We start from the raw sequence: 250,443 nt of genomic DNA, 5'->3' as shown, positions 1-250,443 counted from the left end.
AAAGTTTTTTGAAAATGTACCCACAAAATGACATCGGATCTGAGTTCTACGACCTAAATAGAGATTGAAACCACTTTACTTAGTCTTCACCTAGATCCTTCCCCATAGTCGAATTCGAAGAAAACGATTTTCTCCATACATTTTCCCGATTATTCTGAAAACGACGAAAAAAAAATTGTTGCTTAATGACGTTTTTATATTTTTTATCGATAAAGACCGTTATTCTGAGCAAAAAATTGTACTACGGCAAGTCTGTAAAATTTTTCGCTTTTTTTATAAATCAACTGTCATGTACCAAATTGTACTGAAATAGGACCATAAACTAACTTAAAAAAAAAACGAAAAATTTTACAGACTAGCCGTAGTACAATTTTTTGCTCAGAATAACGGTCTTTATCGATAAAAAATATAAAAACGTCATTAAGCAACAATTTTTTTTCGTCGTTTTCAGAATAATCGGGAAAATGTATGGAGAAAATCGTTTTCTTCGAATTCGACTATGGATCTAGGAATTCTAGGTGAAGACTAAGTAAAGTGGTTTCGATCTCTATTTAGGTCCTAGAACTCAGATCTCATGTCATTTTGTGTGTACATTTTCAAAAGACTTTATCTTCGTTGAGGACAGCCGTGCTCCATATACTCGTTATGGAGAAATGAGAGAAGTTGGAAAAATAAGAAATTTATGATATGACGATACTTTTAAATATTAAAAACTGTAACATTCGTAACATTAAGAAAGCATTCTTAATTCGACAGTTGCATGTGTAAAATTCCATAAGAACTGTTAAGTTACGAATGTTTTGAGAATCTGCGCCCAGGCAGTTTGGACAGGTAATGAATATATGTAAGCGATGTCATTCAACTAAAATCAAAAACCTAAACCAAATTCGTCCGGTTAATTGAATGCATTGTATGTGTGACGTGGGACGTGTAGGATCTAATAGTATGTTACGTCACTGTATGTAAATATTTGTTTAGGCAAGTGTGAGGTTTGCGGAACGAGCCGAAGGCGAGTGGAGTAATCACACGTGCCTAAACAAATATTTACATACAGTGACGTAACACATTTTACATGTTTGTGGACGGTAAGTGCATTTTCCCAACAGTGATTTAAAGAGCACTTTACCGTGCATAAGCATGTAATAAGCAAATGGCAATGGATCGTACGAAATGGAAAGAAGTTGAAGAGGCCTACATCCAGCAGTGGATAGAAACAGGCTGAAAAAGAAGAAGAAGAAGAAGCATGTAAAAGTAATAAATACCACACGCGTATATTTGTTCCACTGAAATTTGGCTCCATTGAATGGAGTCCATTCTCTCGTCCGCTTCCACTCCTATAAATAATGAAATTTTTTAAATAATAAATCTTTGCCATACATATACTTTATGCACAGTATAATATGGATAACTAACTGGAAAAAGGTCACCGTCCATAAATTCGTTTCTGTTGATTTTATAGGTTCATTGAATTACAATACTCTTACGTATCATGTGTGTCATTAATATGATTCTATGATGTTACATAAAACATTGTGTAAGCATCTGAGATGTGATCGATTTTTTTTTCTCGCACCTATAGCGCACCAGCGTACTTCTGAAGTTGTAAATTATGTGTAAAGACTTCTCCAGTCATCTTTATTTTTGATGGATCGTACTATGTGCGTTATGTGCGTATAAATATTGTTGGCTTGTGTTTAGAAATTATGCATCTGCCAGATAAAAGGTTCATAAAAGCGGAGTCGAAAGCGTGTAAGATATTTTTTATTGTCAATACCTGTGTCTCAGTACGCTTACCATAAAATTCAATGCTGATTTTGATAACGCAACATCTATCTTCCGATAAAAAACGCTTAGTTTGCGGAAAACATATAACATATCCTATTGGCAGAATACCTGGTAAAACATATGACTATCCACCATAAAATATGTTTTTATTTCAATGTTTCGGTAGGATCTACGCTATATGACAATATCCAACAACCATTTAAATGAAAAGTGCTCCACTTTTCCTTCAATTTATGTTTCGTACGTGCAGGGAATTAAAGAAATTGTTTGTATGAAACGGCGATCACATGTGATAGAACGTAACATTATGAGCTTTAACATTTCGGAAAAACGAAGACAATAAAGTGGGTGGGGGTTTTCAATTTTGTATTATTTTTGTTTTTTTTTTTTTTAAATAAATGATTCAAGTGGCAGTGAAAAATGATGTGAGTTTGGTTTTTCGTTTGAAAATGAATTGGTTCGATCAATCTCTTAAAAATGTAGTGTAGTGGCAGTGTTTATCGGCTTACAATCAATTTGAATTGTGACTTGTACGTTGTCATACCTTTATACTGATTGCAGACTGATGATTAATTTTTCTTTAAGGAAAAGGCTCGCCGCACACTGTGCGAATAGTGGCTTTGAGACTATTAAGACACCGTGTGCGAATAGTCAAACTATTATTGAAGAGACTATTTGCACACTGAGGAACCTAATACTTTTTCAATACAAAAAAAAAAAACAAAATTTATCGTTGTGAACTCTGTAATAACTTTATTTAAACCTTTAAGACTTTATTGCTGACATTTTTCCTAAACTATTTGAAAGAAAATAATGAGAATTCGGCAAAATGTATTAAGAAAATATTACGAAATGAAATGAATTTTATCACATATTCCTACGAAATATCGACAATAGAGTAAAGAACAGGTCATTCTGATTTGTTTCGTTGTCAAAGTAACACATTTTTACAATTGAATCGGATTTTATTTAAATCGAAAAGTCGGATGTTTTATTAAGCTGAATATCTCATCCAAACCTACATGGGGGCACAACCAATGACGTAAATAGTTTGCGAACCTGGAAAAGCGAAATAAAAATAAAATTTGCTACGTCAAAATCGAATTTTACGCCAACAAATTGAAACGGATTTCTGGGCCTAATAGTTACGGTCATGACGACAAGAAGTCAACTCTGCAAGAAAGTTGGGCAGTTCGATAAGAAAATTTTTTGGACATGCGGAAGAACAATAGGCAGAGCAAATTAAACGAGAACAGCACAAAGCCATATTTACGTCGAAACAAATTATCGTATAAATCGTATAAAGTTAAAACAGATTTGATGAAAATAATACAAGATTAGTTGATACAGGAAGATAAGAAACAATCACTCACAGCCGAAATGGAATACGACAATGATTTTTTCACCCATTTCACACAACCTTAAGCGGCAACGTGATTCGTATCACTAGAAACTCTCAATCTGAAATCTTGCCAAACCAGTGCACCAAAAAATTGTGACCTAACTGACAACATCAACAACCGGCTATGGCTAAACTTTATAAATGTTTAATGAAAAAGAGTATTTATTTATTGCCCCCAATTCATTTGGTAATTAGTACAATTAATGAATCTCTTTACCAGATGAACAAGATAAATTTCCGTTTTCCCTTGCCTAAAATGGAAAATATATCTAGGAATACCATGACGGTTATACCATTAAATTGATAAAATTAAATATAAATTCTATTTTCACGCCACTTTATACAACACTGAACTGCAAATCATCAAAGAGAATCTACCATTTTCAGTTCAAATAAACTGGTAACATTTATAAGTTCAGTGTTGGCGTGCTTTATGCCTATCAACTCTGCGCTTTATAATCATATTTAAGGAGTAAAACATGAAACTGACAAAATTATGAATAATAATCTCTAGAGACATTAACTCTCTTCGTGGGGATACTAATACATAATTCAATACATCATCTTCTGAATATTCAACACAGCTAATTGCGTACCGTTTATTTTCAATAAATTCTAATCATGTTCAATTTCTATGGAACTGTTTTCGGTAAATAGATCTCTCCATTTTAGCAATAATAATATCAGAAAATAATGAATACGATGCCGGAAGATAATTTATCACATACAATATAGCTGCGAATATATCATGACAAAACAATTTTATGTAATAAATGGATAACCGAAAGATTTCCCAAAAAAATGTTTGAGCGATGAGCATCGGAACAGATGTTTGTTTTTTCTAGGCTCGTACAATCCGTTACAATAAGTATCTGATAGCATTATCATGATTTTTGAAATAAGACAACCGCTTTACGGCTATACCACTTTGTTAGGACCCCAAAAACCAGAATAAACCTAGTGTATATCTATGTCACAGTAAGCAAATAAAAATGAAAACGAACGCCTCGAAGATGATAATATCGCCCATATGATGATACTATCGCCAAGAAGATGATAATATTTTCCACAGAATTGTGTGTGATAATTTCTGGGCAATATTATCGCCTTCTGGACGATATTATTGTTTTCTAGACGATAATGATTGCTTTTTCGATCGATAATATCATCTTTGTGCGATAATATTTTCCATAATTGCATATTTTCGTCTTCTGGGCGATATTATCATTTTCGAGGCGTTTGTTTCGATTTTAATCTAAAAATGTCTCGTCACCGATTTCACCACTTCTGGTACGATCTCGCAACAAAAGTTTTCATTTTTAATTCACAGTTTTCGTCTAAAATCAATATTTTATTGTTGTGGATCATCTGTGTATTGTTTTTCGACTCGTACGGGCCATTTGTCGCCGCTTGGCTTTTCTCACTATCTGTGATTCAAGATGAATCCAAATGAAATACATATTTCTTTCATTTCATCTAAATCAATTTATTTGTTTTAGCTTTTCCTTTTCGCCTAAGCTTTGGTTTTGGTCTCATCTACAAGACGACTACTTTGATAAATCTTTGATGTCACATTAATCTGAGCTTAAGCTATGTAAACAATTCAATCGTTTAAAAACACGACATAGTAAATAAAACCAGGCAGAAGCCGCGTCGAGGTAAATACCATGTGTGACTATTTCATACATTACTCTAAGACATACGTTATTCTGGTTTTCTAGGGAATTGATTTTATTTTGAAGAAAAAAACCAGTGACCCGACAGAGATTCGTACTAGGAACCTCCGACACATCAGCAAACTGTGCTAACCATTCGACCACCAAGTCTTCGACTCAGTTTGTAAAGTACATAAGCAACATATACTACAAAATGTCGCACGTGTATGTGTTGTGTAGACGCCATGTAGTTTTTTTTAGAACGAAAAATAATCAAATTTTGACTAAACGGATCATTTAATAGTATCTTACTGCTATGTGAGAGAAAATCGAGAATTACTTATTATGTACATATTGTATATAACAAGTGAGCGAAACGAACGAGTATATACAATATGTACATAAGAAGTGATTCGAGATTTTTCTCACATAGCAGTACGATATTTTATCTTCCATATGTGTGACTATTTCATACATTCAGCGTTTCTGTATATAAACTCGAAGACATACAAACACAGACGTTTGGTTTATGTGTACGAAAGCATCATGTGTGACAAAATCATGGCAACAAATCGGAACGTAATCCTGAATCTTGGTGGCCGAACCGGCTAGAGCGCGTCAATTTTATGCACATGATCTTGAGTTCTATTCTCACAACAAACATTTTTTTTTCATTCTGTTATCAAAAAACTGTTAATTAACTGATCTCCGGTATCGTAGGGAGATTTTCAACCGAAAGAAATGTCTGCTGTACACCGGGACCTTAGCCATTTTCATTTTGATTACACCACATCATGGGCGCGCGTTAGCATAGCGCCCGTGACGCAAGTCCTATTACTAGAAAAAATTTCAAAAAAAAAATTTTGTCGTAGACTGCAGAACCATATATACAGCAAATATTGAAGTTCTACAATTCAAATACAAATGACTCCAAATTACCATTAAAAAAAACTAGGCGTCCGTACGAGTTCAACGAGCACACGTTCTTGCAGCTTAAAATTTGGCCACGCAAAAAATCTTCCAAGAACCCCATTTTCATACATTTTGGTCAATTTCAGTACTTTAAACGAAATGAAAAAATCCTACGTTACTTTGTTAGTCCGTCCGTCCGTCCGTCCGTGTTTCCTATACATTCCTAGTCTTCTTTAGACTTTGTTGAAATTTTGGGAGTAGATTCTAGTCGTCATTCTAAGACATTCCAGAAAAAAAAATTGGGGGGAACCGGCCTCGTTTCGGAGCTAGGGCTCCTCGAAGTTCCCATATAGGCCCCATATAAGAACACCTTTAAGTGTGTGTGTGTGTGGATGGGTATGGTAGAACAAATTTTGTCGCTTTTGGTAAGCTCTGCTCGCCTCAATTTTTTTTCCTAAACTAAAATTTTTTTAAACTTTCTTAAATTTTTTAAATTTCTTAAATTTTTTAAATTTCTTAAATTTCTTAAATATTTTAATTTTTTAAATTTTTTAAATTTTTAAATTTTTAAATTTTTTTAATTTTTTTAAATTTTTTAAATTTTTCTAAATTTTCAAATTTTTTAAATTTTTTAAATTTTTCTAAATTTTCACATTTTTCAAATTTTTGAAATTTTTTCAAATTTTTCAAATTTTTTTAAATTTTTCAAAAATTTTTACATTTTTTAATCTACTAATTCTTCCAAAAGAAGTGATATCAGTCAAAACACTCAAAAGAGTAAAAGTGACGCAAGTCCCTGTGCATACTTCCAAAACAACTGATATCGCTGGATGTGACGCATTCTGCGCTTGTACGCAAAAACTGTAACAGGAAAAATTTGACCAAAGAAATTCTAGAAACAAAATTTTACCAAAATTTCGCAAGTGGCAGATGTTGAGGAAAGTACTTTTAAGATTTTTTTTAAAATAGACAAGAATACGTCCTAATACGTCCGAATCATCTGCCACTTTGTGACGCAAAATTTTTTTGGTAAATTTTTGTTTCTAGAATTTCTTTGGTCAAATTTTTCCTGTTACAGTTTTTGCGTACAAGCGCACGTCCAACGATATCAGTTGTTTTGGAAGTATGCACAGGGACTTGCGTCACTTTTACTCTTTTGAGTGTTTTTGACTGATTTGTTGTTACACATTTCTCTGCAGATATTTGTCCAATCGAAAAACTAATTGCGATACCGAAATCCTGAGATAATACACTACACAACATAATTTTGAATAACGACAATCCGTTTGATCAAGAAGGTAAAATCTAATTTTTTGTGTGTTCCATCTCAGGATTTCTGTAAATTAATTAGCCTTTCGATTGCCGAGAAATGTGACATTGTAATCAATGTGTAAAAAAGTGTAAGGCCTCAGTGCGCAGCAAATATTCGTTTATTCGTTCAATCGAAAATCTACTTATTACGATAAAGAGATCATCATAGTTTATTTGCAATTTATTTTGATAAAAAAAAAAACGAAACAAAAATGTTTGATGCGGGAAGAGAACCCACGATCTTATGCATAAATAGATTACGCTCTAGCCAATTCGGCCACTGAGATTCATGACTCTACTTAGTTTTGTTGTCATGAAACCCCGCATGTATGTTGAACATAAGCACATAAGCAATGAACATATATGTAGTAGCAACTTTGTCGCAGGTAGTCCGATCAATTTAAAAAGTACATAAGTAACATGTACGACAAAATGTCGCTTGTGTATGTGTAGACGTCATGTGAACCCTTTTACTTTACTTAATTTATTTATAATCAAATTCGCTCACTTGTTATATACAAAATGTACATAATAAGTAATTCTCGATTTTCTCTCACATAGCAGTAAAATATACTATTAAAGATGGGCCTAAATCCTGGTAAAATTTTTGTATGCATTTTATGTATGTTATTGAACAGTATCATCCTGAAACCAAAAAGTTAGCTACGAAAGCCCAGTCAGTTGTGTTTGTAAAACGATAATAGATCATCTTCAAGTTATGGTACTTTCAGACGTAACCTTACTTAAGTTTCGATAAATGTTTCGTTCGTTTATTCATAGGCCAATTCCATTTCAATTGTTCACATTTTTGACACTATTTTACCGACGTTTCAAGTGTTTAATCGGTGATAGGAAGCGGTTTTTATATGTAGAAAGTACGTTTTTCAGATTTATTTTATTTAATAAATAAAACGGGCCAATTGACAAATGGCATTATATACCTTAACTATTTCAAGCGATTTTTCCTAAAAATAAAGATATTTGACAAAAATGAACGGTCGGTAAAAATGTGAACGATGAAAATGAGCTGACCTGCCCTATTCATTTGTTTGACTGTTTTTTTAAAACGTGTATGACATGTCTTAATGCGTCCAATATAAAATTGCTTTTCGCAACTCAGACAGGTGAGAAAATACCAATTTTCTCGTCACAGATGACACTTTCGGTTGTTTGTCGTGAAAAGTGTGGAAAGTTCTGTATTTACCTAAAGAAAAAAGTGAAAAGCGGCGTTTCATCGATTTGTGGCTCTCGAAAAGCAACTTTACACTTTTATCCTTCGTTACCAATCAACTATATTTTAAGATAAAAAACGTTCGATCAACTTTTTAATCTAAACTCGAAAACATAAAGTCAAAAAAACGGAAAGGAGTTATAAAGTGGAACTAAAAAAATGTTTGAAAACTTTTTAAGAAGAGATAAACCACTTTTGTTGGAACGAATACAAAGAGCATCTCAGAAGCGAAATAATGTAAAATGTGACAGTGATTAATGATGAATTTCAGCGACATGCTGTAGAAAGTAATGTTCCGTTCACAAAAGATTGAGTTGCAAAGTATTTTGTTATTGGACTGTAAATAATGGACAAATAAAGGCAACTGCACACTGCCGCGTCCGCCGGTACTATGGCTAACGGGTCTGTCTATAACGCGTTTTCGTAATATAATTTCCTTATATGCAGGTGTTTTAAAAAGAAACTCAATTGGTACGAAGGTTTGCAATGCACACTGTGCATGAACATCGAAATCATGGCCCTACGTTAGTGAAGGGCCGTAACGCAAGTCCGTTCTCACTGAAAAAATTGACAAAAATTTTTTTCCGCAGGACTGAGGAACATATATACACGAACTTTTTGACTTTTCCCCCTTTGCTCCTACTACCCCCAAAGTATTTTATTCGTAATCTGGGCGTCCATACGAGTTCAACAAGCTATCACACGCCTTATAAGGTTCAGATTTGGCCGAGATATTAAATTTCAAAACTTGGAAATTTGTATGAAGAATAGTATGTTACATACCAAGGATCAAAAAGGTCTCCGCTTCGCGTCGCTCCATCCCTGGACGTTTTCACCACCTGGGTCTAAAACACACCTTTTTGATCCGTGGTTTGTATACTATTTTTCTTCCTGGAGTACCAAAGTCACATTCCGAACAAAACATAACAACAAAACTGAACAACATACCGGTGCAAAAGCATTCCATATTAATGCCGAAAGTAATCCGTATGAATGCCTAAAGAAGTCCGTTCCGTGTGCATGTATTCTCACAAATGTCGAAAAATAAGCAATCTGTAGGAATGCCGAAAGACATCCGAATGAATGCCGAAAGCAGTCCGTATGAATGCTGAAAGCAATCCTTATGAATGCATTCACAAAACACTAAAAACATTACATTCGCGTACATACAACAACTTGACACATTTGGGAAAGAATAAAGATAGGATCGAAAATGACATAAGCGGGAATGAAAATTGAGAGAAAATAATAGGGGAGAATGTTGCTCTTTCGGTACTAAATTTGGTGAGTGAATGTGACGGTTTTGGTACTACAGGAAGAAAATGGATTTTTATACATTTTGAAATTGATGAATTTTACCAACCTTTGTTACTTTGTCACTTTGTTACTCTGTTAACTGAAACTTTTGAATTTACCGGCGGATTTGGCTGAAATTTTCAGGGTATGTTAAGGACGTAATTTTAAGAAACTAATTTGAAGGAAATTTTATAAAAGCTTATAATTTCGGAGCTATGAGCGTGTTAAGCTATTGAGCTATAGGACCCATACCTCAGAAAATGTGGCAGATAGAAAGTTCGTTTAAAAGACAAATTTATAGAGTTTTAGATTTCAGTCGACACGTGTTTCATGGTTTTCCTAAAAAATCGTCTATTTGGGAGCTACGAGCGTTTTAAGTACGAGCTATGTCAGCCATAACTCGGAAAATACGGCAGATAGAAAGTTCGTGTAAAAGACAAAGTTATAGAGTTTTAGATTCTAGTCGACACATGTTTCATGGTTTCCCTAAAAAGTCACTTATTTGGGAGCTTTGAGCGTTTTAAGTGCGAGCTATGTCGTGTAAAAGTTCGTGTAAAAGACAAAGTTATAGAGTTTTAGATTCTAGTCGACAGTTTCATGGTTTTCTTAAAAAGTCGTCTATTTGGAAGCTGGTTTTAAGTGCGAGCTATGTCAGCAGATGGAAACCTCGTGTAAAAGTCAAAGTTATAGAGTTAGATTCTAGTCGATGCGTGTTTCGTGGTTTCCCTAAAAAGTAGCTTATTTGGGAGCTATGAGCGTTTTTTGTCAAATTTTCAATTTTCGTCAAATTTTTAAATTTTGTCAAATTTTCGATTTTGATCAAATTTTTGATTTTCGTCAAATTTTTGAATTTCGTAAAATTTTCCATTTTCGTCAAATAAAATCTGGAAGGTTCAGATCAAAGAGAAAGTTATACAGTTTTGTAAGAAGAATATTTTCGTTCAAACTGCACAATATGATTGTCTGTTATCTGCGACCAAATTCTAAAAAATCACAACTTACAAAAGAGCTGATATCGCCCAAAACCACTTACAGTGGAGGTGTGACGCAAGTCCTGTTATCCACTTACAAAAGAACTGATATCGGTGTAGGTGACGCTTACAGATTCCACACGCAAAAAGATATGCGTCAAATAAATATAAATTTCTTCCTAAAATTTTTCTGGTAAGATTTTTGTTGATAAAACTTTCGCCTACTTTCCTCATCAGCTGCCATTTGTGACGCATATCTTTTTGCGTGTCGAATCTGTAAGCGTCACCTACAACGATATCAGTTTGTGGTGGACCAAGCAGTCCTTTCAATTGAATCGATTCAGACAGGTTTTGATTTTGTAGAAAACATATAAATACGATGTTCGTTTAGATTCCCATTCATTCAAATATTCCCATTCTCTTCCAAAAAGAAAACATCGTCTTTCCTTTCCCATATAATTGGTAACCCCGACTTTGGATACATTTTCCAGTCAACAAAAAATATCTACAGCTTACGCTAAAGATAACAACCATTTGCTACAAATTCGATTTTGTTTCTAATAACAAATCAAATTTAGCACTTTAAAAAGGTTTTTGTCCTAAAACAAACTCCACATTTTCCCTTCTTCCTACTATTTAGCTTAACTGCTTAATAATATGGCTGAAGGTCAACAACCGCAGCACCAAGATCCAGCTGCAAACGTCGAAGATGAAGTCGACGGCAATGAAAATATAGCAGCTAATTTTCGTGATGGGGGCAGAATAAATACTGTCCAGATAAAAATTCCACCTTTCTGGAAAGCTGACCCAGATCTCTGGTTCTTTCAAATTGAAGCACAATTTGCAACAGCTGGTATTAGAGCTGATTTATCAAAATATAACCACATAGTTGGCAAATTAGATACTGACACCTTATCAGCAGTCAGCGATATTGTTAAAAATCCACCAGATAACAATAAATACCAGACCCTGAAGAACCGGTTAACGAATCAATTCGCAGATTCCGATCGTAAAAAACTTAAGACTCTTTTTAACGATCTTTCTTTGGTTGATGAGAAACCTTCCGATTTATGCCGAAAAATGAAAAACAAGTCTTGTGGTAAAGTTGGAGATGACTTGTTACTTGAATTGTGGACAAACCGATTACCCCAACAAATACAGGCCATTTTGTCTTGCTCTACGGCACCACTTGAACAACAAGTAATTTTAGCAGATAAAATTTACGAAACCATCGACCGTACTTCAATTAATGCTTTATCTCACCACAGCGATTTCACGAAACAGATCTGCAAGTTAGAAGAAAAGATTGATTCTTTGCAAAAGGACATCAATCGTTCTAGATCTCACCCCAGATCTGCTAAAAGTAATCGTTCTCAATCCCGTTCGCCTCGGCGAAAACAATATAACCCCGATCATTGTTGGTATCACCAACGATACAGAGAGAAAGCAAAGAAATGCGATCCCAAGATGGATCCACCTTGTACTTTTAAAACAAAAAACTAAACAGCCAGTCGAACTCGGCGCCATTCGACAAAGGCAAAATTATTAGTCGCCTGTACGTAAAAGAAAAAAATTCTGAAAGAAACTACTTAATCGATACGGGTGCTGACATCAGTGTCATTCCACCTAACTCAAATGAAAAAGGTCACACTTCATGTAATTTTACTTTACATGCCGCTAACGATTCGCAAATTAGAACTTACGGAAGCAAGTCCGTCACCCTAAACCTGGGTCTCCGACGTAACATTCGTTGGATTTTTGTTGTTGCAGACGTGCAACAACCCATCATCGGATCCGACCTACTCCAAAAATTCGATTTATTAGTAGATATAAAATATAATAAACTGATTGATAATTTGACTTCATTGTCAACAAACGGAATTAAAATTCAACATAATCTAGATAATTCCGTCAAAGTAATTTCTAACATTTCCATCTACCATCAATTGGTTAACGAATTCCCAGATTTACTGGACATGTCAACTTTTCGAAAATCACAACGGAAACACAATGTGAAACATCGAATTATTACTAATTGTCCACCGCTGTTTTCAAAAGCTCGGCGACTAAACCCAGAAAAAACCAAAATTGCTAAAAAAGAATTTGATGAAATGCAAAGTCTCGGTATTTGTCGACCATCAGACAGTCCTTGGGCTACCACTTTACACATGACACCCAAACCATCAGGTGGATGGAGACCGTGCGGCGACCATCGTAGATTAAATGCACATACATTACCAGATCGTTACCCAATCCCAAATATCCAAGAATTCAATTATTTTTTACACGGTAAAAAGATCTTCAGTAAAATAGACTTAATAAGAGCCTATCATCAAATTCCTATGTACGAAGAAGACATCCAAAAAACAGCAATCATCACACCATTCGGTCTTTTTGAATTCCCAAATATGACCTTCGGTTTATGTAATGCTGCTCAGACGTTCCAACGTTTCATAGATGAAATTCTTCGAGATTTAAACTTTTGTTTTGTCTATCTCGACGATATTTTAATAGCATCAGAGAACGAACAGGAACATATGCAACATTTACGCACGCTTTTAAAGCGACTCAATGAATATGGAATAGTGATAAACTTAAACAAGTGTTTTTTCGGAGTAAAAGAAATTCAGTTTCTCGGTTTCACAATAAACGAACATGGTACCAAACCACTTGATTCTAAAGTTAAAACCATTTTGAATTATCCACTACCTCCAACTGTTCATAAGCTTAAACGTTTTCTTGGAATGATAAATTTTTTCCGACGTTTCTTACCTCACGCAGCGGAAACACAAATTCCACTTTTTACCTGCATGAAAAGAAATGTTAAAAAAGATAAAACGCCAGTCAACTGGACTCCTGAAATGTTAGAAGCTTTCGACAAATCCAAAACAGATTTAGCAAATGCGACTTTGCTCGTCCATCCTAACCCAAATGCTAAAATCTCAATGCATGTTGACGCTTCCGACCATGCTTTGGGAGGTGTCGTCCTCCAATGGAATATAGAAAAATGGGAACCACTGTCGTTTTACTCACAAAAGTTAACACCAGCTCAAACTAAGTACTCAACGTACGACAAAGAACTTCTCGTTATTTACGAGGGAATTAAACACTTTCGTCCGACTCTAGAAGGTACAGACTTTACCGATTTTCACCGATCATAAACCATTAACGCATGCGTTTAACCAAAAAGATGGCAAAGCAACACCCCGTCAGATTCGACAATTAAATTACATTTCCCAATTTTCCACTGACATACGACACGTTCCAGGCAAGAAAAATCTACTCAATTTCCTTTGAAAGTTCAATTGACTACAAACTATTGTCACAAGCACAAAATCAAGATAAAGATTTTTTAACAAAGCTTGATTCTAGTCTAAAAATTGTTAAAACAGACTATAACGGTTCGAAACTACATTGCGATATTTCTACCGGAAAACTGCGACCAGTTACTCCACCAAGTTACCGAAAAATTGTTTTCGACAATGTTCACAAGCTTTCACATCCAGGCTTTAAAGCTTCAACAAGTTTAATAAAAAAAGATTTTGTCTGGCCAAGTATGTCCAAAGACATAAAGAAATTTTGTCAAAGTTGTATACCTTGTCAAAAGTCGAAAATAACAAGACACAACTCGAGCCCAATTCACCCTATCGAAGTTCCTAATGAACGCTTCAGCCACATACATGTAGACATTGTTGGTAAACTTCCATCCTCTGAAGGATTTCAATATTGTTTAACAATTATTGATCGTTTTACAAGATGGCCTGAAGCCATTCCAATTAAAGACTCTACAGCTGAAACAGTAGCTAAAGAATTACTTTTTCACTGGATCTCTCGTTTTGGTGTTCCTGACATCATTACCACAGACCAAGGAAAGCAATTCGAGTCCGACTTATTTAAAGAATTAAGCAAGCGGTATGGTAGAGCGATGGCACAGAACACTTAAAACTGCTATTGAATGTCACGCCAATGCTAACTGGGTACAACAATTACCAATCGTTTTATTTGGATTACGTTCAGTAATCCTACCTAATTTGAACACCTCAGTAGCAGAAATGGTTTATGGTTCAGGCATTCGTTTACCATACCATTTTTTCCACAAAACTGAACGAAACGAAACGAAAGATACGTTTACATTCGTTGAAAAATTAAAACGACATATGGATGATATTCAACCGATTCCTTCCTCAAATCACCACAAACAAAAAATTTTTGTTTTTAAAGATTTAAAAACTTGTGCACACGCCTTCGTTCGTAAAGATGGTTATAAAAAACCATTACAACCACATTACGAAGGGCCTTTTGAAATTATTAAAAGAGACAACAAATTCTTCAGCAAAGAAAAGGTCATAAGTATTGACCGCCTCAAACCCTGCTTTGATATAGCAGAATTATCTTCTGGTCAAACAGTAAAACAACCAAAAAAAGTTTCCTTTTCAGACTTAGTAACCAAGTTTTAAAATAAATTCTTCTAAAAATTTTCCTATAAATAAAAAAACAAATTATATATTTTCGCATTCACTCGAAGCTTAGACAAACAGCATCGAAATAAAATTCAAGAAAAATGAATAATTATTGTATTGATGAAATCACAAACATCAACTGTATACTTGACACTGGTAGTTCAATATCAATTTTTCCAAATATCTTTGGATTTGGGAGTACTTCTCCTGTACCTCGGTACAATTCTAATACCAACAACTCCCCTCTAATACTAGGAAAAATAACCAGAACAATTAAAGTTGATACAAAATATTATACCGGCGATTTTTTAGTTGCCGACATAAATAATATAATCCTTGGAGCCGATTTCATTGGAAAATTCCTCCTTTCGAACGAATAATTTCAAAATTCACTGAACACCTACAATCACTGTAGAATTGTAAACTAATCTAAGTTCTCTAAAAAATTAAAAAAATTAAATTTAATCAAGTAATCCTTTCTCGTATAAATACGATACAAATTTCCCCAAAATTTACAGTAGTTTTCTGATCTTGTTCGAGGCAACATCAAAAATAGAAAACAGTTATAAATCTGTTATAAATATGTCGCGAAACGACAAACCCAATTGGGCATCCAAAATGATGCATCAGCTGAACGCAAATCAACGTGATTTGTTTGCCATCCAACGCTCGCAAGTCCGCATTGAAGCAACAGTAATGGCCCTAAACGACGCAATAAATGCATTGGCCGCCCGATTGAATTCGAACAATCCGAATACGATAAACAATGGACATGGAAATGGTTCAGCTGCGCACGGCAGTACACCAAATGCAAGGCAGATCATCCAAAATCTGGCAAATCGACCAGCGCCGCCACGTCCATTTTACGAAAACGTCCATCATCGAAGCCGAAGCAATTTATCCGCGCCAACCCACCAGCCAATAGTTGCTACAAATGGTCAAGTCCCGCAGCAGCCACCAATAACTGCTCCAGTGCCAAATAATGGACGGTCACAAATACCACTGACCCGTCAGGCAGGTCCATCCATTCCGAACTTGGTCAACAATCGGGGACGTTCACACCCGCAAGCAACAGAACCACCAGTTGCACCAATCGCTGCCATGGCTCAAGATCAATTAACAATGGAAATGGAGGACAATTTACTCAACCTCAGTGACAGCGAGTAAATTTCTTTTTTGGAGGGGAAGTAGCTGTGGTGGACCAAGCAGTCCTTTCAATTGAATCGAATCAGACAGGCTTTGATTTTGTAGAAAACATATAAATACGATGTTCATTTAGATTCCCATTCATTCAAATATATGGTTCCAAAGAGAAAACATCGTCTTTCCTTTCCCATAAGTTCTTTTGTAAGTGGATAACAGGACTTGCGTCACACCTCCACTGTAAGTGGTTTTGGGCGATTATCATTTCACTACAAAATTTTACACATATTGACAAATTTGACGAAATTTTGCAGATGTCAAAAATAACAATGTCAAAACTGTCGTTTCAGGACAAAAAGTTTGGATGTGGTTTGGCTCAGAACAACTGAGAATGCAAGTGTTTGTAGCGTTTGGTTAGCGTTTCTTGAAACTAAATTTTGGTGTTTTTTTTTGTGTTGCTGATAATTTTCGAAAATTTCAAAAGTTTTAAAGGGCACAACATTGTGGACCTGAAGCAACACTACGAGTTCACTCCACTCGTTTTCGAAACTTTTGGCGCCGTTGGTCCCGAAACACAAATTTTCCTCAAGAAGTTGGGCAAACTTATGAAGAAGAACAGACGAGAACAGATCGCTTGATTTGCTCTTGCAGCGCATTTCCATAGCGATTCAGAGGAGCAACTCGTGCAGCATCCGTGATACTTTCAGTGATACAGAAAACAATGTATTTATGTAATGTGATATAGAATTTACAGTCAATTTTTCTTAGGGATTTCGGGCGCCAATTTCTTTTGATCTACTTTGGGCGCCACGGGCATTTGCCCATTTTGCCCATATGGAAAATGCGGCACTGAGAATTTAAATGAAATAAAAAAAACATTGTGGAACCATTTGATAAACGACACAACGTGATTGTCGGCGCAATGGCTCATTCACATGCAGATTGGGTCGGTAAAAATAATTTCGGCTGAAGTTCGGCTCTGCCGTCTTCGTACTTTTCCCACATGGAATTACGATAATTTTGAAGCAAATATTGGATGTTGTACTTGTATAGACATGGTGGTAGACTATATTAACATTATGACTTGCTTAGCTGCGGGAAACTATAATGGGGCCCTCTGAATGAAATGATGGTCGGTGTATTATATAACTGCTATAAGCATTTTTTGTTACAAAAGTAGAGAGTAACGCTCCAGAAAATGTTATTTAAGCATCAAAATAACTAAACCCGAGCATTTTTCCCACAATGCATATAAACCGAGGTATGTGTGTGTGTGTGCATACGGTTGGTTAGTCTCCCGAGCATTCATATATGATATTTTCTCGCCGTGTAGAAAAGCAGCTCCTGCTAAAAGGGAACATTATAATTTCTCATTCAACTATGAATAAACTCACTGACCCATATCATATATGATAAAGTTGCATAATATGCCAAGAAATGCTAGCAATGCATGAAAATTTTCTGTAATGAATACTAGCATCGTTGTGGAGCAGAAAAACGACTAATTTAGTGAGAGTGATAAATTCTGCTACTACGTTGGCCTTTGAAAGTTGTGTATGTTGCCATGTAGTTTAACGTAGAATTTAGCATAATATTACATAAAGTACAGCTGAATTTCCACACTTTCCGGTGTAACTGCTGTAAAATTAGTGACTATACAGTTTGTGAAGTCGAGCTTGACTCAGAACTAAGATGCAAAAGCAATATTTTGTTGGCATTTTAGCGTCTCATTTGACAAATGGGATACGATATTATTGAGTGCAGGTAGTAAGATGCCTTTTACGAAGTTGGGTCTTTATTCAATGACTGGCAACTGACTGCACTGACACACTGACAATACCTTCAAAGTTTTCAGTGGCGTCGTGGATTTATTTAAGATGTTGAAACCAGTTACCTTCTCATCAATCTTAAAAATTTTGAAGAACGAAAACTATTTGCTGGTGCTCCAAGTACAACTTATCTCCAAATGAGTCTACTAAAAATGATATTAATCCAAAATGAGTCGTCATTATTCAAATTAAATGCTGCCATCGTTTCGAAATGAACGGCAGAGAACAATCAGAAAATAACAAATTATCTTAATGGACGCTTTTGCTTCAGTCAATTTATTTAAACAAACCGAATCGTTTTGCAGTATATGGTTGTGACGAGCTTCATATTATTATATATACTAACAATGGAATGCCAATGCCATTTTCAAATAATCTTTTTTATGAAGCCATAATCAAAACAGTGGAAATTATGTTTAAGGAAGTTGAGAATTTCCCCGGGAAATTTGAAAATTAATGGCATTACGTATTTGCATAAGAGACGAAAATGTTTTGTGTTTTGTTGCTGTTTTGAAAATGTTGTGGAGATAGACTTCTACAATCGATTCACGTGATTTTATCGAAAATGTTGATGAAATTCACTGATGTTCAATTGTACAATATTTCGTATACGGTATAGCATAGGAAAGTAGCTAAACTATGTCTGTAAGAGTGTTTCTAATATCCTGATTAATGCTATGACGGTCTGACTCGGTTTGAAAGGAAGTGTTTAGTACGACAAATTGATTTATTAGTCAAAAGGAAAATTTTCCAGGAATTGTAAATTTCTCCGTAATGGCTGCAAGTGTACACAATATCCAACAATTTGAAATTAACATAATTCTCAAATATTTTTCAAACAACAAAGCAAAAACATATTTTACATAATTAGAAATGCGCATAATTTCTGCTGAAGAAAATGCTTTTCATTCTTATACGTAACATAACGTCGAACGTAACGGCAACGAATTTTTTTTTGTTTTTATGAAGGGACTATGAGTTTATTATGACGACTAAAGAGCAAAGTGTTTGAGATTAACGTTATTTAAAATTTTTCTAACTGACTAGTATTCGAAGAGAATGTCGAACTCAGTCCCACTCCACCATGTGTCGATTATTTAACTCCAGGTTATTATAATTAGCGTATGGATTTATACAAAGTTTATACAATTTCATCATAGATTTTATATGTCGTTCCATCCAGTCAATTTTTTTTATATAATTCGTTTATTTAATCAAATTAGAAAATATACACAAAAATTATATTCTAGATAAAGATAAATTTACAGCCTTCCAGACTTTTTCAAATTTAAGTTACGACATTTCTTTACACTTTTGTATTAATTAGTTATTAAAACTTGACAATTCAGAAAAATGGTGAGATTTATTATTGTCTTAGAAATTTCTTTGGTGCATGTTGCCACCTGAGGATTGAAAAAAGACTCGAAAAAACAATCAATATTCTCGTTTTTTACATAGATAGAAATTTGCTTAACCTAAGGGGTACGACGAAAGTCGAATGGCTATAAGTAGCCAAATCAAATTAAGATTTATCAATATGCCATGCCAGTGGCTATCATTTTTATGATCAAGTGCTGTCATTCTCGATACACTATCATGAGCGTCTACAAAGATAATAGTTTGGATTCATTACTCCTCAGTATTACATGGGGAGGCTTGTAAGTGCTATTAGCAAATCGTTCATTTGAAAAATTTCCAAATTTACTTATTACAATGTTATCATGTAAATACGTTTTCTTGAGCATATTTCTCGCCAAGTCATACAGGTATAGATTGAGCCTTGGCACTTTCGTGATACTGTGCAATTCTTCAGTGGATATAAACTTGAAGCTCGTTGCCGACCTTCGAAGTCAAGTCAAAGCAATACAACACTTTGTCAATATCGAAAACCCATTGCCATGCGTAGACATTTATTCTCAAAAACTTTCAATTTCTTTATAAGATACTTAGGCAAATTATGCCAAATCGGTATAGCATACGTGAGAACCGGTCGCAATATGGTTAGATAAGTTTTAATCTTCACAGCTTGTGAAATGCCATTATATACCCTCATAATTGGATAAAGCTTGTGCAACCCTGAGTATGCTTTCAGAAACGTTCTATTCACATGTTCGTTATGCTTAAGGTTGGGTTGTATGTGATAACCCAGGTAACGAACACTTTTCTTGAATGGTATATCCGAGTCATTGATTCTCAAAGCAGATACGCCTTCTGATAGTTTCAGGTAGTTGGCCCTGCAAATAAGGAGTGCTTCGGACTTTCCGGCATTAACTCTAATCTTCCACTTTTCATAGTAGTTCTGTAGCCTGTTAAGATGGCCTTGAACATTTGATCTCGCTTTGTTTTGGGATACTCTAGTCGAGAAAGTATTCGTATCGTCAGCAAATATTGTCAAGGTAGTGTTCATATGTCTTGGCAGATCAAACATGAATATTATAAACAGTAGCGGCCCCAGTATAGAACCCTGTGGTACCCCATCGTTTACAGTTACTGGGTTCGACAATGCCTCTCCCAACTTAACCCTGAAATTTCTATCCTTGAGGTACGATAATATAATATTGATAAGATATGTGGGGAAATTCAACTTTATCAATTTGTAAATGAGTCCATCCACCCACATTGTGTCGAAGGCTTTTTCTATGTCTAGGAAAGCAGCTATTGTAATCTTTTTGTCGTTGAAGCCAATGATTGCCTCTTCGTATAATCTCAAGAGCGCATGCATTGTCGAATGTTTGTTCCTAAAACCGAATTGGCTGTTAGGCAACAGGTCGTTAACATCGCAGAAGTTCAGCATACGATTGTGCAGAACCTTTTCAAGTACTTTGCTCAAGCTATTCAAAAGACTAATAGGTCTCAAGTTTTTTGCCTCATTTGCAGGCTTACCCGGTTTTGGAATCGGTATAACATGAGCTGATTTCCAAGACGTAGGGTAATGCCCTGCGCGTAAGATACGGTTTATCAGATTTGTTAGACATTCTATCGCTGAGGGGGGAAGCTTCTTCAGAACAATGTTCGGAATGGCATCTGGTCCGCAGGATTTTTTATTCTTGAGGCTCTTGAGAACGTATCGTATTGCATCAAAATCCGTTAAAAATGGGTTAGGTGGGGTAGACTCGGATAACGCTGTAAACTTGTGTATCTCAGATGTCACCAATTTTTCAAATTCTTCATCACCCATGTCCCTGTTCTGCTTGTGAATTTTGTCGTACTCGTCCGCGATTATATTCGCTTTGTCAATCGTATTACTAACAATAGTCCCGTCACTAGCTTTTAACTCATGGATCACTTTGCCGCTAGTACTCAGCAGTTTATTTATGTTACGAAACATTTTGTTGTTCGGTTTGATTTGTTTTAGCTTTCCCATAAGAATGCTGGATTCCCTCGTTTTTATTCTTTGATTAATGTCATTGTCCAAGTTATCTCTTTTCAGCAGCGGGTTTTTATTCTTGCCACGAAAATACGCTCTCCTTAGTTTTTTCTTCTTTTCAATCAAATGCTTCAGTTCAGGCGAGAAGTCGCACTTCCCACTGAAACACTTTTTGGGAATGGACTCATTCATCGCGAGACCAATGCTATTCGTTAATCCTTCAACACAAGAGTCTATTCCGTGTTCCTCAGATAGCGTCATCGGAGCTAGTTCAACGTCCAGTATTCGTTTGAATTTAACCCAATTTGCTTTCTTATACATGAAGTGTTGCACTGGAGCATCATACGAAAGGTTAGCATCAGTCTTTATGATGTATTCGACAGGACAATGGTCCGGATTGAATTCAATAATGCTACCTACTACTATCAACTTGAACCCCCTTGGAGAGAGCTAAATCTATGGTACTTTTGCTATTTACTATTGCTTTTGCTTCTGTAGCACGTATAGCCATTTGGGTGAATCAGATCAGATGAGTCATCATCAACGAGAAATCTATACAAGGTACTACCATTGCTGTTGTTCTCTGAGTTGTGCCAATAACAATGCTTTGCATTAAAGTCCCCACCCATAAAGACACACGCGTGTAAACTCATGAGATTCGACAGGTCCTGTTTCATAATCTTTTTAGGGCAGTAGAACGAGTTTATAACTATTGATTTGGCATTGCTTAGGAAAACCTTTACGCATGTCGCTTCAGAATGTTTTAGCAATGGCGTATTAATTACTTCATGCTTGATACTTTCCTTAATCAGAATCGCCGTACCCCCTCCACCATCAGACATACGATCATTCCTATACATTTTGTAACAAGGAATATGCACAGAATTACAATGCTGTAGTTTTGTTTCGCTCAATAGTAACAAGTGAGGTTTATGCTTAGTCAAGAGATATTTAACTTCCTCCTGTTTTGATTTACTCCTTAAAGAGTTTACATTCCAAGCTATTATCTTTAGGTCGACAGACAGCATGGCTATGTGAACTGAGATAAGAAGTCGATTATCATAACTTTTTTTAACATTACATCTCTTACCTTTTTGTATTCAGGAACAAAAGTTTGCATTTTTTGTAGTAAATCGATCAAAGTACAGTCAAAAAGATTATTGATTTCGTTGCTCATAAAATTAAGGTTATTCTCTTTGTTTGCATTATTCATTTTTAAAGCTTGACTATACGATACGCTGTTGTTTACTAATGAAGTTTTACTGGAAAAAATCGAACTCTTAACGTTATTCGTGTTAGATAAATTTTTACCTGTTTTTTGTCGTTGCGGCTTTTCATGTTTTCAACATATTTGGTGTAAGCTGGACATTTCTTATAACTTGCTGGGTGGCTTTCTTTGCAGTTTACGCATGTAGCTGGCTGGTCATTTTCTAAAGGGCAATCTCCTGGTCATGGCTGTCAGTGCATTTCACGCAGCGATATTCCAGTCCACAGTTTGTTGCGGCATGTCCAAATCGCTGACATTTTCTGCATTGGGTTCCGGTGTGTTTTTTAACGAAATTTTGCCACGAAATGCTCTGGTGGCAGACGTACTTAATTGTATTTGAAAGTTCTGCTAACTTTGTACCTTACTCGAAGTTTACGATAAACATGTCTAGATTTATCTTGCCTTTTCCATACATTTGCTGAACGCTTACAACATTCACTTTCTTTGCCGTTAGATCTTCGACTATTTCTTCAGGTGTGTACGAGTGGTGTACACCCTTGAGTACTAATCTCAGCGGTTTATTATCTGACGTTGTGTACATATAAAAAGGGATTTTCTGCTGCGACAGGAACCTTTTCAGTGTACTGTGGGCTTCCAGTGACTCTAATAAGACGCTGTAACCTTCCTTTAAGATCTTAAAGGTGACTTTTCCTTTCAACATTTGTTCAATGTTAGTGATCGCTTCCTTAGGGTTTTTAAATGGCTTTGTTATGTTGATTGGCGGTACGCGTTGTTTTTGAGCGGTTTTTCCTGATTGGTTATTCCCCCCAAATTGCTTGATATTTATATTTCTGCTTATCTTGCCGGCTAGATCGTCGGTGTCTTCATTTGAATCAAAGATTGCAAACGGGTTGGTATCGAGTAGCGATTTCTTCAATAAAGTTTGCGAGGTTTTTGTTACAAGCTCATCAATCACGGTATCCAGTCAATGGCATCTTCTGATAAGTCTACCTAATCAAATCTAATCGGTCTCCATTGTAGGCATGTTGAGGGCAATCAAACCTATATAAGTCGAATTGTTTGTGTCGCACTATTACAATCGCATGTCGGTGAATCAGTCAGACCCCATTTGTAAAGTGAATCTTTACATTTCCCGTGATTTGTACGAATTTTAATGATTTTGCACCATAATTTTCTTGAAAGAATTTTAAGTGGTTTCCCATCCGAGGGTGCTTTTCCATTCCATTCCTCCAGCATCATAAAATCATTTATTGACAAAATGTTGTCTTGCTTTGACTTGACCAAAATTGCTGAAAACATTTCTTTTATTCAACGAAGGGCCACGGCTGCCGTACTAGGCGTGGTTGTAGTGACAATAAATGAATTGTCACTACAACCACGCATAGTACGTGACAATACATTTATTCATTTATTGTCGGATGTGAGAGATCCAAAAAAAGCTGTATATGAAAGATATAGCATGAAAAACAAAGAGTTTTAACAAATGACGAAAAAATGTATGTATGCTCGGTATGCTCGTACAATTGAAGTGATTGCTCACTTCAGTTTGTGTCGTGCTGATATGCACATAGTCATCGTAAAACATAGGTGCTCTGATGATGGCGTGATACGCCGAAATCAGCATTGTTTTGTCGTCACGAATCGGAAGCGATAACACGTTTCGTTCGCCCTTCGTTGGATAAAAGAAATTTTTTCAACAATTTTGGTCAAGTCAAAGCAATACAACATTTTGCCAATATTGAATTACTTACCAAGCAATACAACAATTTTAATAAATTCATTTAGGTTGGGTTGTGGAGTATGATCATTACGAAATCCTTTTTATTATTCATGATAACACAAAGTAGATACCAAAACACCAAAAATTAATCAAAACAATAAAAGAAATGAAAAAGTAAAATTTCTGTGATATATGAATGTACCTTCATCATAAATCAATGGCTTCGATGTCATTTTGACAATTGAAATTTCAATAGAAAATACAATGCCATAAAACTTATTAGGATCACACAGGAATCACTATTATTGATTGGATTTATTAAAAATTTGCAATAGTGGCTGGGTTTTAAGAATTAGCCACTGTGTCATGCGCTAAGTAGTAAAAATAAGAAAGAAAAAAGTCGTGCCAGCTGAGCCACTTTCTCTCAATGAATGTACATAAAAACGCGGTATGGCCGATTCTTTAAAATCGGTCGATTTAGCTTTGGTCAAAATAATATCAAAATGAGTGAGTTAGAATCTGTTTTTAAAATCGCTATGTCCTCAGCGGTGACATTAGACCATACCTGGGAAGTTTATATTCATTGATTTTTCTGATATTTATTTTTATTAGCAAAATTCAGAAAATTCCTACAAACTGACCGTTACAAACTGAATTTGACCATAGATGGGGAACAGAAACAGTGTTCCCGCGTTTCCGGAACACGGACTACTCAATACATTTTTTTTTCATTCAATGCAAGCTCAATCAAACCGTTGGAGATTTTTACCGACCCGATAAAATCTTTTCTATCATCAAAATGTCCTGTCATCAAAATGAAATGTTTGATAACTCGAGAAATACGCGGGCTACGAAGTGAGAAATATGCGGACTTCGAAATTAAAACTATGTTCTTCTCATCTAAATGTGGAGATAAAATATAGCTTGAACTTCACAAAGCGCGTATTTCTCGAATTATATGATTTAATTTTGATGACAGCACTGAAAGAGCGTTATGTAATTTCTGGATGATACCATGCGAGTCACACGTTCAGAGAAAAATCGTTTTTTCCCGATTGATAAGAGTTCGACTGCCTTATATGTTATCCTTCGGATTGTCGTCGTTGAAAAGAAAGTTTTATAAATTACCTAATATCTATTTGCTGTATAAATCGATTCCCAACTTCTTTATTTTACAATAAAAATTTCTAACGAATTGAGGGAGAATGGAAGAACTAAACAGTAGGTACGTAATCTTAGATTTGTGTTTGGGGTATACGTTACTTTTGTTCGTCTTTCCCACTTCATATTCAAAGCCTCGTATCACAGAAAAAAACGTTTTTTTTGTCTCGTAACACGAAATCCTTCTATCATTACAATGTACTGTCAACCCTTATCATATTATTTCGATGAATCTGAGTTTTTATATTATTCGAAAAACGATGGAGAAGAATGAAAGTCGTCAACTTAACAAAAAAAAATCTTTACATTTTTGTGTATAAAACGACGACATTATACCTATATCGAGACCAATATACGGTGAAGTTTTCAATTGACTATTACAGCTAATGGTTTTCTAACAATAAATATATCGTTGATTTTTTAATCGACATATGACCAGATTCGACGTAATAACACATACACAGCAGGCATACCACTCACCTTTACCTTTGAGATTTATCTGTTTGTGTGGAGATTTTCGTTATACAATTTTTATTACAGCCTAAATTTCTAAATAATTTGTCGTAGATATTTAACACGTATAGGTGAAATGCATCAGTAGTCGAACACCTATTGATCTCTCATTGATAACATTTTTTTAAATCATTTATTTTATCATTCCGTAATAAACATTGCCCGGAATACAGCCTCATTCGAAAAAGTATACAATTAAAAAAAATCAAATTTTCGTGTCAATCAAAATATAAATTAAATTTTTATCACAGTAAGAATACTATCAATTTCGTCTAAGGTAAAATTAGAATAAAATATCACAAAAAAGTTATCCACAATCAATTCACAAAAACGAAGGGAGATATGGCAGAAAACATCTCACTTTCATTCATGACTTTGAGCTTAACTTTAGCTTTAAATGAGTGAATACACCTGAGCTGACGGACTTCAGAACTGAGCCGGTTATACTCACTGATGGACTGCTGTAGTGATGGGTGAATGTTTAATAACCATACGATGCAGATGCACCACTCTCTCCACTATGGCAAGTTGATGAATTGGGAGAATGCTAACGCTGTACAGAAAGGTGGTTGAAGTGTCTCTGGGAAGTCGAAAGCACGCTTTGAGGCACTTATTTTGCATAGTTTGCAGTTCATCCATTTTTGTTTTGTTACCCTGGCTGTAGATCGGTAGCATGTAAACGATGTGACTCTGAACATACGCATGATAAAGTTGCTTTCTTTTACCGGCCGGAATGTATTTTTCACATCTCCACATCTGCGGTGCGAACGGACGAACCATCTTTTTAACGTGCTCGATGTGACAGTCGAATGTTAGCTTTTCGTCTAAGATGAGACCAAGGTACTTATAGGTGCGAACACGTTTTATGTTTTCATTGTCGATCATAATGTTAAAGTCAGGCAGAGAGCTGGCACGTCCAAACGTCATATAACATGTCTTCCCAATGTTCATTGTTAGAATGTTTTGATTAAGCCATTTGTGCAGTAGCCTGACGTCGCGTTGCATAATTTGTTCCAAAGTAGTTGGTGAATCAGCCGCATAGTAAAGGACTGTGTCGTCCGCGTACAATAGTATCTTGCCAATGAAGTCTAATTGAAGAATGTCGTTTATGTACATGAGGAACATTAATGGACCGATAATAGATCCTTGCGCCACTCCGACCAAAATGCGTTTGAAACTGCTGGTATTGCTGCCAATGGTTGTTGCCGTGCTTCGATTTTCGAGATAGCTCAGGACGAGTTCGGATGCCCGCTGTGAAAGCCCAATTCGACGGATTTTACGTTGCAGTCTTTTCGGATCCACTGTATCGAATGCACGTTTCAAATCAACAAATATGCACGCCACGTACATTTTCTTCCTCCCAGTTGTTTTCCTGAAGTTTCCTTTAATGAAATCGACTAGTTGATGTGCTGCCCCAATGCAACTCGAGTTTTTAAGGAAACCAAAATGGGATCCCCGGAAAAAATTGATGTCATTGAGATAAGATGTCAGTTGCTCCGTTAGGATGAATTCAAACACTTTAGACAATGCCGGCAGCAATGTAATGCCCCTGAAGTTTTCGATATCGCAGTTGCCTGACTTATGGATTAACTTCAAACGACCTTTCAGGAGTTCGACTGGATAGACCGATGACCAAATGGCAATGTTGAAGCAAAAGGTAATGATCGGAGCAATTACATTCGATGTGGATTTGATGAGGTTAAATGGAACTTTGTCTATGCCTGTTGATTTTTTATTCGTCAGCTTATCGATTGCAGTTGTCACAGTCGTAGAATCGATTTCATTGAACGACCAGTCATTAGATGAGTACTGGGGATACAGCCCATCAATATCGTCCACTCCGTAGCCATGAATCGAGATGATTTCGGTCGCCAAATGTTCGCCAGCTTTGCAGAAATGCTCATTGACGGTGTTACACGAATCGACTGAATCGCTTGTCGGAATACCATTGATCGCTATGGTACGGTCCAGCTTTTGTTGATGCTGATTGAAAACGATTTCCTTATAAACTTTCCACGTTTTCCGGGCATCACCTGCAGCATCTTCAATTTTTTGTGCATAAAAATCTGATTTCAATCTATCGTTGGTCGTCTTGACGAAGAGTGCCTTGTCAATGTAGAGTTGAGCAAGTTGTACATTTTCCGGGTACAGTACGTAGAGGTTGAACAACCTGTCACGTTCTCGAATCGCAAAAATGAGTTCTCGTGTGACATGACCTTTACGTATTCGGTGAGCTGACTTTATGGTTAGTGTCCGTGTGCAATCCTTTACAATCCTTTCGAGCGCCAAGTTTAGATCATTTCCACATTTAATATTATTATCATTGCAGGTCTCAGTCACATTCATTATTGCCGATTCCAAATTGAATTTAGTTTTCGTTACGTATGAACAAGGCAATTTAAGATTTCTGTTCACCGATGCATAAACGATCGCATGATCCGATGTCTTCTGATGGACTATTGAGATTTTGTAATGAAAATGCAACATGTTGGTGGCGACCAGGTCCAAAATTGTTCCGGAGTCTCGTCTGGTTGCTGCTGCTTTGTCGATGGCATTAAGAATACCGAATCCATGTGTTTCAAACAAATTCGTTAGCTTCGCATGTTTGGACTGATCCAATTGATTGAAATTGAGGTCTCCCATCAGGTGGCAGTTCGGAATCTCTAAACAAATAGTTTCAAGATCATTAAGGAATGCTATCGTGTTACCTAATGGTCGGTTGTACGGAACTGCTACAGTGGTGTTGATGGATGGTATTTTGACGACCAGGAAGTGATGAAGCTCAACTGTGACAATATCTGTGATCGTCTGTGGTGTGACTTTACAAAGGCTCTGGTGTATAAATATGCTAATACCACCGCCTTCATCGGCTTGGCGATAATTGTGGATTGCGTAGTAGCCAGCAATTTGGTATGTGGAGAAATTGTCCGCAGTGAGCCAAGTCTCACTGATTACGATAATGTGAAAAATCCCGGGGAAGGTTGCAATACAAAGTTCAACCAGGTGAAGCTTCTTTGTCAGGCGTGCGATGTTCCAGTGCATGTAGTTCAGATCGTTTTTGTCAGCGGTAATTATCGTTCCATCATGCCTGTGTGTCGCCTGGATCTGACTGGAGATTGACATTGGAGTGAACGAATCCATCAGTGGAAGGCGAAAATTGTTCTTTGAGTTGATTGACGTGGCTGTCGTCCTTGATACATATTACTTTTGATCCCTGACGTAAACGTGCAAGTATCTGACCGTTGTTTGACCAAACAAATTTGAAATTTGCAGTGTTTCTAAGTGATCGTGCTTTAAACAGTAGTTCTTGGTTCTGCTTCGTGAGTTGTTCCACAATTAGAATCGGTTTCTTGGAATTTTGATCAATTCCAATTTGCAGGAAGCGACGTTTATGGTCCACAGAACGTAATTTAACACGAATCGTTTTAGGTAGCGTTTTGGCGTCTTCGTCTTTTTTGGTTCTTGGTTGTAAGACACCAATGTCAACTGCTTCGAAATCACCTGCTTCGGATACACCTAGGTGTGAACGTATTTGATCGAACGTGTGCAGAAGAATTTCGTTGCTGGCGTCTTCTTCAATGTCAACACCTCTTATGATGATGTTCGAATTAATCTCTTCCTGTTCAGCAGAGATATCTGTCGCAGTTGATGAGTTGACCCGTTGCACACTATGCAGTTGATCTTTCAGGCTTGAAATTTCAGAGGTGAGGTGGGACAGTTCAGCCTTTGGGTCAATATTTTCTGCTGCCAAACGATTGTTACTTTGAGTTGAATCTTCAAGTCTCGATTCTAGGTCAACCAACTCCAAAATAACGTATTGCACTCTTTCAAATTCGTTCTTCAATTTCGTTGAAGTTTCTTGCAGGACTTTGATTTCGCTGGACAACCTGTCATTCGTTGCTTCGATAGCTGTGAAACGCGATTCTTGCGAGTCGAGTAATGCAATGCGAGCTTCCAAGCTTGAAATCTTCTGGTATTTGGTATTGGTATTGTCTCTGCGATCTATAAACCACCAGGTAAATAACGATAACGTCACGTCAATAGAATATAGAGAACGTCAGATTTTTTTTTTAACGCTAAATGTCACACACTAACGCTAAATCCGTACGGTAATGGCAAATGCCGACGATAACGGCAACATTAATGAGTTAGTCGACGCCATATTGCTTTTAAATTTGACATCTGAGAGGCCACTAAAAAATCAGGCACTTTTTCATCTCTGAATATATCAGCAATCGTTGTTTGTAATTTAAAAATTTCTTTATTGCCATAATTCTAAGGTCCATTAATATGAGATTCGTCATTTATTTGCAAGAAATTTACGAAAATTAAAAATTTATTTATGAAATATGGATACATGGTCGGCCATTTTTGATTCCAATTCGAATTAATTCAATTCCATATTGCACCAAGATTCTGAAAGAACAGGTTAAGACACTCATGAAGGCGGGTGAAACACAAATCTTGACATGTATATGGTTTGAAAAGTCAACTTGAAAACATTTTTTTTTTGTTAAGTTGAAATCGTCATATAAAATTTTCCAAACCTAGTTGGCGCTACAGGAAAATTTTGATCACACCGCCTTCGTGATCAACTCGAAAGTATCTTGACATGTTCTTTCAGAACCTTGTATTGCATTACATTCGAATTCTTTAATCTTACATCAAAATGGCGGGCCTTGTATCCATATTTCAAAAATAAATTTTTAATTTTTAATATATTTACAGATGAAAAAGTGCCTGACATTGGTGGCCTCACAGATGTTAAATTTAAAAGCAACATGGCGTCAACTAGCCCATTAATGTTGCCTTTATCGTCGGCATTTGCCATTACCGTACGGATTTAGCGTTCGTTATTGTGTGGCATTTAGCGTTAAAAAATCTGACGTTGTCTAATGACAAACCTGAAAGAGTACGGAAAATTGTTGTTACATGTACATATGCCCCCATTGGAAACTATTCGTTGCATGTAGGGATATCGCCTTCGGCTCGGATATACAAACTCTACGCTTGTCAAAATAACAGTCTCCATACCGTGCTGCTTAAAAAGCACTTGTGAGTTCGGCTCGTATCACAAATTGATCCCTTAAGTAATGAATCATTTCCACAGCACCCAATGTAATCTACTATTAATGTCGGTTTGTAAACAATAAGCGAAAATATTCACACACGAACAAATTCAATTCTAAAAGACTATTTTCGCGCAAAAATGACATATATTTATTTTCAAGAATTTTTGAACCGCTCGCTCCCCGCGAATTTACTTTTCCTGTAACTACGACACGACCTGCCTCAATTTTTTTAAACTCACACAGAAGATTTATAGCTTAAGTATCAAATACACTTTTCAATTTTTATCCCTTCTTATGCAAACAGCTAGTACTTCACCTACCATTGCTTAGCTGATTGTTGAACAACGTATTTTCAGAGTTGATAATGAAACAGCAGAGTAATCTGTGTAAAAAGTTCGACACATTTTCATAGAGTACAAAGAAAACCATCATTAACTTTCACCGCGAGTTTTAACCTTCACAGTTCGGGTAGGGAAGAAGAAGTATAACAATTTTCGAACAAAATTTTTCCCTTAGCGAAAATATACCTATCATGCGAATGACTTGCAAAGTCATATCACAGTTTCACCGATCGCATTCAACAGCGTTGCCATAAGAAACTGACATCAATAAAACATTTCATCCGCGTAAACAAAACCCAACAACCCCTTTCTCATTTTAACGTCGATGATTGATGTCTTCTTATGTTGCTTCAACACAGAATGACATAATATTTTAGCCCTTCCATCGACAGTGTATTATAGCTTTTGAAAAGTAATTAATTTGACCTGAAACGGCAAAAGCACTCTGGTTCAGGAAATTTGATTGGATATCTTAGAATGGTTCGACATGGTTCAAGGTTATGACTGTTAGGGTTAGCAAATACAGTAACTCAATAACAAATGTCGATAAATCCTTAATCCGCTTTGGTTTCCTCCTGATTACATTAGAAGGAAATTCGTTTTTGCAATTTTTGTTTTGTATTTCAACACACTCAACGATAAGTAACATTGTAAATTACTTGGGCGTCATGCACTCAACGACATTAATTTTTGTATTCTCCGTAAATCACGTATCTAAGCAAGTATAGCAAAAAAGATCAGTAGCGAATGGGCTTGTTTTACTAATTTCTGGCAGGGTGACTATGGCCATGGGACCAAACGCAACAGGCACGTAAAAAGACAGGTTTTTTTAAATTTCGGGGAGCGAACAGTGATTCCCGTTCACCTCTATTTCGAAGCATCATAACCAACAAAGGCCCGATTTTATTGTCATATGAATTAAAAAGCATGTTACGAAATGCATATCTCGGACAAATGTTGAAAGGGGTGTTTTTTGTATGTATCATCGTCACTACCATTTACAGTTATCATTAAATTTGTTGATCTGACCCGAGGGCGCTTTTTAGCTATAAAGTATTGTTGTTAAAATAGCACATTACGATCTGCGTAAAATGTGTCATTATATGTGGGCGTGAAGTGAGCGACGTTCATCATTCTCAAGGAATGCCATTTTTAGCCCCGTACGAAGTACGAAGTGGCTTATAGGATTACGGTGCCGTGTGTAATTGATGGAATTCGAAGCAGACGGTAAGGGCAAAGTGTTTGCACATGTTCATAGATAACGAATCCGCAATAAAAATTTTGTCCGTCCGTCCGTCCGTCTGTCACGTCGATATCTTGAGTAAATCAAATCCGATTTCAAAAATTTTTTTTTCCCTGAAAGATAGTCGAAATAGTGAGGCTAAGTTCGAAGATGGGCGATTTTGGGTCGACCCCTCCCGAGCTGGGGCCCCATAAGTGATTTAACGTTTCCCGAAGATATCTGCGGCCATTCAAAGGCTACACATGTAAGTGATACGTCAAATAAAAGGTATTTACAATACCGATCGACAAAAAAAAAGTTTATGGAAATCGGATGATCGACTCGTTAGTTAGACCGCTTGGTGTGAACTAGATACAGGGCGGCAAGCCGTTTTTGCTTGTAGGTTGACCAAATTTGAACGGATTTAGATGGATTTTGCTTTATTAGATAGGTATTGACCGTACCAATCAGGGAAAAAAAAGTTCATGGAATTCGGTTTACCGGAGCGTGAGCTAGGTCTCTTGGAGTAAGCTTATATGTGGCTACTGGGCCGTACAGTGAATGTGGTGTTTTTTGTTAATATCTCGAGTAAACTTTGACCGAATTTCATGAATTTTTTTTTGTTTGAAAGATATTATCGAATGTAAAGCAGCCGTACTACTCTCTACCTCCTAACAAAATGGCCATCGGCCGCCATTTTAGATTTTTGTAAAAACAATAGAAATCGGTGAAAATGATACTTACAAAGCTACTGATCAGTGGGAAGTGATTGGTTATGTGTGTGTGGTGTTTCAAGCATCCCAAATATGGATATCTATTTATAAATATATACAGCTATATTGAGCTATATAACGGTGTAGATAGTTCTTTTGAGCTATATAGTAGCATATTTATTCGTAAATTGTTTATTTATAGGTAAATATAGGACTGAGGAAATTGTAGGTCAATTTGAAATTTGTGTTACGTTTGAAAGGAACATCGTACGGGGCTTCGTAATTGCGCTATGCGCAATTTTTAAGACGTACAAATTTCATAAGAATTTTACTTTACCGACGTTTACGGGAAGAGTAGGGCTACGGACGAACTAGGGTCACGTGCGCAATAGATGTACGGGTTCGTATGGCCGACTGTTCTGACGGCTCGTTTATTAATATCTCGAGTAAACTTTGACCGAATTTCATGAATTTTTAGCACCGTACGAAGTACGAAGGGGCTTATAGGATTACGGTGCCGTGTGTAATTGATGGAATTCGAAGCAGACGGTAAGGGCAAAGTGTTTGCCTATGTTCATAGATGACGAATTCGCAATAAAAAATTTGTCTGTCCGTCTGTCACGTCGATATCTTGAGTAAATCAAATCCTATTTAAAAAAAAAAAATTTCTCTGAAAAGTAGTTGAAATTGTGAGGCTAAGTTCGAAGATGGGCGATTTTAAGGTCGACCCCTCCCGAGCTGGAGCCCCATAAGTGCTTTAACGTTTTCCAAAGATTTCTCTGGCTATTTAACGGCTACACTGGTAAGTGATACATCAAATGAAAGGTATTTACAATACCTATCGACAAAAAACGAGCCATCAGAACAGTCGGAGCGTTTGCTGCGACTGAGCCCCGTACAAACCCGTATATCTATTGCGTACGTGACCCTAGTGCGTCTGTCACCCTACTTTGACCGTAAGACTATTGCGCCGGTTAATGTAGTTAAAGTAAAATTATTATGTAATATGTACATCTAACAAATTGCGCATAGCGCAATTACGAAGCCCCGTACGACGTTCCTTTCAAATGAAACAAAAATTTCAAATCGCCCTAAAATTTTATTTTTTTGAAGGGCCTCTTATCGGCCTCAGTCCGAGTCAAAAATTACGAAAAACGGATGAAATTTGCTCGAGTTATATGTAAAATACACATAGGGCCCTAGTAGTGGCCTTAGTCCAAGGACCCAAATTTAATTTTTTTTTCAACAACATTCTATTCGGTGTTCGATTACCTTTCAAATGAAACAAAAATTACGAAAAACGGATGAAATTTACTCGAGTTATATGTGAAATACACATAGGGCCCTAGTAGCGGCCTTAGGCCAAGGACCCAAATTTAATTTTTTTTCAACAACATTCTATTCGGCATTCGATTACCTTCCAAATCAAACAAAAATTACGAAAAACGAATGAAATTTACTCGAGTTCTATGTAAAATACACATAGGGCCCTAGTAGCATTTCACTTCTAAGGCCCTAACTCACGGTCCACTCACCCGATTTAAAAAACTAATTCGTTTCTAATGCAGTGAAATTTCTGATATTCTCATTCGTCTGTGTTTCTACGGATTCTGACTATATTAAAAAGGTATTCTGATCATCAAGCTTCATTACAATCAGCCAAGATATTTTAGAACAGTTTTTGTTTGTATATTAACATTTAGTCCGACTTGAATGCATGGTCCCATACATTTTCTCATATGCAGCACACAGATATATTTTTGATGCGTCAAATATGCGTTACACAGCTATGATATAGAGTACACAGCTACAATATGCAAATCCTAGCTATAAAATGTGTCCACGGTGCATAATGTAGCTCTGTAATCCATAATATAGTTGTGTAACTCATATTGCATGTAAATAACCAACATTAACAGAATATGCGTTTAGTAGCTATATTATAAAAACTACAGCTATATTATAAGTTACACAGCCTTTATCGAAATTCACGGATTTTCCGTGTACCCTAGAACGAGGTCGGAAATACGTCAAATAAATCAAATAGAAAACAGACTTGGAAATTGTTATTTTGTCTAAAAGGTGATATTAAAATTCTTTGGAAATCGTAACATCAAGCATAACTGCATGAGCAGGCATCTCAGGATTATAAATCAGGAACTTTGAAGTTCGTCATATTCATATTCTTATCTTATTCCTGACCAGATTCTGTTTTCATGATTGAGCTCAATCATGAGCTTCACTTATACAAAGAGTTGAATTTATTTCCTATGCCAAATTGTAATTTGGCGAAAAAGAATGTTCCGAATCTGCGTTTCGTTTAAAAAAAGCCTTTAGTTGAAATGATGATTGTGAAGATTTCAAATGGACGGCTCTTGGTGTTTCTCTAATTTTTATTCTATATCCTGCAAAGCATTAGTTGTAGCTATGCGTCCAGCAACTTTTTGATCATTCTTCAGCGACGAGTTTTTTTTTCTAATGGTGCTCCGCACTTTACGTCGAACTGATGCAAATTACTTTATGAAGAGAAAACAAAACCACATTAACTTCACTATTATTCACAATTATTTTAACATTTAGATCAATTTTGCCGTTGAAATTAATGATCAAAATTTTGCTGGCCAGCATTTTAGATGAGACACATAAATAAACAAACTTCTGATACATATCATGACAAGCACACAATATGTTTTTGAAGACAATAGAAGCGATGACGGACGTAGGGTGGCTAAATATACAAATATGTTTTACGTTCTTTTGTTTGTTGAGACGTACTGAACGCTTTCCTATATCGTTCACTGATACAAAACATCTTTTTTCAAACTCAAACGGTTTATATTGCATAAAGGTACTCTTAATTTAGAAGCCTGATGTAATAATTAAAAAGCAAGAGAAAATGTAGCTAAAACCAAAATTTAATTAGCCACCCTATATCACATTTTGACATCGTGACTGCAGCGTTGTGACCGTTGTGTTAACTAAATTTAAATTTGTGGATTCCATTGTTGTGGGATAAAGTGTGGGTTAAATAAGATTAATACCTTTGGAAAACCCGAAAACTAAATTTCTTCGACTGTACATCTTAGAAATTGCGCATAGCGCAATTACGAAACACCGTACGACGTTCCTTTCAAATGAAACAAAAATTTCAAATCGCCCTAAAATCCTCAGTCCGAGGACCCAAATTTAATTTTTTTTTCAACAACATTCTATTTGACCTTCGTCTTCGTTTACCTTCCAAATGAAACAAAAATTACGAAAAACGGATGAAATTTACTCGAGTTATATGTAAAATACACATAGGGCTAGTACCGGCCTTAGTCCAAGGACCCAAATTTCATTTTTTTTTAGCAACATTCTATTCGGCCTTCGATTACCCTCCAAATGAAACAAAAATTATGAAAAACGGATGAAATTTACTCGAGTTATATGTAAAATACACATAGGGCCCTAGTACCGGCCTTAGTCCAAGGACCCAAATTTAATTTTTTTTCAACAACATTCTATTCGGTGTTCGACTACCTTTGAAATGAAACACAAATTAGGAAAAACAGATCAAATTTACTCGACTTATATGCAAAATACACATAGGGTAGCCTTTAACTTCTAAGGCCCTAACTCACGGTCCACTCACCCGATTTTAAAAAACTTTAATTTCCTGGATTGGTATTGACAATACCTATCATTTGCCGTGTCATTTACATTTCCATCGTTTATTTTGCCATAAATATCACCAAAAGACCTTAAATCACTTAGGTGGCCCTAACTCACGAAGGGCCGACCCGAATATGCCCATCTTCGAACTTAGCCTCACTATTTCGACTATCTTTCAGGGAAAAAAAAAATTTTGAAATCGGATTTGATTTACTCAAGATATCGACGTGACAGACGGACAGACGGACAGACAAAATTTTTATTGCAGATTCGTCATCTATGAACATAGGCAAACACTTTGCCCTTACCGTCTGCTTCGAATTCCATCAATTACACACGGCATCGTAATCCTATAAGCCCCTTTGTACTTCGTACGGGGCTAAAAAAGTTTATGGAAATTGGATGACCGACTCGAGAGTTAGACCCCTTGGTGTGAACTAGGTACAGTGCGGGAAGCCGTTTTTGATTGTAGGTTGGCCAAATTTTAACGGATTTTGATAGATTTTGCTTTATTAGATAGGCATTGACCGTACCAATCAGGGACAAAAAAGTTTATGAAATCAGGTTGACCGAAGCGTGAGCTAGGTCCCTTGGAGTGAGCTCATATCCGGCTACTCGGCTGTACAGTGAAGGTGGTGTTTTTAGCCCCGTATGAAGTACGAAGGGGCTTATAGGATTACGGTGCCGTGTGTAATTGATGGAATTCGAAGCAGGCGGTAAGGGCAAAGTGTTTGCCTATGTTCATAGATGACGAATCAGCAATAATAATTTTGTCTGTCCGTCTGTACGTCTGTCACGTCGATATCTTGAGTAAATCAAATCCTATTTCAAAAATTTTTTTTTTCCTGAAAGGTAGTTGAAATTGTGAGGCTAAGTTCGAAGATGGGCGATTTTGGGTCGACCCCTCCCGAGCTGGGGCCCCGTTAGTGCTTTACCGCTTTCCAAAGATTTCTCTGGCCATTTAAAGGCTACACTTGTAAGTGATAAGTCAAATGAAAGGTATTCACAATTCCGATCGACGAAAAAAAAGTTTATGGAAATTGGATGACCGACTCGTGAGTTAGACCACTTGGTGTGAACTAGGCACAGGGCGGCAAGCCGTTTTTGATTGTAGGTTGGCCAAATTTGAACGGATTTTGATGGATTTTGCTTTATTAGATAGGTATTGACCGTACCAATCAGGGAAAAAAAAGTTTATGAAATTCGGTTTACCGGAGCGTGAGCTAGGTCCCTTGGAGTGAGCTCATATCCGGCTACTCGGCCGTACAGTGAAGGTGGTGTTTTTTATTAATATCTCGAGTAAACGTTGACCGAATTTCATGAATTCTTTTTTGTTTGAAAGGTACTAACGAATGTAAATTGTTTATTTATAGGTTAATATAGAACTCAGGAAATTTTAGGTCAATTTGAAATTTGTGTTACGTTTGAAAGGAACATCGTACGGGGCTTCGTAATTGCGCTATGCGCAATTTTTAAGACGTACAAATTTCATAGGAATTTTACTTTACCGATGTTTACTGGCGCAGTAGACTTACGGTAAGAGTAGGGCGACGGACGAACTAGGGTCACGTGCGCAATAGATGTACGGGTTCGTACGGGGCTCAATCGTAGCAAACACTCCGACTGTTCTGACGGCTCGTTTTACACGGGAACGTTGTAACGTACTTAGTTCCCCAATGAAATGCTTTATATTGTGTATTTGTTTTTGCATGGTCGCAAGATCGGAGAGAGAATTTTTTTCGTCTATTTGTGTAGTGAACATTTTTACCAATGACAATGTCTGACTTGTCATCAAATGATAATGACTACGTTTACCCACGCATTCAATGGGAATGCTGAATTAATGATACACCTACCAAACGAAAAATTGTACTGTTATGAAGCATTTTATTGCATGAGACGAATAATAGTACATTTTCTACCTTGGTGTATATTTCGAGAATAACTTCGTATGTACAATGTATATAACGAGCGCCAGCGAGTGTATATACAATTGTACATAAGAAGTGATTCGAGAAATATACACCAAGGTAGAACAATGTTTTATCTCCTGCAAGCTGATATTTCATACATTAGCGAAATAACCACAAAAATTTGGATTTAAAATTAATTAATTAAGCATGTTGTTTTAAAACGCATTCACAACAAAAAAAAACATCATACAGAGAATCCTTTATTTACTTACTCACACATATATACTATCCACCTCAACATTTCGTTCAAATCACATCATTCCGACTACTCTGATTATTTGATCGATGTAGAAGTGACTAACGAACCACTACCGACACCAATTGCATCTCGTTATGTGAGTTGTTGGCGTAGTGGTCAGCATGTTTGGTTGATGTGCTGCTGGTCCCGTGTTCGCTTCCGCCGTTCGGCGATTTTTTTTTCTTTCAAATATGTAGATGGAAAGTAAGTTTACCCTAGGTGGGTTATTTGTGAATTATCCAATCGTATAGGTTGTGGTTATGCATGTGTTTGTGTTTATATGCAGAAACGCGTAATGTATGAAATATCAGCTTGCAGGAGATAAAAATATAAATTGTGGTAACGTGTCTGTATTGTAAATTCAACTCATGGATTCATTTAGCAACTATGGCGAGAGTTACATACCCATCACAAGCCATGCATGTATATAACAGCGAGACATTATACGGTTTAAATGCAAGGTGAATTAGTGTTCACAGGTGTATGATATGGTGCAAATTTTCCATAATTGAGCATGGGTTACACATATACAGGAAGTGTGAGTCTTAATGGATGTGACATCAACGAATTCGTTCTGAATTTTTCATTAATCATTAAGATTGTGACAGTAAAATCTGCATTGAACCGTGAAAACCGCCTAAAAACGTAACGGAAAGTTGCACAAGGAAAATGGAGTCGATAATTGCAGATCGACGATAAATTCTTTGTGAAAAAAATAGGTATCTTTAAATCTACCCCAGATACAACCGTCACATGTCTCAAGACATCTATTTTTTAGTGAAACCTAATACATTTGTGGGGGTTATTGCCGTCATAAATTGAAAAAAATAGTAGATTACGTTCGATGCTGCGAAAGCAATTCATTACACAAGGACACAATTTTGTGATACGAGCGGACTCACGAGCAACAAGCTTCGTAACAGTTAATTTCGACAAGTGTAGAATTTATAGCGAGTACATATTTTCTCCCTATTTTTTTAAAACAATTTTCTTAGTAGTACTTTCCTCAACATCTGTCACTTGTGACGCAATTTTTTTTTGACCCAGAATTTTTTCGATCAAATTTTTAGCTTTGAAATTTTTGCGTTAGAGCGCAGAATGCATCACCTATAGCGATATCAGTTGTTTTGGAAGTATGCACATGGACTTGCGTCACTTTTACTAAACGTGACATTTCCAGGATGTATGTCGGGTTCAGGAAAGTGGAAATTTTTCTGGTGTAAAAACCCCGTCCAGAATAGAACACAGAAAATGTATCTGTCTCTACCTACTAACCGTTTTAGATATCATAACATTTTAATGAAGAGCGCACATGGAATATTACTCGCTATATACTTGTCTATATACTATAGGTAGGAAAATTCGGTTGACCTATAGACCGGTGACTTTAGGCATTGTATGAGGAAATGTACTAAAAAGGTAGTAGAATTATGCAAAAATGTATTACATTTGAGCTCCCCGTTTTTTGCGGGAGGAGGTATGCACTTTGCTTTAACAAAGGTTAATTTTTGGTTAATCACCGATCAATCAATGATTAATCTGGTTAATGACTGGTTAATCAGGTGAATCAAAGAATGGTGTGTGCCCCTTCATTATCGTTCAATACATATTTCTTCACACTTTCCGAATACGCGACGACCCACTCACAGCCCATTTTACTACATGTTCATTCATTTATACATCAGATTTATTAGGTACTAGCCTATTAATGCCCAACCAAAACAATAATAATGTACGTTATCCACACACGAACGAAAATTTCGAAACCATGTCGAATAAAGTAATGATTTACCCAAATAACTTTTTGCCACGGTTATGCCGATATTAATTCTGTTATAAACAAGGCTTTTCCATTTAATAGAAGCCAAATGAAATTATTTGAGTGCTTACCATATTTTATCGTAGTAAATAAATTCGAAACAAATTTTACTGGTTGGTACGTATACTGATAATCCAATCTTGTTATATATTGTTGAACGAGCTGCTGTACTAGGAAAAAAGGTGTAATATTCATTTATATCGAATAACAAATTTTGTGGCACCAGTATTCGCACATGTACCAGCAGTCAGACACTTCCACTCGAACGGGCTCAAAGGAGAAGTGCCTTTTGGTAGCCAGTCCGACCCTGATCAATTCCCATTGAATAAACTTAATTGCGTTATAAAACAGCTTTTAGAAACATCTCTGAATACTAATGAATAGTAAAATTCCTTTCCGGGACCACTTGAAAATCGATTTCTTTCGAGACCAATTCGCTTCATTTTGTAAATTATTAACTTTGGTCTGTGATTAAACACATTTTTCACGCATTTTGCAACGTGTGGACCGAACATCATTTTACATTTTTCATGCATTTTTCACGAATTGTGTACTCATCTTTTCATTGAAATTGTACAAAGAAAGCCTAGTAGTCCTCCTTTAATCAAAGGTGGCGGGACATTTCCATATGGTCAATACTGGTCCAGTAGCGGAACCGTGAAGATTTGGGAACGTGAAGAAATGCCAGAAGAATGGGAACTCGGAATCATTTGTCCAGTGTATAAGAAGGATGACAAATTGGAATGTAGCAACTACAGAGGAATTAATCTATTAAACATAGCGTACAAAATATTTGCGGATATTTTACGGTATCGTCTCATGGCGTATTCGGAACCAACAACTGGTGAATATCAGGGTGGATTCCGCAACGATCGCTCAACAACAGACCAGTTGTTTAGCATCAGGCAGATCATGGAGAAATGCAGAGAGTTCAATGTTGTTCTACACCATTTGTTTGTTGATTTTGAAACGGCATATGACAGGGTTTTTCGGAGGAAACTGTGGAATGCGATGGTGGAACTTGGTTACCCCAAAAAACTTATTCATTTGGCTAGAATGACTCTGTCACATGTGAGAGCCAAGGTCAGAATTCGGAACAATCTATCTGATACCTTTGAAGGACTTAGACAAGGCGATGGATTGGCACTTCTGTTTAGACCCGTACGAAGTACTGGGGTCTTATAGGTTTAGGCATACGTTTGTAACACGTGGAATTGGACTCCCTGAGTAAGGGGAAACCTATTGTGGTTGTCTAGAGATGCCAAATCAGTGAAAAAAAGATGTCCGTCTATCCGTCTGTCTGCACGATACTTTAGTAAAACGCATCCGATTTTGAAAATTCTTTTTTTCCCGTTTGGGAATGTCAAAAGACAGGCTAAGTTCGAAGATGAGTGATTTTGGATCGACCCCTCCCGAGCTGTGGCCCAATAAATGCTTTACGGTTTTTCGAAGATTTACGGACATTTAAACGTTACACTTGTAAGTTGTAAGTGATACGTCAAATGAAAGGTATTTACAATACCGGTCGACAAAAAAAGTTTATGGAAATCGGATAACCGACTCGTGAGTTAGACCCCTTGGTGTGAAACAGGCACAGGGCGGCAAGCAGTTTTTGCTTGTAGGTCGGCCAAATTTGAACATATTTCGTCCGTTTTAGCTTTATTAGATAGGTATTGATCGGTAGATAGGTACCAATCAGGGAAAAAAAAGTTCATGAAATTATGTTCTCCGGAGCGTGAGCTAGGTCTCTTGAAGTGAGCTCTTATCTGGCTACTCGGAAGTACAGTGAACGTGGTGTATTTTGACAATATCTCGAGTAAATTTTGACTGAATTTCATGAATTTTTTTTTGTTTGAAAGGTATTAACGAATGTAAAGCGTCGGTACTATTTCCGGTCTCCTAACAAAATGGCTGCCGGCGGCCATATTGGATTTTATTAAAAGTGATATATCTGGGGAAAAATGGTACTTAGAGAGTTTCTGTTAACATGGAAATAATTTGTTATGTGTGTGGGGTTTCAGGGATTCCATATATGGACATCTATATATACCTATATACAGTTATATTGAGCTGTATACAGGCATATAATAGCTATAATATAATATAGCTATATAATATAATAGCTATATAATAGCATGTATTTGTCTGTGAAATGTTTATTTATAATGAAATATAGTTAAATATAGCGGTATATAGCTGTTTAAATAGGAATTTATGAAATTTGTCTTCGTACGGGGCTGTCTATATTGCCTCCGGCAATTTATTTGTTGATGATAACAAGGCAAACAGTGGATAATGTAAGTGATTTTAAAGGGAGAATAGTTTTTCAGCAGAGAAGAAAATGAAGTAAGAGAAATGAAGAGTTTCACATTAAAGGCTTTTGATACGAATAGGTGTTTCGTACGGGTCGGCGTTAGCTATGTTCAACATTGTTCTTGAGAAGGTGATAAGAGAGAGCGACGTGGAAACCAGCGGTAAAATCTTCAGAAAGTTGAGTCAGTTGTTAGGATATGCTGATGACCTAGGCTTAATTTGACGTTCAATATTCCGAAGGTACAAAACTTTATTTTACCTGGAAAACACACTAATTCCAGGGGTGGTGTTATCTAATACGCATAACAAATCAAGTTCAAACGAATACACCAGAACAAACAAACAGAGCATATTTGCTCTTCCCTTTCCCATGGATCGCGTGAAGCGAAAGTGGAGATGAAATGCTGTTTCGACCTCCGGATACAGTGTCTAATGAACAATTTTGTAATTTTGGATAATTATGTTGTACCTTCGGAATATTGAGTGTTTTCCAGGTAAAATAAAGTTTTGTACCTTCGGAATATTGAAAGGATGACCTAGACTTAATTGGACGGAACATTGACATCGTTAAAGAGAATTTCACGAAAATTGAAGATAGGGGTGCTGAGTTTGGTCTCAAGGTCAGTGAGAGAAAAACCAAGCACATGACAACTTCATTGTCTGATGGCAGACCAACGGACCATACGCTGGAGGAGAATGGAAAACACTTCGAGACTGTCGACAGCTTTATTTACCTTAGGTCGCTGGTCAATAGTGATAATAGCATCGGAGAGGAAATACGTAGAAGGGTAACGCTTGGTAACAGGAGTTACTACAGTCTTCAAAAACTCACCCGGTCACAAACACTCAACCGCAACCTTAAGTGCGAATTGTATAGATCGCTGATTTGACCAGTTGTAGCATATGGATCGGAAGCTTGGTGCATGACACAAAGTGACGAACAGACACTTTTGGTTTTTCAAAGGAGAATTCTTCGATCAATTTTTGAAGGTGTCAATGTGAACGGCAACTGGAGAAGAAGATACAACCATGAGCTGTATCAGCTTTACAAGGAGCCCGATATAGTCAAATTCATCACCACCGAAACTGCTAAATAAGATGGAAAGATGCAATTGAGTCTGATCTGAAAGTACTAAGAGTGAGCGACTGGACAACGTTGGCGCGGAATAGGTCCGGTTGGAGAAGATTGCTGGAAGAGGCCAAAACCAATAGTAGGTTGTAGTGCCCACCTAAGTGAGTAAGTAAGTAAGCAATATCGTCCAGAAAACGATAATATCATCCAGATAAATTTTAAAATTTAGCGTTTTATGAACGCACATCAGTGCGTTTTATCGTATTTATCGGATATTATCGTCCTGTGCGACAATTCTCGTATTTTCTTAACTCCACATATTCGTACCTTGACAGTTGCGTGCATAACATCCCATAAAAACTGTTACGTTATGAATTCCTTAAAGTTGCGAAAGGCATAAAAATCTACGGAAAATTTTTTCGATCGATAATTTCGTTTTTTGACGGATAACATCGTCCAGAAGACGGTATTATCGTCTAAAAACGATATTTTCGTCCACATAACGATGTTATCATTTTTGAACGATATTATGATAAACAGTGCGATATTTTCAGCAATTGATCGATGAAATCGTAATTCAGGAAATCACTAATCAAATATGGTGTGAGAAACAATCATTTGCTGCAGAATTCCAATATTATTATTATGATTCCTAGGAGAGTGTGCATGGAACAAACATTAACACAAAATATTTAGATAATTTGCAAAAAGCACATAGAAGAGATAAAAATTAAAATTCAATTCGTATTCCACACAAAATTAATTTCGTTTTAATTACGTTTTAATGAAAACCCATTAACCATTACCGGATATATATATGCGTATAAGCAAACAATATATAATACAAACGGGCCGCAGCATGTTAATAAAAGCATCATTTCAGCGCATCACAAGTTGGTATGACCTAGTTTAAAAGGACTTTTTTTGCAAACAAAAACATCGAACGATGTTGAAATCTGCTTTTAATAGTTCCAAGTCCAAAGTACATTTTAGGACATTTATTTTAGCTTAGAAAATATAAATGTGGGCATTCGAAATGTTTCCAGGGTCGGACTGGGTACCCAACGGCAGCTCGAGCAATGCTGTGAAGCGGCTCGTTAAAATCTCTTGCCACCTCAGTGATGGACCGAAAAGCAAAGCTAATGCTCCAGTGATTGACTATCACGGGCAAGGAAAAGTTATACTAAAAGACTACAATTAGTCGAAGCTAACAAGAAGATTATTATTTTTGTACACAAAAGACATTGTTTTTGTTCGAAAAAATTGTCGAATCAGTATATGTGATATGCGATACGGAGCGGTAGAGTCATGTCCGCACGTTAGTAAGTCCACTACCAAAAAAGGTTGATTTTTTCTGACGTAGATTGAGAAAAATGGTTAAAAAATGTGCTAAAAGAATTTAAACGGAAGAAAGCCGAATCATCCGCCACTTGTGCCGCAAATTTGTTTTTGTAAAATTTTCTTTCAAAATTTTTTGTGTAATTTTTTTGTTTACAGCGCACAATGCGTCACCCTCAGTAATATCAGCTATTTTGTAAGTAAGATAAAAGACTTTCGTCACATTTATCCTTTAATGGTTTTTTGACTGATCCGTATTTTCTTTATTCAAAATTCGGCGCGATACAATTGGTATTTTCCTTATCCAGGAGAGGGATTCCGGCGTCAGTTCTCTTTTCTCTATTCAATCAAAACTCTGATAGAGAACGAATCACCCTTTCACTAAAAGATGTCGCAACAACAAACCCATTGTCAACAGAAAAATAATTAATTTTTTACTCGACGGATTTAAGTCGAATAAGCCGATATAGGGTCAATTGAAAAACTGATTACTGTTCCGGAGTCCTAGGATCATGTGCTATACGATGGCATTTTATTTGACTGAAATTCGTCGAGTAAAAAATTAATTTTTTTTCTGTTGACAATGGTTTTGTTGCAGCGACATCTTTCAGTGAAAGAGTGAATCGTTCTCTATCAGTAGAGTCTTGATTGATTGATTGTCCTCTCCAGGACCTATGAATACTTGGCATCTTTTTGTATACACAAAAACTCCTACGATGTACAAAAACCGTTTTTTATGTACCATATTATTGTGTCTGTGCACAAAGTAAATATTTTTGTGTACAAAAGGCATATATTTTATGTGCAAAATATTTTTTCTGTGTAACAAAACTGTTTTATTTTGTACAGAATACAGAAACACTTTTTGTGTGCAAAAAAAATGATCCAACATTCTCAAGAGCTTCCACTATTCTGAGTTAAATATTTAAAATTTTAAAATTTTTACTGTGTCACGAACGCGAAAGTATTCTAAAGTTGTACTTAACTCAACGTTTCCTGGAATTAACCATATACCTATACATTGAAAACAAGAATTAAATTGCAGAAATTATCGATTCGTTGATTGTAATTTATAATTGCGTTTCGTATTATACGTATAGTTACCGTATTCCTCTTTTATTTAAATCAATTTAAATTGTGCATTGTTCCATACGAAAAATGTGAAGAAAAAAAGAATTTCATTTTTTTATAAGCTGTTGTTGATGCTGTTACGAAGTCACTTCATGTCAATTCATCGTTTAAAACACCCTCTCTTTGTATTGTGTGGAAATTGATTTTTAATTTTAGCTATTCAATACGAGGAAATTTACGTATAAAATTATACTTGCTCAGAATGGTTGAACATTGAAATAGCTAGATAAACCAATAAATTATGATTTTTTGTTGTTGTATAATCATCATTTCCATTAAAGATGTTAGAAGAAAGTGATTTTTGCAATCACTTCGCAAGCGCAATATAAAAATGAGAATATAGTCACACACGGCGCTATTTTGGAGAAATGAATGAGTTCATCGGTATACGATGTACGATATTATTTGTTGCTCAGAGAAGGGATGGTTTGGATGCTGTGTGTGCGATTTTCTATTTTATTCGGGAAATTTGGCAAGAACTCTCCGTACTCGGTATACTATAACACTTGATGAACTCAGATGTATTTCAGACGTTCAAGTGGAAAGTGGTGCTTCATATCGCGTTTGTGCTTTTTCGTAAACTGAAAGAAGAAAGCGCTATATTATAACGTTAATTATGTAGCTTTCGGATTTCGATGTGGAACAGATGCGGTTGTCTCGATTGTTATACAATACGTATGTATATGAAGTTCTAAGTGGTGCAAAAATGTGGAAATATTTTTCTCATACAAAGCTACATTATGGATAATTTATGCAATTTATGCAAAGTAACGGAATATAAAATTTTATTCTTATTCGAAGAATGAATTTATTGTTCGAACAGAGTGTTGTGTTTCACTTAGACGAAAAATCCAATTTTTCTTGTGTTAAATTTGGTGAATTTGACTGCATAGCTGATTTTTTATCACACAATTCGGAAATTAGGTTATTTTCTTATGGTAAATTTCGAGATATGGATTTCGACAGTCGCAGAGTGTCGGTATTTGCAGGAATCTAATTTGATCGTACGATAAAAACGTTGCGGCGGTAAAAGTGATGGAATCGAAAGTTTTAAATTGATGAATAGCTTAAGCCTAGTAACTAGTATACAGTGCAAATAACAGGGAAGCAGTTCATAAATCAATGAGTTTTAAATTAAGAAATAACGGGAATTACTGCATTACGATCAAGCTTTGTAGTTTTACTTAGTAACAGTGACTTTTAGTATTCATCGAAACTTTAATTTTTCATGAGGATTTATTTGACTTCGATTGTAAAATTGTTTTGCTGACAAAAATTGAAAAATTGCAGCGTCATCGATGGTTCGGTAACGTAATAGTTGGCACAGCTTTCAAATGAACAGAATTTACATTTTTTCAAGTTTTTGAGGCTTACTGTAGATTTACATAGCAATGTAAAATTGATAGATGCAAAAAATTTCTTTTGTTCTTTGACTTTTGAACAACAGAAAAACCTCTCTCACTTTTACAACATTGCTATGTAAATCAAACGCAAATTGTATTCACACTTCACAGTCGTTGCGTCCATTTATAGCTTTCCGTTTACGTGAGGTTTCTGTTGTTTAGATGTCTTTTACATTGCTTTAATTCCAACTGTCAACGGCTACATTTCTTTTAGCACAATACCCGTCAGCACTACCAAATTTAACAACAGTCCGTTAAATTTTTCCGATCAAAAAAGTAGTGTCACGGCAAGTTCCTGAAGACATGACGACTAGTCAATGTTTAGACACCACGTCTTGACAAAACAGTGAGCTGTGAGCTCGCCGTTTCTTTCGTCGATACTCATCTCGGATCACGTCGAGTTTCTAGTGCAATGAGCCACCATAGCAACAAAAGGTACGAAACCATTAAAGTCTCCATTGTATATTTTAAGTTTCGTATGCTTTAATTGTGCTCCAGGACTCATTGAAATAAAACTGACTCTTTCCACTTGACTGTAGGTCATGGGTCTTACAACAGAAAATACACCACACGTAGTACGATCGCTATGTTAAAAAAAATGTATGAAAAAGTGGAAAAGTGATTAAAAACGTTAAATGTACCACTTTTCTGCTCTTTGTCAACACAATAACTGGAGTAATTATCAACGGGTTTAAAAAAAAATAGTTTGGTAAAAAATGGAATTCCTAAGGTTAGGTTCCAAGAGAGATTATGTTGGACCAACGATCTATCTGCTAAATCAATTTGTGTATCAATCTCAATAGTTGTAGTTTTCTTCTTATGTGATTTTGACCTGTTCACAAAAGCGGGTGAACGGAACAAAAATGAACGAGTTTAAGTTTTGTTGAACACATACGCCACTTTTTAACCCGAACATTTTATTTTTTTTTTCTTTTATATGCATTTTTTATTTCTAACAATTAAAATAAAATTTTTAAGATTCATTGTTTACTACGGACGTGCCAATAGGGCGTAGCAAAAAATTCTTCTTCTTCATTGTTTTCGATGGTTTGTCTGAAGGTACTAAGATCTTTGCATGTTAATAGATGGTCTGATGTTTGTTCTGCTTGATTACACAATCCACATATTGGTGATTCTTTGCCGCCTATTCTTGCGAGATGTTTATATAGTAAATCGTGTCCAGTTATTCTTCTAAAATTTGCCACATAAGTTTTGCGATTTATTGATTTGATATATCTTGGATTTATATTCTCCCATGTTTTATCTGTAGAATCATGTTGTTGTTTCATTTTCATTTCGTTTACAATTGTTCTTTGAATATTTTGTTTCATTGCAAAAAATTTTTTGATTCGAGATTTTTTCTTTCCGAAGCAGAATCGTCTTACTTTCTCGGTCAATGTTAGTGCATACTGCATATTTGTCATACAGTTCTTGTACACGGTGAACAAATGATATTTTAGATTTGAGACGATTTTCGGTACATTTATAGTTCTTCCAAATACTGTTTGGTGTCCTCAAAATTCGTTCATAAGTTTTCAATGATGCAATTTCACGTGAATACTTAAGTGGTTTAATCCCAGTGAACATTTCCATCGACAAAATTGGTGTTGATTTGGTACCACCAGTAATGATTCGTAATGCTTTGTTTTGAATTGTATCTAATTTGTTACAATTTGATTTGCTAGCGCATATTAATAGTTCTTCTCCGAACATTTTATAGACAATAACACTCTAATATGAGCATTAAACCAGATCTGCATGTAAGTACCAGAAAATGAAGTTATGAAGTTAAGTATCGATTCATTCTTCAGTGGAACTAAGCAGAATTAAATTATCAATGCGAGATTAAGACCGTTCTTTAAGACCGTTCTGGTAGTCCTTCCCTTCTTCTAATTTTGTTTTTGTGGCCATCATCATTATTTTCATTGAAATAATTCATTAAATCTATACCATCACAAAAACTACTGAGAAGTTCCGACAGTAAAGGGATATGACCCACCCAACAGCTGGGACCTAGTTTAAGAAATACATTGAGTAGCATACGAGTTGATTGTTAACTTTACACCAACTTTGCTATTTTAAAGTAAATTTTACGTTCTAAGTAAATTTGCCATTACATAAACGTCTTCAAAGACATTCACAGCTACAGCAACAACTGGAGCCGAGTCAAGTAAAAAAAAAATAAAAAAACTCACCCCATGTTCTATGTATACATCTGTTCATCCATGAAAATTATTCACGGCATTCTACTAGAAGTTTACCCTCTAGGCCAATTTTCATTGGCATGTTCACACAACGGTGCCTCAGTATGAATGTGAACAGTATTACCTGCTGGCTGAATGAATGTCGATGCTGGAGAACCCATTATTGAAAATTGAAAATACATACAATATGGTTCACGAGTCAAAGGCGAACGGAAATGTCTGTGTGTATGTATAACTTTTGCCATGTATTTTTGATGCGATCCGCTCCACAAAAAGCATCAAAAAGAATTTATTCGTGAAAAGCGAAAGAAAAATAAGATAAAGTCAAAGCTGTGTGCAATTTTCGGCAACGCCGAGTCCAATAATCCATGTGAAGTATCGAATGAAAATATTATTTGATAATAGGATCTGACAAATGTAGAGGGGACATTCCTAAACGGTCAATATCTACAGCACGATAATATCGTTTTTTGGACGATAGTTAGAGAAGAACAAGTACTTGACGATATTAACTGTGTAGAAATGTCCTTCCATCTGGCAAATGTATTATCATGTCCGGAGCGATAGCGGAGGACTTGACGCAGTCTAACTTCCAAAAAAAGAACGAAGAATTTTTTTTGAGACGCGGCAACTATATATAGGCGAGAATTTAAGATTCTTTCCTTTGGCCTGTATAACCACAAATCCTATTCTATCTTATTCGCGCTTCAAATACGAGCAAAACGAGCTATCACTCGACTATGTAACTTTAAAATTGCCGGAGATACATCGTTTTGAAGTTGGTCATTTTGATAGAAAATGCACCAAATTAACGTTTTCCAAACAATCAAAATCTTTCAACTTACTCTGTATGTTTCTGTCTATCTGTCTATCTATCGACGGTCGATCTCGGAAACTAGTCAGCCAATCTCCATGAAATTTTGCAGGAACCTCAGGGTGGGCATAAAAATGAAAATGTGATACGCCATTACCCCAGGAAAAACCAGAATTTTTTTTTATTGGCCTCGAAGTGGTTTCTGAGTGTGGTTTTCGAGGGTCGGGAACGCGTTTTCGGCTGTAGCTTAGCTGTATTGAAACCTACAGAGGCGTGCGACCCATCAAATCAAAGGTATTCGTAACACGATTCGAACAAAAAAAATAATTAAAAAAATCGGCGCAGATTCGTTTGAGCTAGAGTGATTAGAGTGACCAAATTTTGAGCTACTCGAGCGTAGGATGAAAGGACTAATATTTTTTTGGGGTATGAGAGATAGAGAATTACTTTCTTCGGCAAAGTCTCAGAGTTTTACGAGTAGAACAGAGGGGCATATGTGAAAAATGTCGAAAGTTGGAAATGGGTGGGTCAATTGGGGTTTTGGAGATATTTCTTGAATGGTGGCAGATAGAGAATTACTTTCGTCAAATTTTCGATTTTCGTCAAATTTTCGAATTTCGTCAAATTTTCGAATTTCGTCAAATTTCGTCAAATTTTCGAATTTCGTCAAATTTCGTCAAACTTTCGAATTTCGTCAAATTTCCGTATTTCGTCAAATTTTCGATTTTCGTAAAATTTTTGAATTAAAACTGTAAACTGTTGAGTACACTTCTAAAACGACTGATATCCCAACCAAAATCTCTTCGAGAAAAGTGTGACGCAGTCTTTGAAATACAATTTCTAAAATGAATGATATCGCTAGAGTTGACGCTTTCAGCTTCGTTACGCAAAAATTAAATTTTACACCCAATTAGTTCAAACAAGCTGGCTTAGGTTTTCTCATCATCTGCCAAATAATTTTTACCAAAAAAAATTTGACTGGAAACAACCAAAATTTTACCAAAAAAATCTGCGTCGCAAAGTGGCAAATGTTCAGGAACAGACCAGCAAGAAAATTTATCTGCCACATGCGACGCAGATTTTTTTGGTAAAATTTTGGTTGTTTCCAGTCAAATTTTTTTTGGTAAAAATTATTTGGTAGATGATGAGAAAACCTAAGCCAGCTTGTTTGAACTAATTGGGTGTAAAATTTAATTTTTCCGTAACGAAGCTGAAAGCGTCAACTCTAGCGATATCATTCAATTTAGAAATTGTATTTCAAGGACTGCGTCACACTTTTCTCGAAGAGATTTTTGTTGGGTTGATTATAAAGTCAACTAAGAGATTATGCCGATTAAGTTGAAAACGAGCCATCATAACAGTCGGATGGTTTGCTGGCAACTAGCGGAAACGTCAAGGCGGCAGGCCAAAATTGACTTTGAAAATTTCCAACGAAAATGTAAAATTAGTAACAAATCCGATTCATTCACTTGTTTCACTCTAATTTTCAGGATATCGATTTGAATTGAACTTAATTAATTTCATGTTTAAGAAAAGTCATATCGATCCGTTGCATATACTCTTTAGCTCCGTCAGGTTGCACACATATTGATTTCAAGTTGCATATTCGCGAATAGCGATCAATAATTTCTAGAAGAGTGGTTTTGATATGATGTGAATTACACGCAATTGAACGACTTCATAGCATTTTCTCTTTTACAAAGTGTATTGTGTAGGCGCTTATTGAACCACCTCACAGGCTTGTCCCATTTACAAAATTTAACGCTAACTCCAATGAAATGGACTTCTACTTTCACAAAGTTTTATCAAGTCCGATTTAACTAAATTTCCGTTTCAGTAGCTTAAACCTGTATTGACACTCAAACTTAAAACATAAAGTATTTTGTACGAGTATATATTGAGTATATCGACAATAATGGGACATTGAGTTTTTGACTTTTTTAGCCCCGTACGAAGTTCAAAGGGGCTTATAGGATTACGATGCCGTGTGTAATTGATGGAATTCGAAGCAGACGGTAAGGACAAAGTGTTTGCTTATGTTCATAGATGAAGAATCCGCAATAAAAATTTTGTCTGTCCGTCTGTCCGTCTGTCCGTCTGTCCGTCACGTCGATATCTTGAGTAAATCCAATCCCTGAAAGATAGTCGAAATAGTGAGGCTAAGTTCGAAGATGGGCACATTCGGGTCGGCCCCTTGTGAGTTAGGGCCACTTAAGTGATTTAAGGTCTTTTGGTGATATTTATGGCAAAACAAACGATGGAAATTTGAATGACATGTCAAATAATAGGTATTGTCAATACCAATCCAGGAAATTTTTTTTTTTAAAATCGGGTGAGTGGACCGTGAGTTAGGGCCTTAGAAGTGAAATGCTACTAGGGCCCTATGTGTATTTTACATATAACTCGAGTAAATTTCATCCGTCTTTCGTAATTTTTGTTTCATTTGGAAGGTAATCAAAGGCCGAATAGAATGTTGTTGAAAAAAAATTAAATTTGGGTCCTCGGACTAAGGCCGGTACTAGGGCCCTATGTGTATTTTACATACAACTCGAGCACATTTCATCCGTTTGTCGTAATTTTTGTTTAATTTAGAAGGTAATCGAAGGCCGAATAGAATGTAGTTGAAAAAAAAATAAATTTGGGTCCTCGGACTAAGGCCGGTACTAGGGCCCAATGTATATTTATACTCAATAAATTAAAATTTTCATTTGAAAGGAACATCGTACGGGGCTTCGTAATTGCGCTATGCGCTATTTCTAAGATGTACACATTCCATAATAATTTTACTTTAACTACATTAACCGGCGTAATAGGCTTACGGTCAAAGTAGGGTGACAGACGCACTAGGTTCACGTACGCAATAGATATACGGGTTTGTACGGGGCTCAGTCGCAGCAAACGCTCCGACGCGACTGTTCTGATGGCTCGTTTGTATTTAGATGAAGGATGTTATTGTAAACAAAAAATTGTTCTACACTATTACAGAATTTTCATGTTGTGTATTTTTAATTCATATTTGAATTACGACTACGACCCAAATTCAACCTGAAAGCATACCTTTTTCGTGAGAGAATTTTTAAAAAATGACATGAGAAGAAAAGAGAGGCATATAGAGACGTATAGTCTTTTTTATGTTTGACTGATCTTTGAAAATCAGAAAACAATTAATTAAAAATATAAATGTTTACAATTTTACCATAGTGTAGAATAATTTTTTGCTTAGAATAATGTGGTCTATTGAAATTATTGAAACTTCAGTCCCCCATTCGTATAACAACTGTCCACAGAAAAATAAATAAATTTCGACTCGACCAACGCACTTCAAGCAAAAGTGCTATTAATGACACCTGCCAAATAGAGTACTATTTTCTATGAAATTTTATCCCCACTCTTTTTACGGTGTAAAATTTTGTATGGAGCACTGTCAAGTTGATGAAGTCAAGGCCGCAGTAGCCGAGATGAAAAACAAAAAGTTTCCCGGAGAAGATGGTGTTCCAGTGGAAGCCATTAAACTGGGTGGAGACTCCTTATTAAAGGCAATCACGGCTTTGTTTAATCAATGTCTCCAATGGGAAGAAGTACCAGAAGCCTGGGAAAATGCGGTAATTACATTGCTGCATAAAAAAGGAGACATAACAAAGCTGTTTATGAAAATCATTACGAAGAGGAACACTAACAAGTTCGACTTCTACCAACCTGTTGAACAAGGTGCTTTCAGATCTGGTTTCAGCACAAACGACCATTTGCAGGTGATGAGAACGCTTATTGAGAAGTGTCGTGAATACAACATCGACATAGTCTTGCTATTCATAGACTTCGAAAAAGCTTTCGATTCAGTGGAAACATGGTCGATATTGGACGCATCAGACGAATGTAGAGTAGACTCAAGGTACTCCAACACAATTCGATATGTGTACAAAAATGCTACTTCATGTATAAAACTTCATAAGAGCACGGAGAAATTCAGAATTGGCCGAGGTGTAAGGCAGGGTGACACCATTTCACCAAAATTATTCACGGCGATTCCGCAGAGTGTTTTTAGGAAGTTAAACTGGAGTAAAATGGGAATAAAGATAAATGGAGAGTACCTGAGCAATCTCCGCTTCGCTGATGACATTGTACCGATAGCAGCGAATCTAGGTCAGGCTCAGCTTATGCTACAACAGTTAAGTGAAGAGGCAAGCAAAGTTGGCCTCAAGATAAACTTATCGAAAACAAAAGTCATGACCAACATCGGGGACGATAGAGAAATCAAAATTGGTGACACTGTCATTGAACGAGTCGACAGCTATGTATATCTAGGACATAAACTGAAGTTAGGTCTGGACAACCAAACTGCAGAAATAAGACGTAGGATTGGTCTTGCATGGGCAGCGTTCGGAAAGCTCAGACTAATTTTCAAAAGCAAAATGAATAATAGTCTGAAACGCAAAGTTTTCGACACTTGTGTCCTTCCAGTGCTCACTTATGGAGCGGAAACGTTAACTTTAACAAAAGCATCCGAAGATAAATTGAGAGTGACACAAAGAGCCATGGAACGGAGTATGCTTGGAATAACACTCAGAGACAGAATGACGAATCAATGGATTCGACAACAAACCAGGGTCGTTGATGTCATGGAAAGAATAGCATCTCTGAAATGGAGCTGGGCGGGACAAATTGCAAGAAGGACAGACGAACGTTGGACCAAAAAGATCATGAACTGGCGACCATATAAAAGACGAGCTATAGGTAGACCACCAGAGAGATGGACAAACGGAATTAAGAATATTGCAGGTACAAACTGGCAGCAAATGGCAATGGATCGTACGAAATGGAAAGAAGTTGGAGAGGCCTACATCCAGCAGTGGATAGAAACAGGCTGAAAAAGAAGAAGAAGAAGAACTGTCAAGTTTCAGTACCCTATTTAGAGTACCACTTTTGCTTGAAGAGCGTTGACTCGACGGATTTTCATGGAACAAAATGCCGGTGTGTAGTTCACGGTCTCATGACTCTAGTAAAGTAATTAGTTTTTCAATCAAACCAATATCTGCCTGCCGAACGATAAGGCTTTAAACAAAGATTTTCATTTGCATGTTTTTCACATCACGTCATATCACATCAAGCTCGGAAGACATTGATCCGTTTGAAAATCTAATTATTTTACCAGGGTCGTCGTAAGATCGCGCTCTACAAACTACCATTCAGTTAACAGTTGTCATTGTACGATTGATACTGAATATATACTCGAGTACAAGCTCGGAACTTTGAAAACCCTTATTATTTTATGGTTCACGAGATTAAAGCAGTCTCCATGCCATGATCAAAAAAATGTGAAGAATTTAACGTCCGACTTAATGAAGACTTTCATTGAAAATGTTTGTTCCTAAGCGAGGCCTTAGGTGCTCTCTGACTTTATGTTTCCATCCACACAAAGTCACTATATATATACACATATCACCCACTTTGTTGATGTTAGACATAAATTTTTCAACAAAAAAATAAATAAATTAAAAGTGACTGCCTTTGTATTCGGAAGAATATTAAAAAGCAAACATTACAAAGTGAAAATCTCAATTAAAATTCTGATTTTAAATAATGAAGCAGACTCTTTCACGTTATATATTGTTACACAAAATAATCTCAAAGTGAAAATATTCCCGAATCATGCATTCATATTAAAAAATACATTTTTACATTAAAAACTGTTGGAAGCAAAACCGTAGATAATTTTATACACAATTCAAGGATGAGAACGTACAATGGGGGACGAAACAAGAAAGCTTAAAGTAATTATTTTGTCGACTTCAGACGGGGTTCAATATGTTACTCTCTGTACGTGACAGAATTATATTGCCTGGTAATATGTAATATCGTGTAAGTCGTGTAGACATAAATTCGTCTATCAAATTGACCACAGAACTTCTTCATCGGTTCAATTAACTCAACCTCAATATCAACTTCGTGTATCGTAAAACATTTGTTCTCCTTCCCGTTTTTTTTTGTTGGTTGTTAGAGTGTTGGAAAGGACATGAAACATGAGGCGTTTTTCCACTCAAAGATTTTGCTTCTTCTACTTCTACTTTTAGTTAAAGTGGAGGTCCCCCCCAAAAATGCGTTGAAGCGGTAAATAATCAATATCCGATGGCTCTTTTTCATTATTGATGGTTTCTTTTTTGTTCTAATAGTGATGAATTGTTTTCTATTTTTCGACCTTTAATTTATTGGCACTTTTTCTCTGCATGGTGCTCGGTTTCTTTTATTTCATTTTTTTTTTAGAAAAAGGACATAGAACATAAATTTTTCTCTGCTTTTGGCATTGTGGTTAATGTGTGTATACATTTAGAGACTGTCGAAATGACTTTAAGTAAATCAGGAAAATATCAACCTTTGAGATGAATTCATTATTCCCGAATTGAAATCACAGCGAGTCCGGATATATATGTTTCAATTCTTTTTCTTTAATAAATCGTATGCAGCTGCGATTTTCAAAAGTGACAAATCAAATAGGACATATTTTAGAGGAATTGAATTCTTAAAAATTTTAAATTTAAGAATTCTGAAGGAGGGATTCTTTTGAAAAACAGCCTACCGAAATCGGGCGTGTTTTCTAGTGGAACTTTTTATAGGTACCTAGAAAGGACTTCGACCCTAGAACCCAAAACACTCTCAAAAAAATTCTTCGAAGCTTTTATGGCTGGTGAAAGGTGATCGAAAGCCGAAAATTTGCACTTTTCTTACCAAAATTTCTCCAGGTACACGAGCCGTACAGGGTCGTGTGGGGGTATCATTAGAAAGGTAATCGCATGTACTATTGAGCCGAATAGAGACTCATTGGTTCTCAAATTAATCCACACTGAAATATGTGCAGCTGAAGTTTTCAACCGAAAACTTGCACTTTTCTTACCAATATTTCTCCAGTTACACGAGCCGTACATGGTGGTGTGGGGTATCATTTGAAAGGTAATTTTATGTGCTTTTGGGCCAAATAGGGTCTTATGGGGGTTTGAAAGCATCTACGATGAAATATGAGAAGTTGAAATGTTTAAGTGCCTTAAGTCATTTCGTAATTTTCTTTCCATTCCGTAATTATTTTTTTTAAATTCCACATTCCAATTCCAGTCCTGTGTTCCAAAAATTCAATATTTTTTGAAATCTGCATTCCAATTCCGGTCCTGTGTTCCAATTCAGTATTCCAATTCTGTAGTTCCACTTCCGTAGTGCAATTCCGTAGTTCAATTCCGTAGTGCAATTCCGCATATCAATTCCGTAGTTCAATTCCGTTGTGCAATTCCGCATATCAATTCCGTAGTTTCCTTTAATTCTTTAGTTCTTTACAAGTCACTTCGATCGTGTTCTATTATTTTCTCTTGAACGAATGCATACGTCAAATCCACTTCCGGTCGTCCTTCTAAAGCAGTATGTCGTATTGACTTGGCAAGCTGCTCAATAGCATCGCCACATTCCATGATTCGGAGATTTCTTTCTCGTTGACGTCTCTTAACTTTTGGAATAATTCATCCAATTGATCCATGTTTCTGAACGTTTCCATTTTCCTCCAATTTCAAGCTGCAAATCGACCGTATTAAATGCACTTTATTGCTCAAAGTGTGTTTCTCGTGATGTTTCCTTAACGCCTCCCAGGATCCTAAGGCTGTCATCTCGTTCCGGATGTATTTCAACTGATCGTCATCCACCAGTAGCCCAATCCATGCTCTACCTTTATTATCCGACTTCTTCAAGGTCGCTGCTGTTACCATAGTTGACGTCGTACTGTCGCTTTCATCGACATCGTTGGATTCGTCTTCCGCAGAATCATCGTGCGCAATAGTATTCCATAAACCTTCCTTTATAAGGAATACCTCCATTTTATATTTCCAGACTGAATAATTACTGTTGTAAATGATTGTAAATCGGGGGAAACTTTGATTCGGCCATTGTTCCTTTACCTTTCTTACTTTACTTTTCTTTTTTGTGACTCTTTTATTCTATTCCTGGGCCCATAACATCTTAATGTGAATTTTACTGACATTTTCCAGAAACCAACATTTTTGAACGATGCTTAAATACAGTGACACTGTACACTGGCCTCAAATTCAAAATTATATCTGTCACTGTCTATACCAGTTTTGTCATTCATTAAAGGCATTCTTGTTGAATTGATACGGAAATTTTCCTGCTTTAATGTATTTTTGAAATGATTTACTAGACGAAACTACCATGGTCGAATAATCTTGTACTTTTCATAAATGAATATGAATACGTACTTCCGTTCGATACATTTTCCCATCTTCGATTCCACATTTTGTGGAATTTGAGCAATGTACACTGTACAGCAATGTGCATATTAGACGAAGTTTCAAATTTTTATTTTGACGAGGGGGAATACAGGACGTAATGCTCTATAAATATACATCCTATAGCATAGCATATGTGGGAACATACAAGGTTTTACGTGAGGAGGTTACGCCGATCACTGGAGCCGTTTTGGCAGAAATACACCGAACTTTGCTGTAATTTTTGGCGTAACCTCCTCAAGTACAACCTTAGGAAAATCGTAATTTGTGACATGTACATACATGAAACGCTGTTACCTGGGCTACAAACAAATTACGTGGATTTTCCCATGTCATCAGCTATTGCGTTCATTGTTCAGAGGTCTTCACACACTTACACCGCTTAGCTCTCCGTTTACGATCAATTAATGGAAGCTCAGCCCACTTTTAATTGTCAATTCATTAAAATGTAAACGGCGTAAGTGCGATTACAGCTTAAGATTAAATATTTCAATTTTTTAATTTTCCTGCCATTTTTTAAACCAACACTTTCTATTCATATGAAATCTAAATGTGTATTCTCATCAAACTATTATTATGAACACAAGCAATTTATACACTGGATGCTGGTATTAGCACAGCATCGTCTCGTTTTACTGTGTACCAGAATGGAACTGGTTGATCATAGAACAGTGTATAATGGCACAAGCCGAAACTAATAACGAAAGATAAATAAATCAATTTACAATTTGGGACGCTTATACTCTTGTAATGAGAAAATATTTTTGATATGCAAATATTCTCTATCATTCAACAATGACAATGAATTTTAGTTTACTAGTTAAGTAACGAGACTTTTTGCTCATGAGTGAAAACCCTTAACCAAATGGGAAAACTGCTGCGGAAAGTCATGGTACAGTACAGTGACAACACCTCGGTTACTTTTACTCATTTATCCAGCGATATCTCAGTACTTCACTGATATAGTAATCTACTACACGTTTCTGTGGTGTAATTCAATTACCTTCGAGTGGGATAATATTTCACGCCTCGGCTTGGAATACAACCCTCGTCCCTGAACATAAACAAATTTCCCACAGATGCGTAATGTATTACTGAAATTCATTTGTAAAGTTGTTAAACGGATTCTTGCTCGTCGTCATATTTTTTTGTTGAAATTGGATGATTACATTTGCAAGTTATATATACTCGCTTCATCACTTATTTCGAATTCTCACCCATTTTCTAATTAATAATAGCTTGAATTTTGTAAATATTTTGATAATAAACGGCAAATGTTATATTTACAAACTGATTTTCAACAAATATTTGAAAGTGCATTACTGCTAAAAGGAATTATTAAGAGATGTGTACGCATACGAGCTCTTGCGGGAGTATAATTATGATTCTCTTTATATTAGAAACGTTAGAAATCTTGCTAGTTCTTTATCCCCCTAGACAAAGCCTAACGAACACAAATACATCGTGCAAATAACACCAATGCACACACGACGTGTACGCTAAAATAAAATTCAATTTTATAAACGCGTCGTCATGTTAATCTAATCACAAAAAAAATGTTTTAATGAGATGAGAAGATATTTGTTTATTGTATAAATCATCACATGGATTATAGTTTTAATGCTTTTGAATGAGAACCTTTTACCGATTTCCTCTCCATTTTATCCGGTCTAAATTAAAAGTGATTGTAAACATAATAACGTTGCGAGTTGCGAATATTCAGATGGAACGCGAGAAACTTAAATGTGATGACGACTAAAAAAATGAAAATAATTTTTAGAAAATTGGATTTTTCGTGTAATGAAAAATGTTTTTTTTTTTTTTAAATAAAGTTGATGAAAATTAACGAGTTTATGTATTTTCTCATAGCACATTAAAATACGAAAATAGCATAAGCCGGTGAGAATAATAATAATTATACTTCGAATGGTAATGGTGTGTGAAAAATGGAGTGAAACTTTTGACCCACAGGTGATTTTGACTGCTTTTAACATAAGAAAAAATGTCAAACAACTTTTGTTCAGTTACTGTTGTACGGTTACCTGTAATGTGGATAAATTAAGTCGTTAAACCTTTTCTCATTTCACTAGAAGGCAATACATCTAATGGATAATTATATGTCGGGTGAGTAATTAATTTATATGTGTAAGCGTTGAGTATAAGAGCAATGTGTAGTTATATACACAGTGAATACGTACGTACTCTAGTACGTAAAAGTAGTCAGTAAGGGAATTCACGAAGTCATATATATATACAGAAATATACTCAGTATCTTATCTGTATAAATTTGTTCTTCTTCTTTTTCAGCCTATTTCTATCCACTGCTGGATGTAGGCCTCTCCAACTTCTTTAAATTTCGTACGGTCCATTGCCATTTGCTGCCAGTTTGTACCTGCAATATTCTTAATTCCGTTTGTCCATCTCTCTGGTGGAGAGATGGTCGCCAGTTCATGATCGTTTTGGTCCAACGTTCGTCTGTCCTTCTTGCAATATGTCCCGCCCAGCTGCATTTCAGCGATGCTATTCTTTCCATGACATCAACGACCCTGGTTTGTTGTCGAATCCATTGATTCGTAATTCTGTCTCTGAGTGTTATTCCAAGCATACTCCGTTCCATGGCTCTTTGTGTCACTCTCAATTTATCTTCGGATGCTTTCGTTAAAGTTAACGTTTCCGCTCCATAAGTAAGCACTGGAAGGACACAAGTGTTGAAAACTTTGCGTTTCAGACTATTATTCATTTTGCTTTTGAAAATGAGTCTGAGTTTTCCGAACGCTGCCCATGCAAGACCAATATTACGTCTTATTTCTGCAGTTTGGTTGTCCAGACCTAACTTCAGTTTATGTCCTAGATATACATAGCTGTCGACTCGTTCAATGACAGTGTCACCAATTTTGATTTCACTATCGTCCCCGATGTTGGCCATGACTTTTGTTTTCGATAAGTTCATCTTGAGGCCAACATTGCTTGCCTCTTCACTTAACTGTTGTAGCATAAGCTGAGCCTGACCTAGATTCGCTGCTATCAGTACAATGTCATCAGCGAAGCGGAGATGGCTTAGGTACTCTCCATTTATCTTTATTCCCATTTTACTCCAGTTAAACTTCCTAAAAATACTCTGCAGAATCGCCGTGAATAATTTCGGTGAAATGGTGTCACCCTGCCTTACACCTCAGCCAATTCTGAATTTCTCCGTGCTCTTATGAAGTTTTATACATGAAGTAGCATTTTTGTACACATATCGAATTGTGTTGGAGTACCTTGAGTCTACTCTACTACATTCGTCTAATGCGTCCAATATCGACCATGTTTCCACTGAATCGAAAGCTTTTTCAAAGTCTATGAATAGCAAGACTATGTCGATGTTGTATTCACGACACTTCTCAATAAGCGTTCTCATCACTTGCAAATGGTCGTTTGTGCTGAAACCAGATCTGAAAGCAGCTTGTTCAACAGGTTGGTAGAAGTCGAACTTGTTAGTGTTCCTCTTCGTAATGATTTTCATAAACAACTTGTAGAGTGTTGACAATAGGCTTATGGGTCGGTAATTTTCCAGCTTTGTTATGTCTCCTTTTTTATGCAGCAATGTAATTACCGCATTTTCCCAGGCTTCTGGTACTTCTTCCCATTGGAGACATTGATTAAACAAAGCCGTGATTGCCTTTAATAAGGAGTCTCCACCTAGTTTAATGGCTTCCACTGGAACACCATCTTCTCCGGGAGACTTTTTGTTTTTCATCTCGGCTACTGCGGCCTTGACTTCATCAACAGTTATGTCGGGCATATCCTCCGATCCCACGTTTCTTATTATTGGTCTATCTTCGGTTTCTTCCGTTGGACTCTGTCTTGCTGAAGAAAACAAATTCTCATAAAATTCTGTTGCAATGTTTAATATCGCATTTCGATCCGTTTGGATCGTTCCTGTTTTGTCTCGTAATTTGAAGATTTCTTTTTTGGCGTTTGTCATTTTTCTCCGTAGGACTTTCATATTGCAGTTAGCTTCAATTATGTTTTGAGCCAATTGGACATTATATTTTCTTTCATCTGATCTCCTTGCTTTGTTGATACTTTTAGACAAGTTCCGGTATTCCACCGAATCTCGCCTTCCGTTTTTTACCAACTCTGCTCTGCTTGTGATCAGGTCTAATGTTTCTTTGCTGAGTTTTGATTCTTTCCCTTGGACGGATTTGCATTTGGATTTCATGAAACCCATTATTGTATCGACGATTTTGGTATTCAATTCGTCCAATGTTTCACATTGATTGTTGACGTTATCTAATTCGGCAATCATTTTCGTAGCAAATTCTTCATTTTGTGTGTAAAGCCGTTGTACGTCAATCCTTTCACTTTTTCGAACTAGTTGTGATCTTTGAAATCTGGTATTTAACGTGACTCTTGCACGAACCATTCGGTGATCACTAACTGTTGAAAAACTGTTTAGGACCGTAACGTTCTTAACGGTTGACTTACGGCCAGTTATGATGTAATCGATCTCATTTTTCGTTACACCATCTGCACTAGCCCAGGTCCATTTCCGTTGAGGCTTTCCTGCAAAAAATGAATTCATTGCGTACAAATTGTGTTGCTGTAGGAAGTTGAGTAAAGTATTTCCACGCTCATTTCTTTGGTCGTTGCTAAAACTACCAATAGAAACTTCGGAGTCTTCTTCTCGTTTTCCCAGCTTCGCATTGAAATCACCGATTAGATATTGGTAATGTGATGGGTTTTCGTTAAGAGCTTTCTCGACATCCTTAATAGAATCTTTCTACTTCTTCGTCATCATGGGTGGACGTGGGTGCGTAAACCTGAATTAATTTGACATTGTATCTGTTATTTATCTTCAGGCATACGCATATCACTCGATCGGATATGCTTTTCGTGTGAGTTATGCGATCCGACCACCGCTTGTTTATGAACAATCCGACACCGTGCATCAGTATCTGACTGTCACTTCCTCGGTAGAAGAATGTATGCCCTGATTGTAATTTCAGGCATTCCTCTCCAGGTTTTCTCACTTCGCTCACTCCCACAACATCCCATTTTATCTTTTCTAGCTCTTCTTCCATTTCTTGCATTTTTTGTCTTGACGACAATGTTCTGGCATTATATGTGGCAATGTTATTGTCTGTAAACTCAAAGATTTGAGGACATCAGTTTGAGTCAAATTTTCGGATATGCATTTACCATTAAGCAAAAAGGGCTGCTACATGGGTTATAAAGTAAGTGCAAATGCAAATGTTCTCGAAAAGAAAATTAAAATTTTGTACGAGAAACGTACGAGAAATACCGTAAATTTTATATGAAAGTGACGGTATCCTTAATGGGATACCTTCACTTTTAACAGAAAGTGATACCGGTAACTTTTATGCGAAACCGAGACCTATTTAATGGGTTACCGGAAATATTTAATGAATTTGACGGTATCCTAAATGGAATACCTACACTTTTAACAGAAAACTATAATGTCTTTGATGGGATACCGGTTACTTTTATGCGAAACCGAGACCTATTTAATGGGTTACCGGAAATATTTAATGAATTTGACGGTATCCTAAATGGGATACCTACACTTTTAACAGAAAACTATGTCTTTGATGGGATACCGGTTACTTTTATGCGAAACCGAGACCTATTTAATGGGTTACCGGAAATATTTAATGAATTTGACGGTATCCTAAATGGGATACCTACACTTTTAACAGAAAACTATGTCTTTGATGGGATACCGGTTACTTTTATGCGAAACCGAGACCTATTTAATGGGTTACCGGAAATATTTAATGAATTTGACGGTATCCTAAATGGGATACCTACACTTTTAACAGAAAACTATGTCTTTGATGGGATACCGGTTACTTTTATGCGAAACCGAGACCTATTTAATGGGTTACCGGAAATATTTAATGAATTTGACGGTATCCTAAATGGGATACCTACACTTTTAACAGAAAACTATGTCTTTGATGGGATACCGGTTACTTTTATGCGAAACCGAGACCTATTTAATGGGTTACCGTAAATTTTATATAAAAGTGACGGTATCCTAAATGGGATACCTTCACTTTTAACAGAAAACTATAATGTTTGGGATGGGATACCGGTTACTTTTCTGCGAAACCGAGACCTATTAAGTGGGTTACCGGAAATATTCGATGAAAGTGACGGTATCATAAATGGGATACCTTCACTTTTAACAGAAAACTATAATGTCTTTGATGGGATACCGGTAACTTTTAGGCGAAACCGAGACCTATTTAATGGGTTACCGGAAATATTTAATGAATTTGACGGTATCCTAAATGGGATACCTACACTTTTAACAGAAAACTATGTCTTTGATGGGATACCGGTTACTTTTATGCGAAACCGAGACCTATTTAATGGGTTACCGGAAATATTTAATGAATTTGACGGTATCCTAAATGGGATACCTTCACTTTTAACAGAAAACTATAATGTTTGGGATGGGATACCGGTTACTTTTATGCGAAACCGAGACCTATTAAGTGGGTTACCGGAAATATTCGATGAAAGTGACGGTATCATAAATGGGATACCTTCACTTTTAACAGAAAACTATAATGTCTTTGATGGGATACCGGTTACTTTTAGGCGAAACCGAGACCTATTTAATGGGTTACCGGAAATATTTAATGAATTTGACGGTATCCTAAATGGGATACCTACACTTTTAACAGAAAACTATAATGTCTTTGATGGGATACCGGTTACTTTTATGCGAAACCAAGACCTATTTAGTGGGTTACCGGAAATATTTAATGAATTTGACGGTATCCTAAATGGGATACCTACACTTTTAACAGAAAACTATGTCTTTGATGGGATACCGGTTACTTTTATGCGAAACCGAGACCTATTTAATGGGTTACCGGAAATATTTAATGAATTTGACGGTATCCTAAATGGGATACCTACACTTTTAACAGAAAACTATGTCTTTGATGGGATACCGGTTACTTTTATGCGAAACCGAGACCTATTTAATGGGTTACCGGAAATATTTAATGAATTTGACGGTATCCTAAATGGGATACCTTCACTTTTAACAGAAAACTATAATGTTTGGGATGTGATACCGGTAACTTTCATGTGAAACCGAAACCTATTTAGTGGGTTACCGGAAATATTCGATGAAAGTGACGGTATCATAAATGGGATACCTTCACTTTTAACAGAAAACTATAATGTCTTTGATGGGATACCGGTTACTTTTAGGCGAAACCGAGACCTATTTAATGGGTTACCGGAAATATTTAATGAATTTGACGGTATCCTAAATGGGATACCTACACTTTTAACAGAAAACTATAATGTCTTTGATGGGATACCGGTTACTTTTATGCGAAACCAAGACCTATTTAGTGGGTTACCGGAAATATTTAATGAATTTGACGGTACCCTAAATGGGATACCTACACTTTTAACAGAAAACTATGTCTTTGATGGGATACCGGTTACTTTTATGCGAAACCGAGACCTATTTAATGGGTTACCGGAAATATTTAATGAATTTGACGGTATCCTAAATGGGATACCTACACTTTTAACAGAAAACTATGTCTTTGATGGGATACCGGTTACTTTTATGCGAAACCGAGACCTATTTAATGGGTTACCGGAAATATTTAATGAATTTGACGGTATCCTAAATGGGATACCTACACTTTTAACAGAAAACTATGTCTTTGATGGGATACCGGTTACTTTTATGCGAAACCGAGACCTATTTAATGGGTTACCGGAAATATTTAATGAATTTGACGGTATCCTAAATGGGATACCTTCACTTTTAACAGAAAACTATAATGTTTGGGATGTGATACCGGTAACTTTCATGTGAAACCGAAACCTATTTAGTGGGTTACCGTAAATTTTATATAAAAGTGACGGTATCCTAAATGGGATACCTTCACTTTAAACAGAAAACTATAATGTTTGGGATGGGATACCGGTTACTTTTATGCGAAACCGAAACCTATTAAGTGGGTTACCGGAAATATTCGATGAAAGTGACGGTATCATAAATGGGATACCTTCACTTTTAACAGAAAACTATAATGTCTTTGATGGGATACCGGTACCTTTTATGAGAAACAGAGACTTATTTAATGGGTTACCGTAAATTTTTTATGAAAGTGACGGTATCCTAAATGGGATACCTACACTTTTAACAGAAAACTATAATGTCTTTGATGGGATACCGGTTACTTTTATGCGAAACCGAGACCTATTAAATGGGTTACTAGAAATATTTAATGAATTTGACGGTATCCTAAATGGGATACCTTCACTTTTAACAGAAAACTATAATGTCTTTGATGGGATACCGGTTACTTTTATGCGAAACCAAGACCTATTTAATGGGTTACCGGAAATATTTAATGAATTTGACGGTATCCTAAATGGGATACCTACACTTTTAACAGAAAACTATAATGTCTTTGATGGGATACCGGTAACTTTTATGAGAAACAGAGACTTATTTAATGGGTTACCGTAAATGGGATACCTACACTTTTAACAGAAAACTATAATGTCTTTGATGGGATACCGGTAACTTTCATGTGAAACAGAGACCTATTTAGTGAGTTACCGGAAATATTCGATGAAAGTGACGGTGTCCTAAATGGGATACCTTTACTTTTAATAGAGCCCAATGGTGTCTGGGATGGGATACCGGTAACTCTAATGCGAAACCTAGACCTATTTAACGGGATACCGAAAGTTACAGTATTCTAAATGGGATACCTTCTGCTTTAACAGAAAACTATGATGTCTGGGATGGCATACCGGTAACTTTTATGAGAAACAGACACCTATTTAATGGGACACCGTAAATTTTATATGAAAGTGACGGTATCCTAAATGGGATACCTTTACTTTTAACAGAACACAATGATGTCTGCGTCTTTATGAGAAACGAAGACCTATTCAGTGGGATACCGTAAATTGTGCATAAAAGTAACGGTATCTTAAATGGGATACCTTAACTTTTAACGATGCAAAATGGTGTCTGACAAATGATACCGTGGCAATGTAATGTGGGATACGGCAATATTGGTTTTTTTGTGACGTTAATGGTTCATAGCAACGTTATTTGGTTTAGAAATCGTAGTAGCCTTCTAAAGTAATTTGTCGTATTATCTTGCGTAAATTGAAAATTGTCAAAAATCTTGCGTTTAGTTCGCTCTGCACTTATCTTTATATCGTATCAACTAAAACAGTGGAGGTTTATTTGTAAATATCGGATAATTAGTGATTCATTCAGTGCATTGTATATTGTTCAACATGCCAGCAAACAATAATCCGGTAAGTTCAATGTTTATGAAGAGGCCAAAGAGAACCGCGAATGCTCAAGAAATGTTGTAAGAATATAATACATTCAATAAATGACATTTTAAAACATCCGCTGATTTATTCGACGATTGTCGCCAAGTTTGGCTCAAATGATCAAAAATGTACGAATATTTTTAGGCAACACATCAGCAATATGTCTTAGATATGGACACTCAAGACTTGGTTAGTATACTTCGCTTTAAACGGTTGTAAATATCTTGATCTTCTACACATCTAACGCACTTCATATGATTTTTGCACAATACACTATAGGTTCCCCTGTTTGACAACGATGTAATTGATCAACACAACGATATTCATAATGACTTCAATCCTGCTCAGTATTCTTTTTTAAGTTCATCATCAGTGCAGGTATTAGAATGAATGATTTTTTTTATAAAACTGCAATCAAATCGATTACATACATACAATCGGATTGGTTAGGTGCTCGACTCGGTTAACAAGGAGAACCGCCAACTAGATTCTTATGGTCATGAAAACTCTTTTACGATAGTTCGGCCATCTCGTCTCTCACAAGTAATTTAACGTTTTTCACAAATTTATTCGTGAATCAGTTTAACGGTATTTTTAGGAGCCGTATACGACTTACAATTACTATGGTCAACAACCATATTACTATTCAAGCCCATCTTCTGGGATCGGTGTACGCAATGAATACATACAGGTAACAGATTTTAAACAGACAGCTAAGTTATATCATCAGCTATTGTCAATGATTATTGAATTTTAACTAAAACAACAATTAACAATGGAATCGTGTGTGGTTGTTACTGTAATATTGTAAAATATACAGATGTCATCCTATCATTAGTTGTCGAATTCTGAGGAATTTCAACAAATTGAAAAGTTTTGTACTTCATTTTTTTAGATTTTAGGTTTTCTAACGAAATGTTTTCTTATGTAATTCAGTGAATTTAGCTTTGTCTATTTCATAAGTATCATCTAAAATACACATGCAAAATGAAGTACAAAACTGTTCAATTTGTTTAAGTTCCTCAGAATTCGACAACTTATGATATGACTTCCGTCTGTACATTTTACAACTTTACAATAACAACCGCACACGATTACATCTTTTAGATTCCAAACACATTCAACGGATATAATGCCACAGTTCCCCGTAGTTCAGAATATTACAATGGAGCCGCACCATCGTCTCTTACTGTTACGGACTATCTTTCTACTGCCGTTCGATCGTCTAATCATTCACATGTAACTGATAGATTTTGTTTTACATTTTTTTGTTACCAAATTCAACGAATATTGTAGGATGCGCATGATGCTAACAATTACTATGGTCGACTACCATTTTATGGTCGCAATTATGGCCCGAACCAGTTTTGCGAGGTCGGTGTATGCAATGAATCTTTGCAGGTAATTCAAACCTAATCTACATCGTCAGTTATCGGCAAAAATAAATTGTTAGACTGATTAGAGAGTTCATATGTAGCAAAATCTGTCTTTACAAAAATGAAGTGCAAGTTTTCAAATGCCGAAATTACTCAGATCGAATGAAGTAGTAGATTCAACGAAAACGAATTTATTGATAGAAAGGGAAAATTAAAATACGACATCAAAAACTCGAGAGATTTTACATTAGACGAGCTATTTCGGTACATGAGGCCTGTTTTGACTGTGTAGATTGTGGGAATCGCATATTTTTTTTGTTCTTACGAGACATCCACGAAGGCCTTCAAAAATTGATAATTGTTGATATCGTATTTCTGTCTATTTCATTTCTTGCAGTAGATTCGATAACTGATATCGTTGCCGTATGTATATTTTAAAAGCCTGATCACTAACAATTACATTCTTTAGAGTTCAAACGCTTTCAACGGACATAATACCACTGTTCGTCATGGGTCAAACCATTTTAATGGAGCCGCTCCATCGTCTCTTACTGTTACGGACTATCTTTCTACTGCCGTTCGATCGTCTAATCATTCACATGTAACTGATAGATTTTGTTTTACATTTTTTTTGTTACCAAATTCAACGAATATTGTAGGATGCGCATGATGCTAACAATTACTATGGTCGACTACCATTTTATGGTCGCAATTATGGCCCGAACCAGTTTTGCGAGGTCGGTGTATGCAATGAATCTTTGCAGGTAATTCAAACCTAATCTACATCGTCAGTTATCGGCAAAAATAAATTGTTAGACTGATTAGAGAGTTCATATGTAGCAAAATCTGTCTTTACAAAAATGAAGTGCAAGTTTTCAAATGCCGAAATTACTCAGATCGAATGAAGTAGTAGATTCAACGAAAACGAATTTATTGATAGAAAGGGAAAATTAAAATACCACATCAAAAACTCGAGAGATTTTACATTAGACGAGCTATTTCGGTACATGAGGCCTGTTTTGACTGTGTAGATTGTAGGAATCGCATTTTTTTTTGTTCTTACGACACATCCACAAAGGACGTTAAAAAGCAAGCCTGATCACTAACAATTACATTCTTCAGAGTTCAAACGCATTCAACGGACAGAATACCACTGTTCATCATGGGTCAAACCATTTTAATGGAGCCGCAGGATCGTCACAAACTGTTTCGGAACATGTTTCTACTGGTGTTGGATCATCTAGTCTTTTAAATGTAATTAGTAGATTTTGTTTGTAGATTCGTTTATTAACAGATGCAACGAATATTTTAGGATGCATATGATACTAACAATTACTATGGTCAACTACCATGTTATGGTACTAGCCAGTTTTCCGAAGTCGGTGTATGCAGTAAATCTGTGCAGGTAATTCAGATTTTCAGTTAACAGCCAATCTATATCGTTAGTTATCGGAAACAATAAATTGTAAAGGCTAACTTAAGCGTTGGAAATTTGTATGCTATCCACACAAATTGTCTTTCTCTTTCACCGCTTCTGCTATTTAAATTTCATGTTTTTACATTTTGGAATAGAAGGTGCTTGCAAAGTATATGTCAATAAACATGAATCTGAGTCTTCTGAAATATTTTTTGAATCTATCGAAATTACTGAAACAAGACAAAGTCTAGTAATTGAAATTACTCAGACCGAATGAAGTAGTAGATTCGATAACTAATGATAATATGGTTGCCGTCTGTCTATTTCAAAATCAAGTAGTCAATAACAACCGCTCACAATTACACTATTTAGATTTCAAATCCATTTGATGGATGCAACGCAACTGTTCAGCATGGTTCGAACCATTTTAATGAAACCGCAGCATCGTCTCACATTGTTTCAAACAGGCTTCCAACTTTCGTTAAACCGATGCAGGTAGAGTAATGGTTTAAAAATTCATTCATGAATCGACAATGAATAATGTAATTCTTTAGGCGTCTAATTCGTCGCTTAACGTTCACATACGACCCACACAATCCAATGCCAATGAAACGTCCGTACATGGTTCCAGTGAAAATCGTTTGATAGACGAAAATGAAGAGACATTACTACCTGGATACGAGTTCAATGAAATTGATACAACTTTAGCTCCGATTGAGCAAATGTTTGCAAACATGGATCCAAAACGTAGGTCTTGTGACAATTCTGAAATGATTGTTCAAACCTCTGATCGTGCTTTGAAAGAGAAGAAATATATGTGCATATACTGTAAAAAGTTTTATCCGAAAATCGCACGGCATCTGGAGCACGTTCACAAAAACGAAATTGATGTGCAGAAACTGAAGGGCCTGCCGAAAGGTAATCATATTAAAATAGCTTAATTAGATGACGTACAGTTATTACTGTGGTGGTAGAAAGTTAAAAGATTGAGCCTTTATGCTTATAAAGAATCTAGGGTTACAATTTCTATACCAAAAATGCTATGTGTAAGCATAATCGTTTCCTTACTGTTTCAATCATTTGCCTATGCCGTAGGTGCCTCGGAGCTAACATCTTGAACAACGTAATTTCTGATACTCGATTGATAAAATGCCTCGAAGCTGCTATTTTGTGTCCATCAGCATCAGAGCGAAAGAAACAGTTTTACTTGAATATTAGATGCTTAGAAGTAGTATCAGACTGATAAGCGAGTCGACCGTTTCCAAAAAGTATCAAATCCAAATTACATTCACGTGCGTAAGTGTGAAAGAGCTAGGTGTAATTTTTCATAAGATGTTAGAAAGAGATAGATTATTGTATTTGGTCTACTGTTTCGAAACGATCTACTGTATACAGACCTATTTCTAATGGCAAATGTGCTGTTAGAAAATTTTTCATCATTTTTTTCATTTCCCAAGTATATAAAAGTAAGTCGAGACATTAATTCGAAGATACTGAAACGATTTCATTTGTTGTACTTATGGCACTTATGGCTTGAATTGGTCACTGTTAATTAACAGCAAAGAGCGACAGAACAGCGTATAGTGATGCTTCTAATTAATACTTAAAATCATCTCGAATTAATCTTGATTTTTTTTTCGACTATGCAAGTTTTTTAACCTCTTTGTAGTAGTAGGGAAAGCATGACGAAATGTTTAACTGAAATTTATTTTCACTATGTAACCCAAAATAGCACACTTATACAGCCCTTTTTGAGCGCGAGATTTCAGATTTCCGCACAAATAAAAGTAGTGAACGTCAACTTAAAATAAACCGTTCGTTCCTCCTTTCCTGCTTCAGAGTCGATGATCTTATATTTTTTCACATTTAAAACATGAGATAACTAAACCATTAGGTTATTGGTGCATGATCTACAACAAAAACTTCACTTCTTTTAGGGTCAAAGGAGCGGAGACAAATCTTGGACATTTTACGCAACAGAGGAACGTTCCAATGCAACAACGTCAGAAAGTTCAACAACCGTCGATTAATAACAGCTCGCCGACCAAACATCAAATTTTCACGAACTGGCAAAGACTTTTCAGCATGTCCACGGTGTCTAGGCACATATTCGAAAAAAGGTGATCATATAAGAAAATGCTGCAAGAAAGTGTTTAACGACCAGCATCTGGGATCGGTCATGAGCGTTGCTGTGGAAAAAAGAATACATAATCAGGCGTCTGATCGCTTGGAAACTGTTTGCCGGCCGTTGCGAGACACCGTGGGAGTGCGTTTACTAAGATACGACTGGATTCTTATCGCATTTGGTAATACGATGTGCAAAAAGTACAAGCTCAAGAAGCATGATAAGAATATACGCTCGAAGTTGCGGATGTGTGGAAGAGTGTTTCGCGAATTGAAATCGATTTCCAAGGAAATCACAGATTTTGCTTCAATTTATAATCCTCGATATTACGACAACGTTATCCGGGTTGCGTGTATAATTGGACAATTTGATGAGGAAACTGATGAGTTCGAAACACCTTCTTCAGCACTAGATGCATTACTGCAAGTGAAGGATGTGGGACGAGTGCTGGTCTGCCATTACATTAAACAAGAAAATCATGATCTGCAAAAAAGAACAGAGAACTTCCTCAAGCTGTTGAACAACGACGCTAGTGCGTCGATATATAAATCTATATACGACTCGCTGCACAAAAAGAAAAGGATTAAAGTTGATCACCTACCTACAATTGAAGACATCAAGAGTATGTCAGCGTATCTCGACGTAGAGATACGAAAGCTTTCGACGACTTTGGCACGCCAATTTAGTCTTGACGAATGGAAATCACTCAGCGAATTAATATTAGCCTGGATTGTGATTTTTAATCGCAAGCGCGTTGGAGAATCCGAACGCATTTTGATAACGGAGTTCCAAGCTCGGACATACGTAGACAGTGACACACTTCTTACGTTGACTGAGGAAGAACGGTCCGCTGCTAAACGGTATGCCCACATAAGAGTAAACGGAAAAAAAGAACGAACCGTGGCAGCACTACTCACTCCAGAAATCGTAGATGGTATCAAAATTTTACTCCAACATCGACAATCGGCCAAGATATCACCAAAAAACGAGTTTTTATTCGCAGTGCCGTCAATTGATACTAGTCAAGTGTTTTCAGCGTGTGAAGCTATGCGAAAGTATTCCACTCTCTGTGGGGCAAAGGAACCGACCACACTTCGCGGCACAATGCTTCGAAAACATGTAGCCACTCTATGCGTTTCTAAAAAATACACCGACGCAAAAGTCGGATTCGTAGCTGATTTCATGGGACATTACGAGCAAATTCATCGTAAATGCTACAGAAGAAATCCGATGGTTGACGAGATCGTCAACGTCTCGAAGTTGTTGGAGGAGGCCAAAGGTGATACTACTGACAATGATCAACAGAAGAAAAATGATTCGACACATAACGAACGAGAACGTAATGCTAAAAGTGATCGCAAACGGAAGAATAAAGAAGTTGGATCTAAACTGCCAAGTAAGTATATCAACTCAATGTATTGGGATCAATATTAGCTTGAAAGAAGCTTTCAAGACAAGGCTCTAATAAAAAAAAGCTTTTTCAATTGGGTAACGAAGTCGTGTGAAGAAATTAATTGATTTATCGCTGCGATGTTAAATACTGAGAAAACGTAATAGTAGAAAAATTCCAATTTTTACTTTTTACAATCATCAAAATTTGTGAGGTAAAGTTAGAAACGCTCAATTGATCATATCTTTTTACACTACCAAATTAAAATTTCTCTCAATCTTCCTTGCAAATTGGTTCAAATTTAGTCGAACCACACAAGCTATTCAAAATTGCTCTAACTACAAGATCCTTAGCTCAACCCGAGTAAAAATAAAAGTCTCAAAAGTTCGAAAAGAGACGTCTCACGGTCTCAAATCCTTTGTATTGTGAGACGTGAGACGTCTCTTTTCGAACCTTTGAGACTTTTATTTTTACTAGGGAAGGTCCGACTAATTAGGTGTTACGAAAGGCACTTGGCAAGTATGACTTTATCTGTTGAAACATCATGAAAACACCTTATAGAAACAGATCGAATATAAAATTTAGTGAATAACTCTCAAGGAAAAATTTATAAACAAGTTCCAACTGTTTAGGGATATGAGTTGGAACGCATTCTCTTGCTACAATTGAGCAACGGAAATCTACTGCTGATGACTACAAATTAAACTATATTATATTATCGACTAACTATGGAAGGCCATTGAATATTGACATCGCTTAAACATATATTTTTGCATAGATTTTCATCTCGTTTTTCTTTTCTTTTTCCTTTTAGAGAAGCGACGTACTAAGTAAGCTGGTGACGACAGGAGGAAGAATCCAAGCATTCTAATTTTCTCATTTTACGTTTTAGTAGTTTGAATTGTAATTACATTTTCACTCCCATTGAATTGAATAATAATGAAATTACATATTTGATATGAGTTGACTTTTTGTAACCCTTTAGAAACAGCAGATATGTCGCGATGTAATCGATCTAACTATAATTTCATTTAATCAATACATTCCCTAATACTTGAGAGAAAATCTGTTACTTCATTTATTTTGACAACACTTTGCAAATTGCTTTAATGTGGCATGTCGTTAGTTTTATGTTTATGTTTATTCAGCAATTAAAGCATGTAAGGCTCGGAGCATTTCATGTCAACTTTAAACCTGACCTGAAACACCTGACAACCTGGTTTGACTTGAAATTTAATTACTTGACCTGACCTGAAATGATCTAACACCTGTTTCAACCTGACATGAGAATTTTGACCTGTAGACCTAAAACCAAACTACTTAACATATGGCTTCGATTTCTTTCGCATGTTTTTTATCGATTATTTTTGGTAGTTCACCAAAAAGAATTGACTTCGGTACACATTATTTGGACACTGTAGCCGAATTTGATAGACCTGACCTAAGAGTCTAGTTCTATGTTGAATCGTAAATTCAGCGATGAAAATGCATAGATGTCGTCACTAGAAGGTAAAAAAAACTCACCAGACTTGCCCTATAACGATACACTAAGCAAAGATCATCTCACAGTTTTCTCGATACGGTCGAAAACACATGATTCGCCATTTTTAAACAGTCTAAAATTGAAAATGGTCTTATTCTGACCATGAACATAACGAATTTCTTAGTATTTTGATGCTCAAACGTCAATCTTTTCCAATTCATCAAGTTCAGTTTCTTCAAATTTAGTAGTTGATGCACAAGCCTCTAAATCCATTTTCTGAAGCTTTCGTAGATGAGTATTAAGTACAACATCATGAGAAGTCATCTTATGATCGAAGTATAACTATTTCTAACTGACTGATTTCTAAGTGTGATTTTCTATAGAATCAACGCACTTCAAGCATAAGTGGTACTCTAAATAGGGTACTGAAACTGGACAGTGTATCGAACAAAGTTTGGCACTGTAAAAAAATTCGGACAATTTTTTCATACGAAATATACTCTATTGCAGCTGTCATTAACATCACTTTTGCTTGAAGTGCGTTAAAAGAATTCTTTTTACTATTGTTAAAATTTGTTGATTTTCAAAAACTAAATTATCTCGTCCCGACATTATTGATATTCCAGGAAAATATCGCCAAAGATATGAATAATGAATATGAGGACGGTGTCGAAGGATTTTTTAATATTGCTTTGACGATAATTCAAGGGTATAGTATCAGAGTTCCCACGACTTAGGAAGGTTCCTAAAATTAGGAATTTTAGGAAATTTTAACGGTAATTTTAGGAGAATTTTAGGAGATTTTGCAAGTAATTTTAGGAGTATTTTAGGAGATTTGATAAAGGTTTTATAAGTAATTTCCGGAGGAATTTTTGCAGCCTCAAGATCTTTCTGTTTCTCATACACTTCGTGAAATAATAAAAGTGTTTCAGAAAATTAATATGTTCAATTAGGGGTGTGCGATGGATATAGGATCGAGACAGGCATAGTCCACAAAAAATTGTTATCATCCCCAGATGTCAAAAACTCGATTTTCTCAATTGAGCCATTTTGCCTCAATTTTAGACCAAACAAACACTCACGAAACAAACATTTCTCACATGATTTTCACAAACTTTTTTGTTCTGGATAGCCTACAACATTCGCAAGAATTTAAGCCCACTTGAGCAAAGATCGAATTATTTTCTTGATATAGAATTTCTGAATTTTCAAGTTTAAAATCCACTCAATTTTTCATAGTCGGCAAACTTTGACGACTCACCAAAAATACCTTCTCGACAAACTTCGCCTGGATTTAATTTTTTCTTTTAGCACTGGACTCTCGACTGGACTCCAATTAGTAGAATAAGACTAATGCAGCTAACAAAGATCTCAAAGAAGGTTTTTGGTAGAAGTCGAAGTAGGTGGAAGACCGAAAACTAAAAAATTTAGCTTCTATGATTTGTCTCAAGTTGTAAATGAATTTTTAAAATTTACGCCAGTCTCGATCCTTTCTCCATCGTACACCCCTAATTGACAAAAAGTTTTTTTTTTTATAAAAGCATCGTTTTCCTTATGTAGTTCATTAATAGAAACTTTTATGGCTTACACTTTTTTGACGCCAGTTAAGACCAGCAACTTGGTATTTATCAGTTGTTTCTTGTCGACTGGACCCTTCTTTCAAGTTAACAAGATTCACCATAATTTTGGTCGAAGACCGACGATAGTCGCATCTTCTAACAAACTGCGATCCTCGAGAATATATTTGTTTTCGCTAAATCCACGTTCAGGATCGCTGTTTGCATGACTCAAAGAAAGGACTGTTTTCAAATTCATTGCAGCGTAATTAAAAAAATTACTTGTTTTTCAGTTTTATTAAAAAAATTCTTTGATAGTGTGGGCTATTTTTAGGAATTTTAAAAGTTTTAGAAGATTTTAGGAGATTTTAGGAGGATTTGGTCCATTTTAGGAATTTTATGAATTTTAGGAGGAGTGGGAAATCTGTAGTATTGATGGACCATTATGACAATGGGTAATTTTCAAGTGAAGTATGGTCAAGGAATACAGAAGCATTTCTCCACAAATTTTTATTTTTTAATTAAAAGAAGTTCCATTTTTTTTGTTGAATCGTTGAACATTACGAATTTTTCCGATCTTAAATTTCTTCGGAATGTCAACTTGATACTCTTCAACGATAAATGTATCCTGTGAAATAAATCCATCCGAGTCTATCCACAAACACTCTTTGTTAGGCTGAATGAATCCCGGATAATATTTACTCCGACCGCCACTTCGCATCCACCCAAACTTTACGCCTGGTCTTCTCCATTCTAGTACAAAAAGGACAGATGTATAAGACAGGTATTTTTTGATAATTTTGAAGAAGTTGTAACTTACGATCTTCGTCGTTCTTGATGTCGTTGGAACCGTCTTGTGAAATTTGTGATGGACCATGCTGATCTTTCGGCAAGGAGGTCGATTCTTCGACTTCCGCTTCCGATGGTCGAAAATCAACCGGCTCCGTATCGGTAACGGATTCAGCACTGATTTGGGCGTCATTTCGCGACACGTCTAAATCCATCGGGATTTGTTCTGTGTTTGAAGGATGACTGGAATCATCACCGACATCATCAATGCTGGACGTATTGACCGGATCAGAATGCTGATCGATGATTGGCTCTTGATCGTCTGCGTGATCAACATTTGGCATTTCGATACCAATTCCATTGGCTTCTTCACCGTTGTTGACGTCGTTGGAACAATCTTGTGAAATTAATGATGGGCCATCCTGATCTTTCGGCAAGAAGGTCGAATCTTCGGCTTCCGCTTCCAATGGTCGACAATCAACCGGCTCCGTACCGGTAACGGATTTTGCACTGATTTCTACGGCATTTTGCGTCACGTCTAATTCCATCGGGATTTGTTCAGTGTTTGAAGAATGACTGGAATCATCACCGACATCATCAATGCTGGACGTATTGACCGGATGAGTATGCTGTTCGATGATTGGCTCTTGATCGTCTGCGTGATCAACATTTGGAATTTCGATACCAATTCCATTGGCTTCTTCGCCGTTGTTGATGTCGTTGGAACCCTCTTGTAAATTTTGTGATGAAACATCTTGATCTTTCGGCAAGGAGGTCGATTCTTCGGCTTCCGCTTCCAATGGTCGACAATCAACCGGCTCCGTATCGGTAACGGATTCCGCACTGATTTGGGCTGCATTTTGCGTCACGCCTAAATTCATCGGGATTTGTTCAGTGTTTGAAGAATGACTGGAATCATCACCGACATCATCAATGCTGGACGTATTGACCGGATGAGTATGCTGTTCGATGATTGGCTCTTGATCGTCTGCTTGATGAACATTTGGAATTTCGATACCAATTCCATTGGCTTCTTCGCCGTTGTTGATGTCGTTGGAACCCTCTTGTAAATTTTGTGATGAAACATCTTGATCTTTCGGCAAGGAGGTCGATTCTTCGGCTTCCGCTTCCAATGGTCGACAATCAACCGGCTCTGTACCGGTAATGGACTCATCATTGTTGGGAACGGGTGTGATTGGTAACGGCGAAATGGGTTCATTATCGATTGGATCCGTTTCGAACGACTGATCACATTCACTTTCTGAATAGTGTACTTCTAGTACAGTGGTTGGCATGATTTCCTCATCATCTAGAAGACAACGTTGTGATTATTTAAAATTTCAAGGTTTGAGTTTACACTTACTTTCGTGTTTTGCCATATGGCGCTTAAAATTACCGACATTCCATGCATCTCGTTCTGATCGTACTTGTAGTCCATTGAAATTCAGACATATTGGACAGATCAGACCCCGAGTGGCAAAGTTAATCATTTTCCATCCGGAATTAATTACGACACCGGGCAGAAAGCCCTGAAATAAGAAATTATTTGTAAGTTCTCTGCATGATATTCCATCTGAAGTGACCTACGTGTTCCACTGAAAACAATTTTGCATCTTTCAAAACATTTACGCCCAACTGGTAAAGCTCTGCTACACTTTTGTCGTCCTTTAAGAAAGTGAAATATTTTTTAAGGCCGAAGAAGGGTTTAACACCAAACTTACTTTTAGTAGGCTAGAGACTCTATCCCGTTTTGGTTTAGATGCGGCAGTGGACGTCGTCTTTTTGGTGCGGACGGTTTCTTGTCTTGGCTGATTGATTTCTTGTTTCGGCTTTTTTGGTGGAGGTGATTGCGATGCCATCTTAAACAAGTAAATAACGTTTTCCGAATTACGTGTAAAATTTTATGAAATTAACAACAACATTTAAAACGGCGAATGAAGAAGGGAGCGTGCACATATTACGCCAGCAAATATTTATAAATTTCGACCCACGCACCCACTAGATCAGCATTTTTATGATGTTACATATGGGAGATGACCGAATTATCCCAGTATTTCCGTAATAGGTGGACAACCCCAGTATATCCGTAATAGGTGGACAAGAAACAGTTTCATCAATGTACTGTCTTTCAAGTGTGTTTTTGAAATATAAATGGGTCATCAGCATAGCATAATTTGTCAAGGAAATATATCGTTCTAACTGGTATAATAACGGACAGTTTAGTACCTAAAGCGACGCAGTTCTCATAACAAAATTATACGTTCAATTTGAGGAGACAGTATATTGCAACTCACCCATGTCTTTAGTGAATTTGTTCTGTCTATTAATTACCATTATAACGTCTCTTGCTCTCACACCAAAAAAATTGACAAAAAATATATGTGAATAGCGTGATTAGTGCTACACCCGTGCTTACTCTTGTTTTGCGTGTTAAGTTTGTTCAAATCGTCGAACACAGCGACATTACCAAAAGTAAATATTGCTGGCAAAAGCTTCGCATTGAGATTACCCTAGTAAAAATAAAAGTCAAAAGCTCGAAAAGAGACGTCTCACGTCTCACAATACAAAGGATTTGAGACTGTGAGACGTCTCTTTTCGTGCTTTTGATTCATTTATTTTTACTAGGGTATGGATCTGTTTTGCGTATGATGTAAACCAACTTATAACCAAGTTGCCGCCATGAAACCATTTTTTCTGTGAAATTTGCGTGTCATTTTGATAAAACAACTCACCATGGAACCTCCTCTTTTCTTTCCATTGGATCCTTTACCACTTGCTCGTTCGAGAATGGCCTTTTTAAACTTTAGCCGTGATCCTAGTTGCGGAAATAGTTCCTCCATATCTTTTTCACTGAGCTCATCCAGCTGATCCATTTCAAGCTTATGGTCTGTTAAACAAGGAATTTAAAAAAATGTATTTCAAGCTACAGAGCTATATATTTCAGGCTTACATTGCACCAAATCGATATCCGATTCGAGGCCACAATCACGAAGAAATTTTTCCATTTTTATTAAATTTTTCACCACCGTATTTTTTGGTTAAATTCCAAGCACTCGCACTTACAAACAATGTTCAAAGGTTGCTGCCGTAACTTGATACTGTCACTTAAACCGAAACATTTGCAACTCGGAGTGCGTTGGCTACTCGGATATTGTTAAAATTTTCTATGCGATTACTTGGGCATGTTCACTAAAAAATATTATCCATGGATGATAAAATTTCCAAATAATCGATACAATATTAATCGAAAGTTTTATCAATAATCGATAAATAATGACTTATCATCAGTCGATATTGATCGAATCATCAGTCGATATATTTGGCTACTAAATATCAGTTAAAATTTACTGATTATCTGTCGATATTTGCCAATTATCAGTCGATATTTACCGATTATCTATAAAAACTTCGATTGATACTGATTTTTTCGAAATGAATAATCGCTTCTAAAAAATATTTGGTATTTTGTCAGTTCGATAAGAACACGCCTGGATTATCTGAGAGATATTGTATATAATTCTTAGCGATACACACTTGCGGCATTATTGATACTCTAAATTAATGACAGCCATTTCGCTCGAAAATTTCCATAGTATAAATTACTTATAATTTCCATGTCAATATTTAATGGGATTTTATAAGAAAGTGACGGTTACCTTCATTTTTTACAGAACACAATGATGTCTAGGATGGGATACCGGTTACTTTTATTCGAAACCGAGACCTATTTTAGTAGGTTACCGGAAATATTCGATGAAAGTGACGGTATCCTAAATGGGATACGTTAACTTTTAACAGAAAACTATAATGTCTGGGATGGGATACCGGTTACTTTTATGCGAAACCGAGACCTATTTAGTGGGTTACCGTACATTTTATATGAAGTTACAGTATTCTAAATGGGATACCTTCCCTTTTAACACAAAACTGTGATGTCTTTGATGGGATACCGGTAACTTTTATGAGAAACAGAGACTTATTTAATGGGATACCGTAAATTTTATATAAAAGTGACGGTATCCTAAATGGGATACCTTCACTTTTAACAGAAAACTATAATGTTTGGGATGGGATACCGGTTACTTTTATGAGAAACAGAGATCTATTTAATGGGATACCGTAAATTTTATATAAAAGTGACGGTATCCTAAATGGGATACCTTCACTTTTAACAGAAAACTATAATGTTTGGGATGGGATACCGGTTACTTTTATGCGAAACCGAGACCTATTAAGTGGGTTACCGGAAATATTCGATGAAAGTGACGGTATCATAAATGGGATACCGACACTTTTAACAGAAAACTATAATGTCTTTGATGGGATACCGGTAACTTTCATGTGAAACCGAGACCTATTTAGTGGGTTACCGGAAATATTTAATGAATTTGACGGTATCCTAAATGGGATACCTACACTTTTAACAGAAAACTATAATGTCTTTGATAGGATACCGGTTACTTTTATGCGAAACCAAGACCTATTTAGTGGGTTACCGGAAATATTTAATGAATTTGACGGTATCCTAAATGGGATACCTACACTTTTAACAGAAAACTATAATGTCTTTGATGGGATACCGGTAACTTTTATGAGAAACAGAGACTTATTTAATGGGATACCGTAATTTTTTTATGAAAGTGACGGTATCCTAAATGTGATACCTTCACTTTTAACAGAAAACTATAATGTCTTTGATGGGATACCGGTAACTTTTATGAGAAACAGAGATTTATTTAATGGGATACCGTAAATTTTATATAAAAGTGACGGTATCCTAAATGGGATACCTTCACTTTTAACAGAAAACTATAATGTTTGGGATGGGATACCGGTTACTTTTATGCGAAACCGAGACCTATTAAGTGGGTTACCGGAAATATTCGATGAAAGTGACGGTATCATAAATGGGATACCTTTACTTTTAACAGAAAACTATGATGTCTTTGATGGGATACCGGTAACTTTTATGAGAAACAGAGATCTATTTAATGGGATACCGTAAATTTTATATAAAAGTGACGGTATCCTAAATGGGATACCTTCACTTTTAACAGAAAACTATAATGTTTGGGATGGGATACCGGTTACTTTTATGCGAAACCGAGACCTATTAAGTGGGTTACCGGAAATATTCGATGAAAGTGACGGTATCATAAATGGGATACCTTTACTTTTAACAGAAAACTATGATGTCTTTGATGTGATACCGGTAACTTTTATGAGAAACAGAGATCTATTTAATGGGATACCGTAAATTTTATATAAAAGTGACGGTATCCTAAATGGGATACCTTCACTTTTAACAGAAAACTATAATGTTTGGGATGGGATACCGGTTACTTTTATGCGAAACCGAGACCTATTAAGTGGGTTACTGGAAATATTCGATGAAAGTGACGGTATCATAAATGGGATACCTTTACTTTTAACAGAAAACTATGATGTCTAGGATGGTATACCGGTAACTTTTATGAGAAACAGAGACTTATTTAATGGGATACCGTAAATTTTTTATGAAAGTGACGGTATCCTAAATGGGATACCTTCACTTTTAACAGAAAACTATAATGTTTGGGATGGGATACCGGTTACTTTTATGCGAAACCGAGACCTATTTAGTGAGTTACCGGAAATATTCGATGAAAGTGACGGTGTCCTAAATGGGATACCTTTACTTTTAATAGAGCCCAATGGTGTCTGGGATGGGATACCGGTTACTTTTATGCGAAACCGAGACCTATTTAATGGGTTACCGGAAATATTTAATGAATTTGACTGTATCCTAAATGGGATACCTACACTTTTAACAGAAAACTATAATGTCTTTGATGGAATACCGGTAACTTTCATGCAAAACCGAGACCTATTTAGTGGGTTGCCGGAAATATTCGATGAAAGTGACGGTATCCTAAATGGGATACCTACACTTTTAACAGAACATAATGCTGTTTGAGAAGAGAAACCACTAACGTTTACGAAAAACGACATATTTTGTGGGATATCGCAATATTGAATGAAAATTACGGTATCCTAAACGGGATACCTTCACTTTTAATAGAACCCAATGGTGTCTGGGATGAGAAACCGGTAACTTTTATGTGAAACAGAGGCCTGTTTAGTGGGTTTCTAAATGGGATACCTGTGTGACAATAATGCATAAATGGTGAAATTTTGTTTTGCAAAACCGAAACGATTAATAGGTTGAATTACCTTTACCTATTAATATTGAGTTTTTATTGTGGATGTGAAAAATCATAGGCTGTACTTCATTGGTGTTGTTAGTAAAGTTGGCTAAGAAAACTATTCAAACTTTTTTGTAAACGTCTGAAATAAAAATCAGAAAACAATTAAAGTCCTCAAAGCGTGCTTCAGGAAGAAAAAAGAAGAAATATTTTTGAGGTCCGTCCTCAAATTTAGTAATGTCCTCAAAACACTGACTTTATACGAACAATGTCCTCAAAACATTATAGAAAATGTACATGTATAATTCGTTGTGGCTTCGTTTGAAGGTTTTTAGCATTAAAACACCAAGCTTGCTACTACAGATCTTGATCAAACAAAGTTGCGAGTGTGTAGCGAGTGGAGTCATACAAGGTAATACGTTTTTCAATCGTTGTAAATATTGTCGAGTGATAAGACTTTGGAAATAGTTTTTTTTGTAAATTGCAAAGTCTTATCGCTCGGTAAATATTGGACCGATTGAAAAACTAATTACCTTGCCGGATTCCACTCGCGACACTCTCGCAATTTTGATCAAAATCCGTCGCGTAAAAAATGTATTTTTTTTCAGGTGACAGTTGTCAAACTCATACAGATTTATAAAAGATATACGAAATATACTTAAGATATTTCGGTGTACTTGATCATGTAATAATTTTGGCAGAGAAATGCTGGGTAAAATATCAATTTTGCTAACTAGTTAGTAAATGGAGTTGATCTGCGCACTAGATGTGAGATTACCGATACTAGCGAGGCGTGTTTGGAAACACATCGTGTGCGTAACGCCACCATTTACTTACGTGTTAGCAATAAGATTTTAGCTACTGTAACGTCACCACAAATTAACGCAATTCTAGTCAAAAGATCAATGATTTTGATGCAAAAACACATACGTCATACATAAAGCATCTGCTACATACCAATATCATCCGTGCGTAAATATTTGATTCGAAACTATTTTGTTTTAAAACGTTTGACACTTCGGTTCGGTTCACATACGACCGAAAGAAATCCTCGGAAAATCATTGAAAATAGTTTTTGAGAACCATTTGTCAACGAAATTCACAAACAGCTTAGTATACAATTAATGTCTGTGATGTTTACAGTTTACTCAACTGTAAATAAAATATTCGAGTTATATATAGGCAGCCAGGCAGAACAATTCTTCAGTCGTTGCGTAGCTCTCGAACAGAAAGCGTCTAAGACAACTTGGGTAAAACGATTTTTTTTTACATTCGAGCCCTCTTTTGTCTTTTCTTTCGTTCATCCGACCGATTACTATGCGTGATTGAGGTGTTGAGGAATTTCGCTCCGTGTCATTCACAATAAACCACAAAGTGACATTTTCCTTGTACAAAATGTGTCATTAGAGGTGATTAGAGGTAGTATGCTAGTATAGTATGTGTAAGAATAGCATTAGTTCACATGAAGACTATAATGAATGTCTTACTCAGAAGGGCATCGAATTTAAATATTTCAAGGTCGCTAGAAGTCTAGTCTCGACAAAATCGCAAACGGATCTTATAATCAAAATCGTAGCACTATCTCCCGCTAAGTTGGGAATCGGTTATTAGTTTCCTAACATAGATACGTCTGATAACGGTACAATTACCGGACTGCCTTGATATTCAATCAGACAAACACGATGCACTGCACACTGTGTAACATTCACATTGTACACTCAATTTCTGGAACAAACAAGGATTTTGTTCAAACAACATTGGGTAAAACAAACTTAATCATTTATTTTCATCCAATAATTGGATGGCACACTGCTCATTATTTGCTTTTAACACCCATAATTAACTTGATGAAAACTAATTTTCGTATCCCAAATTTTCGAGTTTCGTTGATGTGTAATTCGTTTCATCGTTAAACGTATATGTTAGCTGTGTGTAGCGTGTATGTATATAGATCCGAAGTGATTATTCCAAAAAGAAAACAATACTTTCTGGAATTAAATTGTTTTATTTGCTTAAAGAGATTGTTTCCTCCTTTATGTCGATGGACGTTTGTGTGTAAATTAAACATTCGCAGTATTATGAAACTCGGACCTAATAGCTAAAAATAGTAAACTGGCGTAGGAATTACAAAATCTTTTAATTAAATTTTCAAAAGTAACTTTTCTGCTTTTTATCAGAAAAAAAGGTAAGCGGATGCATATTTCATTACAACATCGTTTTTAGCCCCGTACGAAGTACAAAGGGGCTTATAGTATTACGATGCCGTGTGTAATTGATGGAATTCGAAGCAGACGGTAAGGGCAAAGTGTTTGCCTATGTTCATAGATGACGAATCCGCAATAAAAATTTTGTCTGTCCTTCTGTCCGTCTGTCTGTCACGTCTTGAGTAAATCAAATCCGATTTCAAAAATTTTACTGAAATATAGTCGAAATAGTGAGGCTAAGTTCGAAGATGGGCATATTCGGGTCGGCCCTTCGTGAGTTAGGGCCACCTAAGTGATTTAAGGTCTTTTGGTGATATTTATGGCAAAATAAACGATGGAAATGTAAATGACACAACAAATGATAGGTATTGTCAATATCAATCCAGGAAATTAAAGTTTTTTAAAATCGGGTGAGTGGACCGTGAGTTAGGGCCTAAGAAGTTAAAGGCTACCCTATGTGTATTTTGCATATAAGTCGAGTAAATTTGATCTGTTTTTCCTAATTTGTGTTTCATTTCAAAGGTAGTCGAACACCGAATAGAATGTTGTTGAAAAAAAATTAAATTTGGGTCCTTGGACTAAGGCCGGTACTAGGGCCCTATGTGTATTTTACATATAACTCGAGTAAATTTCATCCGTTTTTCATAATTTTTGTTTCATTTGGAGGGTAATCGAAGGCCGAATAGAATGTTGCTAAAAAAAAATGAAATTTGGGTCCTTGGACTAAGGCCGGTACTAGCCCTATGTGTATTTTACATATAACTCGAGTAAATTTCATCCGTTTTTCGTAATTTTTGTTTCATTTGGAAGGTAAACGAAGACGAAGGTCAAATAGAATGTTGTTGAAAAAAAAAATTAAATTTGGGTCCTCGGACTGAGGATTTTAGGGCGATTTGAAATTTTTGTTTCATTTGAAAGGAACGTCGTACGGTGTTTCGTAATTGCGCTATGCGCAATTTCTAAGATGTACAGTCGAAGAAATTTAGTTTTCGGGTTTTCCAAAGGTATTAATCTTATTTAACCCACACTTTATCCCACAACAATGGAATCCACAAATTTAAATTTAGTTAACACAACGGTCACAATGACGGCGCTGCAGTCACGATGTCAAAATGTGATATAGGGTGGCTAATTAAATTTTGGTTTTAGCTACATTTTCTCTTGCTTTTTAATTATTACATCAGGCTTCTAAATTAAGAGTACCTTTATGCAATATAAACCGTTTGAGTTTGAAAAAAGATGTTTTGTATCAGTGAACGATATAGGAAAGCGTTCAGTACGTCTCAACAAACAAAAGAACGTAAAACATATTTGTATATTTAGCCACCCTACGTCCGTCATCGCTTCTATTGTCTTCAAAAACATATTGTGTGATTGTCATGATATGTATCAGAAGTTTGTTTATTTATGTGTCTCATCTAAAATGCTGGCCAGCAAAATTTTGATCATTAATTTCAACGGCAAAATTGATCTAAATGTTAAAATAATTGTGAATAATAGTGAAGTTAATGTGGTTTTGTTTTCTCTTCATAAAGTAATTTGCATCAGTTCGACGTAAAGTGCGGAGCACCATTAGAAAAAAAAACTCGTCGCTGAAGAATGATCAAAAAGTTGCTGGACGCATAGCTACAACTAATGCTTTGCAGGATATAGAATAAAAATTAGAGAAACACCAAGAGCCGTCCATTTGAAATCTTCACAATCATCATTTCAACTAAAGGCTTTTTTTAAACGAAACGCAGATTCGGAACATTCTTTTTCGCCAAATTACAATTTGGCATAGGAAATAAATTCAACTCTTTGTATAAGTGAAGCTCATGATTGAGCTCAATCATGAAAACAGAATCTGGTCAGGAATAAGATAAGAATATGAATATGACGAACTTCAAAGTTCCTGATTTATAATCCTGAGATGCCTGCTCATGCAGTTATGCTTGATGTTACGATTTCCAAAGAATTTTAATATCACCTTTTAGACAAAATAACAATTTCCAAGTCTGTTTTCTATTTGATTTATTTGACGTATTTCCGACCTCGTTCTAGGGTACACGGAAAATCCGTGAATTTCGATAAAGGCTGTGTAACTTATAATATAGCTGTAGTTTTTATAATATAGCTACTAAACGCATATTCTGTTAATGTTGGTTATTTACATGCAATATGAGTTACACAACTATATTATGGATTACAGAGCTACATTATGCACCGTGGACACATTTTATAGCTAGGATTTGCATATTGTAGCTGTGTACTCTATATCATAGCTGTGTAACGCATATTTGACGCATCAAAAATATATCTGTGTGCTGCATATAAGAAAATGTATGGGACCATGCATTCAAGTCGGACTAAATGTTAATATACAAACAAAAACTGTTCTAAAATATCTTGGCTGATTGTAATGAAGCTTGATGATCAGAATACCTTTTTAATATAGTCAGAATCCGTAGAAACACAGACGAATGAGAATATCAGAAATTTCACTGCATTAGAAACGAATTAGTTAATTAGCAAAATCGTAAAAACCAAACTCGTCATTTCACAGAAAATAATTGAATTCGTGATTCTTCGCGCGGTTTCAATTCACTTTCTTTCAGAACCTAGAACAATCCTTGTAGTGACAACTCACAAAAGTGAAATATAAAAACTACACACTTGAATTAGGCTGCGTGCCGCATAATATAGCTGCAGGATTTATATTGCCGTAGCAACGCTTCGAAATAAGAACGTGTTAAAGCAGAAGCAAAATTAGTACATCAGCAGCATAGATGACGGTCGGATTCTCAGGTTAAGCATCAATCGGCGCGGTAAGTACTTGATGGGTGACCGCAAAATTCATGAACGTTTCGGAAAATCTTTTTATTTCTCGTGATAGATTTGAAATGTGGCTCACAGCTATAATATAAATTACACAGCTATTTTAACTGTAGTCTTCGCAATATACATTACACAGCTATATGCCAAAAAAAGGGGGGTGCTAAGTCCACTTATAGCCCTCACACGCATATCAGGATTTTATTATAATAAAATTTTCTGTGGATTATTTGTAACTTCATGAAAATATTAAGATGAAAAACCTCAGAAACATTCACATAAAAATTATGCTTTCCTAACTAATGTTGAAATAGCCTCCTTTTTGCACTCATTAGGAACTTAGGAAAATAACTACTGGGCAGTCGAGACGGTTTACTTGTAGTCCGAAATTATATTTTGGCTTCGTAGAACACAGATAAACACAAGAGAGAGGAATTATATGATATGCAGTACATACTGTCCCGTACAATCTTTTTCTAAATTAAAAGTTATAGTCAAATCGACAATATTGTATTATTTGGCGATTTGTCATATTTTGGAGTTTCTTCACACTTTCGCGATTTTTCTTGACAATTCATCATATTTAGTTGATTTGTTAAATCATCAAGAAAAGTCTCAGAAGTGTGAAGAAACGCCAAAACAAAGCACCTAGCAGGGTAATAGAAAAAAATAGAGTACTACTTTAATCGAAGTATGCGAATATTTCCATACCTTTTTTTTCTTAATGTCATTGCAAAATTACCATTAGGGCTGCTAATGGTATTATTGGTATCAAAATACTACTCTATTTGACGTGTAAAAACCTCTATTACCCTGCTAGGTGCTTTGGCCATAAAGACAAATTTTCAATTCTCTATGATCCTTGGAGTTTCTTTACTCTTTGGCGATATTTCTTGGTTTTTCTTCACATTATGGCAATATTTCTTGTTGATTTAACAAATCAACCATAATGATGAATTGCCAAGAAAAATCGATAGAGTGTGAAGAGAAGAAGAGAAAAATCACCAGAGTGTGAGGAAACGCCAAAGTGTAAAAATACGTTTTTGAAATGTCTCTACATTATCTTTCGTAAAATGATAGTGTCCTCGGGATCTTTCGTTAAAGTATGGATTCCCTAGGATCGAACAAGATGCCGTTACCTGACGTAAAATAAGAGTTTCCTTAGGATCGAACCAGGCAGCATTTCGTAACTTTTATAAAAGGATAGATTCACTAGCTTCGAACAAATAACGCCTTTTAGATAAATTTCGTAAAAGGATAAATTTCCAAGGATTTGTTTAATCACCACGAAGAATCGCCAAAGTGTGAAGAAACGCAACAAAGACAAATTTATCATTCTTTGTTTTTGCCGGCGTTTCTTCATCACTTGCCGATTTTTTATTTTTGGCGATTCTTCATGGGAATCTTGATTCATGACGGCTACGAGCTTTAGCGAAAACGAATGAGATGTTCCGATCCGCGTCTGCGGGCGAACTTCCGTTTCGTTAAAAAAAGCCTTTAGTTGAAATGATGATTGTGAAGATTTCAAATGTACGGCTCTTGGTGTTTCTCTAATTTGTATTCTATATCCTGCAAAGCATTAGTTGTAGCTATGCGTCCAGCAACTTTTTGATCATTCTTCAGCGACAAGTTTTTTTTCTAATGGTGCTCCGCACTTTACGTCGAACTGATGCAAATTACTTTATGAAGAGAAAACAAAACCACATTAACTTCACTATTATTCACAATTATTTTAACATTTAGATCAATTTTGCCGTTGAAATTAATGATCAAAATTTTGCTGGCCAGCATTTTAGATGAGACACATAAAAAAACAAACTTCTGATACATATCATGACAAGCACACAATATGTTTTTGAAGACAATAGAAGCGATGACGGACGTAGGGTGGCTAAATATACAAATATGTTTTACGTTCTTTTGTTTGTTGAGACGTACTGAACGCTTTCCTATATCGTTCACTGATACAAAACATCTTTTTTCAAACTCAAACGGTTTATATTGCATAAAGGTACTCTTAATTTAGAAGCCTGATGTAATAATTAAAAAGCAAGAGAAAATGTAGCTAAAACCAAAATTTAATTAGCCACCCTATATCACATTTTGACATCGTGACTGCAGCGCCGTCATTGTGACCGTTGTGTTAACTAAATTTAAATTTGTGGATTCCATTGTTGTGGGATAAAGTGTGGGTTAAATAAGATTAATACCTTTGGAAAACCCGAAAACTAAATTTCCTCGACTGTACACATTATATAATAATTTTACTTTAACTACATTAACCGGCGCAATAGGCTTACGGTCAAAGTAGGGTGACAGATGCACCAGGGTCACGTACACAATAGATATACGGGTTTGTACGGGGCTCAGTCGCAGCAAACGCTCCGACTGTTCTGATGGCTCGTTTTTTAACTATAACATAAATTTAATATTTTTCGAAAATTACTTAGGTGTAAAGTTATGTGCAATACTGGAACTTCTAACATTATTTTCCTTTGAAAATAAAATGGTTTGCATTCAAATTTTATCCATTTCGAATTTCTCTAATTCGACTCTTATTAAGAGAGAACACGCTGAAAACGTTTCACCAGGTCTGCTTTGCTTTGATATTATATACTGGAAAGCGTTTTTTCTAGAAAATTCTTAAGAATCGTTGTTCAAATTTTTCGGGGGTTTAACAAAACTTCCTGAAGAGCTTTTTTTAGTACCCAGTCCCGCCCTGGAAATATTGAATGAATGAGTGTATAGACAGCAGGGTTTTGTTAGTTTAGTTAGTTTGTAAGTAAGAAGGAAAAAAAACTCTGATAGCAATTGGCGAAAGAATTTGACTTTAGAAATTTCCAATGAGAATATAAAGAGACAACTCATTGGAGTTCATTCACTTTCTTCGTACACTACACCTTATTTTTCCAGCTCTAGATTTTCCAGATAAAAAATAAAAACCCAACGCACCATTTTTTGTATCCTTCGCGTCAGAAATTGAAAATCCCGGCATTATTGATACAATAAATATTACATTGTTACGTTCAGAACATTTGACGTTTTGAAGTTGGTAACACGATATTACGTGAATACAACCAAGGCTGTATACTCTGAGGTGGTCACACAGATCGCCATTTTATTAGATTCGCTAGATGTAAACGTGGATGCCAATAACAAACTTACGAATAGTATTTCGCGTACACCTGTCGTAAACTGTATTATCGTCGTGCAACTCTTCCACAGTGTGGCTGAACAACTTTTTTTCGACAAGTCGATGTACATAAACTTTTTTTTGGGAATCAAAGGTCGAGGTCCCACGATTATGAAAAGCTCAAATTTAAAATATTTTAACGGGAGACTTTCGAGAAAATAGTCGGAAAAGGATGTGGAGTGGTCTAAACTGAAATGGGTTCGTATCTATGAAAATTTTTAAGTAGTAAAAGACTGTAGCGTCTCTGTAAGACCCGAAAAATGGTTTTTAAGCTCAAAACATGGAAGTATGACGAGTTTTGAAGTGCCCTCGGTGCGATTTATTCATACGTTGAAAGAGTGTAGTAGAAAAAAAGGATTTTTTTGACTGAACTGCTCATATTTACGTTTAATATTCATATTTGGTTGAAATAAGACTTAATATAGGCTGTATTTACAAATGAAAAGTGTTAATTTCACAAACAGCTTTTAGTAGCCGCTGTGAATAGTCTCTGTGATTTTGGTTTACTTCATACTTTTCCCAAAACGATTTAAATTCATGATGAATTGATTACATCGCTTGTTCGTTGTAAAAACCGAGCGCCTTATTATACTTTGTACAAAATTGAGGTACATGAAAAAAGACCGCGTGTGCCTTTGGTGTCACTGAAACACCTAATGCTAAATAGCTTTCTTGAAATTGGTATGTATAGCTTGTAAACTCAGGGTCCAGAACTGCTCCGAAGCAGGAGTCAACAACTTTCCGGAAATCGTCCAGCACTCTCACGAACTTTAAACAACTGAGCGAACACGTGGATCTCAATATGTCGACTTTGTTCAATAGTTTCTTACAATCGTTCCCGTTAAAACCATGACCTCCATTTTTAGCTTCGCGTTGAACGTGGCACGAGTTAGCCCATGCCAAGGTTTCTTCATTGAATTCTTTGAGCATGTGGTCGAACAATGTGTTGACTATTCCTAGCATCAAGTGCAGCTCAGGAGGTGGAATAAGGTCTAAGATGAGCTCATCCGGATTATTGGAAATTATTGGTTCATAAACACAATTCATGAATTGTTTTGCTGTGATCGGTTTCCCGCCGGTTTTCATCCAATTAGAATAGTTTTCTTGTATGTCACCAATTGTTCTTAACCCAGCATTATCATGAAGCTTACCACTTTCTGCAACACAATATGTACAAGGGTGAGTGCTGCTGTGACACATAAGACCACATAAAATGTTGGCCAATTTCAAGTCGACCGCGATAGTGCCTTCGACGTTTTTGAATCCTACTGTTGACCACAACGTTTTTACGTTGTCGTAGTTTTCTTGGACACTGGCCAAACCGACGATAAACAGTTTTTTTACCCCAAGTGTCTACAAATCGTTTCGCTGCTGGACCATCTTCATACTTTTGTCGTTTTGTTTCCGATTCCATCACATCATTTCCCGTTGACTGAATTGATAAGCACATTTTAATGAAACCGCCTCCTCCATCAACACCGATCTTAAGATGTACTTGGTCCGTTTGTCTCTTCTCTATTGTATAATTGATTAAACCACCCAAATCTTTACAATAAACAAAATCTTCTCGGATATCTTTTGTACTTTTACCTTTGGTGTATTTGAAGTCGAAAGTCTTGGCTTCAAAGAACTGGTCCAGACTATGCAGTTCTGTTTTTAGCTTTTCTTTCAAGTGGGGTTCAATTGCTTTGCGTTTTTTGGCCGAAGCACGAATCATTGAAGCTATTCCTAGCGTTTTATTTCTTGTAAATCCATAATTAATTTGCATTTTTCTCATGTCTTCGACGATCAGTATAGGCGAATTATCTGGTTTAGTTGTGGGGTTCAGAAGAACTCTCATAGGTCTACCATTCTGTGAGGCAAGACTGATTTCTTGACTCGATCCAGGTTCTGTCACTTCCTTTACTTTATTTCTCAATAAAGCTGAAATACCTTGCTCTCGTTCTTTAGATGACAGCGAATTTTCAATTAAGGATATGAGATTGCTGAGGCGCGCCAACTGACCACATGTATGTGCTTTTCCCACACCAACGGATGCGTAACAATTGCTAGATAATTGTAGATATTTCCGTGACTGGTCAGCTAAAGAAGAAGTGAGCATTGTATATCCAATTTTTATAGTTTTGAATTAGTAAAATTACATCGTTGAGTGGTGTCCGGAGAAATATTTGGACTGACGTGCTTGACAAATTCATTGCTCGTTCGAAAGCTTTGACAAATAAAACAGTCGCACATTCCATCTGTGGTTAACAATGATCTGGTACGATCACGAAACTGTGATAAATCGGGGAGGTCGATAGTTTTTAATGTGCCATTTTTAAATCGATACAGCTTCAGACGGCAATTATTGCAGATACCACAAGGCAAATTCCAGTCGTTTGCATTGTATTCAAAGTGACTCTGGACTAGTTTCTCGATCTGACCGTTTGACTGTATGATTATGAAACTTTTATTTCTATCTTTTTTCGAACATAATATACACATTTTTGTACGGTTTTCGTTATGTTTTTTTTTTCATTTTCTTGATCCATTTAATTTAAAAATTGACACAAAATATAAAAGTTCGAGCGGGAAATAAGCGTATGGCATTTAGTATAATTAAACAAACAATAGTGGGGAGTGGGGACATCGATAATGCTGACTTCATTCTCTCTCGTGTACCTGTTCTCTCAAAATTCGTTGTTCAGTCAAAAAAAAATCTTTTTTTTCTACTACACTCTTTCAACGTATGAATAAATCGCACCGAGGGCACTTCAAAACTCGTCATACTTCCATGTTTTGAGCTTAAAAACCATTTTTCGGGTCTTACAGAGACGCTACAGTCTTTTACTACTTAAAAATTTTCATAGATACGAACTCATTTCAGTTTAGACCACTCCACATCCTTTTCCGACTATTTTCTCGAAATTCTCCCGTTAAAATACTTTAAATTTGAGCTTTTCATAATCGTGGGACCTCGACCTTTGATTCCCAAGAAAAAAATTTTATGTACATCGACTTGTCGAAAAAAAGTTGTTCAGCCACACTGTGCTTCGTGTAAATTATCCCATGATCGCAACGGGCTTATACAAATAAATTGACCACGCATAAACTAGGCTATTTACACAACACGAACGAATTGAGAATTAATTGTAATTTTTTCGGATGAGACGGAATCTAACAAATTTTATTCTATATGATTCGATTCGCACGTCTGCTCCGTACGACTTTCGATTAAATTCTGTCTTTCCGGTATGGTCAACGTAATTAGTAAATGACTTTTGCTATAAATTCACATATGGCAACGATCAATAGATAAAAGGTATCGTTCAAAGAATCTTTCGTCAAAATAATGTTGCTCGATTGTTTCGCGTTCGTGACAATCCTTCATGCGCATACTATGCCACAGGCGTTTGAACTTATCATTTTTGTACAGAGAAGGTGTCATAATAGTGAAATTGGTTCTAAAAAAAATGTACTAAAATACAATACAGGTGAAATAGTTACATGTACGCGTGGGGTAGTGGTAAGACCGTATGACGATTTTTAAACAGTTCTTTTTTTGTATGAGTAATCAAATTCATGCCCAAATTTCATTGATGTTTTCTGTAGATTATGAGAAAGATCTGTTAAATGTTTCCTGTAACTTAACTAGTTGTATTAACCGTAATTTAGCGTTCTACTTTTATTATGTTCAATACTTTCCTTCTATCAGCCCTTAAACTTCTTTGGTCCTGTGATACGATGGGTTCCTTGTGATTTATTTAACAGTCAACTTCAATGGTGATTTTTATTTGCAGGGATTTATGTTATTATAGAATTATGGTTATCATGTGATTTAAATGCTTTATGCAAAACGATTTTGTATCAGTATTACCATCCTTGAACAAACATTATTATTTGAATATTATTCGAAATCGTTTGTGAATTTAAATTTTATTTCAAAAACGTCTTATATAAACGCAAATATGTGTGTGTTGATATGGAGCCGGTTTGTAGGCATTTTATCTATTCGAATAGACGGATCCCGATTATTGTATACTAAAAAATACCAAAGTGAAAGGAATTTGGACCACATGAAGTTGGGTAATTCAAATATAAAATGCTTTCAGACTATAAATATTTTTGTTTTTTTTTTTCGATTTCTTTCTTTTTTTTCTTCAATTTTATCTAATTAAATTAAGGTATAGCAAATGATATGCTAGAGCGCCAATGTAATTATGAATTGAGTTTGAGAGACAGTGAAAGTGAAACCCATACAGTTAAGATCACATGTCACAGATATTTTTGAATAACATTTTCCTTATCAAGTGTTGAAAAATTGCGACTTTGACATTTAGGACAAACGATGTTCCAAACAAATGCTAAAAAGTTTTTTCAGTGAATTCGATTCCAGCACTCGCCTCCTCTCATTCGATAAAAAATCATTCTAGCAAGCATTAGGAAAATAGATACTTTTCGTGTATTGGAGTGGAGTGATAATCGATTTCGAAGGAATGAAATTTCCCACACATGAGCATCAGCACACACTCATATTTTACAGTCCACACGTTACGTGCGGTGAAAGCTTATGTCACAAAGCTTGGCGCGACCAAATCGTCGTATTCGACATTTTAAATTTCTACATCCAAAGTGAAATAATTCGGTTCTTTCAGTAAAGGTAACGGTTAAACCGCTTGACCTTAATGTCGTTTTAAACGGACCAACATATATTTTCTTTAAAGCTTCAATGCGTTGACAGAAGTGTCATTTTACTAAATCTAATTTAATTAAATATTTAGTTGGCAGAATTTTCAAAACCTATTGAGATTGAATGAACAAACGGGAACTAAAAAAATTCAAATGTTTGAAATGGAAAGTAAATGTTTATTTCTGGTAAATACTATACTAATCAAATAGGCAAACGCTACATGGTATATATGTACCAGTCGTTATACTCATTTTTATGTTCAGACTTATATTAAGCAAAGCTTGTATACGTCAATGTAATTCGATAAAAAGAATGTGAAGGTTTTGGTTTGTTTATAAATGAGGGAAGTAAATGCCATGAAACTACAAATAAATTTCGTTTTATTAATTTGTAATCAGTTCAGTGTAGCAGAGTTACTCTCTAGATTTCACGCTGCTATTTTATATAAATATTCTCACAAATAATAATTTCGAATTACAACCGAATATCAATTTAATGAAGTGCCTCAAATGCTATCAATAAAATATAAATTTTACGACGTTGCGTAGGACCATCGAGCATCTTTAGTCAATTTTAACTTTCATTATATTAAATAGCAACTATAAATAATTCCTATAATTAGATCGGATTTATAAAATTAATTAGATGAGAACATTTTGTTGACGAATGTTGAATATCACATGGGGTTTTCAAATGTTGGTGATGGTTATGTATGAAATCCAATTCGTCCAGAGTCAAGATGCGATGATAATCTAAGATTACAGAAATGTTTGATAAGATTAGATATTTGGTAAAGTAATCTAATAGCTCCATCCGAACTTACCTAATTAGACAGATAGTGTTTCCAACACACGTTCTTTTGCAGCTAGATGAGTTTTAAATGCATTATACACACATACCAATCTTAGATTTTCGTTCACTAAAATTTTTTTCTCCAAAGCGGCAATCATACACTCCAGGTCTCTAACTTCATTCTCTAGATTTTCAATATAAATGTCCTCATCGTTAAAATTTATTTCCACTTTATTGACTTGACACTGCGACATGGTCAGACTTTCGTAACCTTGTTTTAAAGTAGGAAAAATAGTGCAAGCAATGAACAACCGTCGCAGTTGAAAGTATTTTGAAAACTGAATAAAATCTGAAATGCATCTCTCAATTGTCTTGCTAATATTTAGTAAATACAAGAAGTCATTAGTAACACTAAGAAAAGGTTCGAAATGAGCAATTGAACAATAAACCAATTTCGACCTGAAGAACCTTAAATTGTTTTTTAACGATAACAAAATGAAGGGGTTTATGTTACAGGTAAGTCCATGCACATATCACGTTAAGTAATGACAAATAAATGAGAAAACATATGTATTCGTTTTACCTGATCTCAGCGGCATCTCCAATCCATCGAGACCGCAGTCTGATTTTTTGGAACTGGTCAAATTTGGTTGTGCCAAACTTCTTGATGTTGCTGTTACAATTATGAAAAATTACGAATTATCCCATTTTTGTTTTATGTGGAATCTGATATTACTAGTCCCACAGATTCTGACAGCTGTTATATTGAATGCAATCTTTGAATTTTTTCCCAGTCGAAATTTTTGTCCCACATGTATAACGACCAGTTTACTGTGATAAAAACCAAAAAAGCATTCAATATCAAGACTGTCAAATTTAACATACACACCATATTAAAATTGCCATGCGATTTGACAGATAAACTAGCAAATAAATATTGCGAATGTTGCAATGTACGAAATATTGGCTAAATGCTGAATTGTGTGTATGATTGTGGCACGGATACTAATGCCCGTAATAATATTATGAAGATCGCTCTGAGCTAGTGGCACTGTGTGTGTATGCTACTGTACTTAGATTATATTGAATAACTTTTTTAATCTGTAAATTTTCAATCGCATAGCTGGGATATGAACATTATTTTTAGCGAACATTCAAAACCGGCGAGTCTTATATTAATATAGATCATTGTCAATGTCGTTTGAGATGTCAAATGAGCTGTCATTTTCACAAAGCTAACCACAATGCAGAGAGATGCTAATATGACGGCTGGGACGCCGTTTCGACGGATAGAGGGAATTTGTCCATCATTTCAGAAAAAAATTGAACCGTATGCGACCAGCTGTCAAATTGAAATAGACATAACCACAGATTTTTTTTAATACTTCCACCATCACCAATTTTAATGAAATAAATTGCTAACATGATCCTTGTGGTATCAGAATGAACGTAAGTCCATTTATTTATAAATCAGATTCAGTATTCGTACACTATTTCCGAATTTAAAAAAGCAATTTTGGAGACCAATTTTTGAACGAGTATATCTCAGATAATACGAAAGTACCTTGCAAATAAAACCCTTTACGTTAATTTTGACACCGATGCAAACGTATTTCCATATTCTGCTTCTCGAATCATTGTAGTCAAAAATTAATTATTTTGTAAACAACCGACCAATTTTGGAAAAAGTCAGCCATTTTTGACATTTCATTCGTTATATGAAAAAGACTGACAAATTCCCTCTATCCGTCGAAACGGCGTCCCAGCCGTTATCTTAGCATCTCTCTGCCACAATGTTACAAAAATTAATATGGAGCTGTCATTGTTTGAGGTTAGCTTTGTGAAATTGACAACTCATTTGACACTATTTTGAGAGAAGAAACCGTTATTTGACAATGATCTATTGATGTTGAAGTTGACGCAAAAAACAGAAGAGTGAAGCCAAAGGATGGGTGGGAATTTGCTCCATTCATTATTTTAAATGATGCAGAGCAGAAGACACGTTTTATTCATAGAGCGTAGATTTAGGGATTGCTTTTCAAGCATAGCGTTTTTTCAGAAATTTGACTGGAAACAACCAAAATTTTACCAAAAAAATCTGCGTCGCATGTGGCAGATAAATTTTCTTGCTGGTCTGTTCTAAACATCAGCTAGATGTCATTTACACTGATTTCCAAAAAGCTTTTGACCGAGTTAAGCATTCAATTCTTTTATTCAAATTGAAGAAGTTTGGAGTTCATTCTGAGTTGTTGGCGTGGATTGCGTCTTATCTAAGCGGACGTACACAGTTCGTAAAGTTGTCTGGGTGGTCATCTCAGACTTTTAATGTGACGTCTGGCGTTCCTCAAGGTAGCCATCTTGGCCCTCTTCTGTTCATATTGTTCATGAACGATGTCACGAAAGTTTTTTCTTCCTCTACTCATCTGTTGTATGCAGACGATTTGAAGATCTTCAAAGTGATCAAAACTGTACTTGATGCTACTGCTCTTCAGAGAGATTTGAACAGGTTCTTACGGTGGTGCGAAGTCAACCAGCTTTATTTAAACGTAAGAAAATGCAATGTGATGTCTTTCACTCGCAAAAGGTCAAAGATTGAATTCAATTACTCTATCAACGATACTGTGGTGACTCGCTTGAAACTGGTGAAAGACTTAGGAGTTCTCATGGATGAAAAACTGACCTTTGGTAAACACGTCGAATACGTAATTGCTAAGTCTTATTCGATGCTCGGTTTTGTCATCAGGACTTGTAAGGAGTTTAAGAATGTCAAAACCTTGAAGAGTTTATATTTTGCACATGTGCGTTCGTATCTGGAATATGCTTCGGTCGTTTGGCACCCGTATCAAGAAACTTTCATTGATAGGATTGAATCGATTCAGAAGAAGTTTTTGATGTTTGCACTCAGACGATCAGTGAGACGTGACGAGAACTATAAACTTCCACCTTACATTGACAGATGTTGCTCCATCGACATTGAACCGCTTGCTAGACGCAGGATAAATGCCTGTGCATTGTTTACTTTTGACCTTTTACGTGGTGGTCTTGATTCATTTGAAATAACGAGAAGAATTACTCTAAATCCTCGTCCCACTCGAGCTGACGATCTACTCTTTGTCGATGAACACAGGACTAAGTATGGTTACCATGAACCAATAAATAACATGTGCTTGGAATTTAACCGTTTCTCACAGCTTTGGTTTCAGGGTATGCCGCGGAACTCATTCAAAACTACTGTTAGAATGTTGAAGATTCCAATCAAATTGAATGGTAAGATCAAAATGTCATGACTGATTTCACTTGCAAATATGCTGGACCTATGGTTCTTTTTCTAATCTGTATCGATTAGGTTATTAAGGTCTCACGATTTTAAAATTGGTCTCACGACTTAACTCCGAGTCTTATCGACTTGTGCCGAATCGAGCCAGTCTAGTCGACTGGCTCCCGCTAACCACTAACCGTTCATTTCCAGGTGGCTCAGAAAACGACCTATTGACGACTTTCTGGTTATTGGTCAAACGAGACGTGACTCACTCCTATGTGACGTTGGTGAATGTTTTTATTTATGTTTTTGTTCTATTTTTTTTCATTCAACTTGACATGTATAATCTTTTTCTGTTCTTATATTGTAAAATTTAAAATGCAAGTAGTCAGGGGGCGGATGCCATTGACGAAATAAATAAATAAATAAACAATAAACATCTGCCACTTTGCGACGCAGATTTTTTTGGTAAAATTTTGGTTGTTACCAGTCTAAATTTTTTTTTTTGTAAAAATAATTTGGCAGATGATGAGATAAAACTAAGCCAGCTTGTTTGAACTAATTGGGTGTAAAATTTAATTTTTGCGTAACGAAGCTGAAAGCGTCAACTCTAGCGATATCATTCATTTTAGAAATTGTATTTCAAAGACTGCGTCACACTTTTCTCGAAGAGATTTTTGTTGGGATAAATAGTAGTTGTACAGAGATGTTGTGACTTATTCCCTTTGGAGGACGGCAAAGTGAAAAGGTTACTTTCATATTTGGTCAACATTGGTTGACAAATTAAAAAGATCATTTATTAAAAGCTCTGAAATTGAATTTGACAACATTCCGCACTCATACCCTTCTTTTGACATTTGTTAAATATAAGCAAAAATACCGGGATAAATGTAAAAAAGGGAAAAATGATTATAAATAATACTTGCTTGCGTGGGCGGTGGTAGATTTTTTTTATTTTAATGGGAACTCGTATCATGAATTCCTTTTAGAAGGATTGCAAATCTGGATGGTAATGTTTTCATTTTAATTTCGTTGGCTTCCTTCCTTCGTTCTGCAAAATAAAATGATTTCATGCAAGCACCGAAAAAAATTCTCTTACAATTGTTGTCCCTCGTAAATAATAATAATACTCAAAACAGAGGCTGGCGTGCTGTTGTCAAGCATTAAACCTTACCGAAAGCTACCCATTCACGAATTATTTTAATTCTTCAGTAATTGAAAGATTATATCGTCTTTGTTTTTCTTATGGTTCGTCAGACGCTTTTTCTGAATTTATTTTATGTTTCGCTTTTATTGTGCTCTTGATAAAAAAATGACTATTCTATATCCACTAGTTAAAATAGTATTTTTTGTTATAAGTGATCAAATAACAAAATTTAATTTAATTTTTCTGTCAAATTTAACTAGTCACCACATCTATCGACGAAGTAAAATCAGCTCAGTAAAATGCTGACGGGCCGATGCTACAGTGTATTTAACAAAACGTGACTAGATGGTCAAAATTTGTGTCTGTCTTAACCTGTGCTTTTAGAACCTTGATTGTTACTAGAGTCTGTTTTCCCGCACCTTCCAGCTATAGCTCCGTTTTCTCCAACAAATAAATCTAGCTCTCGTTCCATTAAGCCATATCTGCGTCCACTTTTCATAAAGGCGTTAAAGATAAAAAGGGTATGCGTGCCAATTGCCAATTTAACTTTTCATTTTTTAGATTGCTTTTTTCGCTCTAATATTCGCTTTTTTCGTTGAATGGAGAACATTTTGAAATGTAGAAAATATGTGCTATTGAAGTCTAGCCAAGTTTTCACTCAATTATTTCCTTGATTTTGTTTCTTTGAAAAGTTTTTTCAGTAAAGCAAATTATCATTCGATTTATTTTGTATTACAAATTGTTGGAAACTTTCTTAATACACAACTTAAATCCACCATCCCAAAGTCATTTACGAACGATTTTGGTTCTATATGATAGATTAGCAAAAGAAAAAATGAGCTAAAATAATGTTAAGGCATCCAGTTTGGGATGGTGCTCTTAGAACAAAGCATTTCATTGTCATTGGTAAAAGATTGTGGTATTTATTACTATTCTAACCTGACTTCTACACAGTCACTCACTTTTTTGCATCACTGAATATATTGTGTACTCTGAGCTCTACAAAAGCGCCATATTCTTCTGAAGAAAGTTTATTGGCAAGTGGTGAAAATGTGAACATATTTCCTATTCAAGATATCGTGCCCCACCTGTGCCATTGCCATATATACAGAATCTGAACAGGTCTCAAATATGTGTTGGCTGAGAACCATTTCAAAGAATTAAGTTTTAAACGACAAGGTTTTTTTTGTTTATACTGAAACATGTCACTGGCTTCATGTTGGTTAGTTCTGCACTCATACTCTTCAATTTCTTTTGATAAAAATACTCGTGCGCTCGTGCATTACATAAATTGAGGAAATGTTGTAATATACGGCACATAATATACAAGTCCAGCTAGCCAGTAAACGCTTTTTCGCCCATAAAGTCATGGTTTTTTACTACTTGTATCTCCTCTTACGTGAATGCGAAAAAAGACCCAAATAATCAATTTCATAGAATTTAATAGAGTGTCAAAGTATGGATTACGTAAGTCCACTAAGTCCTTATCGGAAACATTAATCGGTTTATGAGTGTAGAGATTTTATTAATCAAATCCAGCCGAAGTGCCGAAGTTGCGAGCCTGGTTTCATCTCTTTCAAGCACCCATTTGTATGGCTCGATTTTCCCTTTCATTGCTCGTAACTGGCAAGGCACTAATAACTAACCTGTTTGCTGTGGTATGAAGTTTCTCATGGGAACGCGTGGGTTAAGTCTGAATTCGCAGTCAGTAGTTTTCTTTCCGATTTGCCTCCGTGTAAAGTAAAGCTGGATTTTTGAAAAAAAATGTGGGATAAGTTTCATTCCCGAAACAAATCTCTCTATATGAAAATTTTACAAAAGAAAAACGTATGGAAAAATGTATTTGTTCTTCTTCTTCTTCTTCAATACTCTCTCTAGAAAACAAACTACACGAACTTTTTGACTTTTGCCCCTTCACCCCTACTACTCCCCACTTATTTTATTCGTAATCTAGGAGTCCATACGAGTTCAACAAGCTATCACACGCCTTATATATATATATATATATATATATATATATATATATCGTTCTTAGTAGTAAGTCTAAAGGAAGTGATGGCATAAATGTTATCAGGAAGAATTTAGTTGCTTTTGTAGAGTGTACTGATGTTAACCAGGCTCTGTCTAAGGTTTTAGAAACTAAGGGAGTGCCTTTTAGCTTTAAGGCTGTGGATAAGGAGAGTTCTGTCATTAAGACGGCGACTAGAAAAGTGAGTGAGGGAGATGTTAAGGGTGCTTTGAGAGTTTTGTGCTCAAATGAGTCATTGGCTCCGCAGACTGTTGAGACTGCTGCTAAGCTTCAGACTAAACACCCAGTAGATGAAGGGGGTACTTTCGAAGAGGTGAAATTAGACTTCGAGATATCACCGACTGAGGTAGGAGATGTAGTTAAGGCTATTAGGAGCTTCCCTTTAAGTTCGTCAGGAGGGATAGGGGGTTTAAGACCGAGACACTTGAAAGATTTGACATCTTTCACTTGTGGTGATTCAGCTAATGAATTGCTTAAAGCTGTGTCTTCCTTGATAGATATTATTAGATCAGGTCTAGTGCAAAAGGATGTTTTGAAGGTTTTCTTTGGTGCATCGTTAACTGCTCTTAATAAAGGAGAGAACGATGTAAGACCAATTGCTGTAGGTTTAGTTTGGAGACGTGTTGCAGGGAAGATTTCAAATTATAAGATTAGGGAACAGTTGGTGAGGAAACTGAAACCTTTTCAGTTTGGATTCGGAATTAAAGGGGGAGCTGAAGCTTTAGTTCACGCTGTGCGTGAATTTTGTAAGACTAGGCATGATAAGCCGATGGCTCTTGTTAAGTTTGACTTTGAGAATGCATTTAATATGCTTTTTAGGAAGTTTATGTTAGGAGAGGTAAAAGATGTTTGCCCAGAGTTGTTTCCCTTGCTACAGCAAGCATATCGACTTGTTTCAAATCTGTATTTCGCCGATAATCCTTTGTTGGCTATCAGCAGGGAGACCCATTAGGTCCTACAGGTTTCTGTATAGGTATAATGCGAATGACGCATTCCCTTTTTTCGCGATTTAATGGCTGGTATTTGGACGATGGTACTATAGGTGATGAATTATCAACTGTTTTAGTTGATATTCAGAAAGTATTATCGTTTTATGACGTTTCAGGACTACGCCTGAATACGAAGAAATGTGAGGTTTTCTTTATAAGTGCGACCCCTGATGAAGAAGCGCATATGTACGCTGAAATATCAGCTTTGTTACCAGGTATTAAGAAGGTTGATGAATCTTCTTTAGAGTTGTTAGGTACGCCAATCTTTGAGACAGGTTTAAAGAGGATGTTTTCTTCTAAGACCGAATCAGTTAAGTTGATGTGTGACCGACTTAAACTGATGGATGTCCATCCTGCTTTGTGTGTTTTCAGGAAGTCGTTGAGTGGTTGTAGATTTAATTACTTGATGCGTACTTCTAGAGCCTACTTGTTACCCGATCATCTTAGATCTGTTGATGAGATGTTTCGGTCGACATTGGAGGCTATTACGAATGTGAGATTAGAAGGTTTGTCATGGGATCAGGCATCTCTTCCTTTGTCTTATGGTGGTATAGGTATTAGGAGAGTTGAGGATTTGGCAATACCGGCCTATTTATCATCTGTTTATTCATCGTCAGAATTGTGTGATGTCATACTCCAAAAGTTTAACTTAAAAATAATTAATGATCAGATTTTACAATTAATCGATGAAATTCCACGCAATTTTGTTCCAGAAACCGATACGCTTAAAAAAGAACAAAGGAATTGGGATCTTCCGAAGATCAAACATCAATTCGATGAGTTGTTTGAAAATGGTGATCTTAGGACTCGTGCACGATTACTTGCGTCATCAACTAAAGAATCTTCAAAGTGGCTGCAAGTGATCCCATCGAGTCAATTGGGATTGTTATTGGATAACAACTCTGCCAGAATTGCTGTTGGACTTAGAGTAGGTTCAAAATTATGTGAGGAACACAAATGTATTTGCGGTAAAATGGTAGAAAGAGATGGTTTACATGGTCTATCTTGCGCTAAATGCGCAGAAGGAAAATTTGCTAGACATGATACTATGAATAACATCTTCGCTCATGCTTTCTCTAGTGCAGGTGTCCCAAATATTATACAGCCCCCAGGTGTGTCAAGAGATGATGGTAAAAGACCAGACGGCATGACGTTGATACCGTGGAGTCATGGTAAATCACTCTTGTGGGATGTGACTGTGAGGGATACTATGGCTGCTTCTTATATTAATGATTCTTCAAAGAAAGCTCGCACAATAGCAGACAAAGCTGAGAGACATAAGCATAACCATTATATTTCTCTAAAACAAAATTATTTACTAACACCACTCGCTTTCGAGACGCTAGGTTGTATGGGCCCAGAAACAAAGAAATTCATAGACAAATTGGGTTCTTTAATGAAAAAAGCAACTGGTGAAGCTAAATCGAAAGATTATCTTTTACAAAGATTATCAATCGCGATACAACGTGGAAATGCCGCTTGCATTTTGGGAACATTAGGGAAGAAGAAAATTGATGATTTTTATTTATTGTAATTTTTTTTATATGAAAAGATCGACTTTTTACTGGCTGCGCCACTATTGTGAGCAGTCTTTTTTGTCGCATCAATATAAATAAATAAATAGATTTTATAAATGCGTTTTGAAATTGATGAATCTTACCAACCTTTGTCCCTTTGTCATTAGACCCGTACGAAGTACTGGGGTCTTATGGGTTTACGCATACGTTTGTAACACGTCGAATTGGACTCCCTGAGTAAGGGGAAACCTATTGTGGTTGTCTAGAGATGCCAAATCCGCGAAAAAAAATGTCCGTCTGTCCGTCTGTCTGTCTGCACGATAACTTGAGTAAAACGCATCCGATTTTGAAAATTATTTTTTTTCCCGTTTGGTAATGTCAAAAGACAGGTTCGAAGATGAGTGATTTTGGATCGACCCCTCCCGAGCTGTGGCCCAATAAGTGCTTTACGGTTTTTCGACGATATCTCCGGACATTTAAACGTTAAACTTGTAAGTGATACGTCAAATAAAAGGTATTTACAATACCGATCGACAAAAAAAAAGTTTATGGAAATCGGATGACCGACTCGTGAGTTAGACCCCTTGGTGTGGAACAGGCACAGGGCGGCAAGCAGTTTTTGCTTGTAGGTCGGCCACATTTGAACATATTTCGTCTGTTTTAGCTTTATTAGATAGGTATTGACCGTACCAATCAGGGAAATTTATGAAATTATGTTCTCCGGAGCGTGAGCTAGGTCTCTTGGAGTGAGCTCTTATCTGGCTACTCGGAAGTACAGTGAACGTGGTGTATTTTGACAATATCTCGAGTAAATTTTGACCGAATTTCATGAATTTTTTTTGTTTGAAAGGTATTAACGAATGTAAAGCGTCGGTACTATTTCCGGTCTCCTAACAAAATGGCTGCCGGCGGCCATATTGGATTTTATTAAAAGTGATATATCTTGGGAAAAATGGTACTTAGAGAGTTTCTGTTAACATGGAAATAATTTGTTATGTGTGTGGGGTGTTTCAGGGATTCCATATATGGACATCTATATATACCTATATACAGCTATATTGAGCTATATACATGCATATAGAGCTATATAATAGCATATATTCCTCTGTGAAATGTTTATTTATAGTGAAATATAGTTAAATATAGCGGTATATAGCTGTTTAAATAGGAATTTATGAAATTTGTCTTCGTACGGGGCTGTCTATATTGCCTCCGGCAATTTATTTGTATATGATGACAAGGCAAAGAGTGGATAATGTAAGTGATTTTAAAGGCTTTTGACACGAATAGGTGTTTCGTACGGGTCGGCGTTAGCTATGTTTTTGTTACTTTGTTGCAACGAAACTTTTTAATTTACCGGTGGATTTGGCTGAAATTTTCAGTGTATGTTAAGGACGTAATTCTAAGAAACTAGTTTGAAGGAATTTTCTTAAAAGCTTATAATTTCGGAGCTATGAGCGTTTTGAGCCATTGAGCTATGGGACCTATAACTCGGAAAATATTGCAGATAGAAACTTCGTTTAAAAGACAAATTTATAGAGTTTCACATTCTATTCGACACGTGTTTCATGGTTTACCTAAAAAGACGTCTATTTGGAAGCTATGAGCGTTTTAAGTGCGAGCTATGTCAGCCATAACTCGGAAAATACAGCAGATGGAAACTTCGTGTAAAAGACAAAGTTATGGAGTTTCACATTCTAGTCGACACGTGTTTCATGGTTTTCCTAAAGGGGCCATTCACAAATTACGCACGCACCAAATTCGAAATTTCAGACCCCCTCTGTTACTTTTTGACGCAAACTTTTTTATTATAATTTTCTTCCTAAAATTTTTATGGTAAGATTTTTGTTGATAAAACTTTCGCGTACTTTCCTCATCAGCTGCCATTTGTGACGCATATCTTTTTGCGTGTCGAATCTGTAAGCGTCACCTACACCGATATCAGTTCTTTTGTAAGTGGATAACAGGACTTGCGTCACACCTCCACTGCAAGTGGTTTTGGGCGATGGTCTTCTTCCATTATAGGATCGTTGTGATGCTTTTGATTCCAATGTTATAGCAATACTATTATAAACCAGTTGAAATGCAGCGCTAATATTTTAAATTTGTTGCTATGGACCATTGATGGTATGTTGTGATGGCGATGTTCCATGAAGTTAATGTTGGTCACTCGGAAGAAAGTGTTTGAATTTTTTGGGCATGAGGCGTACTTATCACATTACCAAATCTACTTTTGCATTGACTTCAGCGATTCAACCTTTGAGTAATAAACTTTGATTGCAAAGAACCAGTGTACTTGCATACGCGCAGGTTTCCTTAATTTGCACCCGCATTGACTTCCAGCAAATATTCTCGCAATGAGATCTTCCGCAAACGTCCTTGCTTCGTTTCTCCGTTTGTCACTTTCTTCGTAACGATGTTCACAATTGCTTCGTTTCTCCGTCTATCGTTATTTTATGTACGTACGCATGTTCCTTCACGACATTCGCAATTGCTTCCCATAATTTCCAGACAAGGAAATCGTATTGTTCTCCGTCCGCCGAATGATTTAAATCTTCTACGACCGATCACAATTTTCAAACCAGAAAATTGTTTTGTTTCTCCGTTTGCCGATTGAAAATTTCACAATACCACCGCACTCATCTTTTCGTTCCTTATTTTCCGGACTGTTGGGCCCATAACGGCATAACCTATTCGAAGTCCTTGGAATTCGCTAGGTAAAGAATAGAAGAAGTGTAATTTAGCCGAAAGTAATTTGAATCTTTGTTGTCAAAGCGTTCCAAGCAGAATGAACAAATTTAGATTGGTGAAACACTAACTACACTAACCTCATCCAAGCAGTACCTACAACAGACAAAATGCAATCAGACCGCCGCGACACACTATAAAAAACATAGCTAACGCCGACCCGTACGAAACACCTATTCGTGTCAAAAGCCTTTAAAATCACTTACATTATCCACTCTTTGCCTTGTCATCATATACAAATAAATTGCCGGAGGCAATATAGACAGCCCCGTACGAAGACAAATTTCATAAATTCCTATTTAAACAGCTATATACCGCTATATTTAACTATATTTCACTATAAATAAACATTTCACAGAGTAATATATGCTATTATATAGCTCTATATGCCTGTATATAGCTCAATATAGCTGTATATAGGTATATATAGATGTCCATATATGGAATCCCTGAAACACCCCACACACATAACAAATTATTTCCATGTTAACAGAAACTCTCTAAGTACCATTTTTCCCAAGATATATCACTTTTAATAAAATCCAATATGGCCGCCGGCAGCCATTTTGTTAGGAGACCGGAAATAGTACCGACGCTTTACATTCGTTAATACCTTTCAAACAAAAAAAATTCATGAAATTCGGTCAAAATTTACTCGAGATATTGTCAAAATACACCACGTTCACTGTACTTCCGAGTAGCCAGATAAGAGCTCACTCCAAGAGACCTAGCTCACGCTCCGGAGAACATAATTTCATAAATTTCCCTGATTGGTACGGTCAATACCTATCTAATAAAGCTAAAACAGACGAAATATGTTCAAATGTGGCCGACCTACAAGCAAAAACTGCTTGCCGCCCTGTGCCTGTTCCACACCAAGGGGTCTAACTCACGAGTCGGTCATCCGATTTCCATAAACTTTTTTTTTGTCGATCGGTATTGTAAATACCTTTTATTTGACGTATCACTTACAAGTTTAACGTTTAAATGTCAGGAGATATCGTCGAAAAACCGTAAATCACTTATTGGGCCACAGCTCGGGAGGGGTCGATCCAAAATCACTCATCTTCGAACTTAGCCTGTCTTTTGACATTACCAAACGGGAAAAAAAAAAGAATTTTCAAAATCGGATGCGTTTTACTCAAGTTATCGTGCAGACAGACAGACGGACAGACGGACATTTTTTTTCGCGGATTTGGCATCTCTAGACAACCACAATAGGTTTCGCCTTACTCAGGGAGTCCAATTCGACGTGTTACAAACGTGTGCGTAAACCTATAAGACCTCAGTACTTCGTACGGGTCTAACAAATTCATACAACAGAATTTACGATTCTTGTTCAATGAACTGTGGAATGGATAATTCTTTTGTAAAAAAATATGAAAACAACTATGTCATAAAGCAACATAATCAAAAACTACAATCTACCTTTAGTAAATACAATAAGAACGGCTCAAAACTAATCGGAAAAACATAAATTTCATCTTGGAACATCAACATCACTTTTATTTAATGACCGTATTTACAGTCATGTTTATTGTCTCGTCTCGGATCCCATCTATTCAAAAATCAAGTCAAACTCTCATACCACTGGAACTGATAAATAAAAGTTTACGAGAAAGTTTTCATTTTATGTTATAAATTATAACAAAATCCGTTTTATCATTTTCGTTTATTTGATGAAAGGAGAAATCAAAGAACGATTGAATTGAAATAAAACTCAAACGAATATATAGTCTGCTTAAGGGTTTTGTAAATAATAAAAATTTCGTAATTTCATTATAATCAAAACCGCAGACTAAAATAAATGTCGAATCCATAGTTAAATATATATATATATACTAGGTCCCACCTTTTGGGCGGGTCAGGTCCCTTGACTGACACTTTTCTAAATGTATTTTTGACGTATTCATAAAAACTTGTCACATTTAATACATAATATATTTACCAAAACCAAAACCTATTTACCAAAAAAATCTGCGTCGCATGTGGCAGATAAATTTTCTTGCTGGTCTGTTCCTGAACATCTGCCACTTTGCGACGCAGATTTTTTTGGTAAAATTTTGGTTGTTTACAGTCTAATTTTTTTTTTGTAAAAATTATTTGGCAGATGATGAGAAAACCTAAGCCAGCTTGTTTGTACTAATTGGGTATAAAATTTAATTTTTGCGTAACGAAGCTGAAAGCGTCAACTCTAGCGATATCATTCATTTTAGAAATTGTATTTCAAAGACTGCGTCACACTTTTCTCGAAGAGATTTTTGTTGGGATCAAGTTGTTAGTCAACTATCAAATTCGATAGTCAACTATCAAGTTGTTAGTCAACTATCAAGTTGTTAGTCAACTATCAAACTAGCACTGATAGTTGGGCATCGAATGATGAAATTATTCTTCCTACTAGTTTCATGCACGTCGAAAACAAACTTATATGATTTACCCACACTACCAAACAAAATCAAATTTCATGAAAGTAATCTTTTTTAATTGAGGTTATAATCAACAGCGTAAAATCTCGTTTTTCTCGGATAGCTTCCAGATCCTTAGTCCTACATAGCCCATCTTCGAACTTAGCCTCGGGATTTTAATTCCACGTATTTAAAAAAAATAATCATCAAAATTGGTTAAAAATTACTCAAGTTATCAAACGATTTTTTGTTACCCACATTTAACATTTTTCATAGCATTTCATACACAGAGTTCCCACGACTCAGGAAGGCTCCTAAAATTAGGAATTTTAGGAAATTTTAAATGTAATTTTAGGAGAATTTTAGGAGGAATTTAGGAGGAATTTTTAAAAATTTGAGATTTTGAATGTAATTTTAAAGTAATTTCCAGAGGAATTTTTGCAGCCTTACGTTCTCTCTTTTTCTCATACTTTTCTCACACACTTCGTAAAATACTATTTTTTTTTTTAGAAAATTAACATGTTTAATTAATAGAAAATTGACAAAAATTTATTTTTTTAAAATCAAAACCTCTTTTTCTTTCTGGAGTTCATTAATTGAAACATTTATGGTTTCCACTTTTTTGACGCCAGTATCGACCAGCAACTGGGCCTTATTAGTTCTTTCTTGTCGACTGGACCTTTTGAGTTAACAAGATTCACCATAATTTTGTTTCCATCATTTATCAGTTCTTGTGCACTAAGAAGTTTTTTCTTCTCGATCTGGAGCGATTTCTCAATGTCAGAAAGCTTTTCCGATTTCGATTTTTTGTGTGCCGACACTTTTTTGAGATTATCTTCGGCTTCTTTATTCTTGAGCTTCTTCCTTCTCGACTTTTTGTTGTTCGAGAAAAGTAAAGTACTTTTGGCGCGCATTGGAGCACATCTGGAACAGACGTCGATTCATTGGGAAGTCGGTGACACTAATGTTGTTCAACGTGTCCTTAACCATTCGAAGAGCGACAATAGTCGCATCTTCTAGCAAACCGCGATCCTCGAGAATGTATTTGTTTACGCTAAACCCACGTTCAGGATCGCTGTTTGCATGACTCAAAGAAAGGACTGTTTTCGCAAGTTGACTCAAGTCTTCATATATAAATTCGTCATTGATACTCCTCATTTCTCCCGCCTTACACCAATGAATGTAGCTTGTGTGTTCGTCGAACGTTTCAGTCTGATACGACCGAAATTGTTGAACTATTCGATCGACATATCTGTAATCAAGAATAAAAGAAATTAAATCTTGAACACTGTCAAGTCTTGAGCAAGTCTCTAAACTTTGAATAAAAAACTCGTGAATTTTAAATAGACGAATTCCACAAAATTAAACAAAAATACAACATATGTTTTTGGTGAATTTAGTTCCACTAAGGACAGCAGCAAATCTTTCTGCAACTCGGCCTATTGCTGAAACTGCTTTGTCGTCGTTACGTCTGCTCGGGTGAATATATTGGATGTCAGCAAGAAACTTATTGTCATGGGGTAGTTTAAGTTGCAGATACGAGGTCAATTCGATGTAGCAGGATTTCATTTCGGCTTTGATGACATCAAGGTTTGTATTGTTTTCCATCAATCCAATTTGATGTTTAGCCTTCTTCCCAAAATCGATTTCGTGGACTGACTTTAGAATCTTATTATCAGATAGGTTTATGGTACCTAGCTGCGCCGCGTCTCTCTTGCTTTTATATGAGTCAACCAATTTTTCATGTTTGACGAAATTCGCCATTAATTTAAATAGTAGATCACCAATTGCAGGGTAAAGGACATGGACAACTGGCTTTTTTGATTGTAAGAGCATCATAAATCCGTCGAACAGGTCACCAACATGTATAGCAAATCCCAAGTATATCAAACTGGTTTTCATAGTCAAATATTTCCGTAATTTTTTGTAGCGATCTGTACTTTCGATGTGCTTAGAGAACCCTTTCTGCTTAGGCAAATATTCCAGAAAATATTCCTTTAAATTAAGCCATTGATCGATGATCCGAATCGACACTTTTTTTATGCTCAGCCATCTGGACGGGACGTGCTTCATCAGTACGTGACCCTCGATGTCAGTAACAAGCTGAGCTAGGAGAAAATCCTCTCTTCGTGAACTGCTATTTTTAAAAAAGTACCACAGGTCGTAGGCGAAACCGTCGAAGTCGAAATCCAATTTTCCCAAACCATTTTTGTATCCATTGTTAGCTGTGTGCAGGACGCATGGACCCAAATCTATGACACTCTTATCGTGGTTCTCCTTTAATTCTTTCTTCAGTGACGACATAAACGATTTGTTTGTGTTCGGTCCGTCTCTGCTAATTTGAAGCAAATATTGAACGTCCAATGACATTTTACTCCCGAATCGACGAAAGTCATCCAGTAGCTGTTGTGCCGTACAGTGCCCATGGAAAAATGAACCGATATACCTCGTAACGATTTTGTTCAGCTTCTTCGATTCATACTGAATATACCCGTCGTTTTGCTTTTTTACTTGCGAAGTCGTGGTCTCATCGAATTTAAAAGAAAATGGTTTCCCGCTTATGTCGGCTGTCAACTCCTCCAAAATGAATTCGCTGATTCCAAATTGAATAATATATTTGCATTTTGTTTGTGCCATTTGGTATGTTGCAGCGATCGATGAGTCTGGGAACATTTTTGCGAATAGAAGATTATTCTGGTCATTCGAGCGAAAGGAATAATTCGCTTCAACACACTTCAGCGCCCAATAAATTTCGGCACGCAGAGTTTGCTCTTCACTCGACAGCAATAGACGACCTGAAATTAAATTTTTGTTTCCAAAATTAGGTTTGGGCTTTATTTTTAACATCACTCCTTTCACCTTTGCTAAGCTGTAGACCTCCATTCACAAAAATGGTTTGTGAACTTGTCCCATTCAATGCAGCAGTGGTATTAGTGTGCTTTTGAGACTTGCCGTGTGATTTAACTTGACCGATTCCCGAACCATTAATTTTGAATGTTGTTCGGCAAATTTTACAGAATGCAGCTGTAAAATCGGAAGGACATTTCTTAAGCCAACTGAACGATTGTTCCCAGTCCGTTGAATATTTCGTGTCATGTTTTCCCATTCTGGCTGAAAATTGTTTTTTTTTTTTAATTTACTAATCAGAAGCAAAGAAAAAGTAAAACCGTAACCCCACTTTACTTGATACAAAGTGAGAACATCTTGCTTCGTAAGTTCTTACAGGCTGATTTCTAGCCAAAAATGTTAGATATTATCTTCAATACTTACCGCTTTATCGTTTTTTAAATGATGAATTAAATAAAATACATTTATCAAAATATAGAAAATACGAAAACGATTCGCGTTTATTCGACCTGTCACTTGTTACAATAAAATTATTTAGACAAAAGAGAGTATGATTGAATAGCATAAAATTTAACAGTCCCATTGTCACGCAAGGTGCACTGCACTCTCTTGTCAAAATTTTGAATCAGAGCGATATCGATATCACAGGGTAGTAGTTCAAATTCATTGCCGCGTAATTTAAAAAAACAAAACTTTTACTGTTTTACTGTTTTTACCATTTTTAGTTTTTCAGTTTTATTTAAGATTTTATTCTAGAAGCTCATTTTAGGAATTTTAGGAATTTTATGAGATTTTAGGAGGATTTGGTCCATTTTAGGAATTTTATGAATTTTAGGAGGAGTGGGAACTCTGCATACATTTTCAATCACAGTGAACCTTTTTGTTACCCACATTTTTCGGTATTTTCTGGTGTAAGACCCTGACTTTCAGTCAAGGGAATAATATATCGACCCGGCGTTGATTAGTAACGATCGATAAAAAAAAAGTTTAGGTGATGTGCACCACTAAAAAGCGGTATAAATAACGAAAAACTACCAAATGCGCAATATTGGTCGATTTTGGAGAGAGAAATCACATCAAATTATTTTTCTGTATTTCTGAACGAATATTATCTTGTTTTGACGCTGTCTTTGTATACATATTAAATGCAGAGTTATAAGTTAATGCGAACCGTTGATTTTGAATAATGTACAAACAGAAATTGGGTCCCTTTGATGTTTACCATCTAATTTATCATTATTTTCCAGAACCGTCATTTCCATTCAAATAAATGTGTACACAATATTAGTATACGAGGAATTATGTGGCATGTTTATACATAAAAAAAGTTTTCATTTTTGTGCCATGAAAAATATGTTATTCGCGCTTTGGAAATGTCTTTTTTTGTGTGTGTGGCGGAGGGAGTTGTGAAGCTCATCGAATAAGAGACATATATTTTTTTTGCCAACTTTATGGAATATAATGACTGTTCGCTTAGATATGGTGTGTATACAAGCAAGAAAATATTCATGTATTTTTATTACAATGCTCGAGTATTATGTAAATGTATAAGAAAGTTCATATTTTTGATGGTTTTCGGATGTTCGCCTTCACCATCATTTTCCGTTAGCATCACTTAAATATATCAAAGTGAATGGGAAGAAAAAGTAAGAAGCTTCACAAATGACAAATATTTAGCTTTGCTCTGTCACAACGCATGCAGAATATTGGTCAACAAAGTTCTTTCTTCTTCGACGATATGTAGGGTAAAAAGGCCGGTTACGAGCACCATTTAGGATTTGTTGTCAAATTCCTTTCTTTGCTATTGGATGCAAGACATGAAATAACTCAATTTTGGTGGTGGGACATTTCTGCACAGGAACGACATGATCGTCCAAAAAACAAAAATATGGACCTGTTATTTTTAGACGATAATATCGTTTTCTGAACGATAATGTCGTTGAAAATCGTCGAAAGTTTTTCATACTGGACGATAATTCGTCTAAAATGTAAACTTTTAAATGTTGTCTGGACGATATTTTCCATTTATGTACGATAATATCGTACTGAATGATGATACCGGCCTGGGCTGATGATGTTATCGTCTAAAAAACGATAATTTCGTTGTTGACGATATTGACAGTGTTGCACGTACGACTACCTCAATTTTACATGAAATTAGACGGATTGAAATTTGCTTTTGTTTACGTTTCTTAACAAATTTTGACGTTTGACACAAAAAAAATGCAAATTATGATTCGAGGTGCGATTGCTGTTATCAATATCGTTCTATGTAATCTTGTAAAATGAATATTTAATGTTTAATTATTCGCCGGCCTTTTTACCCTAACTATATACTATACATTATATACTCATTCTACTACTGTAATATACTCAAATGATGACAGTCGAATCATTTACGCATTTATGTTGGAATATGGTTTTAATATTATGGATGTTGTTTGGAATGTTATTGAAAGGGAAGGCATAAATATGTTATGATTATATTGCTAATGCAAAGTTGAAGAGGTTCGACAAGATAAAAGAATAAGAACGAAATATTCGTTGAAAAAGATGATATTATAGTCTGAAATTTCGCAAGTATTTAGCACAGCTGAACATCTAGCATTTTTCACGGCAATGTCTGAGTTGGTTCGGTAATGCGGGAATTCTAGTGCGGTCATTTTTTCCCATACAGCCAAGCTCTATTTAAATTAAAAATGAATTACATGGATGAAGGGAAAACCATCAATACACATGATGCAACAAATATGTATATTATATCAAACGAATGGATAGACGCCAACCAAGAATAATAAATCAAAATGAAAAATTCATAAACTCGTTTTCAACGAAACATGACAAGCACAGTAGCAGGGACACTGCGACATGTTATGTGACGAAGTTATATATGGCTGTGCAGCAGCAACAGCAACATGCAAAGAAGTGGTATATTTTTCAATTGCGATTATGACGTATTGAAAATTGCTTCGAAAAACTGACTATGTATAATGGATTCGCTTGCTTATTTAAGTACAGATTCAGTCTATTATATGGCTACAGTTAGACTACGGAATGCTTCAATAAAATTATTGCTGTGATACTGTCACTACATTATATAACCACACAGACAGTAATTCTCTGTGCGACGACTACCGGAAAATAATAAAGATAATTTGCATAGGTCAACCAGCTTTAAGTATTAACCTCAATAACTCTGAAACCAACAATCCGTCCTCATTCCATGTCTTATTTAATTTAACGACAATAACATTAAGGAATGTGGAATGTGTATTTATAGTGAAACTCATGGCAATTTGCCGGAGTAAATAGAACTTTGAACTGAAAATTGAAATGTTAAAGTTTAAAGTTGGTATATGACGACGACGACAGTACTTTTGAACATTAACAATAGTACATTACTATGCAAGGGAAGTAAAGTGATATCTCGTATCCAGATGAGAAAAAGTATCCGAGGGCGGTAGCCCGAGGTACTTTTACTCATCATGATACGAGATATCACTTTATTTCCCGTGTGTAGTATAACGTTTTACTATGCGAGTGATGTAAAAGCTATTGCCTATACATGTAATAGCCTTATTACATGCACCAGCATAGTAAAAACATTTTACATGCTACATGCGTCGAAACGAGTACTTTTCATGTTTCAAGCACTTCTTTCGAAGTCCTCAGCATGTAAAATCCATTCCATAACTCGGGATAAAAATTAAAAGTCTCGTTTTCGTGTGTTTATTGACCTAGTTCCCTAGTTTTGTAAAATACTTTTGCTCATACAGAAAATTAATGATTAAAAGTAAAATAAAGTGAACTTGTCATTTATCGACAAGATTTTGAAGACAGATTCCCATACAGAAATTGCAAGAAAACGTATCTTACTATGCGGAAGCGAAAGTTGACTGTTACATAGCAATTTGCAATCTGTCTCCTGCGAAAATGATTCATTACATGATGAATATTTTCGCTTCAGTTAGTGAACTCCTAGTGACTGACAGATTTTTGACAACATTCATATTTAGAGAGAAATCGCTCAGTCTACTACATTGTGATCAATTTGTATCATATACAGAATAAGTACATAGGGAATGAACCGCATCGAGAAACAAATGAGCCACCTGGTAATTTTTCGGTACGGTAACTCATACATAACACAAGCATGTGTTCTTTTATTTTTGCAATTCGGTGACGGAAATTAACTTCTATCAATGACTATTTTAAGTGTTCTATGATGCGACGAAAAGGAGGACGAGAAAGGTTTTCTTGCACTGTTTTATATAAATAATTTATGTGTTTGTTGAAGGTTATACCTCATGAGTTAAACTCCGTCTATAAGAGCATTCTGTCGGTGATCGACGATTACCAACTTATATCTGTCGTATTCATTATAATCGAACTCGGTTTCGCCTCAGGCCCACTATCATCCAATCGACATCTAGTGCGAGAAAATACCTTCACATGAACCTTCTTAGATAAATAACTATTTCTTCGTTGTGTGTGTTGTTACAACGTCACCAAAAGATGAATTTGTTTTCTATGAGGGAACCAACAAAAGTAGCATTAAAGTGAACACAGCAAACAACCAGCTGCATGAAGCAAAGCTAATAAATAGCTTTAAGCTTTATATCTATCGTGGTTGCTGCATTTCTTTACTTATTCATGTTAAATAATGAAAAAAGAAATATCTTGGTGTAAAATGTGCATATATATACGTAAAGTTGTAGCTTAGTTTTTCTTTTCCATAAAGGGCATAAAAGGGTTAGCATGTAAAAAGTGCCGCTAAAGGAACTAAAGCTTGTGTTACATCATTCGAAAGGTCTTGGCCTAGACCTACTTTTAGTGTAGTATCAAACTCCAAAATGGAGTTATAGTGGAGTTATTGACGAAAATGTGAATTTTGTTTTTCATTTATTTCTCTGTAGTGTGTTGACGTAAAAATCTGTAAAAATTCTCAAAAAATGTCTGTATGGAGGGTAACATCTGAGATTTTTATCAGATTTTTTGGACCCCTATTAAAGGCTGAAAAATTCAGAGAAAAATTCGGCGATTTTTTTTCGTACGTTAGAGGTACAGAACTAATTCGGTATTTTGACCATTGATTGGTCTTATGGACATGTATTTTATATAATTTTTTCAAGTGAAATTATAGGAGAAATTGAATCAAGGAATTTAAATCTGAAATAAAATTTTGGTGCCACGACTGGGACCCGAACCCAGAATCTCCACCTTGCCGGGGTGTTGCTCTAACCAATTGAGCTACCGTGGACATTTTAATTTCAGATCTAATTTCGAACCGTTGTTACATTACTAACCGCATGTATTTGTAGCCAAATCGTGTATATTTTATGCCAGTAATACAGGCCATTGTGCACTGATATCACTTGTTTCTAGCATTTATACACGTTTCGTGCCACCTACACATACATGTGTCCGTTTTATTCTCTTATAACTCAGTGTCCATTATTTTTGTATATGTACTGATTTATTTCAGATTTAAATTCCTTGATTCAATTTCTCCTATAATTTCACTTCAAATCTCTAAGTTCTAGATTATTCAGTAACTATTACTGATAACATATTCAATTATCTTAATCATTCGAGGTATTCTCGTTGTCCTATGCGATCAATGCATTCATGTGTTGATAGCGGTATCACTGTACATTTAGATGGCATTAGAGATGTGCGGGCCGCCCGAAATTCGCCTACCCGACCCGGCCCAGCCCGGCCCAGCCCGGCCCAGCCCGGCCCGTCCGGGTTTGGGTCCGGGTTTCAAAAATTAGTCGGGCTCGGGCGGGTTCGGGTTTCAAAAACAAAGATGCGGGTTGCCCGGGAATTTCGGACCTTAAAAAAAATCAGAACGTTCAGGTTCAGTTCAGGCTGAACTTACATTTAAGCGTCTGGAATATTGTTAATGTTAATGTTAATGTTAATTGTGATGGAGAGTTAAAGAAAACTTTTTTTTTTTTTCAATGATCTGTTAAGAGATTCAACTTTCATTGCCATTCGAACATTTTGTATTTAAAAAGAATTAGGCTCTATCATGGAGACTTTCCAATAACTACATAGAATTATCACAGAGGTAGACACTGAAAAAGGTTTTAATTGTGCCATTATTGCATGACTGCCAATAAAATTCGGTCTTTCTGGCTAGTCATATTTTATGGTTGATACGTGAATTACGTAATCTGAATTTTTTTCATAAAATTATGAAAAAAATCATTATTTGTGCAATTTAATTTAAATAATAACATAATTAATGCGCTAAGCGCAATCTGAAAAGGTAAACATATTTGTGATCATCATGTGATATGAATGCAAATCTTTACAGCATTGGGCAAGGATATAAATGTTAGGCTAACCTGTGATTTTGTGAAATATGTTTGGTTTAAATGCCGATCAATGTTGTGTTTGTATATACTCGTCATCGTCCGTTAACCCTTGTGTATTTCTACGTCTTAGTTTGATGAATTTGATGAATCATCAATTTTACTGTATTATTTATAGAACCAATGAAAACGACCAAGAGTAGTCGATATCGAGGCTCCCAAGTCATTATCTGAATTTGATTTTACACTTTCAAAAAATTGCAATGCGTGTTTTGGCAGTACCAGCGTCAGAGATCACAGCGGAGAGGGTTTTTTCAGGGGCCGGATACGCAATGAATCCCCGACGAACTTTGCTGGATATCAATACTTTATCGGACACCATTTTCGTCCAGCAAAATCTCACCCATTTAAAAAAAGACTGATACGGTTTCGCTTATGGTGATTTTTCATATTTTTTGTTGTAAAATGACTGTAACTGATTCGATACAGGTAAACTTCCTTTAAATTTAATTTGTCATCTTTTTCTTGTGAAATTGAAAGATAAAGAGATCAAATAAATATTTTCAAAATGTTGACTAATTTATTGTATTGGATGTCAGGTCAGATGCGGACACTTATTTTTGTTCAAATATAACAATTTTAGGTTTTTTCGTTCATTTAAAAAATACGGGCCGAGTTGGGCCGGGCCGGGTCTTGCCTAGAAATTCTCGGGTCGGGTCGGGCTCGGGTTCAAAAAATTGGATCGGGCCGGGTCGGGTTGGGTATTGAAAAAAGGTCGGCCCGCTCATCTCTAGATGGCATCGAATTGATGTCGACATTCAGTACATATACAAAAATAATGGACACTGAGTTATAAGAGAATAAAACGGACACATGTATGTGTAGGTGGCACGAAACGTGTATAAATGCTAGAAACAAGTGATATCAGTGCACAATGGCCTGTATTACTGGCATAAAATATACACGATTTGGCTACATATACATGCGGTTAGTAATGTAACAACGGTTCGAAATTAGATCTGAAATTAAAATGTCCACGGTAGCTCAATTGGTTAGAGCAACACCCCGGCAAGGTGGAGATTCTGGGTTCGGGTCCCAGTCGTGGCACCAAAATTTTATTTCAGATTTAAATTCCTTGATTCAATTTCTCCTATAATTTCACTTCAAATCTCTAAGTTCTAGATTATTCAGTAACTATTACTGATAACATATTCAATAATTTTTTCAGATTTTTCAAAATGATGGAACATATCCAATTTTGTGAAAAAAATTTTGAGTGAATTTTTTTATCCCAAAGGAGGGATCCAAAAATTTCCGCGAAAAATCACAGATGTTACTCTCCATACGGACATTTTTTGAGAATTTTTTCAGAATTTTAAGTTACAGCCAACAGGAGATATAAATTATGGACAAAACTCACCCTCATACCCAAAAACTCATCCCTAGAGTGCTTCTAAGGGCTGATATTCTACCAAAAACCCCGTTTTGTTAAATCCAGTCAAGTTGCAGATAATACCTGATAATAATATACGTTTTATGGAACTTTGTTTTTTACACACTACAGAGAAATAAATGAAAAACAAAATTCACATTTTCGTCAATAACTCCACTATAACTCCATTTTGGAGTTTGATACTACACTAAAAGTAGTTCTAGGCCAAGACCTTTCGAATGATGTAACACAAGCTTTAGTTCCTTTGGAACACTTTTTACATGCTAACCCTGCTATGCCCTTTGGGCGTGAGCACGCGGGTGTTTCTATTGTTTAGATGACTTTTGCATTGTCTTAATTCCAATAGTCAAGTAAACGGCTGATAAACGGTCGAATATGCATTCAACTATAATTTCGGAACTATTTCACCCATTTTATATAAGAAAATCTCTTTTTGGTACTAGAACTTTTACATTAGTATCACAAAAAATAATATACCAATTGTATGAGTTGCATACTTCGGTAAATTTATACATGGTCTATGGTCTATATAGTCTATAACGTAACACTTATATACACGTATGAATGGTAGCGTTATGGCTTACTTTCTTTATGCAGAATTTCTATACAGAAAATGTTCGTGTTGATACACTTTCTTGATCTTCTAGCTATTTGAAAAATCGATTTTTTTCCCTTTCGCAACACTTTAATGGCAGCAAGAGCATAAAAGGGGTTTATTGTGTAGGTACTTTTATGGTCAATTTGATTCGCTCTTCTTTCCTTCGGTTCTCTTTTTTCTTTTTTGCTGACAGCCGAAAACAAAAGATAAAGGCGGTTCAGTCCGCGCGATTTATTTTTATTATTAGTATTTCTGTTAAATTATTTCATTGCATCCTCTCAACGCATTATCAGTTGCACAGAAATTTCCTTCAGCCGATGTATTAGTCGATTGAAATTTGAGCTATGAAAAATTGCTCGATAACCCTCGATAGCCACCATAGTTTTTTTGTCCCAACACAGGAAAAGTCGATTTTTTTCAGCATCAGTCCTAAGTTTTCCTTACGAGCGGAGCGAGTTTTATGTAGTTTTTGTGTCTTATGTGAATGTCATTCATCAAGTATTGTTTTACATCTATTATACTCCTTTTCCTATTTTCAATCCAACAACCAAGTTCCACAGATAGTTCCATGAAAGAAATCAATGAAAAAAAAACACATATCATCAATACCAATCTATCGTACACTTCTCAATACACTCAAGTATGGTTACACTGGTTGAAAAATGATGCATCTGTAAATGAAGCTATAATGTGTAGAGGCAATTGATTTTAGAAATTGTTGAAACCATATTGTCAAAGCAAATATTTAATTTGCTAGTGAATTCAGGTGCTGATATTTGTCATACTATAGCATATGATGTACTTCTGGTTGTATGCATACTGCATACAGCATACTGCATTGTTTAAGATACCGACCATAATGGGACAAATTTGATTGTACTCAGTAACAATTGGGTGTACAGTATATGTTTAGGACACACTTCATACCTTTGTATTTACGAGCTGTCTTGCTGTCTATCAATATTCTATTAAGTTGAAGCGAAATAGAGTGTTGTCGACAGCAGACACATTTGTCCATCTTGTTTGTGACTAACAGAATAGATCGTTCTTTATTTCTTTGCGTGTATAATCAAATTTCAAAACAATTAGACAAAATACAGCGCTTTTTAGTAGACTGAAATTTAACATGGTAAAAAAAGACATGAAAATTTCAGTCTACTAAACTTTAAGGACCTAACACAGTGGAGTGGAATAAATGTAAAGAGAGCCGCTACTCTCATGTATGGAAGACGTTAGAGAAATAGAGCGAATAGAATAAGCAATCACTGTTTATCCGCCTGAAGAAGCTTCAAAATTCGTAAAAGGAAAATGTGTTTGTGACTTGTTTTTCAACTACTTCCAAAGACTGGAAGCCGCCTGAAGTCGTCGAAAAAAAAATTGTAACAACTTTTGCAACTACTTTAAAAGGCATAACTTACTTTTGTGATAGCACCGCCAGTCACCTCGGGCTAGTCCAATTTTAATATCTCTTATTATTTAACGACCAGTCAGATTTTTTTGCTTTTCAGCAAAGCACTCTCAAGCAACCAAGCTAACTTTGGCGTATAATGGTACAATGGTTATCAAAAAAAGGCAAGAGGAGTGTCTTTGCAAGGTTCTGAAAGAACAGGTTAAGACACTCCTGAGTTCACCGAATGCGGTGATACACAAGTTTTGACAAATAGATGCTTTTTATTGAACACACTCATTGCAGATTGTTGGAAATTCGGAACAATCTGTGATGAGTTGTATCTATTTGTCAAAATTGAGTGATGGCAAGGTCAGTTTCGGTGCTATTATTCAGAGTTTCTTCAATGGATTTAATTAAACACTGTATAAACACTGTGAAAATTCCAAAAAATGAATGCGAAACGGCGAAACATGTAGCGCATGAACAGATATGTACAATTGAATAAATAGCTATTTTACTACTAAGTGGTGCGCACCCATTTATAGACACGTAACAGCAGAAAAATATTCACAATTTTCATGCAAAAACACATCAATCCTTAACTAACACAGAATCCTGTTGCACATGATCGCAGTAGCATTCTTCTGCGAAATTAGTGTGCAGATACTTATATATTGGTTACATACCACGTATATAACATTAAGACATTAACGAAGCTGGGTGACACACAAATTTTAACAAATAAATACATTTTGTTGAACACAGTCATTACAGATTGTTTGAAATGTCAACTTGAAAAAAAAAAGTTTCTATCAAGTGAACATTTCATTGTACCGATAGCAGCGAATCTAGGTCAGGCTCAGCTTATGCTACAACAGTTAAGTGAAGAGGCAAACAAAGTTGGCCTCAAGATGAACTTATCGAAAACAAAAGTCATGACCAACATCGGGGACGATAGAGAAATCAAAATTGGTGACACTGTCATTGAACGAGTCGACAGCTACGTATATCTAGGACATAAGCTGAAGTTAGGTCTGGACAACCAAACTGCAGAAATAAGACGTAGGATTGGTCTTGCATGGGCAGCGTTCGGAAAACTCAGACTAATTTTCAAAAGCAAAATTAATAATAGTCTGAAACGCAAAGTTTTCGACACTTGTGTCCTTCCAGTGCTCACTTATGGAGCGGAAACGTTAACTTTAACGAAAGCATCCGAAGAAAAATTGAGAGTGACACAAAGAGCCATGGAACGGAGTATGCTTGGAATAACACTCAGAGACAGAATGACGAATCAATGGATTCGACAACAAACCAGGGTCGTTGATGTCATGGAAAGAATAGCATCTCTGAAATGGAGCTGGGCGGGACATATTGCAAGAAGGACAGACGAACGTTGGACCAAAAAGATCATGAACTGGCGACCATATAAAAGACGAGCTATAGGTAGACCACCAGAGAGATGGACAAACGGAATTAAGAATATTGCAGGTACAAACTGGCAGCAAATGGCAATGGATCGTACGAAATGGAAAGAAGTTGGAGAGGCCTACATCCAGCAGTGGATAGAAACAGGCTGAAAAAGAAGAAGAAGAAGAAGAACATTTCAAACAATCTGCAATAAGTTTGTTCAATAAAAATCATCTATTTGTCAAAATTTGTGTGTCGTGATCAACTCAGAAGTGTCTTAACATGTTCTCTCAGAGCCTTGGTAACTATCACATACCAATACCAATAGTAATATTAGATTTGCGCACGGATATTTCAATTTACGCACTGATATGGATCTGTCAGTGAGTAAATGTACTCCATTTAGATACTGAAACAGGGATATCAATTATTAACATTTTGACATTACAGTGGATAAAATATATTTCACTTGACAGGATACGAACATTTTATATTGCACTTACTGCCTATTACATATACATTCAATATGTGGTATACTTATGGATATACAATATCTAATAAAAAAGGGATAACCAAAATATGATTCAATAAAACTGTTGAAAATATTTCTGTATGGAGCAGGAGCATTCACATTGACCCAGAATGTAGGTTGTTATTTTTATCTGTCGTTTCTTGATAATATTACCCATCCCATACAAATGCATGTATAATAAAAGTATTTTAGGTTCAAGTATTTCTCTTTTAAATATTTTTATTTTTTATTTTTATACCAACTAGTAAAGGCGATACTTTCGGTTCCGATATAACTATTTAAGCTCTTTTTTTTCTTGCGCTCATTCCTTCAAAATTTGAATTCTTAAGCTCGAATCGCAATCACTCCGCTTAGAAAATGGTTCATCCGTTTACATAACAGTAAAACAAAAACCAGTGAATTAAAATGAATTTTCAAATGGAAGGCAAAGTTGAATGGTGTTCATGGTCATCTGTTTACGTGACTCGTGTGTGGAAATTCACGCTATCCGCGGTATCCTGCATACCGGGAAGTTTTCAGAAAAATTCTTTAGGTACCGGGAAATCGAAAAAATCGGGAAAAATATGTGGCGAAAAATCAAATTTATGATTTTAGATACCGGGAAATTTTCTTCGGATACCGGGAAGAAAACAAAATTTCCACACGCGCTGACCTACATGCAAACGGAGACAGACCGAATATTGAATATTTTTCGTCCTGTATCGAAGAAACATGGCGCTATACTTGACTTCACCCGAAAGTCGGATAATCTAAACGTCAACTGCTTCAATGTCCCGCAAAAACACTTCTGAATGTATTCTTACAAGAAGTGCACAATTATCGACTTAGTTCTTCTATATTCTGTACCAGAGAAATAAAAAATTTGGTACTGGTGTGGCGAGAAATGATAAGTTGGTAGGCCCGTGGCAAGTTATAATTGTCAGCTGGTACTAATGGGACAGAAAATTGGTTCCATTCTCTCACATAGGCACCAGCTACGATTCACATGTTCATTCTCTGGCATCTACTTGTTATAAAATATTTATCAGTGTTTTCGATGTTCATTTTTTGGTAAGCATTGTTTTTGAGAGAAAAGAGCGTTTTCCATTTAAACAATTTTTAACTATCTTAAACATGTAATTTATTGTTTGAAATGCCAGACAGTAACAAACACATAAATATTTAGCTTTCAGATTTGCAACAATCATCGCAAACACCATCACATAAAACCCAAAGAGAACTAAAGCGTAAAACAGAAAAAAAAACATCCATGTCATTGGTTAACAACAACGTGCGAGAAATTGTTTTTCCTTGTCCGTGTAAAACGAACGTACTTAATTTGCATAAAAAAAAGGTTGACAGCAACACTTACCCAGAGTGAAGAGAAAAATGGCATGACATCGGCGTCCCTACAACGAACGTTGAACGGAAGCTATGGATGGCGAAAACCGCATTATTCTTAATGTGGGTGGTATCAGGTACAAACTATGCGAACAGCACCTAATTCAAATAATGAAAATTAATTTTTATTTGTTAACCGCTGGATTTGAAAAATTTATTTTCTAGTTTTGGGATAATTTTTTATTTAAATTGAAGTCATTTGTTTTTACGATTTTCTCTCTCTCTCTCTATTTTTAGCCCCGTACGAAGTACGAAGGGGCTTATAGGATTACGATGCCGTGTGTAATTGATGGAACTCGAAGCAGACGGTAAGGGCAAAGTGTTTGCCTATGTTCATAGATGACGAATCCGCAATAAAAATTTGGGCCGTCTGTCCGTCTGTCCGTCTGTCCGTCACGTCGATATCTTGAGTAAATCAAATCCGATTTCAAAAAATTTGAAAGATAGTCAAAATAGTGAGGCTAAGTTCGAAGATGGGCATATTCGGGTCGGCCCTTCGTGAGTTAGGGCCACCTAAGTGATTTAAGGTCTTTTGGTGATATTTATGGCAAAATAAACGATGGAAAAGTAAATGACACGGCAAATGATGGGTATTGTCAATACCAATCCAGGAAAAAAAAGTTTTTTAAAATCGGGTGAGTGGACCGTGAGTTAGGGCCTTAGAAGTGAAAAGCTACTAGGGCCCTATGTGTATTTTACATAGAACTCAAGTAAATTTAATCCGTTTTTCGTAATTTTTGGTTCATTTGGAAGGTAATCGAACGCCGAATAGAAAGTTGTTGAAAAAAAATTAAATTTGGGTCCTTGGACTAAGGCCACTACTAGGGCCCTATGTGTATTTTACATTGAACTCGAGTAAATTTCATTCGTTTTTCGTAATTTTTGTATCATTTGGAAGGTAATCAAAGGCCGAATAGAATGTAGTTGAAAAAAAAATAAATTTGGATCCGACTGAGGCCGATACTAGGCCTATGTGTATTTTACATACAACTCGAGTAAATTTCATCCGTTTTTCGTAATTTTTGTTTCATTTGAAAGATAATCGAACACTGAATAGAATGTTGTTGAAAAAAAATTAAATTTGGGTCCTTGGACTAAGGCCGTTACTAGGGCCCTATGTGTATTTTACATATAACTCGAGCAAATTTCATCCGTTTTTCGTAATTTGTGTTTCATCTGGAAGGTAATCAAAGGCCGAATAGAATGTTGTTGAAAAAAAATTAAATTTGGGTCCTCGGACTAAGGCCGCTACTAGGGCCCTATGTGTATTTTGAATATAACTCGAGCAAATTTCATCCGTTTTTCGTATTTTTTGTTTCATTTGGAAGGTAATCAAAGGCCGAATAGAATGTAGTTGAAAAAAAAAAATAAATTTGGATCTTCGGACTGAGGCCGATACTAGGCCCTATGTGTATTTATACTAAATAAATTAAAATTTTAGGGCTATTTGAAATTTTTGTTTTATTTGAAAGGAACGTCGTACGGGGCTTCGTAATTGCGCTATGCGCAATTTCTAAGATGTACACATTTCATAATAATTTGACTTCAACTACGTTTACGGGTGCAATAGGTCTACGGTCAAAGTAGGGTGACAGACGCACTAGGGTCACGTACGCAATAGATATACGGGTTTGTACGGGGCTCAGTCGCAGCAGACGCTCCGACTGTTCTGATGGCTCGTTTTTTTTTCATTTATACTCATTAAGTCTCCTACCGAAATATTTTCTTTGCCGCCATAGATAGAAAACTTTATTGACATAAGATATTATAATCTTAATGTAAAAAATTGACAACATTGTCAACATCGTCTTCACTATGTCATTAAAAAGACCGGGGGTGAATAACTTTTCACAGAAATTTTATCCAAATTTTTAGAGTCCTGGCTTTCGAAAACATATAGCCAGGCAAACATTATTTATGTAAATAATTAGTTGACAGTACTGTTTTGTAAACGTAAATGTTGCCCCTGCTCTCCATTTGCTCATAAATGGGATTTCTCTCATTTGCCATTTGAAATAACAGCAAGAATAGCTTGAATACGAAAGTGACAGTTTTTACGTGTGCAAAACAGTATTTCCTTTTGGTAATAATTTTTAATTACAAATGAGTTTAACATTTGAACTTCAAAGAAGAAGAAACTAAATCCATTTATCACATACGAGCGATGTTCGGATGTCAAAATTACTTCACTAGAAGTTTAATTCAAAAATTACACTTCAGGTCTATGTTGTTGTCTCATTTTTGTTTATGTGATAAAATAGAGTACACACTTGTCACTATCAGTCTCGGCAAGCCCCAATTTCTTCGTGACAAGTGTGTAATATATATAAAGAAGTGAAATTCATACATTGCATAAAACTAAACAGTATATCGCTACACTTTGCAATCGAAGTTAGCGTAGTTTCGAGGTTTCACATCTATGTACTAAGCCTTTCACATTAATTTTTAATTGTTTTTTACATTACATAACATTACATTAATCCATTACATAACTCGGGATAAAAATGAAAAGTCTCGTTTTCGTGTGTTTATTGACCTCGGCTTCGCCTCGGATCAACAAAATTCACACGAAAACTCTACTTTTCATCTTTTTATCCCTAGTCATGTAAAATACTATTACGTAACAAGAGATAAAAGGTTGAAAAGAAGAGTTTTCGTGTGAATTTTGTCGGTCCGAGGCGAGACCAAGGTCAATAAACACACAACGAGTCTTTTCAACTTTTTATCCCCAGTTATGTAATGGACCTTACATGATTTTCAAGCTAAACCAACTTTCTAGGTGTGTAATAAGCCACTTTCGACCCTAGGTAAAACAAAGGCATGTAAATACAAATTTTGTTGAACTGATATGAAACTATAAGATCCGTGCAGAGAGTCTTACTTGGAATAATTGATTACATTTAAATGCTGAATGAGGAAAAGTTCAAATCTTCTTTTCGAAGCAATTGCCACAATTACACTTTATATTTAAAACTTTTTTCCTCTTCTCCTTTAAAATTCATTTTATACATTATAGCACTGTTAACATACAGTCTACATTGTACAGTCATTCAGTCAGTCTTTTTTCAACTAAGTTATTTGGATTTACTTTCATATGAAACCAAGAAGATTAAATTAATGTAAAAGTTGATGAAGTCATCTTACACACACGGAATTTTGAAAACCGACACATTTTCTGTTTCTGTGTTTTACTTGAGTTTCTGATTTCTCCATATAAAAATACATGCAAAATTTACAAAAAACCAGTAAACCACGAAACAGAAAATGTGTCGGTTTTCAAAATTCCGCGAGTGTAGGAATCTAATTGAAAATATTTTCAAAGCGAAACATACTTTTGGTATTTACTCGAACGTTCTGCAATTAAGATTAAATATGTTTCTACAAATTTATTTCAGGACTTAATGCGAAATTAAAAAGAATGTAAAAAATATAGGTAAACGAGCCGTCAAAACAGTCGGAGCGTTTGCTGCGACTGAGCCCCGTACAAACCCGTTGCGCACGTGACCCTAGTTCGTCCGTCGCCCTACTCTTACCGTAACTGCGGCCGTAAACGTCGGTAAAGTAAAATTCTTATGAAATGTGTACGTCTTAAAAATTGCGCATAGCGCAATTACGAAGCCCCGTACGACGTTCCTTTCAAATGTAACACAAACTACACTTTTCACTGATCAGTGACTTTGTAATTATCATTTTCATCGATTTATATTGTTTTTACAAATATCCAAAATGGACATTTTGTTAATAGGTGGAATAGTACGGCTGCTTTACATTCGTTAGTATCTTTCAAACAAAAACGAGCCATCAGAACAGTCGGAGCGTTTGCTGCGACTGAGCCCCGTACAAACCCGTATATCTATTGCGTACGTGACCCTAGTGCGTCTGTCACCCTACTTTGACCGTAAGCCTATTGCGCCGGTTAATGTAGTTAAAGTAAAATTATTATGAAATGTGTACATCTTAAAAATTGCGCATAGCGCAATTACGAAGCCCGTACGACGTTCCTTTCAAATATAACAAAAATTTCAAATCGCCCTAAGATTTTAATTTTTTGAGTATAAATACTCATAGGGCCTAGTATCGGCCTCAGTCCGAGGACCCAAATTTAAAATTTTTTTCAACTACATTCTATTCGGCCTTTGATTACCTTCCAAATGAAACAAAAATTACGAAAAACGAATGAAATTTACTCGAGTTCTATGTAAAATACACATAGGGCCCTAGTAGTGGCCCTAGTCCAAGGGCCCAAATTTAATTTTTTTTCAACAACATTCTATTCGGCCTTTGATTACCTTCCAAATAAAACAAAAATTTCGAAAAACAAATGAAATTTACTCGAGTTCTATGTAAAATACACATAGGGCCCTAGTAGTGGCCTTAGTCCAAGGACCCAAATTTAATTTTTTTTTCAACAACATTCTATTCGGCCTTTGATTACCTTTCAAATCAAACAAAAATTACGAAAAACGGATGAAATTTACTCGAGTTCTATGTAAAATACACATAGGGCCCTAGTAGCATTTCCCTTCTAAGGCCCTAATTCACGGTCCACTCACCCGATTTAAAAAAAAAAAAATCCTGGATTGGTATTGACAATACCTATCATTTGCCGTGTCATTTACATTTCCATCGTTAATTTTGCCATAAATATCACCAAAAGACCTTAAATCACTTAGGTGGCCCTAACTCACGAAGGGCCGACCCGAATATGCCCATCTTCGAACTTAGCCTCACTATTTTGACTATCTTTCAGGGAAAAAAAAATTTTGAAATCGGATTTGATTTACTCAAGATATCGACGTGACAGACAGCCGCACAGATAAAATTTTTATTGCGGATTCGTCAACTATGAACATAGGCAAACACTTTGCCCTTACCGTCTGCTTCGAATTCCATCAATTACACACGGCATCGTAATCCTATAAGCCCCTTTGTACTTCGTACGGGGCTAAAAATTCATGAAATTCGGTCAAATTTTACTCGAGATATTAACAAAAAACCACCACCTTCACTGTACGGCCGAGTAGCCTCATATAAGCTCACTCCAAGAGACCTAGCTCACGCTCCGGTAAACCGAATTTCATAAATTTTTTCCCGGATTGGTACGGTCAATATCTATCTAATAAAGCAAAATCTATCTTAATCCGTTCAAATTTGGCCAGCCTACAAGCAAAAACGGCGTGCCGCCCTGTACCTAGTTCACACCAAGGGGTCTAACTCACGAGTCGGTCATCCAATTTCCAAAAACTTTTTTTTCGTCGATCGGTATTGTAATCACTTACAAGTGTATCATTTAAATGGCCAGAGATATCTTCGGAAAACGTTAAATCACTTATGGGGCCCCAGCTCCCAGCTACCAGCTCGGGAGGGGTCGACCCAAAATCGCCCATCTTCGAACTTAGCCTCACTATTTTGACTATCTTTCAGGGAAAAAAAAAACTTTGAAATCGGATTTGATTTACTCAAGATATCGACGTGACAGACAGACGGACAGACGGCCCAAATTTTTATTGCGGATTCGTCATCTATGAACATAGGCAAACATTTTGCCCTTACCGTCTGCTTCGAATTCCATCAATTACACACGGCATCGTAATCCTATAAGCCCCTTCGTACTTCGTACGGGGCTAAAAACATCAGAAAAGACTCGTGCGAATCTTTTTCAAAAATAGAACACCAATCTCAAATTTTTTCAAATCTTTGTAATTTCGGAAATAGGTCCGAATAGTCTGCTCCCAGAAACTAAAAATTAAAAATGGACGTGAACTCGATGCAGAGTTCTTTCCGAAAAATTTGAAATGGGGGCGAATTCAAAGAAAAATTGAAATTTTTCAATTGACAAAAATGGAAATTTCTCTTTTATAGAAAGTTACAGGGTGTTCATTTTTAGAAAACACAATTTTAGATTGGTCAGAGTTTCAAAAGTCATCGATGTTCCAAGTCAATTCAGGGATTCCAGGTCTGTGATATTTGGGCGTAAAATAACGATTTTTCATCGATTTGTATTGAAGTGGGAAAGTGCAATATATTTCACACATTCGCGTGTACGAGGTCATTTATTCAATAAAAAATAAATCGCGAAACGCCAGTCACAATTTTAACTATAATTTTTTGGCATTATATGGTTTCAGTTAATGAAAATTACTTCCTCCATTTAAAATTTTAAAACTCATTAACCATCATACATCGTAAAAGATTTCACCACCCAACGACTCAACAAAATATTTCTTAGAAATGGAACAGTTGTAAGTTAGTTGTAAGTTTTCACAAAAAAAAATCTTTTCTAATTATCCTCACACGCTGTATGTATCGATATATAGGTCCCTAAACCGACGAACCAACAAATTTCACATTTTATTTTATTGAATACGCCTTTGGCTTTCCGAATATACAATTGGAATAATGGAAAGTTTATTTATAAACAACATTACGCAAATAGGTTCTTTGCAAGGGAAATGTTTCTTTTATGGCTTCTCATTTAAAGTTTACGAATTTAAATATTATTGTTACGTAACAACCCGAAACGTATTTTTTCCTCCCTTCCTGGGCGCTATACCAACGTTTAATAGTGGAATTCGTTTTTTCCCTCGTCTCGTAGGAATTTTAAATTTGATAGATTGTTTTCAATATTCTCCGAAGAATTCAAATTAAATTCCGTTTGCTATATTCATTCAATCTCGGTACATAAAAAAAACGAAAATAAAAATTTAATTTTTCTCATTTTGTTATTCCATTTTTTTTCTCTCACAAATACCTGCCTTGCCATGAAGGTTTTACGATGACTCTGCATTGGAAATGATTCAATTTAATAACCAAGCATGTTCGGTATCCACTTGACATATATTACAACCACAGTTACTCTTTTCTGTGGCATTTTTATTTTCCATAATTTCTGTCTCGAAAATCAGAAGATTTTTTCCATAGAAAAATCATAAGAACGGACCCATACGATGGTATGCGCAGCAGCTGTATCTTTAAATCACTCCATTTGTGCCTTTCATTAAACATCCGAAACCAATGATGAATATTAACAGAATAAAACAATAACCCATTCCTCTCATGGCTGCATTATCTATCCGAGAGCATTGATCACTAAATTGTGTAAATTATCATTTCCAACACACCTCCTTTGCATATCTAAGTATCGTCAATCCGACTAACAAGCTCCTCCTGCAGCATTTTTAAAAAACACGGTCTGCGTAAAGCAAAAATCAAGACGAAAATATGTGGCCAGCCACGCAAGCCTTACACCCCGATGTTCCTCACATCAAACGTAGTCCTCCATCTAACGTTACGTGGGAAAAAAGTGTGATCAGACAGACAGGTTGCCAATTGTTTTCAATTTGACATGTAACAAATGTGATAGTGAGCCTATAAGACTCCTGTAGTTCGTACGGGTGTAAAGATTGATACTCAAACCTTCTATATTTTTTCCTTAACGCAAACAGGCACATAAAAGAAAGAAAAACCGTTTGCCATGCACATTCATATTTTTCATTTTCTTCCTTTCAATTTATTTATTTATTTACTTACTTCTATCTCATATTTGAGTTATTTTTGACGAGAGACGATAAATATGTTTTCTTTTTTAACTTCCGACTTTTTTTTTCCACAGATACGAAACGTACAAAGCTACGCTGAAAAAAATTCCAGCTACACGCTTATCTAGACTGACTGAAAATCTTGCTAACTATGATCCTGTTTTGAATGAATATTTTTTTGATAGGCATCCAGGTGTGTTTGCACAAATTTTAAATTATTATAGGTATGCATACGTTCGTTCCTCGCCAATATATGCTTAGCGCAATTTTCGCATGCATTTTCAGAAAGAGCTTTATTTTTCTTTACAGAACGGGAAAGCTACACTATCCGACCGATGTGTGTGGTCCACTGTTCGAAGAAGAATTAGAATTTTGGGGATTAGACTCTAATCAAGTTGAACCGTGCTGTTGGTCCACGTACAGTATCCATCGAGATACACAGGTTTGTAAATTGTTACATCTTGTCACTCTTTATATGTCGCACCGAGATCGTATTATATGTTGCCTAACTGAAAACTCCTTCGTCAACCACTGACCGTAAATTCTGCCCCATAAAGTCATTATTGATTTTATTTTATTGTTACGTAAATAAAAGACTGCATTTCAGAGGCGTCGAAGTGAATTTCATAAAAATAGCACAAAGTGCTCGCAATAGTCATCGTATTCAGAGTTTATTAAAACTAAAATCGTAAATAACATTTCACCTATTTTATTGCTTTAATTCCGTGGAATGGCACTATATAGCCAAAAATAAGCTTTTATAAGTTACATTTGTGCACTGTATAAGTATATATAGGATGTATGTAGTAGGAATAGTTGGTTGCATTTAATATGTTCGTAAGTTTTGGATATGTTATTTTTTATAACACTTGAATGGTCTGGCTCAATAATTCATGGTGTTGTGAATGCAAGTGATGGGAGCAAGCTTTTTTTTGTCTCAAACAGGCATTTGACTTAAATGTTTTCTCTCCATTTTTGAAGATGCCGAAATGAGTCAGTTTTGAGGTCAATATTGAAATTCACGCAGGATCCTTTGAAAATTCAATTCAGGCCAGATCGGCTATCAATTTTTTTGGGTTTCGGGATGTCGTGTTTCAAAAATTTAATTCGGATCGGGTCTCGCAAAACATCGAACCGCTCATCTCTAACCTTTAATGGACTACTTTCCTTTCCATGTTGGGACAAATGTTGTACGGATCCTCGTAGAAAAGTGAAAACAACCATTTTTCAGATTCGAAATTTGTTGATGGTATAAATCCACGCCATTAGTAGTATAAATTTATACGTCAGAGAGAGCTTTTTCGCCAATCGATTCCGAACACATTTTAAAACATTTTGGTCCAAAAAAATATAAAAAACCACTTAAAACAGCAAAGATATCGCTATTTCTGTTTTCATTTCCATACTAAATCGCAAAATAAAACGAGCCGTCAGAACAGTCGGAGCGTTTGCTGCGATTGAGGCCCGGACAAACCCGTACATCTATTGCGCACGTGACCCTAGTTCGTCCGTCGCCCTACTCTTACCGTAAGTCTGCGCCCGTAAACGTCGGTAAAGTAAAATTCTTATGAAATTTGTACGTCTTAAAAATTGCGCATAGCGCAATTACGAAGCCCCGTACGATGTTCCTTTCAAACGTAACACAAATTTCAAATTGACCTAAAATTTCCTCAGTTCTATATTAATCTATATTTACCTATAAATAAACAATTTACTGATAAATATGCTAGTATATAGCTCAAAATAACTATCTATACCGTTATATACCTCAATATAGCTATATATATTTATATATAGATCCCAACAAAAATCTCTTCGAGAAAAGTGTGACGCAGTCTTTGAAATACAATTTCTAAAATGAATGATATCGCTAGAGTTGACGCTTTCAGCTTCGTTACGCAAAAATTAAATTTTACACCCAATTAGTTCAAACAAGCTGGCTTAGGTTTTCTCATCATCATCAGGTTTTCAAAGACTGCGTCACACTTTTCTCGAAGAGATTTTTGTTGGGATATCAGTCGTTTTAGAAGTGTAGTCAACACTGCTTTTTATAAGTTTTAATTCAAAAATTTGACGAAAATCGAAAATTTGATGAAATTTGACGAAAATTTGACGAAATTTGACGAAATTCAAAAATTTGACGAAATTTGACGAAATTCGAAAATTTGACGAAATTTGAAAATTTAACGAAATTCGAAAATTTGACGAAATTTGACAAAATTCGAAAATTTGACGTCGAAATTTGACGAAATTCGAAAATTTGACGAAATTTGAAAATTTGACGAAATTCGAAAATTTGACGAAATTTGACGAAATTCGAAAATTTGTCAAAATTTGAAAATTTGACGAAATTCGAAAATTTGACGAATATTTAAAATTTGAAGAAATTTGACGAAATTTGACGAAATTCGAAAATTTGACGAAATTTGACGAAATTCGAAAATTTGACAAAATTTGAAAATTTGACGAAATTAGAAAATTTGACGAAATTTGAAAATTTGACGAAATTCGAAAATTTGACGAAATTTGACAAAATTCGAAAATTTGACGTCGAAATTTGACGAAATTCGAAAATTTGACGAAATTTGAAAATTTGACGAAATTCGAAAATTTGACGAAATTTGACAAAATTCGAAAATTTGACAAAATTTGAAAATTTGACGAAATTCGAAAATTTGACGAAATTTGAAAATTTGACGAAATTTGAAAATTTGACGAAATTTGAAAATTTGACGAAATTTGACGAAATTCGAAAATTTGACAAAATTCGAAAATTTGAAGAAATTTGAAAATTTGAAGAAATTCAAAAAATTGACGAAATTTGACGAAATGCGAAAATTTGACGAAAATCGAAAATTTGACGAAATTACAAAATCTGACGAAATTCAGAAAATTTGACGAAAATCGAAAATTTGACGAAAGTAATTCTCTATCTGCCACCATTCAAGAAACCCCAATTGACCCACCCATTTCCAACTTTCGACATTTTTCACATATGCCCCTCTGTTCTACTCGTAAAACTCTGAGACTTTGCCGAAGAAAGTAACTCTCTATCTGTCACCATTCAAGAAATACCTCTAAAAACATAATTGACCCACCCATTTCCAACTTTCGACATTTTTCACATATGCCCCTCTGTTGTACTCGTAAAACTCTGAGACTTTGCCGAAGAAAGTAATTCTCTATCTCTCATAACCCAAAAAAATATTAGTCCTTTCATCCTACGCTCGAGTAGCTCAAAATTTGGTCACTCTAATCACTCTAGCTCAAACGAATCTGCCCCGATTTTTTAAATTATTTTTTTGTTCGAATCGTGTTACGAATACCTTTCATTTGATGGGTCGCACGCGTCTGTAGGTTTCAATACAGCTAAGCTACAGCCGAAAACGCGTTCCCGACCCTCGAAAACCACACTCAGAAACCACTTCGAGGCCAATAAAACAAAATTCTGGTTTTTCCTGGGGTAATGGCGTATCACATTTTCATTTTTATGCCCACCCTGAGGTTCCTGCAAAATTTCATGGAGATTGGCTGACTAGTTTCCGAGATCGACCGTCGATAGATAGACAGACAGATAGATAGAAACATACAGAGTAAGTTGAAAGATTTTGATTGTTTGGGAAAAGTCAATTTGGTGTATTTTGTATGAAAATGACCAACTTCAAAACGATGTATCTCCGGCAATTTTAAAGTTACATAGTCGAGTGATAGCTCGTTTTGCTCGTATTTGAAGCGCGAATAAGATAGAATAGGATTTGTGGTGATACAGGCCAAAGGAAAGAAACTTAAATTCTCGCCTATATATAGTTGCCGCGTCTCAAAAAAATTTCTTCGTTCTTTTTTTGGAAGTTAGACTGCGTCAAGTCCTCCGCTATCGCTTCGGACATGATATCCATATTTGGGATCCTTGAAACACACCACACACGTAACCACTCACTTCCCACTGATCAGTGACTTTGTAAGTATCATTTTCACCGATTTAATTGATTTTACAAAAATCCAAAATGGCGGCCGACGGCCATTTTGTTAGGAGGTGGAAAGTAGAACGGCTGCTTTACATTCGTTCTTCTTCTTTTTCAGCCTGTTTCTATCCACTGCTGGATGTAGGCCTCTCCAACTTCTTTCCATTTCGTACGATCCATTGCCATTTGCTGCCAGTTTGTACCTGCAATATACTTAATTCCGTTTGTCCATCTCTCTGGTGGTCTACCTATAGCTCGTCTCTTATATGGTCGCCAGTTCATGATCTTTTTGGTCCAACGTTCGTCTGTCCTTCTTGCAATATGTCCCGCCCAGCTCCATTTCAGAGATGCTATTCTTTCCATGACATCAACGACCCTGGTTTGTTGTCGAATCCATTGATTCGTCATTCTGTCTCTGAGTGTTATTCCAAGCATACTCCGTTCCATGGCTCTTTGTGTCACTTTCAATTTATCTTCGGATGCTTTCGTTAAAGTTAACGTTTCCGCTCCATAAGTGAGCACTGGAAGGACACAAGTGTCGAAAACTTTGCGTTTCAGACTCTTATTCATTTTGTTTTTGAAAATGAGTCTGAGTTTTCCGAACGCTGCCCATGCAAGACCAATCCTACGTCTTATTTCTGCAGTCTGGTTGTCCAGACCTAACTTCAGTTTGTGTCCTAGATATACATAGCTGTCGACTCGTTCAATGACAGTGTCACCAACGTTGATTTCTCTATCGTCCCCGATGTTGGTCATGACTTTTGTTTTCGATAAGTTCATCTTGAGGCCAACTTTGCTTGCCTCTTCACTTAACTGTTGTAGCATAAGCTGAGCCTGACCTAGATTCGCTGCTATCGGTACAATGTCATCAGCGAAGCGGAGATTGCTCAGGTACTTTCCATTTATCTTTATTCCCATTTTACTCCAGTTTAACTTCTTAAAAATACTCTGCAGAATCGCCGTGAATAATTTCGGTGAAATAGTGTCACCCTGCCTTACACCTCGGCTGATTCTGAATTTCTCCGTGCTCTTATGAAGTTTTATACATGAAGTAGCATTTTTGTACACATATCGAATTGTGTTGGAGTACCTTGAGTCTACTCTACATTCGTCTAATGCGTCCAATATCGACCATGTTTCCACTGAATCGAAAGCTTTTTCGAAGTCTATGAATAGCAAGACTATGTCGATGTTGTATTCACGACACTTCTCAATAAGCTTTCTCATCACCTGCAAATGGTCGTTTGTGCTGAAACCAGATCTGAAAGCAGCTTGTTCAACAGGTTGGTAGAAGTTGAACTTGTTAGTGTTCCTCTTCGTAATTTACCTATTAATAAACAATTTACTGATAGTATATAGCTCAAAAAAACTATCTATACCGTTATATAGCTCAATATAGCTATATATATTTATATATAGATATCCATATTTGGGATCCTTGAAACACCTAACACACGTAACTACTCACTTCAAACTGATCAGTGACTTTGTAAGTATCATTTTTACCGATTTATATTGATTTTACAAAAATCTAGAATGGCAGCCGACGGCCATTTTGTTAGGAGGTGGAAAGTAGTACGGCTGCTTTACATTTGTTAGTACCTTTCAAACAAAAAAAAATTCATGAAATTCGGTCAAAGTTTACTCGAGATATTAATAAAAAATACCACCTTCACTGTACGGTCGAGTAGCCGGATATAAGCTCACTCCAAGGGACCTAGCTCACGCTCCGGTCAACCTAATTTCATAAACTTTTTTTCCCTGATCGGCACGGTCAATGCCTATCTAATAAAGCAAAATCCATCAAAATCTGTTCAAATTTGGCCAGCCTACAATCAAAAACGGCTTGCCGCCCTGTGCCTAGTTCACACCAAGGGGTCTAACTCACGAGTCGGTCATCCAATTTCCATAAACTTTTTTCGTCGATCGGTATTGTAAATACCTTTCATTTGACGTATCACCCACAAGTGTAGACTTTAAATGGCCAGAGATATCTTCGGAAAACGTTAAATCACTTATGGGGCCCCAGCTCGGGAGGGGTCGACCCAAAATCGCCCATCTTCGAACTTAGCCTCACTATTTCGACTATCTTTCAGGGAAAAAAAAAATTGAATTTGGATTTGATTTACTCAAGATATCGACGTGACGGAGAGACAGACAGACGGACAGACAGTCAAATTTTTTATTGCGGGTTCGTCATCTATGAACATAGGCAAACACTTTGCCCTTACCGTCTGCTTCGAATTCCATCAATTACACACGGCATCGTAATCCTATATATAACTTCGTACGGGGCTAAAAACTGACAGATCATCTCCACAAAGGAGAAACAAGAATAGACCGGCTAAAGCCTGGTGAGGTCTTTTTTCTTTTTTTGTAGGCAAGGCGGAAGAATAGCTTCATCAGTCGATATACAGCTGTTGAAGAGTAAACATCTCCACTAACGTTTGACCAATTTGGAATTCAACTACCAGTTTGGTAGTCAACTACCATAAATTAAACTTTAAATAGGCGAGCAGTTAGAATATTTTTGTCAGTCGGTGCGTAGTTCTCGAATAGTAAACATCTTTCCCTCAAAAATTACGTTCAGTAGTCAATTATAACCTCGGTACTCAGCTACCAACTACCAAATTTTTGAATTGCAGTGTCAATTCTGAGCTATCGGTTATCAGATAACAAATAATTATTATTTGCCTGGTGTTGATATGCTCACGGTAGCTTTGCAATTTTGAATGTCGATCCAGCTCGCAACTACCATAACTACCAAAGTTACCGACTACCAAATTTCCGATTTATAAATAGCCGAGCATGTAGAATAATTTCGTCAGTCGGTGCGGTTCTCGAATAGTAAACATCTCTTCCCCAAAAATTACGTTTGGTAGTCAATTATAGCCTTGGTAGTCCAACTACCAACTACCAAATTTTCGAATTGCAATGTTAACTGTGAGCTATCAGTGATCAGATAACAAATAATTATTATTTGCCTGATGTTGATATGCTCATGGTGGCTTTTTAATTTTGAATGTCAATCCACCTCGCAACAACCAACTACCAAAGCTACCAACTACCAAATTTTCGATTTATAAATAGGCGAGCATGTAGAATAATTTCGTCAGTCGGTGCGTAGTAAACATCTTTTCCCCAAAAATTACGTTTGGTAATCAATTATAGCCTTGGTAGTCCAACTACCAACTACCAAATTTTCGAATTGCAATGTTAACTGTGAGCTATCGGTGATCAGATAACAAATAATTATTATTTGCCTGGTGTTGATATGCTCATGGTGGCTTTGCAATTTTGAATGTCAATCCAGCTCGAAACAGACAGACGGACAGACAGACAGACAAACCGCCCATAATAAGGTATTTTTTCTAGAAGAAAAAAGACCTAAAAAGCTCTCTATGACGTATAAATTTATACGACTAATGGCGTGGATATCGGTTAAGGGACGTTATACACTGATAGACTAAAAATTCATTTTGATCGACGGAAAATTTCGAGTTTTCTGACTAATCTTTTCCGTTTACAGGCTGATCGCTTTTTGACTGTAATTCGGTAATTTTTCTTCTTCTTCTTCTTTTTCAGCCTGTTTCTATCCACTGCTGGATGTAGGCCTCTCCAACTTCTTTCCATTTCGTACGATCCATTGCCATTTGCTGCCAGTTTGTACCTGCAATATTCTTAATTCCGTTTGTCCATCTCTCTGGTGGTCTACCTATAGCTCGTCTTTTATATGGTCGCCAGTTCATGATCTTTTTGGTCCAACGTTCGTCTGTCCTTCTTGCAATATGTCCCGCCCAGCTCCATTTCAGAGATGCTATTCTTTCCATGACATCAACGACCCTGGTTTGTTGTCGAATCCATTTATTCGTCATTCTGTCTCTGAGTGTTATTCCGAGCATACTCCGTTCCATGGCTCTTTGTGTCACTCTCAATTTATCTTCGGATGCTTTTGTTAAAGTTAACGTTTCCGCTCCATAAGTGAGCACTGGAAGGACACAAGTGTCGAAAACTTTGCGTTTCAGACTATTATTCATTTTGCTTTTGAAAATTAGTCTGAGTTTTCCGAACGCTGCCCATGCAAGACCAATCCTACGTCTTATTTCTGCAGTTTGGTTGTCCAGACCTAACTTCAGTTTATGTCCTAGATATACATAGCTGTCGACTCGTTCAATGACAGTGTCACCAATTTTGATTTCTCTATCGTCCCCGATGTTGGTCATCACTTTTGTTTTCGATAAGTTCATCTTGAGGCCAACTTTGCTCGCCTCTTCACTTAACTGTTGTAGCATAAGCTGAGCCTGACCTAGATTCGCTGCTATCGGTACAATGTCATCAGCGAAGCGGAGATTGCTCAGGTACTCTCCATTTATCTTTATTCCCATTTTACTCCAGTTTAACTTCCTAAAAATACTCTGCAGAATCGCCGTGAATAATTTCGGTGAAAATCGGTCAAAATGAGTTTTTAGATAGTCTGTCAGTTTAATAACGCCCTCTCGGTTAACAAAATGCAGTCTCTTCCAAGGTGAAATCAAATGTCAAACCGTTATCCATAGAGCCATAACCTCAACACTATTAACAATGCAATTGTCAAAATAACGAAGATAAGTTGTGGATATGGTTGTATGGATGACATCGGTTCGTGTTCGGTTTATTTTGTTCGGCTTAACAGTTACTTGGAATAAACCTATTAAATGAAAGATGTAACAAAACGGAACGTTACGTCGTATAGCACCGCAACGCCAAAAGAGAATTCAGAATTTGAATTATTGGATGAACTAATGACGGGAACTAATGATGTTTCAACTTGCGGGAAGTATCAAATGAATGAGAAATTTCTTTGTGTAAGCGTTCTTTGTTCCGCAAGTTCTTTGTTTGAATAAAAATTTCCTTGTCGTAAATACGCCAATGCGTCTCATGAGGCTGTTACTTTTTTAATGCTTAATGTTTAGCTGACTTACGACGTCAATTCATTTAAAAACAAACACAGAACTCATAATTAATCGGCTAATACGATCTTTATTGTAAACGATTGCACTAGTTGGCGTTAAACAATGCCGTTAAATGGTTGCAACGTCTGTTATCGCCAAACTCGTTCATTACCATTGCGCACAATCGACTTCTTAAGCAATCATCATTACAGCCTGCCTGAACTCGTGGTCTTGATTCCCTAACCTGGAATCTCCAGTATTGATGTAACAGTGACCGAGTTCTTGCTAGTCTTTCGGCTAATGTGTGTAAAGAAGCCGGTGACAGATTTTGAAGGCCAAAAAATTGTGCGAATGAGAACAATCTGAACCAACGAGGACGATTGGCTGGCGTCGCATTAGCTTCGTCTAAATTGTACATGAAAATTTCCATTTCATTGACTTGCTAGAATTCAGAAGAAAAAAAACGGAAATAATTTGGCTTGACGGTTTTTCAGTAAAAAGCCGCAGACATACGAAAATTTGACGATCGACGTAGTACAGATTGTAGTTCGGATTATATCGTGACCACGGCGCAACGGATCCAGCATTCCATTGCACTGAAATTGCATGATTTGCTGATGGACGATCGTAAAACAGGTGGAACTCAGCGTTGTGGGTGTGACCGACGAATGTAGCACTAATTGTCATGTGGAAACGGTCTTGAATTCGACGGAACTCGCGTGAATAGAAACGGAAACAAGCGTTTTGATGGTGGTGCGTAAGCACATGGACTCTTTCTCCGGCTTGTTCAGCTGCCAAAAGTGTATTGTGGAACCACTGTAATTGAGACTGAATGTGGCCACGTGAGTGTAGCACCCAGAAGTTGTTGTTGCTACAATCGGTGTTACTAAGTGAAATTAAGCGCAATCCCGGTTGAAGTAGAACAGTGTAATAGCCAGCGACTCGAACAGTTGCCAATGCTGATGGCGGAAGCCACGGAGCCCATTGATCAGCTGCATGAAACCGATTTTAAAATGTGAAACGAATAATTAATTTGGCTTCCTAATAACCTGAAAAGTCAAACAGCCATTGCGATCTCATTGTGGGATTTGTAACTGAAGGAGGTGCAAAGCTAAAATAAATGAGAAGAGGACATTTAACCAATTTAAACTTCCGAATAAATATCGCCAAAACCGATGAGAATACTCACAGATTCGTTGGATGAGCTTGAAGTAGAAAAAGTTTTTGAATTTAGTGGATGGAACTCACAGACTAGTCGAAAATACTAACCCTCATGATTTCCAAGTGTAACATATATGGGTACACCCGGGAAATGAGTTCTGAAAGCGGCGTACAGTCTCGACATTATATCGCGATTTCCTTGAGCGGTTCTCTGCCAATGTCCATGATCAACACTATCACCAGTGTAGTAAATGTAGGAAACATCTGGATGCGCTTCACGCATTCGTCTAATGGTTTCTTCAATCACAAGCCAAGGTGTACCACAATCTCGATAGTCACCCCAACGGCCAGCTCTATCAACTGGATTCGGTGCGATTCCACGATCCTGTCTGCAGCAAACGATTTCTGGACAAATGGCCCAGCCCCCTTCCAAATAACGTGGATCAAAATGCATGTCCGTCAAATGAAGAATTCTGATTTCGTTCGCATTTCGAGGCACCGATATCGATTTGGACTGTGTAATTGCTGGACCAGGTGCCACAGATACGGTGAAATCCAGCGAAGGATCAGCTCCACCACAATCACCTTCAAAAACTAATGAGCAAAATGTGGCCGCATTAATCGATGGAACGTTGTCGATGATGTAAATCACGATATCCTGCAAGGCAACAAAGGATCAGCAATGCTGCTTAAGCGTTTCGTTTGTTCAATGGCTTACCAGATTTTGAAACACGACCGGTCGACAGACATGCTCCGGGAATGTAGTCAATTCGAGACACAAAGTCACGGCAGCATTACCTAATGATTCAGCTGATGCACCGCCACGACGTTGGCTAATATATGTTGCGGCTGTCAATCGACAAACTGTAAGAAAATTCAAACTATTTCGTTTTCCAACATAGACCAAAGATATTCAAAGTTCCAATCAGACCTGCACAAGACATGAATGACAATTCTGGTGGCATATCTTCTTTGTCAGTTAATGCAAACTCTCTACCGAGATGTAGCGGTGTCAGAGTTTCATTGAATGCCTGGGTGCGCAATCCAGATTCAAGAAATATTTCAAACTCCTTGTCAAACGCTTGCTCATACACTTCCGCATTTTCTAGAAACTCTTTAAGTCTTCGACCAATTTCATCAGAACTAAATATCTCTCCAGATACTAAACACAAGCACAGTAGAAAAACACCTACAATGCGAATCATTTTTCAATTACAGTATCGTGTTCACTGACGCCCGAAAACGCACTAGTACAGTGGAACGATTTTGCAAGCTTTTTAAAGAAGCGAAAGGTACGGCATGTTCGATACTATCGAGAAAAAAATACCAAAAATTCTTTGATAAGCATGCCCACCGATGAAAGCTTACTGATATTTCGTTGTTACGCGGATGGTGGGGTCTTTTATCAACTTAATTACGCTTTTGACAGACTTCAATTGATAACATTTTTAACAAAAAGATTTTACTATCACATTGACTGAGCTTCTTCCGTTTTACAAATCGTTGAAAGTTCATTTCACTCGCTAACAACAACGCAACGTTCAACAAAACATGCCACTAACATGCTAGCATAACACGTTTGACTTTTTGTTTAATTAACCTGGAGAGTCGATTAATATCAAGGAGATTAAAATTATTGCCGTTAATTAAACTCACATTATCAAGCTGGAAATCTTAAATTTTTTGAAAACAAAATGTTAAATTAAAATGTAATCTAAATGTGAACCTCGTTTAGGCTATTAATAGCCATGTTTACTTTTTAAGTTTTATGCGAAACTTTGAAGCTTTTCTTTCTTCTAAAACATTCTCTTAGTACAACAGTACAACAGTAGGTACCACGGTGGGGTTGAACAAAACTTAAATAGAGTCGTGACACCACCTCTGATTTTTAGCCCCGTACGAAGTACTGGGGACTTATAAGATTAATATGCCGTTTGTAACACGTCGAATTGGAAGCAGACAGTAAGGGCAAAGCATTTGGTTATGTTCATAGATAACGAATCCGCAATAAAAAAAATGTCCGTCCGTCCGTCCGTCCGTCCGTCCGTCCGTCCGTGACCCCTCTAGCTAGAGTAAATCGCAACCTTTTTTCAAAATTCTTTTTTTCCCCGATTGGTATCGACAAAAGTAAGGTCAAGTTCGAAAATGGGCATGGTAGGGTCGGCCCTTCCAGAGCTAAGGCCCTATAGGTGTTTTTCAGTCTTTCGACGATATCTACCGAAATATGCACGCAATAGCTGCTTGTGATATATCAAATGAAAGGTATTGACGAGTAGAACAAAGTTGCTGAACATTGTTTTTGGGTAAGATGCAACGTGGGCTTGTTGGGAGGGCTCAAAGGTCGTTACTCGGCCCTAAGTGTTTTTTGCACATAAATCGAGTAAATCTCATCCGATTTTGCTAGTTTTAGTTTTTTATGGAAGGTAATTGAATACCGAAAAGAACGTGACGAAAAAAGTTTCAAATTAGGGCCCTTGGACTAAGGCCGCTACTCGGCCCTAAGTGTTTTTTGCACATAAATCGAGTAAATCTCATCCGATTTTGCTAGATTTAGTTTTTTATGGAGTCTAATTGAATACCGAATAGAATGATGGCGAAAAAAGTTTCAAATTTGGGCCCTTGGACTAAGGCCGCTACTCGGCCCTAAGTGTTTTTTGCACATAAATCGAGTAAATCTCATCCGATTTTGCTAGTTTTTGTTTCATTTGAGAGATAATTGAATGACGAATAGAATGATGGCAAAAAAAGTTTCAAATTTGGGCCCTTGGACTAAGGCCGCTACTCGGCCCTAAGTGTTTTTTGCACATAAATCGAGTAAATCTCATCCGATTTTGCTAGATTTAGTTTTTTATGGAGTCTAATTGAATACCGAAAAGAACGTGGCGAAAAAAGTTTCAAATTTGGGCTCTTGGACTAAGGCCGCTACTCGGCCCTAAGTGTTTTTTGCACATAAATCGAGTAAATCTCATCCGATTTTGCTAGATTTAGTTTTTTATGGAGTCTAATTGAATACCGAAAAGAACGTGGCGAAAAAAGTTTCAAATTTGGGCCCTTGGACTAAGGCCGCTACTCGGCCCTAAGTGTTTTTTGCACATAAATCGAGTAAATCTCATCCGATTTTGCTAGTTTTTGTTTCATTTGAGAGATAATTGAATGATGGCAAAAAAAGTTTCAAATTTGGGCCCTTGCACTAAGGCCGCTACTCGGCCCTAAGTGCTTTTTGCACATAAATCGAGTAAATCTCAACCGATTTTGCTTGTTTTTGTTTCATTTGAGAGGTAATTGAATACCCAATGGAAAGTTGGCAAAAAATTTTGGGTTTCTAAAATAATGTCGTAAATTGTTGGTTTTATTTGAAAGGTACTTCGTACGGGCTTTCGTAATTGCGCTATGCGCAATTTTAAAAATGAACAGTTTCAGTAAATTTGACAATGCGCAACTTGACTTGCATTTTGGTAACATACGCATTAGAGGGTTGTGGACGTATTAGGGTTCCGAGCTTATTAGGGCTACGGACGTATAATGGTTGCGGACAAAATTGGATTACGGGTTGTACGGGGCTAAGTCGCAGCAAACGCTCCGACTGTTCTGATGCCTTGTTTTTTATGTTCTTATTGAGGGACTAGTACTCGAGATGTCGAATTTTCGAATTTACCTGGCTGAAGCTACGTGGTCAAGTTGTCGAGGGGAGCCATTTTAATACGAATTAGCTTAGAATTAGTCCCTCTATCCGTTGCAATAACAATCTGTATTCAAATTAACTCGTCGGTCCCACACGGCCATGAGTGCCGGCTCTCCGAAACGGCTGGAAAATTTTGCGAACTTAATGTGGTTTCTTTATAGTACTCGAGTCTCTCAATAGAGGACGCCAGCTTTTTTGGACAAAAACGATAATGTCCAACAATAACAATAATTCCCAACAATAATGCCCCGTCAAAAATGGCGACCATTGTGAATGCATACACATGGACGAGTCAATTTTCCATTTATTTTTGATTTTTATTCTAAAAGTGCGTCCGGTTCTATATTTAGACCCGTACGAAGTACTGGGGTCTTATAGGTTTACGCATACGTTTGTAACACGTCGAATTGGACTCCCTGAGTAAGGGGAAACCTATTGTGGTTGTCTAGAGATGCCAAATCCGCGAAAAAAAAAATGTCCGTCTGTCCGTCTGTCTGTCTGCACGATAACTTGAGTAAAACGCATCCGATTTTGAAAATTCTTTTTTTTCCCGTTTGGTAATGTCAAAAGACAGGCTAAGTTCGAAGATGAGTGATTTTGGATTGACCCCTCCCGAGCTGTGGCCCAATAAGTGCTTTACGGTTTTTCGAAGATATCTCCGGACATTTAAACGTTAAACTTGTAAGTGATACGTCAAATAAAAGGTATTTACAATACCGATCGACAAAAAAAAGTTTATGGAAATCGGATGACCGACTCGTGAGTTAGACCCCTTGGTGTGGAACAGGCACAGGGCGGCAAGCAGTTTTTGCTTGTAGGTCGGCCACATTTGAACATATTTCGTCTGTTTTAGCTTTATTAGATAGGTATTGACCGTACCAATCAGGGAAAAAAAATTTATGAAATTATGTTCTCCGGAGCGTGAGCTAGGTCTCTTGGAGTGAGCTCTTATCTGGCTACTCGGAAGTACAGTGAACGTGGTGTATTTAGACAATATCTCGAGTAAATTTTGACCGAATTTCATGAATTTTTTTTGCTTGAAAGGTATTAACGAATGTAAAGCGTCGGTACTATTTCCGGTCTCCTAACAAAATGGCCATATTGGATTTTAGTAAAATAGAAATATCTTGGGAAAAATGATACTTAGAGAGTTTCTGTTAACATGGAAATAATTTGTTATGTGTGTGGGGTTTCAGGGATTCCATATACGGACATCTATATATACCTATATACAGCTATATTGAGCTATATACAGGCATATAGAGCTATATAATAGCATATTCATCTGTGAAATGTTTATTTATAGGAAAATATAGGTAAATATAGCGGTATACAGCTGTTTAAATAGGAATTTATGAAATTTGTCTTCGTATGGGGCTGTCTATATTGCCTCCGGCAATATATGATAACAAGGCAAAGAGTGGATAATGTAAGTGATTTTAAAGGGAGAATAGTTTTTCAGCAGAGAAGAAAATTAAGTAAGAGAAATGAAGAGTTTCACATTAAAGGCTGTTGATACGAATAGGTGTTTCGTACGGGTCGGCGTTAGCTATGTTTTATTACTGCAATCCGTAGATCTAATTTTTAGGAAGTTAACGACATTAAGCTGTAAAAAATCTGTTCATCTTTCAACGCGCTGTTCGACATAACTTTCAAATTGTCTTACTGGTACATACATACATACATACATATACATATACATATACATATACGTACATATAGGTACCTTTTAAAAGTATCTCCACATACCATAATCTGTTGAAACGGTTCCTTTTTCTTTGCCTTAATTCACTTTCCCAACTATTCGGATACGAAATAAAATGGGAAAACCACAACATATCTGATACAATTTGCAGTTCTTTATCAAATAGCGGCAAAATATCACATATCACTAAACAATGTGATCCATTTCCAACCTAAAAGAGAGAAAATTATTTACTGAAGTGGAATGTGATTTAGTACACTCTTCATGTTGGACCAGATTTCGGTACAGAGGGCCTTTTGTGCTCTGTTATTCTTATAAACATTTACAATCCTACATAGATGAAGCTATTGACTGTATATTATCGATATAATAGACTGTGTGAGATGTTACTTCTGGACATGAATTTATGTTTAGTAAAAGGAGGGAAAAAAAATATTTCAACAAAAACTTTTTATTATTACTTTGTGTAGTGAAGAGGGTACCGAAAGCTTTATGCTTAAGTTTAATATAATGTAATGAGTGTGTCAGACATTATGCGCTTTGTTTTATTACTCCCCATTTCCGAAAACCCTTTTAACGTCTGTATATATATGAGAGTTTCATGTCCGCAGGGATACTGTTAATCCTGGAATGGATCATTTCGGTAAACATTCGAATGGTGTAAATTGCTGAACGGTCACATTCACCACATTTTTCGTACATTTTAAAATTTTCTTTGTAAATGTCACTTACTTCCGTACATCTACTAAAAGTTTGAATTTACAGTTTGTCAAACTTAACAGAAGAATAAAAGAAAAAATTGAATTAGGTCTCTTTCACGATACAATGTGTAGCTAGAGTAAGTCTTTGTTTTAAGCAAGTACTGAACGTGATTGAATTCCATGCAGAAAGCCTGTGTTCGATGGCCGGGATGTGTATAATGTTTCTGTAATCAACATCTTCAAGTTCAGCCGAGCTTCATAAAATTAGGCAAATATGAGATTTAAGGCATGCATGGAAAAACGTACAAAGATTTCGCTTAACCCACGAAGTCAGCACATGAAGGTCATACATTTAGGTCATGTGGTCACCATCGTACCGGATGTCGAATCTGTTGGACAATCAACTTCCCGACAAACTGAAATATGACCTGAATATGGCTAATAAAAAAGGCCAAAACCTTTCATTGGCAACAATGAAAGAACAATAGGTGTGCAGAGACTAGTGAAAAACAGTTCGTATACCTCTTATACCTGCTATGCTGCTCTTTCAAAATTTTACTTTAACAGAACATTTCTCCGAAAATCTCTTTACTTTTCGCGAGTATAAGTCAAACTTTGTAATTACTGTTGTCTGATATAAGGGAATTCAACTTTTACCTAAATTATTATCTTAATTTATTGGATATTTAGGTAACAATATGCGAGCAAATTTGACCTTTCGTAATTCTAGAGCGAATGCTTGAATATTCTATGGCAACCCTTCAAGAACAAGGATTGTATCGTCGTCCCTGAAATGAAATTTCAACAAAAAACAACTTGCACAAAACCGTGTAACAGTTGTCTATAATCAACGCACCCGTATTCGCATATCTGAATTTCAGATCCCACAATCGGAAAGTGTATCATACATTCGACTTACACTTATAAAAACAAGTTCATTCAACTAAAATGCAAGTGCAGTGCAAATGCTGGTGCGTTGCTATAATGCATATCATGAACCGAAGCGATAGCGGAGGTTCGTGACGCTAGTTCGACTTCCCTAAAAAAGAATAAAGAACAACCAACGGGAGAACTAAGTAACCTATATATAGGCAGAGATTTTAACTTTTCTCTTTTCAAAGAGAGTTAATATCAAAAAAAAATGTTTAAACGAAAGTACTCGTCAATACGAGTTCAACGAGCTATAGATCATTAAAAACGATCACGTCACAAAGTGGCAGATGATTATTGTCTAATGAGGGCTTTCCTCAGCATCTGCCACTTGTGACGCAATTTTTTTTTTTGGAAAATTTTCATCGTAAAATCTCGTCGACATATTTTCTTGGTTAAAAAAATTGATTACGTTTAGGCGCAGAATGCGTCACCAAAACTGATATCAAATGTCTTGGAAGTTTAATTTAGAGAACTAGCGTCACGTCTTCCTCTTTTGAGGTTTTTGTGGGATACCAATATCGTATACAAAAGAGTAACTTTTCGACGATTTATTTTGCTTTCGTGTTTTCGGTCGATATAATGTCGATCAAATTACCATTTTCGGATTATCCGATGCATTATCATCCCTAAAGTAAAAATATCTCAGTAGTTATGAACACGAAACGATATCAATTTGATGCTAACATCAACCCAATTTTTTGTGTGTAACAGAATACGTTGGCAATTCTTGACAAACTCGATCTTGATAATGAAGAACCAACCGAAGAGGCAGTTGCACGTTTATTTGGTTTCGAAGATGCCTTGTTAAATGGCGAACTATCATGTTGGTAAGTTAGTTGGACAATTCGTAAACACATCGAACCTAAAATCGTAAACTTTTTTCTTTCTTTATTTTCAAATATTAATTAACTGAAGGCAACGTACCAAACCCAAAATATGGGCGTTATTTGATGAGGGGTCAAGTTCTACAGGTGCTCGGGTATGTATGATAGAAAGTGAACATTTTCCCTATTCAATAATTTCTAAATAATTTTTGGGACAAAAAAAAACCCCCCAGCCATCCAATAATCTTTTCAATTAATTTCCCAGGTTGTAGCCGGAGCATCTGTATTATTTATAATGGTTTCTGTGATATCTTTTTGCTTGAAAACACATCCGGGATTTCGTGTCGAAACCCCAGTTATCGTTGATAGCATAACAAATAGTTCGAGTGCCGTATATCAAAATTTAAGTGTAACAACTGCACGTACCACGTATTATGGACGTAATGGAAGAAATGGCCGAATATCAACACGATATTCTAGTTATGCGGGCGATGGTTGGCAAGATACATATGGTAAGATTGAGAGTCTTAGACAACTTTTTCGTTTGATGAAAGTTTTTTTGGTTTGCTTTGTTGCTGTTTATTGCAAACTTTAATTATTTTTTTTGACACACACGTACGTTCTGCGCACTTAAATAACTAAATACAGTTTTGTGTGACGCTGTGATGATTTATCATTAATTTTTGCAGGTCAACCACACGAAGCATTTTTTTATGTGGAACTAGTTTGTAATGTGTGGTTTTTCGTTGAACTAATAATTCGGTTTGTGGTAAGTGATGGCAGCAACAAATGGGGCGTCAGATTTTTCGAATCCAAACAAAAACTAAAATAATTAAATTTTGACTGCACATAGACTTTAACAAAACATCGCTACTTTGCTATCTAGTTAGAGATCATGTGCCAGTGCACATTTTGTTTGATTAATATCCGTGCATTCAAAATTTTATTATTTTTCAGTTAACCTCCCAAACTTATAGTTTCCTTTTTGTGTTTTCGTTTCAATTGATCGTTGGAAAAATCTCACGTTCCCTAATATTGTTTTTGAAAGACATGAGCTTACATTTTTGTTTATGGCGAACAGGTGTCACCGAATATGTTGGACTTCATAAAATCACCGGTTAATATGATAGACTTAGTTGCTACGTTAAGCTTTTATACCGACATATTGCAACGTATGGGAGAACCAACCGGACTTTTCGAAGCATTTTCAATAGTTAGAATATTACGATTGTTTAAATTAACGCGACATTCACCAGGACTACGGATACTTATACATACCTTTAAAGCGTCAGCCAAAGAATTGACTTTATTGGTATTTTTTCTGGTATTGGGCATCGTTGTATTCGCCAGTCTGGTCTATTATGCTGAAAAATTACAGGTAAGCTGTCAGTTCGTTTGCAAAGTTTTACTTATAGTTTTCGAATCTTCACTATAGAAGGTTTCTATTTTTAAAATCATTTTTCTATTAGTTTTTTTAAAAGATAAACTTGGAAATGAATGTTTTTGAACACACTGCTGACTAATATGGCTAATATTTGGGTTATTATTAGGCAGTCTGTCAGCTCAATGAAAAATATGAAACAAAAATGGAAAATTATTCTGGATGTTGTATTGCTTCGGACACACCGATCGTTAGACTAATTTTTGAAATTGAAGAGTGCAAAGTATGAGAAATCAAATTGAAAGGAAATACAATTTTTGTTCAGTCCGGTGGTTCAGATCGTTGACCGCTTGCTTCATACGCAAGAGGTCTCGGGTTCGAATCTCATTAGGGATCGTACAACAAAAATTTTATTTCCAAATTTCAATTTGATTTCTCATACTTTGCACTCTTCAATTTCAAAAATGGAAAATTTTGTCGACAGATCATCTTCAAGATACGGTACTTTCAGACGTAACCACACTTAAGTTTCGTTCAATGTTTCGTTCATTCATTCATTTGTATGAAGATGATCTATATAAATTAGGTTATGCCTATTTACTTTGATGCAATCAAATAATTTGTTTTTCGAAAGGCATTAATTTAAACTGATCGCAAGAAAAAATTAATGAAATATCAATAAAAACTTAGAAAGAATTAGTTTCTAGTTTCTAATATAGTTTACGAACAATTACTAAAATCTTCATATGATGATTGACGAACTAAAAGTAATCGAAATATGCGGAGGTTCAATATAGATCCTAAGTTCTTTACTGTGATAGATATCAGACCAAACCCTCTTGAAAAACGAAAGAGTGATGTAAGTCCGTCAGTACTTCCAGAAGAATTGATATCAAAAAGTGTGACGTTTAACACTCGTAAATTGTTTTTTTGTGGTGCAATTTTCCGTTAAAACAAAGTTGTAAACTAAAATTTTTGCCAAGCGTCAGTCTTACGTCTTTTAAGAGGTTTTTGTCTGATATATCTCATTCTAATTTCAAAAAGAAGATGTTATGCTCCACCCAAAAGTAAAAAAAAGCAATCTTCGAGCTACCCTTATGTATGCCCAAAAAAGATTGTTATGCTCCACTCTAAAGTACATACAGCTTGTGGTAACACAAGGATCAAATTTTGTGAGAAGGTCAGATCCGATGATTGGCTGTTGCAAGTCTGCAATAACAAATATCCAACGAATGTTACGTCGGAGGCCCAAAATGAGGGTGACGGATTTGCTTTCATAAGTTTTAATTTGCGAACCATTAGTGGCATGCAAAGTAAAAGTACATGACCTTTTTCCTTTGATGTAGGTGGAATAAGTGAGATATCTGCACCAGTTTCTATAAGAAAAAAGTGAATTCTTTTCTTGCACGTATAGGCGACTTATTGTTTTGCCTTCATCAAATTGCGCCGTATTTGAATGGCGATTTAGTTTTTTGACTTGTAGTCTTTCGTGAAAGTACAAGGAGAATTATCTTTGTTTTTGGGTTCATCATTGGTGCAACGCTTTGCATTATGAGTCTGATGATACCAACAATGATTGGGATTTGGTCTCGTCTGTTCGAACGAGAAGGAGAACGATATCGTTTATCAGAACTGGAGCGAGATCTAGAATAATCGAGTTTCTTTCGAAGAGAATCGATCTTATCTTCCAGCTTGCAGAACTGCTTTTCGAAATCGATTTCACACTTTTTGCCATCAGAAAAGGCTTGGATCGATGCTTTGTCTAATTGTGTTACCACAAGCTAAGGCTGCTCTAATATGTAATAGTAAATATTGCGTGGCACAGTAAACTCCGAAAAACGTATTTCGAGCCACCCTAACGTCTAAAAAAATTATGGCGAGGTACTCTAATGTCCCAATTCTTCATGTAAATGTGCAGGGCAGTTCTTTTTTGTCATCTTCTGAGAGTTCCAGCTCCCAAACGAGGTCATCTAGACCCACATTTTTTTTGTACAAAATGTCTTATATACGTGAGTCCTCGAACTAATCTCAAATTTTCATCAAAATCGTTTGAGTTCAATCTCGAGATAGAAGTTCTCCACAAAATGAACCAAATTCATCATTTGAAAATAGGTCAAATTTTACCATTTCAACTCAAAATTCCAATATTTCCATTTAATTCCACTAAATTCCATTGGCCTGTCCCAAAAATTTCTTCTTCTTCTTCTTCTTTTTCAGCCCGTTTCTATCCACTGCTGGATGTAGGCCTCTCCAACTTCTTTCCATTTCCATTGCCATTTGTTGCCAGTTTGTACCTGCAATATTCATAATTCCGTTCAATGACAGTGTCACCAATTTTAATTTCTCTATCGTACCCGATGTTGGTCATGACTTTTGTTTTCGATAAGTTCATCTTGAGGCCAACTTTGCTTGCCTCTTCACTTTACTGTTGTAGCATAAGCTGAGCCTGACCTAGATTCGCTGCTATCGGTACAATGTCATCAGCGAAGCGGAGATTGCTCAGGTACTCTCCATTTATCTTTATTCCCATTTTACTCCAGTTTAACTTCTTAAAAACACTCTGCAGAATCGCCGTGAATAATTTCGGTGAAATGGTGTCACCCTGCCTTACACCTCGGCCGATTCTGAATTTCTCCGTGCTCTTATGAAGTTTTATACATGAAGTAGCATTTTTGTACACATATCGAATTGTGTTGGAGTACCTTGAGTCTACTCTACATTCGTCTAATGCGTCCAATATCGACCATGTTTCCACTGAATCGAAAGCTTTTTCGAAGTCTATGAATAGCAAGACTATGTCGATGTTGTATTCACGACACTTCTCAATAAGCGTTCTCATCACCTGCAAATGGTCGTTTGTGCTGAAACCAGATCTGAAAGCAGCTTGTTCAACAGGTTGGTAGAACCAAAAATTTCACGGTGGTTTTATTCCTCGAGCAGATTACAATTAACAACAACGAATTACTAGTAATATGGTTGCTGATACCAAAATTCTGATAACAGTTCCTGATAACCTATTAATGATTATGATAATAATACTAGGTCCCACCTGTTGGGTGGGTCAGATCCCTTGACTGTTTGTCTGAGCTTCTCAATAGTATTTTTATTGGCCATGATTTATTGATTTATTTCAATGAAATGCTTTTGTATGAATTTTGTATGTTGATCTCTCATTGATGATTTAATTCTGTTTAGATTCACTGAAAATCTTCGAAACTTTGTAAAAATGACTTATGTTTTCAATAAAATTTAAACTCGTGTGAATTGCGGCCCTCGCTTCGCCCTGGCCGCAAACTTCACACTCGTTAATTTTTGTTCTTTTTATTCGGTTTTGTTTACAAGGCAAAGTCACATAACAAGAAAAATACTATTGAAATAGATACAAAAATTCTGTTAGCAACATCAGCTTCTTCGTTAGACCAACATAATCTATCTTAGAACCTAAGATCAGGAATTAATTCCAACTCTCCACCAAACATTTTTTTTAATCGGTTGAACTTTGAGCAGAAAAGGTTTCTTTCGAGAGCTACCACCAGATGCTTGAACCGGTGCCACCCATTTTCGAACTTGACCTGGGTATTTCAATACTTCGTCGAATAAAAAATGCATTTACATTGGTGAGACTTGCCAAAAACTATGTACCAGAAGACAACAACACAAAAATTCTATATCTACAACCAATCTGGCTAAGACAAAAGTTTCTTCAGCACTGGCACTACACACCAAAACAACTGGCCATCAATTCGACTTTGAAAGAATTAAAATACTTGATCGTAACAGCAACAAACGCAAACTGCAAATATCAGAAGTCAATCACATAATCATGAACCAAGAACGTGCCTGCAATTACAAAATAGACTCCGAGCGAATTGCTCCAGCATATACCAATCTCTTACGGCAATTCGCTGGGAAAAATGACCAATGTTACTGGACTAGAGTATGTTTGACCGATAAGAAATTGTTTTTCGTGTAAAGTTGTTGAAGTTCACCGGCTAATGTAAGGTTTAATTTTCTTGACGAAAGCTCTAAAATGAGCACAGGCTGTGACAACCGCTAAATTTGACCAATTAGGTAAAAATGTGTAAAATTCCGACCTTGTTCCAATAGCTAAACTGAAAAATCGTTTCTGTTTATTTACATGAAAAATAAAGCCCTGATGATGACCTGGTATTAGGTCGAAACGTCGGCAATTTGAAAAAAAAATTGTTTTAAAATCATTGGCAACCAAAACCTCAGCTACACAACAAAAACAAATCTAAAAAAAGGTTTTGAAAATCGGTTGAACCTTCCTCCAGTTATCGTGTTAACAAAGATCAGAAAGGCTTCTTTCGAGATCTACTCCCAGATGGTTGAACCGATACCAGCTATTTTCGAACTTGACCTGAATATTTCAATACTTCGTCGATTAAAAAAAAGTTTTTGAAAATCGGTTGAGATTTACTCAAGTTATCTTGTTAACAAAGGGCACAAAATTTTAACATTTAACGTTTTTTCATCACATTTCCATACATTTTTAATCGTAGTGAACGAACGTGTTATGTACGGTGTATTTTCTTTTGTAAAACCCATGACTTACAGTCAAGGGAATAATTGCCACACTATTTCACAATTTATCAAAATGAAGCATCTGTCATATCCGTCATTAACCGCATTTATCAGGTTCACATAATGTTTGTTCACATATCATTTTGCAAAGCACAAAGCTAGAGAGTACGTTGCATTTTGGCATTTTATGTTAAAGTTACATACGGAAATTGACTCAAACTTAATGAACCGAAACATTCTACACAACCCGAATATATTTGCTAGAGAATGTTTTATGCATAACCCAGCAGCAATCAAAGCAAAATATTATCTACTAATATTGTGAGCCCGTATTCACACGCCCGTTTCACGGAAATCATATAACATATTTTCTCCGTTTTGTTCACAACATTTTCACAGCTTGTTTGACAAGTATTCGTAGGTAACATTGAAAACGTATGTACGGATACGTAAGTTAACACTCAACATCTTCTAGATACACTCCCCATACATAATTTAAATTCTGTCCAAATAAGATTCACCTGCAAGACATAATATATTTACATAAATACCATCAGATGATAAACGTTCTTGTGCTGCCTGCGATCTATCTAGGAAAAGTATTCATTTTTTTTTATATACATTCAGCAGATTGAAAAACATACGTCGATCTGTGTATCAACACACAAGAAAAACACTCATGTAAGAGAGATCTTATCCGGAGTTCGGTTCGGTACACTGTGTGCTCCATCGTCATAGATACACACATATATAGAGACGATTTTGTCTGTTCATATTGCATAAACAGTTCATATAGGTATGGTGTCTCGGTGTATAGATAAATTGAAGCTTTCAACATGTGAACGATATATATTCTATAATTCTATTGGATACCGAAGAATTTACACAGAAATCCCAACGGTTGAAAAACGGAAAACCTAAATTTGTATTCAATGATGTAAATTTGATTGATTTTATTTTGAATATGAGTATTATATATGCATATACGAAAGACCTTTGCAAGTGCTTTAACTTACGGTTATTCACAGAGAATTTATCTGAATTTAATTAAATACTAAGTTAAGATCCGAGGCTTTGAATATACAAAACCATTATAATGCTTTGATGCTTCCGAAACGTTAGTTCTACCCCTATATCTTTGTTTCCACTGGTCTGACATTCACGTTATAAAGTGTTAGTGTATGGCTCAAATACGTAACAACAACGAAACGTGAAAGTAAATATTTTCTTGAACAAATATAGGAAAGTATTGATTTTATAAATTGAGGTAGAAATTTGTTGGGATATTACACTTAACCACTCTAATGCCCAAAATTTTATCATTTAAGTGATTAGTCTTAGGTTAATTACATTATTATTTATTTAAGGAAACCGAAGTACCAAAACTAAGAAGTCCTTGTTGAGTAGTTTTACGTATTATGTGTAGTAGACATTACCCCATTGAGAGTTATTGCGATGAATATGATTTTGTCAATAATTGAGCAAGAGATTTTTGCACATGGGGGCTCAACCCGATTTTTTTATGTTGCAATTTGGTGACTTACTCGGAAAACAATTATAAACAACCCGGAAGCAAAAATTAAGCCGAAACAGAAAACCTTAGAAAAAGAGAGACTGACTGATGTTCAACCCGTAACTGTCGAGGATGGTATTCATCATCTGTTTCCAAGATTCACCTCTTTACAGTACAGAGCTGTGTACGCTTTATGAGCAAATTTTAGCGCCAAAGGGACATGATTTAGAAGCATTTGACTTCATTAGACAGTGCAGATAAGAATGCGACGGGTCAGAAAGGGCGGACCAACAGACAAAAATAAACTAATAAACATAAACTTGGACACCACTTAAGAAAGAAAACTAAAGGTGCACATCCACACAAGCGTTTTCACGTTAACTGAAAATAAACTTTCACAGAACCATTTTCACATCAATTAATACCTTGTCGTTTCCATTTTTATTGAACTAAAACTTAAGACGAAACGACGCAGCACTTAATTGTAAATTGGTGCGAAAAAAATAAATATTTTCGATGATAACTATGTATCCGCGTCCTTTCTGGAAAAAGTGCGAGCATCTGAATATTTCATCGAATGTAGATTTTCGAATCCTCAGTTTCAATTTTCTTCAATTTTCCTAGACACGCACTTCAAAACAACGACCATCCTTAATAAATCAACACGTTAACATTGGCTTTGAAATCCTTCAAAGATATTGGCTTTAAACTCCTCCATAAAATGATAATTATTTATTCGGGTTGCGTAACTCGATTATAAACGGTAAAACGTTTCGTCATGGATCGTAAACGGTAACACGTTTCGTTCACATTTAGTTGATTAAAATAATTTTTTTCAAAACTTTGGTCAAGTCATAGCAATACATTTTGGTAATCTAACCACCCATTCCACGAACACTCCGTTCCCACGCGCGGAATTGTCAGCTGTTAGAAAAGGAATAATTGTACAAAAAAGTGAATCGGAAAGATTAGACTCTAACCTTTCCAATTCATTTCTTCACGTGACTATTCATTGTGTAGCAGCTGAGAATTTCGCGGGGCGGTAAAGGTTTGTTCGAAAAATAGCAACAATAGCGACAATAGCAAATTTTTTTGAGAGCATTTAGCGTTACCCAGGCTACTCGTGGACCAAAGATCCGGACGCGCTCTCATTATAGCCCAAAAATTGTTGTGTCGTCTCACGAAAACCGCAGAAGATGCCCTCGAAATTGTAAAAGAGGGATTTTTTTTGAAAGTGGACCAGGCTCCGTCGGAGCTATTTTTTTGCGACGGTTTGTTCATATGCCTAGATAGCCCTTGGTCCCAATAGTCCAAAACCGCAGTCGTTTAATTTTCATGTTTGCGTCTTGGCTGGTGGTGAAGGTGCAAAAGTCGAAAAAAGGTGTTTTTTACTGCCGCTGCAGACGATGGACACACATCTGTGGCGGCTCGTTGGATAGGTACTGTCCAGTCCAGGAGACCCGGGGCAAAGACAGATATCAAATGTATACTCAAGCACTATTCAAAAATAACAACGAGCCATCAGAACAGTCGGAGCGTTTGCTGCGACTGAGCCCCGTACAAACCCGTATATCTATTGCGTACGTGACCCTAGTGCGTCTGTCACCCTACTTTGACCGTAAGCCTATGCGCCGGTTAAAGTAGTTAAAGTAAAATTATTATGTAATGTGTACATCTTAGAAATTGCGCATAGCGCAATTACGAAGCCCCGTACGACGTTCCTTTCAAATAAAACAAAACTTTCAAATAGCCCTAAAATTTTAATTTATTGAGTATAAATACACATAGGCCTAGTATCGGCCTCAGTCCGAGGATCCAAATTTATTTTTTTTTCAACTACATTCTATTCGGCCTTTGATTACCTTCCAAATGAAACAAAAAATACGAAAAACGTATGAAATTTGCTCGAGTTATATGTAAAATACACATAGGGCCCTAGTAGCGGCCTTAGTCCGAGGACCCAAATTTAATTTTTTTTCAACAACATTCTATTCGGCCTTTGATTACCTTCCAAATGAAACAAAAATTACGAAAAACGGATGAAATTTGCTCGAGTTATATGTAAAATACACATAGGGCCCTAGTAACGGCCTTAGTCCAAGGACCCAAATTTAATTTTTTTTTTCAACAACATTCTATTCGGTGTTCGATTATCTTTCAAATGAAACAAAAATTACGAAAAACGGATGAAATTTACTCGAGTTGTATGTAAAATACACATAGGGCCCTAGTAGCGGCCTTAGTCCGAGGACCCAAATTTATTTTTTTTTCAACAACATTCTATTCGGCCTTTGATTACCTTCCAAATGACACAAAAATTACGAAAAACGAATGAAATTTACTCGAGTTCAATGTAAAATACACATAGGGCCCTAATAGTGGCCTTAGTCCAAGGACCCAAATTTAATTTTTTTTCAACAACTTTCTATTCGGCGTTCGATTACCTTCCAAATGACACAAAAATTACGAAAAACGAATGAAATTTACTCGAGTTCTATGTAAAATACACATAGGGCCCTAGTAGTGGCCTTAGTCCAAGGACCCAAATTTAATTTTTTTTTCAACAACTTTCTATTCGGCGTTCGATTACCTTCCAAATGACACAAATATTACGAAAAACGAATGAAATTTACTCGAGTTGTATGTAAAATACACATAGGGCCCTAGTAGCGGCCTTAGTCCGAGGACCCAAATTTAATTTTTAGACCCGTACGAAGTACTGGGGTCTTATAGGTTTACGCATACGTTTGTAACACGTCGAATTGGACTCCCTGAGTAAGGGGAAACGTATTGTGGTTGTCTAGAGATGCCAAATCCGCGAAAAAAAAAAATGTCCGTCTGTCCGTCTGTCCGTCTGTCTGTCTGCACGATAACTTGAGTAAAACGCATCCGATTTTGAAAATTCTTTTTTTTCCCGTTTGGTAATGTCAAAAGACAGGCTAAGTTCGAAGATGAGTGATTTTGGATCGACCCCTCCCGAGCTGTGGCCCAATAAGTGCTTTACGGGTTTTCGAAGATATCTCCGGACATTTAAACGTTAAACTTGTAAGTGATACGTCAAATAAAAGGTATTTACAATACCGATCGACAAAAAAAAAGTTTATGGAAATCGGATGACCGACTCGTGAGTTAGACCCCTTGGTGTGGAACAGGCACAGGGCGGCAAGCAGTTTTTGCTTGTAGGTCGGCCACATTTGAACATATTTCGTTCGTTTTAGCTTTATTAGATAGGTATTGACCGTACCAATCAGGAAAAAAAAAGTTTATGAAATTATGTTCTCCGGAGCGTGAGCTAGGTCTCTTGGAGTGAGCTCTTATCTGGCTACTCGGCCGTACAGTGAACGTGGAGTATTTTGTCAATATCTCGAGTAAATTTTGACCGAATTTCATGAATTTTTTTTTGTTTGAAAGGTATTAACGAATGTAAAGCGTCGGTACTATTTCCGGTCTCCTAACAAAATGGCTGCCGGCGGCCATATTGGATTTTATTAAAAGTGATATAAAGTGGGAAAAATGATGCTTAGATAGTTTCTGTTAACATGGAAATAATTAGTTATGTGTGCGGGGTTTCAGGGATTCCATATATGGACATCTATATATACCTATATACAGCTATATTGAGCTATATACAGGCATATAGAGCTATATAATAGCATATATTTATCTGTGAAATGTTTGTTTATAGTGAAATATAGTTAAATATAGCGGTACATAGCTGTTTAAATAGGAATTTTTGAAATTTGACTTCGTACGGGGCTGTCTATATTGCCTCTGGCAGCAGAGAAGAAAATGAAGTAAGAGAAATGAAGAGTTTCACATTAAAGGCTCTTGATACGAATAGGTGTTTCGTACGGGTCGGCGTTAGCTATGTTTTTTCAACAACATTCTATTCGGCCTTTGATTACCTTCCAAATGAAAAAAAATTACGAAAAACGGATGAAATTTGATCGAGTTATATGTAAAATACACATAGGGCCCTAGTAGCGGCCTTAGTCCATGGACCCAAATTTAATTTTTTTTCAACAACATTCTATTCGGTGTTCGATTATCTTTCAAATGAAACAAAAATTACGAAAAACATATGAAATTTACTCGAGTTATATGTAAAATACACATAGGGCCCTGGTAGCTTTTCACTTCTAAGGCCCTAACTCACGGTCCACTCACCCGATTTTAAAAAACTTTTTTTTCCTGGATTGGTATTGACAATACCTATCATTTGCCGTGTCATTTACATTTCCATCGTTTATTTTGCCATAAATATCACCAAAAGACCTTAAATCACTTAGGTGGCCCTAACTCACGAAGGGCCGACCCGAATATGTCCATCTTCGAACTTAGCCTCACTATTTTGACTATCTTTCAGGGAAAAAAAAAATTTGAAATCGGATTTGATTTACTCAAGATATCGACGTGACGGACAGACGGACAGACGGCCCAAATTTTTATTGCGGATTCGTCATCTATGAACAATGAACATAGGCAAACACTTTGCCCTTACCGTCTGCTTCGAATTCCATCAATTACACACGGCATCGTAATCCTATAAGCCCCTTCGTACTTCGTACGGGGCTAAAAAGTATGTATCAGTCAAAGGCCGGAAATTTTGATGAGCTTTAGTAGGTGATATTTTGTACCTGGTGACTGTTGTTGTACAGATCAGTGGTTGCCCTGAAAGAGGCTTAACCCAGCTCTACAATTATACCTCAATTGCCATAGAAGTGAAAGGTTTCAGGATACTTTTTTGGGTATAAAGCAAATGTCTTCCTTCAATCGAAAGCAAAATATTGATTTTAGAAAAATACACGAATTATGCTGTTTTTGATGTCTGCATCGAATGATCTTACCATAAACATTCTCCAGGTGCGAGATATCACATTTAAAGTTCATCAAAATTTACAGCCTTTGACTGACACAATATTTTTGTTATTTTCGAACAATGTCACAGAACATGTAAGATATCTATACTTGCCCCGGTTCTCCTGGACAGTACCTATCCAACGAGCCGCCACACATGTGTGTCCATTGTCTGTAGCGGAAGTAAATCACGTATAAAAACACCCTTTATTCGACTTTTGCACCTTCACCACCAGCCAAGACGCAAATATGAAAATTAAACGACAGCGGTTTTGGACTATTGGGACCAATTGATTGATTGATTTATTAATGACAAAATATGTGTAAGGTGATCTACCTTATAAAATTACATATTATACGCGAAACAAAAACAACGCGATACAAAAAATAGCGAAAATTTGTAGATGATTGCGTTTAAGAGAAGAAATCGTCCGAATGAAAAACAAAAATCCAAGTAAATAATAAGAAAAAAAAAATATTCACAAACAAATCATTCTTCCTTTAAACAATTAATGCATCGAAAAGAACCGAAGAATAATTATTAGTGAACAGTATAGTGTCTATAGACACTGACAAAAAAAAGAAAAAGCTTCATGGCCGTACATCTAACAACGCATCGACCGATCTGGTAGTGTGAGTAGCTGAAACATGAAATGAAAAGATGAACAGGATGAAAAATGAAAGAAAGAAATGACATATTGACTGCAAGACACTAGTGGCTTATGAGCCCTAGATGAGCCTTACAAACACGTTTAAAGCCAGTTACCAAGGGCTATCTGGGCATATGAACAAACCGCCGCGAAAAAATAGCTCCGACGGAGCCTGGTCCATTTTCAAAAAAATCCCTCATAACAAATTTCGCGGGAAACTGCTGCGGTCTTCCGGCTCTAGGTCAAAATAACCCCAATAAAATATCGACGAGACAAAATAACTACTACCAAAATAACCCCGGTGAAAAAAAAGAGGACAAAACACTGATAATTACCCATAATATTTAGGGTCAGTCTCGAACTCGTTTTCTTATAATTTAAAAGCGGCGAGCTTTTTCATACTTTGCAGACGTTAATGGGGCTCTGCCCCAAACCACGCTAGGGGCTCCGCCCCTTAGACCCCGCAAGGGGGATATTCCCCCTTGACCCCCTATGCGGGGGCTGCCGCCCCTCGACCCTGCTTTTTTTTTATTTCTTCACGGCCTGCGGAGCTAACTTCCCTAAAAATAATAATTGTATTTGCATTTGCGATGTTGTACTTATTGAATTCTGGGCAAGTTCTAGCCACAATTTTTATATCTTCCAATTACAGTCGAACTCGTATATAGTAGATATACTCGAATATAGTCGATATCCTCGAATATAGTCGATATCCTCGAATATAGTCGATATCCTCGAATATAGTCGATATCCTCGAATATAGTCGATATCCTCGAATATAGTCGATATCCTCGAATATAGTCGATATCCTCTAATATAGTCGATATCCTCGAATATAGTCGATATCCTCGAATATAGTCGATATCCTCGAATATAGTCGATATCCTCGAATATAGTCGATATCCTCGAATATACAGTCGAAGAAATTTAGTTTTCGGGTTTTCCAAAGGTATTAATCTTATTTAACCCACACTTTATCCCACAACAATGGAATCCACAAATTTAAATTTAGTTAACTCAGCGGTCGGAATGACGGCGCTGCAGTCACGATTTCAAAATGTGATATAGGGTGGATAAACTAAATTTTAGTTTTGGTTACATTTTCTCTTGGTTTTTAATTATTACATCAGGCTTCTAAATTAAGAGTACCTTTATGCAATATAAACCGTTTGAGTTCGAAAAAAGATGTTTTGTATCAGTGAACGATATAGGAAAGCGTTCAGTACGTCTCAACATACAAAAGAACGTAAAATATAATTGTACATTTAGCCACCCTACGTCCGTCATCGCTTCTATTGTCTTCAAAAACATATTGTGTGCTTGTCATGATATGTATCAGACGTTTGTTTATTTATGTGTCTCATCTAAAATGCTGGCCAGCAAAATTTTGATCATTAAATTCAACGGCAAAATTGATCTAAATGTTAAAATAATTGTGAATAATAGTGAAGTTAATGTGGTTTTGTTTTCTCTTCATAAAGGAATTTGCATCAGTTCGATGTAAAGTGCGGAGCACCATTAGAAAAAAAAACTTGTCCCTGAAGAATGATCAAAAAGTTGCTGGACGCAGTAGCTACAATTAATGCTTTGCAGGATATAGAATAAAAATTAGAGAAACACCAAGAGCCGTCCATTTGAAATCTTCACAATCATCATTTCAACTAAAGGCTTTTTTTTTAAACGAAACGCAGATTCGGAACATTCTTTTTCGCCAAATTACAATTTGGCATAGGAAATAAATTCAACTCTTTGTATAAGTGAAGCTCATGAATGAGCTCAATCATGAAAACAGAATCTGGTCAGGAATAAGATAAGAATATGAATATATGACGAACTTCAAAGTTCCTGATTTATAATCCTGAGATGCCTGCTCATGCATATATGCGATTTACGATTTCCAAAGAATTTTAATATCAACTTTTAGACAAAATAACAATTTCCAAGTCTGTTTTCTATTTGATTTATTTGATGTATTTCCGACCTCGTTCTAGGGTAATAAAATTTTCTGTGGATTATTTGTAACTTCATGAAAATATTAAGATGGAAAACCTCAGAAACATTCACATAAAAATTATGCTTTCCTAACTAATGTTGAAATAGCCTTTTTGCACTCATTAGGAACTTAGGAAAATAACTACTGGGCAGTCGAGACGGTTTACTTGTAGTCCGAAATTATATTTTGGCTTCGTAGAACACAGATAAACACAAGAGAGAGGAATTATATGATATGCAGTACATACTGTCCCGTACAATCTTTTTCTAAATAAAAGTTATAGTCAAATCGACAATATTGTATTATTTGGCGATTTGTCATATTTTGGAGTTTCTTCACACTTTGGCGATTTTTCTTGACAATTCATCATATTTAGTTGATTTGTTAAATCATCAAGAAAAGTCTCAGAAGTGTGAAGAAACGCCATAAAGACAAATTTTCAATTCTCTATGATCCTTGGAGTTTCTTTACTCTTTGGCGATATTTCTTGGTTTTTCTTCACATTATTGCGATTTTTCTTGTTGATGTAACAAATCAACCATAATGATGAATTGCCAAGAAAAATCGATAGAGAAGAGAAGAAGAGAAAAACGCCAGAGTGTGAGGAAACGCCAAAGTGTAAAAATACGTTTTTGAAATGTCTCTACATTATCTTTCGTAAAATGATAGTGTCCTCGGTATCTTTCGTTAAAGTATGAATTCCCTAGGATCGAACAAGATGCCGTTACCTGACGTAAAATAAGAGTTTCCTTAGGATCGAACCAGGCAGCATTTCGTAACTTTTATAAAAGGATAGATTCACTAGCTTCGAACAAATACCGCCTTTTAGATAAATTTCGTAAAATGATAAATTTCCAAGGATTTGTTTAATCACCACGAAGAATCGCCAAAGTGTGAAGAAACGCAACAAAGACAAATTTATCATTCTTTGTTTTTGCCGGCGTTTCTTCATCCCTTGCCAATTTTTTATTTTTGGCGATTCTTCATGGGAATCATGATTAATGACGGCTACGAGCTTTAGCGAAAACGAATGAGATGTTCCGATCCGAATCTGCGAGCGAACTTCCGTTTCGTTAAAAAAAACCTTTAGTTGAAATGATGATGATGAAGATTTCAAATGGACGGCTCTTGGTGTTTCTCTAATTTTGATTCTATATCCTGCAAAGCATTAGTTGAAGCTATTGCGTCCAGCAACTTTTTGATCATTCTTCAGGGACAAGTTTTTTTTCTAATGGTGCTCCGCACTTTACATCGAACTGATGCAAATTCCTTTATGAAGAGAAAACAAAACCACATTCACTATTATTCACAATTATTTTAACATTTAGATCAATTTTGCCGTTGAATTTAATGATCAAAATTTTGCTGGCCAGCATTTTAGATGAGACACATAAATAAACAAACGTCTGATACATATCATGACAAGCACACAATATGTTTTTGAAGACAATAGAAGCGATGACGGACGTAGGGTGGCTAAATGTACAATTATATTTTACGTTCTTTTGTATGTTGAGACGTACTGAACGCTTTCCTATATCGTTCACTGATTCAAAACATCTTTTTTCAAACTCAAACGGTTTATATTGCATAAATTTACTCTTAATTTAGAAGCCTAAAATAATAATTAAAAACCAAGAGAAAATGTAGCTAAAACCAAAATTTAATTAGCCACCCTATATCACATTTTGAAATCGTGACTGCAGCGCTGTCATTGTGACCGTTGTGTTAACTAAATTTAAATTTGTGGATTCCATTGTTGTGGGATAAAGTGTGGGTTAAATAAGATTAATACCTTTGGAAAACCCGAAATCTAAATTTCCTCGACTGTAGTCGATATAATCGAATATAGTCGATATAATCGAATATAGTCGATATAATCGAATATAGTCGATATAATCGAATATAGTCGATATCCTCGAATATAGTCGATATCCTCGAATATAGTCGATATAATCGAATATAGTCGATATCCTCGAATATAGTCGATATAATCGAATATAGTCGATATCCTCGAATATAGTCGATATCCTCGAATATAGTCGATATCCTCGAATATAGTCGATATCCTCGAATATAGTCGATATCCTCGAATATAGTCGATATCCTCGAATTCTGTCGATATCCTCGAATTTTGTCGATATACTGGTCATCTCATAGTAGATATACTCGAATATAGTCGATATCCTCGAATATAGTCGATATCCTTGAATATATTCGATATCCTCGAATATATTCGATATCCTCGAATATAGTCGATATCCTCTAATATAGTCGATATAATCGAATATAGTCGATATCCTCTAATATAGTCGATATAATCGAATATAGTCGATATAATCGAATATAGTCGATATAATCGAATATAGTCGATATCCTCGAATATAGTCGATATCCTCGAATATAGTCGATATCCTCGAATATAGTCGATATCCTCGAATATAGTCGATATCCTCGAATATAGTCGATATAATCGAATATAGTCGATATCCTCGAATATAGTCGATATCCTCGAATATAGTCGATATCCTCGAATATAGTCGATATCCTCGAATTCTGTCGATATCCTCGAATTTTGTCGATATACTGGTCATCTCATAGTAGATATACTCGAATATAGTCGATATCATCGAATATAGTCGATATCCTCGAATATAGTCGATATCCTCGAATATAGTCGATATCCTCGAATATAGTCGATATCCTCGAATATAGTCGATATCATCGAATATAGTCGATATCCTCGAATATAGTCGATATCCTCGAATATAGTCGATATAATCGAATATAGTCGATATCCTCGAATATAGTCGATATCCTCGAATATAGTCGATATCCTCGAATATAGTCGATATCCTCGAATATAGTCGATATACTCGAATATAGTCGATATCCTCGAATATAGTCGTTATCCTCGAATTCTGTCGATACACTAGAATATAGTCATATCCTCGAATATAGTCGATATCCTCGAATATAGTCGATAGACTCGAATACTATCGATAGACTCGAATATAGTCGATATCCTCGAATTCTGTCGATATCCTCGAATTTTGTCGATATACTGGTCATCTCGTCATTTTTCCAATAATTTTTTTGACATTAGTTATTACTACAATTCGTTATTTTGGTGGGGTTATTTTGACCGAATACCCGGTCTTCCCACAACGGTGAGACCATACCCCGTCTCACGAAAACCGCAGAAGATGCCCTCGAAATTGTATAACCAATTTCGCAGGAAACTGCTGCGGTCTTCACACTACAGTCACGGTGGGGCTGAACGAATTTTAAATAAACATGTCGACTTCCATATCGGTTCTTTTCATATCTGAGTTAGTAGAGACATACTATACAACGGCACATGCTGCAGGCGCAACCGCTGAGACGTTTCTGAGAACTAGGAATATCGTCGCCTGGCCCAGCGGAAGTTGCTGGACCAGTGTTTGAAACTGGAATCGGTGGAGGGACAAATTCTAAGATCAACCATATAAAAATTATTACTAGTTTTCCATGGTCCTAAATTTGCTAGTAGCCCAACCTCGATGCAAAATCTTTATCATAAATAGTTCTTGCTGAGAATCATACATGGCATATTCGGTATCATTGGAAAGCTTAGACTTCATTATCAATGTGTTTCGTGTTTAAATTTGTCAACCGGCAAGGTATGGAAGTAACCAAAGTTCACCGAGGGTAACAAAAAAGTGACCTTTCTGAAAATGTACCAAAAGAGACCACTTTCAAAATTTTGTTATTGCCATTCGAAAGAGCACATTAACCTCATTCTAGAATCGCTATTACATTGCTGGGTTGGGCGCTTCGTCGTGGAGACATCTCCCCTTGAGGAAGGTGAAAGTGCGACTTTCAGCTTCTATTGCTCTGCGACCAAATGACCGAGAGTAATAATTTTTATATGGTTGATCTTAGAATCTGTCCCTCTACCGATTCCAGTTTCAAACACTGGTCCAGCAACTTCCGCTGGGCCAGGCGACGATATTCCTAGTTCTCAGAAACGGCTCAGCGGTTGCGCCTGCAGCATGTGCCGTTGTATAGTACATGTCTCCCCTAACTCAGATGTGAAAAGAACCGATATGGAAGTCGACATGTTTATTTAAAATTCGTTCAGCCCCACCGTGCAGTAAGACCATACCCTTCTTCTTCTTCTTCTTTTTCAGCCTGTTTCTATCCACTGCTGGATGTAGGCCTCTCCAACTTCTTTCCATTTCGTACGATCCATTGCCATTTGCTGCCAGTTTGTACCTGCAATATTCTTAATTCCGTTTGTCCATCTCTCTGGTGGTCTACCTATAGCTCGTCTTTTATATGGTCGCCAGTTCATGATCTTTTTGGTCCAACGTTCGTCTGTCCTTCTTGCAATATGTCCCGCCCATACCCCGCCTCACGAAAACCGCAGAAAATGTCCTCGAAATTGTATAACCAATTTCGCGGGAAACTGCTGCGGTCTTCCCACCACGGTGAGACCATACCCCGTCTCACGAAAACCGCAGAAGATGCCCTCGAAATTGTATAACCAATTTTGCGAGAAACTGCTGCGGTCTTCACACTACGGTGAGACCATACCCCGTCTCACGAAAACCGCAGAAGATGCCCTCGAAATTGTATAACCAATTTCGCGAGAAACTGCTGCGGTCTTCACACTACGGTGAGACCATACCCCGTCGCACGAAAACCGCAGAAGATGCCCTCGAAATTGTATAACCAATTTCGCTGTAAACTGCTGCGGTCTTCACACTACGGTGAGACCATACCCCGTCTCACGAAAACCGCAGAAGATGCCCTCGAAATTGTATAACCAATTTCGCTGGAAACTGCTGCGGTCTTCACACTACGGTGAGACCATACCCCGTCTCACGAAAACCGCAGAAGATGCCCTCGAAATTGTATAACCAATTTCGCGGGAAACTGCTGCAGTCCTCCTGCCACGGTGAGACCGTACCCCGGCTCATATTTCATCTAATATAACATATTTCGGTTTCGGCTACGTATTGGTAGCCGATAAAACGGAAAATGCACAATCTTATCGCTCTACGCAAAATGTCGCACAGTCTCACTCTACGCGTATGCGTGAAAGAGGTAAATTCGAGTACAAAGGGAATCATACTAACATATGAAACATGTGGAGCGTGTATTACGAAGAAAAATAGAAAGTTGCATGAGTATTGCTAAGTATGTTGAGTTGAGTGTATGTATGGATGTTTTTTGAACACAAATACCCAAAACATATCGCAAAGTTACGTAAATACCCTTTCTCGTACGAAATCTAACATTGCGGCTACATAAAGCTTCATTTCTGAGTGGTGACTTTAATAATTAATTTAAAGTGTCGAAATGTTTGAATTTCACCGCAGAAATGCTGCGACCTACGCACATCTGATTCTTTCTACTTTTACGATTTCTTATAATAACTAGGATGACCGACCAGAGCTGTTGTATAAGAAGCTGCCAAACAACTTTAGCACACCCATACACAGTACAAGTTGTATTAAATTTTCCGCTTATCGTTTTGTATTCGATAAAACATGAAATGTCAAAGTGTTTCCGCCCCAATGGGTACAAATTCACACAAAAGATAAATTAACAATTACCTCAGCATTACCTACAATTTTCGAAAGTAAAACAAGCAACGAAATAATTACTTTTAATTAATTTGAACACCAACAAAGGTAGATTTCGTATTTAAACTCATTATTTTCAGTCAAGAGTAACTGAGAGGGGATGGAAAAATGGTAGATGACATCGTAAACTTTGTTTGGCATACGGTTCAAATATTGACTCAGCAAATGTGAAGGAAATAAGCTCAGCATATAATAACAATTTCCATAATATATGGATGTAATACGAATCCAATTTAGGTGTGTTAGGTTAAATAAGTTAAAAAGACAAAATTTCATAGAATTCATTCGTCTCCGAATTTCAATCGCTGAGGATTAATTTCGTTATCTACGGGGGAAACGCTTCGAGATGATAAACATATTATTCCGCACAAACTTAGGGCTCACCATTTTTTTTACATTTTCGGGTCCCTTAACAAGTATGCAAAACTCAAGACTTCATTCACACGGAAAAGTACTTTCGGTTTTTCTTGTGGCGTAAATGACTATTGCACAAAACCAATTTACAAATTTTCTCCTTGTTTATATACTCATGTTAAAATGCACGCGAAATTGCCATGAGTACTTTTAGTCTCATTCAACTTACAGCTTTTAAAGAGAGATACAAAATCAAGCAGACATTTTTCAGATATTCTGTTTACAACTTTGTTCTACAGAATAATAATTTACATCAATTAAAAATAAGTTAAGTTCATGGTTTACATACATTTCCAAAAACAGAACGTTTACCTGAAAATGACTTGAAGGGCCTGATCGTTTGTCTTAGTCAAATTCAAACGTGCAAACAATAACGAAAATAAAACGAAATACTTGTCCAGTTAAGTTTTTCCCAAGAGTACCTTCTTTACCAGAAACTTATGACTAACCTTTCTATCAGATATTAAAGTTTTAAAATATTTCGAGACAAAATTCTTTCGTTGATGCATGAACAACTTTATCTAATTTAATTAATTAAAGCTAATAAGGATTTAATTACCACGCCCCTTCTCACTGGTTTATTCAGATCGTTTGTTCACTCAATTGTGAATGATACAACAACAGAGCTAATTAAATTATTCTCTTGCTCTCATTCCCTATATCACTTTTCTGTTGTTTTCACAAAAAAAAAATTAATGTAGCCAGGGACGCTGTTTCAGATCTTTCAGAACAAATAAGCGGGTAATGAAATATGTACGTTATACAAATGACACATAATACATACTCGGTGTGAGCTTTGCACCTGAATAAAAAAATCTGGTGAAAGTCAACGTATATCGAATATAAGAAAAATTAAAGGAATTACCCTATTTCCACATTGAGTGCGAGGGGCATAAGGTTGAGGTTAACGGATGCAAGTGTATTTTTAAATCGTAGCCGGAAAAACCGGGAATAAATGCAACAAGTTTTTCTCTTGACTACCTTGACTATACCTACCGAAGAGATATTTTTGTTTTTTTTCTCGTAGGATAATCCGGATAACCAATTTAAAAGCATACCACTTGGATTGTGGTGGGCCATCGTCACAATGACGACCGTTGGATACGGTGATATGGCACCGAAGACATATGTTGGAATGTTTGTTGGGGCTCTATGCGCACTGGCTGGTGTATTAACCATTGCATTGCCCGTACCAGTAATTGTCAGCAACTTTTCCATGTTCTATTCACACACACAGGTAAGATTTACTGTTTGTATGGCTGAAAACTGTTGCGTAACGATTAAAAATGCACAAATTAGACGATACGAAAGTATTTTTTTTCTGAAATTGACCTCGACGCAGATACAAATGTAACCCACAAACAATTTATATTTTCAGGTTGAGTAATCTGATAATCTCAGCTTATTAAAATTGATGATGTTCCGTTATTAAAAACGGAGATATTGACAAACTTGTGTACAAAATCAATTCATTTTTGATCTTCTTTTCTACGTTTCTATTGTTAAAATGCCACATTCATTTTTCACATAAAAGTCACCGATGATAGGCGATATCATTAACGACGGTATTCAGGTCGTTCTCACAGACGAAAGGAAAAATTATTTGAAATTATTGACTGAGAGGTTCTAACGCTGAGCTTTGTCTGAATGATTTTGTGACGCAATATTTTTTGGTACAGCTTCCGCGTTCGCATACTCCTCTCTCGGAGTTTTTAGCCCCGTACGAAGTACGAAGGGGCTTATAGGATTACGATGCCGTGTGTAATTGATGGAATTCGAAGCAGACGGTAAGGGCAAAGTGTTTGCCTATGTTCATAGATGACGAATCCGCAATAAAAATTTGGGCCGTCTGTCCGTCTGTCTGTCACGTCGATATCTTGAGTAAATCAAATCCGATTTCAAATTTTTTTTTTCCCTGAAAGATAGTCAAAATAGTGAGGCTAAGTTCGAAGATGGGCATATTCGGGTCGGCTCTTCGTGAGTTAGGGCCACCTAAGTGATTTAAGGTCTTTTGGTGATATTTATGGCAAAATAAACGATGGAAATGTAAATGACACGTCAAATGATAGGTATTGTCAATACCAATCCAGGAAAAAAAAGTTTTTTAAAATCGGGTGAGTGGACCGTGAGTTAGGGCCTTAGAAGTGAAAAGCTACTAGGGCCCTATGTGTATTTTACATAGAACTCAAGTAAATTTAATCCGTTTTTCGTAATTTTTGTTTCATTTGGAAGGTAATCGAACGCCGAATAGAAAGTTGTTGAAAAAAAAATTAAATTTGGGTCCTTGGACTAAGGCCACTACTAGGGCCCTATGTGTATTTTACATTGAACTCGAGTAAATTTCATTCGTTTTTCGTAATTTTTGTGTCATTTGGAAGGTAATCAAAGGCCGAATAGAATGTTGTTGAAAAAAATTAAATTTGGGTCCTCGGACTAAGGCCGCTACTAGGGCCCTATGCGTATTTTTCATACAACTCGAGTAAATTTCATCCGTTTTTCGTAATTTTTGTTTCATTTGAAAGATAATCGAACACCGAATGGAATGTTGTTGAAATAAAAAAAAAAAATGGGTCCTTGGACTAAGGCCGCTACTAGTGCCCTATGTGTATTTTACATATAACTCGAGCAAATTTCATCCGTTTTTCGTAATTTTTGTTTCATTTGGAAGGTAATCAAAGGCCGAATAGAATGTTGTTGAAAAAAAATTAAATTTGGGTCCTCGAACTAAGGCCGCTACTAGAGCCCTATGTGTATTTTACATATAACTCGAGCAAATTTCATCCGTTTTTCGTATTTTTTGTTTCATTTGGAAGGTAATCAAAGGCCGAATAGAATGTAGTTGAAAAAAAAAATAAATTTGGATCCTCGGACTGAGGCCGATACTAGGCCCTATGTGTATTTATACTCAATAAATTAAAATTTTAGGGCTATTTGAAATTTTTGTTTTATTTGAAAGGAACGTCGTACGGGGCTTCGTAATTGCGCTATGCGCAATTTCTAAGATGTACACATTACATAATAATTTTACTTTACCTACTTTAGCCGGCGCATAGGCTTACGGTCAAAGTAGGGTGACAGACGCACTAGGGTCACGTACGCAATAGATATACGGGTTTGTACGGGGCTCAGTCACAGCAAACGCTCCGACTGTTCTGATGGCTCGTTTTTTGTTAAATTACTACTATATTACAACATCAGACACAAAAACCACTTGTTATGAGTAATGTGAGTTTGTCGTGGCTGTGATGCCTCTGACTTCTTGTGTGTTTACATCCCGAGTAAAAAAAAAGTTCTCACAAACCCTAAATCGATCGAATTCAGACTTCTCACTGTCTCAGTGTAGTTGTATAAATTGTTGTATAAAGCTGATAACTGAGAATTCGTTTGATTTAGGTTTTTACTGTGGGACCTCGGGTTCTCCAGGATCGGCAAACTTGGCACATGAAGTGTCATTGCCAACATTTGTGTTCCATTGGTTAGTAATGTACTGTTCTTCCGTGATTACGAAAAGCTTTACCACACAAGAACTACACTTCATATTTAAATTAGCAACTGTCACTCTCAGTGAAACCTGAATGTTCTATACGTCTTAAATGGGAAAACGTACTAAAATTACCATGCGCGCACCTAACATGTAAAATTTGTACCGATTTCTATTGTAAACGCATTTTTAAACAATCAATAGAATATTCATTCTATACAGATATGCTATACAATTACGTCGTACCTTAGACCGTAATTTATGTGCATTGATTTTGAGTTGAAATTTTGAATGAGCATATTATTAATTTATGTTAATTATTACACCATACGCTGATTTTTGATTTTGTGCACATGATGTCTACTCCTCACTTGAATATTTGGTTTTACTTGATACTTGATTATGTTGGTCTATGAATATATTTTCTTTTGGCCATAAACACATAGGGAACAAGAACACTCCCCGGGTGAAAATTAAGGTCTCAGTGAGACTGTAAAATGAGCATGATCAACGGTCTCATTTCAGTCTCATTACGTTTTCAGTCTCATTTCATTCTCAATATTTTATTTCTTTGATGATTGTTGAACTTTGGCTGAACGAGACTGACCGAGTGGTATCGTTTTGAATATTTTACGAGAATGTAAGAGACCGACCGAGTGGTCTTTCTTAGATTATTTTTCGTTGGACTTTGGGAGACTGACCGAGTGGTCTCGTTTTGAATATTTTACGTGAATGTAAGAGACCAAACGAGTGGTCTTTCCTGGATTATTTTTCGTTGGACTTTAAGAGACTGACCGAGTGGTCTCGTTTTGAATATTTTACGAGAATGTAAGAGACCGACCGAGTGGTCTTTCTTAGATTATTTTTCGTTGGACTTTTGGAGACTGACCGAGTGGTCTCGTTTTGAATATTTTACGAGAATCTAAGAGACCAAACGAGTGGTTTTTCCTGGATTATTTTTCGTTTGATTTTGGGAGACTGACCGAGTGGTATCGTTTTGAATATTTTACGAGAATGTAAGAGACCGACCGAGTGGTCTTTCTTAGATTATTTTTCGTTGGACTTTGGGAGACTGACCGAGTGGTCTCGTTTTGAATATTTTACGTGAATGTAAGAGACCGACCGAGTGGTCTTTCTTAGATTATTTTTCGTTGGACTTTGGGAGACTGACCGAGTGGTCTCGTTTTGAATATTTTACGTGAATGTAAGAGACCAAACGAGTGGTCTTTCCTGGATTATTTTTCGTTGGACTTTGGGAGACTGACCGAGTGGTCTCGTTTTGAATATTTTACGAGAATGTAAGAGACCGACCGAGTGGTCTTTCTTAGATTATTTTTCGTTGGACTTTTGTAGACTGACCGAGTGGTCTCGTTTTGAATATTTTACGAGAATCTAAGAGACCAAACGAGTGGTTTTTCCTGGATTATTTTTCGTTTGACTTTGGGAGACTGACCGAGTGGTATCGTTTTGAATATTTTACGAGAATGTAAGAGACCGACCGAGTGGTCTTTCTTAGATTATTTTTCGTTGGACTTTGGGAGACTGACCGAGTGGTCTCGTTTTGAATATTTTACGTGAATGTAAGAGACCAAACGAGTGGTCTTTCCTGGATTATTTTTCGTTGGACTTTGGGAGACTGACCGAGAAGTCTCGTTTTGAATATTTTACGAGAATGTAAGAGACCGACCGAGTGGTCTTTCTTAGATTATTTTTCGTTGGACTTTGGGAGACTGACCGAGTGGTCTCGTTTTGAATATTTTACGTGAATGTAAGAGACCAAACGAGTGGTCTTTCTTAGATTATTTTTCGTTGGACTTTGGGAGACTGACCGAGTGGTCTCGTTTTGAATATTTTACGAGAATGTAAGAGACCAAACGAGTGGTCTTTCCTGGATTATTTTTCGTTGGACTTTGGGAGACTGACCGAGAAGTCTCGTTTTTGAAGATTTTACGCGAATGTAAGAGACCAAACGAGTGGTCTTTCCTGGATTATTTTTCGTTGGACTTTGGGAGACTGACCGAGTGGTCTCGTTTTGAATATTTTACGAGAATGTAAGAGACCGACCGAGTGGTCTTTCTTAGATTATTTTTCGTTGGACTTTGGGAGACTGACCGAGTGGTCTCGTTTTGAATATTTTACGAGAATGTAAGAGACCAAACGAGTGGTCTTTCCTGGATTATTTTTCGTTGGACTTTGGGAGACTGACCGAGTGGTCTCGTTTTGAATATTTTACGAGAATGTAAGAGACCGACCGAGTGGTCTTTCTTAGATTATTTTTCCTTGGACTTTGGGAGACTGACCGAGTGGTCTCGTTTTGAATATTTTACGCGAATGTAAGAGACCAAACGAGTGGTCTTTCCTGGATTATTTTTCGTTGGACTTTGGGAGACTGACCGAGAAGTCTCGTTTTGAATATTTTACGAGAATGTAAGAGACCGACCGAGTGGTCTTTCTTGGATTATTTTTCGTTGGACTTTGGGAGACTGACCGAGAAGTCTCGTTTTGAATATTTTACGAGAATGTAAGAGACCGACCGAGTGGTCTTTCTTGGATTATTTTTCGTTAGACTTTGGGAGACTGACCGAGAAGTCTCGTTTTGAATATTTTACGAGAATGTAAGAGACCGACCGAGTGGTCTTTCCTGGATTATTTTTCGTTGGACTTTGGGAGACTGACCGAGAAGTCTCGTTTTGAATATTTTACGAGAATGTAAGAGACCGACCGAGTGGTCTTTCCTGGATTATTTTTCGTTTTACTTTGGGAGACTGACCGAGAAATCTCGTATTGAATATTTTACGAGAATGTAAGAGACCGACCGAGTGGTCTTTCTTGGATTATTTTTCGTAGGACTTTAGGAGACTGACCGAGAAGTCTCGTTTATGAACATTTTACGAGAATGTAAGAGGCCGACCGAGTGGTCTTTCCTGGATTATTTTCGTTGGACTTGAGGAGACTGACCGAGAAGTCTCGTTTTGAATATTTTACGAGAATGAAAGAGACCGACCGAGTGGTCTTTCCTGGATTATTTTTCGTTGGACTTTGGGAGACTGACCGAGTGGTCTCGTTTTGAATATTTTACGAGAATGTAAGAGACCGACCGAGTGGTCTTTCTTGGATTATTTTCCGTTGGACTTTAGGAGACTGACCGAGAAGTCTCGTTTTTGAAAATTTTACGCGAATGAAAGAGATCGACCGAGTGGTCTTTCCTGGATTATTTTTCGTTGGACTTTGGGAGACTGACCGAGTGGTCTCACTTCAAGAAAATATTTTTTTGAAATACAGAGACCAAATCAGCAGTCTCATTTTTTTGAAATAGAAAACAACTGAGCGGTCGTTTTCAATATTTGACTCTGACCGACTGCAGAGACCTATGAGAGTTCTCTTTTGAACTTAACTTTTAATTATAAACGCAATTTTGTTTCTATCAAGTTTTGCTGCTGTGTTAGAAGAGTAATACGGGAGTTTTCATTTTTATCTGTCAAACTTTTATTACTTACATGATTTATTACTTTATTACTTTGATTAAAGGGTTGCCGCCTTTTATTGCTCATTAATTAATTTATTACTTTATATAAGCGGTAAATTTCCTTTATATCACCGCTTTATATTATAGGGTTGCCGCTTTTTATTGTCCCCTTAATTACTTTATATTACCGCTTTATATAAGTGGTAAAATTCCTTTATATCACCGCTTTATATACGCGGTCGATTTCCTTTATATACGGGGATACCGCGTCATATACGCGGTACATATACTTTTGTGTTATTTTCATTTATTCTAGGCGGCATAGTCAAAATACCTTTTACTTTAGGCGGTGTATATCCTTTGCAAAGACTATTCACCGTACAGTACGTACATATTCTTCATGCATAAGCGGTGTTTCTTCTATGTCCTTTGTATTGAATAGTCTGAGAGAATATCGGTTTTTTTCTTTTAAAGTCGGTGTATATTCTCAGATGTGTTCCTAGAAGGAAAAATTGCCTGTGGAATAGTTTCGTGTGAACATTGCTTCTTTCTCACATTTTTTGTGATATTTTCTGTATAAAAAGGACTCGGTGCAGAAGGAACAGCACAGTCTATTTCTGGAGAGAGCTGCGATAGGTTGTACTTGTGTTTTGGTTTTTTGTTGTTATTATTTTTTTGAATATTTTGCGAAGATAAAAAAGTAGTTGGTGTTGTCTTGCTGTCATCAAATTGTTTTTGTCTATATTTGAGTGACACCTGGCGCTGAGAGTTTCTGGTAGCTGAAAAAGGTTTACGAAAATATAAAATCTAATTCGTTGAGAGAAAAAATCGGGTTAGAAAAATTAATTAGAAGACTAATTAGGGTGAGCAAAACAAAAATCCATCCAAGAAAAATTTTGGTGGAAAAAATCTCACAAAACGATTCTAACAAGAAAAGAAAAAATCGCATCAGAAAACTATTTAAACTAATTTGTGTTGAAACATCTGACTGTGTAAAAAATGGATGCACGGTACGATCATCCTATTTGTGAAGAGGTCGATGCGCCCACTGAGAGAGAAGACTGGTTCAATGAGTACTGATTCTTGGAGGTTGACTTGACTGAATGTTCGTCTATATCAGAATCTGACATGAGGGCCTATTATGAAGAAATGGGTCGTGTCATGAATAAACTTATCCTGTGGGCGAAAATGGTGCTGTGCAGTGTATTGATGGTGAAAGTTGTACTGTAGGGGGTACTTCCGCGTGTACTGGCCAATCTGGTAATGTTGAAAATACGAATGCAGCTGTAGATTCGAGTGGTGCGCGGTTGAGTAACCTTTACGATTGTGCACCTACTACTGGCCTATATATATATATACCGGACAAGGAGTATTGAATATGCCTCATGAGAGAATGTCGGTTTTTTCTTTAAAAGTCGGTGCATATTCTCAGATGTGTCTTAGAAGGAAAAATTGCCTGTAGAATAGGTTCATGTGTTTGTTCTTTCTCATAGTCTTTGTGATATTTTCTGTATAAAAAAGACTCGGTGTGGTATGAAGACCCTATTCAAAGCACCTAGCAGGGTAATAGAGGATTTTACACGTCAAATAGAGTAGTTTTTTGATACCAATAATATCATTGCAGCCTAAATGGTAATTTTGCAATGACATTATGAAAAAAAGGTATGGAAATATTCACATACTGCGATTAAAGTACTACTTTATTTTTTTTCTATTACCCTGCTAGGGCTTTGGCCTATTTCTAGATGTGTTCTGTGAAGGAAAATTTGGTTTATGAATAGTTTCATGGGAACGATGGTCCCTTCTCACAGTTTTAATAATATTTTGTCTTAATAAGGCCTCTATGTCTTTTCTGTTGCGGCAATTTGTACTTGCCTTTTCGTTTGATTTCATAAATGTTGTTGTATTGTTATGTTTTTTGTGACAAGTGGAAAGCCAATAAAAATTAGCTGACAAAGCTTGCGGAGAAGTGACATTTAGTTGGAAAAATTTTGTAGGATCAGTTTCTATTGTATTTTCCTACATCATTGTGACTCGTATACAGCGCCGATATCGTCCATAGAACCATGGTTCTTTTTCTGAAACTGTGAGAAACTGTCTTTAAAATAAAAATATTTGAATATAAAACGACTCTGTGTAGGGAGATCGGTACAGTTTTGTTCTGGGGCTCGTAGAGTCAGGCTGTTTGCATTTTCACCAAACTAAAAAAAATCAGTGGTGAGAACGAGGCGTACGATTCTGACAATTTGGAAGGTATGGACAAATTTTCTGATTGCAAAGACTATATAACTGCACTACTATACAGACGATCAGTGAATATCCTGTTTTTCATAAGCTGTGTTTCTTCAATGTCTTTTGTATTGAATATTCTTGAAAGAATGTCAGTTTTTTTAATTCGGTACATATTCTCAGATGAAGGAAAAAAATGCCTGTGAATGTTTGTTCTTTCTTAGATTTTTTGTGATATTTTCTGTATAAAAAGGAGACGGTCCAGTATGAACAGCACAGCCTATTTCTGTGTTCTGTGAAGGAAAATTGAGTTTATGAATACATCCATGGGAACGATGGTTCTTTCTCACAGTTTCGACAATATTTTGACATAAAACGGACTCTATGTAGAAGGACCAGCACAGTCTATTTCTGTTGTGGCATGCTGTCCTTGCCTTCTTGATTGATTGTAGAATTGCTGTTGTCTTGTTACGTTTTTGTGACAAGTGGAAGTGGAGGGTCAATAAAAATAGGTTGACAAGGTTTACGGAGTGACATTTAGTTGCAAAATTTTTTTGTAGGATCAGTTTCTTTCGTATTTTTTCTACATCGTGACTCGTACACATCGCCGATATCGTCCATAGTTCCAAGTAAATAATGGTTCTTTTTTCTCCAACTGTGAGAAACTGTCTTTCAAATAGACATATTTGAATATGAAATGACCCTGTGTAGTGAGATCAGTACAGTTTTGTTCTGGGGTTCGTAGAGTCAGGTTGTTTGCATTTTTACGAAACTAAAAATATCAGTGGTGAAAACAAGGTGACAATTTGGAAGGTAAGAAGAAATTTTCTGTTGTAAAACCTTATGAAGAACGGTAAAAAGGGGGTACTGATGAAGGAACATCTTTCTAGACCTACACTTTGACCGTACTACAGCTGAGTCAACCACTGTAATCGCTTTGTTGAAATTGGTCAAAGATACAATGAATACCATTGTGCTGCAGCATTTCTTGGAAATCAATAATTCAGCAAAAAATCGGAAATTTAAAGTCTGCACAATGGACAAATTGGAGAATGTTATACTGTCGGAAAAGGATGAGTACGGCTTCATAATCAACCTTTCGTCATCGTATTCGCCCGGTACTCACTGGGTAGGACTTTATGTGGATAAAAATCGTAAAGGTTCATTTTGCGACAGCTTTGGATTTCCCCCATACATCTATGACATGACAGATTTTTTTATCAGAAATTGTTCAACTTTTGAATCAAACGAGCAACAGCTCCATCAACTTGAATCAAAAGTTTGTGGTATGTATGCTGCGTGTTTTGTCCTACATATGTCAAACGGTGGTTCAATGAAATCATTTATCGATAAGTTTTCTTTAGATTTACATCTTAATGACATTTTCATTAATAAGAATTTCAATTATTATATACAAAACTGTGTTGTCAGAAACTTTTTGGCACAAAAAAAAGCGGATCAAGCAATTAAGAAAAAAAAACTTAAGGAAAAAGATTAAGTTTTAAGTAGTGAAAAAATTTGATTCACAAAATTTTATTGGTAAAACTGTGTCAATAAAAAATCGGATATTGATTTACTGGTAAAATTGTACTTTATTAAAATGAAAACAAAGAAATTAATTAAAGAGCTTAACTGTTACATAATCACTGACAAGTAAATTATTTAAAAAAATCATTGTTGTAGTTGTTGGTGTTGTTCCAGATAAAATCTTAGTACTGCTACAACTTCGTCGTATGTGTATGTACCATCTTCATCGGCTGAGTCGGTAGCTTGACTTTCGGTAGATTCTGGTCCTCCTGAGTTATTGTCTCCTTTGTCTTCTTCTTCTGCATCCTCATCATCTTGATCACTTTCAGTACCAACATTGTCGCTTTCTTGATCACTATCGCATTCTTCAAGGTTCATTTTGCGACAGCTTTGGATTTCCCCCATACATCTATGACATGACAGATTTTTTTATCAGAAATTGTTCAACTTTTGAATCAAACGAGCAACAGCTCCATCAACTTGAATCAAAAGTTTGTGGTATGTATGCTGCGTGTTTTGTCCTACATATGTCAAACGGTGGTTCAATGAAATCATTTATCGATAAGTTTTCTTTAGATTTACATCTTAATGACATTTTCATTAATAAGAATTTCAATTATTATATACAAAACTGTGTTGTCAGAAACTTTTTGGCACAAAAAAAAGCGGATCAAGCAATTAAGAAAAAAAAACTTAAGGAAAAAGATTAAGTTTTAAGTAGTGAAAAAATTTGATTCACAAAATTTTATTGGTAAAACTGTGTCAATAAAAAATCGGATATTGATTTACTGGTAAAATTGTACTTTATTAAAATGAAAACAAAGAAATTAATTAAAGAGCTTAACTGTTACATAATCACTGACAAGTAAATTATTTAAAAAAATCATTGTTGTAGTTGTTGGTGTTGTTCCAGATAAAATCTTAGTACTGCTACAACTTCGTCGTATGTGTATGTACCATCTTCATCGGCTGAGTCGGTAGCTTGACTTTCGGTAGATTCTGGTCCTCCTGAGTTATTGTCTCCTTTGTCTTCTTCTTCTGCATCCTCATCATCTTGATCACTTTCAGTACCAACATTGTCGCTTTCTTGATCACTATCGCATTCTTCAACTTCTTCGTCACTGTCGTTTTGGATATATTCTGAATGTTTTCTAGAAATATGCCTTTTTAAGTTGTAAGTGGTGGCAAGAGCGCTCGAGCAATGCGGACAGGTTACAGCCATTCTTTATCTTTACTCGTCACCGTTTGGAGTAAAACTGAGGTAGTATTATTCTGGAACTTCTTATTTATTACAACGATGCTTATGAAACCGAAGAATTGCTTGAAGCTCTTTATATGTATAACTTTGGAGGTCTCTAAGAGTCCTATCGCGTAACATCCCGTTTCCAGTTGTCAAGTCTGTTTCGAACTGTTTTGTTTCATTTACTTTCAAAGTGTTATTCGCTGGATATACAATCAAAGGTGGTCTGCCCAGACGTCTAACATTGCGGGATGCTCGAGGTCTAGGATCGATCCATACGTTTTCAGGAGTACCGTACAAATATTGTACTTCAGGTTTAGTTACGTTTACGTGTTTCTCGTAGTGGTGAGAATATAAGTAGAAATGACTTATAAACTCTTCACCGCATATTGGACACTTCATTTTTCTTCGTGGAGCGTTGTGCCAGGTACAAAACCCAAAGTCCTATAATCTTTACAATTTTGTAAAGATTTTTATTTATATTAATATCCCGTTCTCGCTACTCTGTCAACTGTACCATACCTTATCATTGACTGAATCATATCTAGCTGTAACATTTCATTTATAGACAAATCTCCGCGATACTTGGTTTTTGCAACCCTATTTAGTGTTACTCTGAGATTTCACTAGTTTAGGATAAAATATTTTAGCACAGACGAGTTCAGTTAAATGTTTCAACCCCAGGCCTATCACTCCGACGGCTGAATGCCAATTTTTGTTTCTTAGCCAATCAATGAGAAACGCTAAGATGGCCTTTTTGTCGGCATTGTGTACGTCATCACTAGTACAGGCAGCTTTGTAAACTAGATCGTGTTCTTTCGCAATTAAGTCGTCACTATCAACCGGAGCCCCATTATTCAATTCATTGCCTGGACCAAGATATTTGTGCCCCGGAAACAAGAATATGTTACCAAATGTCATTCTCATCAGTCTTTAGTAGTTGAAGCTTTCATTATCTTTAACACTTTTTGTGTTAGAAAATTATTTTTCGAAACTTTTTTGTCAGAATTTTTTTTTTCAACATTTTTTTTTACAGAAAATTTTTTTGTCAATATTTTTTTGTCAGAATTTTTTTTTTCAACAATTTTTTTGTCAGATTTTCTTTTTTTTAAATATTTTTGTGTTTATTTTTCAACTCTTTTATGTCAAGTGAGAAGATTGCGCCGCAATGAATAAACTATGTGTGTGTTGTACACACACCGACGAATCACTCGGTAATGAGCTGCTGATTGATTGTAGCTCTTTATAAAATGAAACTTGTCCCCTTCCATCGTTGAAGAGGTCAAAGACCAACCCCGTCCCCCGGCCAATAATATATACACTCTTCAGGCATGTGGCCGGGGGACGGGGTTGGTCTTTGACCTCTTCAACGATGGAAGGGGACAAGTTTCATTTTATAAAGAGCTACAATCAATCAGCAGCTCATTACCGAGTGATTCGTCGGTGTGTGTACAACACACACATAGTTTATTCATTGCGGCGCAATCTTCTCACTTGACATAAAAGAGTTGAAAAATAAACACAAAAATATTAAAAAAAAAGAAAATCTGACAAAAAAATTGTTGAAAAAAAAAATTCTGACAAAAAAATATTGACAAAAAAAATTTCTGTCAAAAAAAATGTTGAAAAAAAAAATTCTGACAAAAAAGTTTCGAAAAATAATTTTCTAACACAAAAAGTGTTAAAGATAATGAAAGCTTCAACTACTAAAGACTGATGAGAATGACATTTGGTAACATATTCTTGTTTCCGGGGCACAAATATCTTGGTCCAGGCAATGAATTGAATAATGGGGCTCCGGTTGATAGTGACGACTTAATTGCGAAAGAACACGATCTAGTTTACAAAGCTGCCTGTACTAGTGATGACGTACACAATGCCGACAAAAAGGCCATCTTAGCGTTTCTCATTGATTGGCTAAGAAACAAAAATTGGCATTCAGCCGTCGGAGTGATAGGCCTGGGGTTGAAACATTTAACTGAACTCGTCTGTGCTAAAATATTTTATCCTAAACTAGTGAAATCTCAGAGTAACACTAAATAGGGTTGCAAAAACCAAGTATCGCGGAGATTTGTCTATAAATGAAATGTTACAGCTAGATATGATTCAGTCAATGATAAGGTATGGTACAGTTGACAGAGTAGCGAGAACGGGATATTAATATAAATAAAAATCTTTACAAAATTGTAAAGATTATAGGACTTTGGGTTTTGTACCTGGCACAACGCTCCACGAAGAAAAATGAAGTGTCCAATATGCGGTGAAGAGTTTATAAGTCATTTCTACTTATATTCTAACCACTACGAGAAACACGTAAACGTTACTAAACCTGAAGTACAATATTTGTACGGTACTCCTGAAAACGTATGGATCGATCCTAGACCTCGAGCATCCCGCAATGTTAGACGTCTGGGCAGACCACCTTTGATTGTATATCCAGCGAATAACACTTTGAAAGTAAATGAAACAAAACAGTTCGAAACAGACTTGACAACTGGAAACGGGATGTTACGCGATAGGACTCTTAGAGACCTCCAAAGTTATACATATAAAGAGCTTCAAGCAATTCTTCGGTTTCATAAGCATCGTTGTAATAAATAAGAAGTTCCAGAATAATACTACCTCAGTTTTACTCCAAACGGTGACGAGTAAAGATAAAGAATGGCTGTAACCTGTCCGCATTGCTCGAGCGCTCTTGCCACCACTTACAACTTAAAAAGGCATATTTCTAGAAAACATTCAGAATATATCCAAAACGACAGTGACGAAGAAGTTGAAGAATGCGATAGTGATCAAGAAAGCGACAATGTTGGTACTGAAAGTGATCAAGATGATGAGGATGCAGAAGAAGAAGACAAAGGAGACAATAACTCAGGAGGACCAGAATCTACCGAAAGTCAAGCTACCGACTCAGCCGATGAAGATGGTACATACACATACGACGAAGTTGTAGCAGTACTAAGATTTTATCTGGAACAACACCAACAACTACAACAATGATTTTTTTAAATAATTTACTTGTCAGTGATTATGTAACAGTTAAGCTCTTTAATTAATTTCTTTGTTTTCATTTTAATAAAGTACAATTTTACCAGTAAATCAATATCCGATTTTTTATTGACACAGTTTTACCAATAAAATTTTGTGAATCAAATTTTTTCACTACTTAAAACTTAATCTTTTTCCTTAAGTTTTTTTTTCTTAATTGCTTGATCCGCTTTTTTTGTGCCAAAAAGTTTCTGACAACACAGTTTTGTATATAATAATTGAAATTCTTATTAATGAAAATGTCATTAAGATGTAAATCTAAAGAAAACTTATCGATAAATGATTTCATTGAACCACCGTTTGACATATGTAGGACAAAACACGCAGCATACATACCACAAACTTTTGATTCAAGTTGATGGAGCTGTTGCTCGTTTGATTCAAAAGTTGAACAATTTCTGATAAAAAAATCTGTCATGTCATAGATGTATGGGGGAAATCCAAAGCTGTCGCAAAATGAACCTTTACGATTTTTATCCACATAAAGTCCTACCCAGTGAGTACCGGGCGAATACGATGACGAAAGGTTGATTATGAAGCCGTACTCATCCTTTTCCGACAGTATAACATTCTCCAATTTGTCCATTGTGCAGACTTTAAATTTCCGATTTTTTGCTGAATTATTGATTTCCAAGAAATGCTGCAGCACAATGGTATTCATTGTATCTTTGACCAATTTCAACAAAGCGATTACAGTGGTTGACTCAGCTGTAGTACGGTCAAAGTGTAGGTCTAGAAAGATGTTCCTTCATCAGTACCCCCTTTTTACCGTTCTTCATAAGGTTTTACAACAGAAAATTTCTTCTTACCTTCCAAATTGTCACCTTGTTTTCACCACTGATATTTTTAGTTTCGTAAAAATGCAAACAACCTGACTCTACGAACCCCAGAACAAAACTGTACTGATCTCACTACACAGGGTCATTTCATATTCAAATATGTCTATTTGAAAGACAGTTTCTCACAGTTGGAGAAAAAAGAACCATTATTTACTTGGAACTATGGACGATATCGGCGATGTGTACGAGTCACGATGTAGAAAAAATACGAAAGAAACTGATCCTACAAAAAAATTTTGCAACTAAATGTCACTCCGTAAACCTTGTCAACCTATTTTTATTGACCCTCCACTTCCACTTGTCACAAAAACGTAACAAGACAACAGCAATTCTACAATCAATCAAGAAGGCAAGGACAGCATGCCACAACAGAAATAGACTGTGCTGGTCCTTCTACATAGAGTCCGTTTTATGTCAAAATATTGTCGAAACTGTGAGAAAGAACCATCGTTCCCATGGATGTATTCATAAACTCAATTTTCCTTCACAGAACACAGAAATAGGCTGTGCTGTTCATACTGGACCGTCTCCTTTTTATACAGAAAATATCACAAAAAATCTAAGAAAGAACAAACATTCACAGGCATTTTTTTTCTTCATCTGAGAATATGTACCGAATTAAAAAAACTGACATTCTTTCAAGAATATTCAATACAAAAGACATTGAAGAAACACAGCTTATGAAAAACAGGATATTCACTGATCGTCTGTATAGTAGTGCAGTTATATAGTCTTTGCAATCAGAAAATTTGTCCATACCTTCCAAATTGTCAGAATCGTACGCCTCGTTCTCACCACTGATTTTTTTTAGTTTGGTGAAAATGCAAACAGCCTGACTCTACGAGCCCCAGAACAAAACTGTACCGATCTCCCTACACAGAGTCGTTTTATATTCAAATATTTTTATTTTAAAGACAGTTTCTCACAGTTTCAGAAAAAGAACCATGGTTCTATGGACGATATCGGCGCTGTATACGAGTCACAATGATGTAGGAAAATACAATAGAAACTGATCCTACAAAATTTTTCCAACTAAATGTCACTTCTCCGCAAGCTTTGTCAGCTAATTTTTATTGGCTTTCCACTTGTCACAAAAAACATAACAATACAACAACATTTATGAAATCAAACGAAAAGGCAAGTACAAATTGCCGCAACAGAAAAGACATAGAGGCCTTATTAAGACAAAATATTATTAAAACTGTGAGAAGGGACCATCGTTCCCATGAAACTATTCATAAACCAAATTTTCCTTCACAGAACACATCTAGAAATAGGCCAAAGCCCCTAGCAGGGTAATAGAAAAAAAATAAAGTAGTACTTTAATCGCAGTATGTGAATATTTCCATACCTTTTTTTCATAATGTCATTGCAAAATTACCATTAAGGCTGCAATGATATTATTGGTATCAAAAAACTACTCTATTTGACGTGTAAAATCCTCTATTACCCTGCTAGGTGCTTTGAATAGGGTCTTCATACCACACCGAGTCTTTTTTATACAGAAAATATCACAAAGACTATGAGAAAGAACAAACACATGAACCTATTCTACAGGCAATTTTTCCTTCTAAGACACATCTGAGAATATGCACCGACTTTTAAAGAAAAAACCGACATTCTCTCATGAGGCATATTCAATACTCCTTGTCCGGTATATATATATATAGGCCAGTAGTAGGTGCACAATCGTAAAGGTTACTCAACCGCGCACCACTCGAATCTACAGCTGCATTCGTATTTTCAACATTACCAGATTGGCCAGTTCACGCGGAAGTACCCCCTACAGTACAACTTTCACCATCAATACACTGCACAGCACCATTTTCGCCCACAGGATAAGTTTATTCATGACACGACCCATTTCTTCATAATAGGCCCTCATGTCAGATTCTGATATAGACGAACATTCAGTCAAGTCAACCTCCAAGAATCAGTACTCATTGAACCAGTCTTCTCTCTCAGTGGGCGCATCGACCTCTTCACAAATAGGATGATCGTACCGTGCATCCATTTTTTACACAGTTAGATGTTTCAACACAAATTAGTTTAAATAGTTTTCTGATGCGATTTTTTCTTTTCTTGTTAGAATCGTTTTGTGAGATTTTTTCCACCAAAATTTTTCTTGGATGGATTTTTGTTTTGCTCACCCTAATTAGTCTTCTAATTAATTTTTCTAACCCGATTTTTTCTCTCAACGAATTAGATTTTATATTTTCGTAAACCTTTTTCAGCTACCAGAAACTCTCAGCGCCAGGTGTCACTCAAATATAGACAAAAACAATTTGATGACAGCAAGACAACACCAACTACTTTTTTATCTTCGCAAAATATTCAAAAAAATAATAACAACAAAAAACCAAAACACAAGTACAACCTATCGCAGCTCTCTCCAGAAATAGACTGTGCTGTTCCTTCTGCACCGAGTCCTTTTTATACAGAAAATATCACAAAAAATGTGAGAAAGAAGCAATGTTCACACGAAACTATTCCACAGGCAATTTTTCCTTCTAGGAACACATCTGAGAATATACACCGACTTTAAAAGAAAAAAACCGATATTCTCTCAGACTATTCAATACAAAGGACATAGAAGAAACACCGCTTATGCATGAAGAATATGTACGTACTGTACGGTGAATAGTCTTTGCAAAGGATATACACCGCCTAAAGTAAAAGGTATTTTGACTATGCCGCCTAGAATAAATGAAAATAACACAAAAGTATATGTACCGCGTATATGACGCGGTATCCCCGTATATAAAGGAAATCGACCGCGTATATAAAGCGGTGATATAAAGGAATTTTACCACTTATATAAAGCGGTAATATAAAGTAATTAAGGGGACAATAAAAAGCGGCAACCCTATAATATAAAGCGGTGATATAAAGGAAATTTACCGCTTATATAAAGTAATAAATTAATTAATGAGCAATAAAAGGCGGCAACCCTTTAATCAAAGTAATAAAGTAATAAATCATGTAAGTAATAAAAGTTTGACAGATAAAAATGAAAACTCCCGTATTACTCTTCTTGTGTTTGCATCGAGTTCTGTGAACAAGTAGCCATTTCGACGGCGTATTTATTTTGATCAGCTGGTATTGGTTTCGTAACTATTTTCTAAAAAACTTTATTACTCACATCATTACTGTATCATTAGTCTCATAAATAATTTAAATAATTAGGTAAAATAAAAGTTTAGTTCTAAAGAGAACTCTCAAAGGTCTCTACAGTGGATCGGAGTCAAAGTATGTCAAAAATTGAAACAGTTGGCCTCTGCATTTAAAAAAAATATGTTCTTAAAATGAGACCACTCAGTTGGTCTCTGCATTTCGAAAAAATATGTTCTTGAAATGAGACATCTCAGTTGGTCTCTGCATTTCGAAAAAATATGTTCTCACTCGGTCAGTCTCATAAAGTCCAACGAAAAAAAAATCCAAGAGAGACCATTCGGTCGTTCGATTACATTCTCATAAAATATTCAAAAACGAGACTACTCCGCCAGTCTCATAAAGTCCAATGAAAAATAATCCGAAAAGACTACTCGTTCGGTCTCTTACATTCTCGTAAAATGTTCAAAAACGAAACTACTCGGCCGGTCTCATAAAGTCCAATGAAAAATAATCCGAAAAGACTACTCGTTCGGTCTCTTATATTCTCGTAAATGTTCAAAAACGAGACTTCTCGGTCAGTCTCCCAAAGTCCAACGAAAAATAATCCGAGAAAGACCACTCGTTCAGTCTCTTACATTCTCGTAAAATATTCAAAACGAGACTTCTCGGTCAGTCTCCTCAAGTCCAACGAAAATAATCCAAGAAAGACCACTCGTTCGGTCTCTTACATTCTCGTAAAATGTTCATAAACGAGACTTCTCGGTCAGTCTCCTAAAGTCCTACGAAAAATAATCCAAGAAAGACCACTCGGTCGGTCTCTTACATTCTCGTAAAATATTCAAAACGAGACTTCTCGGTCAGTCTCCCAAAGTCCAACGAAAAATAATCCAGGAAAGACCACTCGGTCGCTCTCTTACATTCTCGTAAAATATTCAAAACGAGACTTCTCGGTCAGTCTCCCAAAGTCCAACGAAAAATAATCCAAGAAAGACCACTCGTTCGGTCTCTTACATTCTCGTAAAATGTTCATAAACGAGACTTCTCGGTCAGTCTCCTAAAGTCCTACGAAAAATAATCCAAGAAAGACCACTCGGTCGGTCTCTTACATTCTCGTAAAATATTCAAAACGAGACTTCTCGGTCAGTCTCCCAAAGTCCAACGAAAAATAATCCAAGGAAGACCACTCAGTCGGCCTCAAAGTTTTTGTAACAACGGTTCGAAATAAGACTTATACGAAGATATATCCAATTTATCAACACGCGTAAGGTGGCTGGCAGTCCAATCCTAAAGTTAAGCATCATTCGGCGCGGTTAGTACTTGGAGTGGTGACCGGAAAATACATTACGAAATAAAAAAGGTAAAAAAAAAATCAAATATCACTAAAATTTCTATCATTTCAGCGAATTATAAGAAAAAATAAAAAACTGTGCCATCTGTGAATGCGGGAAGAAACTACAGCCTAAAGACAATGAAATATCTCACAGATGGAAAATGGAAATGAGAGTTCTCAGATGGTCTCAGAAAATGTCGAAAAGAAAGTGATAGTTCTCAGATGGCCTCAAAAGGATCTCAAAAAAAAATTAAAATGAGACTTCTCAAATAACCTCAAGAAATAACGAAAAGAAAGTGAGAGTTCTCAGATAGTCTCAAAAGACGTCGAAAAGAAAGTGAGAGTTCTCAGATGGCCTCTAAAAGGATCTAGAAAAAACTGAAATGAGACTTCTCAAAGAGTCTCAAAAATATTTTGAGTCTCAAACATAGTCAAATCTAAAAAAGAGACCACTCAGTCGGTCTCGTAAACTATTTTGAAAAGAGACCACTCAGTCGGTCTCGCAAATTATTAAAAAAGAGACCACTCGGTCGGTCTCGTAAAATACAGAAGAAGAGACTACTCGGACAGTCTCGTAAAATACAGAAGAAGAGACCACTCGGTCAGTCTCGTAAAATAGAGAAGAAGAGACCACTCGGTCAGTCTCGTAAAATACAGGAGAAGAGACGACTCGGTCAGTCTCGTAAAATACAGAAGAAGAGACCACTCGGTCAGTCTCGTAAAATAAAGAAGAAGAGACCACTCGGTCGGTCTCGTAAAATACAGAAGAAGAGACCACTCGGTCGGACTCGTAAAATACAGAAGAAGAGACCACTCGGTCGGTCTCGTAAAATACAGGAGTAGAGACCACTCGGTCAGTCTCGTAAAATACAGAAGAAAAGACCACTCGGTCGGTCTCGTAAAATACAGGAGAAGAGACCACTCGGTCAGTCTCGTAAAATACAGAAGAAGAGACCACTCAGTCAGTCTCATACAGTCTATTAAAACATTTAAAACGAGACTTCTCATCGGTTTCGCAATCATCATCATCATCAATTCATCAGTATATGAGAAGAAACCAGTCTCAAAGGTTCGAAAAGAGACGTCTCACCTCCATACAAAAAAAAACGGTCTCAAAAGGGGTCTCACATTCACTTTTTTTTTTACCCGGGTCGTTCCATATTTGCATGCCATTGAATCTCTACAAGATAAAATGCCACCAAAAGCTGATAGAATTCGTGCGTAGATTAATTCATTCTGTCCTTATACAGGATTTTGTTGACAGTATTTCGTTCTAAGTTTCGAAGTATTGATTGAAGATTCTCGTGTGATTCAAGTCGTTCCGTTCTTAACCAGAACGTTTTTGCAAAGTGGATCACAGTGGTTGCCCAATACTCATGGATTAACATATTAGAAACCCACCACCAACTAACGAAATAATTCTAAAGTCAAATTAATTTACTGAAACAGTGTTGGTATTCTGAAAATTTGATTTTCATAAAAAATTTAGCTTCTATTGTGCAATTTAGTGCTCAATTTCTTGAATTTATGTGCTTAGAAAATTGCCTGCAATACGTTTCGTGCTAATTCAATCGGTAAAATTCGAAGAAAACATACAAAAAAAAGATGTTGCCATTCATGTAAACAAAAATTCTTGACATGAATGCTGTGAAGATAGTCGTAAGTGACACATCAAATCTGAAATTATTGTGTCAGTTAATTTAAAAGACGTTTTTTTGGCGGAAATGCTTTTACTTGAATGTGCGTAAGTTTCCGATAAAATAAAATAGTGATAAAGTCACCACTATGGTTGATTGTTAATTGGCATAGGCTATTACGATGTTTTTTTAACATCGTCAGCCAATTTGAAATGAAAGAAATGTCATTTTTCTTATAATTCACTAATGTCACACGCCTCGCTTCTGTATTTAGCTATTCAAGAATCCTACTTTGAATGAAACTTGACTTGTTCTAGAACTTCCTTAAAAAATTACTAGCATCATTCTTCAGTAATTGGATTGCGTTAAAATATTTTATTGCCAAGCTTTCGTCAATCGTTAATTACTAGTCCATTTTCAACGTCACTTTTATACGAATCAAGATAATATGGTAATAAAATGGTATGAGAGTCAAATGTTCCTTTCTCCCGAGTCTATACAATACACTTAAACAACCTTGTCTTTCTGGCATTTTTATACAAACAACTTAAGAAAAAAGGCCCGTAAATTGTATCGATAAGTAACCAACCAATCGGTATCCAACCTTTTTGTGAAAAACTTTTGATGTAATGATTCAAGCCAACGCACTTCAAGCATGAGTGATAATCTAAATAGAGTACTGAAACTGGACAGTGTATCGAACAAATTTTGGATCTATAAAAAAATGTGGAAAATTTTTTCATATGAAATAGTACTATATTCGGCAGCTCTCATTAAAAGCACTTTTGCTTTAAGCGCGTTGTTTTAACAACTTTAACAAGTTAAAAAGAATTTTGTACATGATACTTATCTACTCGTATTCATTTCCGATTGCCTTCTCCAAAAAAGTGCTAAGTCTGCTAAATAGCAATTAATTGTACATGATAAACGCTCATTTTCCTTTCATAAACTGTTAGGCCAGTGTGCAAAGCTTAATCGATAGCAGATCACAAGATTTACCTTACCGTCAAATGTAGAAACGGTCTATTATATTATATTCAAGGCTGTAAACTTTGGTTTACAGCCTTGTATTATATTATCACGATTCAGATTTCAACTAAATTTTGATATCAAAATTGTTCTGTTCAAAGATTAGTAGGATTAGTAGGCGAGAGTAATTCATTGCATGAGGTAATAATAAAGGCAAACTGACAAGTTTGTTTTTGAGCAATATCGGTACCGAAACAAGTTGCACAAAACACACGAGTATTTCGCGAGCATCATAAAATTGTTTCCGAATTAATCTAGCATCAAATTTTTCTTGATCATTTTCGCAGGGGCAGCAAATAGTCAACTTTCGCTTATTGCAGGCATTTTTTTGAATTTATGAATTTACCACCATGAGCTGCCATTGGCTATTTAAAAACTTTAATTTTATGAATATTTAGAAGATTTATGAAGATTAGAAGAATGTGATCAATAATGATTGACACGGGATGCAGAGCTTTGAAAATTTCGTTGACAAAGAATTTTCAAACAATCCTCTGAGGATTTTCAATGATTTTTTAAGATTTTGAGAAGATTTTCTTTTCAAGTTATAAGAATTTCCTTGAAATTCCAAGGAGTTTTTGAGGATTTTCTAGTTTTCAAAGGTTTTTCTGAGTATTTTCTTTCGACTCACAGAGAATTTTCTACGAATATCTGGCTCTCTGGTTGACAAATCATTGTTCGGCAAGGTACCTGTCAGAGTCAGTTACTACCTGACCGCCTTCCAGTCGTTAAATCGAAATTATTTGTCTATAATTTAAAAAATAGTGGAATTTGTAGAAATAAAATCCGACAAACACAAAAGAAAAACGATCAATAGAGTAAGTTTCCATCCGTTTCATTTCCCTCTTCCTTCCTTTTATACAAATTCTGTACCACACACCATATGTTGTGGCAATATGCAAGTAACACTCGCTTGCAAAATTTCAAAAGACTTTGCACAATAGAATCCATTTGTACAGCAAGTAGAGTTTGATTCAATGGAAAGAGTGCTGCTTCAGTCCTTTCGAATACAACAGCGAGCAAATTCTTTAGATTTGGACACAATAACGTGGGTCGGTCACAATAAAACAAATGAATTTTATTGATTTTGAAGTTTAACATAAAACGAAAATGAAATTGCAAGTCACACAATTCATAATAATTTCCGGAAATGATATAATGCTATTTCCGCGGCCATATTTCGCATGTTCAACTTGCATGTTTCCAATGAAAAAGTAGATCGAAAACCAGATTAGTCCAGATGTGCAAATAAATGATTAATGTAGGAGAGGTAATCAGTGAGAACAAGGCCCTAATAGCTTCAGTTTCAGTACTTCAAAAGAAATAATTATTTTCTCTATTTTTCGCCATTGATTTTCGCATATCAAACAACATGAATTTATGGTGTGAGTTTTAATTAAAATTATGCAAATTTTGGGAAATGTATGGATATCCATTCTTATTAGTTGCATACAGCCACAAAGTAATTAAACAAATAGCGTTGAGTGTGGCGTATTCGGTTCTAAACATTTTCATTTTATATTTCCGCCTCTCTGCCTCTTCAAATGTGTGTTGCCTACATTTTGAACAGTTTAAATTTATACAATAATTTATACGGTCACCAGTGCGACATTCTATTCCATGACGAATATAGATAGCTTTTCTGGCATGATTAATCTTTGCTCACGTTATTAATAGTACATTTTCTACCTTGGTGTATATTTCGAGAATAACTTCGTATGTACAATTGTATATAACGAGCGCCAGCGAGTGTATATACAATTGTACATAAGAAGTGATTCGAGAAATATACACCAAGGTAGAACAATGTTTTATCTCCTGCAAGCTGATATTTCATACATTAGCGAAATAACCACAAAAATTTGGATTTAAAATTAATTAATTAAGCATGTTGTTTTAAAACGCATTCTCAACAAAAAAAACATCATACAGAGAATCCTTTATTTACTTACTCACACACATATACTATCCACCTAAACATTTCGTTCAAATAACATCATTCCGACTACTCTGATTACTTGATCGATGTAGAAGTGACTAACGAACCACTACCGACAGCAATTGCATCGCGTTATGTGATTTGTTGGCGTAGTGGGCAGCATGTTTGGTTGATATACTGCTGGTCCCGTGTTCGCTTCCGCCGTTCGGCGATTTTTTTTTTTTCAAATATGTAGATGGAAAGTAAATTTACCCTAGGTGGGTTATGTGCGAATTATCCAATCGTATAGGCTGTGGTTATGTATGTGTTTGTGTTTATATGCAGAAACGCGTAATGTATGAAATATCAGCTTGCAGGAGATAAAATATAATTTTATCGTTCCGGAGTGAGTATGTCATACATTAGACGGTTCTGTATATAAGCTTTATATGAACATTAATCTATCGTCGACCGCGACTTGTCCCTAGGAAGTTTTGTTTTACTCTGCATTTAAATGAAAGAAACTAAACTGTTCAAATGTTGTGTTGCATTCGCATATATGAAATAAACTCGAAAAAAAATCCTGACCCCAACGAGAACCGAACTCGGAAACTGCGTGAAAGCAAGTAGTGCTAACCATTCGACCACTGAGTCTTCGAATAAGTACGAATTGCTAAATTGCTAGTTGGATTCTCGCGGCTAATGTGATTCAATTCGAAAAGTACGTTTTTGTTTACGATGAAAATAATTGAATTTCGACTCAACGGATTTCAATCAAACAAAATGCCAGTGTGTAGTGCGAGATCTCAGGACTTCTGTAACGTAATTAGTTTTTCAATCGGGTTAATATCTGCCGAGATACAAACCTTTTTGAAAACTCGATGTGATCAATATGTAACAACGTAAGAACACCTTTTGTTGAGTCATGAGATATCGTTTCGATTGAAAATGAAATTAGTTTGAAGGGATTCTGCAAGTCTACGTGAATATTTGATTTAAAAAAAAAAAAAAAATTGACGAGGAGCGAACCCAAGACCATGGCATAAAAGTGACGCGCTCTGACCAATTCGGCTACTGAGACTTCAAATGAAATGGATTTGTTGACACGTTTTGTTTTGCACAATGCGTGTGTCCATGTGTGTATCAGTATATTTTCCAGTTTTCATTTATGTTGACATACTCACCCCGGATCGATAAAATCATATATGTGGTAGTAGGGCTACACTCGATCGTTACACTTCTGCACATAACATGAACGAGCCTTAGCGATCTCATTACCCCTCCTACCACATAATAATTATTAAATATAATAAAAATGCCGCAAGACATAAATAGGTTATTATATAATCTAGGAGCCTTGAAGTACAAGCTGAACAAATCGTATTCATTTTGCATTGAAGACCGTTTTGATGTAGGGGCGACATTTATACACGGTCAATATCGTCATAACTGATCGTCCTGTGGCTGATAATATCGTTTGGACGATATTATTATTCCAGAAATATTTAACCAGGGCGACAGTAAAATGTTATAGTAGATTACAGCAGAGCCTATGTAAATGAGTAATACATGTGCGCGATGTTTGCGGCGTGTGAGCCGAATGCGAATTTCGCAAACATTCACACAGGCCCTTCTGTAATGTGTTAGGTGCGTTGTATTCACATTGTCTAAGATGAAAACTACGGAACAATTTTGCATAAAGCAACATTTCGGGACCTTTTCACTTCTAAATGTTTTGCATTAAAATTTCATTTTCATTTAGTAGGCATCGGTTGTGCACACCATTTCGGCGACATTTATTTGACTTCTTGCTGTTGCCATTCTCAGTTTCAGTGAAAACTTTTTGATTTTGTTGTTTCAAATTATAAATTTTGCGGTGATTCTAGTCTTCTCTTAATTGTATCGATGGCATATGTACCAAAAGTTAGTTCTGCCTGTGTAAATGATCGCGCATAGCATGTAAATCATCGAAAAACCTAACATGTAATAGTACATTACGTCCGAGGTTCCAAATTTTTATTTTGACGAGTGGGGACGTTACGGCCCGACCCGAAGGAGAGGGCTGTATTCCCACTCGTCGAAATAAAATTTGGAACCTCGTGCTTTACGTGCTTTTATTCTGTAAATGCGAAAAATGTACTCAAAAAATTTCATTTACATTATTGTCATCGCAGACAATGTAAATACAACGCCTACACATTACAATTTTAAAATACTGTCTGGACGATTAACGATATTATCGTTTTATGAACGATAATATCGTTCTTAATGAAAATATCCGCTTCTCCATTCTCGGATTTTATCAGTGTCGATTTGGACAGTAATATCGTCCTTGGCAATAATATCGTTTTAATTTAGTTTTTAGTCCAAATCGATATTATCGTCCAAATGGATATTATCGTCCAGAACGATATTCTCGTTTTGTTGGTATTATCATTCTGGACAATGTCGATTTTTATAAACATTGACGAGATTGATCGTGTAGAAATTTCCCACCGTTTTGATCTAGCGACCAACACATTTATTTAAAACACGTATGTCGAAAGGTCAAGACAGTTTTCAAAAGTACACAGGCAAATATAAAAAAATTAAGGCAAAATAACAATTTTTAAAAACGCCACCACATTACGAATGTGATATACGGTGAGATGCCCGCATAATAAACGAATATTGTTATATCCTCATTGTCATGTTTTCATATAAAATTCTTCCCCACTGGTGACAAATATGATACAATTGAAACAATATTAGGATATAAATGCTATGCACATAACATCATAATACATTATTGTTTGAGATACAGCAGAACCACTCAGCATCATCAGAGCCATAATACACACATCGGAAGCATAAAATATGGCTAATGTTACTGTGCCACCCAGTTATATTCTTCTGTTTATACATGTCTTTTTTGAAACCGCTTTCTTGACACTGTTTTGAAGGGAATGTTTCAACAACTCCTTCCTATTTCCAATGAAGCGTGTTGGTATAACATTATAGAATGTGTTACGGATTCGGATATATATATATTATAACGTATAATATTCAAGTCTAAATGAATTTCGAGATAAGAATAAAAGAGACTAACGAAAGTCGATATACGATAAAATTAAGTTATGTCTATGTAATGTTGGATTAGTCGAACATAAGTAAAGCTTGGCAAGAAGCTTTGTGAAAGAAGAGAATTAATAAAAAAAAATGTTGAAAATTTCTTTACCTGAGACAGCTACGTATATATTAACAAAATATATAATGCAGCAGACAGTAGGAAAATAATGCTTTCAGATGAAATTTTATGGCGGAAGAGTTGTAAATAAATGATTTTGTTGCGAATTGCTGACTGTATATTACTTTCCAAATTTTACTCCCTTCAAAGGACAAATGAAGTAATATAGTCGAGGCAACATACTAAAAAATGTATGGAGAGGTCTCATTAATTGATAAGCGACCAAAATTTTTCCCAGCATCATTGTTAAATTCTCATGTCGCACCAAAAAAAAATCCAATTAATTTATATGCAGAAGTATTATTTTATCGTCATTGAATAAGTTGTAAGAAATTTTCACAAAAGTTCATACTTCCATGTTGACATAAGATAAATGATCTTGACAGGTCATATGAATCGCCGATAAGGCAGCACAAACTTTTATATCATAGTTAGAGGTAAATTTGAATCTGTGAGAAGCTAAGTATTTTAAACATTTTTTAAAATCCAACCAATTCGACGATTTTTTGTTGTACACAAAGTTTTACTTAACGAGAGTAGTAATAATTAAATGATTCTAACGCCAGCATATAATTATCTGTTGAAAGCTTTGATATAGTGTAAACCGTCTTGTCTCGATTACTAAAAATGCGAGTGTTAATATGAATTCATGGTAATAGAAGAATACGATTAATACGATCGAGACGTTTGAGAATATTAAGTAGATAACAAATTGGCTGCTAAGGTTCATCATCTCCCATACCAGAATTCAATAGTTTTTAGCGATTTTTCAAGATCAGCTCCTGGATTATTTTTATTTACACTTTGAGGACAAATCTCAGAACTCGAGACAGACATTTAAGGTTCCATTCCACTCAACAAACAGTACTCCGTGAGAGAGCCGTAAGACAGCGAGCTGTCAAATAAACAAAGCATAAATTGAAAAAAATTAATTTTTTCTGTCGTCTCTCACACGGAGTACTTTTTTGGTAAGAGGAAACTAAGCATTATATTATTTATTACGAGCATGTGTTCTTAAGATTCGTAGACCTCTCGGGTGGTGAAATCGTTTTTGGGGTAACCGGAACACCCAGGTACTGAAGAAGAATATATCAATAGAGCTAAAATATATCGGAAAACTTGAAACCCAATTACTTATAAAATGACTTGAATTTTAGCGTCCCGAGTTGTTTTACACCTAAGGATAGGACATAATGTTATAAACGCTTTAACCGGGTTTTCTTTACAATTTTTATTCGGAAAATGTGAGCTTTTAAAAGGAAGACAATTATTGTTATAGGAGCGAATCCGTAAAAGTAACTTAGTCACTATGTGCCGACGTTTCATCTTCGGTTTCATCCAATGAATCAATATTTAGACAGTCTGTGCCACAACAGACTGCACACGCTGAAGAACACTTCACTTGGTTCTTTTTGCAGCCGCATTTTAAGGTGCTGCAATCACCTTTGCACTGGCAACGAATTTTTGATAACAGTTCAGGTGGTGCGGGCTCCATATCTGATGTTATAGGTGTGAGTCTGGAACAATCCTTAGATGTGACCTTCCAACCAAATTTTGCTGGATCCAGGCTCTGACTCCCCAACCATTCTTGAATTTGGAAATACACTCTCAAAGCATGGTATTTCGCAGCACCTGATGTCGGAGGAAGGGAATTCACCAGAACTGCTGATTTTTTCGTGGAGACCTTTTTTGAAAACTGCTTAAAGCGCAGTTCATTGAGACTCTCACCAACGTTGCCATCGTAAAGTATAGTGATGGCTCTAAAACCAGCATCCACAACTTCTGTCATCGTTGATGATTGACTTAGGAATGTGCCAGCGATTGAACGAAAATCGGTACTCTTCTCAAATTTCTTCAATGGTTGCGCTTTTCCAATAGAATGTAAGTGAGACGTGGTTTTACACCCACCAATCGCGTGCAGGAAGTAGATAGAACTGATGGCTTGTTGGTCGTGCTTTTCTCGAATGCTTCGGATGCTGTAACGGACTGGTGGTTTTTTTGAACACTCTTCGTTACTGTAAATTATGTCATAGCCATCGATCTGGAAGCGGTAGCACAACATGATTATGATTTCCATATCATTCGCAGTCACCACGATTGGAGATGTTAGTGCCATTTCAGTTGCTGTTCTAGCGATCGTCATATTTTGATCTCGTTCAGCTCGCATCACAGTACATCCATTCTCGATCAACACCTTCGACAGCATAGTAATGAAACAGTCTCGATTCGATTTATTTGCCATGAAATGTTCTTTCTTCGAATTGAAGACTGTATGGCCTGAGAATTTAATATTGACTCCTCGGATCCCTTTGCTCCGTCGAAAATGATACTCGTCCATCGTGGTTCGGTCTGGAACACAGTCGAAGACAATAACAGGATTGCTGAACTGCTTCGCGTAGTCAACATACATCAAACAAATGTCGCGAAAAGTTTGATTTTTTTTCCAAACCACCCGATTCAGAAACAAATTTCCGCAGAGAACATGCTGACTGTTACTTTCCAAATCTGCCAAGACTCGTGCATTGTACATCAGTGCGTCTCCAGCTATGCACTGTTTCACGAATTCATTCGTTTTTGCTTCTCTCATAAGACCAGCGTCATCGAACAAGGAGGACGGACTTTGAGATAACTCATATTTGAACACATCTTTGAGTTTCTCATCATTGAAATTTCTTGCCATCAGCATAAGCCTTTGGAAAAGTAGTTGTGGGTCGATGTGGGTAACTTTTCCATCGATCAATATGGCACTACTTGAACCCATAGTCACAGCCTTGTTCGCATTTTCAAAACTGTAGGTTGATACATCCTGTCCAATCATTTTCGATAAGACGCTGGAACCAATTTTCGAGGCATCATCGACATTGACGTTTCCTGGCGCCTCCTCGCCAGTATGTATGCTTCGCAGCTTAACGTCATCCAGTGAAAACGGATCTCGATCCTCCAGAAACTCGAAAATCACTTTTGTGTCTTTTTCGTTTCTAGCTTGCCTGGTAAAATATGTTTGTTAAAGTTCAAGCTACTTGCTGATGAGAAATAACTTACATTGACTCGGAACAATCCTTATGTTGTTCACTGGTTTCGTAGTGTAGTTGTGTGATTTTCTGCATTGCGATGTTCACTTCCGTACATGCTGGCATAGACTGGATCCAAACCATTCGCTGAACTTCTGAACATCCACCCCCTCGAGTAAATCCTCCTCGCGATTTAGCTGCTCGCATCAATGTCTGTTCAATTGTGAGATCGCAGGAAAGTCCAGCCCAAAATCGATCGGATCGTCGGACGACATGATGGCCACTCATGAAATGTTTGTAAACATCTGGATGACTATGCTCCAACTGTTGCATGCGTTTCAAGTAAATCTGGGAACTCTTTGCATAATTGTTATGACCAGCAGCTATGAAGTAAGGAATCTTCTTTTGGACTGTGGCCAGGTGTAGTTTCCAATTTCCTGTTCGTTCACTCCTTATAAAATCTCGGAGCAAATCCACCATTTCAATGTATTGGATCCAGAGTTTTGCTGTACGATGATCCAGAAGTTTATTTTTGATTTCAGTGAAATGTTGTGTGAGTGATTTGAGAAGTTTGTTCGAACACAACTCATCCGAATCAAGTTGTAGCGATATCAGTTGGTCATATAGATCAGCAGATTCAGCAAAGAGTGTGTTCCAGTCAATTTTCGGTAGGATGGATTCAGCTTTCTTTGTAATCAATGCATTTACCGCGGTGCTAACTAGAAAATGGCCACGAACTGCACGTTGAATTGCTTTCCCAGATAGCATATGTATGACACTATTAGGCGCGTAAACAGTTTCCAAACACTCCTGCAAACCAGTCCCAGTCATCAAATAGCCAATCGAACCAAGGAAACTCATTTGCATATGGAATCCTCCCAAAAGCAGGACGATTTTTTTTAATCGACTAGAAACAGGCTCATCTTGGATTATCAACGATGCTTTCCACCATAAGGGCTGATCAAATGTTATTATAGGTGTCACGCCATACTTTTCAGCTTCTTTACATAGAAAGTGGAGAGCAGAGAAAATGCATGTCGGATCTGATGCAGCAAGGTCGATCATTGGTAAAACTTTGATGGATGAGTTGCCTAAAGGAAAACGACACAGTTAACTCTAGCCTAAGAATTGATAAGGAACCATTCACAAAGTACGTACACAAATACGGTGATCTAAAATTTTACATTTTTACAAGGAGAAGCGAGTACAAAACGAGGTGAAAGAGGCGTTTCGGTTAAATGTGCACGCACTTTATAGATGACCCTTTTCATTGTTTTGGAAGAAAAAACTAAGCTCTGAATTACCCGGATGTGATCCATGACTAATTAGCTGCATTATTCCAGACCACGATGGACGTGTTGTTCGAAGCAACCATGTTGTGTTTAACAGTAATGTTGTAGGAAGAAAATCGTCTTCGTACTTGAGCTCTGGTACATCCTCATAGCACATACCATGCCCAACAGGTTTGTTTGAGTATGGCAAAACTTCGATCTGTCCAACAGCTTTTACGTCTTCAATCGTTGCTTTGCTTCTAACGACGACTTTGCTACTTTGTCCTGGCGTGAACGCAGCGATAATTCCCATGCCATGGAACGTACCTTTGCCATCGATCGTTCGTGTGTCATGATCGATGTTGTCAGCCACAAACTTGACCATCTAAACGAAACCGAACAATTAGTATACAAATTGTAATTATTCTGCCTGAGTTTCATTACTTGATTAGGATTGGGATGAATTTCTTCGACAGTCGAAGCGGCGCAATATCTGAATCTTAGCACCTCCGAATACGAGGATGAAAATCCCATTTTATGAAGAGTTTCGATCAGAAACTTTGATTTAAATGCGTGATGTAGTTGGACACCCAGACCAATTTGTAAAGGCGCAATGATTGTTCGTGGTCTCATCGCTTGCATGATGGCTTGTCCAATTGAAGCAATCTTTAATTCACAGTTAGCCTCAACAAAAATTTCACTGAGGAAACGACGAAGCGAATTGGGTAGAAATTGGTTCTGTTTCGCCACATCTGATAACGTTTCTGAAGATGGGTAACATTCCTTGTTCGCAGATGCAACCAACACCTCTGACTTGATAATATCAGCTGCTTTTGAAACGTAAACATCTCGTTCGGACTGACCTTGTCTTGACAACTGTTGTTCATACAGTTTGTTGATCAAGGGTTTCACTGACTGGCTGCAAATTACATTTCAGAATTAGAAGTTAAAGCAATAACAGTAGACACAAGTCGACTAATGAGGTCAAATTTAGTGTAGAAATCAGCAATAATAATTTTGTGGTTCGAAGACTAAAAACGTCACAACTTTGAGTTGTCATTATCCGGGAGGTGTTTCAAAAATATCTGAATTTGGAATCCAGTCTAAATTCTAAAGAAAAATTAATGATCATCCCTGTGTAGTGTATTTTTCATGTAATCACTCGCCTGTTTTTACTGAGGTCTATCGCTTTAAATACCGTGGATAGATTGTTATCAAAGCCATCATTTCTTATTAGTTGCGGTTCAGCAAACTTGAATTCGAAAATTAGTATTGGAGTCAGACATTTCAATTTTTTATCTAATTAGATTGTGGTGAACTTTTACACCTTAATTAAGTTTCATTCTCAAATTACGAGCTCTACTAGATTCCCAATTACCATGGGTACTATACGCCAAATATATTAGGCCCGAAACTTTAACCTCTAAATGCATCTCTAAAAAGCTGGCATAGTCTGTGACCCTTAGGAAAACGTTAAATTTTTACCTTAAAACTAGCAGGTCGGGTTTGCCATCGTTTGTTATCACCAGAACCCTTTCTCCGAAATATTCCAGAAGCTTTTTCTTCAAATACCGATTCTCGATGATTTCATCACATTCTTGTTGCATTAGTTCAACGAGATCTTTTATTGAAAAGATCTCGTCCTCAGCACTTTCCATCAGTTTTACCACTTTAGAAAGAGCCTCGAGCTTCGATTGATTTTGTGGACGACCAACTTGTTTGGCAACACTAACCCCATGACACAAAGGAATGCTTTTGAGAGTTTGGAAATGAATGTTGCAGTTTTTGTGATAAGTTGCATTCAGCAGATCTTTGCCTTCAATTCGATTTGCAACTTTTTGGGACCATTCGTCGCTGCGTTTCGCAATATTTGCAGGAAGGTTTTCAATAAATTTTGATGTTTTTGCGATCTCTACATCGAGCCGTCGCTTTCCATTTTCAATATACTTCGCCGGGCAGCCGCAAAAGAAGCATATTTCGTCCAATGAAACATCTGAGGTGATTTGATTGGAAGCTGTGAGATCCTCTGGATATGACTCTTTACTGGACTTACGGCCAAAATCTCTTCGACAATGTTTGTGAACAAACTGACCGACTAAAACCTGACAAATACAAAGTAAATATTAGGAAATTTAATCGTAAGAAACACATCTAATCACAAAATTATGCAAATAATGGATAGGAACCTCTGGAATGTCCAGTCCGAGAAACTTAATTTTTTGGTTGATCGAATCACACCCTTTCGCATATAATTTGGAGCAATCCGCCGAATTTAATGGCTCTACGCAAAACGGACACAAATTTTCCATTTATTTTAAATTTTTAATTGCGAATTTAGAAAGTAACGAGTTCATATAGATTTTGACGATTGAAAATTGTGACAAACAACATTTTTGGATCAGAGTAGCTTACTTTGGTAATATTATTTTATTGGGGTAAAACTTTAACGGTGTAGTGATATAGCATTACATTACATTTCGAATGAACCAAAAATCATTCAAACGATTCTGATTCAGAATTTCTGAATGATATTCAGATACTTTGCATACAGGTAAAGCTTAACCGAGCTAATTGAAATGTCGGTCATCTATATCTATCACAATTCGCTAAAAATTGTCGTTACCGTTTTGATGACTACGTACAAAAAATCAAAAGCACAACAATTCAAACCATCTGTGCTATCTAGGACACATCAAAGAAAAGCAAATATTGTTATAGGTGCGAGTCTGTAACAGTATCCGTGACACAAACTAAGACACAACGATGAATGTTTGTTGTCCAAATTTTTGCATTGGTTCGATGAAAGTCGAACCTGATAAATGTAATTAGAATTGAAAGCAATTCTCATGAAGCTCACATTGTGAGGGATTCTTCTGAAAAACAGAAGACCGAAATCGGACGCATTTTCTATTGGAATTTTTTATATGTGCCCAGTAAGGTATTCGACCCCAGAAGCCAAAACCACTTTCAAAAAAAATCTTCGAAGCTGATGTGGCTGGTAAGAGGTCATCAAAAACCGAAAACTTGCACTTTTCTTACAAAAATTTCTCCAGTTACACGAGCCGCGTGGGGTGTCATTAGAAAGGTAATTGCATGTACTTCCGGGGCAAATAGGGTCTTATTGGGTTTAAAATTCATCCACACTGAGATGTGTACAGTTGAAGTTTTCAACCAAAAAAACACGGAAAAATTACACTTTTCTTACAGAAATTTCTCAAGGTACACGAAACGTACATGGTCGTGAGGGGTTTGGAAGCATATACGACAAACTATGAGAAGTTTAAATGTTTGAGTGCTTACATTGAATCGCAGATGCTACCAAATTTCCGTAAGCTCTATTTTCCCTGAAAGTATATGCAATTACCTTTCCAATAACACCCCACATGACCCAGTACGGCTCGTGTAACTGGAGAAATTTTTGTAAGAAAAGTGAGTTTTCGGTTTTTGATGACCTCTTACCAGCCACACAAGCTTCGAAGAATTTTTTTGAAAGTGGTTTTGGCTTCTAGGGTCGAATACCTTTCTAGGCACATATAAAAAATTCCAATAGAAAAAGCGTTCGATTTCAGAAGAATTCCTCTGTATTACTCCAAATCCGGACTGCCGTAGTCATTACAACACTCAGATCACACATTTTATTTCACTATAATATTCGCTATCTTCGCTATTCTTCTTTTAAGAGATTGAAAATTGAAATATTGTTCGTAACTTGTTCCTAAGCTACAATTTTGTGAATTTAGCAAAGTCAAACTATTCAGAGCGTTAATTACATTATTCATAGGTTCTCCCAACCGCGTGATATGACTACAAAAAAAATGCTTTCTCCTTTATCGTTTAGTAATATTTCAATTTTAAAGACTTACCTCTTGATTCTTTATATAAAACAGAATCAGCTAAGTTTAGACCATCTGCAGAAAATAGAAAACACTAACACGAATACAAAATATGTCACGAGATCATTATTCTCTATTTTACAAAATCAATTTTAAAAAAAACCGCCATAACGTTGTCGGTATTCACGCTCACTGAGTTATCGACAATTTCTGACATGTGACGAATCAATCATTTTTTAGATGTCAACATCGCGACCATATTATTGTGTGAAGGAGAATATGAACTTCTTATAGGAAAAATGTAAAATATTACTTGGGCATCAAATCGAATCGGACTTTTTTTGGACGATAGTTTTCATCATTCTTAACTATATTGTGGCTGATTTTTTTGAGTTTGCAATTTTTGCATACAATAAAATGCATCGCCCAGACTAATAGTACATTACTGCTATAAGGCTGTATATAAGAGACGTGTACGTATACGCGCGCTTGCGCAAGTATTCGTACGAGTCTCTTATATACAGCCTTATATCAGTGAGGTATTTTATCGCAGTAGGCAAACATCTCAAAATCTAGTGATGTAATTTTGCTTGCAAAAACGTTAACACTCTAGGGTAAATTTGTTTACTCTTATGTACGTCGTGTATATAGGGCACAATACACACACATCGTATGCGATAAATGATTTTATTGCTTACCTCATGCGAAAATTGATTCTTACAGCCCCTGCGAAAATGGTCGATTACATGAGGGATATTTGCGTGACATTATCAACATGGAAACTCTATTTTCGCGGGGTGCACAGTCATTCACGGAAAACGAGTTTTCGTGGAGTGCAGTAAATTTTGCAGTGGTGTGAGTTCAATGTAGCAAAAGCATTTACGTTCTTTCAACAAAATAAAATTACAAATGAAAGTGTCGGCCATTTTTGTTCAAGAAATAATTTCAATGTTCGTAATGAGCACGTATAGCAAACACTTTAAATTGCATATTTTTCACTTATATCCGAAAACACTGACTACTTTGCTTATGTCAGACATAATTCACTTCACTTCACTGCAAAATTTTTAGTCTATATAACAAAATTATTGCTCAATTTGCTCAAAATTAAGAGCGTACAAGGGTACGCTGAAATTGTAGTCTACATTTGTGCGTTTTGAAATTTTAAGTGCAAATTTGGGATATAGGTACACTTTTCTGTGTACCCTCTTAATACATTATCATAAAACGAAAAACAATTCAATGACCAAGGCTGTATACTTTGGGGAGGTCACGCAGATACAGATACGCGGGTTACACACCACAGTTGATGATAAAATTGCCGATTTCATTCAAAAATTCACCTACTCTGATGATTCTCGTCGTCTTGATGATGTGGTGAATTATTTTACATGTAAAATCATCAGAAGTGGTGTGTTCCCGCGTATCTAATAAAATGGCGTATCTAATAAAATGGCGGTCTGCGTGACCTCCTCAAAGTATACAGCCTTGAAAATGCCATCAATTGTTGCTATCGTTGTGTATTAAGAGAAGTTTTGTTCCTGCGTTAAGAAATTGATATGTAAGAATCAATTTTAGCATGGGCAAGCAATAAAATAGAATACAGTGCATGCTGCTGATATGATTCCTTAATTCGTCGAATTTCGACAAGTGTAGTTACATACCTCGCCTTCGGCTTGGATATGTAAACTCGACACTTGTTTCAACTAACAGTTACCGAAGCTTGTTGCTCTACAACACACTTGTGCGGTTGCTCTTATCTCAAAATTGTTCCCTCGTGTAATGAATCATTTTCGCAACATGTACTGTAACTATCGAAGGTAGCAAAGGTGTATAATGTAATTTTCGAGATTCAAAAATGCATAATGGGACATCTGATTACAAATAATCGATACTATATCGATCGAATTATCCGTCAACATTTATCGAAATATCAGTCGATATCTATCGATTAACAGTCGATATTCATCGATTATCGATCAAACATTCGATTGACATTGATTTTTTGAAAATATCGATAATCGATTCTCAGGAAATAATCGATATTTTATCAATAGAATGAGTTATCGAACATGCCTATCTAATTGCTCCCTAAATTTTATGGTTCGGGGTCAGTCTATTTTCAGCTCACAAATTAACATTTCAAATAATGTGCTTCTTGCATATTAATGGCTTTTTTGCTACGAATTTTCCCAGAAATCCTTTCACTTCGCCAATCACAATAAATCCTTCGTATTTCTTAACATATCATTTAAACCGTTAGAATTGCATGGGTGGTCTATGTGTGTTACAATTCATTTCGCTTCAGCGCTTCATTGTATATTCAAAAACTGTGTTGCAGATATCATAAATATTAATGCGATTTCCTAATACCAACCATCCATTACAGACATCCATAGGACTTTAATACGTACAGCTTCGTAATTAAACTTAATTACAGGATATCATTTTATGAATTCCAAAGATCACGCTGTACATCGCTTACATAAAGTGTGTTAAATTGATCATAAAGTTATGTGTGGCAGAACAAAGATAAGAAGCTGGGTAGGGTAAAAGAGAAAATAGCTCAGAGAATAGGATATAAAATTATTATAAAACGTGTGTCACACGTTCGTGAGGTAGTTAGGCAAGTACTATAGTCTTTTACTGAAATGTGAGGGTAGAAACCTGTGATTTATTTAAATAAACGCGAATTTTTCAAAGCGAGACCTAGAATATATGACTGCGTAATAGCGTAACGTATGTACGTGTTTGGAGGATTATACTGGAAAAATATTACTTTCAAGCAATTTGTTTTGCGAATGTCGCGGTTCATGGAATGAAAAAGACTGTTAACCTTTTGAACGAATAATTGCTTGAAAGGCTCACACAATATAAATGGCCTCTAATGGCCTAACATTAATTATTTACGAAAAGTTGTTTTCAAATGAATAGTTTCAGGATTCTTGTTTATTTTAATCAATTTGTCTCTTTTTTTCTGGGAATATTTACTAAAATTGGGGAGAAATTTTAGAAAATGTTTTCTAAAAAATAGTACCTGATAAATCGTACCTACTCATATTCATACCCTATCGTGTATCGAAATGAGAAATTTATTTCGACAGGCCGGTTCCTCATATACTATAAAAACGAATTTTGACAGGCCGAAAACAAAAGATCGTCATCCCCAGAAGCAAAAATAACTACAACTTAAACAAATTCTGACATTCGAACAGGAAAAAAAGTGGTATGAGTGACATTTCTACGGCTCAATGCAATGTGAACGATGACACTTTCGCTTTGCAATCGTTTCGTTCTGTGGGCAGAAATAGACTGTTTAAGTTACGAAAAAGACTATTTGAGCAGGGTGGACAATGTCGATAATGTCATCATTTTGCATACAAAAATATTTCGAAAGTGAACGCATTTTAAAATCCGTTCACTTCTGCAATGGTTTTTCATGATGACAATAGCAAATTTACGCAAATTACCTATAATTTATAAGTCAACTAATAAGTTGAAAATTATAAATCACATCTTCATGCAAGAAGTTCTGTAAAATTACTTGAAATTTCCAACTTATAAGAAATACGACATTTGGGCATTCTGTCTATACATGTTTAAGTTCGTATTTATACTCCACTCTGCCCGAAGACAAATCCCACAGTTAACACGATACAAGGCACAACGAGAACATCGACCAAACCGGGAATAATGATCAGACCGACGACAAGGGGATAACTAGAACTGTAACGCTAGTTGATGTTAAGCCACATCTATTTATTTATTTATTTTATCAACGGCTTTGGAGCTAACTGATAACATAAGAAAAAAAAACATAGAAGGTATTGTACAGTACAGTTCAAGTCGTTAAATTCAATCCTATCGAAGCCCATGGTCAACGCATTCACATTGTAGAATAGGGGTGGTCGATTTTGTGGGATCGGAAATGGACCCCTCCAGAAAAAATTCTAGTGGCCCATAGGTACCAAAAAGCCACATACAAACTTTTTTCTTCATCATCTCCGGGTTGCGAAAAATCAAAATTTGAAAATTTTCGAGTAGCCGATTATTTCCCTTTCTAAAAACCACCACGACCAGGTTGAACATTTTTTTCAACCTCAAAACAGCATTTTATCTTTCTATGAGGTCCCTTCTAACATATAAAAAAGAAAAAAAATTGAAAAAGTTTGCTGGCCGAGTTTTTGTGAGTCATCAAGTTTCGCTTAAGTCCGATTTTCCACAATTTTCAATATGAAAAACAAGTTTTTTTTTGCCGAATTATTTATAATTTTGTCTTGCGATAGCTCATTGGAAAGGTATTTCCATAGCGGACGCAGAAATAGAAACATTACCGGGAAAAAAACTTAAATTATTTTGAGTTATACCTGTTACAAAGCTTAAAAACAGGCTAAATTTATCAGCAAGGAGGTTTTCAGTGAACGTCACACCCAAATCTTTCATTTCCTTGACCCTCTCAAGACGTACGTCGCTGATACTGTAATTATACAAAACCGGGTTGCGCTTACGACAGAATGACATTACCTTGCACTTGTCTAAGCTCAGCTCGAGTCCGTTCTCACTGCACCAGCGGTCGATCCCGACCAGATCGTCTTGAAGAGCGTTGCAATCGCGTACTGTCTTTACCACACGATGAATCTTCAGGTCGTCAGCGAACAAAGGAAACATAGACGATTTAATGACCTTGGTGACGTCATCGAAAAACAGAATGAACAACAAAGGTCCGAGGTGACTCCCTTGCGGAATCCCGGACTTAGCCTCGAAAGAGTGGGACTTCCAGCCATCGATCTTCACATACTGAGTACGACCCTGCAAGTAAGAACAGATCCACTGCAGGAGAGAAGAGTGAATACCCATCTCCCGCAGCTTCGATATCAAATGCTTATGCGAAACCCTGTCGAATGCTTTCCGCACATAAGTGTATACAACATCAACCTGATCACCCGATTCTACCGCCCGCACGGCTCCGTTCACAAACTCAACCAGATTGGTGGTCGTAGATCGACCCGGCATAAATCCGTGCTGGGCCAGAGAGACCACTTTTCCAAGCTTTCCCATCAAAAAATCACAAACAATCGATTCGAAAAGCTTCCCGAAAGTGGGCGAAATCGCTATTCCCCTATAACACTCGACGTCAGATCTAGAACCACTCTTGAAAATCGGCACGACATATGACTCTTTCCACCTTGTGGGGAATTTGGCAGTCAACGACAAGTTAAAAATGTGATAAAGCGGAGTCGCAAGATTGACTGAGCAGTTCTTCAACAACAGGGGCGAGATGTTATCAGGGCCATCACCCTTACTGACATCAATGGACTCTAGTGCGGTGACTATCCTTGCTTTGTCGACATACACGGTACCAATGTCTACACTCTTATCCAGACCAAAACGCCTGCTACCATCACCGGAGTCGTTCGAGTACACACTTTCGAAGAAATCAGCGAACAGGTCGCACTTGCCTTGCATCGTTGACGCAGCGTCATCCTTCAAAAACATCGTACTGTCGGAATACCACGGTGGGTGACTGTCAGTCACAAATTTTTTCAAGGGGACGTAGCGATCGAAACCGACTCTTAGCAAGTCATAGAACTTATCTACAACAGAGTCGACTTCATCAAAGGCAGACAGTTCAGCTGCCCAGTCGATTCCATCAAAATATGAGTTAAGACCATCAAAGTCCGACTTACGAAAGTTGTACTCGTGGACGTCCGGATTAGCTTCACTCACGTTGTTCACGTCAAAAATAATGTCAATCTCAATGGGAGGGTGGTAGTCATCAACCTTTACCATCGACGTGACGGCCCTGCGAACCGTAACCTCATCACTATCACTGCAGAAAACCAGATCCAACATCCTACCCTGAAAGTTGCGCACAGAGTTCATCTGCTGCAGACCGGAACCGAGAAGGGAATAAATTATCTCTGCATTGACTGCTGAGTCGATGTGAGATGGTAGAACGATTCAAAAGGCATACTGTCCTGTGACCAATCTGAGGTACACACTGACCACTGCACGTGAGTCATATTGAAATCTCCCAAAACATAAAGCCGGTCGTCAACATCTAAGTCAATGAAATCAATCAACAGCCGCAATGATTCGGAGTAATCTTGATAGACGGATACAGTGGAGTTGGACGGAATATACAGACAACAAATAAAGACGTTCTTGTCTCCCACTTTTAACTTGACCAGGACTAGCTCGGTAGACTCGGTTCCCGGTACTATTACCCTCTCACTAGCTATGCTCGATCTTACTGCAACCAATACCCCACCGCCACTCACGCGGTTGCTATTCTGACCTGACCTATCGCATCTATAAACACAGTAATCGTTCGTATTGAATAACTCACCGTCTAGTATCGACTGGATCAAATTCGTTTCGGTCAGAGCCATTATATCATACTCACATGAAGTTGATGACAAATAAAAATCTTCTAATTTCGACCTCAACCAGCGCACGTTTTGGTAATATATGCATCGTTTGCCGTGTCGTGAGTCTTCTCCAGAGGGAATAACATTACTCGTCGCAAGAACCGGAACAATGTCACCAAATTCATTTGCCTCCAGATCGCACATCCAATCGGGTCGAACAGAAACCAAATTGTATGTGGAAATATATTTATTTCCTGGTAACAACGAGTTGTAGGCCAGGGAGGAAACGGAAAAGTCAATTACATCGTCGCAAAAGTTGTCAACTGAAAAACCGGACATCAGAACTGTTTCGGCCTCGAGGCACTGAGGTATGGCGGTTACTGACCGTTGAGAACGGTACTCTTCAGCTGTTTCCATACCTCACCTATTCACAGTACAGGCTATGATTCCTTTACAAGACGTCTCTCAAATCAGAAAGAAATTTTCTTACAAAACCATTTCTCAGCCTTCTATACAAATCATCGAATAAAAAACGACGAAAAATATCGAAATCAGACATTTTTATATGAAAAACGCGTGCGCCCCTTAAACAGTTGCACAAGCTGACAATGGACTATTTTCGGCATAGACCCTTAGAAAATATCGAAGCAGAAACTTTTAGAATTAAATTCCCAACTAACTCAATCGTCTTGATACACGGTAATCGTGTCCGGTGGCCAAATCATTTTCAACCATCGCATCGTAACAATTCACTTAATTCGCCATTTCGAATGATTTTCATAAACCTGAGATAATTTTACTCTCGACTCGATTTTCACATTATCAACTGTAATAATCGTTCCGCATAATAATCGCCTAACAATTTTTATTTGAAACAAAATGAACCATTAAGCACACGCTCCATTTACTCTCGTAAATGTCTCGTGCAAATGATTCGAAATTAACAAACCGAATTGATTGAAAAGGTTATTAATTATTGCTTAGGAATGAATTAATTCTCGGGTCATTGATTACAAAATGTAAAATTTTATTTTAATACTTTTCATCACACATTATAAATCAATTGAGATAAATCGCATATAAATGGTTGGCACAATAGCTACACTATACTCTTCCAGAAAGGTAAATCGGCTCTGAAATTTACATCGAAAAATATCTTGGCTAAATTCCATTTATATGCATCAGACGGGTTATCACATAATAATTCTCCATAAATTTTCTCATTTTTTGAGTAGCTTAATTGGTCATAAATAAGTCAATAAATCAGCAAAAAGCCAATATTATTGGCAATGGCAACATAAAAGAAAATACTCAGACTCTCTTGATGTCCATAAACGACCATATTCAATTCCCCGTTCATCAAATTTTTATCGTTTTAAATTTCGAATTTAATCACCGACTCATAAAATCAATATTATTCGATTGTTGTAATGTAAAACAAGATTTTAATATTTAATATAACAACAACAACCATTCCAGGCACGTTCGAAACTACCTAAACGACGTCGTCGAGTTTTGCCGGTGGAGCAGCCAAGGCGCAAACGAGAAGTTGGAGTAACAAATCGACGAATGAATGCTCTAAAACAGCATCAACATACCCATCCAGCTACACACACACATCCTGCCATCTTTAAGGATGCTTTCGGTAGTGCTAAAATAGGTGAGTTTTTCTCAAACACTTTGAAAGCTCACTTGGCTGATTTGCTAAATGGTTTAGAGCTTTGCTTTTCTGAACATTTTCCAACAATTTTTCGGCTCATGTGTCATTACGTTTTCTTGTATCGTCTAACTGTTGTTTTACATAGCAGTGTTAAGTTAACGAAACATCAGTTGTTTTTAGCTCTTTCCGCATTGTCATGCGCTAGAAACCTAACTTTACATTGCTTCAAGCCCAATTTAACTTTATTGTAAAATTCGGTGAAATTTATCGATTGTTTCTATCGACACTACTTTTTTGATCAGATCAAAGCACCTAGCAGGGTAATAGAGATTTTTACACGTCAAATAGAGTAGTATTTTGGTACCAATAATACCATTAGCAGCCTTAATGGTAATTTTGCAATGACATTATGAAAAAAAAGGTATGGAAATTTTCGCATACTTCGATTAAAATACTACTTTATTTTTTTCTATTACCCTGCTAGGTGCTTTGATCAGATAAATTTAACTGACATTTGGTAAATTTAGCAGCGCTGAGAGGAATTGAGCGTATGTGAATCAAGAGCAAACTTGATTATTTACATACATGTGTAGTACATAATTCATTCAAGGCACTTTCTGTTGATTAAGACCTTTTTGTCTGATGCAAATATGACTTGATTAAATTTCCCATAGAAGTTCTTGTTCATTTTGCTCAACAATTTACATTTTCTATTGAAACCAGGTCATGTGAATGGCGTTAATGTCATCGGTCTAACTTTACAAGGTCCATCAGTACCACTAGCTGCAATTCGTCCTCCTGCCGTTCAGCAAGGTATTTCAATAAATTTTATTTTGCATCAAGACTACAGTGACAAATTTCACAGGAGAATTTCTCAACGTACCACAAATAGCATCATTACAACCCAGAGCTGCTACAACCGGTAGCGATGTAATGTTAACATTACAACCGAAATTATTAGCACCGTTAGGTATAATTCCGATGACTGACTCGATTGTATTTTATATTTTGAAAAACTGATTCCCTTCCAGTTGTGGCTGAGCGTCCTACAAATGGTCACGATATACCACTCGAACAACCGAAGGTTACTTTACAGAAAGAAGAGAATAATTTTCAAGAATCTAATTGCGACAATTCAAATGAATAAATCGAAATAAAATCTACAATTTCAAAAATTGTTTGTTTTAAAAACAAATGTGTGATTTTCGAATGAATGAATTATTTTTAACCATTATTTCCGTTAACATTGAAAATTATAAAGGAAATGTTAATTAATTATAGAAAAAAGTTGAATTCAGTACAAACATGCTTCTGGAAATGGAGACACCTCGTTTTGCGTTCAGCAAATATTATAAATTTGTTGCATGAAATGGAGACACCTCGTTTTGCGTTCAGCAAATATTATGTTGCTGACAGCGATCGTTAACCTAGTGCAATTAAGTGCTACTCAGAAAAATGGCAGTTCATTCAAATTCAAAATGTCATATTCAACACCAACTTACCGTAGCTTCATACAGCAATGTACGTACGTATCGATTTTCTTTGGTTCACAGAGATGAACATAACCTAAACGTCAACTAATTTCTTTATAAAACTTTCGTCAAACTGAAAGTTGAGGTTCAGTTGCCTTCTGTGTATGAAATTTGACATTTCGTAATGACTTTGGAACAAACCTATTTCAAGTATGACATTTGAAACAAAAGAAATTTTATACGTACGACGCTGTGTCTAAGGCCTGGTACGTAACTTAACTAGTTGGAATATATAATATCGACTGACTCCAGACAAATTCTATCAACCTCAGAGTATACACATTAACTGGTAATCCTTAGAAAACCTAAAGAGAATCCTCAAGACTCAAAAGAGGAATCCTTAAAAAACTGTCATTGAAAATTCTCAGAGGATTTTCCTTTTGAAAATCATTTGTCGCCGAACTTTACAAATATACGCCCCTCGCGTTCCTTACATCAATGAACGTACGAAATAGATTATGGTCTAATGTCGGTCTGGAGCACATAAAAGCTTTGTAGACGCACTCATTACAACGAAATTTGACATAAAATATGAGTGCGTTCAAGATAAATCGGTGGAATGGGTAGAACTGTTTTTACATTGTCACTTAACGAAAAATGTACTCTATGCACTCTTTTACAGGTGCGAGAGTTAACGAGAGATAAGTGCAAATACACGCTTCAATTGAACCATAGAGAAATGATATTTGCACCTTGTAACCGCTTTGAATGGAAATGGAATAAATAGCATACCAAATTGTATAAATGTTTGTTAGGTTGGTTTTACTTGCACAAACTATGAAATATTTATGGCTAGTGAGACCATTAAAAATGTCTGAAAAATTAACGTTTATTTCATTTAAGTGTCCATTCCACTCAACAAAAAGTACTCCGTGAGAGAGCGAGCTGTCAAGTAAACCAAGCAAAAATTGAAAAAAATCAATTTTGTCTCTCACACGAAGAACTTTTTTGGTAAGAGAAAGAAACTAAGCATTAATTCCCGAAAAAAAATTGACAGATGACCCATATATTTTCTGTCACAATATTTCAATCACTATGTTTCAAAGCGTTGCACAAAGTGTGTATGAAGTAATCTTTACATAATAAATTTCATTTCTTTTCAATCTGCCAATTTTAACGAAAGCCCATTGACACTTGGCTCATGGACACTTGATCGAAAAAATTCAATTTGTTAACAAATGATTGCTATTTTTGAATTTTAAAACTCAAAAGACCAACTCATCGGCAGTTTGATTTGAGTGTGAGTTAACGGAACAATTCCAATAATCTATAGGAGAGATTTGTAGTGAATCTTTTAATTTATAGAAGGTGAATCTTACAATAACGGTGTTTTAAATAGGATGACATTTTCTTGAATAGAATTCCATCCAAATGGTAGTGCTAGAAAGGTTTTTGTGCTGGCTCCACTGGCATTAAACATAACAATTGTTGTACAGCGACATGTTACTGCAAAAGAAAAGAAAAGATTTTCAACAAAATATGTATTTGATTTTAGAGTGTTTATTACAACATAAAGAGTACTTTATAACAAAAAAGAAAACAAAAGGAACTTATAAAATAAAAAAAAAAAAATACAAAAATTAAACAAAGCAAAAATATCTCTTAGAATTTATTAAAAATTATTTTAAAAAAATAATTAAATGTTACATTTCAAAAACTAATTTTGATAATTAAATGAAGAAAATCAGAGTAGAACAGAATTCAAATGCCATTTAAATGTTTTTCAAACCCCAACCAAAAATTAAAAAAAAGAAATATTAAGAAAAACCGCTGTATTTTTAGAGGTTACCATATATTTATCAGTAAATTTAAACAAAGAAATATTACAATTATATTCGTATTCATATACATAGATAAGAAAAACCCGTTGATGCCAAAAAATTAAGAGAAAAAATTATAGAAAACAAAACAAATTTCGGTGGCTCTACAACAATATTTGATGTTCAAGAAACATTGTTGGTAGCAAAAATATTTCCAACCAATTTTTGAATAAAGAATTTCTTGTTTTTTTTAGTTCGTTGTGCGCATACATTTGGCGTAAAAAATGAAAGTCTCGCTAAAACGTGTTATTATTGATCTCGGCTTCGCCTTGCATCAACAAAATTCGCAGGCAAATTCGACTTTTCAACTTTTTATCCCTAGTTATGTGAACAGCTATTTTTCTCAGATCAATAAATAATTGTTTTCAAATACAGTCATTCATTGGTAAAAAACTAAATAAAAAAGCCAACAATTCGTTCATGTGTATAATATACATGTATGGATGACTTATTTATTTTAAATAAAAAATATTTTCCAAATAAATGCACATGACAGGAAATAAAGACTTTTTTTAATGAAACCTTTGTCAGATTTTACACAAAGCTTCACTGTAGTTTTTCAATTGAATTAACAAAGGTAACTAATGTTGAGATGACCTAAATTGACGATTCCCAGCTTTGAACTTGAATTTCTCAGCGATTTTGGCACTATGTTACGTGGAACCACTTTTACTTTTAAAGATTTATCTTTTGTTTACTTATTACGGTCCGTCATTGGGAAATGACAGGACAGTTTCCCGAAAATGTATAGAAAATTTTATCACAAACATTCACCGAAAAAATTCAAAGAAACTCACCTCTCATGCTTTCCATTGTATTCGGGCATAGTCTCTTTAGGTCGCCAAGGCATATTTGAAGTTTTTTTTTTGTTTTGTCGCGACAAAAACACAGAAAATATTTCGACACAACTGTGAAACTCCGCTACTACAAGTACTAGCATTAGAGCACTGCGCCGTTCAGACACGCCGAGGCCGCCGCCGAAAAAGCACATCAGCCGTAACAGCCGCCGATACCCTTCTCAGCCGTGTTAAAAATCGGCGGCGGAAGACGGCTTGCGAAAGTTTTGGTTTTAATACAGTTTGGGAGAATTTTGCAGCAATTTTTTTCGTTGGCTTACAAAATTGTGTACGCACCTGTCGACTGGTAGAGGGCAGAACAATAAAGTCATGAATGTACTACATATGTGAAATGGTAAAACGTGCGCGTGTTGTAGTTGTAGTACGAGTGAGATCAGCTTAAACAGCTAAAGCCTTTGTTGGATGATTGATTCCATTTTTGAATAGAAGCGGTTTCGCCGAATTCATATGAAAAAAATATCTCTGGTAACGGACTTCTGACTTGCGTACTTCTATGAGATTTGATTCGATTGTAACAATACAGGAGAACAAAAGTGAATATCGTCAGGTATTTTGATTTGGGACTCATTGTGGATTCCAAATGCGTGCATACCAAAAATTCCGAATATTAAATATTAGTCCTTTATTGGTTAAACAAATTTTGTGTGGAATCATTTGAAATCCGAAACTAGTCCCAAATGAGTAAACCTAACGGTATTCACTTTACTTCTACTGTATTTTAATTTTGTTATTCAGCCGGCTAGCCGCCATAAATATCATACTAGCCGGCCGCTGAAGGGTGTCGGCTACGTTTTAGCCGCCAACTGTCCATCAGGCTGAACGGCGCAGTGCTCTAACTAGAATTAGAGGTGAGTGGGCTGCCCATAAAAGTGGGCTGCCCACGGGACATGGGCATGGGCACTTTACAATTTCGTGGACATAGGGCGCAGCATGGGCACTTTTAAAAAATTTGTGATCCCACAAACTTAAGTCTTAAGTGCAGTCTAGACTTTCCGTACGATGTAATATTCATTCAAGTAATTTTAAAACAGCTATCGCACATAAAATCGTGTTTCCAACTGTGCTGTCAACATCGGTTTCGCCTCAGATTGATAATTTTCAAATTTTTAGCGAAAATTTCCTATGTGGGCCTTGGGCATGGGCTGGGCAGTGGGCATGCTTTTTAAGATTCTTGGGCATGGGCTGCGCCGTGGGCATGCTTTTTTTAAATTATTGGGCTTTGGGCAGGGCGGACATAAAAATTAGGTATGCCCACTCACCTCTAACTAGAATGAATGTTTGCTGTGTTCACTTCGGCTGTAATATTAGACTACGTTGGATGCTGCGAAAGTAATTCATTACACAAGGACATAATTTTGTGATACGAGCAAACTTACTCGTGAGTTTGCGAGTTCTTCAAAATTGTGTCCGAGAGCAATGAATTACGTCGCAGCATCCAACGTTTTCTGGTTTATTGCCTGCTCATGCGAAAATTGACTATTACACGGCTGTTCTGCAGAAATTCTACATAAATTCAGTATCTCAATAAACCAACACCAACAAAACAAAAATAAATCTGTTCTTCCGATAAAACGTTTACAAACAAATCTAGTGTGTTGACGAAATCGGCTCACACGCTACACGTCTCCTAAAAAATTGATCCCGAAAACAGCACTCGTGTTACATTAGTATTGTCGCAACAGTAGTTACAATTGCGTTGGTGGCATGTTGACATTGAATAGTTTTTCGCAGTTAGTATCGATGAAGACGCATTGTTTGTGCAATTATTTTGTTAGTCCTTTTTGATGTTTTCAAAAAAATGTGCAACAAAGTGTAGTGTTTGTACTATTATAAGCAAAAGCATTTAGTGTTACAAGTGAAAAATACAACGAAATGTGTGGCCATAAAGTGTTACTTCGGAACATCAAAATTATTGTTACAATTAATATGGCCGACAATTCTGTGGTTGGAATTCTTCTAAAAGTATGTTGTAACCAGATTACTTGCGTAACAAGTTTTTCTGAAATAACTGTGTTCATCAATCAATATTTTTTATCAAAAAAATGTTATTTTAGCGACATTTCTTCATACTTTTTCGATCGATCGATTCATTCAACAAAAAAGATAAAATGAAAGCAAATTTTACTTGAAAGAACTGTCACCTTGAAATAAACCCCAAATATCCCTAGTGCAATGGATCACTTTCGCAGGGGGTAAACAGACGTGTAATAGTCAATTTCCGCATGGGGCAGGCAATAAAATATTTTCATTCAAAAAAGTGTCGGACATATTATAAAAATCATGAAACAGTTGACAAAGGGTAGCGTATACATTTAATCAGACAAAAACCTCTTAGAAGAGGAAGGGTGACGCAAGTACTTTACTTATAAAAGTATTGATATCAGAAAGGGTGACGCTCAAGGCTCCGATACGCAAAAATGTAACTTTAAGGCCCGTCATTGGGAAATGACAGGACAGTTGCCCGAAAATGTATGGAAAATTTTATCACAAAAATTCACCGAAAAGATTCAAAGAAACTCACCCATGATGCTTTCCATTGTATTCGTGCACCGTCTCTTTATGTCCCCAAGGCATATTTAAACACTAAAACACTTTTTACTCGATGCAATAACAAAATTTTGTTTTTTGTTTTGTCGCGATAAAACACAGAAAATACTTCGACACAACTGTGACACTCTGCTATTATAAGAAAGTAATAGAATGAATGTTTGCTGTGTTCACTTCGGCGGTAAAATATTTTCATTCAAAAAAGTGTGCGACACTTCAACGATGGTAGACATTTATTAAAATTGTAACCTCTCCCACTTATTTAGTAAGCCAACAAGACTTCGCTGAGTCTAATTATGCCACCTCTTCGAACAAAAACATCGGCTGAGGTCGAATAATTCTCCGCTAAGCTTTGACAAACCTCTAATGAGTTCTAATAATTCTCCGCTAGGCTTCAGTAAGAGTCCGTCAGACATCAGCACGTTGTAGTAAGGCAATGAAGCTAAGCGAACACACAATAAGCTGATATACCTAATAATTGTTGCTATGATTTAAGACTCCACTTAGCTTTGGCAGATCTCCGCTGAGTGTCCGATTCGCTCCATTAAGCCTTCCTGCAACTTGCTTAGGCCTAACGGACACTTCCTGAAGCCTAGCGCAGAATTATTAGAGCTCAGCGGAGGTTTGTTAAAGCTCAGCGGAGGTTTGTTAAAGCTCAGCGGAGAATTATTAGAACTCAGCCGATATTTTTATTCAAAGAGGTGGCATAATTAGACTTCGCGAAGTCTTCTTAGCTTACTAAAGAGGAACGAACATTTATTTACGCTCAGCGCAGTCTTACGAGAGGCTAAATTTTTAATAAATGCTCTCCCATCGTTGAGAGAATGTCCGCTGAGCTCTCGTAAAGCTTTAAAAAATGGTCGATGAACATTATTAAATGTATACGCTTCCCTTTGTCAACCGTTTGATGATTGTTTTTAAATGTCCGACACTTTTTTGAATGAAAATATTTTACCGCCGAAGTGAACACAGCAAACATTGATTCTAGTACTTATAGTAGCGGAGTGTCACAGTTGTGTCGAAATATTTTCTGTGTTTTTGTCGCGACAAAACAAAAAAAAACTTTGTTATTGCATCGAGTAAAAAGTGTTTTAGTGTTCAAATATGCCTTGGCGACCTAAAGAGACTATGCCCGAATACAATAAAAAGCATAAGAGGTGAGTTTCTTTGAATTTTTTCGGTGAATTTTTGTGATTCTTTATATTAAAAAAATTGCGTCACAAATGGCAGATGATTTCGGTTATATTTCTGAAGTAATTCTACTCTCGACCATACGAGAATTCAGTTTTCTCTTTTTTAATTCCACTTATTTAGTTTATTTTCATTCGCTTTTGTTTTTTAAATTAAAATAAAATTATAAAGATTGAAGTTAGACGCTTTCAAGAAACCTCTATGGATATTCAAAATGTTTGCTCTGAAGTTTTAAGAGTTTAAAAGTTTTAATTCGGATTGCACCTGTGTAAGCTTATTTTCTTGTATGTTAAAAATTTACATTCACGAAACATACTTCACCGAAATAGTTGTAATAGTGCCACGACAATTAACAACTCAGTTAGGAGGACAACAAAAAAATTTTTTAAATAAATTTGTTGTTTGGTTGTCCTCATCATATGCCATTTGTGACGCAATTTTTTTAATATAAAGAATTGGTGTTAAAGTTAAAGATGAGTACATGCCTCCTTGATGTTTTCGGCCAACTTAAATAAGATTTTTGATATTGTTGCCAAAATGGCCTACCTCGCTAATTACCTTTTCTATTACAACCAAATATTCAATATTACATATTCGAAGTCCGATCATTTGGCCATTCCGGCATGTCACTTTAATGTAAAAATGATTAAAAGCTCATTTCAAAAAATATTCCATGATCATTTCACAATATTTGTGACAGCACTTACATAATGATAATGGAAGCCGTATTTAATATAAGCCGTGTTACACTTACATGTAGTCAAAGCTGATGTGTACATTTTTATTTGCGTGAAATGTTTCTTGTTTATGATCTAGTCTTAAAATCGAAGTAGAGTTTTGATTTATTTGGTATCCTTCGAATTGCACTAGATGTAGATTCGAAAAGTATTTTGTTACCTGCAGCGTAAAAACAGAACGTTTTGTCTAGGGGTCACCGACTTCTTTTTTGTTAAAGATTATTCGGGATTATTACGAGATTATTAGGAATATTATGAGATTATTCTTCGGATCACTATGATGTGATATCAAATCATCACAGAACGGCGCAAGTAATATGTGAGTTGTAACCCAAAAGTCTGATTGTATAGCACTTAGAAGGTGACTGAGGAAGAGCGACGAGGTACATACATTCACTGGGGTTGAGGGGACAGTATGACAACTGTAGATTAGTAATTAACAAGTTTTTGCAGAGGAGCTATAAATGTGAAACTTCCAACGAGCAATGAGAGTATAACGAATCATCTTTTCAACAGCCCTGTGAACCCATTCAATTTACGCACTATTGCATATGCACTACAAGAGTACGTTCATAAACGGTGACCCCTCGGATTTTGTTATATGTGATGAAAAGTATGTGTACTGAAAAGTTCCACTCTCATCACGAACTACAAATGATATGTTTTTTGCACCTGAGTAACATAAGACGAAACTACAACAAAATATACAAAGAAATCATTCTACTTATACCAATTTAAGTAACTATCATTCGGCCGAAAAAAAATGTATGAAAATCCATTTTTGTACCTTATGACCATAATTCTTTTTTTGTCACTGCACCTAAGATCGAAATGTTCGATCAACGTACTGCTTATACTACGGCGACATATGTGTGTCCGAAAAATTAACTTTATGGGCAGGTAAACAAAGCCAGCAGTGGAATTTCAATTATATTTTTTCGGTCAAAATCGAGAGTACCAAGTAAAAGTGAAATCGTTGCAGAGTGATTTCTTTGTTATTGTTTATGTGTTCCGACTCATTATGATCCTTACGACACAAAAAACGTAGTTCGTAACTCGTGATGAAAGTAGAATTTTTCAGGACACCTCGTAAGCTTGTCCTCTTCGGCTTCGCCTCGTTAGGACAAACTTACGACTAGTGTTGAAAAATTCTATTTTTCATCACTCGTAACGAAAAATACTATTTTCAGCCAGACGAGACCAAACAATACAATTCAATCTCTTTGGGAAGTACAGAAAAATTGAACTATCTCTCGTCGTTTGCGTGCTGTCGAATTTCAGTCTTCAAGAGCAAAAACCACTTTTTGTTGACGCCCCATCAGGTATGAAAATAACTACAATCGCATATGCAACGCAACTGCACTACATTCAGTGATTAAAAAATATAGAACAATGATAACAAGTGTATGTATAAAATGTCATTCAATCCTCTCTCATACGAACTGCTCGAACGAGCAAAAATAAATGGTTCACATTACGTTGCTCTTCTGTTTTTACTGATATCAGAGACTCTTTGCATTTAATGACATAGATTATTTTCCACGCTCGAAAAGTTTCATACCATAACTTTCGGTGTACATCGGTGAAGTAGTAGCTTCACGTAAAAAAAACATTTTTACATCGACTTTTTCGCAAACCTTTTTGCGTGTCTTGAACTTCTTTAATAACAACTGCGCTGCGAAAACTGCACTTCTTCATGCGTGATTTGGGTAGCGATCGAATGGCATTTTTTTCTCTTGTTTTATATGTTTTAATTTTCACCATTAGTTGTGAAATGGATTTACTTTTCACCACTCCTTCTGAACATCTGAACCATTAAACGTAAATAAAAATTCTGCCATCACCAAAAAACAATACTTATCGAGCAACACCTCTAACCATTCCGCTATTGAGATATATAGTCGCAGTGAACCAATTTTTGAAGCGTTCATAAATGCAGTCTACTTGATCGTTCATACAATATTTCGTTGATACAGTAGAATGTATGTTAAAGGTAGAATTATGCTTTGCATTTCAAGAGTTCATTTTTCGCAGCTGGTTACAGAAAACGTTGTATACAACTAGTTGCGAAAAGTGGTAGTATTTCCTTAATAGTGTTGAAATATCGCGTATTTTCGACTTTGTATTTTCTTTAGAATTTTTTTCAGAATTAAAATTCTCTAGAATAAGTCCTGCGGTCGTATGCATTTAAGAACTCAATCTCAATGTTCAAATATTCTGATGTCTCCATGCTATCACTTTTCATATCGAAATTCACTTCATTTCTCTAACAAAGCCAGTTATAAATGAATAGTATTCCTGTTCAAATGAAAAGTCTTATAGGTTAGCGTTAGTTTCTTATAGAAACCTCGCTCGTTCGCTCCGATCTTTTGAAAATAAAGAACTATGAGTTCAGGCCCGCACTGGCTATACTGGGCGATCGGGCGATGCCCGATGCGCCTTTTGCTTTTTGCCGCTCCTCAGACAGATCAAGTTTACTTATGCGCCTCTGAGCCTTTTTCAGTCAATTTGCCCGATACGCCTTTTGGTAACCAGTCCGGCCCTGTATCTGTTCTATCTACAAATGGTTTGTTAGTCACGGAACATGAAACTATAGTAAATATGATCTCATTTAAGTAAATTATTCGGGATCCATCCCGACTTTCATTTATCGTTGGTCATGGGCAAAAGAATTACTGAGATTCGTTTTATCGTAGTTTTAAAATTCCAAATTGGTTTGGGCTAAACTGTTATATTTTTGAAGGAGCACATAAGCTTTTTACTGTAAGGAATTAGTTATTTAACCGTGTTCCACTCTCAATAGTATAAGTAACCCCAACGTGTACAATCTCTTATATCGAACAAGATGTTATACTCACTTTTCGAAAAGAAACCTTGAATGAAATTGTAGCCCTAGATTTGCAGTCAATATCTTTATTATAAAAAAAATCATGAAAAACTTAGTATCAATCGTAACAATTAACAACCTATCAGTCAGCCAACCACATACAATTTTCATTGAAAAGATATAAATCGAAAAAACACAGCCAGAACTATTCCACACCGTCATGGAATTTGAGCGATTCTACAAGTCGTCGTCGTCATCACTGGAATATTCATTGCATGAATCGTCGCAATCAATGGCATCCCAAGCGGAACGAAAATATGACTTCGTTTTAGTGGGTTGATGGCGATCATGTCCCAGATATCGAATTATAGAAGTTAGGTGACTGCAGCATCCCAATGTTCGTTCTCCAACCTTGCATGTACAGTATAAACCTGTAATAGCCTCATGCCCAGCGCCACCTTTCTCGAATTTAACCCACGCATCGTGAGTTTTAGACTTGCTAAAGCGGGACTGAATTTTTGCTCTAATAATGGATTCATTTTCCCGGTGAATGAATATTCCAAAACTGGAATCCTCTTTCATGTGGCTGTCGATGTATTTGCCTGCAATTTTTATCTGGTAGGTTCCAAGAGTTATTCGTTTCAGATCGTCCATAGATAATTCGGGAAAATCCATAACAGAGGAGTCTGAAGCCTTTTCCCAACGGGTCGTCATGCGCTTTAATCCAAGTGATTCGATTTCAGCCTTTAATGTATTTGTTTGGGAAACGTGATTATCACTTCCGCGATCATTTTGTGAAAGTCTTTGTTATCGTATAGTGGCGGAAAGTATTTATTCATAATGGCGCACGCTATTCTATTAAATCGCATGATTTTCGGCACATACGATCCTTCAATTGTATGCTTGAAGAATGGGAAAACGTTTTTGATTCGTCCATTAACACTCTCTACTACCCATCTGAACATTGTGACCTAAAATGAAAAAAATTTCGTTGTAAGACACGAAGAAATCTGCACAATGATGTTAGAAACATTTGAACTACGTAACGTAATAGACACGGCATATCGTCTTTTATCGACAACAATGACAAAAATATTCGATGACCTATGATTGCCGTTTCTAAAGGTTAAAATTCATTAGAAAAGAGAATGACACTAGTAAAATGCAGATAAATGATTGTCAATGAACATAACTCGAGTCAACGTAGTAAATGCACTCACTCAATGAGTCACTGATGCATAATGGTCGTAATAAAATCCCTATCTTTGAACGAGTCAGTCTTTCGCCTTGTTTGAATCTTAGAATTTATACCAACTACTAACTACATTGAGTAAATGTGTTTTTGTTTGATAAATTACGGAACACAATTAAAGATCACGGTCAATAGAACGTAAGAAGTACGATTTGGCAAAGCTATCTTACAAACTCAGATGGTATGTATCGCTCAGTCCTTAATCCATACAAAAAATGAGACTGGAAACTCACCTTTCTAGACGAATTCGCCTCTTCGCAGGTGAAATGAGTTCGTTTGCCTGTCAATAGACTAGGCATAAAAACGGATTGACCATTGTTCTCCGTTTCCTCAACGACGTCACCGTAGCCTCGGTCAAGAAGAAAGTAATCGTCATCCTCCAAAAACAGTAGCAGATCGGAGTTTTTGTAGTGGTGACGAATGTTGGCTGCATCATTATTTTTTGCGTCGCAAAAATATGGTCCAGCCGCTTCCAAAATATATCCCGATGGAAAGACGATGTACAGTGGCTTCAATAAATTACGTTTTTTGTGGGCCGAAAACGTTTTTCTCTGCAGTTCGAAGTCAGAGGGCTTCTCAATGTAGTTGTAGGTACCATCAGCAATCACACAAAGATGTGATTCGTCCTTGCCCAACACTTTCGAAGTTATTTTAATGGAGTGTTTGTTCAGTGCTTCGTCACGAGTAATGTGATGATATCCGAGGTATTGCGGTACAAATTGATCATGCAATATCGCTGACACTGCATCAATAGTTCGACTGACGACTTGTTGGGTTGTGGCAAAATTATGTGCAATGATCTCTTGTTTCATATTGTTGCGAAAGAGCAAGAGAAACATTGCTAAGGCGGTGCGCACCGATCTCGTCTCCGTGTTTCTCATTCCTTAAATGGATAAAATAATCACGTTAAGTAGAGCAGAGGAAAGTTCATAAATGACGTCGCGGTGTTATGGGATATATTATCATTGGAATTTTCATGAGACGTGTATGAAGCAAGAATCAAATATCACATAACAAAGTGAGACGTCACTTGTGCAGGTTTCTGAAATCATTCAAATTACCTTTCAGATATGTCAACAAATCGTCGAAATCGTCTTTCTTTATTCCGAAAAACATTTTATATTTTTCTGCTTCGATGCCATCCTCCTCGAAACTGTACGGTGTTGACTGTGGCAAGTCGGAAATTCCATTTAACCATAATTCAAAATCTGTGACATTCACATTAATTTCCAGTTTTGCGTTTGCTAATAGTTCGAGAGCGTCGTCAGTGAATTTCATGCAAACGGTAAGATGCTCCTCGCATGTACGATTCGCTTTGGGAATGTAGCATCGTCTTTCGAACCAAGCTTGTTGGATTGCCGGCCACGGAATCGCCTTCCTTCCATTTTTTGAATGGCATATGGAACAACGAGACTGTGATGTTTTCACTCCCTTTAGGTGCAAGAAGTTTGAACTAGCTTCTGCAGGCAGATCATTTTCAGTTAGGCTGTTCAAATCAACCACTGTGTCGGACATATCGATTCCGATATAGTCATTCCCTGACATACCATCTGTCTCGTTGTCTTCGTCTGGTAAAAGGAATTATATATTAGAGATAGTCATCACTGTCCAAGTTATGTTGAATGAAAAGAGAAGGCAACATTCGTCAAAGGCTTAACACTTAAAAATTCATTATTGACGACGTAAAATTGATGAAGTATATTATTTAGCTCGTCAGAAAGTGTTGCTTATGTTAAACAACGACTCCTCCTTTTAAATAATGTTAAAGCTATACGTGTAAGATACGTTAAGTTTCATAAATAGTCATTGAAGTCTTTATATTTTCAACATTCAAGCTTTCATATTGACCGATTGACCACTGAAACTACCCTGCCTTCCCTGTTCATATCCTTTCATCGAGGTTGCCTTATAAACCCAGTCACATAAATACCTACCGGTTGTATCGTTCCGAATTGTTGATGACGGTTCCTCCTGTGAATCATCAGCAGTGTCTAAGTCTGGTACATCAGATACAACGGTTTCTCTTTGCAACGGATCAATGACTGCATTCAACACGACGGACGTTTCGTTGTCATCCAGCAAAGTTGAAGACTCTCCTCCTGGTTGGTTACGAAATATCGTTCAAAAGTTTTGTTTAATCGTCGAGCACAATTTTACCTTCAAACGACATCTCAGGATTCGATGTAGTTGGTGCGTGGAGTATGGATTTCGTAAAGTTTCTTAGGACTGTCTTGTTGATTCCGGGTTCACGAGCAATGGGTTGACAATTTTTGATTTTTTTGTTTGGTCCTCGGTCCGCCATACGGTTATGGGAGATTATTGAATGACATTTTATACACACATAGTCGTTCTTCGAAAATGAAGTCGCATCCAAACCATTTTTTTCCGAGTGTATCAATAACATTGGCCAATTTGAATCGGTTCCAACTCGAAACCTTTGTCTCGGGATATCTGTTCGACGTTGACAGAGACAACAAAATATTTTTTTCATTTTCTCGGGTCCATAAATGTTAGTGGAATTGAAATATTTGGCCACACTAATAAGATTATTCACTGAATCTAGCGCACTGTCAATATTTACGGGGTAATTGGTCACAAAGTTCTATATATTTTAATCACTGAATGTAATGCCGTCGCGTGTTATTGCATGAACTGTTGTGTAAACGAAAACATACGCGGTACGTCGAAATACAATTAATAGACTGGACGCGGATCAAAGCATCGCGATGCAACGGTCGTAATAATTATGTGTAACAGTCAGTATACTCTTGTGTGTCACTTTGCAAGAGCGACAATTGTCATAAAAAGCAAAGCCTATAAGATCGTTTTAGCTTTTGGTTAAGGATGTGTGTGTGTGCTCAGTGCTCATGCTGGTTGTTATGAGCTTTATATGTGTAATCTATGGTGGAGCAAGCGAACTTTCAGACGTTCGATATATAAAACCATTTACTAAAAGATAACCTACCAAGCCTTTCTATTAGAAATACATAAAGACAGTTCGTTGTTGCTGTTGTCATTGTTGATTTATGATGTTTCGGAAGGGAAGAACAACAACGGATGAAAGATATAGAATATAGAATGTATTTTTTCGAACGATGAAGATATGAGACTATTAGTTATTAAAAACAATTAGCACTTCCAACGCTCATTTGAGTATAAGTTACTAGCTCCAATACTCTTGTTCCATATTATATCGTTCCAGCAGGCCTGCATACAAAATGTGAAGATAAGACTGAGTTCTTTATTTAAATAAATATCAAGATCGCCAAAGTAAATATTTCTGGTATGTAAGTAACCAAATATTGTAATAGGTTATATCAACAACGACGTTCATTTTTGAAATAATCGTTTTGCACGTTTTTGCGGCTATCATTTTTGACGGCTCTATGCTCTGACACATTTCGATGTAAAGTTGGTATAACTGAAAAATCTCGTTAGCCAACTTGAGTTTCGTTTGTTTGTACTATCCTTTTTGCGTATCGGAGCCTTGAGCGTCACCCTTTCTGATATCAAAACTTCTGTAAGTAAAGGACTTGCGTCACCCTTCCTCTTCTAAGAGGTTTTTGTCTGATATCAGTACTTTTGTAAGTTTTAAGGTTAAAGCGCCAGTTATAACATATCAAAAGTTTTTATTTAGAGACGAAGAAAGCAGTTTTATATGTCCCGTAACACAAAAGATACCAAAACCACATTTGAAACAGGAAAATCCCACTACCCAACAATTTTCATATTTGCCACTGTTTTCTGCTTCTAAAACACTCAGACTTTGTCGAAGACATCAACCTTAAAATTGAAACACTTTTCCAGTTTTGGTCATTTCCCCCGCGATAGTAATATTTCAGTTGATAAAAAATCCCAACAAAAATCTCTTCGAGAAAAGTGTGACGCAGTCTTTGAAGAACAATTTCTAAAATGAATGATATCGCTAGAGTTGACGCTTTCAGCTTCGTTACGCAAAAATTAAATTTTACACCCAATTTTAGTTCAAACAAGCTGGCTTAGTTTTTCTCATCATCTGCCAAATAATTTTTACCAAAAAAAATTGACTGGAAACAACCAAAATTTTACCAAAAAAATCTGCGTCGCATGTGGCAGATAAATTTTCTTGCTGGTCTGTTCCTGAACATTTGCCACTTTGCGACGCAGATTTTTTTGGTAAAATTTTGGTTGTTTTCAGTCAAATTTTTTTTGGTAAAAATTATTTGGCAGATGATGAGAAAAACTAAGCCAGCTTGTTTGAACTAAAATTGGGTGTAAAATTTAATTTTTGCGTAACGAAGCTGAAAGCGTCAACTCTAGCGATATCATTCGTTTTAGAAATTGTTCTTCAAAGACTGCGTCACACTTTTCTCGAAGAGATTTTTGTTGGGATATCAGTCGTTTTAGAAGTTTTAGAACACTGCTTTTTATATCAGTTTATAACAGAAATTCGGAAATTTGGCGAAATTCGAAAATTTGACGAAATTTGAAAATTTGACGAAATTCGAAAATTTGACCAAATTTGACGAAATTCGAAAATTTGACGAAATTTGAAAATTTGACGAAATTCGAAAATTTGACGAAATTCGAAAATTTGACGAAATTTGAAAATTTGACGAAATTCGAAAATTTGACGAAATTCGAAAACTTGACGAAATTTGAAAATTTGACGAAATTCAAAAATTTGTCGAAATTTGACGAAATTCGAAAATTTGACGAAATTTGAAAATTTGACAAAATTCGAAAATTTGACGAAATTCAGAAAATTTGACGAAAATCGAAAATTTGACGAAAGTAATTCTCTATCTGCCACCATTCAAGAAATATCTCCAAAACCCCAATTGACCCACCCATTTCCAACTTTCGACAATTTTCACATATGCCCCTCTGTTCTACTCGTAAAACTCTGAGACTTTGCCGTAGAAAGTAACTCTCTATCTGTCACCATTCAAGAAATACCTCTAAAAACATAATTGACCCACCCATTTCCAACTTTCGACATTTCTCACATATGCCACTCTGTTGTACTCGTAAAACTCTGAGACTTTGCCGAAGAAAGTAATTCTCTATCTCTCATAACCCAAAAAAATATTAGTCCTTTCATCCTACGCTCGAGTAGCTCAAAATTTGGTCACTATAATCACTCTAGCTCAAACGAATCTGCCCCGATTTTTTTAATTATTTTTTTGTTCGAATCGTGTTACGAATACCTTTCATTTGATGGGTCGCACGCGTCTGTAGGTTTCAATACAGCTAAGCTACAGCCGAAAACGCGTTCCCGACCCTCGAAAACCACACTCAGAAACCACTTCGAGGCCAATAAAACAAAATTCTGGTTTTTCCTGGGGTAATGGCGTATCACATATTCATTTTTATGCCCACCCTGAGACTCCTGCAAAATTTCATGGAGATTGGCTGACTGGTTTCCGAGATCGACCGTCGATAGATAGATAGATAGATAGAAACATACAGAGTAAGTTGAAAGATTTTGATTGTTTGGGAAAAGTCAATTTGGTGTATTTTGTATGAAAATGACAAATTTCAAAACGATGTATCTCCGGCAATTTTAAACCTACGTAGTCGAGTGATAGCTCGTTTTGCTCGTATTTGAAGCGAAAATATGATAGAATATGTTTTGTGGTGATATAAACCAAAGGGTAGAAACTGAAATGTTCGGCTATTTATAGTTGCCGCGTCTCAAAAAAAATTCTTCGTTCTTTTTTTGGAAGTTAGACTGCGTCAAGTCCTCCGCTATCGCTCCGGACATGATATAAAAAAGGAGATATAAGTGGAGATAAAAAAGTGTGATGTGGATATATGAATCTCCCAAATGGAGATAAATTCCATAGAAAATTGGAGATAATAAAATCTAATTTCGGAGATAATAAAATGAGTTTTGGAGATATAACTAGAAATGGAGATAAGAAATGTATGGAATGGAGATAAAATAAATTAAAAAGTAAAGATAATAATTTCAGAAAAGGAGATAACATCAGAGATTAAAAACAGAGATAACAAATTTAAAAAAGGAGATACTATAAAAAAAAGGCAAAAAGTCAGGATGTTTGACAAAAAGTTAGAAGGTACATAAAAAGAGATTTAACACGCCGAGCGATCCGGCCCATTGCCCCGGAGCGAAGCGGAGGGCCGCAATGCGAGCCGGGCGCCGGAACGGTGTCGGTAACTTAGGAGTTAATTTTTTTTTTTCTCGCATCGTCTACTAATTAGTCTGTGTAATTGTTCTCGCCGTAAAGGCGTTTAGTCCGTTCCTAGGGAATTCATCCTTTTACGAAATGTCATGTCACGTAAAGGAGATTAGTTCGTCCCTACAGAATTCATCAACCTCGCAAAGTTGTTAGGTTTAAACCTACCAACTTTTTGCCAAAGCTATCAACTTTTTAGTCGCGCTCGATCCGCAAGTTGGTAAGTTCTTTTGGCAGGTTCCAACCTACCGACTTTGGAAAACTCGCAAAAGTCTTCGTCACTCCCAAAATTTCAGCAAAATCGTAGGTGCCGTTCTCGAGATAGATTCCACAAGCAAACAAAGGTTGGTAAAATTCATCATTTCAGAATGGGTCAAATCTGTCAAATCTGACCTTTCCCATAGAAAAATCTAGACTTTGAAATGCAATATCTCGGCCAATTTTGCACCTTATGAGACGTGCGATAGAATACGATTATCATACTTTAAGAGAAGTGGGAGCCAAGAGGAAAAGTCAAAAAGTTGCTGTATATATGTTCCTTAGTCCCTAAAATTTTTATTTTTATTTTTTGTAGTGTGGACTTGCGTCACGCCTGCTTACTAATGTGCAGGCATGATAATGCTCATCCAACATTTTTTAAAGCTTTACGAGAGCTCAGCTGACATTCTTTCAACGATGGGAGAGCATTTATTAGAAATTTATCCTCTCGTAAGGCTGCGCTGAGCGTAAATAAACGTTCGTTACTCTTTAGTAAGCTAAGAAGACTCCGCGAAGTCTAATTACGCCATCTCTTTGAATAAAAATATCGGCTGAGTTCTAATAGTTCTCCGCTGAGCTTTAACAAACCTCCGCTGAGCTCTAATAATTCTCCGCTAGGCTTCAGGAAGTGTCCGTTAGGCCTAAGCAAGTTGCAGGAAGGCTTAATGGAGCTTATCGGACACTCAGCGGGGATCTGCCAATTGGGATGATTCTTTTTTTCAATGCGTGGAATCAAATTTCCAGCGGTAAGTTCGAAGATGGCCTATGTGGTGTTAAGGATCTGGAAGCTTTCTTTTTGCTTTTTCGAAACTGTGTCCTTTGAAATAATAGTTACGCCTTAAAGAATATCTGAAAATCTGTGTCCATACATCAAATAATTTTCCTTAATATTTAATCAGTAATTCTCTTCTTTCAATCAATTGTCCTCAATTTGTCGTTTATCCTTAATTATAAATAACTTTTCGACGCCGAATATTGAAATGGATCAAAGTTTGAAGACTAATCTCTGTATACTCATTTTTGGCAAAATAAAATTTCAAGAAAAAATAGAATAAACCATTCAACTATATTTCAAATTAATTAACATTCCAACATTCCACATAGATGTCAAAACATTTTGGCTGAGTACTTTAGGAGTTATTTTTTTGAATTCAAATTTTTTTATTTTTGGACATTTACCAAATGTGTTTACCATTCACCGTTTTTATGTAGATTTGAAACAACAACTCCTTGCATGGAATAAAATTGTTTCAAATCTAGATAGACTCCATTCCAATTAAATTTATAGGTTTTTATGTTAAACCAGCTACGTTTCGTGAAACAAGCGAAAGAAGCAATACGCACACCATTTTATAGTATCGACAAGTACCAACTACACACATATGTATATGTGGTTCAGTTTATGCCGCTATTTAAGGGGGAGTTGTGAAGACCCGTACGATACTTTTAAAACGATTTAATTTTTTTTCAAAATTCTATTTAATCTTGAATTCAAAAGACACATTTTCAGAAAATATTGAATTTTCCGTTTGCCGATAGCCGTTTGCCGATAGCCGTTTGTTATCAAAATGTGTGAACTGTGAAGCAGCAGTGGCATGGCCTATGTGGCTGTTGTATCGAAAATCGTTCGGATGTGGTAAAATACCGGCAGCGGCAAAAGTATCACGAATTGTTGCGGTGTACAAAAAGAAAGGTGATAAAACGCATGTTAAAAACTACAGAGTCGTTGCCATTCAGACAATACTCATGAAGGTCCATGACATTGCCGTAAAACGTGAAATCAGCAAAATGATCGATCCACAATTGAAAAGTGCACAACATGGGTTCAGGAGCAGGAGATCGGTTGTCACGAACTTATTAGGCCAGATTACGCTCGCACACAAAGCATTCGAACGAAATTGTCAATTGGATACGTTTTATGGCGACTACAAGGCTGCATTCGACAAGTTGATCTGTTGATCATCATGCTGTTGATCATAAAATTTGCCAGATTTGGAATTGGTAAAAGAACTGCAAGATGGTTGTGGCAATATTTGATCGGCCGTACTAATTATGTTCAAATTGGTAAGTCGAAGTCCAGATTGTACGAGTCACCATCCGGAAGTTCTTTGGGACCGGTAATGTTCACCGTTTTCATTGATGACCTGGTCGACGTATTGGAATTCGCTTACACTTTGCTGTTTGCTGACGATATGAAATTGGCGGCCATTATTGGTGACGTCGAAGACACACAAAAAATGCAACGAGACATCGATAACGTGATGAATTGGAACGAAAGAAATCGCCTGCATTTTAACAACGACAAATGCCATGTTTTCAGTGCATACCGACACGATTCATCGTTTATTCGAGCGGATTATACAATGGGCGACCACGTAATTGAACGTGTTGAAGAAAAGAATGATTTGGGCGTTTATTTCAACAGATGGTACCATCCTGGACATCACATTGAACAAATGACGATGAAAGCGCGACAGATGATTGATTGTATCAAGCACTTTTCAAACGGACATTTTACGAAAGAGACCCAGTGCATTCTATACGTGGCGTACGTACGGTCAAGACTAGAGTTCGCATCGACCATATGGAATCCGGCTGCTCAAATCTACATCGACGACATTGAATCAATACAGAAACAATTTGTTATCTATCTGCTGGAAAGTAAAGCGAATGCTACGTCATACAGGCTGGCACCATACGAATACTGAAATTGCAAAGTTTGGAGAAGAGACGAACCGCCACGGATGCTGCACTAGCTTTCGACATTTACAAAGGCAACATCGCCGATGACATAACCTCACCAAATTTTATCCGAAACAAAAGTGTCTACAACCTTCGGGATTCAACAATGCAACTGTCAGTTGAACCAAGGATGTCTACCGAATACTTGTCCAATCAACCAATTGTTCGGCTAATTAGGATTATCAATGAGTACAAGGCGTCAGTGAGTAAATGTGACAACAGGATCGATTTTAAAGGTGAAGTAATGGAAAGACTGAACGACGAAAGGATGTGATTTTTTTGACGAATTTTAATTTTGACGTAATTTTAAGTTAAAATGTATCGTTTTATGTTTTTGTATTTGGTATCTTTATTCAGCCAGTCTTGGCGGTGAAAATAAATTCATTCATTCATTCAATATTGAATTTATGGATAATGTTGAATCTTTGAAAAAATTACAGTTTTTAAATTGTTCTCGGAGACTTGAATACGGGAAATACTGCATGGAATCGTCTTAGTAACAACACAGCCGGGAATGTGCTGTACAATCTCCAATTAAGATCAAATTTCTTCATCAAGCACTCAGACACTCCAACACAATATCCGCATTCCGGAAGCGAATCCTTCAACAATAGATGTCATGCTTTCAAACTCGTCACTTTTCATTTCACCCCTAAATGCATTAGACGATCAGCTGAAATCTGACCATACACCAGTCATTTGCTCGAATGATGCGAATGTTATTGATACAACGGCGAATAAATCTCCAGATTTCAGACGAGCTAATTGGAGTGTGTTTGAAGATATCGTGAACAGCAATATTGACCTGAATGAAAACTTTGATTCGTCTTTCGTCACAACTGATTCAATTGACGCTGCTATTACGAAAATCACGAGAGTCATTCTAGAAGCTAAGGATATTGCTGTTCCGTATGCTGTCAGAAAGAATTTTGCGTTTGAAGTTAGTGACGATACTAAATCACTAATTGGTACGAGAAATGCACTCAAGAGGCAATGGCAACGCTGCAACAATCCTACGCTCAAATCATCAATGAAATCAGCTTTAAATCACTCAAACAAGCTGATAGATAAAGCTGTGTGTATCGACCACAACGATAATTTCACGAGAGTGGTGTCAAGGTTACCTGCTGGCGACAAGAGGTTCTGGAAAATTACGAAGGCGATTCGTGGTAAGCATTCCCAAAGTCTAGGCAAACTTCAGGAAGACGGTAGAAGCCTTTTCACTGATGAGGAGAAAGTTCATGCTATCGCTAATACTTTCGAAAAATCACACGTACTCACGTCCAGCTTTACACACTCGATTGATAAGAAGGTTAAACGTTTTAACAAAACCATCTCCAATGATGTCCAACAAAACTTGAATGCATCAACGTACACCACTCCGAATGAAATTAAGGCCATCGTCAGGAAGTTAAAACCATTCAAGGCTGCCGGTTCAGAACATTCTGTTGAAATTTAATTTATTTATTCACCGCCAAAAAATTGGCTGCATACAAGATACATAAAAGTAAAATACATAAATCTTAAACGAAAAGTATCAGTCACAAAATATCACATTCAGTTACGTTAATCATAAGAATCAAATATTCAAAACTTTCACTGATCAACAATTCTATCTTCTTTAAGTCTTCGTTTTAATTCCGTCTTAAAATCACTCCTGTCCATCCACAATATATCACTGAATTCGTTTACCGATCTGATGATTTTCGCCAAAGGTTGATTGTGTCCATAGTTGTTTCCATAAATCGCTTCAGCTAGAGGCCTTTCATTTCGCAACAAGCGATGCTGTGTCCTTCTGATTAGTCTCGCTTCAATATTCGAATCATTTATTCTTTTGTGAAACAAATCGTACGCCATCACTGTTGTTGTAATTTTCCTTCGAATTGATAACTTTTGCAACCCAAGTTTCTCGCATCGCTCTGTGTAAGGTGCCAGTCGCAAAGGTGGAATACGATTTGTGTCTCCAAGCGCATGCAAAGGATCCCAGATCACCGATGCAAACTCTAACTTTGACCGAACGTATGATTTGTACAGAACCACCAACGCACTCGTACCAAATTGTCCTTTCGAAATTGTTTTAATGTATCCCATTGATTGTCTAGCCCCGGTTATACACCGTTCCATATGCGCACTGGGATTCCAAGATCTCGAACTTCTTGCTTTCGTTCGATGACGTGATAGCCCATGAAATACGTGACGTAGAATGGATGGTTTATTCGTGCAATGGTGATAACTTCGCATTTACCCAAATTAAATGGAAGCCTGTTGCTTTTGCTCCAACTCAGGACATTATTGATGTCGGTTTGAAAAAGTCTTGAATCAGCCGTCGAACCTATTTCCAATGCCAATTTTATATCGTCCGCAAACAAGAGCGGAAGTGAGTACTGGACACATTCCACAATGTCGTTTATGAAAATCAGGAACAACGTTGGACCGATAACACTTCCTGCTGGGACCCCTGACGTTGCTGTATATGTTCTTGAAGTGGTGTTACCAATTTTAACGAAAAACTTCCGATTGTGAACAAATTCGAATAGCCATCTCGCTGTTTTCTTTCCAATACGAAACAATTTCATCTTTTTTATCAACTTCCGATGCCAGACTTTGTCGAATGCATTTTCGAAATCACCATAATAAACGTCGAGCTGTTGTTTCTTGGAAAATGCGCCGTGTGCTGCTACTGACAGGTTGAGTAAATTCGTATCAACCGAACGTCTCGGTCTGAAGCCATGTTGAGCGTTCGTGATATAGGGACTGATGCCTCCTAAAAGCTTTGGTTGAATTGCTCTCTCGTAGATTTTCAATACAATCGAACTGATTGCGGTAATGCGGTAGTTTCTCACGTCATTTTTCTTTCCTTTCTTCTTATACACAGGAACCACTTTTGAAATTTTCAGTTTTGATGAGATATTTCCCAGTTCCATTTGTTTTCGATGCAATATCCACAATGGCCACACTAAGCCATCCACACAGCTCTTTATGAAGATTGGCGAAATATCATCAGGACCAGCACCACTTTTGGCATCTAATTCACGGATAGCTTTGTCAATATCGGACATCGTTAAATCAACATCCCATGCGTCATCAGATTCTTCTCCATACACTTCGTCGAATACGACTGGAAGTTCGTCATTATCATACAGTCCTTCGAAGAAATCAGCAAACATTTCCACAATTTCTTCTGGTTGATCCGACTTTCTTGCATTAAACAACATTTCTCTTGGATACGATGAACTTTTCTTTTTAAACTTTGCATACGACCAGAATTCTGAAGGATCCTCTATGATATTTTGTTGCACCTGGTTAATGTAGTCTTTGTTCAACCTTTCATACAATTCATTAAACTCAATCAATGCTTCTGCATACTCGGACGTCATTGCATTCTTTGGTTTTCTCTTAAATGTTTTGTCTCTTTTGTTCTTTTTCTGCTGCCACTCTCGAGTCCACCACTTCGGTCTGTTGCTGTTTCTTTTTATACGCACTTTTGGAACATTTTCGATTATCATACGATTCAGCAGCTCGAAGAAATAGTCAAAGGCTTCTTCAACGTCCATTCGATCGAAGATTTCTGCAAAGTTTATTGACTCCAGTTGTTGCAATATACGTTCGTAGTTTGCCGATTTATATGAAAATACTTCGATGAAATCGTCTGTCGATCGAACCTCTTCTACCGTTAAAATGGTCTATTTCCGTGTTTAATGTGACTGAAGCAGGAGCCTTGGACACATGCACATCACCGTTTACAAACACTAGATCAAGAACGTTCATTGAAATATTCTTCAGATTCGACAACTGGAACATCGGCAAATCGTGAACTTTCTGTAGGAATTCTGATGCTGCTTGAAAATATACTGATTCGGTGTGAGATGCGATGTTTTGCGGTAGTAAAAACGTGTCGGTATCATCGGAATTCCATTCAATGTCGTGCAAATTGAAATCCCCTATCACAACCACTCTGCTATCGGTTTCCTTTACTATAACCTGCCGGATCAAGTCATAATGTTTAAGCAAGAGGTTCGGCTTCACTGGATCATTCACATATGCTAAATATATCACTAGCGGGCATGGTTGAAGTTCAATTTTAACGCAAACACTCTCACAGTCAGGATCATTAACATATTCGTTTTGAAAACATTTATAGTCTTCATGCACTAACATCAGAGGTCTGCAAGGTTAACTGTTTCACTGCAATATTACTAGTCACAAGGAAAACTATTAAATTAAGGTAGAAAAGAGTACTTTTAAAAAATGGTTTTTCTGAATACCTACTCATTTTCTGGTAATGACCAGAACTTCGAATTTTTAACAGTAATTATAACCGAAATATTTTTGGTTCTAAATTAAACCGCAACAATTACGGTTTTCTCATTAACCATTTTTTTGTAGCATAAAATTGAACCAAATTATTTTGATGGTATTGAAAACTAATATTTTTCAAGTTAATTATATCACCGAGGGTATTTGCTGGTGAATTTGAATACTACAAAAAAAATTGGTACAAAGTTTGACTTAAATTTGTACGGTCCAACGGAACACCATACTTTTTTGGTCGTAAAAAGAACTTTGTTTTTGAAGTTATACAAAAAACCATTTAATTGGACTGGTGTAGCACGTACATTTGTTATATAATAATCAAAAAGAACGGAACGAAAACATACGATCAGTCTATATACTGTCGTACAATGCAAGTGAGATTCAAAAGAACGTATTCCGAACTCGTGCTTAGGTGTACAGTGTAGGGGTTGAACAATAAGCGAGCCAGTTTATAATGGGTTTCGAGTAGCGTACGGTCGTTGTCGTTAGTGTAATAAATACCGCTTTTGAAACTGGTTGTTCGATCATTTTGTGATTTTATTTGGTTACGCAACGTAAATTAATCATCATGTCGTCACCGAGATCGCCAACAACACCACCAGCAAATGTAACATCACAACCCAGCGAGAGAAAAAAACGGAAACGAGCCGCGCGTTTTGTAAAAGGTCGTCAAAGTAATACGATCGCGAATGTCCAAACTGAGCTCACGGACGATGTACAATATTCCGATGAAAATAAACAGATTTTTGAATCACTTACCAATGGAGACATGCTGTTAGTAAAACGGAGAAGCAAACGCGGCAAACAAACGAAATCGAAGTGTTGGCAATTATTCCGTTTGGTCAAGAATTGTAACACAAATTCGATACTGCCTGATAGGGTTTTTTGTGTTGGATGTATGAAACTGTTTCAGTAAGACCAATTTGTAGTTCTTACGAAGCAAGTTCCTAATATACGTTTTGAAACAGCTTTCGTCTCAGTTATGGTACCCATGCGCTGATAACGCATTCCGCACAACATGTTCGCCGACAATGGAATGAGGCACCGAAGTCACTTATTTAAGAAATGAGAGACAGAATGAAGGTCTTGATGGTTAATTACTGTGCACAAAACCTTCGACCCTTTTCAATTGCTAGTGGTAAGAAATAAAGACTTGTGTGTAGAGATAGCTCAGATTACGAAATGATACACTCGTAGATGAAGGCCTGCAAAACTTGATTAAAGAGTGCATGAGAATGGGCAGTGTTTATGGAACCACATTACCGCCTCAACATATCATGCCACATCCAACTACATTGTCAAGGTCCGTACAAACCATTTCGGCCGAGAAGAGAGCTGCAATGAAGGCGCATGTTACAAAGTACTACAAGCAAGGTAATGGCGTTCTAATAGACTCTCCAAGTCGTCCTATATGATCGTATTGATTAGGCTTGGCAATATCACTAGATGGATGGACGGAAGACTATACAAAAAGAAAGTTTTTGGGCATGGCGATATATTATATAAAAGAGTCGACGATGGAATCCCGTATACTTTGCTGTCGTGAGGTATTTATGTTGAACGGACATATAGAATCGACATTAAGTATTTATATCGACAATTATTGATCTTAGGTATCTGAGCCGTCTATGACCAATGAAGTGGTCCTTCAATACATCGAAGACGAACTGAACAAGTACGGAATAACAGATTTATCGCAAATTATTTTCGTCACAGATCGTGGTCCGAATATGGTTGCAGCGATTCCACAATCGAACCGGATGAACTGCATTGATCATTTAATCAACAATATAGTCGAACATGCGGTAGATATCAACGATATGCCAGAGTGGACGGATCTGTATAAAAGTGCGAAGTTGTTAGTGACGTATTTCAAACAAAGTTCGCTACAGTCTTATTTGAGTACCTCATTGAAAGCAGAAGTTGCTACTCGTTGGAATTCAATGCACCGTATGTTGAAATCAATTACTCATGTTTGGACCGAGGTACAAGATCTGCTTAGGCAAAGGAACCAAAGTCATCGTTTGGACGGCATCGACAAAGGTGTGTTGGATGCAGCTATCAAATTTTTACAACCATTTTCCGATGCAACATTGGACATGGAAGCCTCTAAGCGTCCGACGATTCATTTGGTATTTTTGTGGCGTCGCAAGTTATTGACCAACCTTCAGAATCGCGGCAACGATATTTCTGTCATCATCAAAATGAAAGAACAAGCACGGCGGTATTTACGTGATAACTGGCGTACTAAAGATATTCACCGAGCTGCAATTTTTTTACACCCGTTATTGCGCTCTCATATCAAATTCACCGACATCCGCGCGAGGATGGTCGAGTCGACGACACTGAAAATGTTAAGGGGATCATTCGGTCACAGGTGACGGAATTGTTGTCACTTGCTGAAGATCCAGCAGCTGTTGAATCACAAAACAGCTCAGCACATAATACTAGCACTGAAGAAGACATTGTTCATAAAAAGAAGCGATTCTCGATTATGGACGAAGTCGTGCAACAACCCCCGTCCAATTTTAATTTATCACCAATTGATGCCGAGATACAATCGTACCTAAGTTTGATGCTTTTTAACGTAAGCGTCGAGACGTTTGATCTCTGCCAATGGTGGTACGAAAACAAATCGAAGTTTCCAAATCTATATAAGCTGGCAGTTCGTACGTTTTGTGTACCCGCATCAAGTGCATATGTTGAATCATTATTTTCTAAAGCCGGGTTTTTGGTAAATGAGAAAACTTCAAAATTGACGTCAGCCAATATAAACGACCTATTATTTTTGAACTCATGTGGTAATATACCTACCGAATAGAGGAAACTGCATAGAACACGAAATAAACAATTAAATATTAAATATTGGTTAAAAATTAAACCTTCCCAAAAATAATAAAAACATTAACCAGAATATTCTGGGCGTAAATAGTACCAGAAAATAAAAGTTTTTCAGACAACTAATTTTTTGGTGGTTTTGTTACTCACTTTGTCGTTTTATGGTACTACACACAACCATTAGTGTAAGGTCCTTGATATTACCGTAAATTTTGGAGTTCTCCAATCAACTAAATATTTTTAGTTTTCCCTGAAACCAAAATATTGGCTAGTAATCGTGAATACATCTTTTTTTACGGTTTAGCGATATACCGTATTTTGAAGCTCAAAAATTGGTAAAATTTGCAACTACAAAATTTCGTAGTTAATTTAAAGACCATTTTCAAAACTGAAAAAAGCAGTGAAACAGTTAACCTTGCAGACCTCTGACTAACATTGCTACACCACCACCTAGTGCATTTCTGTCTCGCATATATACGTTGAAGTTTCCCGGAAAGTAGCATTCGCTGTCATGTTCCTTGCTCAAACGGGTTTCTGTAAAGCACAAGCCTTTGTAGTTCGAATATTTGATTCTGTTCCTCAGGTCTGTTCTCGCTGGAATACTTCGGACATTCTGATAGTACAGTGGCAGATAAGTAATATCCATGAAACCTTCGGTTGCCTGTAACGGTGTTCGTTGGATCATATTTGATTGGACCTTTTTAGAAAACTTTTGCGATTCAACAACGTTGGTCGTTGACGGTGAGAAGAAATTGGTTTCCTTTTCCTTTTAGCGTCCTCGCTCACTAAGTCTGCATCTGTTCGGCAGGTTTCTCGTTTTTTGACTGGTCTGTCGGTGATTCGTTGCTATTCCACCCTGATGCCTTCTTGTTCGATCTAAACTTTGCTCCTGTTGATGATATCTGATCAAGATCAAATTCTCGAATCTGACTGTTGAGTTGAGAGTGGTGTCAAGGTAACCTGCTGGCGACAAGAGGTTCTGGAAAATTACGAAGGCGATTCGTGGTAAGCATTCCCAAAGTCTAGGCAAACTTCAGGAAGACGGTAGAAGCCTTTTCACTGATGAGGAGAAAGTTCATGCTATCGCTAATACTTTCGAAAAATCACACGTACTCACGTCCAGCTTTACACACTCGATTGATAAGAAGGTTAAACGTTTTAACAAAACCATCTCCAATGGTGTCCAACAAAACTTGAATGCATCAACGTACACCACTCCGAATGAAATTAAGGCCATCGTCAGGAAGTTAAAACCATTCAAGGCTGCCGGTCTTGATGGTATTCAGAACATTCTGTTGAAAAAGTTACCAATTCGAGCGGTTGTTCTGATTACGAAGGTTTTCAATGGATGCCTAAAGATCGCGATCTTTAGCCGCGGCTACTTTCCGGATAAGTTCAAATTGGCTAAAGTAGTTCCAATTCCCAAGCAGGGGAAAGACCTTAAACTGACTACCAGCTTCCGACCTATTAGTCTTTTAAGCTGTCTCGGTAAGATTTTCGAAAAACATCATCTATCACAGGCTCAACTGTCTCGCTACCGAACTCAATGTCATACCCGAAGAACAATTCGGATTCCGATCACAGCACTCCACCACGCATCAGGTAAAGAGACTGGTTAATTGTATTAGAATCAACAAAATGAAGCGGTGGTCAACCGGTTTGGTTCTATTGGACATTGAAAAAGCGTTCGACTCTGTTTGGCAAGACGGGTCTGATTTACAAATTGAGCAAGTTCGGCTTCCCAGTCTACCTTCTGAAACT

General features: G+C 36.3%; 3 protein-coding genes and 2 long non-coding RNA genes across 6 annotated transcripts; 1 reads left to right on the top strand and 4 right to left on the bottom strand.

Moving 5' to 3' along the window:
* Window positions 1–47,408: 47,408 nt before the first annotated feature.
* LOC119073038 (potassium voltage-gated channel protein Shaw-like) lies at window positions 47,409–220,758 on the top strand. 2 transcript variants are annotated; one of them, XM_037178356.1, is made up of 16 exons: window positions 47,409–47,545; window positions 61,437–61,466; window positions 61,539–61,691; window positions 128,718–129,009; window positions 136,545–136,694; window positions 136,780–136,912; window positions 154,257–154,372; window positions 154,461–154,524; window positions 154,635–154,881; window positions 155,059–155,138; window positions 155,451–155,747; window positions 176,383–176,592; window positions 219,405–219,585; window positions 220,309–220,398; window positions 220,451–220,555; window positions 220,617–220,758. In XM_037178356.1, the coding sequence occupies exons 4-16, from the start codon at window positions 128,966–128,968 to the stop codon at window positions 220,730–220,732; spliced, it is 1,833 nt and encodes a 610-aa protein (XP_037034251.1). In that variant the 5' UTR covers window positions 47,409–47,545; window positions 61,437–61,466; window positions 61,539–61,691; window positions 128,718–128,965; the 3' UTR covers window positions 220,733–220,758. The 2 variants fall into 2 exon arrangements, with proteins under 2 accessions (XP_037034251.1, XP_037034250.1); XM_037178355.1 differs by having other exon boundaries at window positions 61,437–61,691.
* LOC119073033 (protein IWS1 homolog A-like) lies at window positions 59,486–80,433 on the bottom strand. Its single transcript, XM_037178349.1, has 3 exons — window positions 80,418–80,433; window positions 79,086–80,363; window positions 59,486–59,598 (listed from the first exon to the last, which is right to left on the bottom strand). Exons 1-3 carry the CDS (start codon window positions 80,431–80,433, stop codon window positions 59,486–59,488), a joined length of 1,407 nt encoding a protein of 468 aa, XP_037034244.1.
* Window positions 145,432–147,788, bottom strand: LOC119073037 (sphingomyelin phosphodiesterase-like). Its single transcript, XM_037178354.1, has 7 exons — window positions 147,456–147,788; window positions 147,243–147,388; window positions 146,633–147,182; window positions 146,553–146,568; window positions 146,413–146,474; window positions 145,877–146,355; window positions 145,432–145,805 (listed from the first exon to the last, which is right to left on the bottom strand). Exons 1-7 carry the CDS (start codon window positions 147,727–147,729, stop codon window positions 145,470–145,472), a joined length of 1,863 nt encoding a protein of 620 aa, XP_037034249.1. The 5' UTR covers window positions 147,730–147,788; the 3' UTR covers window positions 145,432–145,469.
* Window positions 213,485–226,116, bottom strand: LOC119073039. Its single transcript, XR_005086977.1, has 3 exons — window positions 226,105–226,116; window positions 217,529–217,532; window positions 213,485–213,634 (listed from the first exon to the last, which is right to left on the bottom strand). It is a non-coding gene; the product is annotated as an uncharacterized LOC119073039 (long non-coding RNA).
* An 11,115-nt stretch (window positions 226,117–237,231) lies between these two features.
* LOC119073029 lies at window positions 237,232–243,059 on the bottom strand. The gene is made up of 5 exons (XR_005086976.1): window positions 243,047–243,059; window positions 240,639–240,641; window positions 239,846–239,852; window positions 239,314–239,318; window positions 237,232–237,399 (listed from the first exon to the last, which is right to left on the bottom strand). It is a non-coding gene; the product is annotated as an uncharacterized LOC119073029 (long non-coding RNA).
* Window positions 243,060–250,443: the final 7,384 nt, after the last annotated feature.

The sequence above is a fragment of the Bradysia coprophila genome, unplaced genomic scaffold, assembly GCF_014529535.1.
Source record: "Bradysia coprophila strain Holo2 unplaced genomic scaffold, BU_Bcop_v1 contig_110, whole genome shotgun sequence".
Taxonomy (NCBI): Eukaryota; Metazoa; Arthropoda; class Insecta; order Diptera; family Sciaridae; genus Bradysia; species Bradysia coprophila.
The sequence above is the reverse complement of the archived record's forward strand: the minus strand, read 5'-3'. Positions and strand labels throughout refer to the sequence as shown.

Coding starts and splice junctions, on each gene's coding strand:
- LOC119073033 (XM_037178349.1), bottom strand. Junction 59,599..79,085: donor CATCAAGAACGACGAAGATC/GTAAGTTACAAC, acceptor ATTGCTGTACAG/TGTACATTGCTCAAATTCCA.
- LOC119073038 (XM_037178356.1), top strand. CDS start 128,966: ATGGATGGCGAAAACCGCATTATTCTTAATGTGGGTGGTATCAG. Junction 129,010..136,544: donor CTTAATGTGGGTGGTATCAG/GTACAAACTATG, acceptor TTTTTTCCACAG/ATACGAAACGTACAAAGCTA. Junction 154,525..154,634: donor CAAGTTCTACAGGTGCTCGG/GTATGTATGATA, acceptor TTAATTTCCCAG/GTTGTAGCCGGAGCATCTGT.
- LOC119073037 (XM_037178354.1), bottom strand. CDS start 147,729: ATGATTCGCATTGTAGGTGTTTTTCTACTGTGCTTGTGTTTAGTATCT. Junction 147,183..147,242: donor CGGTCGTGTTTCAAAATCTG/GTAAGCCATTGA, acceptor GTTGCCTTGCAG/GATATCGTGATTTACATCAT. Junction 146,356..146,412: donor ATGGCTGTTTGACTTTTCAG/GTTATTAGGAAG, acceptor GGTTTCATGCAG/CTGATCAATGGGCTCCGTGG.